General features: G+C 52.3%; 15 protein-coding genes across 26 annotated transcripts; 8 read left to right on the forward strand and 7 right to left on the reverse strand.

Moving 5' to 3' along the window:
* Positions 1-346: 346 nt before the first annotated feature.
* RBM5 (RNA binding motif protein 5) lies at positions 347-15,611 on the reverse strand. Its single transcript, XM_069865553.1, has 24 exons — positions 15,452-15,611; positions 14,818-15,280; positions 14,350-14,505; positions 12,289-12,358; positions 11,732-11,805; positions 9,328-9,411; positions 8,606-8,666; positions 8,395-8,460; positions 8,084-8,244; positions 6,933-7,030; positions 6,414-6,501; positions 6,124-6,201; positions 5,964-6,036; positions 5,345-5,430; positions 4,962-5,040; positions 4,615-4,706; positions 3,902-4,066; positions 3,267-3,413; positions 3,115-3,186; positions 2,491-2,670; positions 2,218-2,292; positions 1,639-1,736; positions 1,433-1,562; positions 347-1,038 (listed from the first exon to the last, which is right to left on the reverse strand). Exons 1-24 carry the CDS (start codon positions 15,466-15,468, stop codon positions 913-915), a joined length of 2,739 nt encoding a protein of 912 aa, XP_069721654.1. The 5' UTR covers positions 15,469-15,611; the 3' UTR covers positions 347-912.
* A 2,670-nt stretch (positions 15,612-18,281) lies between these two features.
* Positions 18,282-22,928, forward strand: PARP3 (poly(ADP-ribose) polymerase family member 3). The gene is made up of 11 exons (XM_069866298.1): positions 18,282-18,421; positions 19,079-19,316; positions 19,483-19,608; positions 20,017-20,208; positions 20,582-20,717; positions 20,959-21,185; positions 21,337-21,489; positions 21,635-21,712; positions 21,957-22,134; positions 22,341-22,487; positions 22,596-22,928. The coding sequence occupies exons 2-11, from the start codon at positions 19,131-19,133 to the stop codon at positions 22,763-22,765; spliced, it is 1,593 nt and encodes a 530-aa protein (XP_069722399.1). The 5' UTR covers positions 18,282-18,421; positions 19,079-19,130; the 3' UTR covers positions 22,766-22,928.
* Positions 22,929-23,562: 634 nt separating this feature from the next.
* LOC138725399 (probable G-protein coupled receptor) lies at positions 23,563-25,805 on the forward strand. 2 transcript variants are annotated; one of them, XM_069866301.1, is made up of 3 exons: positions 23,563-23,872; positions 24,244-24,751; positions 24,989-25,805. In XM_069866301.1, exons 2-3 carry the CDS (start codon positions 24,354-24,356, stop codon positions 25,581-25,583), a joined length of 993 nt encoding a protein of 330 aa, XP_069722402.1. In that variant the 5' UTR covers positions 23,563-23,872; positions 24,244-24,353; the 3' UTR covers positions 25,584-25,805. The 2 variants fall into 2 exon arrangements, with proteins under 2 accessions (XP_069722402.1, XP_069722401.1); XM_069866300.1 differs by having other exon boundaries at positions 24,244-25,805.
* Positions 25,806-26,997: 1,192 nt separating this feature from the next.
* PCBP4 (poly(rC) binding protein 4) lies at positions 26,998-32,988 on the reverse strand. Of its 4 annotated transcripts, XM_069865749.1 has the most exons (13): positions 32,810-32,988; positions 31,337-31,452; positions 31,046-31,069; positions 30,936-30,968; positions 30,559-30,675; positions 30,325-30,459; positions 29,963-30,091; positions 29,554-29,628; positions 29,385-29,429; positions 29,161-29,236; positions 28,766-28,818; positions 28,193-28,362; positions 26,998-27,853 (listed from the first exon to the last, which is right to left on the reverse strand). In XM_069865749.1, exons 2-13 carry the CDS (start codon positions 31,430-31,432, stop codon positions 27,538-27,540), a joined length of 1,269 nt encoding a protein of 422 aa, XP_069721850.1. In that variant the 5' UTR covers positions 31,433-31,452; positions 32,810-32,988; the 3' UTR covers positions 26,998-27,537. The 4 variants fall into 4 exon arrangements, with proteins under 4 accessions (XP_069721850.1, XP_069721851.1, XP_069721852.1 ...); XM_069865750.1 differs by lacking the exon at positions 29,554-29,628; XM_069865751.1 differs by lacking the exon at positions 32,810-32,988 and having other exon boundaries at positions 30,559-30,670; positions 30,936-31,069; positions 31,337-31,456.
* Positions 32,989-34,095: 1,107 nt separating this feature from the next.
* LOC138725403 (putative protein-lysine deacylase ABHD14B) lies at positions 34,096-48,601 on the reverse strand. 2 transcript variants are annotated; one of them, XM_069866307.1, is made up of 4 exons: positions 48,596-48,601; positions 35,618-35,827; positions 35,227-35,468; positions 34,096-34,444 (listed from the first exon to the last, which is right to left on the reverse strand). In XM_069866307.1, exons 2-4 carry the CDS (start codon positions 35,823-35,825, stop codon positions 34,262-34,264), a joined length of 633 nt encoding a protein of 210 aa, XP_069722408.1. In that variant the 5' UTR covers positions 35,826-35,827; positions 48,596-48,601; the 3' UTR covers positions 34,096-34,261. The 2 variants fall into 2 exon arrangements, with proteins under 2 accessions (XP_069722408.1, XP_069722407.1); XM_069866306.1 differs by lacking the exon at positions 48,596-48,601 and adding an exon at positions 36,874-36,942.
* Positions 37,636-40,827, forward strand: ABHD14A (abhydrolase domain containing 14A). The gene is made up of 4 exons (XM_069865546.1): positions 37,636-37,985; positions 38,966-39,081; positions 39,450-39,685; positions 40,492-40,827. Exons 1-4 carry the CDS (start codon positions 37,768-37,770, stop codon positions 40,726-40,728), a joined length of 807 nt encoding a protein of 268 aa, XP_069721647.1. The 5' UTR covers positions 37,636-37,767; the 3' UTR covers positions 40,729-40,827.
* ACY1 (aminoacylase 1) lies at positions 42,509-47,512 on the forward strand. Its single transcript, XM_069866305.1, has 14 exons — positions 42,509-42,732; positions 43,343-43,407; positions 43,781-43,885; positions 43,996-44,090; positions 44,260-44,336; positions 44,605-44,694; positions 44,907-44,963; positions 45,073-45,146; positions 45,238-45,287; positions 45,433-45,577; positions 45,660-45,728; positions 45,823-45,902; positions 46,129-46,189; positions 46,946-47,512. The coding sequence occupies exons 1-14, from the start codon at positions 42,624-42,626 to the stop codon at positions 47,108-47,110; spliced, it is 1,242 nt and encodes a 413-aa protein (XP_069722406.1). The 5' UTR covers positions 42,509-42,623; the 3' UTR covers positions 47,111-47,512.
* A 1,368-nt stretch (positions 48,602-49,969) lies between the features above and the next one.
* Positions 49,970-63,583, forward strand: SEMA3G (semaphorin 3G). Of its 2 annotated transcripts, none has more exons than XM_069866303.1 (16): positions 49,970-50,063; positions 54,120-54,280; positions 55,387-55,449; positions 56,926-57,045; positions 57,593-57,683; positions 57,816-57,932; positions 58,172-58,314; positions 58,394-58,508; positions 58,614-58,683; positions 58,780-58,924; positions 59,670-59,901; positions 60,470-60,561; positions 60,823-60,864; positions 61,032-61,257; positions 61,570-61,709; positions 61,809-63,582. In XM_069866303.1, exons 1-16 carry the CDS (start codon positions 49,970-49,972, stop codon positions 62,259-62,261), a joined length of 2,304 nt encoding a protein of 767 aa, XP_069722404.1. In that variant the 3' UTR covers positions 62,262-63,582. The 2 variants fall into 2 exon arrangements, with proteins under 2 accessions (XP_069722404.1, XP_069722405.1); XM_069866304.1 differs by having other exon boundaries at positions 49,973-50,063; positions 58,172-58,305; positions 61,809-63,583.
* A 1,759-nt stretch (positions 63,584-65,342) lies between these two features.
* BAP1 (BRCA1 associated deubiquitinase 1) lies at positions 65,343-77,101 on the forward strand. 2 transcript variants are annotated; one of them, XM_069865572.1, is made up of 17 exons: positions 65,343-65,430; positions 67,470-67,499; positions 67,593-67,647; positions 68,387-68,519; positions 68,875-68,994; positions 69,378-69,439; positions 69,514-69,656; positions 70,509-70,587; positions 71,352-71,475; positions 71,779-71,896; positions 72,264-72,445; positions 72,752-72,885; positions 73,436-73,908; positions 74,036-74,196; positions 74,913-75,005; positions 75,529-75,601; positions 75,843-77,101. In XM_069865572.1, exons 1-17 carry the CDS (start codon positions 65,394-65,396, stop codon positions 75,974-75,976), a joined length of 2,151 nt encoding a protein of 716 aa, XP_069721673.1. In that variant the 5' UTR covers positions 65,343-65,393; the 3' UTR covers positions 75,977-77,101. The 2 variants fall into 2 exon arrangements, with proteins under 2 accessions (XP_069721673.1, XP_069721674.1); XM_069865573.1 differs by having other exon boundaries at positions 74,036-74,142.
* A 193-nt stretch (positions 77,102-77,294) lies between these two features.
* On the reverse strand, positions 77,295-138,996 carry DNAH1 (dynein axonemal heavy chain 1). The gene is made up of 77 exons (XM_069866302.1): positions 138,781-138,996; positions 138,169-138,241; positions 135,669-135,843; positions 135,048-135,204; positions 134,380-134,512; positions 133,699-133,860; positions 132,911-133,163; positions 131,217-131,374; positions 130,434-130,645; positions 128,938-129,236; positions 127,782-127,932; positions 127,047-127,240; positions 126,151-126,376; positions 125,411-125,530; positions 124,568-124,650; positions 122,988-123,129; positions 122,259-122,414; positions 121,417-121,615; positions 119,303-119,556; positions 118,187-118,399; positions 116,332-116,496; positions 115,482-115,603; positions 114,808-114,913; positions 113,557-113,736; positions 112,724-112,864; positions 111,937-112,100; positions 111,391-111,504; positions 110,573-110,761; positions 109,394-109,499; positions 108,244-108,357; positions 107,920-108,069; positions 107,363-107,449; positions 107,071-107,257; positions 106,864-106,955; positions 106,075-106,229; positions 104,241-104,418; positions 103,780-103,974; positions 102,980-103,099; positions 102,202-102,360; positions 101,807-101,911; positions 101,584-101,724; positions 100,903-101,063; positions 100,084-100,241; positions 99,775-99,948; positions 98,115-98,293; positions 97,124-97,354; positions 95,552-95,748; positions 94,685-94,820; positions 93,373-93,581; positions 92,442-92,613; positions 91,896-92,087; positions 91,643-91,753; positions 90,692-90,877; positions 89,867-90,058; positions 89,254-89,421; positions 88,449-88,640; positions 87,905-88,036; positions 87,540-87,665; positions 86,919-87,038; positions 85,971-86,120; positions 85,644-85,804; positions 85,310-85,535; positions 85,030-85,225; positions 84,237-84,388; positions 83,672-83,872; positions 83,135-83,275; positions 82,512-82,670; positions 81,602-81,733; positions 81,244-81,414; positions 80,691-80,870; positions 80,427-80,603; positions 79,509-79,679; positions 79,224-79,354; positions 78,896-79,040; positions 78,448-78,654; positions 77,844-78,078; positions 77,295-77,466 (listed from the first exon to the last, which is right to left on the reverse strand). Exons 1-77 carry the CDS (start codon positions 138,991-138,993, stop codon positions 77,345-77,347), a joined length of 12,636 nt encoding a protein of 4,211 aa, XP_069722403.1. The 5' UTR covers positions 138,994-138,996; the 3' UTR covers positions 77,295-77,344.
* Positions 138,997-195,830: 56,834 nt separating this feature from the next.
* On the reverse strand, positions 195,831-209,165 carry GLYCTK (glycerate kinase). Of its 2 annotated transcripts, XM_069866128.1 has the most exons (7): positions 208,450-209,165; positions 207,885-207,981; positions 202,857-202,968; positions 200,504-200,899; positions 199,978-200,129; positions 197,976-198,151; positions 195,831-197,410 (listed from the first exon to the last, which is right to left on the reverse strand). In XM_069866128.1, the coding sequence occupies exons 4-7, from the start codon at positions 200,788-200,790 to the stop codon at positions 196,514-196,516; spliced, it is 1,512 nt and encodes a 503-aa protein (XP_069722229.1). In that variant the 5' UTR covers positions 200,791-200,899; positions 202,857-202,968; positions 207,885-207,981; positions 208,450-209,165; the 3' UTR covers positions 195,831-196,513. The 2 variants fall into 2 exon arrangements, with proteins under 2 accessions (XP_069722229.1, XP_069722231.1); XM_069866130.1 differs by lacking the exon at positions 202,857-202,968 and having other exon boundaries at positions 207,885-209,165.
* Positions 209,166-210,852: 1,687 nt separating this feature from the next.
* On the forward strand, positions 210,853-235,878 carry WDR82 (WD repeat domain 82). 3 transcript variants are annotated; one of them, XR_011338227.1, is made up of 10 exons: positions 210,853-211,290; positions 216,604-216,701; positions 219,312-219,378; positions 219,571-219,670; positions 221,587-221,703; positions 221,978-222,133; positions 222,248-222,317; positions 224,263-224,405; positions 224,891-232,164; positions 232,326-235,878. XR_011338227.1 is itself a non-coding variant. In XM_069866258.1 (9 exons), the coding sequence occupies exons 1-9, from the start codon at positions 211,130-211,132 to the stop codon at positions 224,918-224,920; spliced, it is 942 nt and encodes a 313-aa protein (XP_069722359.1). In that variant the 5' UTR covers positions 210,853-211,129; the 3' UTR covers positions 224,921-235,878. The 3 variants fall into 3 exon arrangements, 1 of the variants encoding a protein (XP_069722359.1); XR_011338228.1 differs by having other exon boundaries at positions 224,891-230,754; XM_069866258.1 differs by having other exon boundaries at positions 224,891-235,878.
* Positions 229,020-236,460, reverse strand: PPM1M (protein phosphatase, Mg2+/Mn2+ dependent 1M). Its single transcript, XM_069866257.1, has 10 exons — positions 236,232-236,460; positions 234,915-235,038; positions 234,007-234,261; positions 233,698-233,810; positions 233,030-233,114; positions 232,582-232,700; positions 232,054-232,117; positions 231,034-231,141; positions 230,584-230,732; positions 229,020-230,318 (listed from the first exon to the last, which is right to left on the reverse strand). The coding sequence occupies exons 1-10, from the start codon at positions 236,456-236,458 to the stop codon at positions 230,174-230,176; spliced, it is 1,389 nt and encodes a 462-aa protein (XP_069722358.1). The 5' UTR covers positions 236,459-236,460; the 3' UTR covers positions 229,020-230,173.
* A 1,211-nt stretch (positions 236,461-237,671) lies between these two features.
* On the forward strand, positions 237,672-260,767 carry TWF2 (twinfilin actin binding protein 2). Its single transcript, XM_069866131.1, has 9 exons — positions 237,672-237,803; positions 247,986-248,063; positions 251,466-251,644; positions 252,745-252,840; positions 253,544-253,648; positions 258,287-258,412; positions 258,501-258,651; positions 259,124-259,245; positions 259,415-260,767. Exons 1-9 carry the CDS (start codon positions 237,779-237,781, stop codon positions 259,580-259,582), a joined length of 1,050 nt encoding a protein of 349 aa, XP_069722232.1. The 5' UTR covers positions 237,672-237,778; the 3' UTR covers positions 259,583-260,767.
* Positions 260,768-264,786: 4,019 nt separating this feature from the next.
* Positions 264,787-273,264, reverse strand: ALAS1 (5'-aminolevulinate synthase 1). 2 transcript variants are annotated; one of them, XM_069865856.1, is made up of 10 exons: positions 273,048-273,264; positions 270,848-271,057; positions 269,747-269,866; positions 269,443-269,665; positions 268,767-268,951; positions 267,967-268,146; positions 267,618-267,782; positions 266,274-266,542; positions 265,647-265,809; positions 264,787-265,072 (listed from the first exon to the last, which is right to left on the reverse strand). In XM_069865856.1, exons 1-10 carry the CDS (start codon positions 273,238-273,240, stop codon positions 264,912-264,914), a joined length of 1,869 nt encoding a protein of 622 aa, XP_069721957.1. In that variant the 5' UTR covers positions 273,241-273,264; the 3' UTR covers positions 264,787-264,911. The 2 variants fall into 2 exon arrangements, with proteins under 2 accessions (XP_069721957.1, XP_069721956.1); XM_069865855.1 differs by having other exon boundaries at positions 269,747-269,902.
* Positions 273,265-273,710: the final 446 nt, after the last annotated feature.

Raw genomic sequence — 273,710 nt, forward strand, 5'->3', positions numbered from 1 at the left:
GAAGACAGACACAAGCCTGGGTGACAGAAACCCTGTGCCAGGCTTACCCTCCAGCCTTCAGCCCATTACCCACAGAGCCCAGCTAGCATCACCCAGCAGCTCCTGAGCATGGCCTGCAAGTTGCAGGACACATTTTCGCTTGCCCTCTCCTGCTCCTCTAGCTATGACAGCAAGAGACACAAGGAGATGCGGCCCTCCACCAGCCAGCACCCACACTGAAGCTCCGAGAAGACTGTGAGCAAGGCACAGTGCAGGGGTGAAAGGAAACAGAAGAGCAGAGCACTGCGTGAAGGAGACATGACTCTAGGATTGAAGTCTCATCAAGAAGAAGCAGAACCAGAGAAAGGACAAGTAGCATTGGCAAGTGGTTCTTCATTCACCCACCGAGAAACAGAAATAGTATCGGTTTTCGATGTATTTCTTTTGGAAATGAGCCAAACTGGCAACTAGAATCAAAGTCTTCAAAAAGTCTATACAAAGATGTATCATACAAAATGTACAGGAAAGTCCTCCAAAAAAAAAAAACAAACCCAAAACCAAACCAAACCAGACAGACAATACAACAAAAGGAGAGCAAAGACGGTGTGAAACCACAGCGAACAGGTCCTGCTCCGGCTCAGGAGGGCAGGAGCGGCATAAGGACAATACGCTCCAAACACAAAATACATTACACTATGTACAGTATCATATAAACATCAGCATCCCCTTTGGTCTAACCAGGAGCTCTCCAGCATTAAGTTGGGGCAGTTCCAGACAACCTGCTCATGGAAGTGTTACATGCCGAGAGGGAAAGAAGTCCCAAGGGAACGAAATGGTCAACTCAAAACCATAACCAGAATACAGCCAGGCCACCAAGGCTACAGAGTTTAACAGTCAGTTCTGGCTAACAAGTGCTTTGAGGATCAGAGCGTGTTACTCCATCTCCGTGAAGCGAGCAAACATGGCTTTCCGCACCGCGTCCTTGTATGAATCTGCAGTAGAGACACCATAGGAGCTGCCCTTGGCTCCCAACCCAGCTCCTCTCATTCGTACTTGGGCCTGCAAGGGAAGAGAAACAGGCTGTGAGCTCTGCACTGAGAGGCCACACCAGTACACAGGACATCACCAGAACACCCCTCAGTCCACCCAGCTTCCCAAGCTCCCCAGGGATCTCAGAGAGTCATAAATGCTGACAACAGGAGATTAGACTGCACACAATAACCCGTGCTTGCCGGCTTCACGCTGCTCCGGCCACACCCCAAGAGCAGCCAAGATGGAACCGCGCAGCAGTCCCACCTCAGCCCCAGCTTTAGCATCCAGTGGGACCAACAAGAGCAGGAGCTAATGTGAAGAGACAGCTTTGCTTTTCTCCTTCCACAGGAGATCTTCAGCAGCAAGTGCTTCTGCACAAAAAAGGCACAAAACCTAAAAGGAAGCATCCATGTCTGCTCACCTCAATGGGTGCTGTGATGCCCTGGCACTTTCTTCCCAAGCCTGAGCCTTCCCTCCAGCCCATGGCCTGCAGCATCTTGTTGCCTATGTTACTGTTGTCAAGGCCGTCTTTGGTGGGCTGCTCGTAATTACTGCAAGAAGAAGAAGAGTCAATTAAACTGCTCATCATGCACTGAAGCGACTGCAGAGAAGCTTTTGGATACATACACTGTGCCAGCGTCGTAGACCTTCTTACGCTTTGGCTCTGGGGGCTCCGGGATGCCGTACTTCTCCCGCCTCTCTGCTGCTCTGTCTCTGTATTTCATCTGCAAAAGGTAACCAGACTTAGTACTGATTCAAAGACGGGTTTTTTTGTCTTTGAGCTATGGAAGTGAGTTAAATGCCCATTATTACAGCAACCTGTCCACTGCAGCCTGCTAAAACATGGCTTGACTAACACCACAAAAAGGAAAGCCTCAAACACAAGCCCTTGCAGCACTTCAGAATTTATGCTAGGATCGGAAAAGCCGGTCCCAACACCTGCTGGATTAACTGTAGTTGCCACACGAAGATTTCTGGTCCCAGCCTGGCAGTCCAGAGCTGGAAGGACCCTTCCCTGCTTAAGCAGAAGCTGTGGGATATGGGACACTTTTCTCTCTGTGTAACAGGACAGCTCTGAACCTTGACCCAAGAAGGGGTTGGCTTACAAGGATAATCTCAAGTGATGTGTGGCAGGATAAGGAGAGCTCAGCACAGCATCTGTGCAGGTTTTCCATTAGCTACTCATCTGCTCGTCTCAACACTGACCTCTCTCTCACGCAGCTCCAGGGCTTCAAGTTCCTGCTCTGAAAGCTTTGATCGCCTGTAGATATCCATGTTTTGCTGAAACAGAAGACACTTATTTGAGAACATGAAATGCACGACAGTTCTTATTTAAATAAGCAGCTGACTTCTGAGAGAGCAAGAACCCATCTGCAACTTTAAGAGGAATCGTTTTCCCAAGAACAACGTGTGCCACTGCTTTGCTTACACAGTGAACTACAGCTACCAACAACCTTCTTGACAGCACAGCGCAACTACCTTGTGCAAGTCGGACAGCTGCTGGTGCCGAATGAGAGCGTCTTTGTTTGGGAACTGCCTTCTACACAGCAGACAAGCCATCTTCTTCCAGTCAGTCAGCTTCTCCTCCTCGTTCTCCATTCTTTCCAGTAAGTCCTCATCGTTATCGCTGTCACCACTGTAGGCAGCCACTAGGCCCCGCTGGAAAGGAGGGACAGTGTTAAGGGGACTGCAACAGCATCACCACAGCTCCGAGGAGAGCCCAGAAAGAGAACGCAGCCTGTAGATGTGTTCATTGCACAAGAATGGCATCACTCTCTCATTACTAAAGATGAAACAACTCAAAAGAACCACATGCTACAGTGGCCACAAGGCTAAGCTCCCACTAGCCAAAGAGTAATTTGAGTACAGAGTTTTTAGAAACCTCAAAACCTCAACTGAGCTCGAGGCTAGAAATCACAGCTCTTCTCAGCCTATCTCAAGTCACCCAGCCTACTGCGCTCACACAAGGCCACGGTAACCACCAAAATGTTTTACAAGTGATGCCATGGAAATCCAGGTTGGAAAGCAGCATCTGCTAGACCTCCTCTGAAGTGCCTTACCAGTAAGCTTTGAGAATAGCTCCATCAGGTATTTCGTACTCACCTTGAGTGGATTGTCATCGTCCCCATTTTTCATCACATCTGGCAAGATTTGCTGTCTCTCAGACAGAGCTCCCTGCACAAGACAAGAAAGCCATGAGCACTGAGCTCTCTGCCACACCACACCTGGTTGCGTGCTACTGCCAGCACCTTCACCTTTTTCTCAAAGAGGGCAAAGCCCGCATCTGCAGCTGCCGATTCTTTCCGCTCCTCCTCCCTGGTGCTCAGTGGCTGGAAGCTATTCTTGAAGTTTTCTTTCTGCTTGTTCAAGCTCTTTGCCCAGCGCTCCATGTCTTTAGCAATCTGAAATGCAGGCAGTGATTAGCTCCCCTCAGCTATCCATCTCCTATAACACAGATTCAATCTTGCATACAGTTCCCAGAACAAATCAACCCACTACCTTTTATTTTTACATCACAGGACACTGGATGTAGTGCAGCTGTTTCCCTGTATACAGTGTTCAAAGATACCGCAGCTTTCTTGTTTGACTGTATTAACCCCCTTCTTATCAATCTAATCCTCTAAGTGACAGCTCAGTTATACTCCCACTGATTCTGGCATGATTCCATATGTTCCTCCTATGCAGAGCTTATTTCTGCACTGAAGCCTTGCCAAGTCCACCTCTCCTCAGCCCTCGACAACTCCACCTCTCCTCAGCCTTCTATAATGCCTGCAAATTGCAGACATGCACCCCACTGAGTATCATAGGATCTCCTTTGTCACGGAAGGAGAATTATTAACCCATTCCACAGAAGACTTTAGCCCATCTGCGGTTCCATTTTGTCTTTTACCTGTTGAGCTGTTTTACTCTTAGGCTTCTCTTTCTTCTCCTTCACTTCTTTGGTGGTGGTTGTGGTAGCTGTTTGTTGGTATGTAACGCCCTCCGCAGCAGGCATGTAGGTCTCCTTTTCACCATCCCAGTAAAGATACTGCTGGGTTAAGGCATTGTAGTAATACTGCCGGGAAAAAGAAAGAGTCAGACAGTTAAACACCTCATACCAGTTCAGCTTCCACGGAGAACCGAGCAAGCCATCCGATTCAGACAACCACATTGAATGGGAAGGCATTTTGCAGAGTCCAAACAAGTTCTGCAGACCCCGCAAAGAAATCAAAAAGCATGAAGTGGCCAAAAACTCTGTCCCTAAACACAGGCATTCTGCCCAGCAGCATTATGGAGAACCTTTTGCCTCTCCCAAAAGATGACCCACCAGAGTCCAGAGCTGGGAGCTCTTTGCTGTGAAATAGCTCAACGAAATAGCTCAATTACAGTGTCTGTGACAAGTGCCAATCCTACGTGGCCAAACTGTGAAGAAAAATTAAGGAAAAGATAGAAACACAGGGCTACACCAGAGGGAAGTCAAGACCCAGCCCTAGGCACACTGCTGAGAGTTATCTGTTACATTGGGTATTTCGTGCACCTCAAAGTTACTTGCACTCATATGATGAGAGACAGGGAACCAGCGGACCTTAGCAGTTAAGACAGGTGGGAAGAGCTTGTGTTTACCTGGGAATTAGGATCATAGTAGAGCCCTGTTACAGGATCATAATAATATCCTGAAGATTCATCGTATTGGTAGGTGGAAGTGTCAGGGACAGCTGTAAAAAAATTAAAGTGTGGTCGTTCCAGTCGAATTCAGACAGGCATCGTTCTACATGTCAGGTACAATTCCATCATTATTAGCAGCCATGACAGCTGACGTGCCTGTAAAGGGCTCTTCATCACCTGTACAGAATGCACCCTCCAGGAACAGCTTCACCACTGAGATATGGTGATAGAGCACTCTGCCACAGCCAAGTCTCTCTTATACAGTGACAGATACCTGTCCCCAAGAGTAACTCCCCGTTGCTTACCGTACTTGGTTCCAGGGACTACGCCAGTCGGAGGAGCCGTCTGTGCCTGAGTGTTGGTCGTAGATGCTGCTGACTGCGTCTGAAAAAAAAAAAAACAAACCAGGAACCTCAATTAGAAAATCTGTCAACAAGGTGCAAGAAAACCAGGAACGCAAGCCAAAGCACACACCAACATACAACTAGCTCCTCTTCACGAGTTCAATTAGCACACTATCACTGACAAGGAATGGTTGATGACTTACGAATACATGTGCTGTGACTAACCCATGGACACTCAGCAGCTTTGCTGTACCACCCACTTTAAAAAGCAAAGGCCACAGCTAAGCCCAGTATCCCACATAACACTGGCACTGAAAGCAGGGAGTAATTAGTGCTGCAATTACCGTAGAGTCAGGTGAGTTTGTCTGTTGATTATATAACTGAGGACTCTGGGAGACAACTGCAGCTGTGGTGGTAGTGACCGGAGCTCCTGCCAACAGAGAGCAATAATGCATAAGCCAACTAATTTGTAAAACAGTACTTCATCCTAGGGCTAAAATTACTTTGTTTACAGCTTCAGCTCCTAAATCCAGCTCCAGCAGCCAAACAAGGCAATAGATGTTCAAAAGGAGACAGACACACAGTGGTTATTTTCTACCCAGACAAGGAATAGTTTCCTTTTCAGGAGGAAATATTCTGCTCCCAAAGCAGAATATCCTGGCCTCTGACAGCTGCTAGCAATAAAGATTTGTCTAGAGCTGCTTACACAGTTCTCATGAGTTCAAGGCTTTGTCAACAGTCTGAAACAGAGGCTGCTCTCTCATCTTGCAAGACTAGAGGCCCCACTTGAATGGATTTGATACGGTTCTCTAATAACACATACTCATTCAGACACTCTGAGAGCAAAATGAGCCAAGTCTCTCCCTTTACCCAGCAAACTAATGTAAAGGCTAAGATAAAAAAACCACTGTTGCAAAATTATCATTACAAATAACAGCGTCTCTCAGATACTGAAAGTACTACCTGATATGGTAGCTGTGTCTGTGTCCAGCACTCCTCCTTGATTTTGGTAGTACTGCTGATAATCCTGGGAGTACTGTGAAGGGAGATGAATGACAATGCAAGATGAACAATGCCCAAATTACAATCACCTACTCGTCAGAGCACAACTGCCACTACTAACCTGTGCATACTGTGTGTAGCCGTCCTGTCCCGACTGGAGGTAGCTGTAGTCAAGAGTGCTGCCCTCTCCAGTCTGTGGCTGAAATTCAAGCACATAATCTTTGTGAGGGACAGATATGTTACCGCATTTAAGAATTTCAACACTGCTTAGGCTTCAGCGTAACTGTTAGAGCAGATCTGTCATAGCAGCTTTGGTCAGTTCAACCAAGTAGGAGGGCAGAAGTGAAATTCCATGCACTACATTTTCATTTCAGGAACGCAGGACTATGAGTAAGAGCCTCCAAATCGTACCTGAGTGGATGACCACTGGGCTGCAGCAATGGCTGTACTTGCCACTGAGAAGGCGCTGACTCTGTTACCGTCTGGGAGAAGTAAGTCTCTGTAACAACAAAAATCACATCTGAGTAAATGTTGCTTTTTTTCTCCTCAAGTGTTTCCCTATGCAAGGGGGTAGAAATCACTCTTACGTGTGGATTTCTTGGCAGTTTTAAAACATTCTGATTGTAATAAATGAGCCAAAGCGCTGCTTGGCAAGCAAAGGAACTTTAGGTTCTTTGTTGAACAGTCAATGCTAAGTAACCAGGTCTCCAAGGAAACAACCCTGCTGCATATGCAAGCAGTTACAATGTTATCTTGAGAGGACTGGAAATAAGGATAGCAGAAACACTGCTTTCACTCTCCTCACACACAGTGAAGAGCAAGATGCATGCAATACAAGACAAAGGATGCAAAACTTTAGTGACAGTAATCTTAATAAGAGCCTGGGTGACAACAAGAAATAAAAACAAACCAACTGCTATCGCAACTCACTTTCTGGCACTCTTTGCAAAGTCAACACCAATCGTTTTGCCATCAATTTTTAATGGTGGTTGAAGACTCTGTAAAATCTGCAGCAGCTGAGAAGCATCCTACAATAAGAAATACTCATTATAAAAGGCAGGTTACTGAGGAGGATCCACAAGTTCCCAAAGCTCCATCTTTTCACATACAGCCACTGAATCCAGCTACAGCTGTAAAATCGCCATCCTTATACTATACACAGAAACAGAAATGCACAATGGGACTTACCGCAACCCAAGTGCAAACAGTGCATATTTCCCCGAGTCTCTGAACACTGAACGTGTTCTAAAATCTAAGCTTTATAAAGCAAATATTTGTCCAAATTACTCCAAGAGGAAGGACAGCAGAGACCGAGATCATGCACCCATTTCCATCCAAAATCTGGTCCACACTGCCTAAAGCAGGTCCAAACAGATCATGTTGCTGATCGAGTTTGGTTTATAGCATGATTTAGGTTGGAGAAGACATTTAAGATCATCAAATCCAACCATAAACTTAACACTGTCAAGTCCACCACTAAACAATGCTTTCAAGTGGCACACCTACACAAATTTTAAATAGCTCCAGGAACAGATTCTTTCACCCTTCAGGGACCCTTTACCAGTACATGACCTCCCGCTCACAGTTAATAGGTTTTCCTTCTACCTCACTGCCATCTCCCATGCTTCAATAGACAGTTACTGCCTACTGTCCCACTCCCATGTACCCTCAAGAATTCGTCTCTGCTATCCCTCTACCCTCCCACTGGATGCTGCAGGAACATCTCCCTTCTCAAGCTGGAAGCAGCCCGATTCCATGCAACTTCTCCCACATTATATATCCCAGACCTTAATCTTTGTAAATTTAATACAATCTCAGACCCCTATTTTTGTGATCTAGCACAAAATGCGCCTTCAATCCAGAACAGAACTCTGCTACAAGAGCAGCCTTCCAATGTGCTCAACATCCCACCACCTTCTTTCCAAGCTGCAGCCAATGATGAAGAGCTTCAACACACTGAATGTCAATGAATCCTTGGTGAACTTGGGCAGACCTTCAGACAGCTCAAAGACTCTAAATGCTTCATCTACAGAAGCACGTTAACGAGCTGTTTCTCTCCAATGCATCGGTAAGGCCCTCACCATGGCAGAAGACAGCTGCACAAATGCAAAGCCTCTATTCTGCTGAGTCTGCTTGTCTTTGATAAGACGAATATTATTGACTGCCAGAGACGCGTACGGAGACAAGGCAGTCATGATGGATTCCACTACAGTGTGAGGAGCAATGTTTCGGAGAATGATGGCTGAGGAGAAAACAAAGGATGAGATTAGCTGTGCATGTTAACAGCTTTCCACAGTACTTCGAGTTCTTCAGAGGGCAGTCTAAGGTACAGGAAAGACTTTATTATCTGTGTTCGTATTTCACATTCTACAAAAAAGCAAAGATAACTTACTATCACAGTAATAATCCACAGACTGAACGGCTTCTGCTGCTCCAGGTGGCACCTCCTGTTCTGAATCTTTATAGAAGGAAAATATTTTAGTCACAACATGGTTTGCTCGCTCAAACCTCATTTCACATGCCAGCCTAGGACGCACAGTGAACTTTGTTTTTGACAGTCTCCCACAAAATCAAGCACAGCCAAAGAGATCGATGTAACGTACCAAATTTGTCTGCTCCACAGCGGAAGCATTTTAGCCTCCTCCTGAAGTTGTAAAGGCAGCACTGTGAGGAACAAGAACGGCCTAGTAAGAACTCGGGTCATTTGTAAGCGCTCTGGCATTTGCTGTCCAACAGTGAAAACAAGACATTCATACGAAGAACCACAACAATGATAAACACAACAGAATAATGGAGAACAGCAAAAGCCACCAGTGTATGCATTGGAACTGCTTTTCAGAACATCCCAGCTACCTTCTTCCTAGTCCTCCTGAACTATTCAGTTCTTTTTAACTGTGTAGGCTTCAATTCACAATTGGAGGCAGAGTTTACTACTTCAAAAAGCACCATGTTAAAATGAAACAGAGGCTTGGAAACAAGTTATCATTGCGGGGAAACAGTGTAGTGGAAGACTGACAAACAGGCCAGTCTTCATCTTACTGAATCATCTCAGCTTTGGAGGAAGATCAAGAGAAGCACACAGCTCAATGACTTCAGGTTCCACTACAGCTCATTGTACAACCTCTGTCTTCTGGGGAAACATCTCTACCTTCCATTTACTTTGCCCCCAGAGCTACGAAAACTCTTCATTCCTGCATTTCTCTATTCCAATGACGTCATGTGAACCCGCAGTTGGAGCGGGTGTGAATGATGCATCACTTCAAAACCCTGAAATAGTAAAGAATGCTGAAGCAAATACAAACTCCCTCTGATAAAAACACTATACCTTGTTGCAGAGCCAGTCCTCAAATTTAGGCCTGGGGTTGCTGTAGTGCATCACAATCTGCTTCCCCTGAATCACCAGCTTTTTCTGCAAAAAAATTGGTTTCAATTATTCCTGTATCGAGGCACACATGTTCATTTTCCCATGGCAGAGCACCCTTCGGAGGAATCAGTGCTCCTGAATTAAATGGACAACATGTGGGGAGGATGTGGAGGACAACCACCGCCACCTACACCCTGCCCATCCAATCCTGCAGAGAGGAGGACGAGGGCAGTAAGAGAATGGGATGTGGAGCAAAGATAAACGGAATCAGGGAGTGTTGAAAAAGCTGCCAAACGCTAAACGCTGACATGGAACCAGGAAGTGTCTCGAAGGAGACAAAGTCCTAACCTGCAGCATTCAGGATTAACACAGTTTTACAAGTCTCTTTGTCCCCACATTTCTATTCACTTCTGGTATAGCACTGAGCTGCTTTTAAACATGTCCTTAGGTGACTGCTTCATTTCTTCCCCTACTCCAAATACCCCAGACCTTTAACAACCACATTTGGGATTACTTTTCCAAGCATTTTCTTCACAAGTGTCCCTTTGAAAATACAGTAATTTCTCCCAAAGGGACCCTACTCAAACTTCTTGGAGGCTGGATTACAAGTGCCATCAACTGAAATGCAACTCATTTTGTGAGTGGTTTCCTTTGACTAAAGCATCAGTTCAATTGGAAGCCTGCACGATTCGTGTTCTTCATTCAGGCAGGAGCTCTCCAAAATGAGTAACTGAGACTGCAAGTGAAGCTTCTCCAGGGTTAGGAAAAGTTCATAATGCTTTCAGGACATCCTCTTACTCTGACTTTAGAGGAGTTAGAAATTTACACCTATTTAAGAAGCCTTGACTCTCAGCCTCACACTTCACCAAGCGTGGGTTTGCAGAATGCCCTTTCATGGCCATCAACCTATTTTAGTCAAACAGGTGGAAGCGCACGTGGGAAAGCGCATATTAAAGAGGCCAAACCCCAGGCATTTTAATAGAAAAAACTACTTTTAGAGCAGGTTAGCTTTCTGCAGAGGTACCACGGAAGTGCCAGGACCAGTGGCTTTTCTGATAACAGGGTCTGACACAGATCTAGCACGTAGCATGAACAAGCCTCTCACATTCTGCACAACTAAATAGGGCAAAGCCATTTCTCCTACCGGCAGGAGGGAGGGTTGGAGGGCCCAGCACCCACTGGATATGCACACATAGAAACAAAGCTGCTGGCACAGTTGCAGTACATGATTCTTTTCATCTAACAGTCAGCAACCGGGCTGCTGGGGAGATTCTATGGTTTCCCTGCTACTAGGGTGGCTGGTTACTGGAGTGAATTTGAATATGTTTCAATAAATTATGCATCAGTACAGCTTTGTATATATTAAAACGATCTTGTTTCTGCAAATAAGCTCAGCATTAATTTACTGCTATAAATCCTCCTGCTGCATCTCCAAACCTACTGAGCAGCACGTCACAAAAACAATTTGAACGCTGCTCTCTGGCTGGGAAAATCACTTATGGTATGGGACATGTGAAACACTATTCCAGCATGAGGCACACAACATCCATCTGCTGGATCTAACGGCCTACAAATCCATTACAGCGCCATTTCTTTACGCATAAAGCGAACAGAGCAGAACATCATTCCTCATGCTGCCCAGCATTAGATACTCACATTAAATTCTCAGCTGCAAAATAAATGCTTTAACGCATTTTGCTCACTTTGACAGTATTTTTAGGTTCTGTTGTTAAAACAGATTAGGAATATTCAAGAAGGAGCAAAAGCCAGTGAAACTTGTTTGCAGCAGAAATCTCTCTGGAAAAGAAACTAAAGGACTCTCATCGTATTTTGGCTCCTTATCAAAACATACTCAAAAAAAGCCAAAATATACAGCATAATATATATGACACTACCAAATTCAGCTGAGATACATGTGCTTTTCCTCTGGAAGAGCCAGTTCTCCCTTTTTAACCAGGGGAACACACTATTGCCATGAATTGGCACTTCTCTTTCAGGATTAATACCAATGGAACACAGACATTTGGTGTTTTCTCTGGCGACAGAGAAGGAAACACCAAGTGGAAATAAGGTTTTTTAAGGACTAGTTACTAAACATTCATGAGAGAAATCAAAATGAACCGATTTTAAACAATGGCACATTTTACCAAGGAGTGCTCAAACCAGATGGTTTTCCTTTCCTAATGTTACTCGATATTTTGTCCTGCTGTTACAAGTTTTAATATATACAAAGCATTTATTCTTTCAAATCAGTGTTACGGAACAAACCACTCCTTCCACCTTTATTTTTTTCCTTTTTTTTTTTTTTAAACTGTACAGACTTGTTCCATTTTCAGGAATATCTAGACTTGGTGAGTGAAGCAACCTGATTGGCTTCCATCCAGCTGGTAGCATCTTGAAAGTGATAAAACTCCACGAAGGCGAAACCACGGCTTACACCTAGAGACAGCATTCAGATATAGACGGGATACTTGTGTTAGTCAGTTCCTTTAAAACAGGCGAATCTCTCTCCAACTGCTTCATTACTTCATGACAAAGCAGCTTTACAAATGCGACGTCAACTGCTGGGATCTGCTCGTTATTTTGCCATGGCAAGGAACCAAGCTCCCTTAACTGGCTACATTTCACTCCATTTGAATCCATGTTTAAAGGTAACCATGCAACAGACTACATACTATTAAAACAGGTTTACACTACTATTACTTACCAATACCTGTTAACAAAAACCCCTGTAGACAGACTTCTTTTAACATCTTGACCAGCTATCTAAAAGTCTTCCAAAAAGCCACATTCCTTAGCCATGGCAAACCTTTTATTTTTTTTTTTTTATTGCACGTGCTTGCAGTTTGGGGACAATTCTGGATACTCTTTTGGGCTGGGGAAGAGGAAGGCGATGTCAAAAACTGGATTAAGAGCTCTCACCTGTCTTTCTCTTCATCAGCCTCACGTCTGCAGGCTGAGGGCCTTCAAAGGACTCAATAAGCTCCCGGATCTGTGCAAGATATTAATCAAGAGTTAAATTTTCACATCTTGGCAGACAGCTACAACAATCACAGATGCAGCCTACCTTACAGTCCATACAAGAGGCACACAGAACCGTAACATTCTCAACACTATCTCTGAGAAAAAGAAAATATTTTGGAAGAACCTCAAGGGAGACCAATGAGCACCAGAGAATCCATATAGATCTCTGCTACACTGAAACAACTGTAGTCTTCACTTAGACCACAGAATTCTCCAGAACCTGTATCACTACAATCTTTTATTCCAAGGTTATTTGTGTGGGATTTGGCAAATACCGTACTCACTACAAGGTTTTTTATGAAGAACACTGCTAGCATCCTTCCCCACGTATATCTAAATACCCCTGACTCCTTGCGAAGGAATGCAATGACACTATACTGCAGGCATCATGTCTGCACTCTTAAGCCTCCTGCTGCTACTCTCATCCAGTTCCCCTTCTGTTTTTCAGAGGAAAAAGCAGGTTTCTGAAAAACGTATCATCAAAGAACAAGCAAAAGAAATGTCAGTTCTTCAGCCATTACAAAGCTGTTTTTATTTGTGGCACAGGCTACATAAATTACTGTGGATAGGCATACAAGAAGAAGAAAGGTTAATGAGTTTTTTCATGTCAGAGCAGAAGATAAAAGGCTTTTAGCAGCTCCTCCAGAAGTTAAATTACATTATATACAACAGTGCTGCTGAGCAGACTCAAAACTGATCTAAAGCTGCCTGTTTACATGCTGACTGGCACTGACCTCTTCAGTATACATAGCTCTTTTTCCACAGTAACAGTGGAAAAAGCTGAAAAATGTGTACATGATCAGAAGTGAAGTAAGGTTAACTTAAGAAAACTACTAATAGTTCCAAGATGCATCATTTACATTCTAAACATGAGTCCAGAATTAAACATTCCCATAAATTATGCCACAGTTATCTGCTGTAGAGCTACAATAACACCTCAGAGACAAAACTGTTCTGAAATGCTGTGTGAAATGTCTGACTGGGTTGTCTCATTCAGATGCAGGAGCCTCCACTTCATCAAGCACTTATGAAACCATCAGACCAGTACACAATAATTAAAAGAATGCTCAATATTAGGAAGGTATTTAAGAATCAAGAAAAAAAAAGCAAAATCTCCCTCCCATCTCAGAAATGGTGCAAAAGGACTCTTTGTTACCAACTGATGCACAAAGATCTGAGGCAGAGGTGGAGCCTGCCAGAAAACAAACTGGAATAGCCCAGCTTTTGCAGGGTTCCCACCCCCTTCTCAAATAACAGCTGCAGGCTTGTACCGCAGTTATCAAAATAATCCAAGAAGGAAGAAAAAATATCAAAAAATAGTGAGAAATGAAAGCCCAAAGCTGATCATCTTGAATATCTTTCCATCAAAAAAAGTCAGATAACCACGTAGCAAGCTCATTTGCACTCGCCCCGTCAGCTCCACAGCAGCCATTTTATGACTCCCACAGCTGTACCCGCACAAAGCAGCTCTGTGCAGAGCTGCACTCGGCTGGAGAGCTCGGGGGTGTAACCCCACCAGTCAGAGCTTCTGGTCTCCACAGAGACCCGGAAAAATTCAGTTAGGTACCCCCTTCTCTTGGTTCCACCTCCCTTTCCTTTCCCAGAGGTGGTGGAAGGAGAAGAAACAAAATCTGCCTTTTCCCTCCTAAAAGGGAAAGGAGAAAAAAGCAGGTAGATTAAAATCTACCCTGTGGGAAAGCATCCAAACGTGCATAAAGAAGACTATTCGCAGATTGTTCCGCTTGAAAGAAAGTGGTTAACGTTCAACTGACCTCTGTTATTTAACAGTGACAGTTTAAATCCTTTTAGGATTCAAAATGGCAGTGCAACCAACACACCACGGGGCCACCATGATGCAGCTTTCCACAAAATGGCAGCAGCGACTACGACACAAACCTGCTGAGAGCACCATGCGTTTCCCTGGGTGCAAAAAAACAAAGCCTCTTCCCGGCTACTTACATCGTTCTCTGTAACCGTGATAGGAAGGCCACGTAACATGATAGTTTTGCTTTCTTTCTCATCGTTAATGTCGTTCCTGTAGTCGTGCTCTCCATAGTCGCCATCAGAATGGTAGCCATCTTCTGATTTGTCACTGTTCCTGCGCTCCCGCTCCCTCTGAGAAGTCAGTGCCCAGAATTAACCACTGTAACTTCTAACGGCTTGCCCCCATAATGCCACAAAAGCCGAGCATAACAGAAAAAAACACATCTCCCCACACCATCACCTTTCCCAGGTTCGGTCCTGGCAGCCTCGGGACCCCGGGACGCCAACGCGGGGACCAACCTTCTCACCCAGGGACTGGGCTCTCTGTCCCCAGGAGGGCTCACTCCGCAACCCCAGTCTACGGCCGGGCCACCAGCACCCACCCGAGCCTCCTGCCTGCCCCCAGGGCGGCCAGGGCTGCGGCCACCGCTCCCCTCGACTCACCTCAGGGCTATCATAGTCGCGGCTATCGTAGTCTCTATCATAGTCGCGGCTATCGTAGTCGCGGCTGTCGCGACTGTCGTAGTCTCGGCAATCCCGGCTGTCGTAGTCCCGGCAATCGTAGTCCCGGCTGTCTCGGCTGTCGTAGTCTCTGCAATCCCGGCTGTCGTAGTCCCTGCAGTCTCGGCTGTCGCGGCTGTCGTAGTCCCTGCAGTCCCTGCTATCGCGGCTGTCGTAGTCGCGGCTGTCGTAGTCCCTGCAGTCGCGGCTGTCGCGGCTGTCGTAGTCGCGGCTATCGTAATCGCGGCTGTCGTAGTCGCGGTAGTCATCGTAGCGGTCCCCGCGGCGCTCCTCGCTGGATCTCTTGTAGTCCGAGTCCCTGCGCCTGCTGCGGGGCTCCCGCTCATCACGGTCCTCCCTTTCCACGATGGAGCCATAACGCCCGCTCCGCTCCGTCCTGCTCACGCTGCGGGAGGACACGGGGCCGCGCTCAGGACGGGAAGAGACCCTCGCCATCGCCCTCCCCCCCTCCCCCCATCACCTTCACACCGCCATGGCCCCCTCCCGCCATCGCCACCCCCATTTTCCCCTCTTCCTCCCTCCCTTCTCGTCCCCTAGCCCTCCCGTCCTCGCTCACCGCTTGTCCGAGCCCATGACGCCGTCCGCGATCCTCAAGCAGCGAGCGCAGCGCTAGAACCGCCACCACGGGCCGCCGAGCCCGAGCGCGCAGCCCCCTCACTCCCTTGCCACAAAATGGCGCCGAGGTGACTGGACGTCTTCTATCCAGCAGCCACCGCGCCCGCCGCCTGGAAGCTTCCAGGCTTGGCGCATGCGCGACGGCCGGCATCCCCCTTTGCGCATGCGCAAAGGGAGGTGCCGGCCGCGAGGTGTGCCGGGAGTTGTAGTACAGAGTGAGGAAGACTGCCTGGCCCCGCCCCATCACGCAAGGCATGCTGGGAGTTGTAGTGCGGCGAGGGGAAGGTGCATCCCCCCGCCATATCCCCCCCCGCCATCCTGGGTGTTGCTGGGTCTCCTGGCTGGGGCTGTCCCCGAGCCCCCCTGTATAGTCATACAGATTTTGAGAAACGCTGGTTATATATTCAAGGAATATTGGTTAACCGTACATAGAACTCGTATCCCCTGCTCTCAAATGTACATCACGGTTTCTTTGTGTCTTCAGAATCCTGTGATGCTCTTTATCTTATCTCCTTCCTCATTGTCTCCTCTTGGTGAGCTCAGGTCTGCTCTTTGATCCTGCTGGGGAACTGTCCTTGTTTTCATAGAATCATAGAATCATAGAATCACCAGGTTGGAAGAGACCCACCGGATCATCGAGTCCGACCATTCCTATCAAACACTAACCCATGTCACTCAGCACCTCGTCCACCCGTCCCTTAAACCCCTCCAGGGCAGGGGACTCAACCCCCTCCCTGGGCAGCCTCTGCCAGCGACCAATGACCCTTTCCGGGAAAATTTTTTTCCTAACGTCCAGCCTGAACCTCCCCTGGTGGAGCTTGAGGCCATTCCCTCTCGTCCTGTCCCCTGTCCCTTGGGAGAAGAGCCCAGCTCCCTCCTCTCCACAACCTCCTCTCAGGGAGCTGGAGAGAGCAATGAGGTCTCCCCTCAGCCTCCTCTTCTCCAGGCTAAACCCCCCCAGCTCTCTCAGCCGCTCCTCTTCTTCTCCAGCCCCTTCCCCAGCTTCGTTGCTCTTCTCTGGACTCGCTCCAGAGCCTCAACATCCTCCTTGTGGTGAGGGGCCCAGAACTGAACACAGGATTCGAGGAGCGGTCTCACCAGTGCCGAGTCCAGAGGGAGAAGAACCTCCCTGGACCTGCTGGTCACGCCGTTTCTGATCCAAGCCAAGATGCCATTGGCCTTCTTGGCCACCTGGGCCACTGCTGGCTCATGTTCAGTCGGCTTTGACTAGTAAACAAGCTAAACTCCTGTTACAATCACATCCTTTGCTAATGCAAGCTGGCCAGGATTTGCCTTCAGTAACATACTAGTTTTAGACCAAGAACAGTTAGTCCTCAAAGAATATTTATTTAGGTTATCCAATTATGTCTGGAGATTGTCCGCACATCATCTCACGAGACAGATGCACATCACAAAAGCACAAACCAGCTGCAGCAAAACCCACCAACCAATTCTCACAGAAGGGACCTGCAAAGCTCATCCAGCCTAACCCCCTTGCTGTGGGCAGGGACACCTCCCACTGGACCAGGCTGCTCAAAGCCCTGTGCCACCAAAACTTGAGCACCTCCAGGGATAGGGCATCCCCAGCCTCTCTGGGCAACCTGTGCCAGGGTTTCACCACCCTCATCACAAGCTTTTTTTTACTTATACAATCTAAACCTGCCCTCTTTCAGTTTAAAACCATTGCTCCTTGTCCTGGCACTATAGACTGGAGTAAAAATCTCCAGTTTTATATATTGAAAGGTCACAGTAAGGTCTCCCTTGAGCCTTTTCTTCTCCAGGCTTAACAACTCCCTCTCCTCCAGCCTGTCAAGGTCCCTCTGGAGGGCATCCCTCCCCTCAAGTGAATCAACCGCATCACTCAGCTCCGTCTCACCTGCAAAATTGCTGAGGAGGTACTCAAGTCCCACTGTCTATGTTATTGAAAACGTTAAAATAGTACTGAACGTAGTGTGGACCCCTGAAGGACACTTAGACATTGAGCCATGGACTACAGAAGCGGGAAGTGAGGAACCTTTGGAGAGAGTGGTGGGCCCATGGAAGGACCTTTACCTGGAAATCGAGGCATGGAGAAGCAAAGCAGATGTAAAGAAAACGGAATCCTTGGGGAAGCACCTTTTATTCCCCAGGCTCAATCCCATCCACCACATCCCGTTCTCCCACATGGTCTCCATTCCCCTTGTTCTCACCCCTCTGCCTTCAGTCCTTGCTTGACCCTGTGGGGAGGCAGCGGGTGGCACACGGCATGGGAGCCTTTGGTTTCCTCCTGCCACCAAGGAAAACTAAATCAGTTTTTTTAGGAAAACTAAATCAGTTTTTCTGCCTCCAAGAGAGGGCACAGGGCTGTCCCTTCACTGACGTTGCCTCATGGCAACCTAGAAGCTACAAAGCCACTAATGCTCTGGCTCTCACAGCATCCACGTCCCCTCCAGGAAGGACAGCTCTGTCTTTTGCCCATGCCACCCGTCCCCACCGGCTGCCTGGGGGTGTGAACCTCGTAGCAGGGCAAGTTTGCTGTCAGGAAGACACAGCGGTTGCTGGGAACTCTTCAAAACATCCTCAAAGGTCAGTCATCTGGTCCTCCTCCCTGCCTGATCCTCAGCCCTGCCTGCCTGGCAGGGACCCAAGGGAAAAGATTTAACATGCAGCATGGCACCGGCTTTAACCCTCCGGAGGCTGTTTGTCGCACAGTGTGGTGGAAGGGGGGCTGGCTAGGTGGGCAGCGGGTCCCACCATCTGGGAACCACCTGGCAGGCAGGCAGGGAGGCAGGCACACCAGCCACGGGGTGTCTGCGCCACCCGAGGGCGTGACAGCTGATTTCGCTGTTATCCTCGTCCGCTGCTTCCTCTTGCCTAGGAAAAAAGTTTTATTTCCAGGCAGGCTGCCCAACCTGCCTGAAGGAGGGAGCAGGTAGGACACGGCCCCTGCTTGCTCTTCTGCCACCTTTGCTGCCTCTGGGACCCCCTGAGTGGCTAGGAGGGGGGCCCAAGTGCCCCCTCCCCATGCTCAAAACAAAGCACCGTGCCCTCATCTTGTGGGGCGCTGCACCCCTTCACTGGGCTTGGGGGGGATTTGGAGGAGGGCATTGCATGTTTAGGGGGGGCATTGCATGGTTTGGAGCGGGGGCTTTGCATTCTTTTCTCTCTTGCATGCCCTGGGGCACACAAGGCTGGGGGGAGACCCACTCCTGCGAGTCCCTGGTGAGCTGTCCAGGTTCCCCCTGTCCATCCAGGAGACCTTAGTCCTCTTTCAGGTCTTCTGAGCTGGATTTGCTGCAGAAGCAGCTGTGTCATCCCATCCCGTCTCCCCCACCCTGTTCACCCCCTCAGCTCCATGTTGCTGCCTGTCTCTCCCCTTTGGGCTCCCCTGAGAACAGGAGGGTGCCGAGGGGCTCTGCTCCCACCTCAAGCAGAGCAGCAATGCTGAGATATTTTGGAAGGGGAAGTCCCATCCCCTTCTCCAGCTTGGCTGTGGGATGGAGGTGTAGGGAAAAGGAGGTGCAGCCCAGCTGGACTTTACCCAGAAGGGTGACTTGGCATCTCTTGCCTCCTGCTCTGCTTCCCCCAGCGAACTTGCTGAGGGGTTAAGGCTGTGCTGGCCCTGCAGGAGTGACTCAGCCATGGCCTCCAAACGCCATGCGTCATCGCTGAAGCAGTCAGATGGTGGGAGCAAGAAAGCTAAGAGAGGAGGAAAAGAGGAGGACGCTTGGAGCTCCACCTTGGAAGCCCTGAAAACTGCCCCCAAGGAGAAGCCCCCTGCCACCATTGATGGGCAGTGCCCCCTGAGCAGAACACCGGGCGCCCGGGTAAGAGCAGGACTGGGATACCCAGTGGGGTTGGGATGGGGGGACCTGGACAGGAGGGATGGGAGGGACTCAAAGATCCCCCAGTATCCCTGCTGGGACAACTCTTCAACCTCCTCGTCCCCAAATGCTGCTCAGATGCAAGCCCAGGCCATGCCACTCACTGTAGGTCTATGAGGACTATGACTGCACCCTAAATCAAACTGACATCAAGGCCAACAACAACAAGTTCTACATCATCCAGCTCCTTGAGCACAATGGCGCCTACAGTGTCTGGAACCGCTGGGGCCGTGTGGTGAGTCCAACACAGCACTGCGCATCCCTCCTGCCATGGCTGTCCCCACCCTGCCTTGGGACCCCCAAAGGTCAGGGATGAACCTGGTGGTCCTCATCCCTTGCTCCTGATCCTAGAGCAGGCAACCAGTTGGCCCTGCTACAGCCCCGTGTTGGAAGGGGCTTCAAGCATGTGTCACCACACAACAGGGCCAGCCCAGCCAGGGGACGTGGCACCTGTCACTGGGGTGACAGTGAACGTAACACCCCAGCAAGGAGTCCTGGAAGGACCCCCAGACCTGGTTCTAGTGCCTCAGCATGTTCCTGCTCCCTGCCCCGCGGCCCCCCTGCTCCCAGGCTGCTCCCCCCAGCACGGGGCTGGTGAAGCAGGGATGAATCGGGGATCCTGACCACTTCTGTCCCCTGTCAGGGGGAGGGGGGCCAGTCCAAGCTCATGCCCTACACCTTCCTGGAAGCTGCCAAGAAGGACTTTGAAAAGAAGTTTCGGGAGAAAACCAAGAACAGGTGGGAAGAGAGGGAGAACTTTGTGGCCCAACCAGGAAAGTACACACTCATCGAGGTGCAATCAGGAGCTGGGCAGGAGGTGAAGGTAGTCCTCGAGGTGAGTGTGCGGGACAGCTGGGGCATCATCACAGAGAGGTGGTCCCCACATCCCACCCTGACCCATTGGGAACCAGAACATCTGAACTGGTCAGCTGCATGGGGTGGGTTTGGGGAGGGGGAGAGATCTGGGTGTGAGCTGAAACAGCCTGTGGGCAGAGATTTGGGGTTGATGGGTTGGGGTGGCGTGGGAGGACAACCCAAGCAAGCATCATGGGCATCTGGGTGGTGTCAGTGATGGAAAATACCAGCAGTGCTTGCCTCTTCGCTCTGCTGCTTGAAGGGCCAGGCTCTCCCGCTGGGCAGCCGCGGTTCCGTGCCCCTGCAGCCTCCTGCAGGCTCACAGGCGGCACGGTGATGCTGGGGGTCTGCAGGTGGATGATGTGGATGGGGAAAAGGTCTGCAAGCAGCGGGTGCTGCCCTGCACGTTGGACGAAGCCACGCAGGACCTGGTGTCCCTCATCTTCAGCAGCGACATGTTCCGGGACGCCATGCAGACCATGAATATCGGTAGGAGGTTGTGGGTGGCTTGAGGTGGGTCAGGGGGTGCAGGTGGGGAGGTGAACAGGGCAGGGGTGCTGGTGGGTTTTAGAGTAGCCCTGCTGACAGCTTGGCACCTGGTGGGATTGTGCCCCCCCCCCAAGTCAGGTGCCCGTGTGTGCCTGTGGTCGTGCTGCGGGTTCTTAGAAGTAGGTGTGGGGCAAATGGGGTGGATGAAGTCACTCATTCCCTGCCCTGTGCTGCCATCCAGATGTGAAGAAGATGCCGCTGGGAAAGCTGACCAAGCAGCAGATCGCAAAGGGCTTTGAGGTGCTGGAGGAACTGGAGGCAGCGCTGCAGGATCAGTCCCCGCCGGCCGCCCGCCTGGAGGAACTCTCCTCCCGCTTTTACACGATCATCCCCCATAACTTTGGGCGGTCACGGCCACCTGCCATCGACTGCCCCGAACTGCTGCGTGCCAAGAAGGACATGTTGTTGGTGAGATGCTAGGGGACGTGGCGGGTGGCATCCATCCCCACGGAGGGCTCCTGCCTGTGGGACATGGTGATGCTGGCAGGAGGCTGGCCTTGTCCTGGTCCCCCCAGCACAATGCCCAGTGGTGAGGTTGTCCCTGGTCTGTGCCTGCCAGGTGCTGGCCGACATTGAGGTGGCACAGAGCCTGCAGGCGCAGAAGGTGAAGGAGGAGGAGGAGGAGAAGGAAGTTGCCCACCCGTTGGATCAGGATTATGCCCTGCTCTGCTGCAAGCTCTCCCTGCTGGACACGTCTTCCCGGGAATACCAGGTACCACTTGCTCCATGGTGCCCCGTGATGGGGAACAACCATGCCAGGACTGAAGGCACCCCAAAGGTCCCCACTGTCCCAGGGTGGGGCACTACTGGGGTGGCTGCCTGCATTCACACTGCTCTCCTGCCTCTCTCCCTGGCAGCTGATCCAAAACTACGTGACAAATACCGGGCCCCAACTCCACATCCTCAACATCTGGCAGGTGGCCCGAGATGGTGAGGTGAGAAGGAGATGATTATCCCCATCCCACAGTGGGGAAACCCTGGCTGCACTCCAGGACTGCGCTGGGGCTCTGGGTTTCTCCACCCAAAGTGGTCTGCAGCCCATCTGGCCAGGGGCAAACAGACTCCCCTGTCCCTCCAGCCTGGCATGGGCGTTGGACTGGGGAGACTGGGTGGTGATGCCCCAACCCCAGGCATCCATGACTCCCCGCGCGGACAGCCCTTAGCTCTGCTTCTCTCCAGGATGAGCGCTTCAAAGCCCATGACCTGCTGGAGCACCGGCGCCTGCTCTGGCACGGCACCAACGTGGCGGTGATCGCGGCCATCCTGAAGAGCGGCTTGCGCATCATGCCCCACTCGGGCGGGCGTGTGGGCAAGGGCATCTACTTTGCTTCTGAGAACAGCAAGTCAGCCGGCTACGGTGAGGGTCCTGGAATGGGCAGGGGTGCTTGGTATGCCGTCAGGGTCCATGCAAGCCCAGCTGCCTTCGCAGCCAGACAGCTATGGGCATGGCAAGACCCTTCCCTGCCTTGGTAGCCAGTCCCTGCATGCCAGGGTGGCCTGGGCACAACCAGATGTGAACACCAGGACTGGTGCCATCATCCCTATCCCTTTCTTTCATGGCAGTGGTCTGCACATCTGAAAGGGTTGGCATCATGTTCCTGACAGAGGTGGCCCTGGGCAAGCCCTACCACATCACCTCTGATGACTCCACACTGCTTAAGCCGCCTGCCGGCTACGACAGTGTCGTGGCTTGTGGCCAGACGGAGCCGGGTGAGCCTTGGGCAGGGGGGGAAGTGCGAGGTCTGTGGGGCTGGGATGGGCACGGGGTGGGGAGATCTTGGGCTTGACATGTTGTTGGTGGAGTGTCTTCTCACCCAGACCCCGCACTGGATGAGGAGTTGCTGCTGGATGGCAAGAAGGTGCTGGTGAGCCAGGGCAAGCCTATCCGCATGTCCGCCTACAAGAACTCCCGCTTCGACCAAAGCGAGTACCTCATCTACCAGGAAAGCCAGTGCCGGCTCCGCTACCTTGTCCAGATCCGCTTCTGAAGGTGCCTGGGTGCCGCATAGCCCTGTCCCACCACCAGCTGGTGATGCCCACCAGCCCGGAGCACGGTCATGTGGGCTCTGGCCACCCCATCTTGGGGTTGGCTAGGGACAGGCCGGTCTGGGGACAGAGCTTTGCCAGTGAATAAAAACACCGTGTCTTGTACCGAATAGTGCCAGAGCTTTCCTGCCCACGAGGTCGGTGTGGAGCAGGGAAGGGGTGTGGTGGGTCCCTGCAGGGGTGGTGGTGGGTGGCACCGAGTGGGTCTGCAGCCTGTTGTGGCCACCTGGTGCTGGCAGGTGAAAGCTGGTGGCTTTGTGAGCCAGGTACCCTCGTCACCTTAGCAAGGCACTTCGCTCGTGCCCATCCCTGTGGTGTCAGAGCTGTGGAGGATGAGCAGGATGTGCTGCCCTGCTTGGGCGTGGAGCAGCTCATCCATCCTTCTGGAGGGCGAGTGCTTGCCCCCCCGATGCCACGCTTGGTGCCGTGCCTGCTGTCCTGTCCCAGCCTAGTGCCCGTGCCAAGCCCCTCTCTGTGCCCCTCCTCACCTGTCCGGGTCCCCGGGGCGCTGGGGAAGGATAATTCCCAGCTGGGTTACTCTGATGCCCCATGGATGATCCAGAGCACCTGGAGGTGGGGAGGAGACACCACAGACCTGTCTGTCCCCTGAGCGCTGGGGACCTTGGGGTTGAGCTGTCAATAGAATCATAGAATCACTTGGTTGGAAAAGACCTTTAAGATCCTCAAGCCCAACCGTCCCCTCCTTCTAGTCACAGAAGGACCAGGTTTGCAGAGTGGGTGCTCGTGCTGGTGGGACACAGGGCTCAGGGACCCCTGTCCCCCCTTCCCAAGCCCCCGCTGGCTGCTAGGACCCAGCAGCTGTCCCCGTGGGACCAACACGAGTGCAGGCAGCGCCCGGGAGTGACAGCTGGTGCCATCCGCAGCTGGCGGGCGCAGGCAAACAGGATGACGAGCGGGTGACAGGGAGCGAGGAAGGGAGAGCGCGGCCTTGCACAAGGGCTGGCAGCCCCTGATCTGCTGCAGGAGCAACGCCGGCGAGAAGGAGCCCTGGCAAGAAGGAGAACATCACCCACCTTCCCAGGACCAAGGTGCGCTGGGTCTTCTCCACCAACACCACGGGGTCCCTCGCGGCTGGAGCAAGGAGCGGGGATGGGGCAGAGGGGTTCGTGCTGTCCCCCCTCGGGGCGTGATGGTGTGGTTGGGGCAGGTTTGGGGTGAGGTGACACCCCAGGGATGGGACGTCAGCCTGGCACGAGAAGCTGCTGGTCCCAGCAGAGCTGTCGCTGGCCAGGCTGGGGACAGCACGGATGCTAGCCCTGGGGCCAGCTGGGTGACACGAGCTCATCAGGCACCTCTCCCTGTTCCCGCATCTTGGAGAGGTTTGGGACATCTCTGGGTTTCTCCGTGGCTCTTCTTCCATTTGGTTCTTCTCCCTCATAACCATTCCCCTCCCCAATAGGCAGGGAGAAGACAGTGGCCATGATTGTGGTGGGGTTTCCTTCTAAGGGATGCAGGAGAAGAGCCCTTGCTGCCCAGGCACCGGAGCTGCTGGCTTAGTCCTCAGAGGGGATGGCGAGCCGAACGGGGCTGAACACCACAGACAACCTAGAGCTGCTCTATGTCCCCGAGCAGTCCATCGCCCAGGAGGTGGTGGGCCTCTTCTGCATGGTCCTGCTCACCCTTACTGCTTTGGTGGCCAACACTGTGGTGATGATCGTCATTCTCAAAACTACCCTTGTCAGGAAATTCATCTTTGTCTGCCACCTCTGCGCGGTTGACCTCCTCTCTGCCATTTTCCTCATGCCCCTGGGGATCATCTCCAGCTCCTCCTGCTTCAGCAGAGTGATCTACAGCATCGCCGAGTGCCAGGGCTTGATGTTCATGAATGTTTGTTTCATCAGTGCTTCCATCCTCACCATCTCCATCATCAGCGTGGAGCGCTACTACTACATCGTCCACCCCATGAGGTACGAGGTCAAGATGACCATCAGGCTGGCGGTGGCTGGAGTGATCTTCATTTGGGTCAAGTCTGTTCTCATCACTGTCTTGGTCGTGGTGGGCTGGCCTCAAGGCAACGGGGCCACCAGCGCCAGCCGCTGCACAGTCTACTGGAGCCCTGGAGCCTACAAGACGGTTTTCGTGATCATCTTCAGCACTGTCTGCTTTGTTCTGCCCACCATCATCATCTTTGCTGTCTACTGCAGAGTCTACCGCGTGGCGCGGACGGCATCCCTGCAGCACGCGCCCGTGCAGGCACAGGCGGTCGTGCCGAGGTACCGATGCAACTCCATCGCCAGCCAGGTGACCATCATCACCACCAGGAACCTGCCGCTGCCCAGGCTGATACCAGAGCACTTCTTGGGAAGCAACAAGGCCATCCTCACCTTGGTCCTCATCGTGGGACAGTTCTTGTGCTGCTGGCTGCCCTTCTTTGCTTTTCACTTGCACTCCTCTGTCACCGCTGGCACAGTGGGTGGTGGGCATGGGGAGATGGTGGTCACCTGGATTGCCTACTCCTCCTTTGCCATCAATCCCTTCTTCTACGGACTGCTGAACCGCCAAATCCGGGAGGAGCTGGCCCGTCTCCGGCGTAGCTGTCTCAACCGGCCATTGGGCCAGGAGCTCTGTCTTTCTGTCTCGGAGGCTTCTGTCCAGGAAAACATCTTGCAGTTCCTCCAGAGAGCAACCTGCACACTGGAGACCCATGCCAGCTGCATCAGCCCCAGCCCCAGGAACAGGCTGGACCAGACCAAGATGGGCTTCCCCATCCCGGGTCAAGCTCCTGAAGAAAGCAGCTGAGAAGCAGGAGGTCCTGTCCCACCATGCTGGGTAGGAGGGTGGGCAGAGGACCTGCAAGAGACCAATCAGACCTACTAGGACCCAGCTTCTTGGGTTCGGAGGGGTCCTCGTTCAGGTTTTGCCTCTTTTCTGAGCTTATGGTGGAAGATGGTTCTTCACCCAGGAGAAGGCATCAGATCTAGGGAAACCTCATCTCCTTTCTGCAGGATGGGATTGTCTCTGGTTGCATTGACGTGCTCTCCTCAGGACACAGGATGCCAAAGGGCTGTTACATGGAGGGGCAGAGGGGACCCCTCCATCTCTGTCACCCCACTGGGACCACTCGTGGCCAATGGGGAGGAGCAGATGTCCCTTTCATCCTACCCAGAAGCAGCGGCCCAGCTAACACCACTAACACCAGTAACGCCAGGGCCATGGGCACCCCGCTGAGCCCGGAGCCGTCCATCCTCGGCTGTTTAACCCCAAACTAACATCTGGGGGCAGGAGCTCCTGTCACCCATGGTACCTCTGAGGGGATGACACCTGCAGGGCTGGCTCTGACCACGGCTCTGGTTTCCGTGCCGGTGTGGCCACACACGATGCCCACGGCCATGCCCTCTGCCCCATCCCCTCCATCTCTGGAGGGACGCTGGCCGGCTGGGTGTCCATGCCAGGCTCTTTATGGACACAGCTGCCCAGCTGAAGCCCAGCCAGCGGTGACACTTGCCAACCGAACCAGGCTGCTGGCCAAGGGTGCGCTGGGGTGGACGTGGTGGCACAGGGGGGTGGGGGGGGGCCATATGGGGTGTCCCTGGGCAGTGGCAGGCGGAGGAAACTGGGAGCTTGTCCCCCTTCAGTCTCCTTGCTTCTGCAGGGCTTGGGGACACTCCCAGGAGGAGGGTGGCCTGCTGAAATGGACTGAACACCACAAACAACCTAGAGCTATTCTCTGTCCCCGAGCAGTCCATCGCCCAGGAGGTGGTGGGCTTCTTCTGCATGGTCCTGCTCTCCCTTACTGCCTTGGTGGCCAACACTGTAGTGATGATCGTCATTCTCAAAACGACGCTTCTCAGAAGTTCATCTTCACCTGCCACCTCTGCAAGCGAGGACCCTGCTGAGGGGATGCTGGAGCGGGACATCGCCCCCAGCCCATCCACAAAGGTCCCAGGGATGGTGCTGGCACAGCGGGTTGGAGACTCCTCCATGGGGTCTCAAAGTGCCCCATGGCAGGGAGGGGGCTCTGGGAAGACCCCCCAAGAGACTGGGGCTGAGGGCCAGCACTCGCCTGGCCACTGGGACGTCCTTCCAACCACAACCCTGTGTCCATAGAGCTGGGGCTGCCCCTGGGCTGGGGAGGTGTCTCCACCCAGGGTGGAAGTTATTATTATTATTTTTTTTTCTTGTAAATTTTATCTTTTTATTAAACCATTGATAAGTTACAAAGGAGGAAAAAATATAGACTTATATATACAGCATTTCCAAGCCAGCAGGGACCGGCTCTGGGACGGGGTTGCTGGGAGGCGATTGCCATGGGGTGGCCTGGGGAGGGGTCCCAGCAGAGCCTGGTGACAGGGGATGCCAGGAGAGGCCAGGCAGCCCCTCATCTGGTGGGACCTGCCTTTTGGGTGCCAGGCGGAGGGTGGGCAGGATGGCAGGGTGGGCAGGGCGAGGGGCAGGAGGTGGAGGTCCCACGCCAGCACGGGGCACCCCGGGTTGGTTGGGACAACACATCCCACCCCACAGCAGGACACACGGTCCCCGTGTCGGAAAACCGGGGCGCAGCGCTGCCAGGACGGGCGGTGGGACAACCCTTGCCTCCAGCGGGCATCGCTACCGGCAAGACCTTTCCCTGGAGTGGGGGACAAGGAGGTCCAGCCTGGGCATGGGGCACCTGGCAGGGGCTGGGGACAGGGTGGGCAGCAGAGAGGTGGCACCAGGTGGCACCCCAGACCCCCTGCCCGCCCGGTGATGGGGCTCAGTAGGGTGAGAACTTCTGCCGGTCAGCCTTCTTGGTGCCGTTGGCTGCTGAGATCTTGTTCGTGTAGGTGGCCGTGCCGCCGTTGGGACCCGCCACGGAGGACGGGGACAGTGCCAGGAAGGATACCGGCTTCAGGCCGATGAAGTTGGAGAGGGAGATGGTGTAGGGGGTGCCCAGGAGGGCCGGAGGGGCTGGGGCGACGGGGGGAAGAGCAGCACCAGAGCCCGGGGTGAGGGGCTGCGGGAAGCCCATGCCGAGGTCCACAGAGCCAGGGCCCGGCGGCGCCTGGGAGGTAGATTTGGCCGTCTCTAAGCTGGGAAGTGAGTGAGAAGGATGGAGTGGTGAGCACCACGGTGAAAGAGCAGGTCCTCCACCCCAACCTACCCATCTCAGGGGGCAGGAACTTCATATCCCATCCCTTCTGTCACGGGTCTCCACGGCACAGCCTGGGCATCCCACCAGGGAGGGCTAAAAGCTGGGGCTCAAACCCCATGGAGCCTTGGGTTCTGCACCCACCACCTCAGGACATCAAAGCACCAGCCAGCTCATCCTTCCTGAGGATGCTGGAGTGGGAACATCCTCCAAAAGCTGTGGTGCTGTGGAGGTGCCACCCGTCGCTAGCAGCCAGCACATTCGCCCCCGAGGAACCTACCAGGCTGTGATGAGGTACTGAGCCAAGGTGATGCTGACAGGGGAGCCTGTGATGGTTATGTGCCGCTCGCTGGAGCCCTCGGTCTGGTTCCCGATCTTGATGTGGGCACCCGACATCTGCCGGATCTCGCTGATTTTGCTGCCGTGCCGGCCAATGATGCAGCCGATGAGCTGGAGAGGCAGGGGCTGTGGTGAGCTGGGAGGACCCGCACCGGGCTCACCCTCTACACCAAGGACGACTGGGGAAACTGAGGCAGGCACCAAGAGGGCAGCGTGCTGCATTCCTTGAGCAGATCCTGCTTTTTGCTTTCACTCAACCCCACCCCAGCTGGCATGGCTGGGCTGCCACATCCCCAAGGTTCTTCCTTGCCATTGGCCAAACCCTTTCCATCCCCAGTGCCTCAGTTTCCCTTTTCTTCCAGTTGCTTCTACCCCAACAGCCTCTCCCACTCCCAGGCTCTAGGGGCTGAGGCAGAGCTTCCCCTGGTGGGTGCTGGCCCTTGCAAAGTGGCTGCAGGGTGGGACACAGGGGTGAGGACAAGCTGTGGTCCCCATCCCCGAGACCCACACGTACGTCATTGGGCACCAGGAACTCCTGGGAGGTGCTCTGGGAGCTGGGGTCCAGGCCTGGAGGAGAGAGAGACAGAGATGTTAGCAGAGTGGGGCCAGGTCTCCAGAAGTTCCGTGTTCCCCATGCTGGCACAGTCAGTGGCCCTGGGGACAAACCTGAAGGACCTCCAGGGAAAGGCAGGGGGGATGAACACAGGCACCAGAGGTGCTGGTGCTCCCCCACTGCAGGCTTGGGGGGCTCCGGTGGGTTCAGGGGCCCCAGGAAATCAAGGACAGGGTTGTTCTGGGGCACAGGTAGCCATGCCAGGAGGGGCTGGGACTGGAGAGGATGGAGAGGATGGAGAGGATGGGGATGTGCTCGTCAGGGCCAAGCGGCTGGAGGGGTCAGGAGATGCTCACCTGGCACCATGGAGGGTGCGTGGCCCAGGGAGCCGAAGGGAAGCGTGTGCCCCGACAGTTGCTGCAGCTTTGTCACCTGCCCAGGAGGAGAAAGGAGGTGTTAGGGGTGATGGCAGAGGGTCCCCTGTCCCCTCCTGGTGCTGGACGCTGGCACCCAGTGCCTCCCAGGACAGGCAGCCCCCATCCTGGGGGCACAAACCCCGTGCCCACAGGGACAGACTCACCTCAGCGGGAGAGAGCCCGCTGTACTGGCCCTGCATGGAGAAGCCCTGCGAGGGTAAGGAAAGGGACATCAGCAGGGAAGCAGGCGGGGACCCCTGCCTCAGGTGACTCTCCCCACCAGAGCCTGGACCCCCGGCCACCCCGTGCCCCTGCGGGGGCTGCAGCCCTTACCTGGTTGGCAGAGAGCAGGATGGTGCCCAGGGAGAGGCCAGGGTGGTAGGGGATGGTGGCCCCCTTCGGAGGCGACTGGAGAGGGAGGGAAGGAGGTGGAGGGGATGAGAGATGAGGTTGAATGTCCCCTGCAGCCCCCTGGACCACCTTCGGTCCCCCCATGCCCCCAGCAAGCTGGGCATGGCCTTGAGCAGCTTGATCCACTGGGAGGTGTCCCTGCCCGTGGCAGGGGGGTTGGAATTAGATGATCTCTAAGGTCGCTTCCAACCCAAACCGTTCTACAATTCTAGGATCCCCAGCACCACCGAGGCAGGGTGCTCTTATGGGCTTCTTCATGGGGAACCCTGGTGCCCAGGTGGGCACAAAGAGCCCTGGGGAGTGGAGGGTGGGCAAGGGGCTGGGCAGGTACCTCCAGGATGACGGCGCAGATCTGCCTCACGCACTGGATGATGGTGTCTGGCACCCCCGAGACGGTGACCGCCCGTTCGGTGGAGTTGGGCAGCAGGTCACCGGCCACTTGCACCTGCGCCCCTGTGCTCTGGGGTGGGGGGAAAGGGAGATTCTGGGGTGCCTCAGCCATACCTCACCCCAGGGCTCAGCACCTCACACCTCCCCTGTTCCCTCCTCGGCCCCTGGGGACCTTTGGAGGATGTGCAGGGCGATGCTCCACTCCTGCACCACCTCCCATGGGACGGGGACAGCCCTCATGCCATGGGCTCTGTGGTCACCCAGGGAAAAGGAAACCCGCACCGAAGACACGCTCAGCCTCACCTCCCGGATCTCCCTGATCTTGGCTCCTGCCTTGCCGATGAGCGAGCCGCACTGGCTGGCGGGGATGACGAGGCGCAGTGTCACTGGCACCCTGCCCGCTGCTGCCCCATCGCTCCCTGCGAGGTCCTGTGAGGCCTGGGGGGAGATGCCACGTTGGACCCCCCTGAGCCCACCGGCACGGGGCGAGCGCTCCTGGCTCAGGGCCACTTGCAGGTTGGGGTTGGGGTTGGCTACCTCCTCCAGCTTGAAGGCGATCATGGAGACGGCGCGGAAGACGGCATCGGTGGAGCCGGTGATGGTGGTGATGCGCTCGGGGCAGGACCCCTCCGAGATGGTGATGCGCGCGCTGCTCTGGGGATGGTGTCACACCCCATCAGGGACATCGTGGGCCCTGAGCTCAGTGTCCCCCCACCCAGGGAAGGGCTCGCTGCGGGTCACCTCCGTGTCTACGGACCTGGGCTTTCCCTCTCCCAGCTGCCCCGGGGTGCAGCCGCGTCTCCCCGGAATTCCACCTGGGAATGGGGTGGGGGTGCCAGGGCTTGGCACGCGGGAGCCACCAGGTGCAGGTGGGACAGAGAGTGAGACCCAGGAGCACCCCAGCATGGCCTTACCTGCTCTCGTATCCTCTTAACAGTCTCTCCTTTCTGCGGGGAGAGGAACGGGGGGTTGGTCAGGTCCGGGGCAGCCCAGGGTTGGCAGCGCCCCGGACCCCACATCTTACCTTGCCGATGATGCTGCCGATCTCCTGCAAAGGCAGAGACAAAGGTGGCCCCGTCAGCAGGCAGCGCCCTGCCTGCCACCTCCCTGCGCTGCCCACAGCCACAGGGAGGCCCCCGGGGGCACCAGCTGGGGCGTGGGAACGGGGATAGGTGAAGAAATCCTACTGGGAACGCTGGGATTTGGAACAGGGGAGGAGAACTGGGTGTGATGAGGAGCTGGTGCTGCAGCACGGCCCCCACGCTGGGCATTACTGACCCCCGGGCAGTGCCAACCCCTCCCTGCCTGGTGTTACCTTGCCGTGCATGAGCATGCGGAGGGTCAGGGTGATGCTGAGCTCGGTCTCCTCGGGGCCACCACCCACGCAGCTGGCTCCGTCCAGTGATGCCATGGCAGGAGGGCGAGCTGAGCCTGCAGGACGCGGCGATATCCAGAAAAAAAAAAGATGTCCCAACTAACAGCTCCCCCTCCAAATCTGCAGCCCGAAAAGCATCTTGGCTGGGAAGAGGGGAAACTGAGGCAGGGGCAGCATTATGCTCTCTTCCAGTGGTAGCCAGTGCCCCACCAGCATCTTGCACCCCTGGACCACGTCTGCTGAGCCTGCACATCTGCGCAGAACCCTTGGCTGGAGGGTTCACCTCACAAAGCCGGGAGCTGGATGGATATCAGGGGAGAAGGGGGAAAAAGCGTGGGGAGCACAGCCGGGGGATGGAGGTGGGTTTGCAAGTGCTTGCTGGGGTGGTGGCACACAGGGTGACAGGGGCAGAGGTGGCCTGGGTGCTCTTGCAGGCTGCGCCAAGCCTCCCTCCTCCTCCTCCCTTCCCGTGCGCGACTCCCCAGGGGAAACTGAGGCAACGTCTGAGATGGGGACCACCAGCCCGCTGCGCAACGCCGCTGCCCCCTGTCCCCCCTGAGCACCCCGGGGACCCCCAGGCCCCGTGGCCGGGGGCGTCCGCGGTGCCAGGGCAGGGCTGGGAGCAGGACAATCGCTGTGTGTCTGGGCACGGGTGGGTGGCTGCGGCACCGCTGGCTCCTGGCAAGCCGGGCGATGCCAAGCGGCTTTGAAACAAAGCACCCGTGTTGGGGCTGGGCCCCGTGTCTGCGGGCATGGCCAGGGAGTGGGGGGGGGGTGGGGGCAGTTATTTTGGGTGCTGGCAGGACTCGTCACCGCTACAGCACATCTCCTGCATCAGGGTAACAGGGACTGGGGGGGGGGGGGGGGCAGGTTGGTCACCTTTGCACCCCCTAAATGCTACGGTTTACACCCCCACGGCGGGTTGGACCCTCCACCTTCCACCAGGGGCTGGAAAAGGGGGGGAATATTCCCATCACAGATAGAGAGGAGACTGAAACGGGGGGCTAGACCCCCCCTGTATCCCCTCTCTCTGCAGTGTGGGGTCCCCGCACCCAGGGAATGAATGGTCGCAGGGACAAAAGATCCCACTGGGAAGAGGAGGATGAGGCTGGTGGAAGGGCAGGGGGGGAGGCGGCAGTGGGGGGGGGGGGGGTTTCTCTCCCCGAGGATAAACCGGGGATGCCAAAGGCCACGGTGATGGGCACAGGCCACCTGCCGCAGCCTCCCCGCTGGGCACCGCCCGTCCTTGGGGTACCTGCCAGGGGCAGGGGATGGGGTGGGGGCCAGGAGGGAAGCCCCCCCCATCCCATCCCATCCCATGGGGAACCTCTCTCTCCGCTCGCCCTCCCGTCCTCCCCAAGCCCCCCCCCCCCCCCCACCAAGGCTCCCGCAGGAGCGAGGCTCGGCAGGTACCTTGCGGTGCGCCTCGTCCCTCTGCCGCCGGCCACCCCGCTCAGTGCCACATTGTCCCCAGCAGCGCCCGGTGACACCCGGGGCAGGAACAATGAGCTGCTTGACGGGCCAGGGCCAGGCTGGCAGCCTCGTCCCCCCCACCCTGGTCCACGCTGGGGGCCCCCCTTGCTCTTCCCCTCTCCCACATCCCTCCCTCCGGGATCCTATTACAGCGGATAAGAGACACTAAAAGGAACAATGCACCCTGGGTAAGGCCATCTGCCACCGCTGGGGACATTCTTGTCCCCCCCCCCCCGCCCCCCCTTTTGGCTCACACATCGCCCCTCTTTGTAATTGCGGGGTTGTTTTTTTTTTTGGTTTTTTTTTTTTTCCTGGAAGCTGATCAGCTGGCAGGGCTGGAAGGGCTCAAGGACACCAGCACAGGCTGGGACAGGGCGGCTGGCACCCCAGGGCCTGCCAGCACCCAGGGGTGTCACTGGAGGGGGGGTGGTGGGAAGACACCCCTCTATAGGGGTGCAACAGCAGAGATGAAGCAGGTGGGGGGCAAGGGATGCTCCAAACAGGGGTGGTGGGGACCGCCTGGCACTGCCCCACGGCCCCTCGCGCCCACAGACGATGCCCCCCCTTTCCCCCGCTGCTAAATCCTCCTGTGCCCTGGCGTAAGCAGCTAAAGCCCAGGCAGGCTTGGGGAAGCGGGGGGGGGGGCGCTGGGGGGGCACCCCGCTGCCAGCTCCATCTGTGCCCCCCCCCAGTGCGTGGAGCAGCAGCACCAGAGCACGGGGGAAAAGGCAGGTGGGGGGTTTGTCCCCCTGTCTGTCTGTCCAGGCGTCTGTCAGGCCTCTCTGCCTGCCCCCCCCCCATCTGTTCATGGCAAACCCCCCCTCTTCACCACCTCCCCGGGGTGCTGGGCTGCTGCCACCGTGGGCAGGAGCCTGGCGGGGCTGGCAGGGCTCTTTTAAGCCCCTGAGGATTAGCCTGACCTTGGGTGCCTGCCAGGGGGTGGGAGGAGGAAGAGGAGGATGAAGAGGAAGCTGGGGACACAGGTGCCACCACCCTAGGTGATCTACCTGTGCCCAAGGGCTCTCCGGGCACCTCCGAGGCTCCTGCCAGGGGTGACAGGGTGAGAAGCGGTGACCTTGCAACCAGCGCTTAACCCACCCCTAAACTTAACCACCCCCAAACGCCCTGTCCCCACCCTGCTGTCCCCCCTAAACCTGTGTGGGAGGTGGGGACAGGGGGCAGGAGGCAGGAAGGGCAGGAAAATGTGGGAGGAAGGTGACAGGAAAGCAGAGGTTGGAGTTTTATTTGGTCCCAAGGGAGGTGGCAGTGCCGGCTGGGTGGGGACGCCAGGCAAACCACCGGGCTGGTGCAAGGGTGTGCGTGCAGACGGAGGGGCGAGCGGGCTGGCCATGTCCCCCAGCCCCAGGAGAACCTCCGTGCCGCCTGTCCTGCTCAGTCCAGCTGCTGCAGGAAGGCCAGGAGCCCGCGGTGCCACTCGACAGGCTTGTCCAGGTAGCAGGCGTGGCCGGCGCCCTGCAGCACCAGCACCCGGTGCTCGGGCAGGTGCCGCAGGTTGTTCAGGCTGACTTGCCCCAGCTCGGCGTCCTGGTCCCCGTACACGATGAGCGTGGGGGTCTGCAGGGAGGGGAACGCACCCTGAGCCTGCTGACAGCACCCAGGCACCCCGAGACCAGGATCTGGAGGGGAGACGCTTGACCTTCTCCCCCCACCCACCAGGATGAGGAGAAACTGAAGCTCCTAAGTCTCCTAATGTCATAGAATCATAGAATCACCAGGTTGGAAAAGACCCACCGGATCATCGAGTCCAGCCGTTCCCATCAATCACTAACCCATGTCCCTCAGCACCTCGTCCACCCGTCCCTTAAACCCCTCCAGGGAAGGTGACTCAACCCCCTCCCTGGGCAGCCTCTGCCAGGGACCAATGACCCTTTCTATGAAATATCTTTTCCTAATGTTCAGCCTAAACCTCCCCTGGTGGAGCTTGAGGCCATTCCCTCTCGTCCTGTCCCCTGTCACTTGACAGAAGAGCCCAGCTCCCTCCTCTCCACAACCTCCTTTCAGGTAGTTGGAGAGAGCAATGAGGTCTCCCCTCAGCCTCCTCTTCTCCAGGCTAAACACCCCCAGCTCTCTCAGCCGCTCCTCTTGTTCTCCAGCCCCTTCCCCAGCTTTGTTGCTCTTCTCTGGACTCACTCCAGAGCCTCAACATCCTTCTTGTGGTGAGGGTCCTCTCTTTCCCTCCCATTACCCCATTCCTTCACCATCACACTCCCCTTTTCCACTGGCAATGCAGTTTCTGGCCTGTTTGGTCTTTCTCCTGCTCAACCCTGGTGCTGGGTCCCCTCCTTGCTGTCCCCTCCCTGGTCCCCAACCTCCCTCCATCTCCCTCCGGGTCATACTTTGATCTGGGCGTACTGCTCCGGGGTGAATTTCTCGGTGCAGATGGGCGCCACGGGCACGTACGCCTTGACCAGGTGGTTGTGCTGGAAGAGGAAGGGCAGAGAGTACATCCCGCTGAGCGACGGGCTGACCACCACGGCTGGACCCAGGCTCAGAGCCTCCGAAACCGCTTTCAGGAAAGATCCTGGTGCCGGCTGGCCCACGGGTGCCGGGGCCACGGCATCCTTCGAGCGCCCCAGCCCTGAGCCACGGGAAAATAAGATGCCCTGTCACATTCTCCACCACCAACCAACCAAGAGAAGCCGGCACGGCACGATACTGGGGTTGCCATCGAACCCAAACAGCCGTATCAGCTTCCACCCTGGGGTTGTGCTCTCCATCCCTCCTTACCCGGCAGGTCGATGGCTACAGCTCGGTAGCCGTTTTCGGCCAGCGTGGCGAGCGTCTGCAGCTGAAGCCAAGTGTCGGAGGAGAAGCGAATGCCGTGCAGCAGCAGCACCGTCAGCTTCGGTGCCTGCTGGGCTGGCTCGGCTCGGCGGTAGAAGAGAGTTTGCCCTTCCACCGTGACGGTGCTCTCGGTGAGCTGGGGGGTGGCCATGCCTGGGGGGTCAGGAGAACGGTGCAGGAGGGTGAGAGGTGGAAATGGGGCTCCTGCCAATAGCCGCCCTGTGCAGCCCAGTAAACGTGGTGTTGGGCTGCGTCCTGGAGTGGAGTCTTGGTGGTGGTGGGGAGGCAGGTGGGATTCCTGGCACCAGGAATCATAGAATCCTTTGGTTGGAAAAGGCCTCAAGACCATTGAGTCATAGACTCACAGAATCACCAGGTTGGAAAAGACCCACCGGATCATCGAGTCCAACCATTCCCATCAATCACTAACCCATGTCCCTCAGCACCTCATCCACCCATCCCTTAAACATCTCCAGGGAAGGTGAATCAACCCCCTCCCTGGGCAGCTGTGCCAGAGCCTGAGAACCCTTTTGGTGTGGAAACTTCTCCTGATGTCCGGTGTAAACTTCCTCTGGTGCAGCTTGAGGCCATTCCCTCTCATCCCATCACTTGTTACTTGAGAGAAGACCAGCACCCACCTCGCTACAACCTCATTTCAGGCAGTTGTAGAGAGCAATGAGGTCTCCCTTCAGCCTCCTTTTCTCCAGCCTAAACACCCCCAGCTCCCTCAGCTGCTCCTCACAACCCTCCTTCTCCAGCCCCTTCCCCAGCTCCGTTCCCCTTCTCTGGACACACTCCTGCCCCTCAATGTCCCTCTTGTAGTGCGGAACCCAAAACTGAGCCCAGGATTCGAGGTGCAGCCTCAACGATGCTGAGTTCCGGGGCACAATCTGATCATGATAACAGGGTTTGCACCATCACCACCTTTTTGGTGGCTCAGGGTGCTGGTTGGATGTTGCACGGTGCACCGGGAGGGTGCAGGGTGCATGGTGCAGGGTGCATGGTGGAGGGTGTAGGGTGCATGGTGCATGGTGCATGGTGCAGGGTGTAGGGTGCAGGGTGTAGGGTGGATGGTGCATGGTGCAGGGTGCATGGTGGGTGCACCGGGAGGGCGCAGGGCCGCTCGCTCGGGCCAGGCAGGCTCCGGGGCCGCCCGTGCCTCAGTTTCCCCGCCCGGCGCTGGGCTGGGGGGCGCTTACCTGGCTCCTCCGGCCGCTGCCTCCCGCTCTCGCCGCCGCTCCCCGCCGGGCCCCGGGTCCAAAGGGCGGCGGGGCGGGAGGGGAAGCGGCGGCACCGCCCTACGGGGCACCGAGAGCAGCCCGGGCACCGGCACCGCCCGGCAGGGCCGAGCCGAGCCGAGCTCTGACGAGCCGACCCGAGCTGAGCCGAGCTCTGCTGAGCCGAGCCGGGCCGAGCTGAGCTCAGCTCTGACGAGCCAGGCTAAGCTGAGCTGAGCTGAGATCTGCTGAGCCGAGATCTGCTGAGCCGAGCCGAGCCTTGCCGAACCCTCCCGAGTCCTTCCGAACCCTTCCGAGTCCTTCCGAACCCTTCCGAGCCCTTCCGAGCGCTGCCAAGCCCTTCCGAGCGCTGCCGAGACCTCCCGAGCCTTTCCGAGCCCTTCAAGCGCTGCCGAGATCTTCCGAGCCTTTCCGAGCCCTTCGAGCGCTGTCGAGCCCTTCCGAGCTCTTCCGAGCCTTTCCGAGCCCTTCGAGCGCTGCCGAGCTCGTCCGAGCTCTTCCGAGCCTTCCCGAGCACGTCCGAGCTCTTCCGAGTCTTTCCGAGCCTTCCTGAGCCCTCCCGAGCGCTGCCGAGTCCTTCCGAGCCCTTCCGAACCCTTCCTGAGCCCTCCCAAGCTCTTCCGAACCCTCCCGAGTCCTTCCGAGCGCTCCCGAGCCCTCCCGAGCCCTTCCGAGCCTTTCCGAGCCCTCCCGAGCCCTCCCGAGCCCCGCGGAGCCGCTGGGTTCCGGAGCTCATCGCGGGGCTCCGGCTCTCGGGGCTCCCTGCAGGCGGAGCTCGGGGCCGCGGGTCCCGGCTCCGTTTTCGGGGCTCCCAGCCTCGCTGCCCTGTCCCTCCTCGCAGGGGGGGGGGGGGCGATGCCCCTCTCCCGCGGCCTGGGGCTGCTGCTGCTCGCCCTCCTGCTCGCCCTGCTGCTCGCCCTCCTGCTCCCGGCCTCCCAGAGCCCCCCGGGCACCCGGGCTGGCGGGGGCCGGCGGGGGCAACGAGCGGCCAACGCCTCGGCTCGCGTGGGGAGCACTGCGGGACAGCCCCCCGTCTTCTACAGGGAGGTGTCCGCAGCGCCCACGCCCGGGAGGTGGGTCACCCCCCGGCTCCCGGGGCGCAGAAAGGTGGGGGGACAGAGCTGGGCATCCAGCCCCAACAGCCCTCGTGGCTGCTGGATGCCTGCGGGTACCACATCCTTGGGTACCGCATCCTTGGGTACCATGTCTTTGGGTACGGCATCCTTGGGTACCACATGTTTTGGTACAGCATCCTTGGGTACCACATCCTTGGGTACTGCATCCTTGGGTACCGCATCCTTGGGTACGGCATCTTTGGGTACTGCATCTTTGGGTACAGCATCCTTGGGTACCGCATCTTTGGGTACAGAACCTTTGGGTACAGTATCAGAAATGGTGTGACCACCAGGTCCAGGGAGGTTCTTCTGGTTCTTCTCCCTCTGTACTCAGCACTGGTGAGACCGCTCCTTGAATCCTGTGTTCAGTTGTGGGCCCCTCACCACAAGAAGGATGTTGAGGCTCTGGAGCGAGTCCAGAGAAGAGCAAGGAAGCTGGGGAAGGGGCTGGAGAACAAGAGGAGCGGCTGAGAGAGCTGGGGGGGTTTATCCTGGAAAAGAGGAGGCTGAGGGGAGACCTCATTGCTCTCTGCAACTCCCTGAAAGGAGGTTGTGGAGAGGAGGGAGCTGGGCTCTTCTCCCAAGGGACAGGGGACAGGACGAGAGGGAATGGCCTCAAGCTCCACCAGGGGAGGTTCAGGCTGGACATTAGGAAAACATTTTTCACAGAAAGGGTCATTGGGCACTATCAGGGGCTGCCCAGGGGTTGCATCACCTCTGGAGGGGTTTAAGCGACAGGTGGACAAGGTGCTGAGGGACATGGTTTAGTGATTGGTGGGAATGGTTGGACTCGATGATGTGGTGGGTCTTTTCCAACCTGGTGATTCTATGATTCTATGATTCTGGTACAGCATCCTTGAGTACCAGGCCTTTTGGTACAGCATCTTTGGTTACAGCACATTCCCTGACCCCCTTCCCACCCATCTTCCCCACTGCAGGCCTGATGTCCTGTTCCTGCACGGCCAGGCGTTCACCTCCAAGACGTGGGAAGCCTTGGGCACGCTGGCACTGCTTGCCGGAGAAGGCTACCGTGTGGTTGCAATAGATCTGCCCGGTAGGACCGCGGTGCTGAGCTTCAGTTGACCCTTGTGGGCAGCTCTGGTTCCTTGCCTCAGCCACTGGTGGGGTGTGGACCTCTTCAGGGAGGGCTCTGAATTTCTTTAGGGATCCAGCAGTGGTCCCTGGGGCAATGTGCCTGGGATTTGGCTTTTCCGTGGTGACGCTGACCTCTCTGGCCACCCAAACCCTTTGGCTTGGGCTGGCTCAGTCCAGCCAGCACGGGGCTGTCGCTGTGCAACTGCTGGGGCTTGATGGGGTGCCTGGGTTTTGCCAGGCTGGCTAAGCCTTGGGTGGGAGAGACCATCGCAGGCTGTGCGATTTCCCCTGCTCCGCACCCACCCTGCGCCCTCTGCCCCTTGCCAGGCCATGGGGATTCTCCCCCAGCGCAGACGGTGACCACGGCGCAGGGCCGGGTGGCCTTCCTTGACCGTGTCCTCCAGGAGCTGGGCATGAGGAGACCTGTTCTCGTCAGCCCCTCCATGAGCGGCCGCTTTGCCCTGCCCTTCCTCGTGGCACGGGGTGACCGGCTGGCTGGCTTCGTGGCTGTGGCACCCGCGGGCACCAAGGATTTCACCAGCGAGCAGTACCAGCGGGTCCAGGTGAGCGGGGGCATCGGGCTCCTGGGGGACCTGGGGTGCTGGTGAGCTTCGTGGGCCAGCGTGGAGGGTGTGATACTGAAAACACCAGCAAATAAACTCTCTAAGGCTCATTTGGGAGTTTTAGGAAGCAAGCACCTTTTTATCAGGCCTGGGCAACATGAGGGAGCGATCTCCATCGATTCTGTGCAGCGGGACGAGAGCTGGGGCGGGATGGATTTCCCACTTATGTGCATGTAGATTAATTTTCCCAGAAATCTTATGCATATTCTATTACTTTCCGAGGACTAATTTTAATGTTATCATGGACTTCACAATAGCCAAATCTCTTGGTGATTTGGAGCTTTGGAGCCAGCTCTGGCTGACCTTGCATTTGAGATGGGGAGAGACTGCAAACAGAGGTGATTAGGGAAAAACACACGTCTTTTCATCACAGATCACGCTAAATGAAAGACCTTATCAGCTCCCAGGAGTGATCAGTGTCTGGAAAGATACACTGTTTGAAAGAAAACATGGTATCAGAGAAAGAAAACATGGTACTGGAGGGACATTCTAACTTACAAAAACTACCATTAGTTAGATGAAACTTAATTCTTCTTTAGCTTACGTCAAAAATATTCCACTTTTTGTAATAGTAACTGCTTCTTGTGTCAGGTGGCCCTGTTTGGGGCTGACAAAAGCCAGGGAGAGCTGGCACCTTCCTCTGAGCCCGCTGCAGCGATGACTAGAGGTGGGCACAGCCCAGGGGACGCGTGGTGGCCGCTTCCCTCTCTGACACCCCCTCTGTTTTTCTCTCTCCCCTTACCAAGACGCCCACCCTGATCCTCTACGGCGACGGCGACACCAGCCTGGCCCCCCGGGCCCTGCAGAGCCTCCGTCACCTCCCCAGGCACCGCGTGGCCGTGGTGGCCGGTGCTGGCCATGCCTGCTACCTGGACAAGCCCGAGGGCTTCCACCGGGCGCTGCTGGGCTTCCTGCACCAGCTCAGCGAGCACCGAGGGGCTGTGGCACCCAGCGGCACTGGGACGCACTGGTGGCTGGCCTGAGGGATGCTCTTCTCTTTTGGGGTGTCCCCAGCATGGCGGGGAGGGGGGCGAGGGTGTCCCATGCCGGCAGAACAGGGTGAAGCGCGTCGTGAAGCCAATAAACTGATGCTGCTCTGGTTTTTGTGCCTGTGTCCCCAAGCTCTGTGGGACTCACTGGGCTTCGACCCCAGCTTTCTGACTGTGATGTGGGGCTGCCCGCTGCCCCCCCAACCAGGAGAAGCCTGGCTGGAAGAAGCCTCTCCACAAGAAGGATGTTGAGGCTCTGGAGCGAGTCCAGAGAAGAGCAACGAAGCTGGGGAAGGGGCTGGAGAGCAAGAGGAGCGGCTGAGAGAGCTGGGGGGGTTTAGCCTGGAGAAGAGGAGGCTGAGGGGAGACCTCATTGCTCTCTGCAACTACCTGAAAGGAGGTTGTGGAGAGGAGGGAGCTGGGCTCTTCTCCCAAGTGATGGGACAGGATGAGAGGGAATGGCCTCAAGCTCCACCAGGGGAGGGTCAGGCTGGACATTAGGAAAAGATATTTCATAGAAAGGGTCATTGGTCCCTGGCAGAGGCTGCCCAGGGAGGGGGTTGAGTCCCCTTCCCTGGAGGGGTTTAAGGGACGGGTGGACGAGGCACTGAGGGACATGGGTTAGTGATTGATGGGAATGGTTGGACTCGATGATCCCGTGGGTCTTTTCCAACCTGGTAATTCTATGATTCTACGATTCTACGATCCCTCCCCTGCCCGCCCCCTTCCCCCCCCGCGCAGGCGCCTCCAGCAGCAGCGCTGAGGCTGGTTGGGAGCTGCAGCCTCCTCCCCACGGTACCCTGCACCCCCCCGTGCCCCCTCGCACCCCTAACCGCGGTCCCGTACCCCTTTGCACCCCTCCTTCACCCCCCCCGCACCCCTAACTGCGATACCCTGCACCCCCGCACCCCCTTGCGTCCCTTCTCTACTCTCCTGCACCCCGTTGCACCCCTTTGCATCCCTCTTCTACCCTCCTGCACCTCCATGGACCCCCTTGCACCCTCCTCTCCCCTCCTGCACCCCCGTACCCCCTCGCACCCCTCCTCTACCCTCCTGCACCCCAATAACCACAGTACTCAGCACCCCCTGTATCCCCTTGCACCCCAAATCGTGCTGTCTTGCACCCCCAGCCACGGTATCCAGCCCCCCCTCTGCCTTCCTGCTTGTGCTAACCCTGCACCCCAATAACTGCTGCACCCCAGCCTGCCTGCCCCTTGCACCCCTAACCCCCCGCACCTCCCCTTCACCCACACTCATCGTACCCTGCACTCCTCACGACACTAATGGTGTTGTGCAGCCCCCCTGCACCCCAGTTTCCCCCCTGCACCCCAGTTTCCCCCCTGCACCCCAGCCATGGTGCCCCCCTGCACCCCAGCCACACTATCCCTGCACCCCTAACCCATTGTCATCCCCCCCTTGCAGTCCCTGTGCAAGCTCTACTCCCACACCCCCTCTGTGAATCCCTTCCCCCTCCTGCTGTACCCCTAAGCACCCCCCATTTTCCCCCCTCTCCTGGCCCCCTTTCCTTACTTGCACACCAGCTTCCCTGCCTGCACCCCCCCTGCATCCTGCTGGACCCCCAAACACTGCCTGGTGCCCCAGACACACCCTTCTTGCCCCCAGAACCCCCTTCCCCACCCTGTTGTCCCCCTTTTTCTCCCTAGAAGCCCCCCGTGCCCTATCTAGCAGGGGGTCCTGCCCCCCTCTGCCAAGCTGGGGGGAGTTCTCCCCCATGGCAGCGTCCCAGAACTCGTGCCAGGGAGACCTTTGTCCCATCCTTCTTCAGCTTCTGTGACGCCCGAGCTCGACGCTGGACTTTGGAGGGGCTGGTGGGTGATTAACCATCACCCCGCTCTTCCCTCCGTGGCGTTGCAGCCCCCGGCCCGGCCATGGCCCCTGGGAAGCCCGGGAAGAGCACGGGGGCTTCGGAGAACCCCTCGGTTACGCTTTTTCGGGAGTACCTGAAGATCGACACCGTGCACCCCAAACCTGACTACGGTGAGGATGGAGGGGATGGGATGGGGAGCCGTGCAGGGGTCCGGCCACATGGCTTTGCAGCTCTGGTCTTTGGACTCGGGCACCCGAGTCCTCAGCCGAGGCTGTTTTGATCGTGGTGTTAAGGAGCGAACACCTTTGTTCCTTCTCTGCTGATGCCTTTGGTTGAGTCAAGGGTGTCTTGAGTGCACCCAGAGCTGCTCTTCTCTGCCCCACGGCTCCCTCTTTCCACACTGCCCTGGCTCTGGGGTGGATGCTTGTGGTGATCTCACATAGATCTCCTTCTGTTAGCGTTTCCACCCTTCCACTAACATGCATCAAGAGTTTTTCATTGGTGAGGAGCTCCCAAAACTCCTACAGAGGGCTCTTCCCCCTCAACTCATCCCCTTCAATTTTTCATGCTCGCCTAGTCCTTGCCCCAAAGGGATGGCGACAAGCTGCTCCTGTCCTTGCTTCTGGCCACCCCTTGTGCCCAGAACCTCCATCCCCTGCCCTCTCTGGTCACCCCTTTCCTTGTGCCGGGAGCCCCAGAGAGCCTTGGAGTCCTCAGGGGGTTGTGGTGGGAGAGGAGGGAGATCCTGATGTGATTCCCGGCCTCCTTGCTTCTCCCCAGATGCAGCCGTGCGGTTTCTGGAGCGCGTGGGCACCGACCTGGGCTTGGCCTGCCAGAAAGTGGAGGTGAGCGAGGCGAGGAGCAGCCGCCTGTGCCCAGGTCCTTGCTGACCGGAGCTGCTCCCCTGCTACAGCCGTGGAGATGGGCAGGAGTGAATCTCCTCTGCTTCTAATCCTCTGCTGACCTAAGCCCTTCCTTAAGCCTGTGTTCCGGCTGGTCCCCGCTGACCTTTGCAGCCGCTGTGCTATCATTAGCCTGGCAGGGTCACGTTGGCTGGGGACATCCCTTCTGCTGGGCACCAAGCGAAGACGCTGGGTTCCATCTCCCCTCCTCTGCTTAAATTACAGCCAGGAGCTGCTTCTCAGCTCCAGCTTGTGCATCCCAGCGGCTCTGTCCCCAGCCAGGGGACCCCGATGACATCCTGCCCTTGTCCCACAGGTGTGCCAGGGCCACGTGGTGCTCGTCTTGACCTGGCAGGGCACGAATCCCCGTCTGCGCTCCATCCTTCTCAACTCCCACACTGACGTGGTGCCTGTCTTCGAGGTGCGGGGACAGGGCTGGCCTGGGCATGGTGGGGAGGGCTCGGGGAGGCAGGGGAATGGGATCCGGTGCCCACTGTACCCTTCTGCCATCGCGGACCCTGTTCTCCACAGGAGCACTGGACCTACCCACCCTTCGAGGCTGTTAAGGACTCGCAAGGCAACATCTATGCCCGAGGTGCTCAGGACATGAAATGTGTCTCCATCCAGTGAGTGGAGGGCACGGCATGGCGATGCCTCTGAGGGATGCAGGGTGGGATCCCACCATCCCCAGGGTCCCTGGGGCTGAGGGTTCCGACGCTTGGCCCCACCAGGGGTGGCTCAGAGCACACCAGCCCCTCTCCTCTGTGATGCTCAGGCATCGCCTTCTCCCCACAGGTACCTCGAGGCCATCCGAAGGCTGAAAGCAGAGGGAAAGTCTTTTGCCCGCACCATCCACCTCACCTTTGTGCCTGGTGGGTCCCCAAGGTGTCCCCTCTTGGGGGCACAGGAGAGGCTGGCAGCTGGGTGATGCTCTGGAGTTCCCCACGGCGCGGCAGCCGGGCTCTCTCCTGCCAGCCTCTCCAGATTTTGAGCTCCCTCTGGTTCGAGGCTGAAAGGGTCTCCAGGTCCGAGGACATCGGGTGCACTGGTGGCACCCAGGCTGGCGTGGAAGAAGGACCGGGAGGTGGTAGGCCAGGGGATGTCCCGGTTCCTTCCTCCATGCCAGGTTCTACCCTGCAGACGAGGAGGTGGGTGGACACAAGGGCATGGAGATGTTTGTGCAACGCCCCGAGTTCAGAGCACTCAACGTGGGCTTCGCCCTGGACGAAGGTGAGTGGTGGCAGGGCCGTCACGGGGACGTGTCTCCTCTTGGCACGCACCCTGTTAACATCACCCCGTGCGCTCTGGCACCTGGAACAGCTTCTGGGGACCCCTCGGGGCTCCTTCCCAGCCTGGAGGGGAAGTGCTGCCAGGGCAAAGCAGAGAGGGGCGCATCATTTCACCCCTATTCCTTGCTGACCCCCAGTCTGTGCCCACTGCAGGCTTAGCCAGCCCATCTGACACCTTCAGCGTCTTCTACGGGGAGAGGAGCCCATGGTGTGAGTAACGTTGTGCCCACGGCTGTGTCCCTGGCTCTGCTGGGTCCTGGGGGGTTTGTGCCACCGCGGGCTTTGTTCTCAATGCCTCTCTCTCCCACCGCTGCTGCAGGGATAAAGGTGAAGTGCACGGGCAGCCCTGGCCACGGGTCCCGCTTCATCAGCAACACGGCTGCTGAGAAGATGGTGAGAGAGGGGTACACCCTGCGGACCCCTCCGGGGCTGCCAGGTACCCCCTCAGTGGGCTGGTCCTCACCTTCCACCTTTCCCTTCCCAGCACAAAGTCATCAACTCCTTCCTGGCCTTCAGGGAGAGCGAGAAGCAGAGGTAGGAGCCGGGTGGGATGGCTGAGGCTTCAGTTTGGTCCATGGAGAGGGTCCTTGGGATGCAGAGCCAGGCTCTGATCCCGTGCTCCAACCCCGTGCCTCAGTTTCCCCATTTGAGGGTGATTGTGTCCCTTGTCTCCCCCGAGGCTCAAGTCCGACTCAAGCCTGACCCTAGGGGACGTCACCTCGCTCAACCTCACCATGCTGGAGGGGGGCGTCTCCTTCAACGTGGTGCCCTCTGAGATGGCCGCTGGCTTTGACATCCGCATCCCACCCACCGTGGACCTCAAGGTGAGTGTCACACCGGCCCCACTCCAGGGAGGAGCAGGTTGGGGTTACCCTGCTCACACCCCTCTTCTGGTCTCTGCCTCAGGCCTTTGAGGAGCAGGTGGCCGCTTGGTGCCGAGGTGCTGGAGACGGTGTCACCTACGAGTTCCACCAGGTGAAGGATCTCAACCACCGGGCTGCGTGGCGCCCGTCCCTCCCCTGCCATGCGCCCACCTCCCTGCCTCTCACCTGCTCGCTCCCTCCCACAGAAATGCATGGACCAGCACATCTCCTCCACCGAGGAGTCGGACCCGTGGTGGAAAGCCTTCAGCGGGGTCTGCAGGGACATGTGCGTACTGTCCCCAGGAAGGGGACATCCTCTGGTGGAGCCAGGTGGTCCCTGGGCTCATGGCAGGGGCTGGGAGGGGGTATTTCCCTATGCCCCCCAAAAGAGATGGGATTGAGTGTCCTACAGGGCTGAGGGACCTTCCTGGTGTGGTCTTCTCTCGCTGTGGGATGGCTGGGGGACAGGGGACCTGTCTGCCCCCATGCTGACACCAGGTCTCACTTCTCAGGAAGCTGCAGCTGAAGCTTGAGATCTTCCCAGCTGCCACCGACAGCCGCTACATCCGAGCGGTGAGTGCGATGCCAGCCCAGCCGGGGGGAGACCTGCAGCCCCAAGCAGGAGCCGTGCCCGGGCCGAGAGGGGGGCACACGCTGCCCATCCCATCCCGGTCTGAACATGAGCCAGCAGTGGCCCAGGTGGCCAAGAAGGCCAATGGCATCTTGGCTTGGATCAGAAACGGTGTGACCAGCAGGTCCAGGGAGGTTCTTCTCCCTCTGGACTCGGCACTGGGGAGACCGCTCCTCGAATCCTGTGTTCAGTTCTGGGCCCCTCACCACAAGAAGGATGTTGAGGCTCTGGAGTGAGTCCAGAGAAGAGCAACGAAGCTGGGGAAGGGGCTGGAGAACAAGAGGAGCGGCTGAGAGAGCTGGGGGGGTTTAGCCTGGAGAAGAGGAGGCTGAGGGGAGACCTCATTGCTCTCTCCAACTACCTGGAAGGAGGTTGTGGAGAGGAGGGAGCTGGGCTCTTCTCCCAAGGGACAGGGGACAGGACGAGAGGGAATGGCCTCAAGCTCCGCCAGGGGAGGGTCAGGCTGGACATTAGGAAAAAATTCTTCACAGAAAGGGTCATTGGTCCCTGTCCGAGGCTGCCCAGGGAGGGGGTTGAGTCGCCTTCCCTAGAGGGGTTTAAGGGACGGGTGGACGAGGTGCTGAGGGACATGGTTTAGTGATTGATGGGAATGGTTGGACTCGATGATCTGGTGGGTCTCTTCCAACCTGGTGATTCTCTGATTCTCTGATCCTCATCCTGTACCCCCTCATTTCCAGGCCGGACGCCCTGCTATCGGCTTCTCGCCCATGAACTGCACCCCGGTGCTGCTTCACGACCACAACGAGTTCCTCAACGAGCAAGTCTTCCTGCGGGGCATCGACATCTACGCCCGCCTCCTACCCGCCCTGGCGTCGGTGCCCCCGCTGCCCGCGGAGGGCTGAGCGCCGCGGCGAGGAGCAGGACGGGGGGTGCCCAGGAGCAGGACACAAGGCACAATGGGCACAGCGAGTGCCTGCCAGCACGCTGGGGACACAGATGGCATCGTGCCACGTTGGCTGTGCTCAGGGTTGGCCTGAGAGTGATATTTGTGGCCTTAAAACCTGGGTCCCAGCCACCCCCTTGGGGACTGTGTCCCCGTGTGCCTCCTTTCCCGGTGTCGGCAGTGCCTCTCCTGTCCCCGTGCCATCTCCGGCTGCGCTGGCTCTGGGTAAGGGGCTGGCTGGTGCCCTGCTCTGCCTGCCCGTGCCTTGTCCTGCTTCCCTACCCACTCGCCCGGGGAGCTGGGGCCAGCGCTGCCTGTCCTCGCCGTGCAAGTCAATAAATCTCCTTGGTAAGCACGGCCAGGAGTGGGTGGGTTTGTCTCCGTGGCGGAGCCCAAGCATGGATGGCCTTGGCACAGTGGGGTCGGCTGCGATGCTCCCTGCTCCTCTGCATTCCTTGAGCTGGAGGTGATGCTGCGGGCAGGATCCATCCTGGGCAGGCTGTGGGGCTGCTCCTTGGGAGCTTCTGGTCCAGAGAAGAGCGACGAAGCTGGGGAAGGGGCTGGAGAACAAGGGTACGAGGAGCAGCTGAGGGAACTGGGGTGGGTTTAGCCTGCAGAAAAAGAGTCTGGGGGGAGACCTCATCGCTGTCTGCAACTGCCTGAAAGGAGGGTGTAGCGAGGTGAGGGTTGGTCTCTTCTCCCAAGTGACAGCGGTGGGATGAGAGGGAATGGCCTCAAGTTGCAGCAGGGCAGGTTCAGGTTGGACATCAGGAGAAGTGTCTCCACCAGAAGTTTTCTCAGGCACTGGAACGTCACCCTGGGGAGGTGGTCGAGTCCCCGTCCCTGGAGGTGTTTAAAGATGGGCAGAAGAGGTTCTTGGGGATGTGGTTTAGTAGAGGGCAGGTACAGTTGGACTCGACCTCAAAGGTCTTTTCCAACCAAGCGATTCTATGATTAGGCTCAAGGTGCTGGGGGGGACAGGAGCAGCTGGTGGTGCTGGGGTTCATCCATTCTCCCTCCCATCAGCTCCTGCTGCCGTGCTGCTCCCCAAACCCACGGGTCGCGGCAGGCAGCGTGCGGGTCCGGGCAGGCAGCTTATCTGCCGGAGCTGCCCGCGGGCTGCACCTCCTCCTCGCTCTTACCCCACCCCACCAGGCTCCCCAGCTCGCAGGGGTGCTGGATCTGTCCCAGAGCCACGTTGTGCCTCCCACAACGTCATCTTCCCTGGGGAAACCAGGACAAGAGCCAGCCAAAGGCTTGCTGAGAAGTTTTTACCCTGATTGGGGGGTTGTGAAGCAACAAAAGGCTTGGGGTGATTCAGGTGTCCATCCCCCCAAACCTCCTGCCCTTTGTTTTAATTAATAAAGCTGCTGCAGTCCTCCAAGGGCTGGAGCTGGGAGTAGGGATGAGGCCAGTGGTGATGGAGCACTGCAGGACAAGCCACCAGCTCCTCCGCTCCTTCTCCTCCACCCAGCATTGTGTGGGGGGGAGATCCAGATCTTTTGGGAAGAGTGTGGATTCTCTGATGTCTCGTATGGCCGCATCCCCTGGCCCTGCAGCCCTGGGGGAGAGGTGTGGGTGCTGTGGGATCCTGCTTGGCTCAGGGTGCAGAGCAGGGACCTTTGGAGGCAGACAGCGTGCAACCCTGCTGCCCCATGTGTGCGCCAAAGCGACGTGCAGCATGCTGTGCCCCCCCTCGATCCTGCTCACCCGGGAGCTGGGTGCCTGTGTGGTTGGAGACCACCTCGTGCTGAGCATCCTTCTCAGGAGACAGATTTGTGGGTTCTTTCCCACCCCACCAGGAGAGCAAGGCTGGGGGACCCCAGCTTGCAGGGGAGGTTTGGATTAGACATCAGGAGAAGTTTCTTCAAATCATACATGGTTTGGATTGGAAGGGACCTTAAAGATCACAGAATCACCTGGTTGGAAAGGACCCACTGGATCATCGAGTCCAACCATTCCCATGAATCACTAAACCATGTCCCTCAGCCCCTCATCCACCCATCTTTTAAACACCTCCAGGCACCATCCAGTTCCAACCCCACTGCCGTGGGGACACCTCCCTCTGGATCAGGCTCTTCAAGGCTCCATCCAACCTGGCCTTGAGCACCTCCAGGGATGGGGCAGCCACAACTTCCCTGGGCAACCTGTCCCAGTGCATGAAGAACTTCTTCCTGATGTCTAATCTAAATTTTTCCCCCTCCAATTTAAAACCATTAAAGCCGTTCTTCACCAGAAGAGTTCTCAGGTTCTGGCACAGCTGCCCAGGAGGTGGTGGAGCCCCCGAACCTGGAGGTGTTTAAAAGCCAGGGAGGCGAGGAGCTCAGCGATGAGCGCTGTGCAGGTACGCTTGGACTCGATGATCTCAAAGGTCATCTCCAACCGAGCAATTCCATGATTCCATGATTCCCTGCTTCCCACCGCCGGGCTCCCCATCCTCTGGGCACCATCTGGGGGGCCGGGGGCTGCGGCAGAGCCCCAGCAGCTGGTGCGGGGGGTGCGGGGCTCCTGCCCCCTGATGGATGAGGGTCCTTCCCGGGGGATGCGGGTCCCTCCCGGGGGATGCGGGGGATGCGGGGCTCCTGCCCCCCGGGGGATGCGGGTCCTTCCCGAGGGATGCGGGGCTCCTGCCCCCCGAGGGATGCGGGTCCTTCCCGGAGGATGCGGGGCTCCTGTCCCCCGAGGGATGCGGGTCCCTCCCGAGGGATGCGGGTCCCTCCCGGGGGATGCGGGGGGCGGGTCGGGGCGGGCCGGGGGCGGTCGGATGGCAGCTCCATAAAGGCTCGGTGCCACCGGCAGCCCCGGGAGAGGCGAAGGGATGCGGGGGCCGGTGTGGCTGTGCTGGATGGGGGCTGCGCTGGTGGTGGTGGCGGCGGGGGGCAGCCTGCCCCGGCTCCGTCTGTCCCATCGCGGTGAGACTGCGGGGGGATGCCCAAACTGGGGGGTCCCCGCAAACTGGGGGGGTCCCCAGCTTCCCCAAACCGGGACCAGGGCTGGGTGGGTGGGTGGGGGGAGCCCCAGGTGTGGGTGCTGCGTCTGAATTTTGCGTTTACGGGGTGGGTTTGGGGGTATCTTGAGCTGGAGGCTCGGCTTGGGGGGGTTGGGGGGGGGCTGCGTCTTCTCCAAACGGGACCTGGGGGGGGCTTTGAGGAGGAGTGGGAGGAATGGAGGGAGAGCCGGGTGCTGGGGGAGCAGGGGGGTGCGCTGCCGAGCTCCACCGCACCCCCAGGAGGGACCGTTTCCCGTGTGAGGTTGGGGGAAACTGAGGCACGGTGCTGTCCGTGGGGGTCAGGTGGGGGCTGCGCTGGTGTAGGGGGCGTGGGGAGCCTCAGGTGTGGGCGCTGCACCTAAATTCAGCGTTTGTAGGGTGGGTTTGGGGGTGCCTTGTGCTGGAGGCTCAGTTTGGGGGTTTGGTGGGTGGCTGCTCCGCACCCCCATCTCCTCCAGGAGGAACTGGGTCGGGGGGTCTTGAAGAAGGAGGAGGAATAGGGGGACAGCCTGGTGCTGGGGAATGTGCTGCTGGGCTCCACTGCATCCCCTAAAAGGGACTGTTTCCCATGTGAGTTTAGGGGAAACTGAGGCACGGCACCGTCCTGGCAGTGCCATGGGGGTGGGCAGGGGCTGCGGAGCGTGGGTGCCCTCCCCGTGGGTGCTCAGCATCCCACCCCCCCCAGCGGGTCCCATGGGTGCCGCTCAGCCTGGGCACCCACCGTGCTGGGGGGCCTCAGGGTGCTGCTCTGGGAGGGTTTGGTTTTAATTAAAGCTCTCGCTGCAATCGTGCTCTGGCTCGCTGCGTCCCCAGCTCTGCCAGCTTAATCCAGGGGCTGCTTCCAGCCAGACTTGACGGGGGAGTCTTGAGTGCCCAAATCTCCTCCTTCTTGCCTTAAAGCAATGAACCTGCTCTACAAAACAAAAATTAAACTAAAATCAATTGCATCACGTGCAGCTTCCCCCTTCCCGAAGGGCGAAAAGGGCTGGCACAGCCCAGCTCTTGGAGAACCCTGGGGAGAAAGCAGCTACCTGCTCTCGTGGTGCCCAGGCTGGGGGTCCCCGAGCCTTGGGGTACGGGCTGGCTGCACCCCTGGGTTTGTCTGGGCAGAGCGAGCAGCCCTAGGGGCTCCCTCCCTGCTGAAACGGGGAAACTGAGGCACATAGAGGCTCTGCTCTACCCTGGGCTCCCAGTTCTCATGGTGGGACCTGGTGTCCTCAGGTTGGGCTTGGTAGGAGGTCCAGGGCTCCTGGCAGAGCTTGGCCATGGGGTTTAGGGTGTGGTGTCTGATGCACTAAAGTCCGGTCGTGCCGCACTGTTCCTCAGGTGTGAGGAGCTTGCCAGGGCTGGCCGGGCTCCTCACCTCCTGCGGGGAGCCAGCAGCCTTTTTGAAGCTTTCCTCCCCCCCACCCCCCCACCCCTTCTCCAACCGATGAGTCTGTTCCTTTTCCAAATTGGAAACAGAAACAGAAAATTTCCCATGAAAGAAATCCCGCCACCGCCTTCTCCCTTGGGGGGAAGGAAAAAGAAAATGAAAATTTCAATTAAAGCCATTAAAAGCCTCTGCAATGAAACAGTGGGTGAAGCAAAGCCGCTTGCGCTTCGCTCGGCAGCCTGGACTGTGCGTGGCCGGTGGCTTTGGCCACACGGACCACGAGCGTTGCAGCCCAGTCCCCTCTGAAGGGGACACCCCAACTTGAGGGGTGGCTCTGTGGGACCCTCGGGAGCCCTAGGGATGCGTGGAGGGTGCGAGGTGCTGCTCCCTGGGGAGAAGGTGCCGCGAGCTGACGTCACCCGTGGTGCAGGAGGAATTTGCTGGGGCTGGGGGTGAAGGGGAAGCTTTGCCTGAAACAATATAAGGAGCCCGATGACTTTGCCGGTGTTATTCTGAGCTGGGGGAATATTGTTACAGGGCAAGAATAGAAGGAGATGACAGCGTTTCCCTAGGCTGGGCCTGGCGATAACAGAAGGAGCTGAGATGCTGGGAGGGCACGGGGAGGAGGGTGAGGTGGATGGGACCCCGGTGCCAGCGCCTGCAAGCTTGGATGGAGCTGCTGGAGCTCTGTTGCTCCGTGCCACCAGCATCACCAGTTAGAGCAGTCCCAGTGCGGCTTGGCAGGACTAGGAGCTGTGTGTCACGGGGTGGAGGGGGCTGTCCTACCCTGGGAAAGGACCCTGTGTCTCTTGCAGGTCCCAGAAGAGGCGTTTCCCACCAGGATGAGGGCACCGTGCTGCTGGCCACCTCCTCGCTGGAGGTGACAAACGTCTCCCCAGCAAGAGCAGGGTTTGGTACCCCAGTGTCCCGGGCTGTTGGCTGCTGGGCTTGTCCGAGTGCCACCTCCTCTCTCGTGGGGATGTGCGTGAGGCTGCTTAGGCTGGGGTGTTCTCCGGGGTCAGCGGTGGCAGCTGGCGGCCTTCCTCACCAGAGGGTGTCTGGGGACAAGGCTGCTCTCGTCAATGGTGCTTTTTGTCCTCTGTCTTGCAGCGGCGACAGCCTGGCCAGGGTCGGGGCAGTCACTGGGATGGGGTTTCAGAGCCCAGTGGAGCCAAGATGCTTCTTCTCACCCTCTCCCTTCGCAGCAGCTGGATGGGCATCACCATGCTGGAGTTCTCAGCTTGCTGACCCCCTCCAGAGCCAGTTGTGCCACTGTCCCAAGCCAGATCCAAGCCCGAATTCTACAGGATGCTGAGGTGACCATCACGGTGACACCGTGATGGTCACCTCAGCATCCCGCAGAATTCGGGTTTGGATCCGCTTTGGGAGCCTTGACCGTCAGACTCCAGTGTTTCAGGCTCTCAGGGGTGCTGGGAGGTGATGTCCATCCAGGGATGCAGCGTCCTTGAGCTGGTGCTGTGCCCCAAGCTGGATCCTTTTGCTGTGGCGAGGAGGAAGCCTCCCCGACAGCGAGGTCTGGTGGTGGTGGAGAGCTTTGTGTGCTGGTTTCCCCGTGGCACTGGCTCGATGCCGGCTATTGTGTCCCTGGCTGGCACCCGGGGAGGGGCAGGACCTGCTTTCTGCCTACACCATGTCCACTCTCACCACTCTCCTGGGCTCTGGGCGAGCCCAGCTGGGGCTGGAGATGGGCAGGGGCATTGCCAGGCTCTTCCATGTCCTGGCTCACTGCGACACGGCCACGGTTGGAGCCTGGGGTGGTTCAGCTGGACCTTACTGGGAGCAAACTCGCAGGAAACTGGAGCATCTCCTGCACGAGGACAGGCTGAGAGAGCTGGGGTTGTTCAGCCTGGAGAAGAGAAGGCTCTAAGAATCCTTAGAGCAGCTTCCAGCACGGAAAGGGGCTCCAGGAAAGCTGGGAAGGGGCGTTTTCCAAGGGTATGGAGTGATAGCATGAGGAGCAATGGCTTTAAATTGGAAGGCGGAAGATTTAGATTAGACATTAGGAAGAAATTCTTCATGCTGAGGGTGGGGAGGAGCTGGCAGATGTTGCTCAGAGAAGTTGTTGATGCCCCATCGCTGGAGGTGTTCAAGGCCAGGTCGGATGGGGCTTTGAGCAACCTGACCCGGTGGGAGGTGCCCCTGCCCATGGCAGGGGGTGGAACTGGGTGATCTCTAAGGTTCCTTCCAAACCAAACCGTTCTAAGAGTCTGTGAAACGCTGCTGCCCGCTGGCTCCACGGCTTTGTCCTTGGCTGGAAGGGACAGTAGCGCCCCAGGCCAGGGGAAGCTGGGATGCTCATGCCTCTGGGAATGGATGGAGATGGATGTTGTTGCCCACAGCAGACGGGAGCAGTTCTTCTGCTGGCCCTGGGATGCCTGTGGTAGTCAGAAGCAGAGCAGGCAGCCAGGGGACCTTGGTGCGCACAGCAAGTGGAGGGACATGGTAAGGGCCACCAGGATGTCCCCCAGGCTTGAGAAGAGCACTTGCACCTGTGGCTTGGAGAGGATGTTTGGGGCAAGTGGTGCTCACAGAGCCCTGCAGGTCATCTGGACTCCTCCTGACTCTTCCTTCCCCTCTTGGCAGAGCTTCTGAGCACCAACCGCTCTGTCCTCTTTGTTGGCCACCGAGGGTTCCTGGGCTTCCGCACCCTCTACCTGGATGAGTACCGCGACCGGCTCTTCATCGGGGGGAAGGATGTGCTCTACTCCCTGCTCCTGGATGGGGCCAGCGCAGATGCCAAGGAGGTGAGCTGGGTCCTGCCAAGCACCCTGGGTCTCTATCCTCACCCCCCGTGCACCCCTCACCCCTCCTAGCAGATGGTGCCCAGCTGAGCCAGGAGAAGCCACCCTAAGGCAAGACCTGCCTTGGGGATCCCGAGCACCCTGAAATGCCTCTGAGAACCTGTGCTGCCTGGCAAGGGAGGGCTGGCCATGGTGGCTGCAGGACAATTAGCGAGCAATTAGTCGTGGCTGGCAGCCACCACGGCCCAACGATGAGTCCTGGGTGCTGAGTGGGGTCTTGGACATTGGTCTCCTAAAAACCTGCCACCAGGACAGCAAGTGTTCCTCTTCATGGGTCAGATATCCAGCTGAACGCCTGCAAAGCAAGCGGCTAAGAGCATCCATCATTGCAACGAGCTGTGCCAGGGCTCAACTGGAAAAGTCCCCAGAGCTCTCCTGGCTCCTCGGTGGAAGAAGTGATGGACCAGAGTGACCATGCTTAGCGGTGGTTCCCCACCCCCTTTACCCTCTCTGTTTTCACGTCTTGTTTTTTAATTGTGGCTCTGTGCCCTTTCTGGCTGGAGAAAGCGGAGAAGGAAATGAAGTGCCCCTCGGCGCGCTGGGTCACTTCGATGGGGTCAAGGGCTTGTGTACCCAAGCTGCCCTTGGACTGAGAGCCGCTGAAGGCTGTGGGGCACTAGGGCTGCATCGCTCCTTGATGTCCCCCAGCATCCTTTCCCCGTGCCACCCACAAGGCCACCCCCTTTCAGGCCCAGTGTGACCACCCAAACCCAGCTGGGCTGTGGGCTGTGAGCACTCACCTTCCCTGGAGGGGTTTAAGGGACGGGTGGACGAGGTGCTGAGGGACATGGGTTAGTGTTTGATAGGAATGGTTGGACTCGATGATCCAGTGAATCTCTTCCAACCTGGTTATTCTATGATTCTAGGTGCATCTCCCATGGAGGAAAGGTTCTGCCCTGGGTTGAAGGGTAGGAGCCCTGGGCTAGGTGGGCTCTGAGGAGCTCTTGGTCCTTCTCTTGGTCCCTCTCTCCATCACCATGCTACCAACAGCCTGGGGATGTATATTTGCAAGCCCGGGTCCCTGCTCCAACAGGTTCTTTGTGTTTCAGATCTACTGGCCACCCCTCCGGGGGCAGACAGAAGAGTGTTTTCGGAAGGGGAAGGACCCAGGGGTGAGTCTCGTCCCATGTGTGCTTCCCTCTTGGTCTGGAGAGGTCCCCGTGTGTCCCGGTGCCAGCTGGGTCCCCCATGCTGGGGCTGGAGACGGCCCCGTGGAGCTCGCAGGCCAGTTAGTGCCAGGGCAGAGCAAAGGACCACCAGGGTGTAAGAGGGAAACTGAGGCAGGGCATTGGCGACCAAGGCTGACCATGTGAAATGCTTGCTCTGGAAACCCACCTCCAGCGCTCTGCTTGACCTCGTGGCCACAGAGCGGTGGCAAATGCGCCCCGGACACGTCTGCGCCGAGCGGGCAGCGATAACCGGGCTGGGAGACCCAACCTGGGAGGAACCCAAAGCCTCGTGCTGCGCTCCAGACCCCGGCGAGGGGGTTTGGCCCATCCTGGCCGTCCCCAACGGTGGGAAATCCACAGTTTGCTCAGGCTCGGTGACCTCGCTCTGCAAATCTTACCCCTCTTTGCATCTCCCCCATTATGGAACAGGACTACGGCGGGGAGAAAATCCCCCAGCCCAGACTAATTCCTCCCCAGAGTCGCCGTCCTGCCCCGCGTGTTTATTTTACAGGCTCTCGCCGACAGAGCCAAGCCGGGGCAGGCTTGAGTTTTTATTTTCCTTGAACATATTTTTTCTTTTTAACGTGCTATTTTAGAGGCTCTTTGCACAGGGAAAATAAACAGCGGGGAGGCTGGGAACCCCCGGGGCAGCTCGGCGGTGCTGTTCCCAGCAGACGAGGGGCCTCCTGTCCCGCCAGGGGAGGATGATGATGGGGGGCAGGCAGGGCTGGGGGAGCTGCCAAGCCGACAGCCGGGATGCTCCAGTGGGAAGAGAATAAAAGAATGAGATCCCTTTTGCAGCAGGAACGGCCAGGAGGGACCTCACAAGGTCTGCAGCACGAGGGGTGTCATCGCAGGTCTCAGGTAGAAGGGGACAATCGCAGACAGTAGCAATCCGAGCTGTCCTGCAGGAATGTTCTTGGGTATCCGTCTCCGTCTCCTACATTTCCTCCTTTTGTTTCATCCCTGGTGTAAGCAGGAATGCGAGGAAGGACATCCCTGCATCTGGTCACGTCCTGGGCGCTGGGAAGAGGAGGGCTGCAGGGGTTTGGGGTTGGGTGTAGGAGCTGCTGGGCAGGTGACTTCGCTTCCCTGGCCAGGGTGGGCTGAGTGATGGATGGGGTGAGCACACGGGTGCCTGTGAACAAGAGATGGATCACATATGGACTCCCCGGGGATGCTCTCAGGGCCAGGAGGACCACTCTACAGCCCTGTGCTTTTGCAGTGGTGCTGGGGGCCACCCAGATGGAGTCGGTGCCAGCTGCCGTCTCGCACCTTGGCACTGGGGTGAAGGCAGAGAGCCTGGGAGCAGCCCAGGGAGCCAGGGCTGGGGCTCACCCGCTGCTGGGGGGCTCGAGGCAGAGCTGGTGAAGCACTGAGCTCCCTGTGAGCTTTCCTCTCCCCTGCTGTGCCCCCCAGACCGACTGCGCCAACTACATCCGTGTGCTGCACCCCTACAACCGGACGCACTTGCTGGCTTGTGGGACAGGCGCCTTCCACCCCATCTGTGCCTTCGTCTACGTGGGGCTACGTGGTGAGGTAGGTGCCCATCCTGAGCACCCGTAGTGAAAGGATGCCCCTGGGAGGTAGAGCCTCATCTTCTGCCTCCTTCCTGGGGGGCTTTGGGACTCCGTGGGGATGCTGGATGCGGTGTTTGGCCCACGCTGAATACTGAGGGGTGGGTCAGGAACCATCTCCCTGTGGTTGAGTCACCTTCCCTGGAGGTGTTTAAGGGATGGGTGGACGAGGTGCTGAGGGACATGGTTTAGTGTTTGATAGGAATGGTTGGACTCGATGATCCGGTGGGTCTTTTCCAACCTGGTGATTCTATGATTCTACGATTCTATGATTCTACGATGCCTCTGTCCAGGCTGACAAGTAAGTGGTGGGGCTGGGAGATCCCTCTGGTTCCTGTGCATCCTCATAGCATCAGACTTGCCCCAAAATGCAGATTCCACTTCCAGCTGGTCCTTTTGGGAGTGTTGGGGCTGTGGATGCTTACAGCAAGGTACCTACGAGCTGGGCAGGGAGCAACACCAGCCTGCGGCACGGCTTGAGGCTCACCTACCTGCTTTCTCTCACCCAGCACACCTTCAGCCTGGACCCCACCAGCGTGGAGACCGGCCGGGGCAGGTGCCCACATGAACCCAGCCGCCCTTTTGCCAGCATGGTCATCGGTGGGTTGTCTTCCATGGGGAACGGAGAGTCTTCGGGGTGGTGGAACCAGGGATGGTCCCCACGGCAGGACCAGGGATGGTCCGCGTGGCAGCTGGGGCGGCTCTCAGCCCCATGTTGGGGGTTTTTGCCAGGTGGGGAGTTGTACGCTGGCCTCACCGCAGATTTCCTGGGACGCGATCCCGGCATCTTCCGCAGCTTGGGTGCTCGCTCAGCCTTGCGCACTGAGGTGGACCAGCGCTTACTCAACGGTAACGACTCCCCTCTGCCTCACCATCCCTTCTGGCTGGGCTAATGCCGGGGACTGGGAGCCTTGTGGTGGCCAGAGAACCCACTGGCCACGGCGCGGCACCCCCTTTGTTGGGCACAAACAAGGAAAGACACCACGGCAGCGTGGTCTGAGGGTCCAGCCCTGGCATGGTGCGGGGGATCCAGAGGCTGCGGCCGTGCCATCTTGCCCCCACTGACCATAGCCAGCTCTTCCTTGTAGACCCCAAATTTGTGGCAGCACACTTAATCCCGGACAACAATGACCGGGACAACGACAAAGCCTATTTCTTCTTCACGGAGAAGGTGGTGGAGGCGGACAGCAAGGAGCATGCCATCATCAGCCGCATAGCGCGCGTCTGCCTGGTGAGATGCTGGTGGGGATCGTGCGACACGGGGATGTGCCAGGTCAGAGCAGTGGCCCTGATGTTCCCTGTGCTTGTAGAATGATGCTGGAGGCCAGAGGGTGCTGGTCAACAAGTGGAGTACCTTCAACAAAGCCCGGCTGGTGTGCTCTGTCCCTGGGCCTGGTGGCATTGACACCCACTTCGACGAGCTGGGTAAGGACTGCAGAGAGCTGGGGGCCCTGCTAGGGCTGGTCCTTTAGTTGGTGGCTTCGGGAAGCCCCTAGGCTTCCAGGAGAAACCCCAAGGTTTCAACCCCAGAGGATGTCTTCTTGCTGAGGACGAAGGATGGGAAGAGCCCGGAGATCTACGCCCTCTTCAGCACCGTCAGGTGGGTGATGGAGCCTCTGGGGACATCCAGCTGCAGCCACCCATGCTGCCGGTACCGAGCGCAGCTTCGCTCAACCAATTCCCCATCCCCTTTCAGCCATGTCTTCCGGGGCTCCGCTGTCTGCGTGTACCGCGTGGCTGACATCCGAGAGGTCTTCAACGGGCCCTTTGCCCACCGGGAGAGCCCCCAGCACCAGTGGGGCGCCTACGAGGGCAAGGTGCCCTACCCACGGCCAGGCGTGGTGAGTGACTCCCTGCCCCTCTGGGTTCCCTTCCTTCCTCCAAATGCTCTTTCTGGGGGTGATGGGGCTGATTCTCCATCTCCTTGCCTGCTGAGATGGGCTGCCTGCGGGATCCACCCCGGGACATCTGGGGACCGAGATCTGGCAGAAGGGTGGCCCCTCACCACAAGAAGGATGTTGAGGCTCTGGGGCGAGTCCAGAGAAGAGCAACGAAGCTGATGAAGGGGCTGGAGAAGAAGAGGAGCGGCTGAGAGAGCTGGGGGGGTTTATCCTGGAGAAGAGGAGGCTGAGGGGAGACCTCATTGCTCTCTCCAACTACCTGAAAGGAGGTTGTGGAGAGGAGGGAGCTGGGCTCTTCTCCCAAGTGACAGGGGACAGGACGAGAGGGAATGGCCTCAAGCTCCACCAGGGGAGGTTCAGGCTGGACATTAGGAAAATTTTTTCACAGAAAGGGTGATTGGTCCCTGGCAGAGGCTGCCCAGGGAGGGGGTTGAGTCACCTTCCCTGGAGGGGTTTAAAAGACGGGTGGACGAGGTGCTGAGGGACATGGGTTAGTGATTGATGGGAATGGTTGGACTCGATGATCCGATGGGTCATTTCCAACCTGGTGATTCTATGATTCTATGATAAGATGGATCCCAAATTTGAAGGCAGGGAGGCACCCGAACCAGCAGGGTGATGAGGGGGTGAGGATGGATGAATGCTGAGGTGGCCAGGCTGAGATGGTCCCATCTCATCCCTGCAGTGTCCCAGCAAGACCACCAACCAGCCGCGGCGGCAGTACGGCACCACCAAGGACTTCCCCGATGAGGTGCTGCACTTCGCCCGTGCTCACCCCCTCATGTACAAGCCCATCCTCCCTTGGCACCGTCGGCCCCTCCTAGTGAAGACCGACCTGCCCTATCGCCTGCGCCAGCTCGTGGTGGACCGAGTGGAGGCTGAGGATGGACAGCATGATGTTCTCTTCCTTGGGACAGGTGAACAGCAGGAGTGGCGTGTGGGAAGGACATGGAGCTGTTGGAGCTAGTCCAGGGGAGGCCACAGAAATGATCTGAGGGCTGGAGCACTTCTGCTATGAAGACCGGCTGAGAATTGGTGTTGTTCAACCTGGAGAAGGCTCCAGGGAGATCTTAGAGCAGCTTCCAGTGCTGAAAGGGTCTCCAGGAAAGCTGGGGAGGGGCTTTTGGTAAGGGAGTGCAGGGACAGAATGATGGGGGACAGTTTTAAGCTGAAAGTGTGGAGATTGAGATGAGATCTTAGGAAGAAATATTTTCCTGTGAGGGTGGGGAGGCCCTGTCCCAGGTTGCCCAGGGAAGCTGTGGCTCCCCCATCCCTGGAGGTGTTCAAGGCCAGGTTGGATGGTGCTTTGAGCAACCTGATCCAGTGGGAGGTGTCCCTGCCCATGGCAGGGGGTTGGAACTGGATGGGCTTTAAGGTTCCTTCCAACCCAAACCATCCAGCCCTGGCACTGAGGCTACCTGTGGTCATGCTGCTGGGGTGCACGATGGCAGGGAGCTCACAACTCCATCCTCCTCCTTCCTGCAGATGCTGGCTCCGTGCTGAAGGTGGTGGTCCTGCAGAAAACAAGCTCGGATGTGGCTGAGGAAGTTGTCCTGGAGGAGCTGCAGGTTTTTAAGGTGCTGTTTGCTGGCCTGCTTGCAAAGGACGGGGGCAGCGGGGTGGGCTCAGGTTGGGGACACGTGGGGATGGAGGCTTGGGGCTGTCACCGTGCTGCTGGGCACCGGGAAGTCTCAGGGCTGTGAGGCAGAGGGCAGCTGGGGGTGTTTTCACCCTCCCCAAAAGCATTCCCAGTGGCCCCAAAGCTCTGGTGTCTCTGAACGAGCCGGGCTGTCAGTGGTGAAGTTCACCATCCTCACACCTGCTCACCCTCCCTGCAGGTGCCCGTGCCCATCACCCAGATGGAGATCTCCGTCAAGCGTGTGAGTACAGACACGGCTTGGCCATGGGGCTGGGGACAGGGCAGGTGACCTGGAGGCTCCGAGCTGTTGTCACCGGCCTCTCAAGGCCCCACGGTGCTTGCTGGGTGTCCCGGCTGGGGACAGTATCTGCTGGTGCCAGCATCACCTTCTTGGTGCTGTTCCCCCAGCAAACGCTCTACGTGGGCTCCAGCGTCGGGGTGGCTCAGGTCCGGCTGCACCGGTGTGAGACCTACGGCAAGGCTTGTGCCGAATGCTGCCTGGCCAGGGATCCCTACTGCGCCTGGGACGGCGCTGCCTGCACCCGCTACCAGCCCTCGGGCAAGCGCCGCTCGCGCCGCCAGGATCTCCACCATGGCAACCCCGTGCACCAGTGTCTGGACCAGAACCTGACTGGTGAGGAACTGGGGGGAGGCTCACAGGGCTGGGGGGCTCATCCAGGTGCCCAGAGGTGTCCTGCTATCCGTGTCCCTCTGCACACAGAGGGATTTGCAGCCATCTGGGGAGGGTTGGAGGACAACTCATCTCCTTGTCTCATAGACTGGGGGTTGCTCCTGGAGAAGGTGGTTGCTGCTTGGCTGGGATCTGTCCCCAGGGAGATGGGGAGAAGGGGACCGAAGCCATAAGGTGGCCCTGAGGTGCTGATGCCTGGGTACATGGAAGCCTGGCTGTGCCCTCCCTGTGAGCCCGTGTCTGTCTTTGCCTCAGTGGATGATTTTGAGAGCGTTGAGGAGAAGGTGCTTTATGGAGCTGAAGACAACAGCACCTTCCTGGAGTGCACACCCCGGTCCCCACAGGCCAGCGTGCAGTGGTTCGTCCAGAGGCCCCCAGATGAGCATCGGGATGAGGTGAGGCTCCCCCTGTGCCCACCTTGCTCCCCTGGTGAGCACACGGGAGGGATGTAGGGCTGAACCTGGCCCCCCTCTCAACCTCGTGGTGGCCAACAGGTAAAGACGGACGAGCGGATCCTGCAGACGGAGCAAGGGCTGCTCTTCCGCAAGCTACACCGCCACGACGCCGGCGTCTACTACTGCAAGACACTGGAGCACGGCTTCACCCAGACGGTGGCCAAGACGGTCTTGGAGGTGATCACCAGCAAGCAGCTGGCACACACCTTCCCCCGGCAGCGGGTGGATGAGCGCCCACCTTGCCCTGCACCCTGGATGGTGCCACAAGCTCCCAAGACCTGGTTCAAGGACATCATGCACCTCGTCAGCTCTCAAAACCTGCGGCGGGTTGAGGAGTATTGCAGCCGCCTCTGGTGCGGCAGCCACCACCACAAGAGCAAGCTGGCCCAGACCAAGCATGCCCTGGTTGGCGTGGACGTGGGCAAGAAGAAACGGGCAGCCAAACCTCACAGTGAGAGAACCCGCGTGCCTCGGCAAGCAGCGGCCACTTAGAGAGAGCCGGGGAACGGACGCGGGGTGAGGACCAGCTCCCTGTGCTGCTGGTGGCCCCAGGGGACTCCTGCCTTGGCAGCCGGCTTGCAGCAGCACCAGTCTGGTCCCACCATCCTCCTGGATGCAGCGGATAAGGTGCCAGGGCTGGCTCCTGGGCAGGTCCCTGTTGCCCTCGGTGGCTGCGGGGCCACCTCTGAAGTGGTGGTGGGACACATCAGCTCCTCAGCCGGGCACCGTGGTGGGGCCACGCTCGCTGGGGTGGGTTGGGGCTTGGCATGAGCGGTCCCACCGTGGTGCCGTCATCCTAGGGAGCTTGCTGGCTCGCTTTCTCTGCAAATAAAGAAGCTGAGCGCGGTGCCGTGGGGAGCAGCTGACAGCTCCAAGGCTCTTTCCATGCCAGCACAGGGCCTGAGAAAGATGATGCCTGCTCTCACCGAGGAGGAAAAAGTAACCGTTGCCCCAAAAAGCCTCCAAGATGAGCCCTGTCATCCTCTGTACCTGAGGAGCTGGAGCCAGGCTGTGCTCCCCAGGGGACAGAGGTCCCTCCAACCTCCGCTGTGGCACCAGGACACGCTCAGCCAACCTGTGTCTGGGTGCAGCTCCCCTGTTTTTCCCTGTCCCCCGACAACCACGACTGTTTTAGGGCTGGGCAAGGTCAGGGAGGAAAAGCAAACGGCTGCGGGCAGGTTAGACCCGTTCCTGGGTAAACACGGGAGAGGCAGTAATGCCACCACTGTCACTGTGCCCGGGTGGCAGTGAGGACACACAGCAGAAGGTGGCCCCAGCACAATTTTGGGGGGCTGCACCCCAGCCTGGGTGTGGTTTGGGTGCTTAGTGGGACAGGGCTGGGTTGGGGGAGCTTGGTGGAGCTAAACCAGCACCCCAGGGCCTCCCCTAGATGCAGCGGTTGGGGGGTTGGAGGTGCAGGGGGAGCACCCACAGGCTGCCAGCACCGTGCAAGGTGCTTGCTCGCTTTCCTCAGCCGCCGTGAGCTCAGCCTCCCCGGGTCAGCCTGGGGTGATAAGGATCTCCCCCTTCCAGAGGCAGGGCAGCCCCACACAATGGTGTGAACCACAGCCCTGCCGCCACGGGCATTGTTCAGCAGCGGAGGAACGGGAAAGAAAAATAATAATAATAATAATTAAACCCCCTAAATAGCTTGTGCAAAGCCAGGTCATGATATCATCGCTCCTCCCTGTGTGTGTGTGTTTGTCCTGCAGCAGCAGAGCCCCGTGCTGCTTTTAATGAGAGCAAAGTCCCCCAGGAGCTCTGCCCTGCCCCACGGTGCATGCACAGAAATGGGTCCAGATGGTCTTCTCCAGCTCCCCATCCCACCCATCCTGCAAATTCAAGTGTCTCCTGGTATGGGAAAGCTGTGGTAGGGCTGGCGAGCCGGGACGTGTCCTGCCGGGAGGGAAGCGGAGCTGGTACCGCTGATTTATGGGTCAGACGGGAGCCAAGCACGTGGGTTTGGTTAATCACAGGCCTGGGGGGCACAGAACGACAAGCAACAAGCAGAGACAAGGAGGGACCTGGGTGTAAAGCCAGAAATAAGAGACAGAAGGCTGAGTCCTCAGGGCCTGGATTTAAGGGCGCTGAAGTGCTTGCGCAGGCAATGCCTGCGCCCCGTGGCCTCTGAGGGGACCATCCCAGGGGAGGCAGCGAGAGGGGGTCCTGGGGCCGCTGCAGGACCTGGCTCTGAGCGGAGCTGCAGCAGAAGGTGACACCAGCCATACTTCAAACAGCGAAGACCAGAAGAAAGCAGGCCTCAGAAGATCTTCCCCCTTAGAAACCTCTATACATAGAAACATAGAATGATTTGGGCTGGGAGGGACCTTGAAGATCATCCAGCTCCAACCCCGCTGCCATGGGCAGAACGTGCCCGGGTGCTGGCAGCAGGAATGGGGCGAGGGGAGCACAGAGGGATGGGGCGTGCATGGGAACAGCCACAGAACAAAGCTGTGGTGGGGGACAGGCACAGCCACGGATCCAGCTCCTATTTTTAGCCCATTTCCTACGGAAGAGCAGCGGAGGGGCGCCTGCTTGCCCTGGGAGCCTTCCTGCCCCTCAGCTCACGGATCCAGCCGGGCCAGATCCCTCTGTAGAACCTTCATGGTTCCCAGCTCATGGATCCAGCCTGGCCAGATCCCTTTGCAGAGCCTCCCTGCCCTCCATCCATGGATCCAGCCTGGCCAGATCCCCCTGCAGAGCCTCCCTGCCCTCCATCCATGGATCCAGCCTGGCCAGATCCCTTTGCAGAGCCTCCCTGCCCTCCATCCATGGATCCAGCCTGGCTAGATCCCTTTGCAGAGCCTCCCTGCCCTCCATCCATGGATCCAGCCTGGCCAGATCTCCCTGCAGAGCCTCCCTGCCCTCCATCCATGGATCCAGCCTGGCCAGATCCCCCTGCAGAGCCTCCCTGCCCTCCATCCATGGATCCAGCCTGGCCAGATCCCCCTGCAGAGCCTCCCTGCCCTCCATCCATGGATCCAGCCTGGCCAGATCCCCCTGCAGAGCCTCCCTGCCCTCCATCCATGGATCCAGCCTGGCCAGATCCCTTTGCAGAGCCTCCCTGCCCTCCATCCATGGATCCAGCCTGGCCAGATCCCTTTGCAGAGCCTCCCTGCCCTCCATCCATGGATCCAGCCTGGCCAGATCCCCCTGCAGAGCCTCCCTGCCCTCCATCCATGGATCCAGCCTGGCCAGATCCCCCTGCAGAGCCTCCCTGCCCTCCATCCATGGATCCAGCCTGGCTAGATCCCTTTGCAGAGCCTCCCTGCCCTCCATCCATGGATCCAGCCTGGCCAGATCTCTCTGCAGAGCCTCCCTGCCCTCCATCCATGGATCCAGCCTGGCCAGATCCCCCTGCAGAGCCTCCCTGCCCTCCATCCATGGATCCAGCCTGGCCAGATGCCCCTCCGGAGCCTCCCCCCTCCCCGCCCCTCGGGGCCATTTTGGCCCCGCCCCCCGGTCCCGCTGTGGCGCGGCGAGATGACGTCACGAGAACAGCTCACGGCGCTGACTGGGCGTCGCGGGCCCATGACGTCACTCGGCGTCGCGCAGCGATGACGCGCCGGGGAGGGGGCCGGGCGGCGGGGCCGGACATGGCGGCGCGGTCCGGGCCGCGGGAAGATGAATAAGGGCTGGTTGGAGCTCGAGAGCGATCCCGGTGAGCCGGGGGGGGCTCTAGGGGACGGGGCGGGGGCCAGGCCTGCTCTGGGGCCGGGGGCGGGAGATCGGGGGCTGCGAGGGGCGGACCGGGGCCTGAGGGCCTGGGGCTCGGGGGGGGCAGGAGGTGCGGGGCTCTGAGGGACGGGCCAGAGGCTCGGAAGGGATCAGGGGAGCAGGGCGGAGGCCTCTGACGGATGGGCCGGGGCTTAAGGAGCGCTGAGGGACAGGCCGGGGGCTCGGGGAGGGTCAGCAGGGAGGGCGGGGGGCTGTGAGGGACTTGGGGGATTGAGGAGGGGGATCAGGAGGGCTGGGTGGGAGGCTCTGAGGAGCAGGATGGGGTCGGGGGGGATCAGGAGGTCAGGCCAGGAAACTGGGGGGCCTGGGGGACTGGGGACCTCAGGGAGCAGGCTTGGGGGCCTTGGAGGGGCTCAGGAGGGCTAGGGACTGTGGAGCTCTGAGGGTCCGTCTGGAAGCTGGGGATGATCAGGAAGGCGGGATGGAAGGGGCTGGAGAACAAGACTTACGAGGAGGGGGGGTTTAGCCTGGAGAAGAGGAGGCTGAGGGGAGACCTCATTGCTCTCTGCAACTCCCTGAAAGGAGGTTGTGGAGAGGAGGGAGCTGGGCTCTTCTCCCAAGGGACAGGGGACAGGACGAGAGGGAATGGCCTCAAGCTCCACCAGGGGAGGTTTAGGCTGAACATTAGGAAAAAATTCTTCACAGAAAGGGTGATTGGTCCCTGGCAGAGGCTGCCCAGGGAGGGGGTTGAGTCCCCTTCCCTGGAGGTGTTTAAGGGACGGGTGGATGAGGTGCTAAGGGGCATCGTTTAGTGTTTGATAAGAATGGTTGGACTCCATGAGCCGGTGGGTCTCTTCCAACCTGGTTATTCTATGATTCTATGGATTCTGGGTGGCGCTGGGGGCCTCAGGAGGGCAGGAGGCTCTGGGAGGCAGGCTAGTGGTGGTCATGAGGGCAGGCTGGGGGGCTTCATAGGAGCAGGAGGAGGCTGTCGCTGGATCGAAGCATGTTATTTCCATAGTGTTTTTCTTCCCGCTGACGTTTTTGTAAGAAATAAGACATTTTCTGCTAAATTAATGAAATAGTTTTGCTTTCAGAAGTTTCCCCCCCCGTTTTAGTCATTTTAACTTTGGTGTGGAAGCCACTTGGGCTCTGCCTTTCTTGACTGAGCCACTTATATCAGATTCCTTAAATCCTTTGCTTACAGGGATGTTTCTTGGTGTTGAATCCTTCTTATTGATATTCCTTGTACTTCCTCCCAGGCTTTCAGCAGCCTTTACATGGGAGTGAAAGAAGCAGATTTATTATTCTAGTCTCGAGCTCACTAACTCCGCTTGCAGAGGCTTTGCCTGAAAATTGGGCCGACTGCCTTGGCTTCAGCATCGTAGCGGAAGCTGCTACTCAGTTGCTGAGGTGTAATAAACCTTCAGTCTCTTTGCTGTTCTGTCTGTATCCCTGGTTATGTCCCTGTGTAACGGGAATTTTGGAGACAGATTCTTTGATTTGGTCCCCCAGAAGAGAAGGAAATGATGACAAGCCATTCAGCCTTTTGATTTCCTCACAGCCCTGTTGCTGTCAGCTGCTTTTCCCTTTGCTCTCTGTCTTTCCCTAGCAAGAAGGTAAATTATTTTCTTTTGAAGTGCCCTGTGATCTGTTCAGCCACGTTTCCCTCTAGTCAGAAGTGTGTGTGTTTAGGTGCTCCCTGCTGCTGCTCATGGTGGAGATTTGCTCCTCAGCAGGTTGTCTGCAGTGCGTTAGGATGCAGAAGGTGGACCTGGCATCGCTGGGTTGTGGCAGGAGAAGCTTGGTTCAGGTCCTCTTAAGGAAGAGGATGATGAATGGGGATGGAGGGATAAAGGGAGCATGTCACCTCTATATTGAGCGAGGGTTCAAGAGCTCTGCTGCAGTTTTTCTGGCTGCACCTTCGCCTGGGACCACATGGGACCTTTGGGGGTTGGTGGGAGCAGGTTTCCTCTCTGCTTTCTTCAGCCAGAAGTAATCTATTGGTTTTGTTCCTTTCAGGTCTCTTCACACTCCTGGTTGAAGATTTTGGTGAGTACAAGAAACCTTCCTAGGGAGTTGTCCTTCCTGGGGAATTGTCCTTTCTGCTAGGCTTTACACCAGCCTCTGCCCTTTCCTTTGCAGGGGTCAAGGGCGTGCAGGTTGAAGAGATTTATGATCTGCAGAGCAAGTGCCAAGGGTAAGTCACAGGCGTGAAAGTGTCAGTTTTATTACACAGAACGTGTCCGTGGACCCAGGAACTCTTTGCCAGGCGTTCAGAAGGGCCCATGGGAGCTTGCCAGTCAGCTTTGAAAGTGATAAGTGCTTTGAAAGAATGCTTTGTCAGGTTTGGGGCAGGTGGGCTATCTTGTGCTTTGAGAAGGACCTCGTGGGGCAGGTGGGGGACGTCATACTTCAAGGGATTCACTTCCCTTTCTCCATGGAGAGGTGCAGTGCCAACTGGCGCGCTTGCAGCTTGGGCTTTCTCCCTGTCTCGGTGCTTTGAAATGGCTTTGAGGCTGTCACTCTCCTAAAAGCCATTGTCTGAACTCTTGAAAATGAACATAATGTGTTTGAAAGGAGGGGTCTTTTGGTGGCCAGGCACTATTCTGCAGGTTGGTCAGTATCCTGAGGTGAATTTCACCTCCCATTTCCATTTTGTCTGGAGACTCTTAAGGTCTATCAGTCTCCAGAGTTTTCAAATTTGATTGTTGTTTGAGCTCAGAGAGTTAGTGCAGGAGAGTGTCCTGGGTGATGTGGTGCTGGGGGCACCTGTGGCAGGGTTAGTCACATCCAGAAGGATGGGGATGGTGCTTCTGCTCGTTCTTTCTGTCTTTGCTCTGCTTGTGGTTTGAAACAGAAGGTTTCTGGTGCTGGGCAGGGAAACCCCAGTGGTGTGGTCCATCTAAAACGATGGAGCTGCTGACTTCTCTCTGCAGCCCTGTGTATGGGTTCATCTTCCTGTTCAAGTGGATTGAGGAGCGCAGGTCACGCCGGAAGGTCTCTACCCTGGTGGATGAGACGTCGGTGATCGACGATGACATCGTTAATAACATGTTCTTTGCTCACCAGGTAGGCTGGAGGCGAGGGAAAAGGGGGAGGGGTGTCTCGTGTGACACCTCAAGGAAGCAACATGGTGCTGAGAGGCTGCACTGTTCTTGCTGGCTCCTCTTTCTTGGGAGTCTCTGTCCTGAGCTTCAGGTTGGTGGGAATTCAGTGAGGGCTGTGAGCAGATGCTCCTGGGGGCTCGGTGTGGCTCAGAGAACAAGACTGACCTCTTCTCTTCACTGAGAGTTGAGGTCAAGTGGCTGCTCTCACAAGTGGTTCTTGCGTCAGTACTTTTCAATTGATTATTGTCGACTCCGAGGGGTTGTTGAAGGGTTGCCTTGTTCCTGCTGCTTAAGATGATGCTTGTGTCACCCTCCAGCTGATCCCCAATTCCTGTGCCACCCACGCCCTGCTGAGCGTCCTCCTGAACTGCAACAATGTCGACCTGGGCCCCACGCTGAGCCGCATGAAGGATTTCACCAAAGGTTTCAGCCCTGAGGTAGGGGCAGGGCTGTGCGTGGGTGTCGTGTGGGAATGGGCCTCTCGCTCCACTCTCGGGATGATGCTCTATAACGAGCTGGCTCCTTTCCAGCCCCTCGTGGCAGCATTCAGCATCAATATTGCCTCTTGGCTGTGGCCTTCCTGCCTTGCCTTGCTGAGACCTTGGTCCCCTTGCACTGGGCACAGCCCTGGGCCCTCTGTCCTGTTAATCCCTTGCCAAGGTCCATTCTCTACGTATCTGACGAGTCCTCTGACTCCCCTCGCACCCATTTCTTCCTGCCTGTGTATGAATGCGGGGAGGGAGTTGGGAGCCAGTAGGTGAAGCATTTTCTTTGTTTCCTGCCCCTTCTCAATTGTTTTCCTCTCTTGCTGTGGCTGCAGAGCAAAGGCTATGCCATCGGCAACGCCCCGGAGCTGGCCAAGGCCCACAACAGCCATGCCAGGTGAGTGGTGTGTTGTCTTCCAGCTCACATGCGATGCAGGAGGCAGACTTTACACTGACCTCTCACCCTTGCAGGCCAGAGCCACGACACTTGCCAGAGAAGCAGAACGGAATCAGCGCTGTACGAACCATGGAAGCTTTTCATTTTGTCAGTTATGTTCCCATCAAGGGACGGCTGTTTGAGCTGGACGGGCTGAAGGTCTATCCCATTGACCACGGTAAGAGCCCGCCTGTTCCCGCTCACTGAACCATCAAATAGAAACCTTGGTGTGTCCAAACTTACGTTTTATTTTCCATTGCCCCTAAGCATGGGCTAATATTTGGGTAGAATCACTCTAGTGGCTCCTAGATTTGTCCTGAGTTTTGTTTGCTCATTTTGGAGCCTGTGTGCTGAGCGCTGTGTCTGGAAGGCAATTATTTCTAAATGCATTGCGTCATTTTTCCGGTCTTGCCATTTTCCTCCCCAGTTGCTCAGGGTCATGAGGTCCTTCTGCAGCTCTGAAATAACTTGGTATCACAAGTAGCATTTGTGTCCTCCTTACCCTCTCCTTGTGCCAGATAACCACTGTGTGTTGAGGCATAAGGTCCCAGCACAGATCCCAGCAGGCCACTCGGGTTACTCCCTTTTCTTACAACTTGACTGCTAGCTCTGCCTTTAACTTACTTGTCCCTGCTAGGACTTTGCTTTTGCCAGGCCCTTTGGAAAGGTACCCAGCTCGTGTAGCTGTGTTTCTTAAGCACGGCACCAGATCCAGTGGCAGGTGGACCCCAGCAAAACCTAGTATTTCTTTGGACTTCTTGGATTTCCCAGAGCCCGTGAATCCCTTGTGGTGTGTAGGGTTCAAAACTCACCTTTCTGCCCTGAGATGACTCATGTTTTCTGCTTGGAAGGCAGAGGGTTCTACGCCTGGGCTGACAGTGTTGTCCTTCTGCTTCCCAGGCCCCTTCTTGATTTGCTCCCTGATAAGGGGGCTGTGAGATTGCCTCTCCTGGGGCTGGCAGGATCTGCTCCGTCTGAAGCAGGAGCCTTGGCTTGCCTAGCTAATTCCAGCTCTGTATTGTTATCACAGGGCCGTGGGCTGACGATGAAGAATGGACCGACAAAGCCAGGAGGGTAATCATGGAGCGCATTGGCCTGGCCACTGCAGGGTAATGTCCCCAGTCACAAAATCACAGAATCACCCCAGTCACGGTGCAGGCGCTGATCTCTTGCTGTTCTTACCTGGGATCATTTCTGCTTTGGCCTCTGTGTGATGAGTTGTGGAAGCAGAGATGGAGAATGTTGCCTGGGAGGGGTTCTGGTGCACTGCTGCTTCTTGCCTTCCCTTCCTGCAATTTTCCTGCCTTCTGAGCAGGTAGAGAAGCTGCGCTCTGCGTGAGGCAGAGTCCTGCAAATGGCCATGCAGAGGAAGTGTAGCTACATCAGGGCCCCCCTAGCTCGAGTCCGTGGGAGAAGGAATGTGCTTCTTGTCCTGAGGTGGAAAATCACCCGTGAAGGTGACTGAGCACTGGCACGGGTTATCCAGAGAGGTTGTGGAGTCTCTTTACTTGGAGATACTCAAGCCATGTGGATGTGATCCTGGGCAATCTGCTCTGGGTTACCCTGCTGGAGCAGGGGCATGGAGCGGATGACAGATCCCTTCCCACCTCTACTGCTCTGTGACTTTGTGAAGGGTGTTTTTTGTTGTGGCTGAAGCCACCTTGCCCTGCTTCCTCATCCACTGAGATTGACTTGTTTTTTGGGGGAAAGCCTCCTGTGTGTTGGTGTTAAATGCCCAGGCAGGGAAGGCTCTGCCTGGGAAGAGCCTGCAGCAGCTGTGTGGGGTGCAGCTGGCAGCCGGCTCGCTCCCCGTGCTGGGACACAGGTTTTCCAGTGCCAGCCTGCGGCTGACGCCTGCCGTCCTGTCCTGCAGGGAACCGTACCACGACATCCGCTTCAACCTGATGGCAGTGGTGCCTGATCGGAGGATGAAGTACGAGTCCAAACTGCACATCCTGAAGATGAACCGCCAGACTGTGCTGGAGGCCTTGCAGCAGGTAGCACAGCCCAGGCCCTGAGGCTTTATTTTCAGAGCATCTCCATGTGTTGTGAAGGGCTTGGATTTGTTTTGTTTTTTCACCTTGGGAAATGTCTTCTGGGAAGAGGAGATAACCAGCCTTGCTACTTGATTGTTTGTTGCTTTCCTGGGAGATTATCCATGGTGTTGTCGGTTATTGTGCATGTGGGCACACAGTGGTTGGCTCGCCCTCACGATTTATTCTGCAGTGCTCAAACAGGGGGTACGTGGTTTGGGTCATCCCAGTCCGGCACTCAGTTTCTGTCTGTCATTTGTCTTCAAGCTCATCCGAGTAACTCAGCCTGAGCTGATCCAGACCCAGAAGTCTCAGGAGTCTCAGCCTCCTGAAGAGGCAAAGCCAGCCAGCAGCAAGACTGTGACTCCAGAGAGCACCCATCCAGGTAGAACCCCGTAGCAGCAGCTTGTCATGGAACAAGCTCAGGCTGGTGACAATTGGCCGGCTGACCTGGAGTTTGAAGCATTTTTATGGTCAGCTCCACTTTCTTTCCTCCGAGCCCAGCTCTGTGCACTCTGTGCTGGGGTGTGGTAGGTGCCTCTGTGTCCAGGAGAAGTGTTGGAGTGACGAAGACCTTGAAAATGGGAGGGCTTAAGCTTGCGGGCACTGGTGACAGCTGGAAGTGGAATGGGAAGTGGGTGTGATGGAGCACAAGAGCTCTTCTTTTATGTGGGGTGGTAAGGGATGGCAGAAGACATTCAGTAAAAGTGGTTGTGCTGGTCATGAAAGGCTGTGCTGTGCTTGTATGACAGATGGCACAGATGAACCTGCCAGCCATGGCCACGCTGTGGCCTCGCAGGGCCAACCCAACAAATCCAAAGTGGTGGCGAAGACATCAGCGAGTGGTATCAATGGGGCACCTCCAGCAAACCCCATCGTGCAGAGGTTGCCGGCTTTCCTGGATAATCACAACTATGCCAAATCCCCCATGCAGGTAAGCCGGTTGCTGACTCGAGCTGAGTTTTTGCTTCCCCACTCTGATGGCTCTCAGATGGTCTAAACCCTTCCCCTGCCTTGCAGTCGGATTGCCTTGCGCTAACCCCGGTGGGAAAGGGAGAGGGCAAATAGACTGACCTGGCAGAAGAAATTAGTGTTAATGTAGGTCGACTGAGCAAGGGCAGGGAAGAGTCCCCTGTCTCTCAGAAGGAAAAAGCCTCAGTACTTGCTGGGCAGGGGACGTGTCCCCTGGGCTCTTCCTCCTTGCCCTGCTGCTAACAAGCTGTCAACAACTGTTTTGTAGGAGGAGGAAGACCTTGCAGCGGGAGTGGGTCGCAGCCGAGTCCCAGTCCGGCAGCACCAGCAGTACTCGGATGATGAGGACGACTATGATGATGATGAGGAGGAGGAAGTTCGTAACACCAACACGGCCATCAGGTGACGGCTTAAGCCAAGTGGGGAGCTGATATTTGTAGGGTATGACTCCCAGATCTTTCTGGAGTGCTGTTTGCTGTGTTGGAGATACCACCTGTGTGTGCCATTAGGGCTTTTCCTCCTTGCCTCCTATTTTACTGTTTGCTCGCTGGATTTTTGTAAAGCTCTTCTGTAGCTCTTCACAATCAGCCCCAAGTTCTCTCTGCCCTGGCTCTGGAGAACCCCAGTTCCCAGCGCCGATGGCCAGATTGGCTCTTGGTGACAGTGTTGGTGCGCTTGAACTCCTGTGGATGTTGGGAAGGGAGGGTCACAGGGAGGCTGCTTTTGCGGCTTCTGGAAGAAGAATTGGGGTACACAGCACCCTGTGCCCCCCAGCTGCAGAGGGGTACTGGCAGCTGAGTGGTCCAGTGGGGTTGGGTGCTGCTAGAGAAGATTGTGGCATTGAGGGCAACGCAGAAATGTTTCAGGCCCTGCCTCAGAGCTGGCTGTGCCTGAATTAGGCCGCTGCTTCCTTCTAGCAGCTTCTCACCCCCTGTGCTTTGTCCCTGGGCAGGTACAAGAGGAAAGGGCAGGTAAAGCAAGAGCACGTGGCAGGGACTGCAGATGGCCAGCTCTCCGTCCTCCAGCCCAACACCATCAACGTCCTGGCCGAGAAGCTGAAGGAATCTCAGAAGGATCTTTCCATTCCCCTGTCCATCAAGACGAGCAGCGGGGGCGCCGCCGTGGCAGTGGTCACACACTCCCAGCCCTCTCCCACCCCCAGCAACGAGAGCACGGACACCGCTTCCGAGATCGGCAGCGCCTTCAACTCCCCGCTGCGCTCTCCCATCCGCTCGGCCAACCCCACGCGCCCTTCCAGCCCTGTCACCTCCCACATCTCCAAGGTGCTTTTCGGCGAGGAGGACGGCCTGCTGCGTGTCGACTGCATGCGTTACAACCGGGCCGTCAGGGACCTGGGGCCTGTTATCAGCACCGGGCTGCTGCACCTCACCGAAGATGGCGTGTTCTGCCCGCTGGCTGTTGCAGGTAGGTGCTCTGCCAGCTTTTGAGGGGGTGGCATCTCCCCTGTAGTGACAAGACGCTGTCCTGTGACTTCGGGAGCGGGCACCCATCCTTCGTGATGACTCCTAACGCGTCCGTCTCCTGTGTGCAGATGGGGGGAAAAGCTCCCCCCCTTCCATCAAACCTGGTGAAGAGGCCCCAGTCGCAATCAAAGTGGACGAGAAGGAGGGCAGTGAGGCCAGTGACAGCAAAGAGAAGGTGGGACTTGGCAGGACCAGTGATCACCCTGGGGGGGAAAAGTATTCTCCCAAGGTGAGTTTTGTGCTGTGACAGCCCTGGGAACGTGGAGCTCCCTGCGCTCAGCCCAGAGACGCAGCAGCGCTGGCCGGGACCAAACCGCATGTGCACGCTGTCCCGCTCGCGTGTGGCCACCGCCGTCCCTCGAGGCGCAGGGCAGAGCAGGGTTTGTGCCTTGTGTTGTCTCGGGGGTACTTGCTGGGGCAGCGGGCAGAGCCGCTGTCTCCCACAGCTGAGAAATCCAGCGGGTGGGCTCTCCTTTAGACCAGAGGCTGGTGGGGCCCCGCACCCCCAAAATCCCAGCCTACTCTTTGCTGCCAGGACCAGGCTCGGGCAGCACAAGCGCATCAGGGGGTCCTTGAAGGAGAGACGGCTAGAAACCCTTTGACTCAAAAGGAAAGTCTTCAGAATTTGGTATTGAGAAGAGTCAGGCTCTGGGGTGTTTCTTGGGCACGCAGGCAATGCTTCCCCCTGCCCCTGAGAATGGGATTCCCTGGCTGATAGATTGCCCTCTGAGTCAGAAATTTCCTACAATTAATTCTTTTTTAAATTTATTTATTTTTTGTTACCCGTGGCAAGCATTATTTTTTTTTGTTCAATCCCTTTTTTTTTTTTTTTTATGAATCCTCCCTTTCCCAGCTCGGGGAGGAACACCCACCAGCTCACCCTGCTGGCTCCTGGGCTGCCGCGGGGTTCCCTCTGCTCACATTTGCTCTGCTTGATCCCGGCAGGAGCTGCTGGCACTACTGAAGTGTGTGGAGGCAGAGATTGCAAACTATGAGGCCTGCCTGAAGGAAGAGGTGGAGAAGAGGAAGAAATTCAAGGTGTGTTTGTTGAAGGCTTGTTTACATTGCTGATCGGGCTCCGTGGAGGCTTCTGTCCGGGGTGTATTTTTATGTCAAAGTGAAGGAAGAGCGGTTCCACTAAGAACAATGACAGGGAGCACTTGGGGTCCTTTTCCTCATTCCCAAACAGCCCTGTGGGGCAGAGCTCTTGTCTAGACAAACCCAATTCCCTGGGCAGCGCTAACGACCTTGAGGAGGGTGGTGGAGCAGCTGGGGCACTGCAGGAAGGAGTCTTTGCAGGATTTATTTCTCCCCTACCCCCCCTGCCTTTTCCCAGCTGCCCTTTGTGCAAAATGCTGACACCAGAACCGGGATGGAGCCTGTCCCAGTTGTGCACTGGTCTGAGCTGGGTTGTGTGGTGGCTCCCTTCCTGCTCTGCTCACTTTGACCTGTGGGTTGGGCCAGGCGGGCTGGTTCTTTGCGCTGTTAGCTTTGATCTCTCCTTTCTCCCTGCCCCCTGCCCCGTTTGTGGATTGGGTGTGGATTTGTCACCTCTTTGTAGATCGATGACCAGCGGAGAACCCACAACTACGACGAGTTCATCTGTACCTTCATCTCCATGCTGGCCCAAGAAGGTGAGCTGGGCCGTGGTGCCGAGGGGGTTTGGATCTGCGGGTGGGAGCCTGGGAAGCTCACCCTGCCCTGCTTCCTGGTCTCGGGCGCGAGGTAGCGCTCACTTTGGGGAGCCGCACGTCTCCACTCTGGGTCCTTAGGATTTTATAGGCCCGGGAGGAGCCTGCTGCTGCTGAATTATGGGTGAGAGAGGGAGGGCTGCACCCAGGCAGGGGACACATCTCTCTGCTTTTCCCCCCGCAGGGATGCTGGCGAGCCTGGTGGAGCAGAACATCTCTGTCCGCAGGCGGCAGGGCGTCAGCATCGGGCGGCTCCACAAGCAGAGGAAGCCGGACCGGCGGAAACGCTCCCGGCCCTATAAGGCCAAGCGGCAGTAGCGGGAGGGTCAGCACTGTGAGAAGGAGGAGCTGCGCTTTGTGGCTTTGGGCAGTGGCACTTGGATCTGTGTTACCCTTTGCCCAGGGAAGAGGGACCGCAGTGACAAGCCCTTGGCCAAGGTGGAGCTGGAGGACAGAAAAATCGGATTTTCCTCTGAGCCCGAGTTGTGAAAGACGGAAACGCGTTGTCTTGAGGGCATTCCCTGCAGGGGAAGGCGAGCCCCAGTGCCCAGCTGCCTGACGCAGCACATGGATGACACGGGCCTGTGTCTGAGGACTGTGGCAGGAGGGAAGAGCCCACGCGGCCAGTGGCAGGTTTGGTGCTGTGGGAACTGGCGGCGTTGCCGACACGGGGCTGTGGAGGCTGCAGCTGGCTGTGCCTTGTGTCCTCCTGTGTCCAGGCCTCCAGCTCTGCGCTTCCCCAGGACATTTGTGACCGATTTCTATCCCTCCCCTTCCCCAAATCTGTGGCTCTGCTGCCACGGCTGCTCTCGTAGGGACCAGCTCTGTGGCCCTGGCAGTGCCCCTGGCTCACACGGGGCTGCTCCAGGCCCAGGAAACCCTGTGTGTTATGAAAAGACCAAGTTCATAGCGAGGCTGCGGTGCTGCCGGGCACGGCATCGGGGGGACACCAGCCACGGAGTCGCTTGGTGAAGCCTCTTGGCTTGGGGAGAGAGAGGTGACAGGGGTTGCTGTAACGCTCAAGGCAGGGTGGGGACTGCAGAGGATGGAGCCCAAAGCTGCTCCTTCTGCCCAGGCTGCTAACCCAGAGCCTGCAGCAGCTGTTTCTGCAGCAGGGCCTGGCCCACCTCTCCCCTGCTGCTTCTGACCAGCCCTCCTGCCCGTGGTCTTCTCCTGCCTGTCCCCACCAGTCCAGCCAGGTCTCAGAAGCCAGAGGTCAACACCGCACTCGCTCTCCTGAGGTGGAGCTGGGCCAAGGGAGCTGCCCAGGAGAGCACCGAGTTTGCAAATGTGCAAATTTGTACAGATCTTTATCATGGAATGAAACTGTTTTTTTGGTATTTGTTGAAGGGAAGAAAGCCCTTCCCTCTCTTGCTGTGTCCAATATCAAGTGCTGTAAATAATGGATCTGTCTGAAGGAATAAAGCTATCCTGTAACAGCCAGTCACGGGAGAGGCGTGTGTGCAGCTGGGAGCACTGAATCCCTGCTCCGGGCCACATTGTGGTGCTAAAAACTTCAGGTAATGGTAAAGTTTGCAACACAACCAGGTGAAGGCGATGCTGATGGAGTCAAACTCAATTTATTGACAGGGGAGGAGAGGGGGAGCAGCTGCTGGCACCCCTGTAGCTCCTGCTGCCGGCCTGCGCTGCCTACCTCTGCAGTGGGTTCCTGGGGGGTTTTTCAGGCTAGAAGTCCAGGGCGCAGATCAGGGCTGTGCCCCGTTTGATCCAGTGCTTCTGTGTCTTGTCCGTAGGGATCTCCACAGCGATCACGTAGTTGGTGGAGTGGCCCGTTGTCGACAGCGTGCCTGGAAAGCAAGGGAAAGCGGTGGCACCGCAGCCCCGGCTGCTGCACAGACAGGGGCGTCCTGTACAGGTGACCTCATGTGACATCCCCAGTGCCACCCCTGTGCTGGGTGGCAGGCTAAGCACAGCTGGGGGAAAAGGCTTGTGTATTTTCAGGTGTGGGCTTGCGGAGAGCCTGGCCAGAGGCACTGCTGCAGAGCCCAGGGCCTGGCTGCTCCATCTCCACAACCACAGCAGGAGAAATCCTGGGTTCCCTGGGTGGTCTCAGCCAACAGCACCTCACTCCATGTCACCGTGTGACAGAAGCAGCTCCTGAAGCCTCTCCAAGCTTCCTCTACCGTTCCCTTAGCTGCTGGAGCTGTGTCTTTAGGGCACCTACCTGCACGAGTGAGAGTCTTGTAGATGGGGCAGAGGTAGATGCCAGTGGCTGGAGGCTTGCGGTTGGGGACGGGAAGCAGCCAGATGACGGCCATTTCCGTGTAAAGCTCCTTGGGGCGCGACTCCGCTAACTGGAAGGCAGTGGGGTCCCAGCGGGCGCCTTCCAGAAACAAGCCGTGGATGTAGCAGCCCTCGCTGGGCTGGCGAGTGAGCTCGCTCACCGACTCCTTCATTACCTGCAGAGGAGAGAAGGCCCAGGGCTCTGAGCGAGGAAGGAAGCCCCAGGGAAGCCCTTCAGCCGCTCTTAGCAAAGCCCCAGGGGAGCCTGCCTAGCTCTCGGAGGCTGGACTGGGTTTTGTGGTGTCTCTCATCATCATCATCTCCCTATGGCAAAGCCCATGGAGAGGAACGTGAGCAGGTCTGGAGAGGCAGAGTCTCTCCTTGCCTTGTGGAGGTGTCTGGTGGGTGTATCTGAGCACAAAGAGGATGACAGGGTCCTCAGGCAGCTGGTGGCTTCACCCCCCTGGTGAGGTCAGGACTGAAATTGCTGCCGATTCTAGCAGCAGAGTCCGAAAGGATCCAGAGCATCTGGCTGACTCTCTCACCTTGAAGCTAAAGGAGACAGTGTCGATGGAGATGACTGATTTCCTAGCGAAGTTCTGCAGTGTCCCAGTGAGGAAGGCCTGGGGGAAGAAGAACCCGCTGATCCAGAACACGGAGGGGATCCCGTGGCTGATCCATTTCTGGAGGAATTCAATCCGCTGCACCAAGTCATTCACCCAGGATGCCAAGGGCTTCAGCGATGGGTAGGCCTGCAGGGCACCCAGACAGGAAGGTGCTGGAGGTGTGCAAGGACACCTGAGGCTTTGTGCCCCAATTGCTGAGAGCTGCCCAGGGCCCAGGGCTCCATCCAGCCCAGGGCCAGGAACAACTCCAAGCTGCACTAGGCAGGAGACATCTCCATGCTTGGGGAGCAAGAACCAGCTCCATGTGACAGCCCCGTTCAGCCATGGTGGCTGACAACCTGTTCCCCTGGTTTAGGGGAGCTCCTACCATGGCATTCCACATCTTGGGGACAGCGTTGTTGTACAAGCTGCTGGCCATCAGCTCCAGCTGAGAGGACATCACCACCAGACCCTTGAGGGCTTTCAGCAAATCCTTCAGCGTCTGAGCAATCACCCCCAGGAGCCTGTTGTACCTATAGAGAAGGAGCAGAGGGAGCAGAGCGACTCCTGGCAGTGGTTTATTGTCCACGTCTGTCCAGAGAGGGTCTGGATCTCTGAACAAGGAGGGAAGCTCCTTTGCATCACCCCCAGCCCCATTCCTGCAATGAGGTTCCTCAAGGGTTGGTGGCCCGGGACGTGATCCTACAGGGTTTTACCTGATCACCTCCTGCACCAGCACCGTGTTCATGGACTCCTCGTAGAGCAGCGGGTATTTGTGGATGACCTCCTGCAGGTTCATGGGGGCGGGCAGCTTTGCCAGGATGTCGTTGGAAATCTCCTCCACGAGCTGGATGGAAAAAACTGCTGAGAAGGGGGAGAGCTAACAACGGGATGGCAGCGCCGCTGCTGGCACCCAACGCGCAGGGTGGCACTCGCATCGGTGGCATCTGCAGGCAGCTGGTGTTTGTGCTCACTGCTCATGCCAGGACTGGGACACCCACCTCTTCCCTGCTGCGTCCTCCCACTGCGAAGGTCTTGGGTTGCAGCTGCAGAATGGCCCCCAGCAGAGCACTGGTCTCGTTCTGAGCGAAGGTGATGTTGGCGTTGTCGTGTAAACCAAAGAGGTCCGGGCTGTCGTTGAGCGGCAGGCTCTTGATGTACTGCAGGTAGCCCTGGAGAAGAATCCACACGGGTTGTGAGGCCAAGAGCACAGGCACAAAGCTTGTGGTGCCCCTGCAGGCCGCTCTGGGCTTGGCCCAGAAGAAACGACTGAGCCAGGATTGTGTGGTAAGTTAAACCCAGCAGATACTGGACCTGCGGGTTTGTCTGGGAGAGAGCCCTTGGCTTGGTGTTCGAGATTCATTCATCTTTTACACAGCTTCTCGTTCTGTCACAGCCAGGAAACCTAACTTGCAGCTTCGTCTTAGAGACAACTTCTGTGTGCCCTGAGCAATGCTGGCTGACACAGGACTTGGGCTGCAGGGAGCTTGAGGGGGTGGCAGCTCCTCTGAGCCCGGGCTGGTGGCTGAGCAGGGCCCACAGCCACGGTTTGTGGTCTGGCCGGGGAGTTAAAATGCATTTGTGTGTAAGCAAACACATGGTATGACACGGGGCAGCTTGGCAGTGAGCTTCCTGCTGTGCCTCCCACAGAGCTCTTGGGTACTTTAGGTCTGTGATAGCAAAATGATTCCGAGTACAAAAGCTTTAAGCTGGGGAACTCAGCTCCTATGCCTCCCGGGCACAGGGACAAGTTTTTCCTCCTCTTGCTTCTTGAAAGCAGCTGAAAATCCCCAGTTCTTATGAACTTCTGTTTTCTCAGGGAACTAGAAATGCAGTGGGTTTCAGGGAGGAATGGATCCCCTTTGCACTGTGACGATCCCCTGGATCTCCGAGCTGCAGTTTGTTACTCGAGTACTTACATTGAGGTCAGCAGAGGGACTGATCTGCTTGTAGATCCCCGATTCTGAATAAGCAAACTCAGGACTGAGAACATCAGGCTTGTAGAAGTCTTCCAAAATATTCATGATGCAGCGTCTGTCCCAGTCATCAGTCACGCGGCCGCCGTAGTTGATCTCCCCAGCCGTGTACTTCAGCACCTGTGAAGGACCCCGCCAGGGCTTTCTGACCCCCACATCCATCACGAGCCCGTTCCTCCCGCTGGAAAGACCAGTTCACACACTTACCTTGTACGGGATGTCTGCGTATTCGCTCAAAAACATCTGTAGCTGACTGATGCAGATGCGGAGGTCGCCATCTGTGAACTCATAGGGGATGTTGAACCCCAGAGGCCCAAACTTTCTCCTCTCTAGCATGTTCCCATGGAAGAAACAGAGTGACAGCAACAAGGATTTAAACTCTGTGACCTGGGGGCAGGAGAGCAGGGAGAAGAGGTGCTCAGCTTGGGAGAAGACATCCTTGCATGGGGCAAGTTCCTATGAGGACCTGGCAGAGCAGATGTGCTGTTCAGCACTGCCAAGTGGAGCCTGGAGAGGTGGAAACCTCAGTCAGGCTGCTGAGGTGTGGAAAGCAGTGGCCCGGCTCTCCTGCTTAGGGAGAGCTGCAAGTGCATTACAACAGGTCCTCTTGCTTCTGTTCCTCAAAACAAAACTTCTAACTGGCTCTTCACATTCATGAGAAATACCACCAGCCTGCTTCTTACACATGAGAGCTCTAAGAGAGAGGCAGCATCCAGGTGGAGAGCTGGGACAGCAAACCAAAGCACAACCTGGGGCTTACCTTGGGGCAAGAATTCAAGAAGTCATCACTGAAACTAATGTAGGACTTGAGCAGGTTTGCCTTGACCCCACGGGGAGGCTCAATGGTCATCTTGGAGCCCTTCTGGAGGATGGACACAGGGAAGTGGTTGCTTGGCAGACTGGTGAGCCAGAGACGGAAATCCTGGTGTACCTGGAAATCCAGGAGGCAGCAAACACTCAGAGGGTGCAGGCAGAGCCACTGCCACCATTCCTGCCCTGACCCTTGGTTTTACAGGGAAACTGTGGCTGGGATGGAACTCGATCTGGGCTCCTCCCAGGCCTCCAGCCTCGTGCCTGTCATCCTCTGAGCAGTAAGGGTGCTCAGTGGAACAGCTCACCTTGCTGGGGTCAATGCCCTCAACCAGCCTCTCCAGTGAAGGCATCCAGCTGGGGGCCAGGTGGCAGTTCTGGAAGAAGACCCAGTTGCCCTGCTCCATGGCTTTCTGCATCATGGCTTCAGCACGGGGGCCCTGAGGAGACAGATGAGAATAGCTCAGAGACCCTGGTCTGTCGTGGGTTCTGCACTGCTGAGCCGGCCAGCTGCCGGGTGGAAGGGCCGCTTCCAGAGCCACAGCCTGGCTTTGTTCCCAGGGCTCAACAGGATCTTCACTGGCTGATGCTGCAAAGGCCCTTTTGCAGGCCTGTGGGTCTCAGTGTGGGAGGGTGGAGGGAACGGAAGAACTAGTGATGGATTTGGCAGAGTCTTGAAGCAAGACTGTGCTGTAAAAGTGTTCACAGAATCACAGAATGGTTTCAGTTGGAAAAGACCTTTAAGATTATTGAGTCCAACCACGAATGCAGTCCTGCTAAGTCTGCCACTAGACCATGTTCCCAAGTACAAGTACAACATCTACTCATCTTTTAAACACCTCCAGGGATGGGGACTCAACCACCTCCCTGGGTGGCTGTGCCTGAGAGCCCTTTTCAGTAAAGAATTTACTCTGAATATCCAACCTAAATCTCCCCTGGTGCATCTTGAGGCCATTTCCTCTTGTCCTGTCATTGGCTACCAGGGAGAAGAGACCAACACCCACCTCACTACAACCTCCTTTCAGGTAGAGAGCGATAAGGTCTGCCTTCAGCCTTCTTTTCTCCAGACTAAACAACCCCAGCTCCCTCAGCTGCTCCTCATAAGGCTTGTGCTCTAAACTCTTCACCATCACTGCCCTTTGACATCCTTCGAGCTAGATGAGATGGCAGGGAGTGACAGCAGGACAGCACTGCCCCAGGACAGCACTGGCAGCTTACCTGGCCTTGGCCCAGAGAAATGGCAGAGAGGTTTTCAGAGAACTTCATTTTTCCAGCAAACTTGTAGAGGTCAGCAGCTGGGTCGGTGCCAGGGGACAGAACGAACACCAGTGGGGTGGTGGCACTGGACTCCCTGAAGACGACTGAGAGGTCAGTGGTCTGCAACACAGAAAGTTGGTCAGAGTAGAGGGGATGTAGTGTCACCACATGCAGCCTCTCCTCACCCTGCCTGGCCTCCAGCTCCTCTCCAAAGCACCGGCACACTCTCGGATGCCAAGGCCAGAAATCTGTTGAATCAGGGACTAGTACAGCTCTCCTCCAGCAGTGTTTGGATCAGAGCAGTGACTGCTCTGCTATTTGCTGAACTCTTCTCTCATATGCCCCTTATACAACCTGCTCCCTCCTAGTGCAGATTAAGGGATGGACAACAGGTAAGTTGTGGATGAGGGACATCCCAGGTGTTACCCCAGCTGTGGGGATACTGCTGGTGCAGCCCTTCTCTGCAGCTGGAGAGACACGAGCACTCCCACTGCAACTGGAAAATGCTGACAACCCCTTTACAGCAAGCTTGAGGCCTCCCGATCCACTTGTGGCTCCACCAGCGCTTCCTTTTGTCTGGTTACCTGGGGCTCAATGAAGCGCTGATCCAGTTTCAGCGCCACAAAGTCCTGCATGGCATTAGTGATCTTATCTCCTCGCAGACACCGCAGAACCAGCAGCTTCTGGAATGCGTCAAGCTCAGCCTCCCACTTCCCAGGCAGGGGCTCTCTGCAAGGCAATTCAGTGCGTTCTGGGGTTGGGGATGTGCCAGACCCTGCAGCTCCCCAGGAAGCACACAAGCTGCCTGCAGGCAGCTACTGGTGTTCCAGAAGGGACAAGGACCTTCCAGTCACTTGGCTGAAGCTGTTGTCCATAGCTCTGAACCCATCTGCAAGCCAGAGCTGCTTCCAGTGGGGAAGCACCAAGTGCTGTGGGGCTAAGGCATTGGGTGCTTCTGCCTTGGGCAAGCAGCAGGAACAGGCAAGAGCCACCCTTGAGAAGACAAGGCGATGCCATGTGTGGCACAGCCCTGACTGTGGCTGTGTCAGCTCCTCGTGCTCTCCCAAGGATCCCATTACCTGCTGGGTGCAGTGCAGCTAAGCCAACAAAGCAGGGGACACTTGCCTGTGAGGCTTGGGGCTGTCAAAAATGGTCCTAAACGCTGCAAGGTTGGCTACGAAATCATCAGCGAAGCCAGAGAAGTTCTTCAAGTTGCTCAAGGCAAGGATGTCTCCCCATGCTTTCTCGTACAGCCAGGCTGGAGCTGGGTTCTCCCGCATCTCCTTTACAGTCCCTCCTGACAGCAGGTACCTCCACTCCTCCTGGGAACAGGATAGGATGTGGTGATGGATTGTAACCTACCTGCCTGAGCCTGAGGGACAAGGGTTTGTGCTGTGTCCAAGTAACATCCTGTAGTAACTTTCTGGCTGCCTCTCCTGCCAGTTGTGTGTGTTGAGGAGGAAGGAAACTGGAGGGTCTGGTGAGATCAGCATCACTGTTCAGCTGCCACTATCTTTTCTCTGCTTTCTAATCCCTGCCTACTCCCTCAGAACTTGCTCACATTTGCACCAGCCTGACAGTAAACTCAACAAAAGCTGCCACCCCTTGCTATTCAAGGGGACAGACCAGGCTGGGCTTGAGCTGCTCTGGTGGGATCCCATCAAAGGATCAAGATGACTTGCTCACCAGATCGATCAGCCCATTGTTCATCAGAATCCGGACGCAAACCAGGAAGGCAAACATGAGCTTGTGCTTCTCAAAGAGGCTACGGCACACGTTGCTGTAGAGACTGAAGGTGATGTAGTTGTTGATGCTTGTGACCCGATCCTTCAGGTTGTCTGAAATAAAAGGCATCAAGCAGATGAGGGCGGTGGGTGCTGCGGAGGGCGCTCTCCATGCCAGCTGCACACCCGCACCCTGCTCAGGGAGAAGAGACATCGCTGCCCTGTCCGACCAGGCAGAAACGATGCCAGGGCCAGGGCACAGGCGAGGTACACACCATCCTGGTCATGGCACAGAAACCCTTGTGAGAGCACAAGGCTGTGAGATTCAACACAAAGAAGAAAACGCTGCCCCAGCACCAGGAGGGAGCCCACACGGCACCACAGCAGCCGACACAGACCCACCACCCCCCATCCCGGCTACCACGCTCTGCTGGGTGGGGAGAGCAGGAACAGCCAGGACCTGACACTCTGTGACAAGTAGAGTCACACCGCTGCCAGGGCAGCGTGTACCTTGCCTGTGCTCTGGCACTGCCACCCTCCCGCCTCATCAGACAGAGCAGGAGAGAAGCGGGGAAGCAAATGGAGAGCAGGGTGAGACCAAACCTTCCCTTCCCTTGTGTGGGCACAACTAGGGGCAGCTCTGGACCATGCAGAGAGACAATGCAAGCAGGCATGTTTGCCTTGGCTCTACAGGTGTTCTAGCTTCTGCTGCCACTATGCGAGGAATGTGAAGTCAAAAAGGGGATTGGAGGCACCTGCTTTCTCGGAGTTAGTGATCCCCATTAGGAAGATGTTGAGGAACCACTCGAGTGAGTACTGGTACATAGGGTCCACGTTGGACAGGTCTGAGACACAGAAGTAGAGGATCTGCGAGCGGACGGCAACGGGCACGTACTGCAGGCGGGTGGTGTTGATGTCCTCCTCTGTCTGCTCTGCCACCATGACCTTGGCCTGAGGGACAGAGGAGACATCATGGTTAGGGTGGTGCTGACAGGGGAAGCACAGCTGCAGGAGGAGAGCACATCTGCCTCTCACCTGGATCTCCCCTGCCTTGACCTTGGATGCCTCCAGCACTTTGATGAGCTCCAAGTCATCAACAGGGTTTCCTTCAGAAGTGCTAAGCTGATACAGGATCTGGTCTTCTATCTTCTTCAGCTCCTGATGCATCTCAGCATTGCTAACAATTAGCTGGTTTCTAGCTTCTTCTAAGTCAGGCCGCTCCGCAGCCACCACCTGCCCCAGCAGCTGGTCTTCCAAACCACTGTAACAAAAGCCATGGGGGTGAGGATGGGTGCAACAGGCCTGAACGTTTGAGGGCTGTGAGAAATGAGGTTGAGCAGCGTGGGCAGCTAAGGGGGGAAGCAGGTACCTGGGCGAAAGGGTGAAGTTGATGAGGGTGAGCTTCGTGAAAATCTCAGGGCTGTAGTGAGGGTTGGGCAGGCTGGTGGTGATGTACATCTTGAAACCATCATGGTAGGGGATCACCGCATCCCCCAGCTTCAGCACCGTGTTGCCTTGCTGTTTGTATGTCTGTATCAGAGAGGAACAAATGCAGGAAATAAATACAGATGAGCACAGAAGAAGCAGAACCCATGAGAGTGCTGCCCACCCAGAGAGACCTACAAACCCACCAAGTTACCCCATTCCAGCCCCACCAGGTACCCAGTGCCCTCCTCGCCAAGGTGAGATACAGGACCTGTTTCAGCAGAACAGGCTCAAGGGCTGGATCCAACTCCTCGCCGACATTCTCCAGCAGGAAGGGCTTCCCAAAGGTAATGGCATTTTCCAGACAGCTGAGGAAGTCCCGGTCGTTCAGTTTGGCTACCTCCAGGCCGTTCACCTTCTCCTGAAAGGCAGTAGGGGAGGGCAGGGTCCCTGCGGTGTCCTGCCCACCTTCACATCCAGGGCTGGTACATGGTACGCCTCTCACCGGGCTGATTTAGCCCCCCAAGAGCAGCAAAAATAATATCTTTTCTTGCTCAGCTAGATTTTGAGTATTATGGCAGGCTTAGCCCAAGTCACCATGCTCTGGGACAGCCCAAGGAGGCAGCAGGAATGGGGAGAAGCGCCTTCAAAGCGCCATGCCCCTGCAAAGCCCTACACTAGTAACTCAGAGCTTGTTTGCCTTCAAAGTAGGCGCAGGTGGGTGGGAAAAACCTTCAGGGAGCAAAATAGGAGCAGCTGCCTGAGCCTCCCACCTGACCTTTCAAAAGAGCAGTGGGTAGCTCTCTTCTAGGAGAGAAGAGGTTGTGGTCTGCATTCCTAGAACTCTAGCAGCAAGGACTGTGCTCACTGGCCAGGTAATGTTACCCTGATCCCTTCTGTCCTAGGGACTCCCAGGGTTATTACAGGAGATGCTAACATTGTTCTGTGTGATTTAGGGTGTGGGGAAAGACGTAAAAGATGCCTTACTTGCTTATAGAGGCCCTGCTCCTGCCCTGTGCTGATCTCCCCAAGCAGGGAAGTCCGCCTGGGATGAATATGGACGTGGAGCTTGTCTGGTGCTGGGGAGGCTGGGCTGGGGCAGTGTGTGGGGTTCTTGAAATTCTGGAGCACAAAGCCTGAGGTTGCTCTGCGCAACTCCTAACAGAAAGCTTTTTTCCACTATCATAGCAGACCTGGCTTTCCTCCCCATGACTCTTACCAGATTCTTGATCCATTTGTTTGCTTGTCCTTGGGGATCTATGTAGTGAGTCCAGCGCTGGGAGAACTGTGTTATTACTCCATTCTCCACAGACAGAGTGTCATTGGGTAAACCAGCAATCTGATGGGGCAGAAAAAGCTGCTGTAGCACAACACAGCTAAGCAGAGAGAAGTCCTTGCTGCCCTGGGCCTTGTGTGGTCCCAGTGTGGTGGGCAGGACATGGTGGTGAGGGGATCTCTAAAAGCAGCTGAGTCCAGAGCTGCAGCTCTTCCTGAAGTGGCTGAGCCATGGAACTGAGCTGTGCTGGCAGAGTTAGGCTCACACGATGGCCATGGCTTTGCTCTAAGCCTGAACTTCGTAAATAGGAAGTCTTACGGGTTGAGGCTGATGCCCTCAGAGTTGCTGTTGCCACCCTGGGTGCCGCCAGGTCCTCTCCCGCTCACAGTGCGGAGCCTGGCAGTGATTCCAGCTCTACATTGCAGAGGTGCTCGGTTGTTATTGAGCTGTTTGGTTTGGGGTCTGCTCTTTACAACGGGTGATCCCAGCGAGTGGTGAGCTGAGTGTTTTAGCCTTTGCCTGAGATGCCTTTGGCCTAGAGTGTTGGGTTTTAATGCAACTTGCCTGCCAGGAGCGGATTTTCATGGGGTCTCCAAGGGTGCTGATCAGGTTTGGCTCCTTGGTGTGAGGAATGTTGTTTTCTGACAGCTGATTTAGCCACTCCTTGCACAGTGCTACGCGGTAGTCTCCCTGCCACAAAAAGCACCGTTACAGCCTTTCTTTTACCTACATTTAGTATGCTGTGATCATCCAAACCTTCCTGTTTCCAACCAAACGGGATAACGTGCAGCCTCAGGCACAAATGGGGAGAGATTCAGAAGGGAACTTGCACCTTTTTGCCCTGTTCCTTTCTCCCAGCAAGCAACAGCAAGAGGCCAGGAAAGCAGAGCAGCCAAGCGAGCCCCTCGCAGGGAACATCACACGCTTACCGTAAAAGGGCCCAGGTAGGCCACAAAGCCAGCTGCAACCAGCATGTCCCCAGTGATGTTGTTGATCTTGGAATCTAGGTTCTCGACAGTGTCCTGCCAGCGCACCTTCTCATCAGCCAGGCTGTCTATGAGCTGTGGGATAAGTTGCATGTGTGAGAACTGCTGTATGATCTCTCTCGTGTGTCCTAGACCTGCTGCTCTCCGGGGAATGCTGCAGGAGACCATAAGTTGCAAGGTGGCCCCTGCATATCAAGAATTCTGTCCCCAGCTTTAAGCACTTGATCTTGGGATTACTGGGCTGCTCTCAGCTCTCCTAGAGACCCACTGCTGGCTGAACAAGCTGTGCATGGGAGGACAGCAGCTTTTCACACCAGTGCCTGGCTAGCTTGGTCTACTCAGTCATGTTGTCCTACTGAGATCTGGCCAGGTAGCTTCAACTGAGGGTTGTTGAGTTGCAGGCACATAATGGTTTTTACCACCGTGCTCTTTAATTCAAAATTAGGTTGCCTCATGTGAGCAAGCAGAACCCAGCTTCGTCTCTTACTGTATTGGCGCGGCCCAATCTCTGCTGACACAGCTCACACTTCATCTCCAACTCCTCCTTCTCATCTACGCAGGTCTTGTACTTGGCTTGCAGCATGGCGATGCCATTTTCAACCTCGCTCAGGCGGTCCTTTGCTTCCTGAAGAACCTGCTGAGTGGCACGCAGGTCCTCTTCTGCCTCCTTCCAGGCTCGCTGAGGAGATCCACAAGAAAACAGTGGGTATTTGGGGCATGTGGCCAGGCTCTTGCCTAAAAAGCCAGAGACCTTTGGAGCAAGAGTTTTTTTTTTTTTCCATAAAAGCACTAGCTGATGCCCTGTGCGACAAAGGCTGAGCCACCTAACTCCAGGGGGGGTGTTCTGCAAGCCCAGGAGTAAAAGTTAGGGGTAAGGAGGGCCTTTCTACATAGCATCAAAAAGCTAAGCTGACACAAACTCAGGATGGGGCCCACTGGTGAACAGGAGAATGGTTCCTCCACTTGCCTCAAAATAACAAAGAACTAACTAGGCTTGGAGGGGATTAGGACTGAAACCCCAGTGAGATGTGGGAATATCTCTGTGAATATAATCTCTGCTGAGCCAGGAACTTGGCAAAAAGAACAAGGTATCACTTCTGTCCCAGCATATTCTAGGCTGATTTATTCTACTTGATGTTAACAGGTTTTGGGGCGCTGGCTCTGCCAGGGCTTGGTCTGAATATTATGTCCTGACCTGCAGAACATCGTGACTCTTGGCATCTCCTGTAGAAGGAGGCTGATAGTACTGCATTCCCTAACACCCAGAGCAATCGAGTCACACTGTCTCTCACCCGCTTAGGCTCCACAGTCTTGGCCACGAAGTGGTATTTGTGCATGGCACGGACCCACTGGCAGATGGAGGTGCAAGCTTTGGAGACCTTGGCAATAGCAGCTGGCTCAAAGTCCTCACTGTCAATGTATGGCTGGATGGCCTTGATCACACTGTCTGGAATATTGTCCTGCAAGGAATGGCAGGAGAGAAAAGAGATGGGTGATAGGGATGCCAGAGATCTGACTAAGGAGGGTCTCAAAGGGCTTCTCCCAGTGGCTGCAGCCTGCCTGTGCCCTGGCAGAGTTAAGGCATCGCACTGAAGCAAGAGGAATCAAATTACTGCACGTTGAGGCCTGGGAGACATGGCTGTGGGATTGGGTACATCCCTTCCCACAGCATTTCCATCCAGCCTCCCCACATGGAAGGGCAGAGGGGCAGAAGGGGAAGACCTGTGCTTCTGGGTCCTATTGCCCAAGGCAAACAAGCGCAGCCAGCTGACACGAGGACTTCCAGAACAAATACATCCTCATCCTCTGTGCTGCTGATGGATGTTGCCCACAAAGCTTCATTGCTCTGAGAAGAATCTCTGTAAGGTAATACCTTAGTCACAGCCCCCCTCTGCCACTGCTTACCTTATCGTACTTAAACAGGCTGTCCAGGAACCTCCCTGGGTCCTGGAGAAGGCCTCTGCCTGGTTCCCAGTAGTCATCCACCTTGGACCCCAGCTTTTCTCCTGCCACCTTTCTGGGTTTGATTCCTTTCATAATGCAGACAGCTTCAATCACCAGCTTCACACCGACGGGGGGCCGCTGCAGGGCTCGTACCTTTAAAACGCAAAGGGAGGCAGTGGGTTGGCTTGGGTCTTGGTGAGACAGAGTGATAATCCCTTAGCTGGCCTGGGGGAGACGGGGACAAGAGGCAGGACATTTAGAGGATGCAGTGCATGGGCAGGAATGAGAGAGATACCCAAAGGGAAAGCTGGTTATTGGAAAGGGCATGGAGCAAGCTATAGGTAGGCTGAAAAAGCCTGTCCTCATGCTAGTTATCTCTTACAGGCTGAAGATGTCTTGGCGAAGGAGGTAGATGAGTGTGGCTTTGAAGAGGAGACTGTATGGAAGTGGGGCATGGGCAGGCTTCCTCCTTCACTCTGGGGGCTCTCATTTGTCTTGCACCCCACTGTAGCAATGCTGCACCCCATGAGATGGTGTGCAGCACTTGTGGAGGGACTGTTTAGCTCTTTTTCCTAAAGCAGGCAGCTAGGAGGGCTATAGCAGCACCCTTCAGATGGCTGTGGGTGTTGGGACCCTTACGGGTGACTCCTGCTTTGTCCTTTCTAGTGTTGACCATCCTTGCAAGTCCTGCCAGGGACTGTCCAGGCTTCAGATGCTGAGGGAGCAAGGTGAGAGGCTGCTCAGGACCAGACTCAGCTCTGCCACCCTCCCCCTCAACCCAGTTACCTCTGAAACATCACTTTTGTTGAGGTTCCTCAGACTGGCAAGAGCAGCGTCCAGGGCTGGGAGGGCCTCATCCAAGTCCTTCTGAGCATCATCTGCAATGGCTTGGGCTGCCTGAGCTTTCACTTTAGCCTTCATCTCCTCAGCCTGCACAGCACTTCTCGTCTCTTCAGCCACAGCTGTGTCCACCTGCAACCCCAGAGACAGCCTCAGAAGCACGCAGGAGCCAGGGTTAAAACACTCCCAGGAGGTGTAAAGGAAAGTGGAATGTAGCCAAATCTTTATTTGCTGTGTGGGAGCATGGGAGATTGCAAACTCTTTCCCATCTGCATGCAGAGCTGTGTGATGTCAGTGTCTCTTCCCTCTGCCTCAGCCTGGCCATCCCACAGCAGGAGACAGGCAGGAAGGAACACAGGGAGGAGGGAAGGTAGCGACACCCAACACAGGACAGCTCTCTTCCCCAGCAGCACGAGTGACTGTGTGTGCTGATCCCTGAGGTCTGGGCCAGCAGGGCAGGCTGCAGCTGGATCAGCTTCCTAGGGATGGGATGTGGGAGAAGAATCCCTTTCAGTAACAGCAGTCTGGGCTCGGAGCTTCTTGGGCAACCTGAGGATTGTTTTAGTGATGTTCCTTGTCTGTGCTCACAGGGATTGAAACCTGCGAGGAAAGGGAGCTGGTAACTCGGGCGACTGACCCCTGGGCTGTGGTTTCAGACAAAGCCTTGGGAGCCAACGCTTCTGTCAGCAGCTGCCTGCTAGGTTATGCCTGCTTCCCCCCACCAGCAGAGCGAGGATCCCAGCAGAGGCCGCTTCTGCTGGCAGCGCTGCTCTGCATGGGTATCTGCTCTGCTAATCTGGGGCCCTTTTCCTGTCAGATTAAGCAGGATTTCATACAATCCCTTAAATCCAGTCTGAGCAGCCAGACTTGGAAAGTGGGGTTGTCCAGCAGCAGTACCTGCAGTTGCTCCATGGTTGCTGCTGTGTCCTTGGCTGCCTGAGCCAGAAGAGGGCGGGCGGACTCCAGCTCCTCCTGCATCCCTGCTACATCCTCTGCTGTTTGCAGGAGCTGTGGGAGAAGAGCAGAGTGAGAGCACACAAACCCATGGAAAAGCCCCAGGAAAGGGCTATGCTGCCCTGTTTTCTCCCATTATACTCTGCTTGGAGCAGGTAAGGGAGGCCCAAAGCATTCCTGGGTGTGAGGGACAAACCTTGTCCAGGCCACTCTTCATCCTTTTCTTGGCTGTCTCCAGCTCCTGTTTCTTCTTTCCAATTAGGGAACTGAAGATGCCAAGGAACTCGAGGTAGCTCTTGGGAGTGACATAATTGTGTCTAGCCAGCTCTGCCAAGTACACTTGGCACTTCTTTGCCACACTCTGATGGATTTCTACACACACTTGAATCTACAAGGAAAGAAACAATCTTATTCAGTACTGAACGTGTGGTAGGCAAGTTAATGTGATGCCCACATAGGGCACAAGGGGTTTATAAAGAGCCTAAGCATACTGGCACAGCAGAGATTATATATGCACGTGGCTTCAAATCTGTGCAGAGAGAGGGTGACAAATAGGGACGGCCACTTCAAGGCATACAAAAGACAATCAGTTATGTATTTGAATGATCCTGCCAAGAAACATTTCTACTACAGGCTAGAATCTTTCTGCAGGTGTGTCCTACATCCATTGTCTGTCAATCCCTAGAGATATGGCACACTGAGCATAGAGGAGCTGTGTTTGTCTGTTGAGTGTGGCACCTACCATCCCATTGACGTCTTCGGGACTGGCACTGAGATATGGGATCTCTTGCAAGGAGGAGGAGGCAACGCACTGCAGGGCTTCAGCAGGCCACTCATTAAACCAGTCAATGGTACAGCAGTTCACCAGAGAGGGGAACTGTCTCAAGCGTGAGCGGAAGACTTCTCCAATAGGGCTGAAGGAAAGATATGAAGAAAGGAGATCTCACAACTAGCTAGAGATACAGGGATAAAATAGCTTTCCTACTTCCCTAGAACCACCCTGATCTCTTATGGAGTAAAGAGGAAGGGAGCATACCCAAGGAACTAAAAGGAGAGAGAGAAATAGGTAAGGAAAGTTCAGACAGCGAGCTGGACATCCTAAGGTGTGCGTCACAGTCACGCCTGGGAAGACCTGTAAATATTAGGATGGTAGCAGCATGATGTTTTCTGAGTCTCTCCCTAGGGACAAGACTTAAGGGGTAAGAAATAAATGTAATCTGAAGTCTATTTTAAGCAGGTGAGTGCAGAGATCATATCGCTAGATCAATATCATGGCCCTGATTCTTCCACTTGTACTTGCACTAGGAATGCCTTGTACCTTCTGGCGAGCAGGCAAACTGCTCATGGACTGGATTCAAGGTGGTGCAACTAGGCCCCAAATTCAAGCAAGGTATTTTTGTAACAAACGGCTCAATGGTGCATGAAGGAGGAGGAAGCTTGTATTTAATCCAGACCAAGTATAATCACATTCTTAAACTATTCAAACTTCACCTTGCAACCAGGAAAGTGAAAAAAAACCCGTATCCAGTCCTATGGGAAGGTGGTCTGCAAACCTTATTCCTTCTCCAAAATTGGGGGCTTGGAAACGAAGGTCCCATGACAAAGTGATGCAAGGCAAAGTAAGGAGGGAATGATTAACACTGACAGCATGGAATCCTACCCCTGAACTGTACCTCATGCACAGGACCATGTGGATATTGCTGCGAACCCGTCCTGTGTATGCAGCCATCAAATTGGCCTTGGTGGGCTGCTGGCCTAATTCTCGAACAACAGGCTTCATAGCTGTCATGATCTGTTCTTGATCATCAAGGCCGTAAATGTTGGGAACTTCACCTGAGTTGAGTAGGTTGTTGATATCCTCAAGGAAGGATTCATTTTTAATCTAAATAGATGGTGGGGGATAAAAAAAAAAAAAAGCGGTTTCCTAAGTCATAAGTCTCCACATGCCATGTACATCACATCTGGATAAATATAGCCCTCAGCCTCTGTTCTAAGAAATCACTTCTAAGATCACTTGGCCCCGGTAAAGCATACTCTGACCCTTGTCAGTATTTATGATCAAACAGCCAATTTCAGCCAGTCCAGGGGCAGGATGTGCCTGAGAACAAGCCTCCTTCTGCCCATTCACATCTCTTTACAGACAGGTTGCACCATGACTGCAAGCAGACCCCAGGTTGCTCTGGGTCTTCATTTCTCCAGCGCAGAAATTTCACTATTAGGACAAAGCTCATCAATGTGGGAGACAGAATAATTGTAAGGATGTGTCACAGTCTGTAGGACAATCCCCCTCCAGAGCTACTCTTGCCTCTCCACCTTTGCTGAATCAGAAATACACAAGATCCACTGATGTGACTAACTGCACCCCTTCTCCCACATGCGCTTCTCACTGCAGGGGAAAGATGCAGGAACAAGCAGGATTTGACAGATGCTCGTTTCACTGCTTAGGGCACTGCCAGAAGGGCCTTGGTTCCTTTAATGATGAAGGCAGTAAAAAAGCCTATGGGAAACATAACCATGAATTCCAGAAGTTGGCCTAGTCATTAGCGAGCTACAGTTTACAGTAACAACCCAACATTATCCTGTGAAACCAGAAGGCACAAAGCCTTAAATCTCCTAGTATCTTTGAAAAGAAAGAGAATAATGGTACTTGAGACCTCTATTATCAGTGGTCAGCACAACCGTTAGCTTCAGGTCTAAAATCTTGGATCCCAGCAAACCCCTGGATGGAGCTGAAAGAAGCTCCCTGAAGCAACAGAAGAATGAGCCCACTTTGACACAGCTCCACAGCCCCTCCAGCAACCAATGCACCAGCTTTAGTGTCCTGGGGCTTTTTAATATGATGATGAAGATGCACTACATAAGAAATACAAGCTGCGTTCTCGTTTGTATCAACCTCCTCAATCCTCTTTAGGGGGATTTATTGAGCTTAGAGATGTGTTTCTGACTCCCTTTGAGGTGGAATCCACCATAACGATATTCCTTTACCTGTGTGTCTACAAACAGGAAGGTTGTGGGTAGATTTTCAAGGCCTGCCTTCATCATGATCTTCCTCAAATCATCTCGCCATTCAGTCACATCATAATTTTTGGACAGTTCAATCTGGAAACACTCATAACCTGCCCTAAAGGAAAGAGAAGCCCGTGGAGTTATAACCAATTAAAATCTCCTCTTTTGTCAACCTTAAGTATGTGTCGTGGACTCAGAGGAAGAGGACTCAAGCAAGCTGTTTTCCTGCAATGAGTCCTGAGCACGCACCTGGCCTTGTGCATGTTCTGCCACCAACCCATAAGCATGTTCTACTTAAAGCACAGATACCTGAGCTAGTGAGAAACCAGGAGAAGTACAACTCCCTGAGCTAGCAGTCATCCTGCTACTTGGGCCCAGTGCCTCTGGGCACAGAGGGAGCAACTCCATGTGGATTCTTTTGTAATGCTGCCCTTGGAGACTGGTGCACCTGGGAACTGTGACTGCACTTCTCTAGGATCACACTCTGTATTCAAAGCTGGAAGAATTTGCTTCCCCAGCCTAGTTCCGTGTCTCTTCATGTTTCCCCCTTGAGACTCCTTGGATCCCAAGACTCACAAGTCCTACTTGCCAGGCTGCTGGTGTCACTTGATCACTTCTCACCAGTAACTCCTGTCTTTGTCTTCCTCCCAGCTGCCTAGCTCCCAGGAAGGATTTTTCTAGGGTAGATGCGTATATTAACTGAGCCCTAGCTCTAGAGTGTTACATCTGAAGAGCCAGCAACCAGAAAAATGTGTAACCAGTAGCTGGAAGGGCAGGAAAAGAGATTATCTGCAGGCAACCCCAATGGAGCTGCTACATATTAGGTGCATAGAGTGCATCACTCACATGTGAGATGCCAGTCTGGTGAGAGACTGTTTCCCACTTCCCGCAACACCCAGGAGAAGGGCGTTCCCTGGAGCCTGCCGCAGGATCCGGCTGATTCGGCAGATGTGCTGTATTGCATCCATGAAAAGCTCAAGCTTCAGCTCTGGGGTGTTGCTTTGATTGTACTCCTCCAGGTAATCTTCAATCACAACCTTCAGCTGTGGGCAGAACCAGTCAGTTGTGGCTACCAGGTAAAAGCAACTGTGAGAGGGTGGGTAAGCACAGCCAGGCCTCTGGTGGGGCACAGCTTGGTGCTCAGCAGTGTCTGGGAGCAGCTGCCTCTCTCAATTGCTCCCTAGGAGCTGCTCATGGTGACAAGTCTCTTTGCTCCATGCTCCTATAACAACTGCCACTGAACTGAGCTGCATTTAGCTAGTGCTGGTGGCAGAACCTGCTGGATGGTGACCTCAAACTAACTCAGGCGAGTGATTAAGGCCTGCTGTTCCCGACGGTGCTGTGCGCCTGGAGAAACAGCAAGGCATAGTTCAAAATAAAATAGCTCAAGGCTGCCTGACCCATGCTGTTCCAGGTTCCCGCTCTGGGAGACCTTCCTTGCTCTATAGCTGACCACTGCCTGCTGCTGCATCCTGTGTCGAGGATCCTGCCTGGAAAGGGCAGGTGCTGGGAGAAAACCCTGCTGGTTGTAGATAAGCAGAGGAGTGCACTCCTCTCCTGGTCCAGCCATCACAGAGAATACCTGTGGGAGCAGCCTCTCCTGCCCTTTCCAGGGCTCTCTTCAACAGCACCCTCAGGTCAGAGTGGATGAACTGTGAAGACACCTGGGATTTGGTCCTACACCCTCACTGTGAATCTGGGCAAGCAACATCAGCTGGAATTCATACAGCGCTGAGATCCCTGCCTAGATGCCTAAGTCCTGCGTATATCAGTGGACTGCGCAGCAGCCTGGTAAGTCTGCCTATCTCAGCTGTGCTCCCATCAGTGGGGCACAGGCCTACCCACTTGGCAAAAGAGACTGGAAAGCTCAGTTAATTACTAGTCCTTGTCCTTGTCTCACAGCTATCACATGAGGAGAGACGACAGGATAATCATCTGTTTCTGATAATGAGTGCAAAACACACTGCTCATTGCCTTTGCTTAATTATCACTACCAAAGTACTTGCAGTATCTTCTCCAACAGGGAATCTGGCAGTAACATTAATTACTTGTAAAGGTCAATTGTGAAGTCTTTAATGGCAAAAGTAGTATAGTCTGGGGGTAATGTGCCATTTCTTTCCAGCAGATTTCACTTTTCAGTCCCAAGTGCTGCTCGTTTGGGACATTTGGCATCGCAGGCTGCCCCCAGGATGGCAATGCAGAGATAGCTTGTTTCATCTCAACTTCCCACTGCACCAAATGCAGCCACTATCCATATCTCGGGCAGGAGTTCACAGAAGGGCCCCTAGGAGCATTTGTGATCCCAGGCACTTTCAATTCAATCAGCCCCATGGTTACCATTAACTGTTTTCTTTTGTTTGCAGAAGACTTGGAAGATATGAACACAGTTCACATTATCATCATTCCCAGGGTCCTTACCTCTTCCTGGCTGTCGATTGCTTGGTACAGTTTGGTACTGGCACCTGGTTCCATGAAGTCCCCGAACAGAACTGGCTGGGAGGGGACAACCTCCTCAAAAGTGGTGCCTAACTCCTCCATCATACTCTTCATCAGGTTGTCAAACCAGGTCCGGTCCTCTTCACTGACCAGGCGGTCACAGAAGACCCGACAGCTCTCGTGGTACCACAGTCTCAGCAGGTGCAGTTTGTCCTAGCAGGAAATCCCAGCAAAACACCCCCATGAGGGAAGCAGAGAAGTATTAAGAGCCTTGCTGTCAGGAAAGCTGGTTCCTGCCCAGCAGGTGACCAGCTCTGCTCCTCCTAGAAGGCAGTTGGAGTGGAGGAAGAACTGGGTGGAGGAACCTGCACTCCCTTCTCTCAAAAACAGCTCTTGTCATAACAGCTGCTTTACAGAGAGCTCATTACAGCTTCAGCCAATCCCCTCTCTATTTGTCCACGTGTCAGGCTTTCTTTACATGTTGTTTGTCCTTATCTTCCCCCGAGGTTGATTAGATTGTTATTGTTCTCAAAAGTTCTCCTGTTTTATGGAAAGACGCTTTTATTTGGGTGTAGCACAGAACCAGGGTCCCAGGTACTTCCTGGGATAAGCTAATCTTTACTGGCTACGCTGGAGCCAGAGCAAGGTCCTCAAGAGAGCCGAAGGGGCAGAAGCTAGTAACAGGACAACCCCTCTGCCCTGTGTGGTCTCTTGTCTGGTCCTCTCTGGCTCCATCCAGGCTGTGACTCTCTGTGGTCACTGGCCTGCTTCCATGCCAAAGAAGGGCTGGGTGGCAGGAGGTTTCATACCAGCCAATGTAGCCAAAAGGAAGGTAACCACACTCGCTCAGCAGTACCAAAATGCAGCTTCAACAAGAAATTGAGGCCTATTTGCAGGCCTATCAATGAGGCCTTAACTGGACCACTTCTGGTCTTCCCCTGGGTGGCATGGCTGTGCTAGTGGGAGGACTCACCTTGATCTTGCTGGGCTCAGCCATGAGAATGCCCTGGAACACCTTGGAGAGGTCTCTCAGGTTGAAGGTGTAATGTGATTTTGCTGGTGTGGGCAGCAGCTGGGACGTGATGGTCAAATACACACAGATAGTGGCATCAACCAAGGGCTCATTCAGGTCTTTGACTGCAAGTGCTTCTGCTGCAGAGACAGAGAAAGGTAGTGAGAATGCCAAGGTGAGGACTGTGGTTTGAGAAGGTCCGAGCAGTGCAGACAGAAGGCATTCGGTAACAGAGGTGTTGCTAGGACTTGGCCAGGAATGCACTTTTCTTCTGCTTTCTTAAAGCAGAGATTGTGTGGGGACCTGACCAAGCACCTGCTCACTGCAATGGACAGTTTGCCAATGAGTTTCCAACCAAAGGGAATCAGATTTGGGGAGGGAAGAATGCATCACAACAATTCTGCATTGTTAAGACTTCATGCACCCCAGGAGAGAGGAAACGCTGCCAGATGGGTAATTGGTGCCTACCTGAAATACTCCAAACAGGTTTTCCTTCTCCCTCCTTGTACTCCCACAGTGGAATCTCAGCTACTTTTAAGCTAGAAGGTGTGAGTGCCCTCCTAGCTAAAGCACCTTGTAATTCATTGAGCTCAGCAAATGCAAAGCCACCAAGGAATAATTTCTTATGTAATAGTCTGGCAAGATTTAAACACAGATGCCAGTTTTAGAGCACAAAATTGTGGTGTGGATTTTTTTTACCCCCAATTAAGTTCATTACAAACACTCCTGTGGAAGCAGAGCCCTGTGACACCATAGCATTTTGCACTTTTTTGATGATTTCCAACACTCTTTACTTTCTTTTCAAATCCCAGCTACATGCTTCAGTGTGCCCCTGAGCTCATAGTCAGGTACTGATGCTTCTGAATATTGCAAGCTCTCAAAGCTCTACTCCCCTCCTCTCATAGCTCACTATTCTCACTCCTTCCTAGTAGCAGATTTGCAGATGAGGGCACATTTGCAAAAATGATCCTGAATTCCCACCCTGTCAAATATAAGAGGACTCATTTCACTTCAAATGAACCCTTTTTTCTGGGTGGCTGTAGCACCGTGCTTAGATCCACCCTGCTCAGCTGTCCACAGGCTGCAGCAGATGGAGAGTAACAGAAGGCTCTGCTTCCACAGAAGGCTCTTGTCTGGCCAAGTGTCTGCCTGCTGAACCACAGGTAGGCTATGCTGTGCCCATCAGCTTGTTCTGCTCATGGTCTTTCTCTGTCTCTGCTCTCACTTATGCACTGGATCTCTGTAACCTTTTTCTCTGAGGAGCCCAGTTAGAAAAAGACAGAAAACCCAAGTTACCACTTTCTCTGCTGAGTTGAAGGCTATCTGCACCATCCATCACAAGCAAAATCCTCTTCGAAAGGCCTAGGCTATAGGACACCTTAAGAAACTGTGAGAGTCAAACCTGAAGTTTGGCTGATTTGCAGGGCCAACTGAGACCAGTGTATGAGCCCCCTGTTTGTGAAGATTCAAACACCACTTTCCCAACACCATCTTCAAGTAACGAATGCAAGTTCCAGCTTCCAACACTCTGGTCAATACTAATTCTTCGCCTTCCAACCTCCATTATCACTGGGTTGACTTGCAACAGGAGGAGAAGGTGGCAGATGTCTGCAGAACTTACCCATCCAGCTGCCAAGGATGGTGGAGAAGATAGTCTTCTTGCTGCTCTCCTCCATCTCGGTGAAAGAGAGGTAGTTGAAATGGCGAGTGAGGCGTGGAGTGACAGCATTCCTTCCCCCTCCGGGAGGTCCCATGGCACAGACAAAATTAATATCTACCAGCTTCTTAAAAGTACCTTAAAGTGTTGAAAAACAGGAGTTAGTTCTAAGTTGTAGTTAAAACCCTCACCACGACTCTCCACAGCAGGTAGGTGCATCTATCAATGGGGCAGCTTTGGCCAAGAGCACCGGGTGAAGGATGTGGGTCGTACCAATCTGCTTCTTGTCGTACCAGCCGCTGTGGTCCATCCATTGCCGCAGCAGCTCGATGGGTGGCTGAGCACCATATTCCTCCAGCTTGGGCATGTTCAAGTCATCAATAAAAAAAATGAAGTAGCGCCCAACCGGGGGCCCAAAAACACCTTTCCGCCTGTAAGTACAGAAGCTGCGTAAGGACACAGGACAACTCCTATTGCAACCTGATCCTAAAGTAGTTTTTTTCTCCAAAGGCTTCCTGGGTCAGCAGTATCAGCTATCCTTACACCTACACTCCATATACTCTGGCCTTTGCATGCAAAAGATCAAGAGCAACGTTTGAGACGCTGGCTTCTTTCCAAAAACAAGTGAAATTTTGTCTACTTATGCACAACATCAATGAATTAATGGGTGAAAATAGAAGCAAAGTTTGAGTCCAGAAATCTGTTGGAAACTTCAAACCAGTGGCTGACCAAGGAGACAAAAAAGAAGCGAGGAGTGGGGTTGGGGGCCAGCAGCCATATTTTCTCCCCTCTTCATCTATAAAGATCCCACACCAGGCTTTGCAAACACCTGTGCTGTGAAATGTCCTTTTTCTGGAATAACTAGAATTGGAGCAGCTTTTACAGACCCTCACTAATCCTTCTCACTTCCTGGCTGTTGTATCAAGTTATTAAAGGCTTTCACAATGCCAGCTCCAATTTGCTGTGTGTCCTGTCTGTTATCCAGTACATGCCTGGGGCCCTCTCAGATCTTGGGATGAAAATAAAAGGCCAAGTTGACAGAAACACTGAGCTTGGGTGTACTGCCTTTGCAAACACAGAAAGAAAACTTGCCTCTTATCCAGTTTGCTGTCAATGAGATCCTGGATTTGGTTAGCAGAGGTGCGTGCCGAAAACATCAGGAAGTGGGTGATGTATTTTAGAGGAAAGTTCTTCAGAAGCTTGTCTGTAATTGTGAGAGTCTTCCCTGTGCCAGTGGGACCGATGCAGAGAACCTAAAAGTAGAATTGGCAATGTAGCAAAACCATGGACAGCCTGTGTTTCCCAGCTCCCTGGCATTTTCTGGAGGAAATGCGGGTTATGGCTCACTTAAGCATTCAAAGGCTGGGACAAGAGAGAAGGCTTCCTTTGCATTAAGGACACATGTTCAACATAACAGAACTCTGCATGGGAGGAATAAAAAAAAGTATGAAATGGAACCATAGGAAAAGAGTAAAGATGGTGACAGGCTATCATCAGGGCAGGGAGGGGATTGAGAATTCACTACATTTTGATTGAACAACTAAGAGCTGATTTTCCTTGCTGGCACTGGCACGGTGCCTGGAGACTGTCTGGAGAACTCATGGTGCTAGAGCACAGCTTTTGAGCAGAGGAACACAAATTCATGAGAGTGGGAAATAATCTCAAGGTATCAGGTAACTGGTAGGTTCTAATTGCACCAGGAGAGGAAAAGGTGCCCTTGTTGAAGAGAACATGGCTGAATCAAAAATATCAAAAATAAGGCTAGGCACGTACTGGTTTATGGTTGGTGAGCAACAGCTCCAGCAGATGAGCTATTCGGACTGTGTTCATTGTGGGCACAATAATGTCACAGAAGCTGGTATCAGGAACCATGGTGAACTTTCCTGTAGAGTCCAGCCACTTTTCCCAGCGCACCTGAAAAGTATGGATGTGTTTAGAGGAGTTGCTTTCTGATCTTCCCCCCAGATTTCCCAGCTTGGAGTTGGAAGTCTTTTACCTGTCGAACAACCTCCTCGTCCGTATCATCCTCAGCGCTGCTGAGCTCAGCATCGTGCAGTCTGTAGTCATAAACCAGTCCTTCTTCCGGGAAAAGTAACTGGATCTGTGGGGATAAAGCTGTGGTAAACCTGGCTGCCACACACCTGAATTCACAAGAGGATCTGCACTAGCAAGGAGGAATTTAGTAGCAGGATGTTGCCCAGACCAGGGAGGTCAGGTCTCTCTCCCAGATACTCCAGTTCCAGGGGTCCCTTGAAGTTTGAAGCAGATCTGGGATAACAGATCCCAAGAGGAAGCCCATCCCAAGCTTACAGGCATGCAAGAGGCTCTGGCCCCCATTCGTTACTACCGGTTCCTTTATAATGAGAGAGGATCTGCTGTGCCTTTGCTCACCTTTTCCTTTGCCATCTTCTCCCTCAGCCACGAGCTGAAGGCCATGCGGCCTTGGGAATCTCCAGTGGCACCAACACTCCAGATCAAGGCAAATATAAACCAGGGTTCAATTAGTTCTCTAATATGAGCTGTCTTCTCCTGGGGAATCCTCCTAATACCCTGAGACACAGAGAGGAGGGAAGTATATTTTGCAGGCATGGTTAAGGTACACAAAACTTAGACTTTTCTTAATGTGCTTCTAATTCTATTCAGCTTCTATGCAGCTTTTTCTAGGCAGTTTTTCAAAGGTCTTATTAATGTATTCTGTGGATTAAAACTTGCTGTTTCACTGGTGTACTTGAGAGACTCCCCTCGCTGAACTAATGTCACTCAACAGGAGCTTGGAGAAGAATTTAGTCTTTGGTTTTTAATTTGGAAGTTGACTAGCCTTCTCAGTACTAATTCTCAAAGGAGCTGCAATCTGAAGTGCTTTGCTGCTTAGCTCTGATCTCTGCTTTCCACTCATTCTCCAATTCCCTCTGCTATAAATAAAAGTGAACCTTTTCCCTTCAGCTTGGTAGGCATGGAGCTTATCTTTTGCTTTTTCACTGGGTAAAGCATAATCCTTCCAGGTTTACCTGTGCTTTGCAGGATGCTGTATTACCTTCTGCCACATAGATGAGCTACAGCATGACCTTTCTGCACCAACAGCTTGTTCTCTGGTGATTAACCCTCTGCATGACTTAGTGCCCTTAAGAGTTACAGCCACACACAAGTGATAAAGGTATCAAAATCCTACCTCAGTAGGAATGAAAGGCTGAAACAAACATTCCAAAAGCCTGAGGAGGCTCCTTGTGAGGTTATTGTCTGTCGAGGCGATTATTTCCTTCACAAACCTCCGGACGAAGCTGATGGAGTCCTGTAAAAAAAAGCAGGAACAGCGTCACCATCCAACACATTTGACTTTGCTTTTACCTTCCAGGGTTCTGGTTTCTCCTCCTCTCCCTGCAGGCTACATTTAGCAAGGAGGGTATGAGTCAGAACGCTGCCACTTCCCACTGTGTCCCAAGTACCACTGTTTTGACTGGAGAGAAGCAAGTCAAAGCCCTTGGTTTAGTCGTAACCACAAGAAACCTCGGTGCTGATCTTTTGGCTCTGTGCAACAGTGACATGCACCTTGTGCTGTCACTGCTGCTAAATGGTTTGCTCCTTTCAGAGATTTCATTTGCACCTCTGGGTTACTCACGAAACTGGTGGTTTAGGAGCAGAGCAGAAATAACAAGACATGTTCTTACAACTTTCTCCCTGGAGTAGCTCCACTGTAAGCAATGGAGCTGCACCAAAGATGATTTTTTCCACAAAACAATTTTAAAATGAAATAAACCAAACTATAATGACCATTAAAATTAACACACCTCTGTAGGGATCAGTGAATAACCTCTATTAAACCCAGGAAATTTAGAGAGAAGTTTGTATACTGACAGTCTGAAGTGTTCCCACAGTGGCATTTAAAGCCAGGCCTTGGCCAGTCTGAGCCACTTGATACCTGAGCTGACAAGCTCTGAGCCATGGAAGGGCTGGAATGGCAGGGTAGCTCACCTTGAGGAATCTCTTGAAGAGAGATGCTAGCTTCTCTGAGAAGGGCTGCATGACATCTGGGATATTTTTCAGCCAGCACTCGACGAAGGGCTCCAGCCCCAAGATGCTGGGTTCCAGGTAAACCATGCCACAGCGGGAAACTGTGGCAGGGGAAGCAACAGCCAGATCTTGGACTTCAAACATCATGGTCATGTTCTGGGAATTGCAAAACAAGAGAAATCAAGGATCTTTCAGCAAAATCTGGTGACGCCAGAATCTTTGGTGAAGCTGAAGTCTTTCCCTTTGTAGCATAAGCCCTCCTTTTGTTGCCTTTGTGCAGCACAGCAGAGACCTGGCCAGCACAGGGCTGCTACCGAGACACCAATTTCCATACAAGTTCATCGCAGGCATCAAAGAGGCAAGTCTGTTCGAAGAGGAAGAACAACATGCAACAGGCAGCAAAAGCAGGAAGGATGAGTTACCTCTGTCAGCTTGATAATTTCCCCTGAGCTGAGACACAGCTTCTTATTGTCGTCTAGAACCGTGTTCATGTTCTCAATCCACAAAGCATCAACTGGCCCATCAAACATGTACCACTTCTTGCTGGTGTCGGTGGCCGCAGCTCCCCGTCGGATGAGTGAGGAAAGGATCCCATCTGTCCTGAAAGGTGGGAGGAAGGCAAGGCTTGGCCCATTCTGGTTTTGCTGAAATTAATGGCAAAGCTTTCACCATACAAGGTGACAGAGCTAGATTCTTACTCTGGTCCAGGATACTCGTGCCTCACCTGTTGCTAAGCTGCGTAAAGGCAATTTCATTCTTTCTTTTAGTGAGACAGATATCTCAGCCTGAGTAGCACCATGAGACAATTTCACTGAGCATGAGGATCTGAACTTCACATCACCTAACTATAAAATGCCAAGCTTCCCTTTAACACCTCTGTCCTCAGTGGAAAAAGCAAAGAGGCCTTGCTAGTATCCAGTGCAGGTGGGTTACCTGCTGTCTTTTTTGCTAAGTGTTAAGGGAGGCTCAGAACAGCTACTCTGCTAATTCATATGATTCAGTTGGATTGGTGTAGGCTAGGAGGATGAATCCAGGCTGGAGAGCATGATTCTACCCTCCTTATAACTGAAGTTGCCCATCCTCAGCTGCCTGTGACCCCAGGTGATGGTGGAGCTGGTGAACAGGAGAGCAGACACAGGAGGACTGCTGGCTATTGACAGCAAGAACTTAATCTGTACACAGAAACCTGGAGAGCAATTTCCGTTCTGGCCCTGGACTCTATTCCCATTATTAAATAATTATTTGTTATTTTTATAGTGCTAGTGAATTCCAGGGTATTGTTACTGAGATCAAGGGAAAACAGTCTGTTCTAAAGATCATCTGATTAAAACAGATGGATTTGTCTGCAAATACACTTTACATGGCTGCTGTATTTTTCTTTTTGTCATGTTGATGTGTCTGTGTGCTGCCCTTGGGCTGTCACACCATAAATAAACTGCTGAGCTTAACTGGAATATCCTATGGAATGTCCTTCAGCAGAGATGCACCAAAGCACAGGTTGGGAAGCTCTGGGTCACAGTATCAGTAATGTTTACTTGCTTGCACTTTTCTCAGAGGCAGTTAATTTCAAATTTATCTAGTTTCCCTGCTTTTACAGAACACAGCCTTTAGCTTTGTCCCTAAGCAAGTGGTGGGTGACAGCGCCAAAGGGAGATTCACACTGCTTCTCACACCTTAGCTTCTGGATAAAGTGATCTGCAAAGTCATCCTCAGGTCACATATGAAAACACAAGCAGTAGGACCTGGCTGTCAAGAGAGCGAATGGACTATTGGTTGTCACTTCCAAACTGTGTAAACAAGCAGAAGCCCTGGTAATCGAATGAAATACCCCTTTATGCCTGAAAGTTATCCCTCATCATTCAGTGCCACCAACGTATTTATTCCAAACAATTCAAGAGCGCAGCGCAGAGGTCACTTTTCTTCAGAAGCAAAGCAAGTGTTTTTAAGCTGCTGTATCTTAGAGCAGGGACATGTGCTCCAAAGCAATTGAATTATTCCTTGTTTCGCAGATAATGCTGCCAGCTGAGCTGCAGTAACCGTCTGGGCATGTGTTGGCAGCCGGGCCAAGCACACAATAAAAGATGTCAGTTTAAATCGCCATGACTGGCTATTGTGGCTTGGTGAGGATAAGGACCTGATCGCTTCTGGTTTTATGCCACTATCCTAAATAGTTTTCAGCTTGCAAGAGAAGATGCACAAGCCCAGAAGAAAAGCATTTCCCGTCTGGAAGGAAGGAAAGCAGGTTTTGTACTTTACCACTCATGCGTTAGCAAGTTGAACTCTCCATAAAGCTGGCCCATTGTAATGGATTTGGGATTCAGTACAAAGTAGCTGACTGCTTCGTAATTCCCACCACTGGCTGCAGGCTGACCTTTCAGCGACGTCATTGCAGCTGCCAGGACTTCATAACTCTGCAAAAGCAGGAAAGTTAACTGCCATGGCTCCACGATGACAAAAAGCCACTTGTTCTCACAGCAACTGCATTCAAAAGACAGTGAGAAAGCAGAGCTGGTGAAGGATAATACCATAGTAAGGAGATGCCTGGCTGTAGTCACAGAAATAATGCAATCCAGATGCAGGGGTAAGAAGTTAGACCTCCCATACCACAGGCCTGAAGAATCTTGGGACCTCAAAGTGGACTGCCTTAGAAATCTGCTGCAGAGCTAATAAACTTCAGTCTAATCTCCCAGCTTGAAATAGTGACTTATTAATGTATTTCCCCACAGCTCTAAATCATGGAATCATTAAGGTTGGAAAGGTCATCCAGCCCAACCTCACCATGCCTACTAAACCATGTACCCAAGAGCCTCGGCCACACGTTTCTTGAACCCCTCCAGGGATGGGGACCCCACCACTTCCCTGGGCAGTGCTTTACCTCTGCCCAGTGCTTTACCACTCTTTCAGTAAAGGATTTTTTCCTAATACTAAAAGGCAGCATTCTTGGTTCCCTGATGTCTATCGTAGAGAAGCTGGAAATGCTGGAGTGTGAGTTTCTGTGAAGCTTAACCATCTGCACCACTAGGCAGGCAGCAGTGCAAATCATACCTTTGTCTTCCCAGAGCCTGTTGGTCCCACTAGCATAAGGCCATGACGAACCACGGTGGTTTCATAGAGCTGGATGCACTTAGTCACAAAACCTGTAGAGGAAGATGATGCAGCGTGGGTCTGGGAGCTGCTGTTGCTTTCCTAGAGCAGAGGAGTGGATTAAAAGCCCAGGCCCAGAGGGAGCTTGTGGAAAGTCTTTCCCCTCACCATCAACATCCTTCAGATTCTCTTTGATGCAGGATTTGCGAATGGCTTCTTCCAGGATGCCATAATCAACAGGCTTTTCTCTGATCTTGGGAAACAAATCTGAGACAATACCGTTGAAAAGCTTGAGGTCATCCTGCAGGAATTTGGGTACGTTGGCATCCCTGATAGCCCGCAGGCAGATCAGCTCCTGCAAAGATTTGAGAACTCAGAACTTCAAAGATCCTGCCTCTCTTGTGTGGCCGCAGAAAAGGCCACATAAGTCTACCACAGTGTGAAGTATAAGCACATTTACCTCATTCATAGTAGGATTTTCTCTTTTGAGGTTGCCAGCTGTCGAGATGACGGTCTTCACAGCTCTCATCCCAAAGTCATAGTGGTCCTAGAAAAGGCACAGAGGAAACAATTTATTGGATACAGAGGCATCACCTAAAAAAAGAGAGAACCTATGCATGCACTTAGTTAGCAGGTAAGGAAAGAAAAATGAGGGCGTTATGCCTTCAGAACAACTGCGCCTTAATCTACATCTGCTCTCAGGATCTTTCAAACAACTAACTAGTCCTCAGCTGTACAGACTACATGTGAGGAAGACAAGAATAACTGGATGATGAAAAACCCTAAATGTAGGGAGAAGTAGGCAGGGCTGCTTGGCTCAACTGTCCTGCCACTGTAATCCTAACTAGGACTGAAAGTAAATGCAAATCCAGCAACAGGAGGAAAAACAAGAATTAGAAAGGAAGAAGGTAGATGTAGAATGGATATTGTGACTTCTTTGTGAGATGCTATCACAAGGCACCAAGAGAACTACCCATTTCACATTTAAAAAGCATTCATGGACATTAAGGCATCTACCTGGCTGCTGAGCTGCTCTGACAATAGTTTGAATGTTGTGGTGATCTTCTTTGCAAGGACTTTGGCTTCATTAAACCCAAAGGAGTAGAGTGAAATCTCAGCAATCATGGTGTAATCTGGCACCATCATAGCCACAGGACGAAAGAGAGCCTGAAATATACAGTTCCAACATGAGATCAAAACACTGCCGGATAAGATTTGTTCTCCAATGATCCTATAAACTTTCCAAAAGCATCACATCCAATCCTTGTCATGGACACACTGGTGGTCTGGGAAGCATCCAGTACCCATCTTCTTTTGGTCTGTGCAATCCACCCTCCTTACCTTCAGGTTATCAGGCAGTTCCGTACGCCCGGCATACCCTGGGTTCATTGTGATGAAGACTGCACAGGATGGCACCAGTGGGATCTCCGTGCCTTCAAACATAAAGCGATCCACCTAGAAAATTAAAAATATGATCATCCTCAAAGAATAGAGCCTGACCCGCAAACTAAATAACAGCAAAATTTTCCAAGAGGAGAACAACGGCTTTCAGTAGTTAAATTAGCAAGCACGGACACACACAGCTGCCCACAACTGTAGTGACTCAATCTGGTCCCACTGCAGGAATCCATTATTACCAGCAGTATTTTTCCCTGTTTAAGAAACTGGGCTCATGGAAGATTTACTGATAGGATACAACTTTTTTCTTGCATCTTGAACAGATTTCTTTCCCTCCAGCTGTAAACAAACATCTTCCCATTTATTCTGCAGTAGAGTTTGGACCTGAATTAATTCGTGGCAGAGAGGGCAAAGAAAAACCTAAATCCTTTTTAAAGCTGTGTAGGTAGTAATTTCAGAGGGGGGATAAAGTAATGCAGAAGAATTCACAGAGAGCAAGTTTCTAATTCCAAGCCAAAGTCAAGGAGATTTGGGTCTTAACCCCTCCGAGTCTCTGAAGAACAAAGCAGAGGCTGGCTACTAGACTGGCTGACAGCTGAGTCTCCATGTAAAGCAAACAACCACTTTACATTGAAACTCTGTGTGTGCGTAAGCATGCATTTTTATGCACATATTGGGTTTTGTGAATCCACCAAGGCTTGGGTAACACATTTAGACAAATGTGCCGCCTTTATCACAGCTCCAATTTGTATCAGCTCAGTGGATCTGCATTGGAGTGTCTCCCACACCACAGTCTGCTGGCACTACATCTCAAGCTGAGACATACTTCAGCCTTTGAGAGTGTGGGCAACTGTGGCAGTACAGACTAGGGCGAAATTACAAAACCCACCCAGGATGCTGCTTTTGTAACATCCTGATATGATGCGCCACAGCTAGGGCTTTACTCATGCCTCTCCAAGCTTAAATAGGTCTGTTTGAGTTGCCCCTGAACAGTGAAGCTTGTCCTTCATGAAGAGGCACGTGAAGACAAGGACTAGCCCAGCCCAAGCAGAGAATTTTTGTCTGCCTTTGCATCCACATATTTGTTACGTACCCTCTGCTGCTGCGCTTTCTGAATGGTTGTGATCTGGTGGGCCACCACCGACAGCACCTCGATATCAATGCGGTTGAACTCGTCAAAGCAAGCCCATGCGCCAGAGCTGGGCAAGAAAGAAGAAATGAGGGGACTCAGGAACATCACACAGGAGACAACTTGCAGTCAAAATTCCGCTAGATCTAGAAATTATGAATCCACAAACTGGGGAGGCAGCACAGAGTCAAGTGAACCTAAAAGGCTCCTCATGTCCCACAGCTACCGTGAACAGGTACAGTGGAAGGGGCTGTAGCCCTGCACCTCAACTACGCACCCCAGGCAATATGATGAGTGAGAAGGCACACGGTCCTTGCAGGACCACGGCAATCTCCTACCTGACAGTCTGGCACAAATTCTTCACGTTACAAGGTTTGGGCTTTAAAGTGGTATCCCGCTGAATTAACGTTTTGTACCTGAGCTATACGTGTAGTAGACACAATTTAAACTTCTCTTAAGTCCACTTCTCAGAGCTTTGAAGATTATGTATAAAGCTGGGAGCATGTATACGAGGAAGGTGATCTTCCCACAAGGCATCATTTAAGAAAGAAGTGAAATTACTTACAAAGAAAACATCTGAGAAAAGAGTATTAGCTTTTGTTGGAGTGACTAATTCAGATTCACCAGTGGGCAACTGACTAATTAGACCAGTTCTGCTTGAAATGTGAAGACAGAAGCTTCTCTGAGAGGATTCCTCAGGGTTTGGAGCAGTCTCTCTTGGCTGCTCAGTTTTGGATAAATTCAGAATATTCTTTCCTTCTTAAGATTAAGCAGTTTGTGGGCAAAATCTCAGTCTGATGCACATGATATTAAAACAGAGGCCAGAGCTGCAAATACTAGGTTTGCACAGGTTTCTAACACTGGATTGGTGCAAAGCATTTTAATTTTGCATTAAACGAATAAGATTTCCTTTTATTCTTTTTGTGTGTGTGTGTGTGTGTGTGGTTTTTTTTAAATTGGCTCAACTGTCCCTCCCTTCTGCAAGGAATTTTGTAACTTTGCTCATTCTGGAACCCAGTAATCCTCTTGTGAGGGCATTGCTTGCTCTTCTGCGCTGCTATGAAGATACCCACCAATTCCAAGTGCCCACCATCCCTATATCTTACCCACTCCTTCATAATGACACACAGCATTCAATTGTACCTGGCTAGTCCTTTGAAAAACTTTTCCATTGCCATAAAGTCAAGCTGGTCAGAGCAGTTGAACACCACAGTTTGAATTGCTAGTGCTTTGCCCAGGTCTTTTGTTGTTTCTGTTTTGCCTGTTCCTGCTGGTCCTGCAGGTGCTCCTCCAAATTTCAAGTGCAGAGCCCCTGTAAGCGTCAGGTAACACCTACAACAAAGAAGAGACCAGACTATGAAAAGCATTTCTACTGCTGATTTCAGTAAGATATGATCTATCAGATATGATCTATCCAGCTGGAGACAGGTAAGAATTCATCCTTTACTGTCCTGCAGAACTGCTTGGGTATGCAGCACTCTGCAAAAGAGTCAGCTATGTGGCCTTGTTTAGTATTCATGAGGGCCTGTATGGATAAATCCTTCTGCCACTGGCTACAAATCCACTCTCCAGAAAAAGGACAGTTACAAAAGGGTAAAACTGTTATTGCTGATGCATATTCTAGAGTATTAGATGTTCCCTATGCTGGTTTATAGAAGAGCTCCTTAGCTATCAGGTGGGCATTTTATATGAGTCAGAGCACTACATTAAGAATGAGGAGAGTGAAAGCAATCACTCTGAGCACTGATCACTAGGAATACAGTAGAACCAATGCCAGCGTGTTCCTATGCCCTTATCTCAGGTAATCCTCTACTGTGCAAATGGTTTCTATTTACATACATTAAGCAGTAAGAACAGCATAATCAGATCCTTGGTTTAATCTCCAGTGAGGCTTGTTCATCCAGGAAAAAAAACCTCCAAACCCAAAAAGATACTTACTGCCCAGAAAACAATCTCCTTACCTGTCTGTGAGGGGCGTGATAACCAGACGGCCAGTGTTTCCCAGATACTCATACCCATAGATAAATTCTGCATTGACTGCTCTGATGTACAGGTCCCCCTGCGTCCAGTAGTATCTAATGATGAGCGAACATGACATCAGAAAGATAAACACTGGCTGGCAGACAACACAGCAGCTCATAAGACTACAGTCTGCAAGTTTGGAGACTTGCAAGTAATTTCCTTCTTGAGAGAAGAAAGGATAAAGTAATATAACTCCTGTGCAAGAGTGTGCCCCTTCACAGTGAGGCTGAGAAACACTCAGTGTGGCTTAGTCTCTGTTGCCAAAGCAGATGCTATCAAAACTACATCTGTCTCAGATGCCTTAGAACCAGCATCCTTAGCAGACTTCACTCCTACTCCTCATAGGGCTTTTAGCAGCAACTCAGGAACACCGGTTACGGACTACACAAACTCCTGTTTCCATTTGTCATGGACATGGCTTGTGGGTAAGGAGAATTAAGACCGGCCAGGGAGGCCAGGTCAGGTTCAACAGCTGTAGTCTCTACCTGAGCTGGGAGATCCACTCAAAATCATTCATGCTTGTCACGTTCTCCTCAATCAGCTTTGCTGCAACATCCTTGGCATGGACCTCAATCACAATAAGAGCTGACAACACTGCTCGCTGCGTCTTAGACAATTTGCCACGGACCAGGGCAACCAGATCGCTCAGCTGGGTAAGGAAAAGAAAGTACTCTGAAGTAACCCACATCCCGAAGTTCCAGCCTGGACTATCACAGTGCAGTCAAACTCATGGCATGCTAAATCCAGGTCACACATAAGAATGACTGCTCAGAAAGCAAATACTGCTCAGGGCTGGCTCAAAGCTGACTTCTGCCTACACCATTACCATGTTCAGGTGAAAGGAAAGAGTCAGGGCCACCATGAGGCCCAGAGCTGAGGACACCATATCTCTCAGGTATTAGGGGTGATTAGATGCAGGGAACAGGTATGAAGGAGATTGTTTCACTTTTATTTCTATTGTCCATCACTTCGTTCTCTCCAACCTTTGACTTCTTGGGTGACCCTGGAGAAGTTAACTTACATGTTCTTTCAGTCTTCAGGTAACGATCATATTATCAGTCCAGTACATTATTTGAGGTTTACAATGACAAATATCCTAATGGTTCAGGTGAAAAGAACCTGGGTTTTAACCTGTTTTTGAGCTGTGCTATGCAGGACTGTGTCTCTGTTTCTCCTACAACACTGTCCTGGTTGTATTTATAAGTTATCTAAGGCCTGATGGTTGAAAAAATCTCCATCTGGCAAAATCCCACCCTACATTCATTTTCATACCTGAGCACTCAGCTGTGGGAAAAGCCTGCTGGACAAATCTCCAGCTTCCAGAGCTTCAGACACTTCCTTTGTCCAGAAAATCTGGCAGCCAGCAATGACCACTTGGCCAGGCCACTGCAAGACCCATGTAGTACGTGGAGTCTTAAAATGAAGAAAAGATGGTAAGACAATGATTTATTTCTTTTCAATTTCAATGTCTTCCTGCTATGAGATGAATCTGTGAGACCCAAAAGAATGTTTCCCCTCCTCTGGCCTGTTCTAACTTTCCTAGCTGCACATTTTCACCCTGAGTAGAAAACAGTAACAGAAATATCTGAGACCTTTTGTTTTTTTCAGCCTTTCTTCCTCCCTAGACCCAAACCAATAAAAATCTAGATTTTTATACTTTTTTTTTAAAGTGTAACTTTTAGACAGAAACCAGAGCCAAGATGCATCCCTTGATGCACTGACTGAAACCAACAGTTCACAGTGCCTTGTCTGCCTTTACCAGCATGCTGTGAGAGACATGAGAGCTGAAGAAGACAAAGGAGAGTAGATCCTTATAAAGAAGTTGCCTGGAGAGAGGAATAGAAATGTATTCACACAGCGTTCTTCTCTGATATTCAGAAGTGTTCTGTGGCTGTTAGGTGAGGTTGGAGGCTCTGCATTCTTCTGGACCTTTAGCTATTTGCCCAACTGCACATTCTGCGCTTGACCTCCACACAGTCAGATTAAAGGTTGTGTTTTAAAACTAAGAGAACATCACAAATTCATCAGCTTCATCGCTGGTGACTCCTATGGCAAACCTGGAACCAAGACACCAGAGACCGGCCAGTCTGCAATAAACCTCTTACCTCTGAATAAACACCAACTGATCTTTCTATATTGTCCCGTACACTGGCCTTCATGGATTTCTCAACTTCCAGCAGCCAATCCTCCACATTTTCAGTGGGATAGACGGGAATAAAGAGCTTCACCTCTTCTCCTTCAGCAGAGTACATATGCGTGATCTGTAGGTCCTCCTGGAACTGTAGCTAATGGAAGAAGTGCAACAGGACATGTGAATGGAGGATTTCTTTTCTATTCCTGCCTTCCTGCCTGAGGGGAGAGCCAGCCTGCAGTGGTTTATGAACATTACAAATCTGGTGCCAAACTTGGTTGTCAATAGCAATAATAAAGCCTGCAACAGATGTGCGAAATGACCTCTCCAAAAAATGGAGGATGATGATATGACAACAAGAGATTCACATCATTAGTTTAACTTGAGTGAAGCAAATGAAATTATAGGCAGGATGAACATTTCTCATTGCCTGTCTAGGATTCAAACCCACGATTCCTGTTCAATTCTGTAGACTCAATTTCCCTTGAAGTCAAAGTGCCTGATTTTAAGAGTAAAATTTTAGCAGCTTCTCCAGTGCCCCAGCATATCACTCAAAGTCCACTTATTTATTCCAATGGCTTTGTACCAGGTTTCCAGTTCAATTTCCTTTCTATTTTCCCACGTTAATGACTAAGAGATTGGTTTTAGTGTCTGAGTATTGTGGTGGTGTGAGCTGTGACCAGTCATGGAGCCTGAAGTTTATCAGGAATAATAAAGAGGGAAAATAGCCGAGTTAACCCCAGATCCTAAGTAGGGATGAAGGCAGAAACTTAATTCAGTTCAGGCTCGTTCACTCATTGTCCCTCCTGAGGCTGTCAGCAAGAGCAGGATTGAATCCTAACCAGGTGCCTGTATACAATGCCAGACAGCTACGTCTGAGCTATTTCTCTTGGCCTCTGTGGTGGGATGGACAGACATCTCCAGAGAGAGTGTCTAAGTGAATTTCTCTAAGTTGCCCTTTGCAGATATCTATTTTCCCCTCATTGTCTAAAAAGCAATTGAGGATGCCCAGTTCAGAGGCAGATGCCTGGCTTTGAAATGACATTGTTCAAAACCCCCTCCAGGGCAGGCAGCACCTTGCAATGCCTACACATAGTTACAGGTTCCCAGGAGATACATCTCCGCACAGGATAATGTGAATGTTTCTCATCTCCGCAACCTCCAAGTTCCCATGACACCAGCATCCAAAGGTGGGCCAAGCCACCAGGGTGCTTGCTTTGCCTACCCGTGCAATGTTCTCAAAGCATTTGCGGAGGTGAGGTTGCACAGCAGTGGGGTCTTTTGTCTGAGACAGTATTTCCAGCAGCTCATCATCTGATAGGAAGTAGAACCTAAAAAGACAGAGTGAGGAATGAGGAGAGGCTCTCTTCACCGTAGCATCAGGGGCTAGTCCTGGCAAGACGAGGAACAAGCCCGTTGCTAGAGACTCCATTCCTGACTGCTCACTGATCTCGCTGTATTTGTGTAGGAGAGTGGTAGCCACGGTCCAGCCGTCTACCTTTCTGCAGAGACAGACTCCTCTGCCTGCAGAAGTCAGTTATTTCCATGCAAAGTGGGTTTAAAGGAGGATCAAAGAATAGTGGTATTCCTTCAGGAATAAAAGAAGGAGTTACACAAAGGTTTTCATTTAACCCCATCCTTTCTCGAAAAATCACAAGGCACAGATACACAATGGTGCTACCAGACTGCCCTTAACTCACAACACTTGTGCCTGCCCGCTTTCTCCCCATCAGATGGCAGCATTGAAAGGCACAGCCTTGCTTATGTTTGCAGTCTCATGACAACATCCTAAGCTTCGATTGTTTTGCTCTTTCTTGGCAGAGTAAACTGGACTGAGCCTCTCCTTTTGTATTTTCTGAACCAAGGAGCGTGATCCAGCCCACTGAAATTCGGGGTTACCTGGGAAAAGCTCTTCTCTTGGTCTCCAGATAGTCACTCAGCCCTTTCTGCACAAGTTCGAGCAGTTTGTTACATTTTTTCAGGTTCTCTAGTAGCGCAGGATCAGGGCACAAAGAAATCACCTACAAACAGAATGGAGAACAGAGGAAGCATCAGTATTCTGAGCATGTGGGAGCTAAAGCAGTGGAGATAATTGGGTTGCCCAGTGATGTTCCTGATAGGATTTAAACGACTCATTCACAGGAGCACTTTCACAGGAATCTGTGAAAGCAGCGGTATGAGCTTTGTGGGCAAGGAGGGGAAAAAGCACTTAGGGATGCAACAAGCACATTTCTGGGCTCCCCTAAATACAAACATTTGTAATATGGAATACAAACAGTGCTAGAGTCCTGTGAAGTGGAGACTGGAGAACAGAAGATTGCAGAGCACTGTTACCAGGACACAGAAACAGGCAAAGGGCACCAGAAGAACCAAACAATGGCTCTAAATAATTTTAAAGAGTCAGTCTTGAGAAGGAATCAAAGGAGTTTGTTTATGGGTTAGGGTTATAGCAGGGCTGGTTTCAAGAGCTGTAGGAGGTAAGGAGTCTGTGTGCTGAGGAGAAGGTATCTGGTGGTGTGGACAGATTGGTGCAAAGTATTGTGGGGAATTACTCTGTTTGGACACCAGAACCTAAGCTCGTGTTCCAAGAGGAGAAAACTGGCACACCAACCTGGGCAAAGCTTCATGGTTTATACAGCACTGCTTATGCCCTCACCATTCCAAAAGCAACAAGTCAAAGGCCGTCCTTGTGTGAAGACAGCTCCAAGGAATTTGGGATACCTGCACTGGCTTTCATCAAGGCACACACCTCAGGGTTTTCGTTAGCATTCTTCATGATGTTCCTCCACTCAGTATCCATGGCCTGATAGTGTTGGCTTTCCAATGGAAGCTGTCTTTTGATGTCCTCTGATCTAAAGATGGGCTCCAAGTAGAGCCAAGAACGCTGGCAGTTCAGCCATTCCTCTAGGACATCCTAGTGGGAAGGAAGAAGGGCATATCAGGACACCACACTTTGAATCTGTTCGACAAAACCATTCAAACAGTGCTGTAGGATGAGTTTAAAAAACAAATAAAAGAAAAAGAAAAAGGATGTGATGCTGCACTTAGATTTTAGAATGGTGCAAAGTCAACCTGCAGCACCAGGAGCTGGAAGCTCATTCCCAAATAATTAACAATGAAATAATGTAATCATTCCCTTTGCAAACCATTGTCAGCAGACATTGGAACCAACACCAACTGGTTTAATGTGGGTAGTTTAGACCTACACATAGGCCAATATTGCAGCTCGAAGGGACTTTGCAGTGCTAGGTCAAATTTCCACAGCTAGCGTTCCTGTATTTTACAGAAGATAGAAGTGAGCACATAGTAAGACGGGGATTTTATTTTGTGAAAAGAGCTTTTTATGGAAAGAAGAATGACAAATAAAATATGCCACACTCTGCAATTTTTGTCACATCTTCTCTCCTGCCTGATATACCTCAGACTCAGCATTGCCTACAGAATGATCCATGAAAACATCTTTGAATTAAGAGAAAGGTTGAAAGGCTAAACATTTAAATTAGGCATCAGACAGGAAACTCTTTGTCAGGCATTCAAAGGAGCAAGAAGTAGGTTGGAAGAACATCCTCCTCTTCCATTTTCAGGCACGGGAGACTGAAAGGTATGGGGAACCTGTCCAACATTGCAAAGCAGCTCAGATATTTGAATCCCTTTCAGACTGCCTTAGTCACGTGCACCATCTACCATTCCTGAATGCAGGCAGCCACTAGACCTAGCAAGAGATGGGTTTTTCCAATAACACAGGCAATGGTGCTCACCGTGCTCCATCGGCTAACCCTGATAAGCCACTTCCCAAAGGGGATTCATGGGCCTTCAGCGACAGGAATGAATGCAATCAAAAGAAGGGATAGGAAAGGCAGCGTGAAAACACAGACAACATCACAGCCAAAACTACACAGTAAATAACTGAATTTCCCCATGTCACCCACTGCCTTACGGCGCAGAGGAACATTTCTATGTCCTCATGAGACAAAACCAGCACTCCTGACAGCCTGTGGCCAAGCACCAGATGGTAAATGGCAATAAACAGAATAAGGTATCTATGAATAACAGATAACAATGCTACTATGCATAAAATGCCAGAATTTACAGAGTTCTCCCACCAGATACGTGTATTAGAATTTTTCTCCTGCAGCAAAACACTGTTCTGCTGGCTGAGTCCTGCTGGCTGCTGACCATTCGGGCTCTGGTCTGATGACGAAGTGCTGGCATGGTCTGCCAGATCCTGCTCTAAACAGCAGCCTTCCACGTGCTTTCCTACACTGAGGTGTGAATGGTTAGCAGGGATTTCACAGGTCCTGCAAGAATCTGTAAGGTTCACTTAGTATAATATGACTAGAGATGCCAGGAGGAGAGAGTAGCAATGGGAGAACCCTGCCCCCACCAAAGACTGTTACAATAGGAAGCAAACCAGCTGGAATTTCAGCACTGCTGTTTGCAGAATAAGGCCTTGAGTTTATCCTGATTTTCGCTAGAGTCAGAGGGCTTTGATTGGCCCTCTTCCTCCCTGCAAACTAATATTCTCTTGATAGCTGCCCTCCCAATTCCCTAGCACAAAATCCATGTTTCCCTTCACCACACGTGTGTGGGTAAGGGACTGATACCTGTGTCATCCTCAGCTTATTTTCCCATGTGTTCATCCTTTCCTCAAAAGGCTTCTTGAATGGAGAGAAGAACATGCTCTGAACCATGCCGATGTGATCGTCTAGGAGCTGAGAAGCTTCATCGGTGCTTTTCAGAATAAAGGTACCCGTGTCTTTGTAAAGCATCACAGTAAATAAAATGGAGTTCCATTCACTTTCAATCTTGTTTAGTGCCTGAAACAGAGAGACAAGCAATTTAATTTTCAGATACAACCCGTGCAATGGTTATCCCAGTTTCCACAACTCTCTTAATGCCTCTCTCTAGTGAGTGATAGATTTTTGCTCTTGGATTCCACTGTAAGCTGCAGGTGTGCATGACACATTCAGCAACAGCATGTTTCCTCTGCATTGCCCATGAACTCAACACCTCAACACTGTCCTAAAAGGAAAACCTTGAGGGGAAAAAAGGGCAATTTCATCTCCAGGCCCATTTACACTACCAGATGCACAGAGGCTACCAGCAATGTGCCTATTAAAGACTATGGTTAACGATGGCTTTGTGAGAGGCATAGCTGTCTATTGGGAACTCATCTGAGTTTTCAGAGAACACAAGCTGCCAGAAGGTAATGACATTCAATCAAGACCATCTTAGGTCACATCCAAACTGGTGAACTGAAGCTGAAAGACTATCTAACCTATGAATCTCCAGAGCCAGCAAGTCTTCCCTGCATGTTTACTGTGTTAAAAGATCTGCCGCCTCCATTTCCAGTCACAGCTGATCTCCCTGACATAATGTTTGAATGTCAGGATGCAGACAATCAATTTATTTTAACTTAAACAATTACTAACCTCACACTGAGGTGTGCATCCCAACCAGTGGATCGTGTAACCACCAGACAGTGCTATTATGCTACGACTGTAAATTCTACGCAAAGTGAAATGACTTCTAGTGTGTGAACGCAGTTGTGTGAACACATTGCTTCTCTCTCTCTAAGGGCAGCAGCCTTTTTACTTTTGCTGCACAAGGTGTCTTAACGCTCTGGGACAAAAGAAACACGACTCAAAGAAATGACTGCTTGCTCAACAGAAATACATATGAGAAGCAACCAAAGACACAGCAAGTCCCTCTCTCCTCACATTCTCAATGGTGTATTCCTTGCCAGCTATCTCAGCTACTTTGGTAATGCTCTCGATATGGTCCAGTAGCTTCATATCCAAGCAGAAACCAAGTGTCAGATTGGGTTCTAGCTTGATATCGATGTTAATATCTTCCGACAGCATCTCCCAGTGCCGGCTTCTCATGCCAGGATTGTGCAGCCCTTGAATTAAGGGGATGTACGGTCTGAATTCTTCAATCTTGTCTCGAAACTCCATTGCCACACCCTGGCAGGCTTTCAGGGAGAGAAACAAAAGAACATCAGCAATAACAGCGCGTGAGGAATTTGCCTTAAAGAACTGTGAAGTTCTGTAAAGAACTGTGTAGAAGTTATCTATAGCTTGATGTACTTGCAGACACACGGTACAGGACAGGTAAGCAGCAGGAGAGAGCAGTGGAAAAGACAGGTTTGAAGTAATGAGGACACAAAGACTCTCTCTACATGGCTACTAAGCAGGGATGCAAGCTCATTCTCAGAAGCAGACCTGCCTGTTAGACAAAAGTCTGTTACAGGCAAGTCCACGGTGAGCAGAAGCATGCCTAGAGCTCACTGGAAGATGAGAAGCAAACAAATTTAATTCCTTAATATGGTCCCAAGCATGATGAAGCCCCATCTGCCAACAGATATTTTAGAAGATACAGTCATCGTTCCACAATCTTCACTTCCTTAACAAGATTGGACTGCGAGTTATCTCACCCCTCAGCTCAGGCTAATCTAAATAGAAGATGGACAATACACATAGGAATTAGAAGTAGGCTAGGATCACAGGCAGCTGTGGAAGTAGAAACCATGCAGGAGGGACCCTGCCAACCTATGGCCATACTAGAGCCAAAGATACTTCTGCCTTACAGGAAGGACAAAGTCAAGGAAAGGGCTTTTGCTCTCCAAGGGCATCCTGGAAGCCCATGTCTCCACACTGTTCACATCCTGCCCTTTTTAGCTTCTGCTGCTACAGAAATAGGCAAAGAATGTGGGACTTGCTTCCTTTGCAAAATCTCAACAGAGCACGTGCCTCCCTTTATTGCACCCTGCGCGCTCGCACTGCACACTCACAGCAAGGATGTGACCACGCTCCCTCCTGGCTACTCTGCAAAGACAAGGCAGACTCAAGGATGAAACATACATTTTACCACATGCTAGGGAATATTGCAATGAATATGAGCAGGTATTCTTAGTATTTCTGTTTACCATAATGATTCATAGTTACTCACGCATCCACTCATCACCTCCTCCACTGGGGCTGATTCATGGCATTGTTTAAGAGCAAGTTCAAGTTAAAAAGGATGAATCAAAAATCTCCCACTGCAAAATATATTTCAATCTAAGCCATCTGGCAGGGGATTTTAGAATTATCCCTAAAGAATGGCCAATGCATCTCTGAGAATCATGGAATGGGAAGTTAAGCTACAACTGAAGTCTCAATTCCAGCTTTACTAGGAGCCATGATTAAAAGACTTTCACGTGACTTGCAAGGGCTGAATGTGATCATCTGAGCTTCACACAGATTCAGGCAGGGAAGAAAACAGTTATTACATTCGCACAGATAATTTCCAGGTTTTACAGTTTCATGTTATTCCTAATGAAACTATGATCTCTTCTGGCTTTCCATTAAACTAATTGGCCAATAAAGAAAATAAGATTGGCCAAGAAAACAGCACCTAGAAGACCCAGATTCAAGTTCCTTTGCTGCCTGAATTGCGTAAGGGCTTAAGCCCACATGTCTAGCCACTGGGCTACATAGTAATTTGCTATAACTAGTCTGAGCTATTGTACTTTATACAAATGAGTAAATATTAACTGCGAGATAAGAGGGCAGCTTTTATCTCAGCATTGTTTTGGGAATTAGGTATAAAAGGGATTTGCAGCCTAGTTGTTTCCATGCCAAACTGGTACTTCAAGCAGCAAACTAGCATCTAGATGTGAATTATCATAGATCCAGACAAAAAAGTGGAAAATTACTTTTCTCAGCTGGCTCCAACACACACAACACATCCATGCAACACCCTGACAATCCCTGTTCGCGGCACTCTGTGATACGCCTCACACCAAAATGCTGATATGCATTGATTTCCTTTCCCCAGGCTGTATATCTACCTGGTGAATCCTTGAACTGCTTCACGCATCTCTGCATTGTCTTAAATGACTCACTGACGTTCTTTTCTAGCTGCTCGGTGTCGATTTCCATAAGAGGACCGTTTATCCAGCTCTTATACCACTGTGTCCAGTCTGACACTGTAGTCCAGAGATCAAAGTATGGCTGGAATTCCTTAACCATCTTGGATAGCTTGCCGTACTTTGGAAAGCAAGAAACAGCAAGCATAAGCATCAAACGTATTCTCCCTTGGATGATAACTCAAAAGACAAAAAAAGGCACAATTCCTTTTCTGAATCTCAAGCAAGCAATGAGAAAACATGTACTTCAAAAGGATGTATGAGACTGCCTCTCCTGGGACCATAATGTAGGTTCCGAGGGAGAGCAACTAGAAGAGCTGGGCTTCATACACCCAGGCCAAAATGCATTCAGTGGAGCTGTGCCTGCACCATGTGTCTGGCACAGAAAGCACACTCTCCATGTGCCTCTACAAGTACTCTGCTGCAGAATGAGGAGATTTGGATGGACAGGCCTCACACAATCAGTGAAAGCACACACTGCACGTCTTACTGAAACCAGATTGAGAGGCAGAAAAGGAACACATGAACTCCACTTGTAATCTGTGGCCAGACTGGGCTGGACATTCACCTGGGATCAGCTCTCCTGCTCACAGTGGAGTGACGGAGCAGTGTGGTCACTCTATAGGATCATGGAGCAGTTAATCAGATGAAGAAAGAGCATGAAGATTCCTTCATAAGGAACTGTGTCTCATTATTTACTTTGCCTACCACCTACAAGGCCCAACAAAGATTAAGGTCCTGTAGGTACAGGACCTGACACTTACATTAGTGACTTTCATCCTGAAGATTCTTTCCCTGTTGTTGTAGAGAACTGCTAGATTCTGGAGCTCCTTTAGCTGTTTCCTGACCTCCCTTGCTTTGTTAGCCAACTCTTGAGCTTGGTTTACGTCTGCCTGAACAGAAAATCCACCTACAGTCAGCTGGAAGACAAAAGGAAGGCATAAGGTGTGGCACTGAAGACAACCGATGCATCTGGAGGTGTCTGCTTCCTGGTGTGCTCTTTGTCACATTCAAAGGCAAGATTTTTATGCTCACAATTTCACCTCCCCTAATCCAATTCCACTTCTGTTTAGACCACAACAAAAACAGTAAGGAGAAGCATTAATGACTTGGTCAGGTGGACATAAGTGCAAACGTGATGACCAGCTGCTTTTCATCTATGTGACAACAGACAATCCCTGAAGACAAGGAGCAAAGAGTCAGTGTCCAAACTTCCTGGTACAGAATTTATACTGTCGTTAATTACGGAATCAGTGAAGCAAAAATAATAGTTCTACTAGAGTATTGTCTTTTGCACAAAAATGAAACTTAATCAATTAAGTCCAAATTCCAAGAAAAAAAGTGGGGTGAAGGTGTGATAATTTTTGGTCCAACGATACATCGATCTAAAATCTCATCTGACTAAAATCTCATCTGACATTTTCCCACCTGGCTGACCACAAGAACTTCAAGGTCCCTTTCTTTGGACAGTTTTATTGTAAGGGGCTTAATACCTCCATCTCTTCCAGTTTGTCTTGAAAGCCATGCTGATCTATGACCTGGATTTTGCGAAATCTGTCTTCATCCTCCTGGTGCTGGAGGCGAATGGCCTCAGTTTGCATACTTATTTTCTGAGGCCAGGAACTTGCAGTCCACCTGCACTCACATGATTGAGCAAAACAAACCAAAAAAAAAAAAAGAGAGAGAAAAAGCGGAATGAGAGAAGCTTTTTGAGCATATGTTTGAAATGCTCAAAATAACAGAATGAGAAAGCCAACTCCCACCAAAAAAGGAAGCTTTACAACAACAGAAACACATGTGGTTTCAACAAAACACTTTTTTCCAGCTTGTCTTGTTGATATGCAGTCCTTGTGACTAGGCTATTCAATTGGAGAAGGCTGGGGAAAAGTGGAGGGCCTTTTTAAAAAGGAACAAATCCAGTATGTTACTGAAAAGCGAGGAGACAGCAAAATAACAGTTGGCATCCAGAAGGAATGTCTGTCTTTGAATGTATTCACAAGGAATTGAAAAAAAAATGGGGTCAGATTCTTGGCTTGTGGCTTTTCAGGGCTACTGAAAAAGCCAGACTATGGTTAAGCAGGGGGGTCCAGGGTAACCCAGACCCAGTGAAGCCCTGGACAGCAAGGCTTCTGCGGGGCACCTTAGGGAGTGCAATGCAGATACAGGTGGGGCTGCACAAAGTGGCTGCTCATGCCAGGCAGGTTTCTTGCTTCTTGCTCAGCCGTGGCCCACTCATTACTCCATTTGGACTCGTTAGCATGTGTGCAATGCCAGATGCAAGCCTTGCAGCATTATGCTCGAGTTCACTCCCACCCCTGCTGCCTGGGGATGCAGCAGTCTCCTACTAGTTCTGTATGCGCCAGGTCTGGCCAGTGGCTGTGCAGCTACAGCTGTCCTAAGCTGCCCTAGAGATGAGCTGCTTTCCTGCAGCTTCTCTGGGGTTTTTGCATCACCGTCCTGTGTTTCTAGTTTCAGGAGCACTCCGCAGAGAGTCATTAAAGTTGCAGACACACTAGATCAAGTCCATGTCGTAAAAGATGTGCTTCCAGGGCTGAGCTGACTTTAGAAGCTGTGTACCTGTGTTTGTGAGCTGACTCTGCTACTGAAGCATAGCCAGGCCCCAATCTGCATAACATAGCAAAGATAAGATGAAGAGGAAACTGCATGGAAAAGAAATGCAGTAACAATAACTCAAGGTTCATGTTCCTTCCTAGTGCTAAGCAAACCCTGGTAGCGTTCCTACCTTGGAAGTTTTCATTGAGTTTCAGACACAGACAAAACTGTGTACTTTGAGACCTTGCAAATGTGTCAAAGAAAAAGCCCAAGAGAAAAGAACTTTAATGTGTTAAACAGGTTAAAGCTACCAGTTTGCCTTGCCGCAGGCCAGAAGGCAGCATGAAGCCATGCTTCTTCTCTACCAACTTCGTTTCATGAAGTCAGTGCTCATAAAGCCTGACAGGCACTTTAAAGTTCTGCTAGAACCCTTGATAGACACAGAGCCCCTGAAGCACTGAGAATGGTAATTGCTGCAAAGAGTCCCATTTTGACAGTGGGAGAAATGCCTTGTGCTCACTTGTCACTGAAATCTTCTTCGGTGAGATTGTAGAGGAATTCCTCCATGACCTCGTAATCTTCCATGACTTCACGAATCAGTTCCTGCATAGGGTAAGAGACAAAAATTAGACACCTTTAGACCATACTGCTTCCAGCTCCCTGGTGTATTCCGCATTTTAATTAGGTGCCTTTGAAGGCCGTTATTCACACAAGCTTAACATGATGTAGGCTTCTTCTCTGCTTCATGGACAGTAGGAATGGATTTACAACCCCTTGTTCTGCGAATGATCACGCCACCATCACCCTCTGTTCTATGGGAAGGAAAAGAAGTGTGACCTAGATAAAATGCTAGAGAGAAATTGAGTGTTTTAGGTTATCCCCCAGGTTCTTTCCTTGCAATGAACAAGTCAGCTTATAGCTTGATGCCTTTGTACTCCATTTGTTCAGCTGGGAGAAGACCTACACTTCAAATAACTCTGAAATAACTCAGCATCAGAATGCCCTGTTAGGAGAGATAAGTTAACAGCAATATGAGCATTTGGTGGTAGAAGTATTTTCTTGAAAACAACGTTCATTTTTAGAAGACAGCTATTCAGTACACAAATGCTGCATGGAACGTGAAGCAAACAAGACTTCTGGGAAAGATTTTTCACTGCTATTTTTTTTGTATAGATCTTTAAATTCATGATATGTGTATTTAAAAATCCTAATCTCTGGCATTACAAAAGTGCAGAACCAGGAATCTTACGGCATTGCTTACAAAGACATCAGAGTTCTGCTTCTGAGACCCTGCATATCGCATTGATGAATTTCCTCCTCCCTTCCCATGACGTCCCCTGTCTGCAAGGAGAATGTGCCCTACCTCCTGCACAGCCAGCTGCTCAGGGACTCCCTTCATCCACTCCCGCAGCTCAGCCAGCTCTTCAATGCTGTTTGGTTTCTCATGTATTTTGCAGCTGATGGCTACATACGCATTACAGATCTGCAGGAGGACACAGCAGAGAAAAGGCCACCAAAAAATCGTTAATTGCTAATGGGCAAAGTGGAAAACCTGCCACGATCCACCCACTTCCCATTCTAAAGGTGGATTGAAGTGATGACTACAATTATGTTTTGTCTTTTTCTTTCCACAGTATTCCTCCATCCATCTCATTTGAGCTCAAATGGAATGAGATTGCCAAAAAGAGAGGAAGAGGAACTGCAGGTATACAGTTGAAATGATGACAATAACAGATTCGGACAACCCTCTGGCAGACACAGTTGTCTACATTCCAGTTACCCTCAGAGCAAGCAGAAGGACCATCCAGTTGGCTGCTAGGCAGATCTTTTCAATTAACCAACACACTTTTACAAGATGGCAGGGTCTTGAACAATTTCCTCTCAAGAGGTACAGCTTTCAGGGATGTTAAGAACATTTAATACTTGCTTCAGTTGAGTTTGCGTATCTCCCCTCCACTAGTCTTTCAAACAATCGCTCTGATTAAATCTTTAAAATGAACACATTAATGTTGACCCAGTTGCCATCTTTTGAACATTTCACAGTGACTTCAAAAACAGAAGGAAAAGACATTGACAGATAATCTATCGGACCAGGGAACTTACATTCTCCACTTGCAAATGGAGGTTTTTAGCCAATATGTCCAACATGGAAGTGGCAAGCGCTTTGTATTTTTTGGACAGATTTTGCTTAACAACTTCCGTGCTAATATGGAAGGGACCAATGATAATAGAACTAGGTAGAGTGTTGTCCAGATTCTCCTTTTCAGACAAGTACATGTTTACTATATTCATCACCTCCTGGGCAGATGGACATTGCTCTTCGTAGTCTCTGTAAATAAAAGCACCAACAAAAATAGGGTAACGTAGACCTTAAGATTATTCGAGCATCCGAGCACCTTAGGAGAGGGCAGGCACTTCAGTACGGTGTGGGAATAGACAGGAATTTGTCAGATATGTGTAAATCAATTTAGCAGGAATAAAACAAGAGAAAAAGGGGTTCAGTCCCACTGTCTGGAGAAAACAGGAGGCCTAAAAGAAGACCATTAAAGTAACACAGGTTATAGGACAGCAGAGGTGCAAAGAGGTTTGGTAGTGAAAACAGTGAGACCAAAACAAAAGAAAATATTACTTTGAATGCTATCAGCCTGAATAGATGCTGTTTGAAGGAGGTCAGAGTCAAGTACACAAACTGGATTTTCAAACAAGATGAGTCATTTTTAGGCCCATTAACGTCTCCAATTCCACTTACAAACACGACAGCAACGTGACTGCTGTCAAAGGCAGGACATTCTTACTGCCACCACTGATGTCCTCTAAAAGCCTGGACCATTGTCCATGGCTGAAGGCTGCCTCTGATGGATGCCTCATCTCACATTTGAGGCACATCACACACATTTGTGGTCTCACAACAGGTCCTGCATTCTCATGCACATCCACACCACAGCTTCTGAAAAGGATTGCCATTCGCGTTAGAGGTGCCTCTGTTAGAAGCCACTTACCTTAGGAAGTAGTGGATGTCATTGTTATTAAGCTCTAAGAACTTCTCATATCTCCTGGCATAGGCTAGCAGAGGGATCAGTGCCTTCTGAATGGCAGACCTCATGGCCTCACACAGTTCTTCCACTTCTGGTTTGTGCAAGCCCACCGAGTCCAGCAAGGGTGTGTCTGTGATAAGCAAGTTCTCCAACACATACTGGAAGAGGAAGGCGAGAGGTATTTCAGGACTAGAATAGCTAGCCACGTCTCCCAAGGAGAGAGGTGAGACAATCACCAGTGGCACCTTTGGGAAGTTATCCTTCTACATTGTGTCAGGAACTGTTTTATCAGGGGAATCAAGGGAGACAGATCTTTCACAATAACTGGCAGAAGGATGCACATGCAGAAGAGCCCTGTACCAGACTGACAGCACTGGAAAAGGTGCCGTTTCCTTTATGAGTCTGCTTTTATCAGCTTCTTTGCACTTAGGGCAACCAGGCTACTTAGGACATGCCTCTACAGACTGTGCAGCACTAATCAGGAGGTAGCAACCACAGAAAATAGCTACAGAGCTGTGGAACTTGAAGAAATCCTGTTAGAATAGAGCTGTATTAATATAGTGCTGTGCCCAAATTAATTTAACTGGATTTCCAACTCCCTACTTCTGCAACTCTCCCTCAGCACAAGCTCAGGGGCGTCTATGCAATGCACTCAGGAGACTTGCACAACTACATCGCTGTTGATGCAGAAGAGTTCACCTTCTCCAGCTGTGGGACAGTGTGAGTCACCAGGATTCCCTTGTCAAACAGAGAAATGAGGGACTTTTCAAAGCTCTCCACAGGGGGGCTGAAGTGAACACCACTGCTGTCCAGCACAAGGTCTGTTACAAAGAGTGGATTCCTTTGAGGCCTGCAGTGGGAAGAGATAAGAAAGAAGAGGGATGTTTTTTGAGACAATGGCACACAACTATATTGCTCTGGTGCATATTAAATTGCATATTAAAATGCCTAGTGGACAGGAAAGGAAAGCAGAGAAGAGAAGGACTGTCCCATGCAGATGAAGACATGAAAGATTACGTTCTGAAGTTACTTGAAAAGACATTGAGAACTCATCTGTCAAAGGTGAAGGAACATTACACATCAGGTTCCCCAAAAGTAATAACCTTATGTTGAGAATTGGAGCTGCTTTACAGAAATGCAGATGCTTCTCAAACCAGGCAGTCAGCATCTCCAATGTACTCTTAAAATGTACCTCCCAGAAGTTATATTCAGTATCTTCCAGTCCTGTATGCTACCAGCATGGCTCAGGATCAGCTGAAGTCAGTGTCAAGGCTTCCACTGATTCCAAGGTAAAAGGCATCATGTGAGTGACAGGTGTTTTTTTTCTTCAGCCTCTAAACCTTGTTTTTTAATACCATGAAGGACAGAAATCCTTAAATCAATACCCAATAGAAGAAAATTCTAGGCACTGTGACAACTCAAATTTGGTATTCTTTAGAGACCCCAGGCAAGATGCTGCTTCTGAGGTTTAATCCAAGAACAGAATTAAGCAGCCATGCATCCTGGTGTTCTTCTCCCTGACCTCCAGAGAAAAGCTGGTAGTAATCATTTGCTCCCTTAAGAAAGCTGGAAGCAGCTCATTGTTAGAGCAGCATGTCAAAGTCGCAGACCTTGGTTCTGATGGGCTGCCTCATGTCACTAACAGCAACGTGAAATCCATACTAACAGAGCAGCCAGCTCTGTGTCATTCTTCTAGGCTCAAGCAAATGTGTCAGGTGGAGGACTAGGAGGAACAACCCAGCCTAAAGTGTTCATACAATGCAAAGCTCACTTGCAAGAACAGTAGCTAGAAAGACAATGGCACTACACTTTTCCACTCTTTCTACCCTCTTTCCCCACTCACTCTCTTCCTTACCTGTAGGGGCTATTGATGAGGTCATCTCCCCATTCCATGTCCTCTGAGCAATTCAGGATACCATGACAAGCATCCAGCAAAAGCTGGGTGAAGCTAATCAGTGACTTCTGGACCAGACAGCGCAGAAAGTCCTGAAGAATGAATCTGATGCGCTTCATCAGCTTGCACAGCTTGGACATCTGGTAGGCATCCCAGTCGCTCTCTTCCAGGTTGTACCAGTCTTTGCCTGCATCTCTCAGTCTGCTCTCTACTGCAGCCTTTAGAGTGCTGATCCAAGTATCCTTGAGAAACACCTGAACCTAGAGCAAAGAAACAAAGCAAGCTGTGTAATCCTCCAAGGGTGGACAGGAAAGCAGCGTGGCAAGGTTAGCTGCTAGCTGGGACTGCTGGACCTTTCTCTGCTGTGAGAGGTAAGTGTTTTCTTAGAACTGTGGCAGCTGAACAGTAGCTTGCAAATTCATGCGCGTGCACATGGCATCTCAACCTGGCCACACATCTCCTTTCACTGACAAAAGACCTACAAAGAGAAAGCCTGATATTAAAAAGCAGGAGTGCTCTATTCTTTCTTTCCATACACAGTGTTTCCCTTTTGTTCTCTTTTCCATACAGCAGCATCCCCAGGGCTGCCAGTGTCATGGTCCCCCATAAAAAGTTGTGCAGACAGTATGATGACCAAGTAAAGGACAGAATGTTGTCTTCTCTTGACAAGCAAGAAAGAAAGAGGGGCAGAAGCCAAGGGCAGCAGCAGTCTGTAGTGTTTTAATTTATTAAAATACCACCAAGTGTCACTTTTGCTCCACAGGCAGCTGCGGTTTGTGTAATAAAACAACCTCAGTCACTGAGTGGATGACAGCACTGCCTAGCTGAAACAGCATGGGACTGGGAAGGACCAGCATATGCCCTCTGCCACTGATTTACTGTGTAACCCTGTGCAAGCTACTCCACGTGGCCATATTCAGGGTGCAAAGTGCTGCCCCCATTTAGAGGACATGAAGATCTTCTGTCAAGAGTTACCAGAGAGCTGCAAATTTTTGTCCTAGTCTGCTGGCATTGCAAGCAGGGTGATTTAATTAAGTCCATAAAGAACACTGAGTGTAGAAAAGTGTTATCGTCATGAGTGCTTTGGGAGGAAAAAAAGCTCTTGTGCCTTGCAGCTGGAGGGATGGGGAAATAAAACACAAAAAAAAAAGGAAACTCTTGAGTGCCAACCAGGACTGTTACCTGCATGAAGATGAGGAGGAGGAAAGAAGAGTTGTAGCCCTGCATGGTCAGCATTGGCTGATACTAACTAGGAGGCTATGGTTCTTTCAGCCCATTCTCTCCACATCCCAATAAATTTGGCAGCACATACAAATTCCTCCCTGCCCCACCTACAATGTCTCCTTTGAAAGCTCATCCATTTCCAGGGAATTGATCTGCAGCTGCTGCATCTGTCTGATAAAGGCTGACAGCTCTGCAGGCTGCTCCGTGTTCACCCCCAACACTCCTCCGCTCACCTGAGTGAAGGTCTGGGTCTGGATCTGTTCAAATTCCTTCAAGGAGATGTGCTTGTTTAAGTTTATGTTAAACAGACACATGGTGGCTGCCTTGTTGCACTCATCTTGCACCTCTGCAAGGAGAAGAACGACTTCTGGTGTGGCCAGGAGCGAGATAAAGTTGAAATCTGCTTGTCGTTCAGCAAAAGGGTAGTCTGGAATCCAGATGAGCCCTGACATTGAAAAAAAAGAACATTAAGGGTTCAGAGACTGTCTTAGTGCCTGACCTTCCTGAGGCTTGTCTCTTGAAGTTTCCATGAGAAAGAACATCGGACCTGAAGAATCTTCCCGCTGAGGCTTCAAGACACAGCCCCCCCATCTTTTACTGTGGTCGTTTTCTTCTAGTTCAGGACTCCAAAAGAGCCTGAGCCTTCTTCCACACCTGAGGTGTGCCACAGCTGAGCACAGCAAAGGGAAGGCAGTCAACCCCAGCACAGCGTCGAGGAAGGCAGTTAAGCTAATTACACTGCCACGCATTTGGTGCCATTAAGTGCACACGTGCAGAGTTACTGCAGCTTAGCTGGGAGATGGTAATATGTTCAACTGAGGTAATGCAGACGTGCAAATATGCCCTAAAAAAGAGCAGACATACTCCAAAGTCTCATGTAATCTCCTGCTGCTGCCCCTCATGAGCCCTAAACACTAACTTGAACCTGAGAGTTTCTACAACAAAGCATGAATCCTGTCAAAGTCAAGAGGTCCTATAAACATACCAAGTTCAAACTGCTTCACTATTTCTCGTACCTTTCTCTGGTACTTTCTTCTCCTCTTCATCTGGCAGGGTGACATAAAAAAGGGTCTGAGTTTTGGAAGTGACGACTCTGTCAAAGCTGATCCTGTTCATGGTGCGCTGATAGTCTAACTTCACTTCTTTCTCCAGGCAGCACAAACGGTCTGACACCCTGTTATAAGACATGGAAGCAATGATAACCCACAGTGTTTGAGCAGAATTATGTCTATATTTCTATGTCTTCTATTCTCCCAAAAGACAAGTGATAGGAGAAAAGGAAATGACCTCAACTTGCGCCAGGGGAGGTTTAGATCGGATATTAGGAAAAATTTCTTTACTGAAAGAGAGGTGAAGCATTGGCAGAGGCTGCTCAGGGAAGTGGCGGTCTCCAAGCCTGAAGGTGTTTGAATGGAATGTAGATGTGGCACTTTGGGACGTGGTTCAGTAGGCACAGGGGTATTGGGCTGATGGTTGGACTGGATGATCTTAAAGGCCCTTTCCAACCTTAATGATTCTATGATTCTATAGCTTTACTGCAACACCTACCTTTCATTCCCTTCCACCTGGATTTGCTAACCCAGCTCACCTCCTACTGAATGCATTAGGAGAGCTGTACAACTAGGAAGCAGACAGCAGAGCCATCAACTGGACGTTTAATGACAGAGGCAAGAGGGGACCTGGGACTAGGACTGCAGCCTTCTCAAGTGTCTTTTCAGATCAAAGAAAAATGTCCACTGAGAGCGTGCAGGTGGAGAAGCATTACAGAGCCGAGGGGTGAAAAACTGAGGTAACGTGGAACTGATAAAGAACTGATAAAGCCAGCTTGCAGTTCTGGAAAAGTTAGGCTATCTGAGCAGTCTTCCCAACTGCCTCCTGCTGAACCTCTTGAAATCAGTCTCCTCAGCCAAAACATGTTGTAAGTGCAGAAACACTGCTCTGCTCGCCCTAGAAAATCATCATCATCTTTCACCTCAAGTAGGCAGAGTGCTTTTCCTTATACCTATATTTCTGCTCACAAACAAAGCCTAATTACTCTCCTGCTCTCTAGTTCAGGCTGCCAGACCACGCAGCCCTTCACATCTTCCTGTCTCTAAGCCGGGCAATCAGTCATGGCCGATTCTCAGCGACACCACCAATGGCTCATGAGTCATCAGCCCAGAGACTCTTAAAACACCTTTCTGATATGAACTGCATCTCAAAGATTATATCCAGGTGGAGATCTGCTGTTCTGTTTGCTTCATGCTGTGCAGAACTCCTTCCGATTTTAGCAGCTGTTAATAAGTAGAAGAGTAACCAGCAGACAACAGCCAACTCTCTGGAGACAGCTGGTGGTCTGCAGATCAATTCAGCAATGACTGATCTGTTCCCTGAAAGACCAGGAAGACAGCAAGGTCAACCATGCCATTTCTGTCCAACTTCCCTGCTGTTGAAGGCTACTTAAATGCAGGTGTATGCATGGCTCAGTGGATCTGCATATGAAGTCATGTATTTCACCCAGGAACACTGACAGATCACCCATCCCACACGTGATCCTGGGGCTCTTGTCCTATCCACTTCGGATGACACTCTGGGCAAGAGGGTGGTGCACAGGCCTGTGAGCTGGATGCTCAAGATCTGCCTCCACTCCTGCTCATTTTGTTGCCCTACGAAGCCCTACAGTGTTAATGGACTGGAGGCTGAGAACCCAGATGTGTATTTGATGCTTTACCACTTCTCTTTCTTCAGCTTGGGAGTATGCAGAGTCAACAGCTTCATTCTCCCCAGGCTCTCCTCATCGATGCTGCTGAGTCCATCTGTGGACATGCAGTCCACATACAGGTGATAAAGTATCAGTGCCTGTGTCTTCTTACGCAAGCTGTGGGCAGAAACTACTCGCTGTGCGAACACCCGGGGATCTTCAGCCAGAAACAGCAGGCGGATTCGTGGCACCCAGTACTGACATGACAACAACGGGGCTCTCCCTGGGAAATGAAAGTAAAGCTTACATGAATCTACAGGGAACACAAACCCCAAGGATGGCTTGCAACGCCAACAGCAACTTTTCGATGGACAATATAATTGGGTTCGCTCACTGGAAATCAAAATGAGGGACCAAATCTAGGGAAAGCAAGAGACAACAAGCGTGGAATTACCAGCATCTCCAAACCTTTCAAAGGGGGGTACTTCATCTTAATCTGTCCGCATACATCTCAAAATGGCATTGGCCCAGAAAGATCATCATTTAATTTGTCTTGAAAGCACAATAGATGGGTGACAGAGTAAAAGGAAAGGTATCTTCAAAAGGAAGGACACAAATAGGCTGTCAAATTAAGGAGTAGAGTTCTCTCTACTAGAGGTTTTTCAGGATAGGTTAAGCATGTCTGTCAAGAGTTGTAAGAGGGAGAGGAATTAAATGATTTCTTGATGCCCTTCCCATCTCTACCCAGGACCAGCATAGGTAATGGACTGGATCTCAGAGTATGCATCAGGTTCCAAAAGGACTTGCTCAAAACATACCTTCTGGAGTTATTCCTCCATTCAGGATGGGTCTCCCTTCTTCATCTCGCACCTGCCCGTTCCTATCTGTTTTATGGACCAAGTAGAGCTCTGTCTCCTTGTCATAATCCAGAACACCAACATCAATCCACTCATAGACTAACTTCTGGCTTCTGGGGTCCTCTGAGAGAATCAAGGATTAAAATAGGGTTAAGTCCATTCTCCTGGAGGCTACGGCAGATGAACTTTCCTGATCAGAGTGGTGATGCTACAGTCAAATCCATTTACTAGCTTGAATCTTGGTCAATCTCCCATAATTTCTGTTGTGATCAACACTGCAATCTGAACCTGACTTCTGATTCTGCACTCGCAGTGAAATCCAGACAGAACATACTGTATTCAAGCTATCTAATTTTATAATATCTATGTATCAATAAAGTGAAAATTTGACTGTACTGGCACAGAAACAGGAAGGCAAAAGGCAGAAGCTATTTCTAAAAAAGTGGAAACGGTCCAGGGCAGGACTGACAGTTGTCAAGGTCCCTGGTCTCTTGCTCTGACTGCCTGAGCCTGGTCAGAATGAGATTTAGCTTTTCCGTTATGCAGAGCTGCATTTGTCACAATTTACATGCTCCCTGCTGTGGAATGGATCTGTAATTGTTAGCGTTGCCTCGCTTGAGTAGTAACTCATTCAAGCTTTACCATGTCCCAGTACATCATCTGTAGGTAAAAGTGCTTTTCCAGGCACTGGCTTTCTATCGTGAGATCCTGGCTCCAGTCCTAGCGAAACCCACTCTTCTGGTGTTCGACAGTCATAGTCGTTGTTGTCAAATATCTAAAAAGCCAAGACAGGAGTTCAATGAAGTCTTACTTCAGAGAGACGAAAATACTTAATATAAAATTTCAGGGGAGGAAAATGAATATGCAGTTCCTAAACAGGCTAGAAAAAGAGAAAACAATCCAGGTACAAAAGCTGTGCTGATCTTTGATCAACAATCTTCTCCCATACAGCAGTATCTGTATCTCTAGCCCTTTCCTAGGGAGCAAAGGCACCACCTGGAGAGGTCTCACGCAGTTAATACAGCCAACTACGGCATCCAGAAGGAAACATGAGACAGCAGCTTCTACTTGGACCCAATAATGACAGCGAGGAGCACCCTCAAGGACTATCAATTTTGATAAAGTTGTGAGAACCCTGCAGAAGATGCTCAGCATCTTGTAAAGATCCTTCACAGCCCAGACCTGCCCTAAAGTATTTCCTTGTTTTATCATTTGTTGTATCAACGATGGCCAAGTGTCCTGCAGTTCTCAGGAACATCCTGTGGCATAAGCAAGGAGATAGATCATGAGTGCCAAACACATTGTCTTACCATTAATGGGAGGTAGATGGGAAAGACAGGATCTCTCTTCTCCTCAATAGTTGACATACTGTCAGGACTGTGATGCCTCGGCATCAGCTGGTTGGAGTCTATCCCCTTGCTGGCTAAGAGCTCAGCAATATCAAAGGTGAGATACAGCCGTCTTCTCCTGTTTTGAATCAGACAGGGGAGTAACTACTTATTGCACCTAGAAAGGTGCCTATCCCTCTAACTCCATTTTTTGATTGTGCACCCCCATCTTCATCTATAAAATAAAATATTTCAGTTGGAAGGGACCTGCAACAATCACCTAGTCCAGTTTATATATTATAGACATATACACTGTATGGATATATTATGTACATTAGAAAGCATACAAAAATAGAAATAAAAGAAAAATAAGAAAAAGGTGAAATAAACACTATTTTAAAACCATATTTTCTTTCCGCATCCCAGTGAACTGTCTTGCACACCTCCTGCAACACTCACCCCACTACTTTAGAAACCACTGCCCTACAGGATAGCATTTTTTTAAGGATTTTTGACATGTCACATCATGCAAGCAAAAATCAACACCCTAATCTGCTGTATCCATTTCGTAATGACGTCTCTAGCCACCTTCTGGTTACTTACCTCTCTACCTCAATCTTCCGAGGGCATTGCCCTGGAAGCCTTTGGAAGGCAATCTGCACTTTGGGCTTAAATGATTGTACTGGGAAATCTGACTTGATGAGGTTCTCAGTAGTTGGTCCAATCACTTGCTTATCCAGGACACTTACAAAGTCCTCAGGCATCTTGAAGGTTGTGACTAAGAGATAAAGAGAAACACATGTCTGAAATCATCGGACATCATCTGCTTTGCATTCACACACACACAGGAGGATGGAGCCGTCTCCCGGGTTGTCGGCACAAGTCATTCTACCAGATTTGTGAGAGAGATCAAGCAGAGATCAAATGGGAAGCAGAAAGAAAACAATTTTTCCTGCTGCAATAAGTCATTGTGGTTTTGCAGTATCAAAATGATGGCATAGAAGCAGTGCCCACTGAGAATTACTGCCACGCACCTTATTAGAAGGTAAGGCACTCACCTGGCTCTAAGGAGCTCTGCTCTATTCCCAGTTTTGCTGCAGACTCTACACAATCGTGGGCAAGTTACTGTCTCTAGTGCCCAGCTTCCCTCACTCTCAGAAACAGGTGGGAGTCCTCTGCCTCCCTCGGGTGCCCTGAGACCAAGAGTCAGTTGTAGCTGGGAAGAACTCGGTCAAGATGGTGATAAAGAGCTTATGAATATTGCAGGAGAGAACAAGTCGCGTAGGTCATCCTCATGTGTTGAAGTCCCTATTCACACCTTACTTGGGACAAACCTCTCCTCAGTTTTCGCTTAAGCAAAACTCCCACTCACATCAGCAGAGGTGTGAGAAAAAATTGAGTTAAACCGCTAACAATCTCACGATTTGGCCAAGTGTTTTCAATGGAAACTTGGACTAAGCAAAAAGTATACACTTCCAAGAAGTGGCTGAAATTAAACCATGTCATTTACCCCATAAATAAACTAAACTGTTTATAACACTAAGCAAGCCTCAAATAATAGAACAGCAGCAAACTGGGAATTTGAAGCTTAACCTAAATTAAGTAATTGCATGCAAGCTTTAAAAAGCACTATTCCCTAGACAGAGATAAGCATTGAGTTAAAAATAGATTTTAGTGGAGTGCTTTTCATTTGATGAACTTTCATGCTTTACCAAGGAGAAACTTAGGGGTTTGGCTCATAAGTGTGTATTTTGAATGTCAAGCTTTGGACACGCTGCCCTGGGTGCTTCTGCTTGCTTCATGGATATGACCCCTTGATTTCAAACCAATTGTGCAGAGCAGGCAATAATGCTGAACCCAGACACGATTCAGGATGATCAGGTACAGAAAGGGTCCTCTAAGAGGGCACTCCCTTGCTCTTCCTAAATGGTCCCTAACAACACACACGTGACTACATATTGACTGCTTAGGGACTAAAGGAAACAGCCACTGAACGGGTTCCTTTCTCTCTACTCCTCTCTCTTAGGAAGGGTGCCTAAACATAACCCTAAACATTTCCATTGTCCATATCAATATGCATCTTTAAAATAACCTCAACGAATCCCTGAAATGCAGAAGGCTTACTACAACTCCTTTAGCCTCATGCGTACCTATTGCTTGGGGTCCTTCCAGAATGGCCCTGATTTATACTTCTTGTCAGGGAGCACAGCTGTTCCAATTTTGTCACTTCATTGTTGCAAAATCCATGGCACCATCCATTTTGGCACTTTGTGCACTATCAACTATTTATGTCAATACTTAGCGTTTCATTTGCATTTACATTTCCAGCTTGATAGCTTCTTCCCCCTTGAAGAAGCAGCAGATCATAAATAGAGATCTGTCTCCACTTGTTAGGGATGAGTCTAGCTTGTCAAGATTCACTTGAGGATGCAGTCATTTGTCCTCACTCATGAAAATAAATGTCACTTCTAAGCACAGGAAGGTGGTATATATAGCTACCATCTTTCTCTGAGGCTAAAATCCTCTCATACACACAATTTCTCTCCACCCGCCACCAGCCTATGATCCATATCCCCAGGAGTGCTCTGGGGGCCAGGAAAGTGCTGGCTAACCATACTCTGTTCCTGTATTTGAGCATCCATGATACCACAAGCTCTTGTAAGCAGGTGGGACCAGAAGCTCTGTAGACACAAAGACCTCTTGCATCTAGAAAGAACAAGCTGCTTCGAGGCACAGCTGGATGCAGAATGAATAAAGGAGAGAGGGTCACATTTTTGGCTATGGGTACCTAGATCTTGAATACAGTTCTCACAGTCAGGTCCCACTTTCAAAGAAAAGGAGCATTGCTGACTTCATATCAATGATAACACATTCAAATTCAGTGCTTTCTCAGCACGTGGCCTGTGGGGTCAAACTCTAAATGAAATTTACTTTTCACAGGACATTCAAACAGCTCAGCACCATTCCTAGCACCAAGAGGAGAATGAACGCAGTGCACTAAACCTAGAGTGAAAAGCCTAGTTCCCAGCTCACTCACTATAAGTAGCCTTAAGCATTATGGCCCCATGTCCTGCCACATCATGTTCCCCCTCAGCATATTTACCTTTAGGGGTGTGCTGCTCGAGGTCCGCCTGTCCTAGCAAAGAATGGTACTCGTGGAGGGCAGCACAAACATCCTGAAATGCAGCATGAGATGGAAGTGTGAGAGAAAGCATGGTTGTTGGAGGGTGGCTTCTAGAGGTCCATTTTATCAGAGCCTTAGGGAGAATTGGGACTGTGAATAATAGTCAGAAAAGGCTCAAAGATGCACAAATACCTGGAAACTTCAGCCCAGTGCACAGAGAGGCAGGGGATTTGTCAGCAGAATACAGCCTCGCATCAGCTCAAAATGTGGATTGGGGGCTCATGGCAGGCAGTCACAACTGTTTTACTTCCAAGTATCATCTGCAGTTGCAAACATAAGCCTGCTCTGCCATGCGGGCATCCTAAACCCTGGCAACACCATGATGACAGTGACAGCACTGACACTGAGACAGGCTGCACAATTACGATCAGGAAGAAACTTATGGCTTCACTTTGTCTTGCACCAAGTCCTCTGACTGAAATGAAGGGCTAGTACCTGGGGTGAAAGCTATAATTCTCCACACCTAGTGGACCATAGGCCTTTCCATTTTAGAAGGACAGTGGCAGAAAAAGAATTGCTATTTGTACTTACCCCTAAGATGCTGGAGGCTCCTGGGCTGAGGACATCAGCATGAAACATCTTTTCTGTAGAGGCTGAATGTTTGTTTGGCCCCTGGTTGCAGCTATCAGGAAGCAACAAACTCATTCCTGGACCACATTCCCAGGACGAAGCTTCATTGCTGGTATCAAGAGGGTTGGGGCTCCCACCCAGAGAATTCGTCAACTCCTTCTGTGCTTTATCCATCTTCTTAGGTAACCCTGGGCTTGCTGGAGTAGAAAGACATTGATCCTGTTAAACACTATCTTTTGCACCGCTCCACACCCTCCCACCGCGCTGGATATCCTTGGCTTGCTAAGAAGATGAGTGGGTAACAAGGTAGGTGTGACCCTCTGCTTCGGTACCAAGAGCTGCCTTCATGACCCGGGGGGTATCCATCTCATGTGGATGACTCGATGGCTCACTAACTTTGGCGAAAGGGACTGCTTTATTATTCCAAATGGGTTTTGGAGGGGGAAAACCAGCAGTACACATGTGAAAAGCTGCTTTCCTGAAGCTTCAGGGTCTTCCTGGATCCGTGACAGCATTCAAAAGGCTGCCAGGAGAATCTGAGTAAACTGGGACTACAAGAGAAGTGCTACTTTTGCTGTACCCAAATCCCTTAAAAACCTTGACTCCAGTGGGAGTAGGCTGCAGCCTGGGTACCAACACAGCTATTCCCAGGTGTCAAGTCTGACTGTTTCATTTAAATAATTCAGGAGAGATGTTTAAACATCGCCTAACGAATATTAAAATATAGCCAGAAGCTCCCCTCTCTCTCCTCCTGCAGGAGATACTTTTGCTGATGATCTCAGCTCACTAATAATTTCTACTCTCCACCTTGGGAGACACAAGTTCAGGCAAATATCACAGCCATACCGCTTCATTTTATACAAATCTTTGTGCACTGAGATACTAATTAACAGCAGCCCTTGGACTTCTGGCCCGATGATAACACAACTCTTGATTTTAGGCTTGTCTAAACAGTGAGATGACTACTGTAACCAATTAGTACAGCTAAAGAGACACAAGCCCCTCCAGCCTGCACACACATGCACCAATGTAATGATGTCCACATAGCCTGTTCCTATAAATTATAAGTCAAAGCTCTCTGCGGTGCCTCTCACGGGTGCTCCGAGTGCAATACGGTTTATTCATCAATTTCTGCTCAGGGCTAGACCCAGACTCCTCATTCAGCCCTACTCGACTAACAGTTTGTGTCCTGCACCCTTGCTAGGACCTAGCTATCTGCCTTCCTTCCTTCTGGAGGCCAAGCCTCTGCAACAGGCTGTTGTGCCGGAGTCTTCTGGCTTGCCACAGCTACGCCCTAGAAAGACCTTGTCTGATCTTGTGGGCCACAGCTGGCACAGTATCTATCTGGAGAGTCATCTTGACATGAAGACAACACTACAGCATCCCTTCCTGCCATGCCCTCCGTGCTCTTGAATGGAGCGAAAACTCTGCCCATCCTATACTCTTGATCAGAAAGGACAATCTTTTCTAAATTTCACCTTGCTGCCTGTCTGCAAGAATGAATCAGGTACACACAGCAGAGAAAGCGTTACATGCATGCCGGAGATAAGAGGGAATAACTGTGCTGGTTTATTACTGCAGGTTCAAGCCAATGCACAATTTTGAAAGGTTGATTCAAAAGAGAAACCAGATAATAAATCAAGGTTACCATGACACAAATCTTTTAAGCGAAATGGAGTAAAAGAACAGATTGAAGAGACTTGGGAGATGAGATCAATAACACTCCCTCCCCTCTTTCAGCCTCGAAAATCTCAAATCTTTCCCCTCTCAGCTTCTCTTTGGCACGGCAACTGGAACCTCATACCCTGAAGAATGAATTTTCCATGGAGGATTTTGTTTTTATTAGCTATTTTATGCTTTGGCCATATCTATTTTAGCAGCCCAGCAGGATTGATTGGTATCAGCCAAGATCCAAGGATTCATGATGAATCACTGCTGGACTCCTTCGTGCCTGCTGCACCGACACAGAGAACAGCAGCAAGGCAGAACGACCCTGCGGCAGCAATCCTGATATGTCACCTGAGCACCCTCTTCCCAGGCGCAGGTGGCAACGTGCCCCGCTGTACTTTTTCCTCTTGGGACCAGAATCCTAAACCCATCCAATCCAAAAAACCTAATGCCAGGACACAGGGTCCATGTGAACCTTTAGCAGGGTGAGCAATGGAGCCCACTCCCTATTAAGCAGGATTGGGAATCACAGAATCATAGAATATTTTGGGTCTGAAGGGACATTAAAGATCATCCAGTTAATAGTGTGGCTGCTGCCCGTGACAGCCAAGTTCACATGATGGGACGGGGAGTATGTACTCAGCCTGCTCACGACAGGCCTAATTCTTCACTGCTTTCCTTCCCATGTACTCAGCTTACACCTCTGTAAAGTCATTTCTGAGCGCTTATCTCAAAATCAAACAACCCCCTACTCAGTGTCCAGCTCACAAACATCCATCTGTCACGCTCTCAGCACCGCATAGAGGGAGTGTCTGGTGTTTGTAACTGCAAAAAACCAACCTGGCACACACCACCCAAAACAAAGAACAAAACCAAGCAACCCCAACAATCCCCCAGACAGATGAGTAGAACTTGGCGCGCTAAAGCTCATACAGAGATGGAAGAATTGCTAAGCACAAAGGGAATCCTACTTCCTTTCTATCCCAGCTGCTGGGATGTGGCCAAGCTTTCCAGCAAGGAAGTTTCCCAGAGCATGATGGGGAGCTCACTGTGGTGCCAGCCTCAAGCTAGCGAGTGGTTTGGAGCTTCCATCCAGCTCGCAGGAACAGTCTCTAGTTGGTTTAAAAGATGAGAAGAGAGTTCATCTCTCTTGTATTCGACTATTGCGTTTTTAACCCCAGCTGGTAACTGGGACCATGCAGGTATCCCCATCCCTCTAGTGGGATGGGGAGGAGAATTGAAAAAATTGGTAAACTTGTGGGTTGAGATAAAGACAAAGGAATTTAAAGCCATTGCCCCATGTCCTATCACTCCATGCTCTTGTAAAGAGCCCCTCGCCAGCTTTCTTGCAGGTCCCCTCAGGTACTGAACGGCCTGAAGTCCAGGAGTATCTCCCCACTCTTCAACAGCAAACATCTGCCTGGCACCATGACATCCCAGCTTTAGCTACAATAAGCTTTGAAAATCTTTTCACAGCTGCTGAAATACCCATCTTTCCAGCAGCTCAGTCATGCTCTCTCACACCTGAAAAGCATGTTTCCTAGACATGCCAGGTGCGTTGTACTAAATTGAACTATTCAAAATGAGAGCATATTCAAATGTCACTGCTGACACAACATTAGCTACAGCGTCTGTGTGTCATCGTGGCAAAACTATAATTACAATTTCTCAGTATATCCAGGGTTTACATATCCAAGAAGTCAAACTCCCACGTGTCTTGCTCAATGTCTGGTACAAGCTTTTTGATCTGTTTCCTCTGCTTCAGTTCTTTGATCCAAAGCTTTGACAAAATGGATTCTTTTCTTTCAAATAAGGTTCAAAATGGCTAAAAATTGCAACAGAAAAAGAGAAAAGTACTTTTAAAATAATCTAACCCCTAAGCAAAACTGCAGATTGAAATCTAGTAGTCATTTATCTGAAATCTATTTATGTGTGGACAGCCAACCCAACTACTACATATCCAGACGCTAACACGTAGAAATTCTTCCTTCCTATAATTTAAACCATATAATATAAGCTCAGACAAGGTGATGCGCTCTCAAACTGCTTTAAACATTATCCTCTTCAAACCTCTTCTATTTTAAAGGGGAGTTGAAAGTAATTTTGAGTTTTATAGCAGCCCATTCCCTCCAACAATTTGTGCGGGTTTAAAATTGATTTTCCTCTGGGTTCTCAAACGCATTCCTTTCTCCATGGGAAAGCACCATGCAAACACCGCTAGAACACAGGGACGCGGGGGGGGAACAGCAAGACTGATGGCGAACAGCGTTCCTCATTACGCCGAGCGCCGTAACAACGAGGTTACACCACACATTTGGAGGTTATAGCCGTGGTGGGTGTTCCAAGACATCACACCAAGTATTCAGACCGTGACCCCAACAGTTTGTTTCATTTCTGAAGCGCCACAGGCTCTGTTGGTACCGAAGCACAAGAGGAACAACTTCAGGGCAGTAAACTGCTCGTGGAGACCAGAGGGCAGGGAGCTGCTCCCCATGCCTCTGGTTCTGCACCAGTGGAGGGGACACGCCTCACTTAGAGTCACAGAGGTCAGAAAAGACCTCTCAGCTCATCAAGTCCACCTGCCAGCCCAAAACCACCGTTCCTACTAAAAAAATGCCCTGAAGCGCCACGTCTACATGCTTTTTGAACCCCTCCAGGGACAGAGACTCCACCACCTCCCTGGGCAGCCTCTGCCAATGCTTCACCACTCTTTTGGTCAAGAAATTTTTCCTACTATCCAGTCTAACTGTCCCCTGGCACAACTTGAGGCCATTTCCCCTCATCCTATCACTTGTTATTTGGGAGAAGAGACCATCACCTGCCTCACTACAACCTCCTTCCAGGTAGTTGTAGAGAGCGATGAGGTCTCCCCTCAGCCTCCTCTTCTCCAGGCTAAACACCCCCAGCTCCCTCAGCCACCTCTCACAGCCCTCGTTCTCCAGCCCCTTCCCCAGCTCGGTTCCCCTTCTCTGGACAAGCTCCAGCCCCTCAATGTCCTCCTTGTAGTGAGGGGCCCAAAACTGAACCCAGGATCCGAGGTGCAGCCCGGGGCCGCCATCCCTCCCCGGCTCCTCCTGCTCCCCTCACGGCGCGAGGAACCAAACCCTGCTCCACACCCTCATCGCCCGCACCTGCGTGTCCGTCTGTCCGTCCGCAGCCGGTGCCCACCCCCCGCCTGCCTCCCCTGCGCCCCCCAGGGACCCCGTCCCAGCCCCTCCCAGCCCCTCCTCGGCCCCGCCGGGCGCTACGCACCGGCCCCGGCCCGGCCCGGCCCGGCCCGCAGCCCCCCGGAGCCCGCGGGGGTTGCTACGGGTGGAGCCGGGGGAGGCGCCGGAGGGGGAGGGACAGCCCAGATCCGCCCCGGGGACCCTGTGGAGAGCACTGAGCTTCCCCAGAGACACCCCAGGGACCGTGTAAAGAGCCCAGAGCTACCCCAGTGTCCCCCCAGGGACCGTGTGGAGAGCGCTGAGCAACCCCAGAGACACCCCAGGGACTGTGTGGAGAGCCCAGAGCCACCCCAGTGCCCCCCAGGGACCGTGTAGAGAGCACAGAGCCACCCCAGTGCCCCCCCAGGGACCGTGTGGAGAGCCCAGAGCCACCCCAGTGCCACCCCAGGGACCGTGTGGAGAGCACAGAGCCACCCCAGTGCCCCCCCAGGGACCGTGTAGAGAGCCCAGAGCCACCCCAGTGCCCCCCCAGGGACCGTGTAGAGAGCCCAGAGCTACCCCAGTGCCCCCCCAGGGACCGTGTAGAGAGCACAGAGCCACCCCAGTGCCACCCCAGAGACCGTGTGGAGAGCTCAGAGCCACCCCAGTGCCCTCCCAAGGACTGTGTGGAGAGCCCAGAGCCACCCCAGTGCCACCCCAGGGACCGTGTGGAGAGCACAGAGCCACCCCAGTGCCACCCCAGGGACCGTGTGGAGAGCACAGAGCTACCCCAGTGCCACCCCAGGGACCGTGTGGAGAGCACAGAGCTACCCCAGTGCCACCCCAGGGACCGTGTGGAGAGCACAGAGCTACCCCAGAGACACCCCAGGGGCCGTGTGGAGAGCCCAGAGCCACCCCAGAGCCACCCCAGGGGCGCTGCAGAGTGCCCAGAGCCACTCTGGGGACAGTGCAGAGCGCCCAGAGCCGTCCCATGGGTAACGTAGAGAGCCCAGAGCCATCCCAGGGACACTGCAAAGGGACCAGAGCCACCCAAGGGACACTGCAGAGTGCCCAGAGCCACTGTGGGGACAGTGCAGAGCACCCAGAGCCACCTCAGGGGCACTGCAGAGGGCCCAGAGCCACTCTGGGGACAGTGCAGAGCGCCCAGAGCCATCCCAGGGACAACATAGTGAGCCCAGAGCCATCCAAGGGGCACTGCAAAGGGACCAGAGCCACTGTGGGGACAGTGCAGATTGCCCAGAGCCATCCCAGGGACAATGCAGAGTGCCCAGAGCCACTCTGGGGATGGTGCGGAGCACCCAGAGCCACCCCGAGGATGGTGCAGTGTGTCCAGTGCCACCCCAGAGACGCTACAGAGCACCCAGAGCCACCCCAGGGACAGTGCAGAGTGCCCAGAGCCATTCCAGGGACAGTGCAAAGGGACCAGAGCCACGCCAGGGACAATACAGAGTGCCCACTGCCACCCCAGGGACAATGCGGAGAGCCAAGAGCCACTCCGGGGTCCATGCAGGGCACCCAGTGCCACCTCTGAGCCACCACGGGGACACTGCAAATTGCCCGCTTCCACCCCCAGGACACCGCAAAACACCCACTGCCACCCCAGAGCCACCACAAGGACAATACAGGGTGCCCAGCGCCACCCCACAGCCACCGCAGCGTGCCTAGTGCCACCCCAGGGACACTGCAGAGAGCCCACGGCCACCCCAAAGCCACCCCAGGGACACTGCAAAGCGCCCACGGCCACCTCTGAGTCCCCATGGGGACACTGCAAAGCCCCCAGTGCCACATCAGAACCCACACCACAGAGCTTCCACTGCCAGCTCTGAGCTGTGTGACCGCAGAACCACTGCCACCAAGGTGTCCCTGTGGTGGCAGCTCGGAGCTGGCAGTGGGAGCTCCGTGTGGTGGCTCTGAGGCAGCATTTGTCCTGCGAGGAGGGACAACAAGCTGGTTGCTCAGGGAGGGGATGGTGGGCAAGGGACGAGCAGTGCCAACCCAACGGGGGAGGGAGGAAGAACAAGTTTGGATTATTTTGGGGGAGAGGGAGGAGGTGGAAGAAGCAGAGAGGAAAGGATTTAAGGAGGGGGGTGGGGGGGAATAAAAGCCTTTAAAGTAAGAGATTTCATGCGACGGAGAGCAAAGGGCAGAAGAGGAGGAGGAAAATATGAAGCAGGAGACCAGAGTGGAGGCTCCTGCAGGAGGGAAGCTGTGGGCAGGTGAATGCTTCATAGCCCCTTCATCCCCCATGCCTGGCCAGGCAGGTAGAGAGCTGAGAGCAGGTCCTGCTGCACAGCCCTGCACCCAGCAGATGTTCAAGTCCTAGAAAGCAGGATGAGAGGAGCAGAGCCAGTAGGCTGGATAGAAGGACACCTGCATGGCCTGGCATGGGGGCAGAGGGTCAGGCAGGGTGGCACGGAGCTGGGGGACAGGGGGGGAATGCCACGAGGAGGCAGTAGAGCCCAGGCCATGAGCACCAACCCTTGCACCAGCCCCAGCAGCCAGGTTGGCACTGGGTGCGAAAGGCCTGGGAGTCAAGGGTGGAAAGGACACTTGTGCCATCCAGGAATTCACAACGGATGCGAGATTCAGGCAGAGAGAGGTGGGAGCTGTGGCAGGCAGACCCTCAGTGAGGAAACACAAGTTTCTCCTGGTAAGAAAGCTCCCTCCTGGCAATGCTCAGCTCCTGCCAAGACGATCTCCAGATCAGACTGATTCTCTGAATCAGGGAGGTCTCTGTGCGGATTCGCAACCCGCAACAAGCTGCCTCTGCCCCTGCTCAAAGCAGCAGCTGCTGGGGAAACTCCCAGGTGTCGGTTCTCCATCACGCTGCCGGCCTCACTGCTTTATTTAAGAAAGGAGTGTGTGCTGGCTTGCCTTGATTAGGTTTGATATAATTACAGCTCTTGCTGGAGTTCCCAGGAGCCGCATCCCAGATGGTTCCTCTGGCTGGGAGGAAGGGATGCTCGAGCTCCTTGCCCTTGGCATGGCAAAAATACCCAGCCGTTTCATGCCAGGTTTGTTTCCCCTGCAGCAGGTTGGGATTCACAGCAGGTCTTGCTGTCCCTGCACTCACTTGTGTTTCATTTTTGACCAGGCTTTCAAAGTCCGACACAAAATGCTTCAGCGGGTCAGGAGATGAGGAGATGAAAGCTGAGCTGTTTCGACTGGCTGCGCCTTCAGAAACGCACCAGGCCAGAACAGAAAGCAGACAGGTGTGTGAGCCACCCTGCTCTCCATCCACACGCTGCCACAACTGACTCATTTCCTGACCTGCCTTCAAAAGGACCTTTCTGGTTCCCCAGAGACTTGCTCCTAGGTGTTGCAGCAGCTTGCTGACACCTTGCCCTGCTTCCGTGGGTGCTCCCTTAGCCCGGGATGGCCAGGCAGGGGAGCATGGAACCTAATCCCTCACAAAAGGCAGTGTGAGAGCGATTGGCAGTGGGCAGTTGGCACAGCTGGCTGCAGCTTTGCTCAACATCTCTGCTTTCTCCCTGTATCAGCCTAGGCTGAGATGCTGTCCCCTAGCTGGACCAGCACAAAAGATTTAGTGCTGTCTTTCTTCCAATGGTTCTTTTTGAGGCCACAGATCTGCCTCTACTTACAGGTGATGCTGAGTTCCTGAGAAAACAGTTCTGCAAGAAGAGGTTCCTGAATTCCTGCTGAAACAGGCTGATCAGTGACTTACCCTGGATTTTCCCTAGTACAAAGCTTTTTGGGGTGAAAAAAAAATCCCACTGCTCTCCCTGTCCAACCAACCAGGTCATCGGTGAGGAGAAAGCATAGCAAGGGTTAGCAGAGCGTGGACCCGCAGTGAGGGAGAGAGCTCCCATCGCCCCCAGTTGCCAGACATGAGAGTCAAACCAGTTTCCATAGGTTTTAGGATGTGAGCTGGTAGCAGAAAGGGGGAATAGGTGAAACATGCTAATGGTCTTCATTCTCTTTTCTGGCTGAAAAGCCCAGTTTCTGTCTTACATTGTCCACGAGCTGTTAGAGCTGTGTTTTCTCCCCTCCACTTTCACCCCATCAGCTCTCATCATCTATTCCAAACTGGTAGCTCAAAAAAGCACCATCGCCAGGACAGCGTATCACACCAAAGCTCGTTTCTACAAAGAACGGCCTTCCCCTAATTATGGGAAGAATAATCTAATATGAAAAAGCCCAACTTCTGTGAACCTCGGAGAAGATGCACTAGTTGTTTTGTTTCATCACTTGCACCTACCCAATGTGGGTTGTGAGCCCCTTCAGATTTAGTACTGTCTCCATACCCACCCCCCACACATTTTGCTGAAGGTGTAAATGATCCTCAAAGCACAAGACCGCTGAAGAATAAGGCCCTAGATTTCTGTCTCCACACCTACATGTGTGCCCACACACAAGAACAAGATCCAGCATTAATCTAGAGTAAAACACCACATGTTGACAATGCTAGCAGTACATTTGACATAAATTCCTTAGATTCAACCCCCAAACACAAACCCATGAGAAAGGCATAAAGCAGGGAGGATGAGGACAAGGTTGGGCTTCGTGTTGCCTGTGCCCTTCTCCTGAAGAGGCAGCTGGATTCAGGGAAGGTGATATCAAGCCAGATTTACCTTGTATTCCTGCTACTTTTAACAGCTCTCTGAACACAAGGCTGTTACCTTGAATTCAGGCAGACTGGGACTGGAGGAGTTTGTAGCAGCCAGCTGCAAATTCTGTGCTTTCCAACCACAATTTTCACTGCAGCCTCAAAAAATAAACGAGACTTTGACCCTGATAGAGTGACATTTTTGTTGGTTAGCTTTCTCCCTTGTCTCTACCACAAAGCCACAGCAAATCATCTCCCCAGGGTGCGTTCTTTCACATTCAGGATCACACCATCAACCCAGCCAGAAGGCATCCTCAAAGGATTTGCAGGCAGAGGTTGCTTCTCGGAGCACGGTGCGCAGGAAGAGTGGAGCTGGCCAGAAGTAGGAAGATGACAGCGAGGATTTTCAGGGCCAAGCCTGAGCAGGCAGGGAGTGGTGGTGATGGAGAGGGTAAGCAAGCCTTAGATGAGATCTCAGGAGCGGTGTGCAGAGAAGCTTGCAGTAGTCATTTTTTACGCAACTGGTTCAGCTGAGTTGGCCATGACTCTCTAATGCAGCTCTGCCATCTTCTCCATGGGGCTGCAGATAGAAAGAGCCTGACAACCACCAGTGAACTGAGATATTTTTCCAAGAAGAGCCTCTACGTAGTTTCTAAGGACCTTGATTTCACAGGGGGTTAGTGGCAGAGGTGCTCCTGAAGATCCTACCATCTGGCTTCCACATCCCCTGGAATCAGACCTTTAAATTCCTCAGGAGCCTCAGCCATATAACCAGCTAGACTTCATGCAGCCTGAGATGACACGTTGACAGGTCATTTGTCAAGACATGCACAGGAGGTTTGGAGCTCTTCAGCTCCCCTAGCAAATACGGTGCAGGCACTTCCCCATCTTTCTAGGAGAAAACATCAAAATGGAGCTGTCAGCCTAACCACAGGCACCCAGGAGCATAAAGGCACGTAGTGGTAGCCTTGCTCTGGCACAGAGGGAGCTGTTGACAGCTTGGACATGAGCCATCCCAGGTAAGAGTACCAGGGTCTGCCTCATGAGGAAGCCAATATGCCCAGTCTGTACTGGGGAGGATGTAGCCTGAGGGGTGACATTTCCTGGCACTCTTCATAAATTTCTGAGATTCGCATATAAACACTCTTTAAGCATGCAAAACACAGCACCGATGAGGCTATAGATAGAGCCTGCTCTCTTCTAGGAAATTTATCACCCACCCCCAGTGAAATCGATCCTAAAAGAACTGCAAGCCGTTTCTGAAGAGCTACTAGCAGTCTTACAACTCAGGCGTTCCCAGACAACATAGAGGGATCGAAGTCCTCAACCAATTAATTTTGCATGTTCAATGGAGTTCAGGAAGACACATTTTTTTTTTCCAGAGGATCAGGAGAAATGGCTTGCCTGCCCTCCAGAACGGCTGGAAATTTTCCCTGAAGCTTCCAGAGGAACATCAAGCTTTTCACGAGAGAGACAGAAACATCTTGGCTCCCTACCAGCAGGGCACATGGTGTGGGTAGCCCTAGCTGGAATCTGCATTCTGGCCCAGACCCATCAGGCTCAACATTACATCTCCTCTCAGAAGATCAATGCCAAAATCATCTGGTTTTGAACAAAAATTCCATCCTTTGCTGACAAACAGTAACAGGTTCCTGCAAAAAGCCTTTCATTCAATGGCATTTGATCAAGGAATTCCCAACCTGTTCAGATTTTTTTTCCACTTAAAAGCATGTACCAAAAGCTGGGATAGATCCTCACCTGAACACCAGAACCAGTACAGAGCGAGGCTGAGCTGATGGGCTGAACAAGAGCAACAGAATCAACGTGTTTCTTTGCGTCAGACCTTAGGAGTTTAACACCATCGGAAGCAGAAGTTCAAGCACGCCGATGCGTCACAGTGACGTCTCTCCACACAAGAGGACAACCCAACACTTTTTGATTTAGAATGGCTTCAAAACATACTTCCCTGACACTTATGCATCAGATGATTTATTGCAGCGAGTGCCAGCAGGACTTCCTGCCATCAGTAACGCGGCACTGTCAATATCTGGGTACTCACATCATTTATCTGGCTGGATCATCTACTCTTGAAGTACCTTCTCATTTAGCAGTGAATTTCCCTGTAAAGAGCTCTCTTACAGAGAAACCATTAAAAACTCTTGGTGGAAAGCAAAAAGAAAAAAAACTGTGTTTTTTTGCTGTTTTCTCTCATTTTTGTATGCAACTGTGATTATTGTAGCAATATAAATATGAATGTGAACACAGATATGAGACGCAGAGGAGAATGGAAATTGAGCTTGGGCATGACCTTTCCTTGCAAGTCAGCCTGCCTGCCTTGCACTTGGTGGAAAGGGAATTGCTGGTGTGTCCATCCTGCAGAGCAAGGTGACATTTCTGGGAATCTCAGCAGGGAGGAAACTCCTGAAGCTTAAAGTTGAGCTTCATCTGCCCAAAGGAAGTGCTACCCATTTAGTGAGTGCCAAAGGTTTTGCCTTAGTGCTGGGAACAGACCTCAGAGTAGGAAAACGCTGAAGGAAGCCACAGTTGTGGCATTGCTTGAGAGGGATGTAACTGGGAGAAACTGGGCAATCAAGTCACAGGAATTATAGCTTCCAAATGCATATTGTCATCCTGCTCATTCCTAGCTCTCCCTCTGCTCCCTCTTCTGCTGATGCTCCAGTCCCCACTTCAATACCTGCCAGGTCCTTTTAGAGAGCTGACATTTCCATTCCTGACATTTTCTGCAGCTCCATCTGGGAATTAATGGCCGGATATTAGCAGCAATGGGGCCGTTTATCATAATTAGTCTCATGAAGCTACTAAGCATCCAACTATTTTTCATCAGCACTGAGGAAATAAACTGCAGAATCCAGTAGACGAGACGGACGATTTATTTATTGATTGATTTATTTTGCTCTGTCAGAAGGCGGCTTTAAAGTTTGTGGAGATGAGCAATACTTCTCGGAGGCAATGACGACAGTAGGGCTGGCTCGCCTTGGGTGCACAAGCTGCAGAGAAGAGGCCCCCAAACCCCCTCAGGCACTGAGGAGGCATTTGTTCTCCTAATTTGCTCTAGCTTCCTGCTGATATAAAATGACTAGTTGCAACAGGTTGACCCCTGGCTGGAAAGGCTTAGGGTGAGGAAGCCACCAGCCACAGGATGGCACCATGAATGAAAACCATCTCCAGGTGTGCCTTTTCTTCTTCATCACAAAAGCCAATCAAGAATGTTGTCTACCCTTCAGGAGGCAGCACACAGGCTGGCAGCTCCAGGACTGGCTATGCCAGGTCGTCCTTGTTCCTTAATGCTAAAAGGAGGCTGGAGACAGCACGTGTCTCTGTCACCTTCCAAATGTGCCTGGGAATGGATTAAACCATTTTCTTACTTGTTGTCCCACTCGGAGCAGGGTGAAGTGCTAGCTTGTTGTTTTCCTTCCCCAGAGGACCAGCGGAAAACGGTGGAGAGGCAAAGTTTCATACACAGGAGAGATCAGTCTGGGTCCCCCACGAATAAGGGAAGGTCCCTCAGAAGGCCTGGGGCTCACCATCGATCACGTTCTCTGGGGGAGGGAAGGTCTCTGGGTAAGATAAGGAGTAGCTAAGGCCTGTTATGCTCTCAGTCTTACTTTTTAAGGGCCAGTGCAGTTCTGCAAACCTGGGTGCTCGAGGAACATGCCAGAGCCTGTGCTCCTCTCTGGGGACAGCTGGTCACGGCGCTTCTGAGATCCACCAGACATTGTTATCCATCCTGACGGCTACTGCTCTGGGCAAGGAGCCTCTGCTGATTTCAGTAGCTCTTCTCACATCTTGCAAGTCTCAATGACCATCTCACAAGTATTGAATGGGAGGAGATGGGAGAGCCCTCCCAGGGTCAGCTGCCTTGTACTGCACCACTCTGCATGGCTTGGAACCTGCAGTTACAGCTCTTCTGCAGCTCTTATTTGTCTTAGCAAAAAGTGAGGATTCCAAGGCTGTGTGGAGCAAAGCATGAAGGCCTCCAGGACTCCTGAATTCAGCGTAGCTCTTCCCTCTATTCCCATGAAACCCCCTGGAATGTTGCTATAACCCATACAGCGCAGTGCTCACCTGCAGCAGGCTCACCTCCTCTCCCGCAGGCTGATTATCGAGAGTTTTTCATCGCAAGGTTTGCTATGCAAACATCGAACATTTGTGTTTAAATATTACACTCTTCTGCTGATGTGAAGCTGGTAATTACAGCCAGATGGGACCTGGCTCACAGGCAGGCACGGGGCCCACACACTGCTGAGTGGCAGGTTTTATTGCAAAACCATGTGGCCGACCACCGGCAGGAATATCAAAAAAAGCTGAATGTAATTAAAAACAATAAAAAAAAAGGGGTTCTAAATATATCATGCAACGTATTCCAGGTGAACGCTAAGTGTTCCTGGCTGCAGTGCCTGGCAGCCTCAGTACTCTACCTGGGACAAGATCCAAGCCAGCGTGCTCGAGCCGTACGTCCCTCCAGGCACCGATTCGGTATTAGCACCTCCTGCAATACCAACAGGGTCTGATCCTGCAGAGCCTTCCTCAGCTGAGCAAGAGCATTTTGCACAGGGACCCGATTCCACCTGTGCTCTAGTCCATCAAAGTGGCCTCTACGAATGTGGTGCAGTCCCAGGGCCACCACACTGCCCGTGTGAGCTTACAGCTGCTGCTCTCACTCACCTGCTAAGCTCATCTGTGCTTTGCATGCCTGCACACATTTCTGCCTTGCAAAAGGGTAGGAAATAATTTTCTACCAGCTCCAGGATTTTGGGTCTGATTCCGTTCAAGGCAAAAGAAAAGCTTTGCAGCGAGTGGTGGATTTGTTCTCCTGGATGATAGCCCATAGACCATATTCACATTCAACAGCTGATTGTGTTTTTGATAGATAATCCCCTTTGCCTCTCCTCTACACATAAAACAGACCCAAATATGAGCAGGAACAACCAGTTCAAGCAAAATACCTCAATGTTTTTCCTACCTAACATCTGTGTTATATGTACACACCACAAAGTGCCAAGGAAGCAATCCCTCTCCTTGTGCACAGACCTGATCAAGCTCTAGCAGGTACAGTGATGCAGGCAGTAGGCACCATTTTCCACCTGAAAGAGGAATTTGATCTAGCTCATCATGCACAATTTAAGTTTTGGACTCGATGATCCGGTAGGTCTCTTCCAACCTGGTTATTCTATGATTCTATGATTCTATGATTCTATTCTAAGAAACCTGGTAAAGAAATCGTTGCAGGTAACACCACTCCAAGAAAAACAAGCCCGGAAGGCTATGGCCCTTTCTCTGCACATCATTCTAGCTCTTTTAACCTCCACTTTCCCATGAGCCAGTGGCTCCCTCTCTTTGTAATAGATAATCTGGCATACTCTAAGGATGTTCCCAAGCCAAGTGGTGCAAAGCCAGAGCCCGATCTCCAGCCCAAACAGGCAGAGAGGTTTAATTCCCTGGGACAGCATCTTCTGGGTTGGAACACTCAGCATTTCACAGCTACCTGCTCACCCACCCCGATGTAAGAGAAGTCTGCAGCCAGCCTGCCAAACAAGGGCCATTGTCTCTGGCTGCAAGGGGAAGAAAGAGAGAAAAATGAAGGACGTCTAGGAGATGTAAAAGAAATCATTGTTTTGTGAGAAACAGTAGAGCCGCAGTGAACACATGCTGTCATTTGAGACAAGTGCCAAGGCTAATAGTTTTCCTGAGGAAATCGGGTCAGCCTTGGTAACAGGTGGAGAACGGGGGCAGGCAACATGCACGGAGAGATGGGAAGCTCTGATACATCTCTCCAGGATCCTGCACCATCGCTCTTGGACCCCATCCTTTGAGGTGGGTGACCAGAAGCCCGTGGTTATCTGATTTGTGTTCATGCTTCCTCTGCTTCCCTGCTACCCTGATCTTGCTGTCTTGTGTGGGCGTCTAACTTTCCAAATCTTCCCCTAAGGGCCACGAGTAGAGCTTTCAAAAAAAAAAAACAACCAAACTTATTTCTGCTGTCATATACCCCAGGAGAGCGTTCTGGGAAATGAAAGGCTGAGCTCAACACCTTTCTGTTTTCTGCACCCAAGAAGCAGAGCTTTGGCATACTATTACCAACCCTTGTCTCTGCGGTAACTTTATCCATCCCTGCATGGGTCTGTGAACGCTGTGTTGTGCTGCTGTTGCCTACATGAATAATGGATCCCTTTCCACCCTCCCTCTCCTCTTCCCTGTTAGATCCCATTTCATGTTGGACATGTCTGATAGGTTTCCTGTATCCCTGGGGCGCATCTGAGCACTCTGATTCGCAGCTCCAATTCCTCCCCTTTCCCAGATACAAGTGATACACAAGGAAGCACCAGGAAAAATTATTAGCAGAGGCACGAGCATGGGGTTTGTAGGGGGTTAAAGTATTTCTGTTTGCTTCCAGCAAGGCTGTCAAGCCTGTATGGCCAGGTCCTGAGGGTGCTAACAGGCTTAGTGGCAAAGACCAACCTCACCTAAGTTTACTCCTCTCTTCTCTGCTTCAGGAGCACAATTTAAGCTCAGACCTGGACCCTCAGTTCTTGCCTGAGCTATATTACTGTCACATCCATCACCAGTCCTGTCTCCGGCACTGTCTCCTGGATGGAATTTAGACGTGTTGTAGCCTTGGCTCTGGCCCTCTTGTTCCTAACAGGACTCCCTACATGGACCCTGGAGCTGGTTCATCGTTTTACCTTGCCTGACTGTCTTTGACCTTTGTAACCAGCACTTGGCTCTGCCTGACAGTTTAAGATATTGTGAGACTGTGCTCTGACTGGTGAGGGCAATGCCTGTACTGGGGTCACCTCTGGCTGAAACTTCACATTTTAAAGACAAAAAATATAGGTCCAAGAAAAAATATCCATCATTCTGGTTCTAAAAATCCGAGTCTCTGTAGCTAAAAGAAGCATATTTACATTTCTACATGGGTTTGGGCCAGAGAACATTGGGGACCACTTCTGCAAAGCAGTCTGGGGAATTTAATTTCCCTTGTTTCTGGAAATACCCAGCTTTATCTGGTAAAGACCAGTATTTTGGCTTTACTTGTCTTCAGAAGCCACAGGCTCAGCAGTGAGACAGCCCTGATTTTAGCAGTGAATATCCAATGGAATTTAACAGCATCGTGGGTGTCTCCTTCCTTAGGTCTTGCTGCAGTAGCACCATGACCTGAGATGAGGACTTGCTTGAGGTCAGCCAAATCTCTTTTGAGTGGCTCAGTAGGGTCTGTAGATACAAAGCCCTGTCAAAGCTGTGTGCTGATCTCCATTCATTGTCTTTCTCCTTTAGTCTTATCACTCCAGGCTATGAGAAGCACCAGCTTACGTGCCCTTATGTGGAACTATTCCTTACCACTGTGTCTTCTTCTGCCAACCTCACCAGCACAGTTCTTTTATCTCTGCCATCCTCAATTTGTGTTGCTGCTGCAGAAGACCTACCACCCTTGGGGGTTTCCATGAGGTGAGCTCCTGCTAGCTGATATTTCAAAAAATAACTGCAAGGAGCTGAAAAATCAAAGCCAAGAGACGGCAAAAGAAGCGGCAAGCAGAGGAGATGAGTCTGTGCAATTTGAGTGGAAGTGTGATGCTTACAAAGGGAGGGTAGAAAACAGGGTCCTCAGTGAGAAACCCCACTGTTGAAGGCCCTTGGAAAACCACAAAATCAGTTGCCTGGAAACTAATGATGCCCCTTGTTATTGTCAGGAATGGAAAAGAGCCACAAGTGCCATAATTCAGGCCACCAGGCCTGTCTTTTTCTGTTGACTGTATGGAAGAGGCAAAAAGAAGAGGCTCCGCGTGTTCTGTGGGTAGCAGGGTATCACCCTGCCCTCAGCTCAAGGGGATTGCAGGCTCAGTGCTGTTGCATCTGGATGGCCAGTTCCCATGGCAAACCGCATGTCCTGAAGGTTAGAAGCTAAACCATCTTCTCCCAGCAGGCTGGAAGCTCCTAAACAGCTGGTTGTGAAGAGCATGAGGGAAGGATCACACTCTCTCTCCTCCAAGCACCCACCCATGGCTGCAGCAGGAACCGTGCTAGGGGAGGCGAGTCTTTGGTTTGACTTGATATGTTGAATAGACCAAATTAAAATATTCTGAGAAAGGATCCAGAAAGCTAGTTTCTTCACATCCCTTGTTGGAAGTCAAGTTTTGCTGTGCGTCTCTTATTACAGCAGCTCGAAACACATAAAATAGCCTTAAAGTTTGCAGAAGATAATTAAAACGGGAGAGACAACCCCATTGTCAGCAGGGTCAGAAGTAGCAGTTCAGGGTGCTCAGCATTTCCTACTATAAGGTCAGTTTTTCAGTTCCTTAGGATTTTGACCAATTTTATCATTTTCAGTGGGTTTTCTCTAGAGGGCATCTACTTCTTAAGCCTGGGAGAGTTATGTGTATGCATTTACTCTGTCATCTTCTACAGCTGCTTCAAAATCATAGTACATTTGGTGTTGTCAGGAATCTCTGGAAGACAGCTAGTCCAAAAGCCTGGCTCAAAACAGCTCAGCTCGAGCAGGTTGATTGGGACCACGTCTCATTTAGTTTTGAGTTTCTCCAAGGACAGAGACCCCACAACCTCTCTGGGCAGCCAGTTCCAGGGTTCAATCACTCTTACAGTAAAGTTTTTTTGTTTAACCTTTAAACAGAAGTTCTTGTTCTTCCCAGCTCTTGCTGTCCCTGTGATATACACCCAAATTTGGCTAAAATAAAAACCCCTTTGGCACAAGAACCGTAGAGGTGACTATTACAGAACAAAATATTCACACATCTACACATGCAAATTGCTCAAAGACCAATCTGGTTGCAGCATGTGAAATGAGAGGTCAAAGTAATTTGCACAGACCTTAATTTTTTTTATTACAGGGATTTTTTTTATTGTAATGTTAATGACACAACTGAGCTATTTTCAACCTGCGCACTGGACTAACGTGGCACAGGTAGCAAAAAGTCTTGCAATACCTCATTTCCACTGTGTTGCTCAATGCATGAAGCCTTAGGCAGGATTTACTGCACATTATTCAGTCTCTGCTAGGGAAGTGAGTTTATTAGTCTCCTAAAAAGCTTTGCAATCGAGCTCACTAAAATAGCTGAATGTTTTGTTAATGATTTTAGCTTTGCAACTCCCTTGCCAGAGAATGGGTCTGCACTATGGCTGTTTTCTGGAGGACAAAACCACAGCTCAGGAGGGCTAAAGGGACGAGATTCTTGGGGTGCTGCATGGACACACCTCAGATGGGACATTTCAGAACAATTAGAAAGGTGCTGCAGCTTCATTTAAGGGCAGGAGTCTTTTTGAAAGCCGGCTGTCCCATGAACACCTGGAAAATAAAACTCACACCAGCGAGGAAGGAGATGCTTAACCAAGCTGCTGCATGAGCTCTGCTCCCAGCTGGCAGCAAAGGGGTCTATGCCATCACCATACCCAGTCATCACACTGCCTTAGTGTGCTCACCGGTGCCAAATCATTTCCTACAACCCGGAACCAAAGAGGGTATCAGTCATTTGAAATGGAAAGAGACTGAGATTGTCCAAACCTCGGTCTAGGCAAGTCTGGTTGATCTTAGCTTATGCACTTTGCATTTAGAGGGGCAAGTTCATAGAATCATAGAATCACCAGGTTGGAAGAGACCCACTGGATCATCGAGTCCAACCGTTCCTATCAAACACTAACCCATGTCCCTCAGCACCTCATCCACCCGTCCCTTAAACCCCTCCAGGGAAGGGGACTCAACCCCCTCCCTGGGCAGCCTCTGCCAGGGACCAATGACCCTTTCTGTGAAAAAAAATTTCCTAATATTCAGCCTGAACCCCCCCGGTGGAGCTTGAGGCCATTCCCTCTCGTCCTGTGCCCTGTCACTTGGGAGAAGAGCCCAGCTCCCTCCTCTCCACAACCTCCTTTCAGGTAGTTGGAGAGAGCAATGAGGTCTCCCCTCAGGCTCCTCTTCTCCAGGCTAAACACCCCCAGCTCTCTCAGCCACTCCTCTTGTTCTCCAGCCCCTTCCCCAGCTTCGTTGCTCTTCTCTGGACTCGCTCCAGAGCCTCAGCATCCTTCTTGTGGTGAGGGGCCCAGAACTGAACACAATATTCAAGGAGTTGAATACTGTTGAAAACAAAGAAGCACTTTGAGGGCCAGACTCGGTCAGACAGGTAGCACAAAGCATCTGGCATGTGTTATCCTGGCCCCAGGACTTGGAGCCACGTAGCTTTCATCACACAGGTGGTGGCTAAGTCCTGCTGTCCACAGCTGTTTCTGTAATCCGTGGCGGCACTAACCTGCTTGTCTATAGTCCATGGCACCTTTTGTCATCAGACCAGAGATCTCTGCAGGGACCCCTTTTCCTCATTGCCCCTAGGAGGGGGATTTGGCTTTTGTTTGGGTGAATGCTTTCCTGATTCAGCATGGGACTGGGGGGACACGACACACGTTTCAGGAATTAAATCCCTTGCAGGAACTGAAAAGATCCGAGTCCCCCAAATGCTGATCCACGGTGTCAAGCAGGGAGGGAAAAAAAAGAAAGGAAGGAAGGTGGACAAAAAAAGAGTTTGCAAGGAATAGACCAAAGGCAGGCCTGAATTTCCCCGGCTGCAGAGAAGAGTGAAGCCCCCACTCCCTCCCTCCCTCGCCTCCCAGCCCTTCCCACTTCTGAACACAAGCTGAACATAACCCTGGGAGGCCCCTAATCTGCTTTGTTGTACAAAAGACCCAGGCTACTGGCTTTCCTTTTCTTTTTCCCTCTTTAAAGTTGAAGTGGGGATCGGTTTCCAGACACACAGGCGAGGAGGGGGAAGGAGCAGGTCACTCTGCAGGTGCAAGGGCACAGGTGGCTTCAGGTGGGCTGGAGACACAGGGGATAATGGCTATTTGGAGTCATCAGATCCTTGCTTTCCAATTACTGAGTTTTTTTGATGCACTTGGATGTCACTCAGTCTTGTGCCAACATCATCCATTATTTCATACAGCTTTTCTTTCTCACATGTGCTGCTTCCACCACCCCAGCTAGCAAGACAACAGAGAAGATGACTCCTTCCAGCCTTTGTTTCGCTCGTGAAATAGACTCTCTAGTCTCTTGATAATTCTTGCAGAATTTTCTGCACTGCTTCTGGCATGAATTCAGCCTACCTGCCCAGGACTCCTACCCAATGCTAGATGAGGTCTTGTCAGTGCTTTATAAATGCTATTAATAATTTTCCGCTTCTACTGGAAATATTGAAAGCCCCTCAGGTCTCGTTTGCCTTTTTGTGCCTTTAGCTCATTGGTGGTTAATAATCACCCATGACTGCTACAACTAAGTTCACCTCCTTCTCAGTCATGTCCAACTGACACACTCCCTGTCTAGCACAAAAAACCCCTCCCTTGCGATTAGTCTTGCATTTCGTGCTGTTGAATTTCAACTCGTTCTGTGTCTCTGCTCTCAAGGTTGTCTGCTGCTTTCTGTTTGATCTCCCGTCTCCTCTGCATTCACAATGCCTCCTCCTCCTGCGTCATCAGCTGGCTTAACCTAAGCGCTTCCACTCCTTATGACAACATCATTCATGGAGAGAATAAACAAGATCGATCCCAGGATCGATTCTAGAGGAACTTCAGCGGTGAACTCTGTCTGGGCTGCTGCTGCCTCTGTCCAGAGGTCCAGCCCCTGTCCCTGACTTCTGTTTCTTCCACTAATCCCATCATCTTCAGTTTAATTAGAAATTTCCCTGTTACTCCACTGAGCACAGCTTGCAGTATTTGTCTAGAAATTTGTCTGGATAAATTGAGATGAGCAGGCTGTCTCGGCCAAACGTTTTCCATGGTCTGCCGAGCTGGTTTTCCTCCAGCTGTTTAACCATGCTTGTCTGCAAGCTTTGTTCCAGGTCTTCACGTGCTACTGACCCATCCTACAAACTCCCCATCCCTCACAGTAAAACAAAAAAAATAAATAAAAAATCAGACAAAGGAAAAGTGGGTATTATGTTCAGTCTTCTTTCTCTTCCCCAAGAGGTTCTGCCTCTGGAAACCTTGCCACCAAACCTGCAGTTTGGCACATCAGTTTGTTTGGAAACCACAAATATCTGCTTGTCCTGGCTGCAGTCCATTAACGTGTCTGACTTTAGCCTCTTATTTTTCCATACTATTCAGTCTTTATACCGTCATTCAATATCTTACACGTTGACCCTATGCCCAGCACCATTGTCCTTCAGACTGGTTGGGGGCCACATCTTTGCTGCCCAATAGACCTAGTATGTCGAACTGATGCCTGGATGGTATTTTCCCCTGTGTTATAACAGGTTTTGTAAGATTTATCTTAGCTCGGGTGGCCGTGTTATCCTTACTGCTTCCAGGTCTCTGGAGCAGCATCTCTTATCACCAGAACTGATAGGGGAGGACACTGATTCAGTATAACAGGAGTTCATAGAATCATAGAATAACCAGGTTGGAAGAGACCCACTGGATCATCGAGTCCAACAATTCCCATAGTTTCTTGTCAATGTGGGGCCAACACATCCCAGATCCAGTCCTCAGCTGGGGGCTCCGAGAGCTTTAAGTTTCGTTAAATGCCATGCTAGGGTACTCCTGCTTCTTCTGACCCTTGGAAGGTGGGTTCCAGGTGTCCCCACTGCAGTCCTGGTCCGCCAGAGACAACTTTAATGCTCTCTATTGGGGACAACACTAGACCTGGGAATCACCAGCCTTCACCCAGAAGTAAAATAGCAAAGTGTGTCCTGATTAAACTGTAAACTCCTCTCCCTCAAGCCACTGAAAACCAGATTCTCCTAATTTAATCCAACCTGCCAGTGAAGTGGGACCCCTGAGCAGGGGGAAAGGGGTGAATCCATCCTCAATGAACAGAGACGAACGGGCTCCGTGAACGGAGATGAATGAACTCGGTGAACAGAGAGATGAGCTGATTCCCTGTGCTGTAGCGGACAGGTGGGATGGAGTCCTGAAAGGTCACTGCTTGGCATTACCCTTTGCAGGAGATACCCTGAGCATTGCTTTGCCTCCTGCGCTGCTGGGATGCTGCTGGCTGCCTGGGTACCCGGCTTCCCTGGAGACTTTGCCGGTTGCTCCCGCCTCACCTGCCCTGCTGCGAACACCGAAAGCGAAGTCAGAGCCTCGTCCTGTCTGCCCTCTGAAGCCTGTCTTGCGGTGGAAATAAATTGCCTCAGATTCCTGTAACTCAGGCAGAAAACCCAGGCCCCTTGCTGATAAAACCAGGCAGCCTGGACAGCGTTGCCCTGGCAACCTGCACTTTCTTCCCCATCCTTTTGTTCAGCCTCGGACCCAGACTTTTGTACCCAGCCATAATGGGGCCAGACTCTTGGGATGTTTACGGGGTGAGGTGAGAGGAATTTCATTCAGCCACGTCTTGCTTGGCCCGTCTCCTTCCGTAGGGCGAGGGAGGAATGTTATTGACCAAGGCCCCATGCAGGGACTGAGGCACTAAAGAAAGGCACTTTAGACTTTCGGGAAAAGAAAAGAAATTCCTGCCTTCCCCCATGCAAACACCCCCCTCCCTGCCCCGACTGCGCCTTTTGTCTCCTTATTTCTCTTTTTTGTCACTTCCCCGCTCACCCACTCCTACAGCTGCTCTCACCGGGCACAAACAAAACCCTTTAGCGTGCCTCGTGTTCCTGCCAGCTCCAGGCTGCAAGACATTCAATCCTCCTGGATCCCCATCCTCTGAGGAACCTCGCTGATAGAATGAAGAGGTCCTGCCATGCTCAGCTCCCTGCCTGCCAGTTCAGGCTGGAAAGGGTTAAGTACATCAGGTCCGACTGCCCACTGAGAAGACAAAAAGCTGCCTTGACATCCAATATTGAAGCTCCCGGGGACACCACTGAGGAATTCCCATTAGCTGGTGTTTGTGGAAAGCCTTATATCAAACGCTGAGGAGGACGGATGGTTTGCTTTCATAGAATCATAGAATCACCAGGTTGGAAGAGACCCACCGGATCATCGAGTCCAACCATTCCTATCAAACACTAAACCACGTCCCTTAGCACCTCATCCACCCATGCAAGTCATGCCAGTCACTGGGAGAGCAGCAGCACCTTCTTGGCACCGTGTTGCAGAGGAGAAGCGATGTGGGCACTGTCCGAGTTGCACCTTTGTGGAGGAAAGGGAGGCAAATCTTTCACCTTGTCCGCCTTGTGCTGCTGAGCTGCTCCAGCAGCAGCCAAACCCCCCTGGAGAAACTCTTACCTGACTTGACCAGCCCTGTGCCTGGGTTCAGGTAGCTCGTTTCAGAGGTGGACCCTGTAGCATCACTCTCTTTCTGGTTTTCAGGCCTCATAGTGCCTTAGGAGAATGCAAATAGCTTTGCAGAGATGGGATGCTGGGCAGGATGGGCATTGGTTTTTCTTCAGTTCTGCTTGGGGCATAAACAGAAAATAAAGCCCAAGTCAGCACTGGGCAAGGACCCATCAAGAAGCAAGCGGCTCCTGCTGTGAACAGCATCTCACAAGTGTCCTCTTTTCCCCAGTGCTCAGCCATCCCAAGGCGCTCTGCCCTGGCTGATCTGGAAGTAAAGAAGAGCCTGTAACTTTTGACAGAGACACAGAGTGTCTTGTGGATGGTGAGAGGCACTGGTGGAATCTTTCCTTCAGCCCCGAACGGCTTTATAAGGTATTGCTGTCTCCCAGATAGATTACCTGATGTCTAATTTAAGGTGAGCTCACACATCTTAACCTTTCCCTTCAGCTGGCACTGGAATAAAAAGGAGGAAAAAGACCCGGACACCTGTTTTCATAACACTTGTCTTTGAGACACCTACTCTTCCATCACATCTACTTAAAAAAAAAAAAAATCAGCTGGTAGATTGACAAGGTGATTAGTGAGCTGGGCACAGGAGAAGAGAGGCAACACAGACAATGGGGAAACCACAGATACCTTCTCCCTGGACTATCACCAATGAAAGCCAAAGCCTAGGGCATGCACAGTTGGCTCTTGGCAAAGCACTATCGCTCTGGCACCATCTCAATGCTGCTCGCCTCAAAGGCACAAAAACCCAGCTAGAAAGTAAGCTGGGAACCAAGTGGAAGCAAAATGCACACCAGCCACGGATAATAGGACAAATGTGCCAATCCAAACAGAAAAAATACGGCAGCCTTTCCTTTCCTTGCCCAGTCTTGGTGAGGTCTTTCCAAAAGCTGCTGGTAAGGTGAGCCCTCCCAGATGAGAGCGTGTAATCCCTGCGCTGGATTTGGTAGATATGCTTCAGGGTTTAATGATTCAGCTGCAGCGAAGGATCACTCTCCCATCACTCCTCCATCACCTGCACCTCCCTCACACCAGCCAGCCAACCCCTCGTTTTGGGGCAGGTTACCTGAGCATTGCTTTTCCTTTTAAAAAAGTGCAGAACTGCCAATGTCATGGTGTGTTTTGAAGTGCTTGAAATCAGCTTCTGAGCAAGATGCGAAGCCACACTAGCAAAGGTCCTTTTCTTGCATTTGTAGGAGTGTTAGCATGCATGTTTCTTAGGTTTCCTCCTTGTGGGACTGAGTAGGAGGAAGCAGGATCAGGTGCAGCCACAAACAGATCTCTAGTAGGAAATGCAGAAGAGACCATCTTCTGGATAACAAGAAGGAATGAAGACTGAAGTTCTCACCACTGATGAGAAGAGGGCTCTTGGAAGTCTAAGAGGAGGCAAGACCAGATCAGGAGGAAGGGCAAAGTCTGAGGGAGTGACCCTTAAGGCACAAGAGGGAGGGGAAGAAGCAGAAGATTTTGAGACAGGGAAAACTGGCACAGTGCGCAATCTGGTAAGTGGCCCTGTGAGCTTCCCTCCAACTACTCATCCAGTAGTAGTACAGGGCCAGGAAAATGAGAGAGAGAAAAACGTCAACCTCCAGCAACCCCTTTTCTTCTACGTGCCACACACCCCACAAGAAAATTTCCCCAATAATCATCTAGCAACATCCAGACAGAGGATTCCTCTCCAGAAACATGTGCCACCTGATCTAAGGCTTTCTCTGAAAGGGAGGTTTATCTTACCCTGAGATGTGTTTGAGCAGGGAGAGACTCATCTTCTGTAGCATCCCCTCTCTCTCCTCTGATTATAGGAAGAACCTCCCTGATGAGTTCAGTACCAGGTTCCTAATCCTTTAAACAGCAGCAATCACAGGAGATTGAGTTCACCCGAAGCAAATCATCAAAATTTACTCACTCCTATCGCAGAAGGTGTAGCAGGAGGGGTTGACCCTAGATCTTCCAGCCCCAGGTTACGGCTGTGGGCCACTCTGGGAAAGGACACTATGTGGTCACTGCTCTTGGGACCTGCTCCATCAAGGCACGACCATCATAGCCCTACGGAAAAGACCTTCTCCGCACCCCACCCCAGCCCTTTCAGACACCTCACTGGCTGCTTCTCACCTTCACAAAGAGGTGGGATGCCCAGCTTCATTTCTGAGAGATCTGTGAAGCAGGGGTGCTTGGGCAGCAAGAACCCAAATGCTCAAACCAGCAGAACAGGCAGCACATTATTGCTTAGATGCCCCCACACCTCCACCCTGCCTTGATCCAACCTCTTCTCGAAGAAACCGTTTTCTTTCTACGTATTGCGCAGCAGTCTTCAGAGGGCTGTGGGGTCTGTTTGAGGTCTCAGCGAGGAGATGTGGAGCAGCGACTTCAAATGCTGCCTTCAGCATCAGCTAATCGCCGGGCATCTGAATTGTAGGAGTGGGAATTGTGGCAGGCTGGCACAAGAGAAGTTCTGCTGCTAATGTCTCATCAAGCCAGCGCGGGCTTAACCTGTCAGGCAAAACAAGAAGTGGTGGAGACGGAGTACCAATTAATAGGCTTTAGGACACACAAAGCAGCAGGAAACCCATTTTTCTCTAACCACCCACGTCCCATACTGATATAGCCTTGGGGTTTGGTTTTTTTTTTTTGGTTTTGTGTTGGTGGAAACAAAAGCAAGTCCCTTCTGCAACCCATTTGAGCAAGAAAAATGACATATGGTAGAGGCTCCTGGGGAGGCTTGTTTTATCGGAGATGCTGGTGTCGAGGGGGTAGAAAAGAGACCAATGAGGTATGAATGTTGCACTAAATTTTGGGCTATGTGGGATGTCTCAGATGGGTCGGGAACGTCATCACATTCTCTCTTGCCTCCGTCCAGGTGGATTTGTCCTGTCAACAGCCTTCCAGTACCTGAAAAGGGAGCACAAGAAAGCTGGGGAGGCGCTTTTTACAAGGGCATGGAATGATAGGATATGGGGTAATGGCTTTAAACTGGAAGAGAGAAGACTGAGATTAGACATTAGGAAGAAATTCTTCACAACGAGCGTGGTGAGGTGCTGGCACAGGCTGCCCCATCCCTGGAGATGTTCAAGGCCAGGTTGGATGGGGCTTGGAGCAACTTGATCCAGTGGGAGGTGTCCTGCCTGTGGCAGGGGGTGGAACTGGATGGGATTTAAGGTTCCTTCCAATCCAAACCATTCTATGATGCCGCGATTCTGTGATATCAGGTTGACAAGGTATTAGCTGTAACTCTGTCCTCCCTCTTTAGGGCTCAAATTAGGTTCTGTTTGCCACAGCAGCAATATTTCTGCACCCAGCCATGCCCGTGGGTCCCCAGGAGACATTTAGGTGCAGGAGTACGAGATAATTCTTCTCCATGGGGCTTATGGCAGACACTCCATGCAGCCAAAGCTAAACTGTTTGTAAATCTGATAGAATTAAATGAGGTTTGTCTCCTGTTTCAAATATCAGGTACTTTGATGTGCATGGAACACCTTGGATAATCTGTAACGGAAACATTTCTTTGGGATCTCTTCTATAACAGAGAAAGAGACAGAGAGATTGTATCTGAAGTTCCTTTTTAAAAAACAATCCATAACCTCAATTTTCCAATCAATGTAAAAAAATATTATAAAATAGTCTATCAAATGATTTTCTTCTTGCTTTCTTCTGACACTGCTTTTCTCAGCTCTCCAGCCTGTTAGCCGGGGGAGCATTACAGGAAAGAAATAGAGAAGAAAAGAGAGAGTAGCTGAAAAAATTCCTAGATTGGCTTTTGCCAGTGACAAAAATGTGAAGGAGACAAAACAAATAGAGAAGCAGAAATGGTGTCAACTTTCCAGCAAGTGACACACTCTGTTTAGTGACCATAACTTTGTTGTCTCTTCCTCTGAGATATTTCAGTGCATCCTCTCCAAGCTGGCTTTCTCATTCAGCTGTGGCTGGGTCCTGATGGCTAGGGTGGGCTCTAAAATTATAAAAGATTAGTGTTAATAAAGGCAACAAAGCCCCCCAACCCCCTTGTTTTATTTTAAAAATGGCCTTGTGCTGGAGACGGCCCATTGTTTCCCTTCCACAACCATCCATTAAGGATAGTTCATCTCAGCCTCTGATAAATCCTATTATTTCAGCTGCACATTTCCACTGCCTCCAAATCAGCGGCTGATGATACGCAGAGTGTTGCAATAAATGTTTATGGCTCTGTCTCTCCTCAGCCTTTAATTTCAATGGTTTGATGTCGATCAGCCCGTTGAACAGCAGCCCGTTCACATCATTACTGGTGTGTGCAAACAGCTTGCGCCGGGGACCGGTGCCAGCGGAGCTGCTGCACTGATCTGGGTTTGTTAGAGGTGTTTCCAGATATGATCTTATAACACATGCAAACCAATGGTTTCCTCCAGCCTTGAGCTAGCATCCTCTGCTGTACAAAGACTGTACGCTCTGGATGTGTTTATGCACGGATGAGTGCATCAGGTGCATACGCAGCTTGGGATTTTATTCAAACATACACCCACCTCGGTGCTTCTGGGCAAATCCACAGCTGAAGCGCACCAGCAGTTTAGGAGCTACACGCTGGATGGGAAAGGCAGCAATTAAGCGTTTCCCCAAACCAGCGAGTGGTTGTTTCCCAGCCAGCCTCCTGCCCTTGCCCAGGGAGCAGACAGATGCAAAGGAGGATGATGTTCTCCCCTGCCTGAAGTGTTGCGATGGCCAGAAGTTGCCTTCGTGGAGGTCAGGACGTGCTGGTGCGAGGGGCTATTTTCAGCCACAGTTTGGCAAGCCCAACTATGAAGTTTTGGTGCAGAGTTTGTGCAAAGAGCCTGTGCAGGGAGTCCAAGGCAGAGCTGAACCTGCATTGCTCATGTCCTTAGCCAAGGCAACCATCCTTATACAGATTCTGGAGTGAATCGTAGAATCATAGGATAGTTTCATAGAATCATAGAGTCACCAGGTTGGAAAAGACCCACCGGATCATCGAGTCCAACCATTCCTATCAAACACTAACCCATGTCCCTCAGCACCTCGTCCACCCGTCCCTTAAACCCCTTCAGGGAAGGTGACTCAACCCCCTCCCTGGGCAGCCTCTGCCAGTGCCCAATGACCCTTTCCATGAAAAATTTTTTCCTAGTGTCCAGCCTGAACCTCCCCTGGCGGTTTGGGTTGGGGGTGTTGGTTTCTGCTCCTAGAAGGGTGGTCTCTGTGTGACCGAGGCATAAAGTTTCTTCTAAGATACTCAAATTCCAGCAAAACCAGAGCTGTCACTGTGCAGGCATCACGGCTGGAGGTCTTGCTTGGAGATGGTGCCTGCTTCAGCAGGAACGTGGAGATGGACCTGTCCTCTCTACACCGGGCTCAAGGCTACGGGTGATGCGCAAGGGAGACAAGAGAGAAAACATGAATTTCTCCGTGCTGTGGGTCTTTGCAGGTGTTGCTGCAAGAGGAGGCGCACACACGCGGAGCTCCGTTGTGCTGGAACTCGTGTGGCACAAGGCCAGCAGAAGCCTCCACGGACACAGCGACGTCAGGTGTCTGTGAACGGGGGACCACGTGTGTCCCACATCCCCACGGCCGGACACGGACCCGCACCTGCAGCTGTGGCAAAGTGCTGCTGGGAGGCTCAGGCGCAGCAGGAGGACACAAGGGAGGACTAGGAGTCGGGGACGGGTGACAACCTGCAGATGGTGTTACCCATCCGGTGACAGCACCGTGGGTGGGGAATGAAAGCCATGCAGGATCAAGAGGAAGGCTCAGGCCAGAAACACGTGCTGCTCCAAGTGTGGGGAAAAGGGGCAAGGAAGATGAGCTAGGGCTCTGCTTGCCAGAAAAGAATGAAGTTCACAGCTCGCTTGTCAACAAGGAAAGGGGAAGGGGGGGCTTCCTGGGAGAGGGATGGAGCCGGGGAGTGTGGGTCGTTAGCCTTCTGCTCACATCGTCGGGGGAAAGCAGTTTCATTTGCTGGCCTGATTGGACTGATGAGATTTCCATATTCTTCATTAAGGGGCTGCCAGCAAGCGCGGCTGGGCTGCCATTTCCCATTACTCACAGCCTATCCATTATGCAAAAGGCGAAGGGGAGAGGGACGAGCCAGTGAGCCCAGATAGCAGCTGTAATGATCCTGTCAGCCTCCGTGCTCCATGGCTCCAGCGAGAGGGCAGCCAGGGGGCTGTGGAGCTTCTTCGGCGCGCGCTACCTGCCTGCATCCTTCCCTGGGCGCACGCTTGCTCCGAGCTGATGGCATCGTGCTCCATGGCTCCTCCATCCCCACCCTGTCCCGGTCCCACTGGTGGAGCAGGGGGACAGAAAAGCAAAGCCCTTGTTAGCCCTGGGATGTGCCCACCAGCCTCTCAGCCATCTGAGGGGGCTGCAGGACATCCCTTTCCCCATGGAAGATGATATGGACCTGCCTGGTGCTCTGAGCATCTTTGGTGCATCAGGATGGGGAGGCAGGGAGAGGGAAAAGGAAGATGGGAAAGCCTCCTTTGGTCAGCCCTGCTGACACCAAGGTGAGCACTGGTCCTGCCTGAGTGGACTCACTGCACCCATGGGAGATCCAGGGCTTCAGGCTTGGTACCCTGCTACTCCCCATCCCTCCCCTGGCATCACAGCCCATGTGTGTGGCTTTTTCATGGAGCTGCATATGATTTGAAGGCAGGGATGCCCCAAGGATCACCACCAGGATCCACCCAGAGAGAGCCTGCACTGAGGGAGATCGGAAAATTGCCTCTCGAACCCCAGTATTGAACTGGGTTGCTGCAGGGAGGTTGGAGCCAGGAGCTCTTCCCGAGGTATCCGTCATGCCTGACCTCAGCTGTCACCAGCAAGCAATTATCTCAGTGCTGAGAGATCACGGCGGGGATGCGAGGACTCAGCTCTCCTCCTGTCTCCCTTCCAGACTCCTTTTCCCTTCTGTACTTGCCACGGCGGTGCCGGCAGCAGCAACTTTCCACCGACCAGAGGGCACAGGCAAGGCAGCTGTGATCCCCAGCACCCATCCTGGGGTACGGATAGGGCTCTCCACCTGCTCCTGCCTCTGTGGAGGCAAATTCATGGCACTGGGGGAGGGATTGGAGGAGAGCTGCCTATGTCTGTGTGGCCTCCCAGTCCCCTCTAAGGCTGCCAGCCGTATTTCATGGGATTGTTTCCGAGTCTTGCCTCTCCGGAGGGAGCCCAGGTCAGCTCCAAGAGAGGCTGCTACCGGCGAGGCTGCGCTCGGAGAAAGATGCCACATGCCCAGACGCTGGAAGGAGCAGGAACACATGGCGAGGAGCAGTCTCCATTTATTAGTGACAGTAACCTCAGCAAAAAATAGCCTGGACTTAGTCACATCTTCATCTCTCCAGTGTCTCTGCGGAGCACAGGCACTAATTGCTCCCGGGTGCGCAGAGCGTAGATCAGAGCCTGGCAGCTCTCTCCTCACCCTCTCGTGCTTTCTTCTCACCTTTCTCTCATCCTCTCCACCCTTTTCCCTGCCATTCTTCTTTCATTCACCGGCACCGATCCCACCAGTGCGCTTGGCTGTCTCTGCTTCTTCGTCCCTACCCATATTCACCTTCAAACCACTTCAGAGATCTCAGTCCCGGTGACCCTGCTGGGCCCTGGGGAGATGTTGCCTGCTGCCATCCTCTGCCTTCCCAGCTGCTTTTGGTCGCCGCTATCTCATCTCTCCGCTGCGTGGAGGCAGCAGGATCACACCAGGAGGGTGGGCAGGGGCCGCACACGCTGCCCCACGGCCAAGACCTGGCTTTGGGGTGGGAAACCTGCCCTGGCAGGTACGGAGAGAGAAGGGTTAATCGCCCCCGTCGCTTGGTGCCCATCAGCCACTCTGTGTTGCACCAACAGCAGGGCACCAAGTACCTTCGCTGCTGGCTGCGCTCCAGCCTGGCGGAGGAAGCTGCTGAGAAAATGCAATTACAGCAAACAACAGCCACACGCGCAAGCGCTGCAATCCACACCTGGCACTAATTAACTTAATTAGCCCTTAATGAGCTACACTGGTCGGAAGGCCTATTTTTACTTAATTATCCCCTAATGTGCTTGGCAGAAAGTGGGGGCCCTGATAGATGGAGAGGTTTTGCCTGGCTTCCTCTGCTCCGGCAGGATACTCCATCATCCCGGCATCCCTAACGAGCTGAGCTGCTTGCGAGCGGAGCCTGGGACGGGTGGGAGCCTGGCACCCAGTGGGCATCTGCCTGGCAAGCTGCAAGGTTTGGCTGCGTCCACAGGGGTCCTTGTGTCCTTCTCACCGTGTCCCACCTTGCCCAGGTCGGGGTGATGCTGAGGAGAGCCTGTGGTGCTGCTCCAGGCGGGTTAAGTCTTGGTGGGGGATCTGAGCCCTTCATTTGAGTAGGAGGAGATGTGGTGGCCAAGGTTCAGTGCGTCGTCTCCCATCCTGGGGAGCCCTGTGCAAGGAAACACCTTGTGCATCACAAAAAGGGGGTGGGATGGGGTGACCCTGCTGTTCCCTGGGGAAGATGGGACTGGAGCAGGCTGGGAATGGAGACAGCCCAGTGCTGCTGGTGTCCTCTGCTCTCCAGCTGTAAACTGGGTGAGAAGTGCTGGTTCTGGGAGCAGGGAGGATGCTGTGGTCCGTGGAACTAGCCCTGCTGTTTCCACAGAAACCAGCATCATCCAGCCTGGCCCCGACAGCTGTAGCATCTCTTGGAGGGCTTCGCAAGAAAGTGCATCCATCGCAACAGTGTGATTTCTTCCTCGGGGGAACTGGGTCAAGAAATGGCCTGAGTTAAAGATCCAGGAGCCAGCACCAGGCTTGGTGGTAGCAGGGGAGGGAGGTGATGGCACCGTCACCAACCCTTATTGATACTGTCCCTTGATGTAAAGATTCTTTAAATTAAAAGAAGAGCAAGAGCCAAGAGGGAAGTGCTGCTTCCCCCAGCTTGCTCCCTAGACTGGTATCTCTGTAATTTATAGATAATACTCACTGCATTTCACCAGAGCCACTTTTCCTGCACCCCATCCTACAGGCTCCCCCGCCTGCCTCCCTCAAGACTCTCCAGGCTGACGGATGCTTCTGCACATCTGGCTCATTTTTTTAACGAGTTAAGGACCAGTAAATTGATCTTCATTGCCTTTTCTGCGTCTTAAATGATTTTATTGGGTGTGAGGAGATTCTCGTGTGCTTGTAACGATGCTTTGCTGCAGGAAAGGAGGGAGATCAAGTCACTCAGGGAAGCCCAACCAGGGGCCTTGCAGCCGTTTCCAAAAACGGGGCTGTTATTTTGTTGTCGCGGAGAGAAAATAGGGCATCGAAGTGCGTTTGAAGGTGAGCTGATACAGATTTATCAGTGGCCGGGGCTCTTTGGGAGAAGCATTTAAGTAGTGCTAAGAGGATGCTGGAAAAGTGTTTCCAGCGGTGAAATCTGTCATTTGACCCCCAAATTCCCCACCAAGCAGCCTTTTGGCATCTAAATTCAATAGAAAAAAAAAGATTTTTTTTTCCAAAGACAACTGCGCTCCTGGTGAGCCAACCTTGGGGATGGCACCCAACTCATCTGGGAAGGAAAACCCCACCACAGGGCAGGGGCATCGCTGTGGCTTGGGCTTGATAGTTGTGATTTAGTTAATCTCTCATTTGAAATGGATACAAGGCTGGGAGAGATAAATTAGCCCCATTCTTCTGGGAAGAATGAAGTGACCCTGCGAGGCGAGGGATGGGGACGATGCCTGCCCCACTGGCCCAGGCAGAAATGCTAATTTCTCCTTTCCTCCACCAAAAAAAAAATGCTAATCGGGCTGGCGGTGGGCTGAAGATAAAAGTCTGGGTGTCTGCCTGCACGCTCACAGATGGGTTTGAGCGCAGCGATAAGCTGGCAAACAAGGCAATTAAAATAATTAAAATGCTGAACAAAGGGGAGGATGGAGGCGAGTGGTACAAAGGGCTGGGAGGGACAAGCGGCTCCTGGGAAATGGGAACTGGGTGCAGGCGAGGAAGAGGAAGGATGGAGGTGGGTTGGGTGTCCCGTGAGAGTCGAGGGGCTCTGGGGTGCATCAGGTAACTCGTTCCATCGGGGAGCTCTGTTCCCAGGCTGCCACCGGCTCTGGCCACGGAGATGTCTGCCTCTTCCCATCCTCTGCCAGCCCCTGTCCCTGCAAAGGGGTTTTTGGAGTGGGAGTCCCTATTCCAGCCAGAGGGACACCTTGTGCAAAGGGAGCACACACCAATTTCCCCCTCAGCTTGGCGAATTTCACCTGTTTAAAACAAACTGCCCCCAAACCAGGCATGTTCTGCTGCTGGAAATTACCGTCTCCAAGTCTCGCTTTTATTAACAACATCCATTAAAATTAAAAAAAAAAAAAAAGAACTTTATATTAGAATTAATTTTTGTTGCAGGCCAAGAGAAACATTTGGTTTGAACAAAGCAAAGTTTTATTGAAAAGAAAGTCCTCAGGCACCAGGTAGCTTTGCTCCACGAGCAGTGCCAGGAGCTGGAGTCGCTCTAGAGACCTCTGTGCTGTGCCAAGGCCAAATCCCAGCTTCACCAGCTGGAAGTCCTTGCTGGTGTGGCATTTGGTGGTGCCCAGGCTTGGAATTCTCTTGGTTCAAGCTCACGTGGCTCTCTGCTCAGTGCAAGGTCGGACTTTCCCTCTGGCTGGTGCTGCCCCAGGGCTTGGCACAAGGAATGGTGCCACCCAAGGTGCCTCTACACTGTGTCACCTGCCTGACCGTGTGGGGACTACTATTTTGTGTGCAATGTGCCATGAGGATGTCCCTGATGGGCTGTCCCCACCATGCAACCGATAATGTGAAGGAGGGAGCTGGGCTCTTCTCCCAAGGGACAGGGGACAGGATGAGAGGGAATGGCCTCAAGCTCCACCAGGGGAGGTTCAGGCTGGACATTAGGAAAAAATTTTTCATGGAAAGGGTGATTGGGCACTGGCAGAGGCTGCCTAGGGAGGGGGTTGAGTCCCCTTCCCTGGAGGGGTTTAAGGGACGGGTGGATGAGGTGCTGAGGGACATGGGTTAGTGATTGATGGGAATGGTTGGACTCGATGATCCAGTGGGTCTTTTCCAACCTGGTGATTCTATGATTCTATGCAAACAGGACATCCCTTATGGGCTGCCACCGCCGTGCAACACTCAAGGTGCAACAAGCTCTGGGCTGTGTTGGCCCATGCCAGGCTCCTGGATGCTCCGGAGGAGCACGATCCTCCTTTCCCAGCCCTGTGCATCCATCCCTAGCGCTTGTACGAGCCGCTTGGACACCGACTCTTGGTGTTTCTCTCTGCGAGACGGTTCCAGCAGAAGCCGTGGAGGGTGGGGAAGAAGCAGATGTGCCATGAGATGCGATGGGGGGGTCAGGGCTGGGGTCCCCCCCGCTGAGCCTCTCGCTGCAAAGGAGCTGTAGCCAAAAAGCAGGCGGGCAGCTGGCAGCCTGCCTGGCGGCGAGCTGAATCTCTGGCTGCAGTTTGAAGCTCGCAGACAGCTATTTAACACAAACAGCCAAGCTGTTATCTTTTCCCTTAGGGCCACCATCCCTTTCGCTTCTCAAATGCCAAATTACAGCCTACATTTAATTTCGGTGCCACGGGGAGATGCGTGTCAAGGGGTGGGGGGGTGGGGGCAGCTTCGTTTAAAATTAGCCACGTCAGATTAGCGGTGATACCGTTGGGGAGGAGGGTTTCGGAGAGAGGAGCTGGGTCCCCATGAACTTTGGGGGAATTCCTCCATGCACGTCAAGGATTTGGGATCTGGTGGAGCCAGGTCTGCCCCATCTGCTGCATCCCTGGCTCCCAGAGGGATGCTGGCTCTGGCTGGGGGTGTCCCACACCGCCCAGGGACAGGGATGTCGGGCACAGGAGGCACCGTGCGGACAGATGCAGGGCATGAAGTGTGTTTCCAGCCATCAGCTGTTATTTATTTCACCAAGGGAAATTTATGAGAATCTTCAACAAAAATCATCTATTTTTTCCCGGCTGCACTCATGGGAGCAGGGCATGGGGTGGCGTTGGCTTCCCAGCCATGGGGTTGGCTTCCCGGCTCCAGCATTGGCTTTGAGGTTGGCATTGGTGGGATTCCTGCAATCTTTTTGCCCGTGGCTATACGTGTCGAGCAAGCAAGGGGAAAAAGAGCAATGAGCTCCTGCTAGCACCCAGCTACATCCTGCTCTGAGTCCCCAAAATGATGGGGGTTTTGGGGAGAAAGCAATTGTAGGAGCTGGAAACCAGCTATGTGCACATGAAAAGTGTCAACCCAAATCTCAATTTTTGCTTTTTTTTTTTCCCCTTGAAGTGCAGAAATGCTAAAATTGTGGGCAATGCATTCATGGGGAATAGTAGTGACAGCCAGGGGAAAAAAAAAAAGAGAGCCCGTAACTGCAGGCTTTCACTGACAGCAAAACAACCCTTTAATAACAACTAAATACAAGGAGCGTGCAGAGAGCAATCTTCTCCAAAAGAAACAAACACCGATTTCTCTTTTTTTCCCTCCTCACCACAAGCATTTATGCCACAAAAGGGCTGGATAGCATTGTCCCACACCTCCTTCAGCCTCAGGGTCCCAGCTCGGCCCATCAAGGATTTCCAAGCTTGCTGGCACGTGGCAAGAGAGGATGAGCCCCAGTGATGCTCCTGCTCCTCCGAGCCGGTACCCAGCGGTGCCGACCTGGCTGGCTGTGGGGCATGCGATGGGTTCATGGCACAGTACTGGGGATCAACCGGGATAATAAAACCACCGCAGCCTCAAAAAGCCCTGGGGTAGGGCTGTGGGGGGAGGGAAACAGGCACAGGACACCAGGTGTGGAGAAATATGGAGAAGAATGTCCCCGGGGAGGTCCCTGATGTGGGTGATGCCATGGGGCCCTTCTTGGACTGCATCCTGAGGGCAGAGCCCTTCACGGAGGCTGCAGCGGGAATCTGAGCAGCCCCATGGCGCAGGGTTGCTCCTAGATGTCCCTGTCATGAGGATGCTCCGATATGTCCCTGTTGCTGCTCCTGCAGCCTCCCTGCCAAAGGGATGTTCTTGCATGGCTCTGTCAAGGGGATGCTCCTGAATTTCCCCATTGTGGAGCTGCTTCGACGTCCCTGTCACAGGGATGTTCTTGCACGTTCCCATCGCAGAGGTGCTTTTGCAGATCCCCATCTCAGGGCTGTTCCCCATCACGGGGATGCTCCTGCGCAGACTGGTGCTGGCTGCCTGCATCCCTCTAGGCGGTGACCCCAGCTCACCCCAGCCGAGGAGATGATGATGGGGCGATGGCTGCTCCCATGGGGGCTTCAGCAGCTGCTGCCTCTCACAAAATGCCACCACCCTCCCCAGCACTCCCAGTTTCCGTGGACCGTGCTCTCCAGGTCTGCCTTGCAGGATCCCTCTGCCCCAGCGCCGCAATCCCCCTTATTGTGGGCAGCTCTTCCCTGCCCTGACACCATCCAAAATAGTTTCCCTTCCCATGCGAGCAGGCAGCTCTTTTTTTACGGCAGGTAAAGCGGCAGAGGAGGGATGGAGGAGCAAGGCTGGGCAGAGCCGCTCGAGCTGCAGGGAGGAGGCATCAACATGCAGAGCAGCGTGCCAGCTCGACGGTGGCTGGACGGTGTCTAGCTCGCCCAGACAAACCACCGTGAAGAAGGGTGGCAAATTGAGCCTCAAAAACATCAGCAGGGAAGGAGCCCCCTTGCCTCCAGCTGGGGAAGATGGGCTGAATCCCACCCATGGGACCCTCGTGGTCCCGTCTGTAATTAGGCTGTAATTTAGGTGCCAGCTCCGATTAAAAAAATAAGGCCACGTCCTCAGCTCACATAAATCAGCAGCGTAATCCCAGTGCCGAAGCGACCCCGCCTGTCCCCTCCGGCTCCCGGGGGTGGCATTTGGGATGGGAAACTGCCACGCTGGGTCCGGGCTGGGAAAGCTGCTGGTGCCAGCCCGGTACTCGGGAATCTGCTGCCTTGTGGGGTTTCAACTAATGTGACTTGCATCTGTAATTTATTTTTAAAAGGGGATTCTTGCTTTCTCTCTCTCCAAGCTGCCTGCTGGTTGCTCCTGGATTTTCCAAGCAAAGGGAAGGGGAAGAGGGGTATGAATAAAATATCATCATGACAGCTTTTATATATATACATGAACCCGCTCCGCCAGGCTGCAAGCTTCATTTTTAAATAAGAAGCTCGACTCCGTTCCCAAGAGGCCGGGAGAACGCAGCGGGCTTTTAAGAGAAGGGACCAAAACAGAAGAGCATTTTCCTCTTCCATCACATCAGACTGGAGCTGGGTTAATTACGCCTCTCTGTCCTGATTTAAGCATGGGAGCTTATTCAGTACAACTGTTCCTTTATTAATGAATTGCAACCCAATTTTAACTGGAGGAAGCTGGCGAGGAGGAAAAAAAAAAAATCAAATAGGAAACCTTTTGCCAGCGCGCTCTGTCTGCTGCTGCCTTTCATTTACATAACTTCAAAGTGATGCATTTTTTAAACCAACCTATTTTTGGGTCTGGCTGGACTGCACGGGTGCACGGACATCCATGCAGATGTGCTACCCGGCATCTCTCCATGTGCACCCGGCGCTGCCACAGGACGCAGCTCCTCCTGGGCACGGCTGGGATGAGGTTCTCCCGTGCTCTGCTCTGCTCTCTGGCTCAGGTGTGTGTTGCCACGAGCTGAAGAGGTGATGCCAGCTGGTCTCTACAACACCACGCCAGCCTGGCCCCTGTGCTGGACCAAGCAGCTGGTGGCCGATGCCCCAGGGACCTGTTGCCCTGGTCCTTTGCGGGTCCCACTGGGCATCGCTGGCACCACGGGTCCCGCTCTGCCTCCCCGCGGCATCGGGGGAGCCCCCGGCATCACCACCCGTTGCGGCATGCGGGGCAAGCGGGGACATATGCTGCTTTTTCACACCGTGGAAACACCACCTGCTCGACTCCCTGCTCAGCCCCAGGCGGGCAGGAGGGGAGCCCGTCGCCCTGGTGCCCCTCGAGATGCCACCGTCACCTCCCTGCACCCCGTGGGGCTTGGCCTCCCCTTCCAGCCATGGGCACCCATGGGTGGCCTGAGCTCCGGAGCCCCCCGGGGACAGCACAGAGAGATTTGAGAGCGATTTCCCAGCCCCACCGTATGCCAGGACCCCTCCTGGCACCAGCGCCCGCCGTCGGCTTCTCTGCACACGGGAGAGGTGCCGGGGCTGGGGGGGAGCCTCATGGATATTCATGAGCAGAGAGTTAGCTGATCAAAAGGCGCAATCCTGTTTTCCTTTATAATATATCTGGTTAATACGGACTTAATGAACGAATGAATAATAAATTAGTCCAATTTTGTTTTCTTTCTTCTTGGAAAGGCAGGCGCGAATGGGGACTCTGTGCAGGTTTGATTGATAGCGGGGGCTTGCTGGGAGATCTGGTCCTCAAGCCCTTATTAAATATGAAACAAATAACAGTGCAATTGGTTTAATCTTGTTGTGGCGGCGGATGCCAGCCAGGCAGGAGGAGAGGAGGAGGAGGATGGGGAGAAAGAGGAATCCTCCATCGTTTTTGCCCCGTGCCGGGGCAGGGCGTGAGGTCCCTGAGCAGGGTGCCGGGGGGCACGACGTGGGAGGATGCTCTTGTTGCACCATGAACCAGGGCAGGTGCTGTGGGAAGCAACAGGCACCTCACGGCCCCGTCCTGGCACGGCTGGGTCACCACGAAGCCTGGGGTGATGCAAAAAGGCATCACGAGAGGATGGATGGAGGCTGTGCAGTGGTGCTGTTGCACCAGCTGGATCAGCGCAGGGTCTTCTGGGCTCCAAGGAGCTTTCAGCAGAAGGATGAGATGATGAGCTTCGTCAGGGAGACAGATGAGTTGCAGCCACCCCTCGTCACGGCCGCAGCCTCCTCGTGGTGAGGGGCGGTGGGTGTCCGCGCGGTGGCACAGCTCGCTGAGCCGCCGCTGCCTCCACCACCACAGCTTGTTAGAGCCTCTGGGTTCATTTCACATCCCACCTGCTGATGTGAAGCATCAGGAGGAGTTGAGTCACAGGCCGCTGGCGCATCCTCCACCTGGCTGAACCGTGGGAAGGCAGCCACCCACGGAGAAGGCCACCCTGGCCCAGGGGACTTCCCTGCGGAGGATGCAGGTCTCTGGGGACACAGATCCCTTTGGAAACACTCTCCTGGTCTCCAGCTGGCTTAGAGGTCTGAGCTCCATCCTGGTCCATCCCCAGAAAAGTCCCATTGAGGAGCCTGAATTGCCTGAGCTACCTGCCATGGGCGCTGGTAACAGGATCATCCTTCTACCCTAGGATTGTAGTGTCCTTCTGTAGGATCCTGGTGTCCTGCTCTAGGATCCTAGTGTCCTTCTGCCCTAGAATCAGTGTCCTCCTACCCTAGAGTCATAGTGTCCTTCTACCCTAGGATTGTAGTGCCCTGCCCTAGGATCACAGTGTCCTGCTCTAGGATGCTAGTGTCCTTCTACCCTAGGATCCTGGTGTCTTCTACCCTAGGATCATAGTGTCCTTCTACCCTAGGATCCTGGTGTCCTTCTACCCTAGGATCACAGTGTCCTTCTACCCTAGGATCACAGTGTCCTGCCCTAGGATCCTAGTGTCCTTCTACCCTAGGATCACAGTGTCCTTCTACCTTAGGATCATAGTGTCCTGCCCTAGGATCCTGGTGTCCTTCTACCCTAGGATCATAGCATCCTGCCGTAGGACCACAGTGTCCTGTCCTAGGACCAGAGCACCTGCCTCTTCCCACGCAAACGTGCTGGGCCCGACGGGAGGCGATGGATGCTGGTGTCATTGGTGGCTTTCTCCACTCCCAGCACCCTCTGCCCTTCCAGGAGGGGCTGAGCAGCCGATGCCACCCAACACAGCACCCAGGCCCAGCTTCATGCTGCAAGGTCACCTCTCCACCTGCCCTGGTGTTGAGGACAGCCCTGTCCTCCCAGCCTTTCCAGGTAGGAGGGGATGATGGATGCTCCCTGCTTCCTACCCCCAGGTGGGTGTCAGCACCCTGAAGCACCCAGTGATGCCTTTTGGCACCCAGCTCCAGCGGTGCAGCAGGCGTTCGGGGTGAAAGCTGCTCACCTCCAGGTAGCTCTCCGCTGCCAGCCTTTCAATCAAAAAGAAGAAGCAATTCCCAGCTGCTGCGAGCTCAGCGCTGCTCCAGCTGCCTTGGCCCAGCCACGCCGCTTCCCTTTGAGGCTCAAAGCCCCTCGCTGGAGTCCCAGCCCTGATGGAAAGCCGGGCTGGGGATGAAAGCACTGCTTACCTGCTTACTTCTGCTCCAGCGCCCAACGAGCAGCAACGCAGGGATTACCAAAAATAATTCCCCCTAGAAAAGGAGGGGAGGGAAAGAAAGAGATAAAGAAAGAAAGGGAAAAAAAAAAAAAAAAGAAAAAAAGAAGCCTGTGCTGTGGGAATGGCCGGCCAACCTCAAAAGCCTCTTACCTGGCTAGATTTAACTGCCTTTGTTGCTGCATCAGCCGGAAAAATCCCCTCTCCCATCGTGTTGGTGTCGCTGGCAGCTCCGAGCTGCTTCTCGGCCCTTTGTAATGAAAGGCGATGAGGCAGCTTGGACTCCTCTGCTCCCCTTTTGGGCTTTTCTTCTGGGAAATCCAGCTCATCTCCTGCCCTTTTCCCCTTTGCAGGGCTGTGCTTGGTGCGGGCAGGGAGCTTGGGAGCCACCCGAGCAGGATTTGTCTCTATTAAACAGCCACCCCAGCAATGAAACCTCTTCTCCGTCCTTGAGTCCACTTATCGCCGTGATCTGAATTGAGGCGCTTCCAGCTCGCGGCATTTCTGAGCCATCCCTCCAATCTATTAATTCATTAATTGTTTTATTAATGCTAGAGAAATGGCATAGGTTGTGCCCAGAGGCTGCAGACGCAAGGGACCAGGGAGCTTGGGTGAATCCAGGGTGTGAAGCCCAGGGCTGTCCCAGGGGCTGGCACTGGTGGGACCCCATCTCTGTTCCCATCCTTCTCCAGGGACACCATCCCTGTCCCCGTCCTTCTCCAGGGACACCATCCCTGTCCCCATCCTTCTCCAGGGACCCCATCCCTGTCCCCATCCTTCTTGAGGGACACCATCCCTGTCCCCGTCCTTCTCCAGGGATACCATCCCTGTCCCCATCCTTCTCCAGGGACCCCATCCCTGTCCCCATCCTTCTTGAGGGACACCATCCCTGTCCCCGTCCTTCTCCAGAGACACCATTCCTGTCCCCATCCTTCTCCAGGGACACCATCCCTGTCCCCATCCTTCTTGAGGGACACCATCCCTGTCCCCGTCCTTCTCCAGGGACACCATCCCTGTCCCCATCCTTCTCCAGGGACACCATCCCTGTCCCCATCCTTCTTCAGGGACAGCCCCAGGGCCACCTCAGCTAGCGCCATGAAAGGGCAAAGAGGGTCTTCTTGGGAAGCATCCAAGCAGAGACATCCATCCAAATTACCTGCATCCTTAAGCCATGTGCTGAGCAGGTACATCCATCCAAAGCTCCTGCATCCTTAAGCCACGTTGCAGCCCCAAAAGCCACCTTCCCTCATGGTTTTGGGATGAAATTGCTGCCCCTAGACTGGGAAAAAGGGAAGCCAGGGTCCATGTCTTGCAGCGTGGTGCCCCCTCTTCTGTCCCACCTCTGCCTGGCACGGAGGGGAGCGCTGCCTGTCACCATCCCCAAGCCCGGGTGTCACCTGCGCTTTCTCTTTTTTTCTTGATTTGATTTTTTCCACCGCTTCAGAAAAGAAGAGGAAGGCAAATTGGTTGTGAGGCATCAAAGGCGGAGGTGGTTTTGGTTAACGCCAGGGTGAGCGACCCCGTCCCAGGCTGTTCTCCCCCTTTCTCCAACACCCTGGACTGTGCCCTCCATCCCAGGCTGTGCCCCCCACCAGACCTGTCCCCCCCATCCTGAGCTGTTCCCCCCCATCTGACATGTACGCCCACCCCGGTTGTGACCCCCACCATCCCAGCTATTTCCTGCACCCCACCTGTGCCCCTCATGCCACCTGTACCCCCATCTCAGCTGTGCCCCCCATGTCAGGCTGTGCCCTCACCCTCTATGTGCCCCCCACCCTGCCTGCACCCCCCACTCCAGCTGTGCCCCTCATCCCAGCTGCGCCTTCGACCCACCTGCGCCCCCTCATCCCACCTGTACCCCCCATCCCACCTGTGGTCCACACTCCGGCTGTTCCCCCCATCCCACACTGCTCCCCTCCCCTCACCTGTGCCCCCCACCCCTATTCCCCTCCCCAGCTGTGCCCCAATCCTCAGCTGTGCCCCCCACAGCTCTGCCCCCCACCCCTATTCCTCCTCTGTGCCCAGCAACCCCAGTTAGCCCCATCCTACACTGCTCACCCCTTCCACCTGTGACCCCCACTGGTGCCCCCCAGCTTTGCCCCTTCAGCCAGATGTGTGCCCCCACCCAGCTGTGACCCCCCCCAGCTGTAAATCCCCAGCTGTTCCCCCCTAGCTGTGCCCCCTAGGTGTCCCCCATCCAGCTGTGTCCCCCACCCAGCTGTGCCCCCCAAGCTCTGTCCCCCAACCGCCCCCTCCCCAAGTTGTGCCCCCCCACCTGTTACCCCTCCCCCAGCTGTGCTCCCCCAGCTGTGCCCCCTAGGTATCCCCCCCACCCAGCTGTGTCCCCCCCCAGCTGTGCCCCCTAGGTGTCCCCCCCCCCACCCAGCTGTGTCCCCCCCAGCTGTGCCCCCTAGGTGTCCCCCTCCCCCAGCGGTGCCCCCTCCCCCAGCTGTCCCCCCCCCCTCCCCGTTTCCCGGGGCGGTGCCGGGGTCCCGGGGGGCTGCTCGGGGGGCGGGGAGCCGGGGCCGGGCCGGGGGCGGGGAGCTCGGCCCCCCCTCCCCTCCTCCCCCCGCCCCCGCGGCTCGGCGGCGGCCGCAGACGGGGACGGCGGCTCCGGCAGGTAGGACCGGCACCGGCACCGGGGACCGCGGGGCGGGGGAGGGGGGGGGAGGCGAGGGGGACCGCAAGCAGCACCCCCGGGACCGGCCCGGGAGGGAGCAGCCCCGGGGATCGCCCTTCTCCCCCTCTCCCGGCCGCCCGGGACCGGTCCGGGAGGAGCATCTCTAGGGAACGGGGAACGGAGGATGCAGGGATCGCCCCTTTCTCCCTTCTCCCGGCCGGTGGAGCTGGGATGGACCCGGGGATGGATTCTACCTCCCCCCCGGTACCGCTCCAGGCGGGAGCATCCCCCGGGATGGGGAGCGGAGGATGCAGGGATCACCCCTTTCTCCCCTTTTCCCAGCCGGTGGCGCTGAGATGGAGCCCGGGATGGATCCTGCCCCCCTCCCGGTACCGGTCCGGGCGGAGGATGCAGGGATCGCCCCTTTCTCCCTTCTCCCGACTGGCAGAGCTGGGATGGACCCGGGGATGGATCCTGCCTCCCCCCCGCCCCGGTACCGGTCCAGGCGGGAGCATCCCCGGGGATGGGGAGCGGAGGATGCAGGGATCGCCCCTTTCTCCCCTTTTCCCAGCCGGTGGCGCTGGGATGGACCCGGGGACGGATCCTGCCCCCCGGTACCTCTCCGGTCGGGGTGTAAAAGGCTCCCGGGATGGGGGGCTGGTGGCCTTGGGGACACCTCGTGGGGTTCGCGGGATGCTGGGGGCCGGCAGCCCGGTGGCAGGTGGATGCGGGGGGTTGGGGGGGTCAGTGGGACCCCTCGCCGCCCCCTGTGTCCCCACAGCCTCCGCGGTCACCCCGGGGGGCTCGGAGCATCCTTGGGATGCAGCAGCCGTGCCCTGGGCTGGGGGGGCGAGCCCTCGCCTCCTCCCCTGCACCCTCTTCTCCCCGCAGAGCCCGGACTCCCCGTGGGGCTCAGCATCCCCCTGGGTGGCTTTGGGGTGCCCGCTGCCTCCCCAGCTCTGCGAAACGTGTGACACCGCCGAGCTCTCCGCTCAGCTCCTGGCTGCCGCCTCTTCCCCCAGCAATTTTTTTCTACCCTCCCATCTCTACATCTACCTCTGCAGCCTCCGGCTTCTTTTTTATCCTTCCCTCTTGTTTCAAGATCCGTGGGTTTGTGTGGTTTGGTATTTTTTTTTTTTTTCCACCCCCCTCCCCTAGCTCCTCGCCTGTTTTCTCATCCACGCTCTCACTCGCTCCGGCCCTCGTCTTTGTTTCAGCTTGGAGGGGGGGAAAGAAAAAAAAAAAGGAGAAGAAATAATTGCTTCCCTTGTAAAGTTGGCGCTGGCAGAGCGAGCCCTTGGAGAGTGAGGCTGCCCGGGGTGCTGGGGGACCCCCCGCTGCCCCCCACCCACAGTCCCCAGGGCAGGGGGACGGCCACTTACCCCAATAAACCCCTGTCCCTTCGCAGGGAGCGTGGCGCTGGGATGCCCCGCGGTCGGGGGGCACCAGGGGTGGCACAGGTACCTCCCCAGCGCTGCTTTCACCTCGGTGGGTTTTTCTCCGAGCACGATTTTCATCACAGGCTCCGTGTTTTGGGTCTGAGGTGCTGGACCCTGGGGGTCCTGTGGGGCTGGAGGGGGCTCAGGGTCTCAAGGTTGGGGGCATTTCACGTGTGCGCGGCTATGTCCAGGTTTGCCTTTGTCTGGAGCAGGGATGGGATGGGGGAGTCGGTCTTTTATTTTCGCCTTTGCGTGTGTCTTTGATAAGGTCCCCAGGAGGGGATCCTGTTTCCCCGAGCCGCCTTTGCTTCACCTCTTCCCTCCTGTGCGCCGGGATTCGCGTTGGCCCCAGGTAAAATGAGAAGCCGGGAATGATCCATGCTTCTCGCTCGCTGCCTGGACCGCAGGTTGCTGGATCCTGGTTGCGATTCCTGCTTTGTGGCTGGGTTCGGCCTCGCTGGCTCGGATGTCACCTGCTGGATGCTGGCAGCAGAATCTGGCCCCTTCTTTATCCGCGGGGCAGTAGTTTTGTCCTTATCTCCATCCGCTGCGGAGGTCAGAGCTAGAATTCCAACGGGATGCGCGAGTGCCACCCCCGGGGTGCCCAGGGGAAGGTGTGGATGCCCCGAGCCGCGTAGAGCGATGAGGTCTGCTGAGCCCAGAGCTCGACTGTGGAGGATCGCAGCTTTAGCCATGGTTTTATTGTCTGGTTCCCTCTCCCCTCTGCTCCATCTGGTTTCTTCTCCATCTCAGAACTGGCTCTAAAAGGCAGAAACGAGGTGATGCTCGGGGCGGGTGGCACACGGAGAGCGGGTTTCAGGGAGTGGAGACACTTTAGGGTCTACAAAACACCCACGCATATGCCTGGGAAGTTTTTTTTGGAGGATGCTGTTGTTGCTTTGGGCACCCAACGCTTTGGATAAACCAAATAAACCTCGCGAAGGCACCGAGACCCGCGCTGTGGGGTGCGCTGGCCGGGCCCCCTCCCCGGTGTCAGCATCGCCGCGCCAGCTACGTGGGCAGTTTGGAGAAATGACGTGGAGGGAGGGCGAGCAGGGGATGAGCAGGAATCCAGAGCCTGGCTGCAACCCGGGGGCTGGCGTGGGCAGCCCCAGCGGGGACGGAGAGCTCGGAGAGGGATGCACAAGGGACAGCATCTTCCTCCCACCTGCCTCTCTGCCTGTATCCCTAATTCTGAGCATCAGCACAAAGTGCTGCGAGCCCCTTCCTGCCCTCTCAAAGCTGTTTGAACTCCCCCACGGGGTAAGAAAGTCAGACGGAGGGTTTCCTCCCACCCGCTTCTTTTTTTTTCTTTTTTTTGCTTTTAGATATGAGACATTCCTGTGTGGATATTTGTTGCTGGGGCTGGGACGCCTCCTGCCAGACAAAACTAATGGGAAATGGGGGAATTGGTTTGGGATTTCGTTCTCCCTTTGAGTTATTGAAAAGCCAGCTGCAGCTCAGCCCCGTACAGCGATTTTTTTTGCGTGTCTCCAGCCAGTCATCCCAGGTCTGTAGGTGGTTTGCAAACAAGTCATGGTGAGGACGGGAGCAGCAGCTCGCGCTGTCGTGGTTCCTGCAGTGGGTTACGTGGGTTTGTCTCCATCCCCACCCTTCCCCAGATCAGATGTGTAATTACCAGAATCAGCAAAGTGTGAATTATAAAGCAAAAAGCCTCTGTGAAATATTCATAACTGCCCGCAGCGAGGGGTCAGCTTGGGGAGCTGGGAAGCCCCGAGTTGCCATCCCATCACTCTGCCACCATCCCATCACTCCGCCACCATCCCATCACTTGTCATCCCTCTCATCCCATGGAAGGAGAGGGGAGATGCAGTTAGAGGCAGGCAGGGAGCGGGTGACCTTGTGGTGTCCCTGCCATCCCCGCTCTGCTCCACCACCTCTCATTTTTGTCCAGGCACTGTAGACATCTCTGAAAGCTGTAATCTGCAAAGCCCTGGGGGGGCTCCACACTGCTGGCTGCTATTATCCCCGAGACAAAGAGGGACAGGCTGGCAGATTACCTTGGCCTTTATTTTTTCAGCTGGGAGCAAAGAAAAGCCTTAAATGAGCTTGCTGCCAGGGAGGCTTTGAACAGGGCAGCAGGAGCTGAGGTCCTGGAGGGAAGGACCAGGGGCGCTGTCAGCGCCCCTGGTCCTTCCCTCCAGGACCTCAGCTCCTGCTGCCCTGTTGCTCCTTCCCTAGGAGGGTGGATGCTCCCACCAAGGCTCCAAGGTTTGGTGCTCTCACCTTCTCAGGGCATGTAGCACCCATGGTTGGGCTGCCCAGCCACAACCTGCTGCTCGTACCCATCTCCTCCGCGCCCGGTGGTTGCGTTTCCAAGCTGGACTAGTGGCTGGGCTTGCACAGCTCCATCCTAGAATCATAGAATAACCAGGTTGGAAGAGACCCACCGGATCATCGAGTCCAACCATTCCTATCCTGCATGGCTCCTCTCCGTGTCAGGGGCTGCGTCCAGGCTGAACAGCTGAGAGAGCTGGGGGGGTTTAGCCTGGGGAAGAGGAGGCTGAGGGGAGACCTCATTGCTCTCTACAACTACCTGAAAGGAGGTTGTGGAGAGGAGGGAGCTGGGCTCTTCTCCCAAGGGACAGGGGACAGGACGAGGGGGAATGGCCTCAAGCTCTGCCAGGGGAGGTTTAGGCTGGACATTAGGAAAAAATTTTTCATGGAAAGGGTCATTGGGCACTGGCAGAGGCTGCCCAGGGAGGGTGTTGATTCACCTTCCCTGGAGGGGTTTAAGGGACGGGTGGATGAGGTGCTGAGGGACATGGGTTAGTGATGGATGGGAATGGTCGGACTCGATGATCCAGTGGGTCTTTTCCAACCTGGTGATGCTGTGATTCTATGATTCCTCTCAGTGCTGAGGGCCACATCCCCAGCCAGGCTGGCTCCCTGCCGAGGCAGCATCGCTGCGGCGAGGTGCAGGTCCCCTCCATATGGTGCCCCTGGCCAGCTCCCAGCGCCGGGGCAGGTGCTCTTCTTGTCTGGGCTACACAAAACCCTATTGTTGGCACCCGCAGGGCTTCCCTCCCTGGGCAGGGACCCGCGCCAGCCCCTGCTGCTCTTCTCACCCCAGCAAAATGGCTCAGCCTGGCTGGGCACGACTGCATCCTCCCCAGGGCTCCCCACGAGGATGCTCCCCATGCAGGTGGTGTCCCCAAACCCTTCCTCCCACCCTGAGCCTTCCTCGGCAGCCCCGCTGCCAGCAGCAGTGCTGGGTGGGTTTTATCAACCAGCTGCTGAAGTGCTGATGGTTTTATTCCTGGCACTTAATTATTTCCCCGATTGCCACCGCCGTGCGCTGGCGAGCGGTGCTGGCGGTGACCCCACCGAGCCCGACTCCTGCTGCAGCCCGGGGAGCTAATGGCAGAAGCATGCCCCACGTGGAGTTTAATTATTGGCTTTCTTCCTTAACAGAGTACATTGGCTGACCTTAATGCAATTAATTAGGGCTTAATCAACTTCTGGTGGCTCAGCACAGCACACAGCGATTCCTGCCTTTCATGGAGGGTTTATAAGAGGTTAAAGCAGCTGAGGAGAGGTGGTTTGGAGGCTCAGTGGGGTTGTGGTGGCAAGTGGAGCCCAGTTAGGTGGCTACTGGTGTGAGATTCCCATGTGCTTCTAGGCTGGGCTTGTTGCTGGAGGTGCTGGTGCAGGTAGGTGGGAGGTGAGCTGGGTCAAAGGGCTGCGTCTGAGGTGATGCCTCTGTGCAGAAATGTGTGTGTTGCTTTGTTTTGGCATCATGCTGAGCTTAGGGGTGGCTCTCTGCAGGGCTTACCCCTGCAGCTGTGCTGGGCCAGGAATTTCATGCTCTGGGCTAGTGATGAGGCTGTGGCTGGACTGTGCATCCAGTGGCTGGGGGCTCCTAGCTTTGTGCTGAGGCTGGTGTGTGCGGAGGCCCTTCATGCCCCTCCTCACCTGAATAGCTGTAAGCACTGGAAACAAGAAAGTCACTAGCTCTCCTTGGCAAGAGGGAGGCTCCTTTCCCTCCCTGCCCAGTGGCATTTAATAACTAATAGTGCTACTTAATATTGCAGGACATCCCTAGCACCACTGGCCCTGGCTCTGCACCCCATGGATCCTTCTTGGTTTGTACCCCATAGGCTTTTGGAGCTGTTAAATAGGGACTAAGGCTTGGATGTGCAGTATAAGGATTTATTTGCATGCTTTGTGTCTCCAGCTGCTGGCTTTTAGGTTTCTGAGCCAGCGGGCACCTGTCAGCACAGCTCGTGACGGGGTGCCCCATCCCTGGGCTGCTGGTTTCATCTGAAGATGAAGTGACTCAGCCTTGGTCTTGCAGAAAGCCCCTGGCAAGCTGGATGTCTCTGTGCAAGTGGTGGCATCTCCTGGTGTCAGCTGTGGAGATGGGGACGGGGACTGTGACGTGCCCTGCCGTGTGTCCTCGCGTCCTCTGTGCTCTGCATCCTCCCTGCCCAAGCCCTTGGGGCTCTTCTGCCGCGGTGGCATCTGTTTCTCTGGTTTCCTTGGGTCCCTGCCTGTCCCCCACCCTGCGGGCTGTGCCACCACGTCCCCCTGTGTGGGCAGCCTGGTGGCAGGAGCCGTGCCAGCTGCTGTCGCTGGCTTGTTTGCTTCAGTGCCAGTTCATTAATACTGAAGAGCTAATTAGGATTCCGCAGCCCTTCCCACCCAGCCCTCTCCTTCGGAGGCTGGAGGATACTTGTTGTCTGCAGGATTTCGCTGCAGCCTCTGTTAAAGGGATTCAGCCCTGGTCTGTCCCAGCCCTTTGGTTTGTGTCCCTCTCGTTGCTGCCGGCTAATCCACGTGGCTAAAGCCCCTTGAAGCCTAGCAAATGGGAAGTGATATTTGCCAATAATCCTGCTGCTCCCCTGGGCAGGCTTCTCATATGATGGGTTATTAAAAACCCAAAACCCAGGCAGCAATAACTGCGGCCCCGGGGTGAGCCCCAGCACAAATTGTTCCTGGTCCAACCCCACCCAGCAGAAGAGCTGGAGGTGACACGGCACAGCTGGATCTTGGGGAGCATCTCTAGGCAGAGCCCCTCTCGCAAGAGAAGGGATGATCCACAATCCTCTTGCTCCCTGGGGAGTGTAAGGGGATTCCCAGGAGTCGCAGGCTAAATCCTGTTTCTCCCTGCCGAAGCTGCAGGGAGCCCTGGAGGAGGTCGAATAAACCCTGTTGTCGCTCCGCAGGGCTCCTCACCCTGGTGCCAGCATCTCCCAGCCTCCGCGTGTGCCCTGGTGCTGGGCAGGAGCAGCTCCTGTGCTGGCATCTCATGGGGACCATGAAGAGCCAGCACCACCCACCTGCCACCCCTTTAGGACAAAACTAGCTGCTGCTCCAGTTTTTTTGCTTTGCTTTGCAGGGCTTTCAAGAAATTTTGCTCAATATTGGAGATGCTTTTTCCTCCGGGACAGGGCAGTAATGCTGCTCCATCCTTTTTCATGCAGCTCTGGCAAAGCACAACCCAGAGTCTTGCTTCCTCAAGGATGGGTTTGTTCTGTGGGAAAATCAATCTGCAGAAGATCAGTAGTTACTGGTGATATTTTTTTTTCTGCAAAGCCATTGATTTCTCTGTAAGGAAGCTCAGCTGCTGCTTGAAACACTTCATTGCATGGGTTGGGGGTTTCCTTCTGGTTTTAATTCAACGTTTCCCCTTAAAATGTCACTCAGGGAAGGTTGCTTTGCCTTTTTTTTTTTTCCAAAGCGAAAAGTCTGTGATGACATTTTAAGTGGAGAAGAAAATTGCCACTTCATTTCAAAATGTCAACTTTGGGGGGGGTGTGGGTGTGGCATCCAGCTTTTCCCAGGGGAAAAGCAAAATGTCTTCATTAGATTTGAGTAACCGTTGCCCCCCTGTTACTCCCAAAATAAATAATTTTCTTTAACCAGATTATGGGTCTGCAGCAGAAAAACTTTTGCTAGGAGAAGATCCGAGGGCTGGAGCATGTCTGCTATGAGAACAGGCTGAGAGAGTTGGGGTTGTTCAGCTTGGAGAAGAGAAGGCTGTGGGGAGACCTTAGAGCAACTTCCAGCACTGAAAGGGGCTCCAGAAATGCTGGAGAGTGGTTATGAGAAGTTCTGCTCCGGTGGGATGGTGCCGCGGGAAGGCACCACTCTGACCCCTCTATAGCAAATTACCTGTGCCAAACTTCAGTGAGGACCTGCAGGGGAGAATCCAAGGCTGCCAGCTTTGATCACTGCAGGAGGGATGAGCAGCACGTGAAGGTTCTGAAGCTCTCCTCTTTCTGCTCTCCTCTTTCTGCTTTCCCTCTGCCTTGCGCTCCTGGTTTTCTTTTGCACAGCTCACCCCAAAAATCACTTGCGCTAGATTAGGCTGGAGACCAGAGTTATCTCCCTTTTATTTATTAGGGCAATTATACCTAATGATTCACATGCTCACAGAGAGTAATTACTCCCAAATACAGCACTGTCGATGTTCTTACCCAGCCTGGGCACAGTGATTCACAAATGCATTTTTTCATACAAATCATCTAATGACGATCTCTTAATTGCTGATTTGGATAGGAGGCGGTTAAGAAGCGATCGAGAACCTGGTGGCACCATCACCATGCCTGGTTTTCTCCAGTGGTGCAGTTGCTCACCTGCTTTTCACTGCTGTCACTGCTCACCTCCTCTGTGTGTTTTGCTAGGGATTTTGGTTGGGTTGAGCCCCTCAAGCTGTGGGATTTGTGCTTTTTGAAGAGCTGTGATGACTGATCTGGCAATTACTGTGGCACAAGCTGGCCAGGGGAGAGCTGGGGCTGCTCCCATCAAAGTTGGGTCCTCCCAAGGTGGGAAGGACCCCTCCATCCCCCTAAAACTCAGCAGCACGTGGCTCAACCCTTGCTTCTTTGCAGCTTGTGCAGCAGGTGGATGAGAGATCGTAAGCTGATGTGGAAAGCCAAACCCTTCAGGTTTTACACCAAAAAAAGGCCCCTTGCTCCAAACTGTTCAGCATGGGGTGGCTGCAAAGGGTGTTATCCCCTTCCACAGAGCCTGGCAGCCCCCTGCCAGCACTGCCACGCAGAGGGCATGTGTGGGGACCCTCACGTGGGGACCCCTGCCTGCCCACCATGCAGGGTCCAGCTGGGTAGGAGCATCCCACCAGGGATGGTGTGCAGTGTCCTACCTGCTGAGCTGCTCTGACCTCAGGCAAACCCCTGATCCTGAAGACTGGGAAAGTTTCTGGGGGTGTTCTGAAGGGTGTTTTGCTTCCCCGTGCTGCCATGTGGCTTGGAAATGCAGTCAGGAGCTTCACGTTGCCCCTTGTGGTTAAGAGGAGCCTGGAGTGATGGCTCTGGGGTGACTCAGCCCCTCTGGCACTGCCCAAGGCACCATCCTGATGCTCAGCCAAAGGCTGGTGATGGGCTGTAGCCTCCTGGGCCAGCAAAAAGTTTTCTCAGTGCCCTCGGTGAGCAGTGCATGGCTGTGCATCATTGCTTTGTTCTTTTTTTAGCTAAAAGCTCTTCCCTTCTTGTCAAGGCTACGTTGCACTCACCACCTGTCCTCTCCTGCCACAGGCACTGCTCTGGGTCTCCCATCCCACGGATGCCAGAGTCATGCTGGGATGTGAGCAGCTTCCAGAGCAAGGCAGGAGGAGAGGAGGCAGCACAAAACCCTCTTTCTGCCGGCCATCCCTTGGCTTTGTCCCCAGTGTTGCTTGGGTGGCTCCCGCGGGAGCCTGCCCTGCTCACCCCTTACCCCAGCGCGTGGGGCTGCCCGCGGTGGCCGGGCTGGTGCCACTCAGTAAGCGTTCTCCGGGGCAACAGCTCCCTGGTTTCATTCCACCCACATCCACCTTCTTAGAGGATCCGTGCTGGTTCACGCCGGTGCCTGGCCCCCTGTCAAGAGCTCCTGCAAGCAGCCAGGAGTTGCTCCTAATGGGCTGCCAGGGGATTTGTGCTGACAGCTCCCTGCAACCGCTCACTCCACCTGCCGGGCTCTCCTCTTCTTGAGTAGGTGGAGAAGGATGCTCCCACTGCTCCTGTTGGAGGAGAGCTGGTTCCTTTTTGTCTCCCAAGCAGGTGCTTGCGATGGTGCTGGAGGGTGGTGGTACCCATTGTCTTGGTGGGGCTGATAAAGTCCTGGGGATAGCAGTGGTGCAAGCAGAGAGTCCCCAGGCTGGAGAAACTCCTGGAAGTGATGCTTCAGGATGGGGATGGGCAGAGGGGAGGTCAAGGTGTGTCACAGGGAGTGTCTTGTCTCAGGTAGGGAGCCCTGAGAGTTGGGAGCAAGTGCTGACACTCCACAAAGCTCCCTCTCCAGCAGCTCTGGGGCCTCCCGTGCTTTCTCCTGGCTGAAACATTGCCTTTCTTCTCTGTTTGATGCAGGGCTTCTTTGTATCCCTATGGACCCTGCACAGCGGCTGTGGCGGGGCTCCACGGGGCCCAGCACCATCCCAGCAGGGACTGTGGCAGCCGCTGCAGAGGGACTGGCCTGTTGCCTCGACAGCATAGAGCAACTCACAGCCTGCCGTCTTGTATGGCTTTTTATTCCTATGTGATTATTCATCCCACTTCATATAGGGATTGAAGCCGTGCAATACGCCGGGGTCCTGCGGCAGAGAACCACCACGGGAGCCGGCCTCAGAGGAGCCACCAAAGCTATTCTACATGCTGGAGGAGGGCTGCTGGCCTCAGTCCAGACTCTGTCCTGCATCTTGGGCCCCCCAGCCCTTTCGGGGGCAGGTGAGGGGTGCCCAAGCTGTTTTGGGGTGAGGCCAGCACAAACCCACTCCTTGTGTTGCAGCCCCTTGCGAGGGTGGGCCTGATTCTGCATCACGTCTGCTGTGAAGAACCCTGCTGGGTGGGCTCAGCCCCTGCTTCACTTCTGCCCCGCACGAGCCTAGGAGATGGGCTACAGCCTCCAGCAGCATCTGGGTGTGGGCACTGCAAGGAGGTACTGCTGGCCAGAGGGGGTGGAGGAAGAAGAAGAAGAAGAGGAGGAGGAGAAAGGAGGTGAGGCACGACAGCAAGGGCTGCCCCAAGCATGATGCTCTTCAAAGTTTCTCAAGAGGCCCTACTCGCTCTTTTCAGGTTTGCGTTAAATCTGTCACGTTAGCGAAATGAGTGAAAATTACCCAGCTTGTGGAGGAGATGAAAGGCAGCCCCCTTCCATCCCTCCGTAAAGGAAGGGCCCCATTAACACCTAGTGAAATATTAGCCATTAATCAGGCTCCGTGCAAAATAAAACCATCCACATTTATCATTATTGGATCCTTAATGAAGTGATAATGGGAATGCTGGGGAGCTGTGATATTAATGTCTCCTAAGAGGCGAGAGCAGAGCCAAGGGCAGCAGCCAGGATTTTTAATTTACTGCCAAAAGCTCATGCTGTTAATAACACAGTTGCTTCTCCCGGCCATTAGCACCGTAGGCTATGAGCAGCCCGCTTAGGAGAGCGAGCTGACCCCAAACATGCCCTGCCTTTGCTCGCCTGCTCCTGTCCCAGCAGCTGGATGTGCTTTTCCCAACAGCCGTCCCTGTGTCCCCTGCCCACGTGGCCAGGGAGCTGTTTGCCATCTCCTTCCTGGAGGCCGGGTGGCATAGAAAGAGATTTGCTTTTCTGATGAAAAGGGCGTCAAACCCAAGCAGCTTTTTTTGTCCTCACTCTTTCTGAGACTTGTCTCCTTAGGCGCAAACGCCCTGGAGCCAGGATGGTGAGGAGCTGATACCAGTATGGCCTGCATGCTGGGATCACTCAACGTGTCCACATTCCCACCCCAGGTTTCTTCGTTTCCCTGGTTATGCTCATGCAATGCTCATTTCCCTTCCAGGACGGTGCGGACAAGCTGTAAAGCCCTGCTCAGCTGTGTGACTCACTCAGGTTCCCAATGGGAAAGTCATCACTCCTGGCAGGCTCCAACAGCCCAGAGGCAAATGAGTACTTGGCAGGTAAGCAACACTGTTGTGTCTTTAGGTGCAACCGTTACCTCAAATCCTTGCAAAACCTGACCAGTGTGGCCCAAATGTGCGCTGGCTCATGTAAGGGGTCTTGTGCTGTTGGTGAAGAGACTGCAGGTCAGAGGGAGCTGGCTTTGGGCTGGACCAGTAACGCGCAATTCTCTGCTGAGCATCATCCAGAGGAATAAAATGATGCCTTGTTTGTAAGGGGTGCAAAGCCTCCAAAGTGCCTTTCCTCCCTAAGCAGAAGATGCACGAGGTCCACACAAGCAGTCAATCAGAAATGGAGCTTCGCTCTATCTGGGTAGAAGCCTCAGAAGAGGAAAAGTGTTTTTGAAACATGTGTCCTTGGTCAACCTCCCCCTCTCCTGTTATCTCCTCGTTAGGAAAGAAGGGACAAGAACAAAAACTGTACATGGAGGCCAAGCGAATGTAGATGTGAAGTGCACTTCAAACAGCTCCATCCTTTCAACAAACCTTTTATTAGCCTTCTCTACTCTCCAACACAAACTCTTTTTAATCGGTAGTGAAAAGCCCCTGTTTCGAAAGCAAGGACACTGCTCAGGGTACGTGTGGTAGGCATTTCCCAGGAGAAGGCAGCGAGCACCAGCCCAAGGTCTTCTGAACTTGACTGCGATGAAGCGCAAGCAGCAACTCCAGGGATCAGCACAACACTCGGCAGCGGGCAGGGCTGCGGGCAGAGCGCAGGGCGATGACGGGCCTGGGATTGCATGCTGGCACGCTGGATTTGCTGTTGAAGGTGCCAGTGATCCTTCAGCCAGGCACCCCAGCCCAAAACCAGAGTCACTCTGATTTCACTGAAGCAGAATTGGACAAGAAGCATTAACAACATTTTGGAGCCAGATTTTGCCAGTTATCCTGGCTGCAGCCCATAAGTTTTGGCTCCATCGCTGCTTGTGTTAGGGCCTCCATGGTGCTGGCATACTGGGTATGGAGCAAAAGCCAAACGCTCTGAAACCTGCGGGTGACCTCCGGAGAAAAACACACAGCACAAAGCAGCTTCTCCTGCGCAACCGCCACCTGACATTACGGGGGCACAGCAAGCTTTAGAATGCTTGGCAGGCTTCTCCCAGCAGATCTCAGAGCTCTTTGCCAGTGTGAGCAAGTTCAGGCATGTTACAGAAGACCTTCAGACTCGGAGGACAAATGAGACGCATGGATGAGTTTAAACCACTGGGGTAAGACCAGGTTTTGAAATCCCCAGGCTTGTGCCTTGACACTACGCCTGGGCTATTGCCCAGACTGCCCAGCTGCCAGCCTGGCATTGATAGCGGGCCCCGTGACAGTCCTGCTGATATCCTTACTTGTTAGATGTTGGCTTCAAAACCAAAGCAGAAGTTGTTGCATCCTCCTCAAAAATCCACCCTCCGATTCATCTCGGAGCAGAGCGCAGAACAACTGTTCAGTGAGACACCACGACTCGTGGTGTTGGCAGGTTGGTGTATTTATGTCACGAGATGAGATCAGCTGCACGGAGTAGGTCGGTCTGTCTGGAAAAAGTCTGAGTCAAGCGTGTCCTATTAAATTAGAGCTGGATTTTTTCAAAGGAGCTCAGTTCCCGCTTAGGCTCTGTAACAAACAGGCAGACATTCAAAAGGAGTCGGACATGTTCACCGTACTGGCTGCTGAGCTGAAGGCCTTTGAATATCCAGCCAAAACCATCACCGTGCCTGTTGCTGCAGGCAAAGCCCTTCTGAAATCCAGCCCCACTGTGGGCTCCACGTCCTGGGAAACTCAGCTCATCTCTGCTCTCCCACATATTGCACTGCAGTAGATGATGAAACCGCAATAACCACTGCATCCTCATACATGTGGGGGAGCGGCTCCCTGTCAAAGTATGGCTCCAGTAGCTTTGCCCTTTGATCAGCTCAGCAGCATGGGTCAGGAGAGCTGAGCATGAAGGTTTCCTTGCCTTTTGTTCTGTGGAATTAGTAGAGTTAATCAGAGTGACAGCGACTTCTGCCTCAGCGCAGAAGAAAGGTCAGCGGCTCAGGCTGGATGCACGACTGTTTTCTAGGCAGTTGGAAAACAACACCATGAAAGCTCATAGCATACACAGTGCTGGCACGGAGGCTCGCCTGACAGGGATCAGCGGGAAAGATGTCCCCGTGGATGGAAGGAGGCTGGAGGAGAAGAGCGCCACTCAGCTGACTCACCGTGCACCTCGATTGTACCCCTTCCTTGTGCTGCGCAGTGAAGGTACACCACCCTCTGTGTCACTGTCACTGTGCATTGCTTTTGTGTCACACATCTGAGATTAAATGCTGCTGTTGGCCAATGTACCCCTTAGCTGCGATGCTGGGTGTGCGTCGTGCTTGGCTCAGGGTCTCTGAATCATCACAGAAGCTGCAGGGCATGTGGAGCCAGCATTGGGTGTCCTCCTCCCACCATGCCACCCCAGCATCTCCATACCTCCAGCCGGGCAGGCCTTGCTATTGTTTTTATGCCCTTCAGTCACTGTAATGCACTCTGTGAACCTGCAAAAGCTCCCTGACGAGCCACTTTTGAGCTGGGGGCACTGGAAGTGCAACAGCCACAGTGAGGGCTCTCCCTGGCAGCTGTACCATGGTCTCGCTTTCCCCATGCCTTTTAACTGTATTTGAAAGAGTCACCAGAGAGACAGCTTTCGGCAGAAGCGTTAAATCTGGCCTCTGTGTCTGTAATGTGACCTCTTATCTTACTCTGATCCCAATTACAAGTGCTCGCTGTTGCTGTGGACATCCACTCGTGTCTAATTAGTGGAGTCTTTCTGTCAAAGATATTAGTGCTCTTGAGAGAGAGCCTTAATTTATGTAGTTTACATTTGTCTGCAGTGTTGACGCCTTCATTTACCCCCAGTTCTAATTAAATGCATTTAGCTATCTGCAGAGTGAGCTCTCACAATCTCGCCGTGGCTCTAATTAAAATGACCTGGATGTCCATGACGTTGGTGCCTGTCAAGCCTGTCACCAGAAGGTGATGCCCACCTTGGAACTGGCTGAAGAACGTATAGGAGTCATTGTTGCTGAGAGCAGCCTCCACATCGAGGCCCTCCTGCAGCGCCTCGTGCACCAGCTCCGGGCTGCAGAAGGCACCCGCTGCCTCTGTTGGCCCGTCCTGCCCATCTGTTCCCCCACTGAGGAAGACTATGTCACACCTCCGAAGGGCCCCACTGACCTGTGCCCTGTGCAGCCCTAACCCTACGCGCAGGGCCAGCTCCTGGTTCCTCCCTCCCTTGCCGGTTCCTTGGAGCTGAACCGTGGTTTCTCCACCAGCCAGGATGCAGATTGGTCTTTCAGGCTCTAATCCTCGCAGGGACTGTAGAAACTCAGGAAGGTTCAAACATGGGATCTCTAGTTCTGCTGCCAACTGTAGGAGATTCCCCCTCACCTCATCACCCAGGGGCCCTTCTCCGAGGCCGGCACAGCCCAGGCAGGCCAGCTGGATCAGCTGGCAGTACAGCCTGGCGACGTGGCCAACTTCCCCACTGATTGCTGTGCTCAGAATCAGAGTCGCGTAGCCCAGGCCCTCAGCTTGGCGTTTGGCCTCGTCTAAAGCCAGCGTGTTTGACCCGATGATGATGTTGCAAACATGGGAGTAGTCTTTTGGAGCAGTGGGCTTGCTGGGAGAGCTGGACAGGACCGTTTCCACTGACTGGGGCAGACTGTGCAGCAGGTTGTATTTGGTGAGAATCTGAAGGCAGTCTTGCACACTGTGGGAGCTGGCAGCAGTGGGCCCACTTGCTATGATGTCCAGGGGGTCACCGATCACATCAGAAAGGATGAGGCTCACCACCTACCAAGAGAAAGGTGTAAGTGCTGCTCAGAGTTACACCTGCACCACCCCTATGTAAAACCAGCTGGAAACAGGGCCCATTTTTTGTTTTAATGTCTTGTTAAGAGGCATCTTGTCATTCGCAAACCCACAGATCTATAATGTCCTTTGATGCTGGACCATCACATTGGGAGCGGTAACGTATGACACTGCACTTATCAGGCTGGTAACCTAGTGGGGGTTCAGCAATGGTACATGAGAACAGCCCCCAGCGGAGCCAACAGTCAAACCCAGCCTTGAAAGCACTGTGGTGGAGCACCAGAACATTGGAAGCACCTGCTGGGTGAGCGCTGGGGTCTGCTGAGAGTGGTGTGATGGGATGGTTGACATTCGCAGAGTCTGAATTCCCTGTCCCTGATAGTTTAAATCCTCAGCGAAATCTGAGACAGAGTCCCAAAAGAGCACGCAAAGATTGTTCACTCAGTGAGGAGAAAAGCCCTGCAAGCACACTTAGGTCAGCTAATTAAACCCCTACTTTGAGGGCAGATGGGGGATCTCTGGGCAAGCAGGGGCTTCCCCCAGTTACCTGTGCAGGATATGCGAGCTGAGCCAGCCCTCCACCCTTCAGCAAGGACAGAGTCTTCCGGACAATGTTCAGCTCCTGTATGGCAGCTCCTCGGGAAGCCAGCATCTTTGTGAGTTTCTCCTTCTCTTCAAGGCAGATGGGAGGGATGGGAGCAGGCAGTAGGGCTGATCCACCTCCTAGGATGTAGAAGAGGTAGCAAGGCCATCAGGAAAAGGACAGGAGGAAAGTAAGGCTGTTCAACACAAGCCTTTCCTCTTAACTTCACTAAGATGCAGCAGGAAGGCAGAGGTGGTTGGGGAACTATGCTAACATCTCTGGAGAATTCATACTTCACCGATGGGTTTTAATCACTGCTGCCCTGCGCTGTCTGTGGTCAGCTACACCTCACCCAGGCAGCATAAACCTCAATCAGAGGACCGCATGCCTGCAGTGTTGCAGAGAAGGGCCAGCACTGACTATCCCTCCTACATCAGGCTGCTGGTGTGTCACCACACTGATTTTTAAGGGCTACCTGGATGGGTAAGCAGACAACACGAGCTCCGTGACTCGCACAGCAGTCAGTGCTAAGCAGATGGAGACACTGCCTGCTTTGCTGGCTCCGTTTATTCAGGACTGTGTGTAAAACCACCAGCTGTGGCTGCAGCAATATCAGAAACTGCTTAACTGCACTCATCTAGGCCTGGGAGGAAAGGAGAGGGGGAGAGAGTAACACAAAGGACAAAGGCCACCCAGAGTCCAGGGTGGTAGCCTCATTGATAGAAGTCCTGAGTGATTTAAGTAGACATTGGAAATGCAGAAAAGAAGGCAAGGAAAAAGGCTATAATGGAAACATGGAATGGATGGAAAATACAGTGTAGAAAAGAGCAAAATCTCAGCACAGAGTGAATATGCACAGAAGTACAGCTGAAAGCTACTGCTAAAAGGCAAAGCCTGCTCAGAGGTTTGAGACAAATCAGCATCAATAAAACATGATGAGCAAGAAAAACAAATGCAAATGCTTGTGTTTCAGTCAATAGCCAGGGATCTAGCTGGGAGGCAGCAGCAGTTGGGGACCGGCTGCTGTGTGGGAGTACGCGTGCACAGGGAGTCACAACCACAGGGAGATCCTGCACAGGCTCCCTGAAGGGCTGAGGAGTCTCTTGGAGATACCATAGCCAAAGGACTGGAGGAAGCTCAGGGGATTCCAGTCGCTTGAGTATTTGCCTAAAAGCACTACTCTCTCTGCACCAGATCAGGCTACAGCATCTGCAGAGGAAAAAATCACTGAGCAGAGGAAACCAGGATGTTTCTACAGAGCTACTCCAAGCCTCTGCGTGCCCTTGCCATGCAACACTTGCCCACCCAGCCAAGCTCAGGCTGGGGCAAGGTCACTGCGTCACTCTGATGCATGATACCCACCTTCCTTGCACAGCCCAAGGTGCAGGGACAGCCTGGGGGCCCAGCATTCAGAGCCCAGGGGTGTTCACCCAGCTGTGTTCACACCCTGCAAGGCATGCAGCTCACTGTGTCAGAACCCTGGGGCCTCATTTCCAGTAGCTGGGAAGCAGTAAAGCCTTGGGAAGGGTCAGTCCCAAATCTTAGCTTACCAATTCACACCCCTGCGTAAATCCAGAGCATGCAAGCCCACCAAGCGCTTGCTTCTGCAAGTCTGCATCCCTAAATACAAGGAGGGAGCAGGAAGAAAGCATCTTCTTGCCAAGGAGTGAGAGCAGCTGGCAGGCTGTGCTCAGAGGTGCCATCTCACAACCGTGACACAGCCGCAGGACCCAGCCTCTCCCCAGTGCTGGGAGGCAGCGTGTCTGCAGCAGCCCCATGCTTTCTCCTGCTGCATCCCTGGAGAAAGGCTGGCAGGAAGGGAGGGAAGAAAAATCACAGAGGTGCAAGTGTCAGTGCTGAAAGGGTGTGCAGGACACAGCACAGCGACCCCCTGCTGTACAGCCACGAGTGGGCAGGCAGCTGGATGGCCCTCAGCAAAGCCCACTCCCTGGGACCCCCACACTACCTGAGATAAGCACTAGGAGCAGGTCGTCTGCAGTCAGACCCTCAGCCAGCTCCTGGATGGCAACTGCTCCTTTCAGAGCCTCTGGGTCTGGGAGATTGTTCTTGGCACCTTCAATGACCTGGATTTTGCTGTGTGGCTTCAGCAGCATCTCCCTGGTGAAGTAAGAAAGGCAATCACACCACTAACACGTGCACAGATGCAGACAGCCAGGCTATCATGCAGCAGGGAAAGAGGCCAGTGCACCAGAGGCACACAGCAAGTGGCCAGGATAGGGAGGTGACCTTTGCTGAGTGTCTCTTCCCCAGGGCTGGGGACACAGCACATCCAGCACAAAAGATGGGCTGTGGCACTGGTGCCACTGGGATGTGATGGTTGTTGAAGACCAGGGTGGTGTGGTGGAGGGGGTGAGCACCAGAATGAAGGCAGCTGGAAAGGACTGAAGGGGTTCACGGCCACATTCCACAGAGGACAGATCTGGCAGCCTTCCTGCCCCCCAAAACTGTGCAGACGCAGCCCCCCCACTTACTGCATTCCTGCTCGCTGCAGGCTCTCCTGGATGCCTAGTGGCACATTGATGATCCCCCGAACGAGGTGGTCTCCCAGGATCTCTTCTGCTGCTGCAGCCATCCCCAGCACAGCTTTGCCAAATCCCACCAGGTATAGGTCCCTCTTCACTGGAAAGGCCTGGCCCTTCACCAGCAGCTGAGGGCACCCGTCTCCCTGGAGCTTCACAGCTCTCTTCAGCATTGGAGCCGGCTGGACGGTGCCCACCGCACAGCGGAAGAGGGACAGTGCGTGCTCGCGGAGGGACATGGTGCACGAGATGGCCAAGATGAGTCAATCTGCTTCGTGGGGTGGGCTCGTGCACTCTCTGCCGAAGCTGGCAAGGCTCAGAGAGCTGGGGCAGCCAGCACCCTCCAACCTGCAAGGGAAAGTGAACATTTTTGCTAGCAGAAGAGATAGGGCTGTCACAGAGAGAGCAGGGAGGGCAAAACACGAACCACAGAGCTCTAGCTCCTGTTTCCTCTAGATTACAGTGATATATCAACAGCATTTTCAAATTTCTCCCCAGGCAGGAGGGAGGGAAGGACGGTGTCACATTCAAACTACCTGCCAGTGTGTAGTTCCCCTGCAATCCGATCACCTCCTGCCAGGAAGGTGAGCCCTGCCAGCCAGCTTCTCCATCACTGTCATTTTGCCACTGGCAAGCCATCATTTCTATTTGCTCAGCGTTTGACGCCTTTCCAAACCGTGGAAGCTGCTCTCTGTCCCAGAGAGAGCAGGGTGTCTGAGTAGAACAGCTTTTCACTACATTAACTCCCTTCCTCGCGCTAGCCAAATGCTGATCTCATTCTCTGGCTGCACGTTGCCCCATGTGTCCCTGCAGCATCAGCCACGGACTTAGGAGAAACAACAGGCTTGCTGGCTGTCTGATCCCTTGCTGCTGGTGGCCACAGAGAGACCAGTAATGAGGTTTCCCCACCAAAGAACAAATAAACACAAAGCTTCCTTCGCCTTTATTTTTCAGTCCTCTCATTAGCCATTAAAATCACTTTTAGAGCCCAAATGAGACTTCAGATCCAGGCATAGTTGCCATCTGTGCCTGTGAAAGCTTATTTGAGCTCATCTCCACTGAGTATTAGCATTATATGCAACAGATCTGCATGTGGACCGAAAGATCTCAGCTGCTCAAGGGCAGACACTTGTCTTGACAGAGGAAAGGCAGCCCCTGCCAGCTCACATACATTTATTCCCTTCCAGCATTTCTCCTTCCTTCTGTTAACTGGCAGCAAGTTCACTGCTGGTTTCTCAGGATCAAAGATCCTTGTGATCTGCACCTCTCCCGCTCATGGCAATTATGGTGCAGGCAATTAAGGCAGAGTGCCAGGAGTCTGAAGCAGCCCTGGCAACTCACTCGACCACAGACCCATTCAAATTACCTGAGAGAGTTAATCCTCTCTCTAGCAAATGAATGTGTTTCAGGGGTTGGCTTCTTCTGGGAGAGCTCTCGAGTCCAGAGGTCTCTTTGTCCTAACACTCCCACAGCATTGCAAAGTGTTAATCATTAAGCCAGATGAGCTTTCCAACAGCTCCTCTGGGTCTAAATCTGCCTTATTTTGCTGCAAGGACCCAAAGGCTCTGCAAAAACCTCTACAGAAGCACCTTCTCAGGCAATGAAACTTAGGCACACTGAAATCTAACGGACAAGGAACTTGCAGGTAAAGCTACATGGAGAATCACAAGGTTGCCAAGGAAAAAAAATCCAAGAATCACCTAAGTTGGAAAAGACCCTTAAAATCACTGAGTTTAAGCATAAGTGATTCATTGCTTAGGAAAAAAATAGCTTTTAAAGGCAAAAGCCAAGGCAGGTTGACCACCTGTCTATACTCCCTTCAGATACTGGTCAGAAGGACTGGCTTTTCAATCACAGGGAGAGAGAACAATAAAAGTCAAGGTGTCCTGACCACTTTGTCACTAGACTCTTAAACTTCATGGCAGCTGATGCTGCCAGCAGTTTAAACCACTGAGCCTCAGCCCTCTTACAATGAGGGTCAGAGTAACTGCTAACACCAGTGAAGTCAGCTCTACGTCTCTCAGGAACTGAGATTAGCATCTCTGTTTCCTGCAGGTCTCCGATTCACCTGGCAGCACAGCGCAATCAGGAGAAGGTGTTACAAAACAGAGGTGCATTGCGCCCCAGGTCGCCTCGTCTGAGCCGCGATACGGGGTTTGCAGAAGTGGTTGGAGAGAAAGGCTTAAATGAAGCCAAGGGCGTTTAAGAAAATAAAGCCTCAAAGCTTTTAACAGGCCCTTTCTCTGCCTTGACGTTTCCGTGCATGGCTGACCCTGAAGACCAGGCAAATTGAGCACAACCAGACCTGCAATCATGGCTCCTGTCACACGTGCCCTCCTGGCAGCTCCGTTCAGCTCCAACTCCAGACACGACCCAGCAGGCGCGAGTTGTTTAAAAGCAATCCTCTCCTACTGGAGCTGAAAAAAATAAATGCCAGCTTAATTCATCTGGCACTTGTGTACACACTGCTAATGCTTGCTCTGGAAAGCATTTCACTACAATAGCGGGCATGTAATCTGGTTTCTGCACTCTGAACTCAGATTATATTTTAACCATCAAGGCCTGATCCAGCGTCCACTGGAAGTCAGCATGCGTCTTCCCCTTGCCTCTAAGGATTTTAAGGCACACTGCCTGACACTGGACTCAGTGCACCAACGTAAACGCAGAGTAAATGTGGTGTAAAACCCCCCTGTAGTCAGACGCTACCCAACTTTACACCAGCTCAACAAAGAGCTGAATTTGGCACAGGCCCATTAACTTTGGAGGTCTCAGTGGGTAACTCTGCTCCTTGTCAACTGTGATTAGGCATGCAGGCTCACTGGAGGCTCCCCTTGGAATGGGGGTGCTGCTAATGATGCCACAAATCCATTTTTATGTATTTTATTTATACAATCTCAGGCCCTGGGTATTAAATGTCATCAGGGAACAGCTATAAATCACTGCTACGAAATCCACTGTAAATATTAACAAAAAATAAAACTCCTACTCATTTTACTCAGGCTACAAAAACAAGATCAAGAAAACCAAACATCGCCCCACACCAAGGCACAGGCAGCTTTGGAAAGAAAAATAATCCAAATGGCAACTCTCAGACTACCTCCACAGATTGGGAGGGATCTAGAAATGATGTAACTGCCACCTCATCTGCTGCATATTGCACACAGGGAAATTACATCCTCATATCCCTGTGTCGTCCTCTTCCCACTGCTGGCTGGGAGGAATCTGAGCTGGGAGAATGGGTTGGTGACTGGACTTGTATTGTTTCATACACTAATCTTCGTTCACCAGTTTCTCAGGGAGATCAGATAGGAATGAATGAGCCCTCTTTTACACGGATATGAGGTGCAATGCTACAGGCAGTAGTGGGGCTCCGATTTTACACCTTTCCTTTGTCCCTGCTCAGGATAATTTGGAGTTGGGTCACACATAGACTTCCGGAAAGTTTTCCCTAAGTTAGCACTAAGCTTAGGAGAAAAATGATGCTAAGAATTGCCTGCTTCAAAGACAGCAGGAAGACTGCAAGGAGTTTAGATTAATCCCCTTTAAATGAAAACTTCCCCAGCTTTTATTGATGAATAACGTTCACCATCTACACACTTGTTTGCGTGCATTACCATTATAAGCTCTTTCTTCTCAGGGCTCCTCCTAAGCCTGCAGAAATTTCCACTGTTAACTCTCACAAGAAAAAGCAGCAAAAACCCAGCTCCTCACTTTCACCACCTCTGGGAAAGACAGAGGGAGAGGAGCTGGACTGTGATAAAATACAAGCAAAGTGCTCCTTTGCATTACCTTTCATTAACTTTTTAATTAAAGCAATTCTGCAGGCAAAGAGCCAAACTCAGAGGGTGATAAAAACAATCCAGCACTACGGGCAGAAATGTGGTAAACTGCCAGGTAGATTGGATGGTGGCGTGGGACCAAAAGCACGGACACAGGGGGGCACAGTCTGAGCCATAAACTTGGACTCACACTGGGGAGGAAAACAGTGAACAAATGAGCTGGCCATGCCCATGCAGTGAGAAAAACGAGCCAGGGCTTCATTCCGCAGCAGATACTTGAAAGCCAGAGAACTATTCCCTTCTAGGAGCCGGTCTGCCCTCGCTGGGCAGAGCTGAGCTACTCCAGGTGCTGTGGTTGGAGGTTTCTTCAAGGGTTGCCTCACAGGCTTGTGGTTTCCTTGAAGGTGGGGCAATTGGGCTCATTGCAGGCCAACCCAGCCACACATCCTGAGTGTTTCAGGTGCTCCAAGATCACAAGGTGCTGTACTGGGTAGAGACTTTTTACATGGGCAAATAGTGACAGGACAAAGCGGAATGGCTTTAAATTGGAAGGTCAAAAATTTAGATTAGACACGAGGAAGAAATTCTTCATGATGAGGGTGGCGAGGCCCTGGACCAGGCTGCCCAGAGAAGTCATGGCTGCACCATCCCTGGAGGTGTTCAAGGCCAGGTTGGATGGGGCTTTGAGCAACCTGACCCAGTGGGAGGTGTCCCTGCCCATGGTGGAGGGGGTTGAAACTCCCAAACTGTTCTATAATTCTATGATTCTATGATATCAATGCTCCTGAGATCTTCAGGGGCCTAAGTTAGTTTATATTTGATGTCACTGGGACTGTTCTGGATTTCCCCCAGCGTGGCAGCGATTGGTCGTTGGCCAAACTCCAAAATCCCTGAGGGGCTTGGAAAAACACTGAGATGGCAGTGGATCAGACCCTAATTGTTCGAGGATAACTTTGAGCTCAAGCTCTAAAAGACAGATTACATCTTTGTTACAGCAGTAAACTACCAGACACAGCAAGTTTTAGCAGTGTCTCTTGCCACTCGTTTTTCTTGCTACATGACTTTCCCCTGGCCTCTTGGTAGGTAAATCACCGTTACACTCACCAAAGCTTACTGCTTCCATTTCTCATGCATTACCATGGGAGTTTACCTATGAAGTACAACAGAGCGGAGATTTTACTGCCTTAAAGTCCCATGTTTCCACTTACTGACACATCTTTTCTATCATTTGATATATCCACTTTAATTCGCCAGGCAAGCCCTGCTCAAACTCAAACCTGCGGCTCCAGATGGTCCCAAAAGCATTAGAAGAAAATTTTCCAGGAGATGCACTGAACCCAGGAGGAAAACAAAGCAATAAAGGTTTGTTCTGAGTGACTATTCTGGGAGGATTAGATGGGGGATTTTTGAAGACTAATCTCTTTAAATGAAAATTTCAGGATTTGATTAATTTTTTAATCTGCTCGTGGATTTGCATAAAATTACTGCACGGCCTCATTCATACTGTTTAAATGAGAAAATGTGTGCAGCAAGGATGGACCAACTCATTGCTGGTCAGCTGTGAAGGGCCCCGTACACAAGCTAGTGCACAAGGACAGGGTGAAAAGTCCTTTTGTCCCCACTCGCTGTGGTGCTCACACATCCACAGAACCATAGAATCATCTGGTTGGAAAAGACCTTTGAGATCGAGTCCAACCATATCTGTCCACTACAAAACCATATCCTTGAGCACCTCATCTACCCGTCTTTTAAACACCTCCAGAGACAGGGACTCAACCACTTCCCTGGGCAGCTGTTCCAGTGCCTGAGAACACTTCTGGAAAAGAATTTTTTCCCGATGTCAAATCCAAACCTGCCCTAGCACAACTTGAGGCCGTTTCCTCCTGCCCTGTCACTTGTTACCTGGGAGAAGAGACCAGCACCCGCCTCACTACAACCTCCTTTCAGGCAGCTGTAGACAGCGATGAGGTCTCCCCTCAGCCTCTTTTTCTCCAGCCTAAACAACCACAGGTCCTTCAGCCACCTCTCATAAGGCTCGTTCTCCAGCCCCTTTCCCAGCTCTGTCCCCCTTCTCTGGACACGCTCCAGCCCCTCAATGTCCTTCTTGCAGTGAGGGGCCCAAAACTGAACCCAGGATTCAGGGTGCAGCCTCACCGATGCCGAGTCCAGGGGTGCAATCCCTTCCCTGCTCTAGCTGGCCACCCTGTTTCTGATATGGGCCAAGATGCGGTTGGCCTCTTTGGCCACTTGGGATCAGTAACTGGGAAAGAAGATGACAGTGGACAGATGCAGCACAATTAGACCAGAGTGCTGCACAGAGGGTTTTTGCCAAGCAGGCAGGGGAGAAAGTAGGTTGGAGCCTGAATATCTTTGTTTCAAGAATATGCTGAGCTCTAGGAAACCCAGGAGTCCTCATTTCCAATACATGGCTTTCTATATGTTTCTTGGAAAAGAAATATGTTGCTCTCATGACTGATTTACTCATGAGGAAAGCCTCAACAGGGTCTCTTTGCTTTTGATGGAGAATGTAGCCTAAGGCCAAACACAGGGAAGATAAGTGTTCTGTTCAGCATTTTATATATATAGATCAGTATCATTAGTAAAAAAAATTAACTGGATTTGACATATGCATCTTACTAGTTTTTCTAGGTCACACTCCCTTCACTCCCTATATACCTTTTGGAAATGATTTTCCCATGCACTGAGGACTGCAGGAAAGAAACATTTTTCACTAAAAAAATCCTTCTGTAGCTCAACGCAGAACATTAGTACCCTGAAGCCAAGCCCATGCCAAGTCTACTTCCTTTCATGCTGTAATTTCTCCAACTTCCTATTCTGAGTCAACTTGCAATCAAAGTTGAGAGCCATTTAAAACACAGGCAAAGATCATAGTATTCTAGAGAAGATGAAAAGTTGCCAGCCTTCAGGACTAGAATAATAGAAAGAGTCGAAATTCAGTACGTCGAAATACAAGGTCATGCTCTTTGGGATTAAGAGCAAAAAAATTATGAGCTCCTCAGTTGGAAATAACATCAGAGGAAAAAGAGCCAGGAATATTAATCAGTCACAGGGTGACAATTACAGCTGCCCTCTAGGCTGAGACAAGAGGGGAAAGCAGAAAGCGGCAGATGTAATCTGCCTTGACTTTAGTGAGGTTTTTGACACCATTCTCCCAAGCACGCTGAAGAAGCATGTGCTGAGCAAACGTGTTTAGACTCACTGAAAACCAGCTGGGTCACTGGGCTCAGAAGGTAGAAATCAGTAGCTCGGGGTCCAGTTGACAGCGGGTAAACAAGAGAGATTCTGCTGGGGTTCACCACCCTAGGGCTTCATTAGGGACCTAATCCTATCCCTTCTCCCCACATTTCTGCGATTCCATGTTTTAACAGCAAGGACAGGGTTTGATGACGCAGAGCATCATGCTTAGTTTCAAGAGCCCATAAAACGAGACTGAGCTGTAGGATACAAGTCCTCCCGACACAAGCCTTCATAGTCATAGCTGTTGCCCACAGAGAATCATCACTCCCAGCAGAGTCCAACAGAAAGCTACTCACCTGAGCAGTGCGGTTTCCAGAAGCATCTCTCCAGAATTCACATCCACCCGTCCAAGCAAGCACAAGTCTGTCTGTATAGTGCAGGTTATGGTAGTATCTAATGCACAAATACACAGGTAGAATGGCTCCATTAGATCAATATTACTCAAGCAACAATTAAACATTTTTTCCATTAACTAGCTTTGTAGGGGTATTATCCATAATTCTCACTTAATATGACATTTTTCTAGGAGATCCAATTATCCTGCCAGATAAATTCCAGCTCGGTATAAACTGACAAACTAAGTTCCAATGATCAGGAAGGAAGGCAAAAGAAAGAATAGAAAGGGAGTGACAAAATATCAAATCAACGACCCACGGTGTTATACAACTCTAAAACTTAGCTAAGCATTGTAGGTGTTTTGAAGTAAATTGTCTTTTGATGGTATCGATGAGTCACCTTCAGGGCCCGTATGAGATAATCCAGGCTTTGATCATGCAATTTACAGTGCTCAAGAGGCTTGCTGTTCTGCGCTGCTCTAAAATCTCTCATCACACAAAAATCGGTTGTAGGTTTTGAACTGACCTGCAAAGGGGTAGCTGACCCCAACACCCTCAGAAGTAACAAAGGTGTCTTTTGTCGAGCCTCCATAGACTCCGGTGTGAGAATCTTGTCTCTGTTTCAAAGTAAAAAACAATGAATCATTCTGATGAGCCAATCCCATCACAGCGTGAAAGGATGAATCGGGTTAGAGGTCTAATCCTGGTACAGTCAACTCTACTAAGCAAGCAGCAAGAGGAAGTAATCTGCGAAAAAGACTTTTGTTTCACTAAATCACACATGCACATAAAATAAGGCATGCTTGGACGATGGGTATGCAAACTTTGACGGCAGCTCCCAGACTTACTGTTGTTTGACCACGGGAGGGCAATATTATTCTATATGCAAAATCAAACTCCATTCTGGAGATAATGAAAGGAAAACACAACTGACATTTATGAAGACATCTATGGGGTTTTGGTTTTTTTTTTCCTGTTGATTCAGGGCTTCTAGGGGCCCAAAATGACAAAAGATGTGGTGTTCTTCTAAAATTAAAATACTGGGGTGCTGGGAATCTTCATGGGGCAGGAGGTTCTCAAAGATACTGTTGTACTCCAGGAACAACTGCTGCAGAGATCAGCTGTACAAAACCAGGAACAGAGCCTAGCATCGAATCATGGTAGTAGAAAATAACAGTTCCAAGGGGTCTGTGCAGCATCAGCCCCAGAAGCCAAGGTGTTTCTCAAAGGTGAAGTGTGCGCTGCTCGCCTTTACCCAATACCCCACACAGTGTGAGACTGCAGTGCTATCAATAATGAAAATGCCAGCAAATAAACTCTCTAAGATTCATTTTGCTGTTTTAGAAAACAAGCACAATTGATCGGGCTTGGGCAACAGGAAGGAGTGATCTCCATCAATCGTGTGCAGCAAGAGAAGAGCTGGGGACAGAATGGATTTCCCACTTAAATACATGTGAATATATTTTCCCAGAAACCTTATGCATATTCTCTTACTTTCCAAGGACTAATTTTAACACTATTATGAACTTCACAACAGTCAAATCTCTTGCTGATTTGGAGCTGGCTCCAGCTCTCTGACCGTGCATTTGAAATAAAGACTGCAATAGAGGAGAGCTGAACACAAGATGTGTCTGGAAAAACACTATTTGAAAAAAACATGCTATAAAAACCCATGCTAATAGAGGGACATTCTGACTAACTTTCAATAAATAGTTACTTGGGTGAACTTAACTCTCCTGTAGCTTAAATCAAAATATTCCACTTCTTGTAATAGTAACTACTTTTGTATCAACCAGGCTGCTCAAGGCCCCTTCCAATCTGGCCCTGAACACCTCCAGGGCTAGAGCAGCCACAATTTCTGTGGGCAACCTCTGCCAGCGCCTCCCCACCCTCATTGTGAAGAATTTCTTCCAAGATGTCTAATCTAAATCTCTCCCCTTCCCATTTAAAGCCACCCCCTTTTTTCCTATCACTACACGCACTTGGAAAAAGCCCCTCCCCAGCTTTCCTGGCGCCTCTTTCAGTACTGGAAGTCGCTCTAAGGTCTTCACGGAGCCTTCTCTTCTCCAGGCTGAACCACCCCAACTCTCTCAGCCTGGCCTTGGATGGCAGATGCTCCAGAACCCCGTGGCCCCTCTGGACCCGTTCCAACAGCTCCATCTCCTTCTTATGTTTGGGATCCCAGAGCTGGACACAGGCCTGCAAGAGGGGTCTCAGGAGAGCAGGGGGTGTGTGGAACGCTGCGATGTGTGGCTGGCTTGGCCTGCAAGGAGCCCAGTTGCCCCAACTTAAAGGAAACCACAAGCCTGTGAGGCAACCCTTGAAAAAAAACCTCCAACCGCAGCACCTGGAGTAGCTCAGCTCTGCCCAGCGAGGGCAGACCGGCTCCTAGAAGGGAAGAGTTTTCTGGCTTTCGAGTACCTGCCGTGGAGAGGCTCCATCTCCCGTTTTACCCCCCTCCCCAAGCCTGGGCCTCGGGCGGGGCGGGGACGCCGGCAGCCACTCCCAACATGGCCGCCGCGCCGGGACACGCCGCTCGCTGCGCCCTCCCCTATCCCAGCATGCAGCGCGCCCGCCCCGCCCCCTGGCCGCTCTCCCCAACGCCCTCCCCTTCCCAGCATGCCCCGCGCCCCGCCCCAGGGCACCCGCCCCTTCCCAGCATGTCCCGCGCCCCGCCCCTCCCCAGCATGCTCTGCAGGCGCCCCGCCCGGGCCCGCTCATCCCCTAGCGCCCGCCCCTTCCCATCATGCCCCGCGAGCCACCGCGCTCCCCAGCTCCCGCCTGTATCCCAGCATGCTCTGCGCGCTCCCTACCCCCGGCCGCCACCCCGCAACACCCTCGCCTTCCCGACGTGCCCCGCGCCCCGCTCCAAGCCGCGCTCCCCCCTTCCCAGCATGCCCCGCGCCACCCCCCCCCCAGCTCCCGCCCGTATCCCAGCATGCCCCGCGCCGCCCGCCGCCGCTCCCGGCGCAGCAAGATGGCGGACACAATGAGGGGGAGCCGCCTCCCCGCGGCCTGAACGGGCCCAGCCGACCCCGAGGGCGCCGCCCGGCTCGCCCCGCCGCTCCTACCCGCCCTCCGCTCATCCTCTACGCCCCGCCGCCGCGCCCTGCCCGACCTTTCCCGCCGCCGCCGCCGCCCGGGGCCCCGCCCGGCTTCCCTCGAGCCCCGCCGCCGCCCTCGGCGCGGCCCGGCCCGGCGGCGGGATGAAGCTGACGGACAACGTGCTGCGGAGTTTCCGCGTGGCTAAGGTCTTCCGTGAGAATTCGGACAAGATCAACTGCTTCGACTTCAGCCCCAACGGCGAGACCGTCATCTCCAGCAGCGACGACGACTCCATCGTTCTCTATGACTGCCAGGAGGGCAAGTGAGTGTCGGGGACCCGGGCCGGGGGAGGGCGCTGCCTGCCCCAACGAGGGCGGGGGGGCCGGGGAGGGGAGTACGGGGGTGATGATAGTGGGGCGGTGAAGGGGGGAGTGGGACGGGTGGCCTGCCGAGGGGCGTGGGGTACCGGGGCGGTGAAGGGTGAGCTGGGGCAGTTGAGGGAGGGGCTGCGGGGAGGTCGTTGGGGCAGTTGAGAGGGGATACCGACGGGGGGGGGGGGGGTTACCGGGGGTGGTAAAGGAGGAGCCGGAGCTGTGAGGAGGGGTGGGGTGCCAGGAGGGGTGCCGGGATGAGGATGGGGAGCTGCTGGGGGAAGTGGGGTGTCGGGGCTGTGAGGGGGAGTGCTGGGAGGAAGGAAGGATAGCGGGGCGATGAACACAGAGCCGAAATTCTGAGTGAATGTGCTGGCAGAGAAGGATACCGAGATGATATGGAGGGTTGCTGGCAAGGGTGGGGTGCCAAGGTGATGAAGGGGGTGCTAGGGTGGTGATGTGTGCCGGGTGGGCTGCGGCCTGTTCATTTTTCAGAAATAAGCTGTTGTCAATGTCTGTCTGTGGACTCTAGCTTTGCTTTCGTTGGTTTTTAGTGTAGGCTTTTAAGTAGAACCGCAGCGTCTAACGTAGAGGACGTGTGGTTATAAAAAGTGACAGAGGGGCTCTGGGATGGGAGCTGCGTGGTCTGCAGTGTGTGTGTCTCTGCTTGTTAGCTGTGGCTGCTGGAGTCAGCTGGAGACCGTTGCTGTGAGAATTAAATAGTTGTTCAGCTTAAGGGGTTTAGTCTGGTCACATTTCTGTTCAAGAATTTGTTGTATAATGGGAAGCTCTAGGTTTGCTTTATTCATAACTCAGAGTTGGGACATCACCTCAGTGAGTGGCCAAGGCTTACAAAAATCAAGGAGTATTTGTGTGTTTTATGTAACATTATGCAATGGGTATTTTCTTTGAAAAAGTTCCTGGTGGTTTCCCCTGTTATTGTTAAGATTTTCATTCTTCATTAACCAGAAATGCCACAAAAGTCCATCTTGTTCGTTAGTCTTAGCTGTCTTGGTTTAGTTCTCCATCAGAAGTGATATTTCAGCAGGTCACGCTTATGCTCTGGTCATAAAAATCACTTACCTTCTCTGAGAACGTGTCTTTATTCTTGTTCACCTTTACACTTCAAAGAAAGCCCTCAAGTTATTCCATTAACTATACTTAATCTGTGTCTAGACTTAAAATAGATAACCTTTTCTTAAGACATCTATTCCATTATTATGTCTAAAATCTATAGCCTACAATTGACATTTCTTAATATTCTATTGATTCAGCTTGACTGGGTTTTAAACCAGCCATGGCAAGGGGTATACAGATGACATTTAAGCAGCACTGTTGTGGCTTGGCTTATAAGATTAATCTCTAACACCTGTTTCTATTATTTTTTTCTTACAATATCATATTTATCTAAATCAGTATAGCTTCTTCAAGCAGACCGAGACAACACTGTTGCTGTGTTTGAACATTGCATCCTGCATATTCTCTTAATTTTGTTGACCGCTTCTATGTTACTTTATACTTCTATTTAGTTTGCTTGCTTTACACATTCAAGTTGTAGGTGTTTCCCCATCTGATAGTCAACTCTTATTTGAAGTGATTTAGTTTTTATTTATGTAAGAAGTGGTGACTTAATGCATATGGTGTCTGCCATGGGTTGTGTTATTGGTTATAGAATCAGTCATAGAATGCCAGGATGGAAAGGACATAGGGACCGTCTGGTCCAGCCTTTTTAGTTGATGTGCACTTTAAATGAGATGGCCCAGCCCCGTGTTGAGCTGAGCCCTAAAAGTGTCCAGTGCAGAGGAAGCCGCCACTTCCCTGGGGAGATTATTCCAATGTTTAACTGTTCTCATGGTGAAAATTTTTCTTCTGGAATGCAGTCTCTCTCTCCCCAGGAGCAGGAGTAGAAGGGCTGAATTATGTAAATGCGGATAGCACCGATTGTCTTGGTGGTGGTGCAGCCTCCACTGCTTGGGCCTGGATCATAGCCCGATCTGGACATACCAGAACTGTACGGTCTGGAAAGCACTGGAATTCTACAGCTGGTAGAAAATAACAGAATTGCCTAACGTGAATCTTGAATGGAAAAATACTGACCAAAGTCAACCAACTCACAATCCTATAAATAACGATCTCAAATGAGACCCTTTGAGCTCTCTGGGATCACAGCAGGCTGTGACCCAGCATCTCACTCTGGGCTGGGATGCCTCTTGGGGTAGATTTCATGAGGATTCAAAGAGCACCTGGTAACACTGATGAAGGGTGAAGTCAGACTTCTCAAGATTCAACGATTGCCTGTTGACAAATGCCAATGCATTAAAAGTGAGTAATTCACTAAATTCGGAGGAAAGGGCAATTTTGATTGTAGGCTGATGTCTCTGCATGATTTAATTTGGGAAACCATCCATTAAGTCTCCTGTGAACGTTGCCATTCTGGAATCTTTCACTATTTTGTTGTGATTGTAGAAAATTCTGTTGAATCACTTTGTTAAATTGGGTGATGATTAAGTGCTGTTAAGAATTAATACAGCCTAATCTTATGATCTACCTGAAAACTATTAATAAATCCTAAATTGCTGCTAAATCAAAGCCATGTAAAAATCTATTTATGACACATTGGCATTACTGGCAGGGTCCTACATTAGGAATCGCAACACTTTTCCCCGTTTAAACTTGTTTCTCAACGCATCAAACAATTCTCTACATTTGTTTGGTTCATCCCTGTCTCCTAGCCCTGATGCATTCTTTACAGTCAGAGGGTTTGCTTTAATGAAGTTAAATGTAGATTAATGGTTGTCTGCTGCGCTGCTACAGAGCAGTGAGATTAGTCTCATCAAGGTAAGCCCTGTCTCAGGGTGCATTTCTCTAGTGGGTGTAAAGTTAGTTTGAACATTTGTCAAATACCATCAATCAGCTTAAAAGTATAAGCCTGGTTTTTAGAGGTGCCCAGGGATGGTTTTCTCTCATCTGCAAAGCTTTAGCTGTGAATCACTTCTTGGTGAACCTCAGTTTCTAGAAGTGTCAGGACAGTTTAAACAGTGCTGTGTAGCCCAGAGCTGACAGGACAAGATTATCTCTTTCACATAACAGCATCTCTTATCCTCCATATTCTGAGTGTAGGCAAAAAACTTGAAAAATGTGTCCTGCTTTTTCACAAGCATCCAATACTTTTGGACGTGAGATTCCCCTTCTATTTCAAAATGTGTAAACAACTAAATGGTGATAATTTTTTTAACCCATTCTGTTCATAGTATTTATATATTACAAGTGAGCCTGGGTTTGGATGATGGTTTTCCCTGCAGTAGTAGTGATTCAAACCAAGGCACAGATATCATTACAAACCTTGCTTGTGTCTAGTTTCATCTTTACAGCAGATTTTACTGTGGTCTTGTAAAGCATTTGTCTCTGGAGATATTGCTTGATTTGCAAGTGGGCTGAATAGATTAACCTTAAACTTGGAATTACGTTTACTGATGGTGATTTGTTTAAAAAAATATAAAAAACTTAGTTTTCTTGTTTGTGCTTTTAAATAGTCAATTGGGAACAGGCTGTTGGTCTCACGTGAAGTGAGATGCTTCTGCTTGTATCAGCTTATAAGAAAAGTTCACCTTTCTTAAAACACAGAAGTACTTTATTTCCTTCCTTTTGGTAAATGTGCTTTTGTCCATCTGTTAATCTTTATTGTCTCTGACTATTCTTTGGTGTGAATAGATCCTCTAAGCTTTAAACTTTTCATAGATACGGAAGAGCCAGACTGGGTGTGAGAGTTTCAGTATGTGTTGAGGTCGGTGAGGTTTTTATGTCTGGGTGGTTTTTTTGTCAGTGTAGTCAACAGCGCAGCTGAGATGGCTACAGAACCTGGTATGAGGAAGTGTATCAAGCATTATGTGAGTTTTGATGTCTAAATTTATACATTTTGTATGGTGTTTTAAGTTTGTAGTGTGTTTGCATCTGAAAATTGATTTAAAAATCTGCAGGAGGAACTGATGTTGAGATTTGTCCTAAGTGGTGAGGGTAGCGTATGGGTTTTAATTACACATGCTGTATTGGCTTTCAGTTAATGGAAGCTTGTCGTTTGAAGTCAAAGCCCTGTGGCTGCTGCTGTTTGAGAGTTAATCTTCAAGAATGAATATCTGGTTTTGTTCTGGTATGAAAAATCTCCAGCTCGTGCTCTTTTCTGGGTGTGTCAGCTTGAGGCTGATGAAAACAAGGAAAAGGTTGAGCTCTTAGAAATATCTTGTGTGAGGGTGTAGTCTGATGAACTTCTCTTTTTATTGGTTTAAACCGCTCCTGCTGTTTGTTTCCATTCCCGTGCGGTCATTTTTGGTTTGTGTTGGTAAAATATTTTGTGGGCCTGTGTAATAGCTAGAGTTATGAATTTCTGAATTAAAAATAACTCCCTGAAGGTTGATCAGTACCCCTGTTGGTCAACTGTCCAGCTTTGAAACCTCTGTGCTACCTCAGTTGAGGAAGAAGGGAGGAGGAGAGTGATGGAGACCTTGCACTGCTTAAGCAGGCACTGCTGCTGCAAGAAACGCTTATTAACCACATATTTCGATGTTTAATTTTGTGGTTTAAATTTCCAGTACTGCAGTATATCACTTGTTTAGCAGACCCCTGAAAAATCCAGTTCTGCATGTTGTTTTCACACTCCCTAGAATGTCTTTAGTTGTGTTGCAAAATGCTACGTTTGGGTTTTGTGCTTTAATTAAAATCAAATGTGAGCATAACTCTCCAATAGTTTGAAAGTCCCTGCTTTACCATTGCTTTTATAGACTTTGATGTATGTACGTGTTTGTGGTAATAACAAGAAGCCCTAGTCTGAATGAGACACCCTGTTCTGCATTTTGAAGTGACATAGAACAAAAAGACAAATTATTCTAAATCTCAGACAAGCAGCAGACGAATTAGAGATTTGGATGGGCAAGGGAATGATGAAGCAGCGCTGCTTGACATTAAGGGCTCATTATTCTAGCTCCTTGTATTCTTTTTACACTAGACATCATGGGGAGAAACTTTTTGGAGGAGACAAGTGCATTTTGTGGGTGTTCCAGGGAGCTCCTCAAGTGTAGGGATGGTCTTGGAGAAAGCACAGAGGTGCTTGTTTGAAAATCAAAACCAAAAGCTTTTCTTTCTTTATATAAAAACATCTGAAACAATCTTGTAATATCTCAATGAAAACAGGCTTTATTAATATGGTGAGTTTCAATTTGAGCTTTTTGTTGTTTGCAGTGAGTGCAATTATTTCTGCTTCCTTCTAATAGACCCAAGAGAACACTGTACAGTAAGAAGTACGGAGTGGACCTCATCAGGTACACACATGCTGCCAACACTGTCGTCTACAGCTCCAACAAAATAGATGGTAAGTGATCCACTGGAGTTAAGCATATTTAATCTCCTTATGCTTAGAACTACATGCCTGGATACATAGCTCTGAAGAGCTGAGGAAAAATTATAGCAGCTTTTCAGTGATAAAGGTGCTGTTAGAGGCAAAGTAATTAATGTTCAACTCTAATGCACAACTCGGTGATACTTAGTTTCTTGAGCATGCTGGTGTGAGTTTTGTTCATTGCTGCAATAACCAAGGGATTAAACATTTTTAGTGTGATAAAAGTTCAGTTCTTGATTCTGCTGTTTGCTTTGCTGTTTGATACCAGTGCTGTCAGTCTTCTGTGCCTTAATTTCTTCTGCATAAAATGAGGCAGAAGGTGGGGTAAATGCTGTACCTCTGTCCGATAAACAAATCAACTGCAAAGGAGGGGAAAGTTTTTCCATTCTCTTTATGCGGCAGGGAGGGCAGGCAGTTCGGGTAACTTGGCAGATCACCAGCCAAGCCTGGAGGGCGTTATCAAGCTTTTCTGAGATTGGCTTTGCTTCTCTTAATCTGTTTTTTTTCGTGTAATAGACAAAACGGCCATTTTCATGCTGTTTCTCCACAGTCAGTGTCGGTGATAGCTATGCTCCATAAATTCGTGACATTGAAGGGCTTCTGGAGCTTCCTGACAGGCCTTCTATTAATTAATTTTGAGTTTAATTTAAAATTCAAGTGTAAGAACTGCCACAGATAAGTACATTAATGCTTCTCTCTGGTGATGCTTCCTAAGTTTGGAAACAACCAGTGTTCAATTTGTCTCAGTTTTGTTTGTGGTTGTCGGTATCTGAAACTTTTTCAGTGTACAGGTCTCTTAGCACAGTGCTTTATAAATGGATTTTAACATTCTATTAATAAATTCATAAGCATTTCTGAAATAGTGGTTTTGGTTAGTTTTTCCTCAGCTGAGATGGAGCTTGACAGTAGAAATACTGGCGCCTTGTGGTGTGTCACTTAAGGATTTTAAGAGAATGAATTTAGAGCAGGTGGAAGTTCAGTTAGGAAGTCAGGACATTCTGGGCCTAAAATAAGAGGAACAAAGAAGTTTCTAATAGAATCGAATTTAGTGATATAAAAGGATTAAAACTAACAGGAAGTACTTGCCTTTTCAATCTGTTTCGGAGCCTACTTATTGCTTTTTTTACGAAGTTATTACCGTATGTCACATTTCTGGCTTCACTGTTATTTAATTTAACATTAATTGACAATTAAGAATTCAATTAACATTTTTAATGTCGTTTTGAGTTGTGATGTTTTGTTTATAAGCACGGGTAAGCCTTTGAGGAACCTGCAGGGTAGTGTTATGGTAATTAATTAAAGTAGAACAAAAAGATAGAATGTGGAAGTATTTGCTGTTGTTACAAACCGTAAGACCAATAAGACCAGCATTATGTTCTGTAGGGGTACAGATGCTCTCTAGTACCTAAGGCATGCTGTCCTGGGCAAGGTGTGTTGTATTTAACCTGTTAACAGAGTTATTGGGAGGGAAAATTAACTCGGGAATGTATTATGGGAGGGCTGGTGCTGGCTCCCAAGCATTTTGAGTGTTGGAGTTGCTACTAATTCGCTTCTGAAGATTTCCTGAAGACTTTGAACCTAATTTCTCTTGCCTGATTCCAGGCTGAGGTAGTAGTTTGTACAGTTTGAGGGTCTATGATACCACCCGGTACAGGAGATAACTGTACAGGCCACTGCCTTGCCTGGGACAGAGCGCTGCCAACAAAAGGATCGCAAAGCATCGCAGTTCCTTAGTGCTTCCTCTTTAGCAAAGGAAGATGAAATTCTGCATGGATACTTCAGAAATCAGGTAACAACACTTCTTGCAGGAAAAACTAGAGAGCACGCTTGAAGCATCCCAGTTCTAGCTGTGATGGGATGCGATGTTGGTGTTAGGAATTTGTTTTCGATAGTCATCTGAGGTCACTTAGAGCCTTTCTGAATGATGTGTCACCAGCGTCATGTTTCCAGCTCAATAATTCACGTTTTAATGTTCTTCTCAAATACTGGAGGATGGCCCAGAACTCTGATATCACCTTGATCTGAAATCTCAGGCAAAAGTGGTAACTCAGTCATTTTCTCACAGAATGGTGAATGAGCGTTTCAAAAAGTCCTGAACCCTGTAGCCTATGAGTGTTAAAAAGCTCTGTGCATATTTCATCCTGTTGGTGGTTCTTCAAGTCAAAAGAAAAATGTCCTTTTCCCTCAGTTTGTCTTTGGAGCTGCAGCAGGACTTGTTACAGCAACCTACTTGCAAATTTGATATCTGGTTTTGTGGGAATGATGGGATAAAACCTACTGGTGCTTAAATCTTAGCAGCTTTGAAATTAACTCGCATAAATCAAATGACAGTTTTTATGTAATGTGACTTCAGACTGTGGGAAGTATCCTTTCTGGTACTTGATTTCCACTTCTGCCTTAGTAACGAAGTTGGTTGATTTCTAACATGATTCTATCTCCAAGTCTGACTTGAAGTCAAATGACCAGATTTACTCACTGTGGCAAGGCTGGTGTTGCTGTAAGGAATGAGTTTACTGCGTGACCACTTTTAGATAAGATTGGGTTTGTGGTATAATAAAACGTATGCTTTGTTTATGATTTCAGATACAATCCGATACCTCTCCCTGCATGACAACAAATACATTCGGTATTTCCCGGGGCATACAAAAAGGTAAGATGTGGCTTGAGGACAGTACAGGAGAAATTGAAATCATGGCTGTAATGAGCTTGAGTTATGTTACACTCAGTTCACTCTGGTTTTTAGAACTGTTCATGGCAATTACAAGCTTGTACATGACTGTTGAGGTAGATGTTGCTCCATTGTTTTGTGTGTTTCTGATGCATGCGGTCTTCCGTGTTGCAGAGTGGTTGCTCTTTCAATGTCTCCAGTGGATGACACTTTTATTTCTGGATCTCTTGATAAAACTATTCGACTTTGGGATCTCCGCTCTCCAAATTGCCAGGTAGGCAAATTCACATGTATAGTGTGTTGCATTTTCAGTCAGAAGGATGAAAAAAGGATGTGAGTTTTAGCAAAATTAAAAACAAAAACACTGCCAGCAACGTATGCTGCTGACTTAGTGTTGACACCTTCCTGGAATGCTGAAAGAGCCTCAGTTACAAATCTCTGTGAAATGTGTGTTACATTATGTAACACCACTCACTTTCACCTGTGTCTCTGCTGGAGAGTTGCTGCAGAGAACAAGAAATGACACCCACAGCTGATGAAACAAGAGGAGTTGGGTGTCATCAGCCTGTTCATCAGGCTGCTGTGCCATGCAGGGAATATTCTTTCTTAGACAGCATCTCTCCTGGGCTGGGAATGGTAGCAGAAAGGGTGTCAAGGGATGCATTTTATCTGAGTATGTTTAGAATTGATGCCTTGATGCAATTAGATCATCATTTTGTTATTTTACTCCAGTTGTGTACTGTACCTTTTTAGGGGAAGCAGGCTTGTGTGGGCTCAGAAAAGCACCAGAGCTGGCAGCAGGGAAAGAAAGACTAGGAGTAGAGTCTCCACCTTCTATTGATTATGAGCTGTTTTGTCTCTATCTGGACACGTAGTGTCATGCTCTCATGTTTTCCCATCTCACTGGAACCATTTTGCTTATGAGAGGGGGCTATTTTCTTATTCCACATGTTGGAACTCTAAATGCAAGAGTAAGAAATGGTTGCATTTCTTACAAAATGATTTTATCTGTCTTAAACTCAAGCTTTTTCTGACAAGAAATCTTGAATTTGCCTTTCTCTGGGAGAGTGCCTTTAATGCCAATGTGTAAGTTTCCCTTGGTATGAATCTCAAAGTTGCTGCAGATGAAATAGGGTTATAATAGCAGTTCTGCGATTTATGCTCGTGCCTGAAGTTGTAAGAGTAGTAAAACTAGGACTTGAAACTCTAAGCTGCATCCATCAGTTTTGGGAAGAAGGTTGAGCAAGTGTTGCTTGTGATTTTCTATTTGACCGTGAGATGGCAGCCGTAGTGCTGAAACTGGGAAACAAGAGATGTCCCACAGGCAAGAGCTCTGAGTATTGGCAAGCTAATTGCCTGGCCTTCAGAGGTCACAGGGAAAACCCACCTAAATTAGAAAGAGAGCAGCAACAAAGTCTCTAGGCTTCTAGAGAAGAACAGTATTTCAGAAATGGAAAAACTTCTTGAATCTATTGTTGCTTCAGTCAGAGATGTGTTCTTGTTTATGCGCATGCATAAGGATGTTTGACGGACTATCACACACAGACCTGCCAGTCAGGATGCAGAAAATTATATATCTTGTTGGCATTTGCCAGATTTTCTCAGGACCTTTCTACTATGTGATCTAAATAAAAGTTAACATTAAAAAGAAACGTTGATAGCAGTCTGTCAGTTTTAATGCGTCAGGTCTGTTGGCTTGCAGAAGGTATGAGGTTTTCATTAAACAGGCATGGTTCAGAACAAGACAGTGAACAGACAATTTGGTGTTCATTGAAGCTCTTTCTGCTTGCTTTTGAAATACATTATTTTCTCCTCCTTCACAACCGTAATGGGTAGAACGTTGCTATTAATCCCAGTGGTTTATGGTGCTGTCTGCTATGCTTGTTAATACAGCCACCTCATCCTTCCTTCTCTGGGTACTTTTTTGAGTGAATGATGGCTCAAATGTGGTCTTATTTTGTTCTAATGTAAACTTTGTCGTTGCAGCACATCTAAAGCTCTGTATTATGACCTGAAGTAGTCAGAGTTGCTTTTGAGAAGCTGACTTCTGAAACCTTTTTAAAAACTCAGTATTTACAGTCGAGATTCTGCCCATATGCTGCTGTTCTGCTCAGAGTGAGCTCTAAGTGGGGGTGGCAGAAATGTGAGCATTAATTCCACAAAATAATTTAAACAACTTCTATTTTCTAGGGTTTAATGCATCTCCAGGGGAAGCCTGTGTGTTCTTTTGATCCAGAGGGGTTGATTTTTGCTGCTGGAGTCAATTCTGAAATGGTGAAGCTTTATGATCTCCGTTCTTTTGACAAGGTGAACCACCTTAACTTCACTTCTTGCACTTTTTACCTTGCAAGATGCAATCTAAAGTCGGTGATCAGAGGCTGGTTTACTCTTCTCCAGTGTATGATCTGGGGTGCCTACTTAGCCCCTGGAGAGCTTTTGGTAATTACAAATCACACAGAGGTGTACATGCTGTTACCATATCCTCAAATCCACTCTTGAACTAATGTTAAAGTTTACTTGTGCTGACTTTTTAACCTGTTCTAAACTCCTGCTTAGACTTTTTGTTATTTGTCATTTGAAGGGGCCATTTGCTACATTTAAGATGCTGTACGATCGAACGTGTGAGTGGACAGGCCTTAAGTTCAGCAACGACGGCAAACTCATCCTCATATCGACTAACGGAGGGTTCATCCGACTGATTGATGCCTTTAAAGGAGCTGTCCTGCATACGTTTGGGGTGAGCATGTTGCCTGCTTGAAACTCGGTGTTTGTTTTGGGAACAGATGCCCTTTGGTTGGGAGATGGCTGTGAACATACTCTGTGCTACTTATTCTCCTGTTTTGTGCTCTAGGGTTATAACAATAGTAAGGCTGTCACGCTGGAGGCATCTTTCACACCAGACTCTCAGTTCATCATGATAGGTAAGATAATTCTTCTTGGAAAGAATTGCAGTGCTTTCTAATTAGGTGCATTACATAGGACTAAAGCTTTGTGGAGAAGCAGAATGGATTTAAATAATACACTGCAGCCACCAGCTTTCTTTGCATTGACAGTTTTCTATTTTGTTAATTTACTCAGCATTTTCTAGACTGAAATGTAAGCTAGCCCACAAGAAGACTTTTTTATTTTTTCCTTTATATGTGAATGCTATTCCAAAAAAAGATAAGAAACCAGCAAGCTGTTTAATGCATAAAGACCTGATATGCCAGGGCAGCTGCATTTTGCTCACATGGCTCTTGCAAGCCCCCATGTCTGTGGAACAAGCTGTGCTTAACCTGTGATAGAATCATAGAATCACAAAGGTTGGAAAAGACCTCCAAGGTCATCAAGTCCAGATGTCAGCGCAACACCACTGTGTCTACTAAACCATGTCCCAAAATACTCCGTCTAAACATTTTTTGAACCCCTCTAGGGATGGAGACTCCCATCACTTCCCTAAGCAGCCTCTTCCAGTGCTTCACCACTCTTTCAGTAAAGAAATTTTTCCTAATGTCCAGTCTGAACCTCTCCTGGCACAGCCTGAGGACATTTCTTTTAGGTAGTTGCAGACAATGATGAGGTATCCGCTCAGCCTCCTCTTCTTGGCCACATGTTTACACTGCTGGCTCATGTTCTGCCATCTGTCAGCCAGCCTTATGGCTCCCAGAGTACAATTCCTCTGGCCCAGGGCCCCTTCCTCATCCCCACAGGAGGGACTCTTAAGTGAAGTGGGTGGCAAAAAACAGTTGCAAGTGCTGTGAAGCCTGGTGCTGCAGGTTGGGCACCCCAAAGTCAACACTCTGACAGGGATGCCCAACAGGACCTGTGAGCACAAGTTGGATGCATCTCTGTGGTGCTGCCCTCTCTTAGCATTTCTTTTTGTTCTTATTTATATGGTCAGTACATCAAATATGTTTAACATTGTGTTTGGTATCTGGCTCCTCATTTTTCCTGCGTGAGTGATGGTTTTGGCAAAACTTCTTGTTCTGTCTGAGAACTTCCTGATTGTAAAGAAGGTAGGGAAGGGCTCTTTGTTTAACCTGTCTCTGGAGAACACTTGATTGCACATATTTACCTTCCTGTTGTGCCCTTCCAAATGAAAACTATAGCGAAAGAAGTTCCAAAGCATTTAATTCTGTCGGGTTTTGCATATGTTCAAGTTTAACTTGTCCTTCTTAACATTTCCTCCCTGAAAGGCTATACATATAAACAAAGCAGCAGAAAAAAAATTCCTTACATTTTTGTTAGGAATCCTGTTTGAAATTCCACTAAAGCAGAATTGGATTGTAAAAATGTGAAGTGCCCAGTCTTAGAGTTTGCAAAATGCCATTTGAAAGTTAAAAACCTGTCCTGTCGTAGCAATGCAGAGAGTTGACATCTCCAGTGAAGTTTCTGGTATTTGGCCTAGTGCACTTAAATCTGGTTACCTTCAAGGGTAAAGTCTTTGATTCTGTGCCTACCAAGTGAAGTATTTTATCTCCTTCTGTGTCTGAACTGAGAACTTGTGTGAGCAGTAACTCTTACACCCAGTTTTTGGCCTCTCGCACATCAGTGCAAGTTGGCAAGGTCTTTCCTCCTTAGCTTGATGGCATCAAATCCGCTTTTCTGCTGGGTGACTGTTGTTGTTAACCTCTTTGCCAGAACAGCACTGCACTGTGTTGCATAGTTGAGTCTCTGCAGTGCAAAGGCATAAATCTGCTGTTTATTGGTGTGCACGCTCCAGTGGTGTTTTGTAAATGCCCTGGTGGTGCTTGAAGAACGTTAAGGGTTAAGCCATGAAGACAAAGCATGCTTATTCCTGCAGTTCTCTGACAGAAACAGTTATGTTCTTTTTCTCTGCTGGCCTCTCCAATATATCTTGCTTATGTTTTCCATTCCTGCCCGTAGGTTCAGAGGATGGGAAGATTCATGTTTGGAACGGGGAAAGCGGGATGAAGGTGGCTGTGCTGGATGGGAAACACACAGGTCCTATAACCTGTCTGCAGTTCAATCCGAAATTCATGACTTTTGCTAGTGCTTGTTCCAATATGGTAAGGAAAGTGTTTTAAGTTTCTCCTGGCTCAATGAGGTCCTGACTTTTTTAGAAATGATCAGAAAGACTCAGTGTGACTGATGAGTGTTTCCTTGGGCTCTGGTGAGAACCAGGTCCCTGTCTGTCCCACCTTGTGTGCGCCTTACCTGGCAGGCAGATGTGTGGGGCAGAGCCAGTATTGGAACACACATGTGAAAGCAGAGCAGTGACTGAATGTACACAGAATTGTGAGCTCTTTAAGTCGCTGTACACAGCTGGTATTTTCCATTTGGGTAAGACTGGCTTTTGCTCTGGAGAACATGCAGTGCAAACCAGACCAGCGTAAGCAAGGATTGTCACCTTAAACTGCTGGGAAGGCGTTGCTGCCTTTTGGATAGTCTTGGCCTGTGTACTTATAGAAGGTGGCAGTGATCAGCTCCCACAGTGTGCCCTAGGAGAGGTTTGTCTTCTGCTCTGTGAAAGGTGTTCTTTCCTCTTTTGTAGGCATTCTGGTTGCCAACCATCGACGACTAATTCCTATGCTGCAGCTGCTGTCAGATGACTTCTGTACTGCTAATAGCAGCGCATCATTACAGGCATAGTATTGGAATTCCCGACGTTTCCTAGACTGTATTCCTGTTCCTGCATATGTTCTCATATGTCTTACCTTTATTTGCCGCATTCCTTTGTGAGGACTCCTCCACTTGGCCTCCAAGCGTGTTCGGAAGCAGCATGTGACACATTCTCTTACCTTCCAATCTGTGCCCAGCAGGCTTCAGCCAAAGTTGGAATTGACACAGTATTATTTCTAAGAGCAATGAAGTCTGTTTTATTTACAAAATGTCTGTGGCATTTTTTAAGCTGTAATTGTGTGGTTTCCTCCTGTAAGTGCACAAGGTTATCCAAGGTGGAATGTGCAGTTCCCTCCCATACGTGCATGTTTTTCACATCTGGGATCTCTGGCTTCACTGCAGCCCACAGGTGCAAAGTTACTTCTGTGCCAAATGCGAACACTGACGGTTTTCAACTTAAACAGCAGGTGCTGGATTCTCTTGCAGTGGAACCCATGCTGAAAGAGTGGGTGACTGTAAATATCTATGATACATCCTGTCATCCTTTTTTTTGGTGATTCAGTGTGCAACAGACCATGCAGGTTTTGTCTACTGCCAGAGCTTGCTGAAACCTCCTTGCTGCTTGCTGTGCCAGCATCCCAAAGGGCACAGACAATACTGATGAGGTCCGCTCAGTGTCTCAAGCAATAAAGGAGTCTGACAGCAGGAAGATGGAGAAGCCAAACTGGGACTGAAATCACAGTCTGCCTGTGTATCTTCCTCTTGTATCGTCTTGGCTGATTTTACTTGTAAATATCAGGGGGGGAGGGCAATGGGAATGGGCCATATTTTTTTACTTTTAGATATTAAAAGACTATGATGTGGGCCAGTGTTGTGGGGTGTCTAGGTTGTGTTTACCTTCACTGATGCAGTTTTCCGCTCCTGGTTTGTAAATAAGCTCCGTTAAATTCTCTCCACACCAGGATTAGACCTGTATCACTTTGTAGGTAAAACTGATGTGCAGTTAGTTCATCGTTACATTTTATTACAGGTTTTCAGCGATGACCCCAAAAGAGCAATGCTTCGTTTGTCAGATGATGTGTTAAGCATTGAATTTTAAAGATCTTACATAGTGACTGTACTGACTCTGCTTCGCTGTGGCACTGCTCCAAGGAACGTCCCTGCAAAGAGAAGGGAGGGATGTACTTTGCTGCTCCAAAGGGGCTTGTGGCAAACAGCACAGGAAGGCTGGTAAGCAGGTCTTCAAGCCTGGTTCCAGTTTCTTTTTTCTGAAGAGCTGCATTGATCAAATGCATCCACCGGCCAGCTGGCAAAAATGTGATGTTCTTTGTACTCTTGCCTTTCTAAAACACACTTGGTTTTATGTGTGGGGTCACACCTTGGAAAACTAATTCTTCTGCTCAGTCACATGTGCTTTCTCTGCTCTTGTGTGCCAGTCCGTACTGGAGAGCTGTGCTCGAGCATTTTACCTTAGGTCAGTTGTCAATGTTCCCCTATTACAGCAAAGTTCATCTCAGCTGTAGGGCCCTGTATATAATTTAGAGCATGTCTCCCTGGAAAAGTAGATTGGCTTGTAGAACAGCTGTTTCTGTTTTGCTTTTCCTTGCCTATTTGTTTCCCACAGTCCTTGTCAGTGGAACTGTGCTGGGCATGGGGAATGCACATTTCGCCACTGCTGGTTCCTTTGATGTAGAGGCCTGTGCTGAGGGGCATTCGGCAGGTGGATTGCCCACCTGAGCTAGTCTGATTAAAGTGATGCTTGAATCAGTGCTGGGGTTGAAGCTTCTTAGGCTTTGTGCCTTGCCGCTGCTCATGTTACCGTGCAGGTTTAGGGCCATTTCTGATGGCACGGATCTGTGATGCAAGTCTGCTGTGTTCCAGACAGGAGGAGGGAAGGGAACAACTCTGACCTTGCCAAACAGGCCTGCTATTGGAGATGCAGATGAGAAGAGATTCATGCTATTGCACCAGCATCCCTCTTCCCATGCTGTCCCACGTCCCCCATAAGGGAGATGTTATCTTATTTCCTACAGTGACTGTTTCCAAAGCCACCTCTTCAACTCCTTATTGTTATATTTCAGGCTGCTTGGTGCTATTTTACCATTGTTGGTGTTTCTGTAGGCAGCCGTATTTTGCAGTGGTTTGTAGCATACAGTTATTTAGAGGATGTAATGTGTTTTAACAGTTAAATTTCAGCATTCGGTAGCAAAACTTACAGGGTTTTACAAAGTCTGTTGCCTGAGGAAGTGAACCGATAGCATCCAGCAAATTTCCCTGTTACTTTTTACCAGGGAAGCATTTGGAAGCCTTTTATGCTAAAAATAGTCTTTGCTAATGTGGTTTGAACACTTGTCTAAAGACCGTTGTTCAGCTCTGCAGTGTTGTAAACATTGTGTGTTGCAGCATGAAATGTTTAAGAGGAGCAAGGGACTGATCTAGGAGGACATGTACACAAGGAACATTGATGTCATTCTGGAATGAAGATAAAGGTAGAAGTTTGTGGGCAACACCGCATTAATGCTCAGTTCACAATTAAAGCCAGCTGCCACCCACACCAAGGCATCTTTTGTGCTTGATGTAGCCCTGAGGGTTTTTTATCTGCCCCTCAAGAGAGGGAATTGGGCCAAGTATTGTCACGGAACTGTATTGCATGTTTCTAGAAGGTTGGACCAAAAAGGCGAATGAAGCTTTTGGCTTCCAGCTTCTATGGGCTTCTTTAAAAGTTATCAGAACTGCAGTCCTGTGCTTGTCAGGGCAGCCAGCTAATGAGAAACAGAATTCATTAAAAATGGCACTCCCAGCTCTAAGTGTCCATCCTTACCGGAAGTCAAGCAGGAAACAGCATTCCCCCTCCAGAATTGACATTTGAAAGATAAATCCTCCCCATGTTCTTTGGGATGAAGGAAAGACCTGCCGTTCAAAACAAGGGGAGAGTGGGACTCGGTTGCCCACCTCTCCGTAAGCAGTGGTGGTGGCCAAGCACATCATGGGCTGTAGATTTTGGGTTCCATTTTCTTCTCTAATTTTGAGAGGTTTGCTGTGGTTTATTGAGGCTCCAAGGTCCTTGGCAAATGTCCCAGCCCCTGCTCTGGGGGACACAGGAACAACTGAATGAACAAAGTGGGAAGCAGCAGTGTATCCTGTGCAATGCCTCTTTGTATATGCACTTTAAGAGACTTGGATTTGGGTCGGGGGCTGGGATCCTGGTGAGCCTTTTGGAAGCTGCTCTCTTTGTGAGTAGGTGTGGAGATTTTGATTCCTACATGGTGTCTGCCAGACCAATGTAGATACATAAAGTCAGATTATGCTTTGTGACAAATTACATGGAGAATTCAGTGCTGTGGCTGTTACCAATAAATATTTTCTAGAGATCAGAGTGCTGTAAATTCTGTGTTTGCCCAGGGGGATACAACTTGCTGGTTTCTTAGAGGGAGAATGGGAAAATGATCCTTTTTAAAAAAGCCCTTTCATTTTGGCAAGTCAGAAGCTCTCTGGTGGAAGTTGTGGTGCTCTGAAGCCATCCCTACATGTATTGTCCATTTTAAGAGGCTTTTCCTGCCTAGGAACATAGCAGGATAGGGAAGCAGTTACTTGTTGAGGTATGGCACCCTAGATACGAGGGTGTTCACAGAAGCCTGGGGTCTGGAGGGAAGACCCAAGCTCTTTCTCATCAGGAAGGTGAGGAAATCGTTTGTTTGATGGGAGTAGGAGACTGAGCATTACAGTCAATGTTCTGCATAGCATTACAGCTGCTGCAGGGGGGCAGCAGCCAGCATCAGGTTAACAGCATTGCTTTCAGGTTAAACTCGATGGGGAAAAGCGAAGCTGCAGATAAATGGTTTCTGTTTTGTCCCTTGCTTAAACCGTGAGCAGAGAGCTAAGAGGGCTCCCATTGCAGGAAATCATCCTTAGACACCTGTCCCTCAGGCAGAGCTGCTTAGGGAATGCTTCAATCTACTGATTGTCAGTAAAGATGAATTGGAAGCAAAAAAAACCCTGTGATTTTTCTAAGTCTTTCTGAGGTCTGGGTAAAACCTCTGACAAAATAAACTGCAACAAGATGCATTAAAAAAAAAGTTTTTATTTGGCCTTCTATTCTCGTGGAACTTAACCAGGCACTGGGGTTTGTCTGCTTCGCTAGGGAGCCTTGCAACTTGTGTAATGAATAACAAAAACTGAAGTAGGAACTAGGGAAGATGGGAAGTTTGTCCAGACCTGAATTTGCCTGGTTACGAAGGCAGATTCTCAGAGTTTAAGGCACAACTCGGTTTGGGATGCCTCCTGCACTGCCCTTCCTGTTGAAATGAGCCCAAGTGCTTGAGAGTCAGCACTGCAGATACGCTTGAACAAAACTGGTTTTGTTTTACTTTGTTTACTTAAATCAGGTGTACTTCAGCCTCTTCTGTTCTCATCAGTGTTACCAGCTTTGCTCTCAGGAATTACCTGAATGAAGGGAAAAAGTGTGTTAACAAGTGTGTTAGAAACCTGTATGTTGCCTTACGTATGAATATACTTAAATGCTCTTAAATAGTAAGGCCCGTGTCTGCACAGGAGGCTCCTGTACACCAGTGTGTAGCTTCATCTGCTCACGTTGTCTGTTTTAAGGTGGTACTGCCTACAGCTGGCAACCTCAAGAGGTCTGGACTAGTGCTTCAGCACTTGCATCAGGCAGGCATGGCTGCACCTCACGCTGTCTTCGTAGCAACTCCTGAGTTCTCAGTACATCTCGCATTACAGAAAATGGATACGAGGGACATTTTAGCTTATGCATCCAGTTTTACACGACTTAGCTCAAGTCTGATTTAAAATCCAGCTCTTAAGCGTGGTTGGATCTCAACAGATCCTCATTCTTCAATATTAAAAAGGGAGAAGGGTTACTAGAAATGTGGATTTGGGGTTCGCTGTACCGCAAAGGTCTTAAAAATAGGACCCTTCAGCTCTCATGGCCCCCTTTGCAATTTCTGCTTGGCCCAACAAAGAGAAAAGAGTAAAAGGGGAATGATTTGTTGCCCACTGTTCATCTCTTGAATGTTCTTAAGGAGTTAACGTTCTTGCTGATCTTCTGCATAAGTTCTGGCTGTGCAATTCCAGGTTCCACTACAGGTGGTTTTGCTGGGAAGAGCGTATGCACACAGCAGAGATCCCTCAGTCTCAGACTGATGCTGAAGAGCACCACAGCAGGGGGACACCGAGATCCTGTGTGTCACGCTCACAGTCACTCCTCCTCCCTGTTGTGTAGAGGGATGACAAATACAGAGATGTCATCGTAGGACGCCTCGTGGCTGTCATCCAGCATCCACTGGTGGCCTCTCTTCTTTCCCCTTGCTCTGCAAACCAAGCACTTGGCCAGTTGTGAAAATCTGTGAGTGGGGAAAATGCAAAATTTGAGTTGACATTCCCTGCAGAAGAACACTGAGATGTGGCTGTATGTGGTCAAAATAGTAGGTTTTTTAAGACACCAGCTTCATCATTGTTTTGGGATGGGGAAAGATAAGGCGACAGCTTCCAGAGTCACAGGAAAAAAGAGAGCTTGGTCGTGCTGGAGCTCAACTAGAAGCAGAATGATCTCAGCCCCCTTTTGCTCCAATTCATTAGAAGGGAAAATGATGGTGAGACTGATACTACCTGTGGGGATGTGTCCTGTTTTCTGTAAGGAAGCTCCTGGTTATATGGGCCACCTCTTTGTTGCACAGAACATCCCAGAGGCCATCGGTTGCCATGATGAGGACATCATCTTCCTTAATGTCATGCAGAGCGAAGTCAAATACGTTTACCTGGAACGCACGGGAGAAATCAGTGACTATTCCTGCAACGTACTGGAGGGATTGGGGAGATGACTCTGCCCCGAGATACAGCTTGAAGTGGAACCAGAGTGCTTGGAATCTTTTGTGTCCCCTTGCTGCTATGCTTCTGGATTCCTCTGCTTGGCAAGTTCTCTGGGCAGCACGCAGAGAGATGGGGATGGAAAAAGGACACAGCTAAGACCTGCCGGGCTTGTAAGAGGTGGGGACTACAGAGGAGCAGCAGTGTTTAATTCCCCCCTGCAGTTCCAATGTGCCATGAACAACCACTGACCTTGGGAATGCAGGAGAGGAAAGGTTTGACCTCGATGTTGGTGTCAATGACTTTGAGTTGATGATCCCCCAGACCTCGAGAAACAGCCAGAGTCCCCAGCAAGCGAGCCTGGCCCCAAACAAAGCAAAATAGTTTTAAAACATAAAAATGTGGCACCTTCGGAGAGGTTAATGTGTGGCTTGTCCTGACTGATCGACATGTTGCCTTTAGGACCCTTCTCTAAGCATCACCTAGAACCACCCCTGGAGATTTAAGGGATAGAAGAATGATCATAAGTGATGGCCTGAAGTAAGCATGGAGACAGCCCCCCGCTACGTGATGGTTTGTGGTGTGCTCTGGAGTCAGTAGCACGTACTCTGGGAATGCTACAGACCTCAGGAAGCCCATGGTGGCACCTGGGGTGTGAGGAAGAAAACTGAGTTGGGTTAGGGGTGGGTGGGGAGGGGTCCTTTCTTCAGGCAAAGGAACTTCTGCACTGACTTCTTGCAAAGGGGGTGCCATGCGGGTTGTAGCACTGGCCTGCTCGACCCCAGTGGGCAGACTGAATGTGCTCAGTCATTGCTTCTCCCTTCCTTGTCCTTCCCTCTCCTGGCTCCTTTTCTCAGTTTCTCCTCGAGGAAGAGGTTTTGTGGGAAAGGTACCAGTTAAGAGCTAGAGAAGGCAGTCCAAAGTGGGATCTGATAAATGAGTTCTCATCTGAAATGAGTTCCTGTGTGCAAGGAGAGATGAGGAAAGGGCAGGCTGGCTCCGGACTGCTGTCTGCTCCCCTAGAAGGTTCTCTGGAGGAGGGTGCAACCTCTGCTCTGGGGGGCTCTAGTTTACACTAACCAGGCAGCACAGTGCTAGTGAAGGGAGCTGTTGTATCTGGGCTGTGGGACTGTGCCATGCAGGACAGCCCGAGGGAACTGGGTGTTCTGCAGCCCCAGTCACTGCCCTGGAACGCGATTGTGAGTGACAGGGATGCTGAGGACCCCCAGCAGACTTGTCTCTGCCTTCCCAGTGTGAAAAGCGTTAAGCTACCTGCTTCCCGTGACCGTGGACGAGAGGATATTTGAGGTCAGCTTTCTCCACCGTCTTGTATCCCCTAGAACAGAGAATTCAGCGTTGATTTGGGATTTGTCTCGCTTAAAGGTACAACACAGCTAGAGCATTTGACTGTGATTCAACCCTTGAGGTGCCCCCATGCACAGGCAGCTGAGAGTCAGGGGCAAGGTGACTTGCTGAAGCAGACACAGTGAATATGACCCCTTGCTGAATGCCCAGGTGCTGTTCCCTTTCCCATTCCTCTCCAGCTTGTACCTGCCCCAGCCTGACCTCACAAGACCCCAGAAGGACCATCTCAGCTGTTCCCTAACCACCCTGCCATGGCTCCATTCCTTCAGTCAAGGGGGAGGCTGCTCACAGCATCCTTCTCTTCATCTGGCACAACTTGGGACCATCACTGCTCTCACCTTCACTACGTGCCCCTTCTCCCTTCACCTCCCGGTCCTTACAAGCAGGTAAAGGTGCCGTGTGCCACACCCTTATCCTCAGGCAGAAAGGACTCACCAGCCCTCCATGAAGTAATCCCGGTACAGGACTTTCTGGCCCACGTCATCTCCCTTCAACCTCCGTGGGAACTCAAAGCGTGTGAACTCGCCGTCCAGGAGCTTGGGGAAAAGAAAAGCCTGGAGGAGAGAATGAAGGCATGAGGATCGACAGGCTCTGCTGCAGCAGAGACGGGCACTGAGACAACGTTCTTCTGCTCTGGTACCAGCCCCCCCAGAAGCAGAATGGGAACAGCAAGAGAACAGAAGTGGGACCACATCCTAGGGAGGACGTGAGCATCTCCCCTACTAAAGGCTGTTGGTTGAATCTTGCCCCCAGCCCTCCTTGGCTACTGGTAGGTGGCATTCTGGCCTTTGAGAAAAGCTGGTGATGCTTTTGCCACACGCCTTCTCTGACCCGCTGGGATGCTTGCAGCTGGATCAGCTTATGAGCAAAAGGAGTCACTCACCAAGTGCTGGATTCGCTGCCTCTCTGTCTCGGGTGTGAACTCGCAACTCATGGGCACAACGTTGTCCTTCAGAACGAGAACTGCCCTACGAGGAGGAAGAGGCAAAGAGCTGAGCGAGCCGTGTCCTCCTCTGTGTCCATCACTGCAGCTCTCTTCTTACCCAGGCTAGCCCCAGGGTCAGCCGGCTGTGGGACTGGGGATAACCAGGGGCAGAGCAATGCCAGAGAACAGCTCTGTGCTCCAGAATGTTTGAAAATGCTGTTTTCATTAAAATAACTCCATTGCAATTGCACCGTCGTGGCAGAGAACTGAGCCTGCCTGGTTTGACAATAGCAGAGCTCATTGCTAAAGAGTGGGTCAAGGCCAGATGAGGAAGTTTTTAGAACTCTTTGAAATCACCTTCTACTTTAAAGACCTTCCAGGCTGATTTCACTGCTGTGCTACCATCCCAATGCTGCCATGGGGCTGGGCAGCGTTATTCCTTTTAAACCCCCAAAGCCCTTCAGGAGGCATGAGAACATCCATCCATCCAACAGATCCTGAAGCAGGCAGGAGGGAAATGGCTGGGTTACACATTTACCTTCTGCAGGATTAAATAAGATGCTGGAAACCCTGCGTATCTCCCCACTCCCCTTCGCCAGCATCTTCTCCCTTTTATTGTGGCTCACCTGCTGTCCCCAGCATTGGCCACGTACAGCTTTCCCTGGAAATAGAAGGCAGCCAGAGCAGTGCAGCCCCCGGTCTGGTTTGTAGCTTCCATCTCCTGGCCGATGACTTCATCCTGTTGGTTTAAACGAGTTTGGAGGGTGACGTGACCCAAGCTGCTGAGTTCTGCAGCTGCCTTGTGCCTCCCAGCAGAAATCCAGAGTCAAAACTGACTGTAGATCACCAATGGGAAACCAGGAAGGTGGAAGATGATGTTGTTTCAGTACAAAGTTGCTGCTATCGGACTAAGGTGCCCTGCATAGGGTACTCACACATTCCTGGAAGGCGTTCTCCAGGGCTCCCACCACCAGGTCTTCTGCGTTGATGTGCTTCTCCTCCACGAACTGTGGGTCGCTGTCACAAACACAGCGTCCACTCAGATGCATGGGGGGATGAGCCTCTGTGATGCCTCCCACAACCTCCTCCAGCTTCTGCTTGATGCAGTAGTGCAAATAGTTGGAGGCGATGATGGCAGCTTCTGGGCCACCGTGGCCATCGAAGAGCGCCCAGTAGTAACCAGTCAGGAACTGCAGCAGGGGAGAGGGACAAGACAGCGAAGAAGAGAGGGAAGGAGGGCGCTGGAGAGATCGTACAGGCGGCAGGCACACAGCCAGGACACTGCAGTACGTGTTTTGCCTGGCTTTTCCACCCCAGCCACCCTTCCCTGCTGCCATTTAATCCCCTGTGCAGCTCAAACTCGTGCCCATGCTGCTCTGCCAGACTCGCCGTCGGAGCTCTGAGCCACCCACCCTCACGTGCTACTGCTCTGTGCTTCAGGGGAGATGCAGCTACTCCATTTTACAAGACATGAGGCAGAGCCACTCCCAGGTGAGAACATCCCACGTGCCTCACGCACACTGCTGTCCCTGAGTGACGACAACACATACCGGCCCACGGACACAGAGCGAGGACAGCAAACGAAAGGTGAAAGCACTGAGTAAAGGGCTTGGATGCTGCTGCAAGGCATGGGCCAAGGAAATAGAAATGGCACTTACAGGCAGAGCTGGGCCTTCGCTGGCCAGATGTAGATTACACGGGTCCCATAAAGGCACCCAAGGAAAGGTTTCAGTCTGGGGTCGTGGAGGAGTGACGAGGCAACCCCCCAATTTCCTGTACCTGGACCCTTGGGTGCAGGGCAAGGCTGGCAGCAGGGTGAGCACAGCCTGCCCTTGGGCTATACCTGTGGGGAGCACAGGATCAGCCATTCCTCGTCCTCCTCCAGGCCTGGCTCTCTCCTCCGGATGGAGATCTGACAGCAGGCTGCCTGGTCCTCGTTGAACTCCGACTTCTCGGCATTGATAACCCTGGAGGTGCAAACACTCCAAGTAAGGTGGATGCCCTGCACCTCACCTGCTGCCAGCCAGCGCTGCTGGGTCACACACAGCCACGGTCGACGGCTGCATCTTGCCCCGTCCTTCCTGTCCCATGCTCCCTACTCCCTTTTCAAACTCGAGGATGTCTTTGCTGGGGACCTAATTAACAACTTGTCATAAGCAGGAGGAAAAAGCTTGGCCAGGAGCACAGGGACTGGTGCAGCACCCTGGCCTCAAGCAGCTCTTGTCAGCAGCCCACGCTGTGCTGTTTCCTTGGCCACACACTGAACTGCGAAACCAAGCCCCTCTGACCCCGCACCCCTGGGATCTCCTGGACCCCTCTAACCCTGCACCCCCACGATCTCAGATCCTTCTAACCCCACACTCCTGGGTCCTCTCTGACCTCACACCGAGGGTACCAGACCCTTCTGTGAGAATTAATTGATACGTTTTGCTGCAGCTGGTTTGTATGTTTAATTATCTTGTAGTATAAATCTGTCTCGTATCAAGAGATAATATGCAGACATCTCCAGACACGATGCTTCGTTGTCTAGCAAGATGTAGCTGGTTTAGGCCAAAAGATAAACTGTCTTAGGGCTGCAAGAATTTATTGATATGCTTCCTTGTCTTGTAAGATGTAGTTGTCTCAGGTCAAGAGAGAACCTGAAGGGAGTCTCTGGGCAGGGTCGAATACTCAAAAAAGTAATGAGTGTTCTTTGAAGAGTTATGTGGTTCTTTGTCTAAAGCTTGTATATATACCCACTACTTTTTGAAAGGCATCCAATTCACCACTGAACTGTAGAATAAAAATATTGTCACCTTCGCTTCGAAGACTTTGTCCTTCTCAATAATTTGAGTCATTGGGCAGTGGCAGAGGCTGCCCACGGAGGGGGTTGAGTCCCCTTCCCTGGAGGGGTTTAAGGGACGGGTGGTCGAGGTGCTGAGGGACATGGGTTAGTGATTGATGGGAACGGTTGGACTCGATGATCCTGGGGGTCTTTTCTAGCCTAGTTATTCTGTGATTTGACAGGGGAATGAGTGTTCCTCACGCTTCTAACGCCGCACCCCGCGATGTCCCGGACCCCGGGATCCCCTGGCCCCCCCAGAGCCCGCCCCGGGGGTCCCAGGCCCCGTCCACCCCGCGCTCTCTCCCCCCACACGGGGGTCCCAGACCCCGCACTCACTCAGCGTATCCCGCTCCCCAGGGCAGGCTGCGCCCGGCGCCCCGCACGGCCCGCGGGCTCTCCTCCTCCTCCTCCTCGCCGCCTCCCCCTCCGTCTCCTCCTCGCAGGAACTTGGGGCGCCGGTAGCGCAGGGCGGCGGGCGGCGCTCCCGGGCCGCGATCCCCCGAGCCACCGCCGCCACCCGCCGCGGGGCCGGCCCGGAGCCGCCTCAGCCAGCGCGCAGACATGGCGGGGCCGCCGGGGGGCGGGGCCTCAGAGGGGGGCGGGGCCTAAACGGACGGTATTCCCCGTGAAGGGGCGTGGTCTATGAGAGAGGGCGTGGCCTAAAGGATGTTGCCGGTGAAGGGGGCGTGGCCTCATGGAGGGGGCGTGGCCTGAGGGAGGGGGTACGGCCTAAATGGACGGTGTTACTCGTTAAAAGGGGCGTGGCCTGAGGGAGGGGGCGGGGGCCTAATGGACTCTTTTCTCGTGAAGGGGTGTGGCCTCAGGGAGGGGGCGTGGCCTAAAAGGCGGTGTTGATCGTGAAGGGGCGTGGCCTGCGGAGGGGGCGGGGCCTAAAGGAGGGGCGGGGCCTAAATGGACTGTTGCTAGTGAAGGGGCGTGGCCTCGAGGAGGGGGCGTGGCCTGAGAGGGGGCGTGGCCTAAAATGCGGTGTTACTAGTGAAGGGGCGTGGTCTCACCAGGGGCCGTGGCCTAAAAGGTTGTGTTGCTAGTGAATGGGCGTGGCCTCGAGGAGGGGCGTGGCCTGATAGAGGGGGCGTGGCCTAAATGGCTGTGTTACTAGTGAAGGGGCGTGGCCTAAGGGATGGGGTGTGGCCTCCAGGGAGGGGCGGGGAGAGCGGGAGGAGAGTGGCTAGAAAGACTCATCGAATCACAGCATCACCAGGCTGGAAAAGACCCCCAGGATCATCGAGTCCAACCATTCGAGTCCATCCAGCCTGACCCTCCCCTGGTGGAGCTTGAGGCCATTCCCTCTTGTCCTGTCCCCTGTCCCTTGGGAGAAGAACCCAGCTCCCTCCTCTCCACAACCTCCTCTCAGGGAGTTGCAGAGAGCAATGAGGTCTCCCCTCAGCCTCCTCTTCTCCAGGCTAAACCCCCCCAGCTCTTTCAGCCGCTCCTCGTGTTCTCCAGCCCCCTCACCAGCTTCATTGCTCTTCTCTGGACTCGCTCCAGAGCCTCAACATCCTCCTTGTGGTGAGGGGCCCACAACTGAACGCGGAACTGAACCTCGAATCCTTGTGATTCTGCGATTCCGCTGAGGGGCCCGCAGGGGGCGCTGCGGGGGGTGGGGGAGGAGCCGCCAGGGGGCGCTGCGGGGGAGGCCTCCCCCGCAGCGCCCCCTGGCGGCTCCTCCCCCCACCCCCCGCAGCGCCCCTGGCGGCTCCTCCTCCCGGTGGCTCCTCCTCCCCGGGGCGGTTTCCCCATCCCGTCCCACCCTCCCGTCCCCCGGGTTCCTCCCCGGGGCTGCGGGTTCCACGCTCCGGAAGCGGGAGGCGCTGCTAGAGGAGCCGTTTCCTGCTCGGGACGCGGCGGAGCCCGGCGGAGCCATGACTCACCAGACCGGCATCCACGGTGAGCGTCCCGGTCTCAAGCATCACCCCCCCCCAGCCCATCCCGAGCATCCCCCCCCTCCATCCTGATCCTGAGCATCCCCCCCACCGATCCTGAGCATCATCCCCCGGTCCCGAGCATCCTCGGTCTCAATCACCTACCCCCCGGTTCTGAGCATCCCCCCTCCCCCCTAATCCCGAGCATCCTCTCCCCTCTCTCGACTATTCCCCCCCCCGATCCCGAGTATTGACCCCCCCCTCCCCTGATCCCGAGTATTTCCATCCCATCATCCCGAGTATTCTCTCCCCTCGATCCCGAGCATCCTCCCTATCCCCAGCATCCCCTCCTTCCCCGATCCCCAGCACCCCCCTGGTCCCGAGCATCCCCTCTCTCAATCATCTACCCCCCGATTCCAAGCATCTTCCCCCTATTCTGAGCATCCCCCTCCCCGATTCCAAGCATCCCCCTCCCCAATTCCGAGCATCCCCCTCCCCAATTCCGAGCATCCCCCTCCCCAATTCCGAGCATCCCTCCCCGGTTCCGAGCATCCCTCCCCGATTCCAAGCATCCCCCTCCCCAATTCCAAGCAACCCCCTCCCCCGGTTCCAAGCAACCCCCTCCCCCGGTTCCGAGCATCCCCCTCCCCTGGTTCTGAGCATCCCTCCCTGGTTCTGAGCATCCCCCTCCCCAATTCCAAGCATCCCTTCCCCGGTTCTGAGCATCCCCCTCCCCAATTCCAAGCATCCCTCCCCCAATTCCAAGCATCCCCCTCCCCAATTCCGAGCATCCCCCTCCCCAATTCTGAGCATCCCCCTCCCCGGTTCTGAGCATCCCCCTCCCCGGTTCTGAGCATCCCCCTCCCTGGTTCCGAGCATCCCTCCCCTGGTTCCGAGCATCCCTCCCTGGCCCCGAGCAGCCCATGTCCCCAGCATCCCCCCCATGTCCCGAGCACCCCCAGCCCCGAGGCTGCCAGGCGGTGTTGATGCTGCGGTACCGATACTGGGGCCGATAAGATGAAGCTTCCCGAAGGAGCCAGCAGGTTTTCCTGCGAGTAGCCGGGGCGGTGAGGGACACTGAGGCACCCTCAGAGCATTTGGCTGCTCGTGGGGGGAGAGAAGGAAGGGGCCTGGCTCTGGGGATGCTGCTGGTGGGGGGATCCCTGCATCCTTTGTCTGGGCTGATGCTCCAGAAACTGCTGTGACACTGCTCTTCCAGGCGCCTTCTGCTGTGGCAGCACCGTGATCCACCCAGATCTGCTTCTCCACAGCCCCACGCCTGCCCTCCCTGCGGGGATGCTGGGCCCCCAGCACTGGGTCCCCCCACAAGGGGCCAGCAGGGACCTTGAGTGAATTCCTGCCTGCCCATTGCTGTTGGATTTGGGGGAAGCCCCCCTCTTTCTCCGCTCACTCCCTACAGCACCCCGAGACGATGGCTTTTGCGTTTCTGGGTGCGTTTGCTGCACGCCTGTGTGTCCTCACGGTATTTCCCTCCTGCTCCCCGCCGCAACTCAATTAACAGTATTAATCAGGGCTAGAGGTGCTGCATAATTTATGTGAGCGAAACAATATGCGAGCAGGGATGTGAGAGCAGCCATCCCTGGAGCCCTGCACCACGCTGGTCGGGTGCGAATCCATCACAGAGGGAAGCTGAGACGTTGCCCTCACAACCTCCTTCCTCGTGGCCAGCACCAAAGCACAAAGATGTCAAATTTGGGGCTGCTTTTCCTTCATGGCACGAGCATCCTTGTTGCTGGAGTGCATGGCCAAGAGCTCCTGGAGGAGATGGAGTTGAGAAGGGGTTAGCGATGGTGCTTAGATGTTTCTTCTTCACCTGGGAGTGCTGGTAGCTGGTGGTGCTCGAGTTCAGATTCGTTGGTTTTGGTTTAAGCTGAGACACTGAGGTTCAGACTTTGGTTGAATGTTCCCTCTACTGTAAAAAAAATAATAATAACTTAAAAGGTTTGCCATTCCTGCCCTGCAGAGCCCTGCCGTGGGGTTTAGTGCAGGCCAGACCTGTTGTGCTGCCTCAAGAAGCTGCTGCCTGTTGCTCATCTCTGTGCCCGTCCCCTCCCGTGCTGCTGATTCCGTCCTCCCTGGCATCCCCGTGGCTGCCGAGAGGGATGTGCTGACTCTCTGAAGCCAACGAGCTGCCCTCTGACAGCACCGACCTTCTCTGACCTTGGTCACCCACCGCTTGGCAAACCCTGCTGGGAAAGGCGTTGGGAGCCGCTGAGTTGTCATTGCTCGGAGGTCGTTAGGTGCCCCGTCAGCGGCGCCCGGCTGGAAAGGGGAAGGGACTTGGACTTCCTCTGAGGAGCTTCAGCCGGTACAGGGCGAGGATAGACCCAGCGACTCCGCTCAGCCAGCTGACACTGGGCTCAGAGGGACATAAAAACCTCTTCTTGTGGTTGTGAGAAATAACTTGTGTTGGGTGGTCTGGGACATCTCTGGGTGGCTGAGCTCGCTGGGTCTTCTCCTCCACCCTCTCCTGCATGGTCCCTCTTCTGGGGAGCAGCCGTTTCCTCTCTGAATGCAAAGTCTGCCCCTCCAACACCCGCGATGCTGAACCAGGGCGCTCTGGGCTTTAAGGGAACCACCCCAGGGGATGCTTTTTGGGGTCTTTTGGTCCTCGTCGCCTTGGCACGGCGGTCAAATCGATTCGTTTGCTTGGCAGACAGCGGATTCGTTATTAGATGAGGCAGCAATCCCACTGCTACTTTCAGCCCCTCTGCTGAGACATTGAGGTCTGTTGTTTGCCGAGGAGGAGGAGAGATTTTCCACATCTTCCCCATTTCAGGGCCATATTATTTTTCATAGAATCATAGAATCATAGAATAACCAGGTTGGAAGAGACCCACCGGATCATCGAGTCCAACCATTCCTATCAAACACTAGGAATTTTTTTGTGTGCGTGCATCGCTTTGTGTCCCTTCATCCCCATTTCTCCCAGTTTGCAGGAAGGCGTCAGTTCCAGGGGGAATTACGATCAGGTTTAGGGCAGGTTGCAGATAAACCAGCAAGAGATTTTGGTTGCTGCTGTGCTACATCAGCGTGAGAGCAGGGTGATGGGGGAGCCCCTGGAGCAGCCCCTCTGCTGCAACGCCGCTGACTGTGATTTTGAGCCTTTCACACACAGGCAAGAGGCTAGTTATTATTTTTTAGGTATCCATGGCAGCTCCCTCAAAGGTGCTGGCGAGAAAACTGAGCTACCATGAACACTGCCAGGCAGGGAAGGTGGTTGGAAGCTATTGAGGGTTGCTGTGGGCTTCTTTGGGCTGGAAACCAGCTTTTTAACTACAGCTGGGGGGATTCAAGGAGTATTTTTACAGTCCCTCTTCCACCCTGAGTGGCATCAGGTGGGGACAGCGTCACCGATTGAGTTTAAAGCCTTAGGAAGGTGAGGCTGAACCAGGGCTGAACTGGTGGGAGGTCATTGCTTCCAGCTGCTTCTGGGATCTGTTTCATGACATCTGGATAGAGAGAAAAAGTCTCTTAGAAGGAGTTTTTTTTTTCATCTGGAAAGTAAAGACATCAAACGCATGTTGTTTCTTCGAGCAAAGAGATAGAGCTTAGTGCCTGCTCCTTCATGAGGAGGTGGCAAGACGTGGGGATGGGAAGGACCTTTGCTTCTGTCAACAGCTGAGCCTCCGCTTTGCCCCAGGACTGGATCTTGGACTGGCCGTTTGCTTCAGGAGAAGCATAACTGATGCTTGCAGGTGGGAATGATGTCAGGAAAAAAGGAGCGTAAAGGGAGGACGTGGGAGCTGCTGGGTCTGCAGAGGTCTCCTTTGAAAGCAGACAGCTTTCTGGTTCTTCAGCGAGAAGAAAGCTGGAGAAGAAAGAAGGAGCTTCTCTCCTGGTCCATCGCTTCCTCAGCCCTTCCCCTCCCACCGTGCTGGCTCTGGGGGTGTCTGGCTGCCTGAATTCACCTGGGATGGTGAGAATAACCCGCTAACCGGGGATGTGTCACACTGTGCCAGCAGCGGAAGAGAGGGACGGCTGCTTCGTGGCTCCTGGTGTCCACGGGGCGGAGAGGGCACCGAGCTGCTGCAAAGGTAGTTTTAAGGAGATGGGCCCCACTTGTGAGCTCTTTTCTGGGGTCAGCACCCAATTTGGAGGTTGATGGTCTGTATTCCAGTGGGTGGCGCGTCAGGATGACCAGAGCAGCAGCATGAGTAGAAGACCAAACACCCTGAGACGTCAAACCCCTTGAAGTTAGGCACAGACAGTGGCAGAGTGGAGGAAATTCCTCAGAAATTGTTCCTTGAGAGGCTGTAAATGCAGCAAGATCACTGCCAGGCTCTGTCCCTGGGTCCCTGTCCCCTCTGATGCCCAAACCAGTGCTCCCAGTGGTGGCTCCGTGGGCAGGGAAGAGGAGCAGCAACCAGCAACTTCTGCAGGCAAAGCAGGACTGTGCCTGCTGGCATCACTGCTTTGCTCTGGGATGCTGTGCTACCAGCTGCATCCCACTGGTGCTGCCTGCAGGGTGGGTGCTGCCCGCCCCGGGGCAGGAAAAGGGCTGAATAACTCTGATCTGAGGCGCCAAAGCTGAGAAAAGACAGGTCCTGGGCGCACGTGTGGAAAATCAGAAGCAAATGGCTGGTGTCAGGCAGGATTTGCAATAGGGACCAGAAGTCATCTGCCTGAAATCTTGCAGGATATGGCCCAGCTGCATGGAAAACTGGGGGAAAGCTTTGCTTGTGTCCTCTCTTGCTCAGATTCTTTTCTTTTTACCCCTTCTTTCTGTTTTCTCCTGACATCGGTAGCTTTTTTTCCTCTGAGAAAAGATTCCCTGCAAGGACATTTTTTTTTTTTTTTCCTTTTTTTCCATGGTGAGAAATGAAATCCTCTTAGCGCTTAAACTGGGCAGCCGTGTCTGTCAGCAGAAAAGCTCTCTGCAGCGAGTGGGCTGAGCCGGCGCTGCGTGACGGAGTTACACTGGGATAGACTGAAAAGGGAGGATTTTAGCAGCAGCAACAGCTCTGTTGTGCCTGTTGCCATCGTGCCCTTTCCAGGATGCCCTGGCAGGAGCGAGGCAGAGCTGCTTGTGCAGGGAAAACGTGGGTGGTGCAGGTGTAACAGTGTTTTATCCATCAGCATCTTGACTGCTCTCTTGCCAAGCGTTCCTGGAGCTCGGACAAGTTTTGTCTGGGTTTGTGGCTGGATTTTTGGCTGCGTTTCCACACGCGCTGCGCCCTGGATGGTGAAAGGGAAGCAGCTGCTTGGAGTCGCATCGACTTGAAGATGATGTCCAGGGAATGAAAGATTGATGGATGGAGTCTCGGGTTTCCCGTGGGGAGGGTGAGGTGACTCAACGTACCGAGCGAGGCATCCGTTTCAAGGAACATGTATTATTGATCTGGGAGCTGGGCGCTGTCATCAGGATGGGGGGAGATTGGGAAGGGAGAATAAGCAAAATCCTGTTGCTCCAGCAAGAAGCGAGTGAGAGGATGGAGGAGGGGAAGGTGCAGGGGTGACAGCGTGGCTGGCACCTCCATTCCCATCCCCGCGGTGCTTCCCTGGCGGGCGGCTCTGCTGGCACCCTGGCATCCCCAGGGAGAGACTGGCACGTTGCTGTGGCTACGGCTGTCATCGCTGCGCGGTGCCTCTCTCTCCCTCCGGCCTCCTTACAGCTTGTCTCTGCTCAGATAAACTAATTGGGGCTGTAAGCATCACAAGAGGCTCAGCTTTAGGGACAGCTTTTGTGGTACCCCCAGGCATCATCTTGCCGCTCTGTCTCACAGTGGGTTTGGTGACGTATGATGCTTTGAGCCCCGCACTGAAATCTCCCAGGGATCATAGAATCACCAGGTTGGAAAAGACCTCTTGGATCATCGAGTCCAATTATTCCTATCTGCCAGTAAACCATGTCCCTGAGCACTTTGTCTACACGTCTTTTAAACCCCTCCAGGGATGGTGACTCAACCACCTCCCTGAGCAGCCTGTTCCAGTGTCCAATGACCCTTTATGTGAAAAATTTCTTTCTGATACCCTGTCTGACCCTCCCCTGGTGCAGCTTAAGGCCATTCCCTCTCGTCCTGTCCCCTGTCACTTGAGAGAAGAGCCCAGCTCCCTCCTCTCCACAATCTCCTTCCAGGGAGTTGGAGAGAGCAATAAGGATCGATCCAGATGGCCACATCCCAGGGCAGGGCAACTGGCTGCAAGCGACGTGTCTGTTGAGTAGATACAAGGATCCAGCCACCTCACTGTGCTCTGAGGCGTGGGATCTTCAGGCTTTGGTCTGTGCCTGCTCGGTGCTGTTGTGCCTTCCCATTGTGAGCTCTTCTCTGGCAGCTTGGGACCTGGGACACCCTCTGAGCAGGCTGCTAAATGCATTCATGCTCATGAATAAGGGACAACTCATCTGCAGCCTACAAACGGGCAGGAGAGGGAGGTGTTGCACGACTTGCTGGCTGAGGGTGATTTTTGAGCTGTCATAGGAGGGTGGCTGAAGACTCACGGTGCTTGCACACGCGGCATCTTGTAGAAAGGCCAGAAGACTTCTCAAGGTGTCACCAAGCTCACCCTGCCACGAAGCAGCAGCATCCTGGGAGGGTTTCTGGAGATCTTTCAGGGCAGGGATCCTTCCCAGTGTTTCATCATGAAATTTCCCAGGTGCTGAGGTAAAACCTGATGTTTCTGGCTGGAGAACCAGTACAAGTTGTTCGTTCGTACTTTTCTCCTCTGGGTCGACCAACCCCAGTTCTTTCAGTCACTCCGGCACGCTGTGCCTTCTGACATAGGTGCCATCCGTCCTCTGCCTTGCTCCTTGCGTGATGCTGAGCCTGGACATGCTCTTTGTGCTGTGCCTGGAGCTTCATCGGCACCACATAACGTGGTCTTGCTCGTTTGTGCCTTCACTAATGACTTTGCCTGCAACAACATCAAGCAATTGACCTGTGATTTGGCTTACAACCTACTTCTCTGGAGCTGCTGGACCCTGCCCTGTGTTGGTATAGCTGGTCCTTCTCCTAATTATAGTCATTTGCCTCCTGTTGAGTTTCATCTTATTTCTTTTTTTTTTCCAGCCCGTTTCTCCAGTCTCCTGAGAGAACGGTGAATTCTTCTCCATCACGCGCTTGCATCTCCTCTAGCTTCCCACCTTACGGCTGCAGAAAACCCTCCTGCAGTTGCCAGAGGTGCTTATAGAAATGTGGACTAAAACTGGATCCACCACAGGTCCTCAGGAGACCTTGCTTGATCCAACCTTCTGATTCCTCCTAGAGTGAGTTGCCGTCCAGTTCTGTGCTGGTGCTGTAGAGGTTCACCACCACTGTGTTTCCCAAGCTGGCTTCTGGTGCTTGGAGACACTTAGAAAGATGAACTGAGACCCTTGAAGCCCACACATCTGTGGCTCTGCTGGAGGAAGCTAGGTTGATCTCGTGCAGCTTTATTCTCAGTAGGTCCCTGCTGGCTGTAGTCCAACTTGGGTTTGTTTCCGAGTTATTTGTTCCAGGATTTTCCAGGAACCCATGTCAAGAGGGTGAGTTGGATGCATGAGTTCATCCACTTCAGTTCTCTCCCCTGTCACTCCTCCCATCTCCATCCAGACATGAGGATGGTTGCAGCTCGCCCAGCATCTCCTTTCCCCCTCACCTTGTTGTCAAATGCAGAAGAGGAACCAGAAAAAGAAGAAAAGAAGCTGATTTTTATGTTTTCCCACGTGTAGGTTTTCCAGCCCTTGAGTTGGGTCCTAGAGACTCCTGGCATGAAGATGCCTTGGGGTGGAGGTACCGCTTGCCTCCATCCCCAGGGTAAGGTCTCCTCCTTGTCTTGCTTCCAGAGCCAGCTCTGGATTCTTGTATTAATATTTTAGGCACGCGAGCCATCTCGTCAAGTCTGCAGTGCCGATTAAGTCGTAATCGTGCTGTAGTGAAGCATGCTGTTGCTGAGCTCGTGCTGAAAACCTTCTCTAGCTTATTCCTCTCCCTCCTCACTGGCTTTTGGCTGTGTTGCGAGAGACAGAAGGGGATATCGAAGACACCCTGGGGATTTTTCTATTTAAATGAAAATTGCTTTATTTGTTATTTGTTTTATTATTATTATTTCAGCAGAATGGAAGCTCAGGAGTCCCCTCTGGGTTGTTTTTGAAAGCTCTGCTGCTGTCTTCTCTGGAAAGCATCTCTCTCCTTGGCAGACCTTGTGGTATTTCCCATCGTGTGCCCGGCTCCTCCAGCAGCATCTGTGCTTCTCCCCATCCCCTCAAACCTTTCTGCAGCTACGCGGGGTCCTGGCACTTGGCCGTCACTTGGGAACCACTCACTCAACTGTCAAACATCCCAGATGTTGATCCAATACTTCTGGGCTCTCCTGGCATTTCCAGGTGGGCTGGGGGCTGCATTTGCCCAGACTCCTGATTTTTCCAGACCCCTGCCCACCCTTGAGCTCTGGGAAGGATGGGGTCAAGCTGGAGGGATTTGCAAGCCCATTAGTGCTGCAGAGCTTTCCTCTTTCTCCCCTGTAGCTTGTGCAATAGAAACATCCAAGACCAATGTTATTCTTTCCTATTTTGACAGTGGAATAGGAACTGGTGAAGCTTGCTGGGAGCTTTTGTCTCCTGCACGAGGTTTCCGGGGTGTATGAAAGTCTCTTTTTCTCTTCCGTTTCTGGGTGTTTGCAATAACCACAGATGCTGCCAGAAGGAATCGGCCGCTCTCAACAGGGAAAGGGGCTAAAAATATCGAAGTAGCCTTGGATGGGAGGTGCGGGAGCAGGCAGAGCTCCCAGCCGGCACTGGGAGAGCGTGATGGTCTGTGCTGGGAGCTGGGAGAGCCACATGCCTCGATGCTGTTGGAGGGAGAAGGATGGTTTGCTTGTGGTGGGATTACGCCAGCAAACCTTCAGTGTGTCCCCTAAAATGCCATTAGGGACTGGTGTGGCTTCGTTTGGGTGTTTGCATGCCTGTTCCCATGGAGTCCTGCTGGGGTGGCATCTCTGGGTTTGTGTGGGAGCGCTGCTCTTTGCCGGGTACCCAGCTGGGAGCTCTTTCTCGTTTGTGCCTCCTCTCTGTGGGAGGAGAACCCATCCAGACCTGTGATTGGGACAGGCTTGGAGCCAGCGGGGCAGATGCATCTCACATCTCTCACTTGGCTGGGGACAGGCTGGAGTGCCCAGAGAACATCCCTGCCCACCGCTCTGCCTGCATCATCAGTGTCTGTGTGCGGGGACAAATCCTTCTCTCTCGGGGTCGGGGGAGCTGCAGGTGGAGCAGATACAGCCCTTGCTGGCAGGAGATGGCTTTCTTTGCCAAGTGCCTTGGCCATGGATGCTCTTGGGCTCCAGGGGATCAAAGCAAGGCTCCCTCCTGCTGCAGGCTGCTCCGGCGTGGTCATCGGTGATGGGGAGGTGGCACTGCAAAGTGCTGGGAGCAGGGGTCAGCTCACGGTGACTCCTCGTGTGGACTAAGAGACGTGTCTGCACAGATCTCAGCAGCCTGTCCACGGAGGGGGTTGAGTCCCCTTCCCTGGAGGGGTTTAAGGGACGGGTGGACGAGGTGCTGAGGGACATGGGTTAGTGATTGATGGGAATGGTTGGACTCGATGATCCAATGCGTTCCCTCCAGCTAGGATGCTGAAGACCGGTTGCTGATGCCTGGTGCTCAGGTAGGAGTGAGTGAGGAGGAAGGAGGCTTCCCAAAAGCTTTCTGCAACCAGAGCCCTTCTGACTTGAAGCAAACCCCCAGGGGTGTTACTTTTCCTTTTCCCAGGGACTCTACTTCAAACCGGTGCCTTGATTCTGGTCCCCAGATGCCTCGGGAGCAGCATCCCTGCTCCCTGCTGCGTGTCACAAGCCCAGGACGTCACAGCCTGTCGGGACACCTTCCAGCCACCCCCTACATGCAAACTCTGCTGCTCTGTAAAGCGAATAAACTTGTCACTTGAGCTCTCCCTGCCTGCACTGGCCAAGCCGTCGTCTAAATTTGGGTGATTATGTTCACCCAGGCCAAGTATCAAGTTCTCTGGATCACATGTGCTCCCAGCTGCTGTTTAGCTCTGTCGCCTCAGGGAGACGCAGCACTTTGCTCCCAGCTGTTTGGATTTTATATTGTTATTTTTATTACCTTTTTTTGGCACTAGAAGTTTTATTTCTTTTTTATTTCTCAGTTTTGATCCTGTTGAGTTGCTCCCCTGCCTGACCAGGCACCGAACAGCCCAGCACCTGCTTTCACTCTTAAATCTCATCACGATGTTTCTGGTTCTTTCAGCCACCACAGAATTGAGGGACTTCTTTGCCAAAGCCCGGAACGGTTCAGTTCGGCTCATCAAGGTCATCATTGAGGATGGTAAGTCCCGTTTTTAAGTGCTTTGATTTATGTAGTGTCAGTTCTCTATTTCACCTTTCTTCCTTTCCTCTTTCCCTCTGTGGTGCCAGCTTGTGTCTTTGGAAACACCGAGGCAAATCTCACTGGGGTTTCCTGGCACCCAGCAGCCTGGAGCCAAAACACAAGCCCAAAATTTAGTGCTGATGAGCAGCTATGGAAACTCCAGCACGGCTCTTGTGGGGAGCAGCAGCTTTGCCAGGAGATCGATGCTGGTTTCTGGAACTGATGCTGGGCTCTGGGTAGCTTTTCATGCCGCTGTGTTGGATTTTGTTATGGGGAGCTCATTTCTGCTGCATCTTCCTACTTAGATGTGACATCCCACATCCCATCCTGAGCAAGGAGGTGCTCAGGGCTAGGGATTGCTTCTCAGCACGGGGCCCTGATTGTATCCCATGAGGGATGCTGTGCTCCAAAGCCCATCCCAGCCCCTGCCTCTGTGTGTGGGGCTGCTTCTAGCCTAGTGTGCAGGCTGGCACCAACCTGCCCGCGTTTGCCACACCAAAAGGTGCCTTTGGGTGGCCTCTACGTTTATCAAACAAGCAGAACAAGGCACTGATTGAACGTCCCGGCAGGGAGCTTCTGCCGCGTAGGTTTTCCATCACCTCAACCTCATACAATTGCATATGAATGACTTGTCTCTCCCGCCAACGGGGATGTTATTCCCCTGCCAAGCTGCCATCACCACCTCCGTTGGGTGGGCTGTCAGCACCGAGGTGGACGTGGTCGCAAGGAGCCTTCGGAGGGGCTGTGGAGCTGTATTTGGAAGTGCAGCATGACTTGAAACGCGTGGGATGCATCACTGGGGACACATCAGGTTCAGCAGTATTAGCTTTGTCCTTGGCAAGGTCCCCGTGTGTTGGAATGCGACGTCTGTGTTGTTTCTTTGGAGCATCTTTGACAGTGATTTTGCTCTCTTGGCTCCTTTTGCATTTAAACAGTGGGAATCAGGTTTGCTTTAGGATAAGTTGTAGATGTCCCTAAGCCTGGACTCAAGGTACTAGGTGGAGTTGGGATGATGGTTGAACTGGATGATCTTAGAGGTCTTTTCCAACCTTAATGATTCTTTGATTCTATGATGCGCCAGCTGCCCTGTGGAAGAGGAGCCTCCAGCTCTGCCTGATGGCTTGCAGAGGACCTTCTGCCCTTTGGGGCATTTTGGGGCATGTTGGAGCAGGCAGCATTGGGTGGGAGGAGAAGAAGATGGTGCAAGGAGCCTTACGGCAGATGCCCTGTGTCCGGGCATCCCCAGGACAGCAGCTATGACTGAGAAACCCTTTGGGACCTCTTTGAGCCGATGTTGTGTTTGGGGCCCTGCCAAGAGAAGCCCAAGAAGATGAGGGGATGTGGGAAGCAGCAGGTCACACACCAAGGCGCAGCAACAGTTTCCTGGTGTGAGAGCGGATTGTGGTCCAGCGAGGTTTTAGATGATGCTTCACTCACTGTCAGTGGGTTTCTGGACAAGGTTGGCTTGGGGGGCACCTCGAGGGCCAGAAATGCTCCCAGATGCACTTTTCCCAGCAGCAGCAGCGCTCTGGAGAAGTGGAGCTCAAAATAGCTGAGGCTGATGATGATACTGGGCTGAAGGGCGACTGCTCCGGGTTTCCCTTTCCCAACATTTCCTGGGGAAGGAGAATGTGGCCCCAAATGGGTCGAGCTGAACTGTGAAGTGCCCGATGGGAGGCAGGGGAATACACAGCTCCTCCAGCCCAGGGGAAAGCTGGAGGCCACCAGCTCACGGCAGCACGGCTCGAGTGCAGCCCGGGAATAGCCTGGAGTGACTCGGCACTGATTGCCTCATGCACGAGGTGTCAGCATGTGTGACAGATGGAGACACTTGTGACCTGTCAGGGGGTCTGACTGGGCAAAAGTCCTTGCAGGCTCTTTGGGATCCCGAGTCTTTGCGATGCACAAAACCGTTTGCAGGGTTTTATCATTATTTCAGGGATGCACTGGGGTTTTATACTTCTCTTTCTCAAAACAGGTTGTTCTGCTGAAGATGAAGTATTTTCAGCGCCTTTTCCTCTGCTGTCTTTGTTATTGTACTGGTAGCACGTGCCCCTTGTGTACAAATAATTCTGGGTTTGGTGCGTGGTGGCAGGTGCTGTGGTTGTTGAAAAGGAAATGCTGTTGTCTGTGGGGGAATGGCCTGCTCGTATGGAAAGGTGGAGTGAAAGTAATTCATCCTAAACCCTTAACTCCTCAACTATGTTCCTTAGAAGCTTTCCTGCTGTGGCATTTGGAGCCTCTGAGCTGGATGGGTTGAGAGGGAGAGGACTGTGCCCCAGCCAAGAGGCTGCTGGGCTCCTGATGGGCAGCAGGGCCAAGGGCAGAGGGCCAGGCAGGGCGTGTGCCAGCGTCCCCTTGGGTGCCAGCTGTTGAAGGCCCTAAGTCATTTTGCTTTGGCACCTTTGGATTTTCCTACATCTTGTTCTGAGGCCTGATATGTCCCCCAGATATTTCTGCATCTAAAAATGGAATAATAATACAGTCTCTTTTCTAGCAACCTACGCTAATCATCTCCGGCACTTTTGCTTTTCCATCCAGCCATCTCAGAGCTTGCTTTGACCCCCACAGAGGTTTTTTTTCTTGTTCACAGGATGCCTGCACAAGCATTTAAATTCCAGTGCCACCTGGGTCATGGGGCTCCCAGCTCCACCACTGCTTGTGTAGCAGCTGGAAAAAATACCCTTCAGACACTTGAGGTTGCAACCACGTGCATGAAATATGTAGGTTGCTTCCAGAGACTGGGGCTCCCCTGGCAGCATGGTCGCCCCCCAGAGTGGGGTCTCTAGGACAGCTCTGGTCCCCACTGACATGAGCTTCAGGTATCAGCTCTGATTTTGACCTCTCTGAGGTTGCAGGGAATCTGATAAGGGTAGTGTTGGCTCATCATCCTGGCTTTTCCTATGGGACCTTCATTTTTCTCAGCATCCCAGGTCGAGGTGGTTCCTCGTGTCCCTGATGAGGTCTTCTAGCACCCAAGCCCCTAAAGCTCGTGTAGGTGAGGTGGAGGAGGTCTTATGTGAGCAAGAAGGGATGGCTGGGGACTATGTGGCTGGAGGGAGCAGAGTGGAAGGAGGCTACAGGTGGTCAGTAGAGAGGCCACAGGAGGGGAGGAGGCGGCTGGACACGAGATAGTGGGATATCAGCAGAAAATCAGCCCCTCTACAGGGGCTGCAGCCCTGACAACATCTCCTGGAGGGGTTACTCATGGGGATGTACACTTCTGCATGTGGTTCAAGACCTCAATTTGTTTTTGTGTGCGACAGCATCGTTGTCGGCAGCAAGTCCCTACAGAAGCAGCCCAGTGAGGTGAGCTAAGCCTTGCCTTCATCTAACACCACCTTTTGTGTCCTCTTCCAGAACAGCTCGTGTTGGGAGCCCACAAAGAGCTGTCCCGGCGCTGGGATGCCGACTATGATGCCTTCGTGCTGCCCTTGCTGGACGAGCAGCAGCCTTGCTACGTGCTCTACCGCCTGGACAGCCAGAATGCCCAGGGCTACGAGTGGCTCTTCATCTCCTGGTCCCCCGACAGCTCCCCGGTGAGCAGCACGCCAGGCGGTGACACCCCAGCGTGGGGACACAGAGGTGCTCTGGGAGGCGGAGGGTGGAGGACGTGCTGGCCAAGCTAACTTTGTGCTGGGGCTGGTGGATGCCCTCCATCGCTGTGCCCGGGTTGAGAAGTGGAGACCTCCTTAGGGATGGGGGGATTTTTTAAGACACGGTAGGATACACTGGGACTTTCTCTGTCCTCTTCGCAGCGCTGCATGAAAAGGTGGAGGGTCTGGGATGTAGGGAGGGGAGCGCTATGGACCACAGGGCTGAGATGGAGATGTTCCACCATGGCTCTGGCTAAAAGCATCACTGGGAAGGGCTGGAGCTGGCAGTGGCTCGCTTGGTCCGGTGTCCAGCGTGGCTCAGCTCCAGATCAGCCTTCAAAAGAGGTAGAAATTTTTCACTCTGAAGGTGGGGAGGCACTGACCCAGGTTGCCCAGAGCAGTGGTGGCTGCCCCATCCCTGGAGGTGTTCAAGGCCAGGTTGGATGGAGCTTGGAGCAACCTGATCCATGGCAGGGGGATGGAATTGAGTGGGCTTTAAGGTACCTCGCAACACAAACCATTCTATGGTATATAATAATATATAATGATGATAGATACTGTTTATCTACATGTCACAACAAGCTGTTGGGGCATCTTATTGCAGTAAGATAATAATAATAAGATAATAATAAGAACAGGGCACCAAGACGCGCTTGCAAAAGCATTTTGCAGAAGAAGGCAAAAGGAGTGCTAAAAGGCAAAAGTCACTTTTAGGTGACTCTGGCAGTATTTGCACCTGCTCTTACCTAGATGTGGGTGAGAAACTGCAGCTCAGCGATGAGAAAGAGAACACAGAATAGATCGTTGGGTTGTAGGCAGCGTTTAGCAAGGCAAGTACTGGAAATAGCGCTGATGGGTTTCCCTGGCTGCTCCCTGCCCAAGGGATGCTGCGGTTGGAAATCAGCCGGAGCTGGAAACTAGGTGGTTGCACCCAGGGAGGCCTGAGGTTTGGAGAGCTGGTGGTGGGATGGTGGCCATCAGCGTCGGACGCTCCTTGTCCCACTGTGCTCTTCTCTGACTGTCTTGCCGACCCCCTCATGCAGGTCCGGCTGAAGATGCTGTACGCTGCCACCAGAGCGACAGTGAAGAAGGAGTTTGGCGGGGGGCATATAAAGGATGAGATGTTTGGAACAGTCAAGGTACGGTGGTGGTTTCTGGGCAGCCTTTTTGGGTTCAGCTTGGAGCTCCAGCAGCCTCGGCGCTGAAGCTGAGTGGGACGTGGGACATTGGCATCCACCGGAGAGGATAGCGTGGAGGTTTGTCTCCTGGGTGGCTGTTGCTGCTTTCTCGTGCCTGTGGTCAGTCTGTGGTGGAGACTGTGGAAAAAAAGGTGGGAGGAAGGCTCCCAGGAGATCCAAAGCTTTATTCCGAGCAGGAAAACAAGTGCCAGGTGGTGGCAGTGTCACTGCGTTGCATTTATCCAGCTGCGGTTCCCCAGAAGTGCTTGGTGAGAGGTTTCTTCTTCTCTTCCAAGGGTTTTTTTCACAGGGGCAGCTGCACAACTGCTGAGCATCAGCCCCGCTCTGGGGTTTGTGACGGCGATGGGAGCTAGAGAGCATCCCCGCTGATGCCCTCCGGCTTCTGGGCAGTGGTCCCCGTCTTTCTGTCTCACTGTTGTGCTCGTGAACTCTGTCATGTGGGATTTTCTTGGAGGCATCTGAGAGATCTCAAGACCCACCTTAGCTGTGGGCATAAAGATTCCAGTATTGCACGTACGCCGGGGCCCCGTGCAATACTGGAATCTTTATGCCCACGCTTAGCGTTTGAGGTGCATCCTGCGCTGTGGTGATAACCACCCCCTGACACTTCCCCCATCTCCCATTCCTGTCCCTCTCTTTGCAGGAGGACGTGTCCCTGAGCGGTTATCAAAAGCACGTGTCCTCCTGCTCTGCCCCGGCCCCGCTGACCGCAGCCGAACAGGAGCTCCAGCAGATCCGCATCAACGAGGTGGGTGTCTCCTCAACCCAGGAGAAGGAGCCTGAGACCTTTGGAGCCCACGGGGATGCAGGGATGTCTTTGCTGCTGGAGTTTTGGGAGTGCATCCCAAGAATCCAGCTAAAATGCTGGCTCCTTTTGACTGAGCTCGTTTGCAGCTCCGCAGTTTAACCCGTTCCTACCCTTGCTGAGGCAGATCAAGCATCCTTACGGTCAAATTGATGGTGTAAAGAGGAATTTACAGACTATTTCTTTTTTTCCCTTGCTAGGACATGAGCTCAGGGTTCTGTTTGCTTGCTGTGACTGGCGGTTAGAACATGCTTGGAGGCTGAAAGCAGGCATCAGTCTCTAAGTTTTGGGGCAAAAGCCGGAGCTGGCTCTGAATTGGCGAGGGGGTAGGAAGAATTCAAGCTTATCTTCGGGCTGCAGCAGCTTCCTTTCTCATACTCTTCCTCTACGGCTATAACGAGGGATGCTGTCCCAAGAAATACAGCTCTTAGCCTAAATTTGAGGGCTTATGTGCTGGAACAAGATGTAGAAGTGTCCCAGGGTAGGGTTGTGGGCAGACAAGGCTGCAATGCCGTCATCTTCCCTGACGGCATCTCCCAGCGCTCGTGCCAACCTCCGTGGTGCTGTGAAATGCCAAGGCAGGGGAGGGGATCAGCTCAGTGGGTGGGAAGACCGCCTGGAAGCAGGATTTTGTCGGGGTGGGAGGATTTCACTTGGATGCAACCAAAAGCCTTCTTCTCTAGAGGAGCATCCCTCTCTCTTCTGCCTGTGCTGGGGCTGTGGGGCTTGTGGGTGGATCAGGACGTGCCTGGGTGATGTGAAACCAATCAGTCTGATGACATTAGTTAATGGCAAAAGATGAAGCAGAAGGTTTCCCACCTGCAAGAGCAGGTCTGGGGGTGGTGGAATTGAGCGGCTTTCAGGAGATGCCACCAAGGACTGATCTCCACCACGTGGGTCTTGGCATGGTTATCCCAGCTACCAGCCTGGAGGAGCTGGGTGGGATTTGTACTGAAGGATCCAAGGTGATGCCCACGCCTGGAGAGGAGAGAGGTGGATCCTCATGGTGACTCTGCAGCTGGTTTGGCACCTTTGGGTGGCTGCATGATCGCCTTGGGTAGCCAGTAGTGCTGGATTAAGTAGTTTTGGGGTTTTTTTTTTGGGCTCTGTCTTGCAGAGACATGTGGCCCAGGTAAGTGGTGTTTGTGATGTTTGTTTTCTGGTTGATCTGATGTGTTCTGCTTGCCACCCTCACCTTTGCAAGACGCAGCTCTCGGGTGAAGGTGCTGCTGCCTTTTGGTTTGGTTGGGTGTTATTTTAAAGGTCCACCGTCCCCTGGGCCAGCCTGGGCCACGGAGGTTGGTCACTGACATTTAGAAAGAGGAGAAAAATGACTTATTTTTGCCTGTGTATTTTAAGGTGGGAAGTGGTTAAGTGCTGGGTGTGCTGAAGGGTCTCCGTATTGGTGTTGGGGTTGTGCCTGCTCAGCCCCAGGCATGAAGCAGGAGGCAGTGGGAGCTACGCCACGGCAGGGGAGCTCATAACTCTTAGTAAATGCAGCTTTGAGTGAGTTTCTGGAGCCACACAGAGCAGAAGGTTTTCATCGAGGGGAGCTGTATGGGAGCAGCTCTGAATCTGTAGCATCCTGCGCAGCAGTCAGGGCTGGCAGCATCTTGGGATGGAGCCCCAGGGCAAGCCTTGAGCTCAGAAAAATTTGCCATTTGCTTTATATATATATTTATTTATTTATTTATTTTAAATAGCTGGGAAATGCTTCACCAGCTTTACGGAGCTGGAAGTTGTCAGCAGACCGTGGGCTAAGAAATGGCTTTGAATCTGGGATTGAGCTGCCTTAACACCCACGAGTGGGAAGTCTTTGTAGAAGCATCACAGGCTCAGGAACGTGGAGGGGAGCCAGGAGTATCACATCGTGGGGCTGCGGGGGAGAGGAAGGCAGCTTTGAAGCTGGGGGGATGAAGCAAAAGAATTAAGAGGAAATAAAAGTCACTGTGCATTGTAGCGTGAAGGTGTCCTTCGCAGCTGCTGTACACTGTCGGTGAGCGGGTAGCACAGAGGCTTTGCCAGACCCACCCCCAAAAGGTGTTTTTTTTCTCCTGTGAGGGTGGGGAAGCCCTGGAACAGGTTGCCCAGGGAAGCTGTGGCTGCCCCCTCCCTGGAGGTGTTCATGTTGAATGGTGCTTTGAGCACCCTTGTCCAGTAGGAGATGTCCCTGCCCATGGCAGCGGGTGGAACTGGATGGGCTTTAAGGTCCCTTCCAACCCGTTCTGTGGTATGAAAAGGAAAAGAGATGGTGGGTTGCTAAGACAGCCTTCCACCCCTTGGGATTTTTGGACTTCCGTGCGCTTCGTGTCGGAGCTTTAGCTTTCTCTGGTCTCGCTATAACCCTCCCAGCCTCCTAGCATTTGTGGGGGAGACAGATAAGGTACTTCTGGTTAGTGGTAATATCATCATGCTGCACCTCTACGCAGGGTAGGAGCAGGCAAGATTGTGTGTGTCCTCGGAACTCCTGTGCGCTTGCCCTCGTGCCCTGGCTGGGGCCGTGGACGCTGTCAGCGGGACCTCTTGCCTACCTGGCACTGGACGACCCTTGAGCAGTTATTTCTCACACCCTGTTCATCCCTCAGGAAGCTCTTTGGCAGGGGATAGCCCCGAATCTCTTGCTGTGACTGCTAGAACTCCTCCAGACCCTGGGTTGGGGCCACCCTGGCTGGGGACCCAGCAGGAGATGGGTCGGGGCTGGGCTCCGTGCAGGGATGTCGGTGGAGATGTGGCATGTGGGGCTGCCAAGGCCAGGGGCTGGGGCTCTTCCCCCTCGCTCTGCCCCAGCACTGATGTCTCCTGTGTCGTTTTCTGCTGCTCTCCCTGCCCGTGCTGCCAGGACCTGCCTTCCCTGGCCTCCAGCAGAGCGATGGTACGCCCCCACCCTCCCAGCATGTCCGTGTGTCCCCCTTCCCTTCTCGTTTCACACGAGATCCCCGCTCCGTCCCCGCGCGGGGTGCCGTTGACGGTGTGTCTCCTCTCCCCACGCTGGCAGGATTCCCGTTCCCAGGACTCGAGCACCGAGATGGTAGGCTGCTCTGCCCGCTTGATGCCTGGTTTTCTCCCTCCCCTGGTGCTGTTTCTCTGCATGCTCTGCTCCAGGCACCCAGGTCCATCACCTCGCCGGGGCGGGGGTACCATGTGGGGCTGTTGGAACGAAGGGAACGAGATGCACTTTGGTGCTGCTGAGCTGTTTTTGAGATACGAGCTAAACCTCCTGTGTTTCTCTTGGCATGCCTTGATTTTTCCTTCCTTTTCTCTATTGGGGGTGGGGAGGGAAAAGAAGGAAAAATAAACTTTTTAAAAGGCTGGACTTCCTTTATCCAAAATCATTCCAAGCCGATCCCAAAGGAAAGGGACCCGCGCTCGCTGCGGAGCGCCGGGGTTGGTGTTGCTGGACTGTCTGCCTGGGGTGGTCTGGAGGTGGGGTGGACTCCTCCGCCGTCGGGGTGACGCCGTCTCCCTGTATTCTGTGGCAGATGGTGGGGGGCTGTTGCTGCTGCCCATCGCTGGTAGAGTACCCGGGCCCCGAGGAGGTAGGAAGCGTCTGCTCTGTCCTGCCCCCTCTCCCAGTCCCACTCCTGGGAGGCACCCAGGGTGATGCGATGTCTCTGCCATCTCTTTCTCTTCCTTCTTTGACGTGGAGTTCAGTCTCCTGGAATAGGGGGTTTGCTTGGGGTACGAGTGGAAGCTTCTGCCTTACAGGGATTGTGGGGAAACCAGTGGCTGAGGTCTTTCCAAGCTGTGGAGGCTCCAGAGACACCTTATAGTAGCCTTGCAGTACCTGAAGGGGGCCTGCAAGAAGGCTGGGGAGGAACTTTTCACAAGGGCATGGGGTGACAGGACAAGGGGAATGGCTTTAAATTGGAAGGGAGAAGAGTTAGATTAGACATTAGGAAGAAATTCTTCATGATGAGGGTGGAGAGGGCCCAGGTTGCCCAGGGAAGCTGTGGCTGCCCCCTCCCTGGAGGTGTTGAAGGCCACGTTGGATGGGGCTTGGAGCCCCTGATCCAGTGGGAAGTGTCCCTGCCCATGGCAGTGGGTGGGACTGGATGGGCTTTAAGTTCCCTTTCAACCCAAACCATTCCACGATCTCTAATTTCCCAGCTCTGGTGCTAGAAGGGCTGCCTGTCTGCTGCAATAAAACCTGCCGAGGAGGGACTCGCCTTCCCTACTGGCAAGGACCCACTGAACAGCTGAACGCTGCGATTTCAGGGCTCCCACTGCCACCCACAGATTGCAGCTGGAGGTGATGGGAGATGGACACACACCCGTGCTGGTCACAGCCTCACTGGGAAGCGATGGTTTAGAGCTGGTCTTTGCTGGGAGCGAAGCTGGGGGCGTGTGGGGTGCATGGCTGGGGCTGGGCGATCTCCCCGAGCTGCAGTACGGTGACAGGCATCGCTGCCCTGAGCCTGGCTGACTTCTCAGTGATTTAATGCCACGGTCCCTGTGGGACAGGTGGCAAGCAGGTCCTTGGGTGAGAAGGTTTTTGGTGTGGCACTGGCCAGTTTTCCTTGCTCTCCCTTCCCCGTGCTTTGCTGCTCCCTGCCCTGACACTCGGGGTGTCTCCATCCCCAGGTGAAGACGGAGATCAGCGTGGAGAGCAAGCACCAGACCCTGCAGGGTCTGGCCTTCCCCCTGCAGCTGGATGCTCAGCAAGCCATCCAGGCTCTCAAGCAGAAGAAAATCAACTACATCCAGCTGGTAGGTCCTTCCTGCAGCTCCCCTGCCCCCCGCTGCCCCTGCTTCTCGCTGCCGTCTCTCACTGCCGCATCCCTCTCTTGTCCTTCAGAAGCTGGATCTGGAGCGGGAGACCATCGACCTGGTGCACACGAGCCCCACAGAGATCGCCGACCTGCCCAAGAGGATCCCACAGGACTCTGCTCGCTACCATTTCTTCCTGTACAAGCACTCACACGAAGGAGACTATTTGGAGTCTGTCGGTGAGTGCCTCGGCACCGAGGGCGGCTGGATAGAGCCCACGCTGGTCCCCACTCCTCTGGACCATTGCTCGCGTGGGGAGCAAGCAGGGATTCACTGGATGCAGGGGGAGGAAGCAGGAATGGGAATGGGGATGGGGATGGGGATGGGGATGGGGATGGGGATGGGAATGGGGATGGTGCAACAGGGGACTTTGAGTCAGTTCCCACTTGCCACCTTCCCAAGGTGGGTGCTCATGAGCCTTCTGGTACCTAAAGCAGCTGCCACATGGGTGCTGCCACGCGGGATTTGTGCAGCTTGTTGGAACCAGGGGGGATTTGGGAAGGGGTGATGGATGGAATGACTCGCCTTCTGTCACTGAATAAATTGGGATTCTTGGGGCTGGAAAAGCCACGACCAGGGTGGGGTGTTGCTGCCTCGTGCTCCCTGGTCGTGAGCCTGGGCAGTGCTGCAAGCCACGCTCTTTTCTCGCAGTCTTTATCTACTCCATGCCTGGCTACAAATGCAGCATCAAGGAGCGCATGCTCTACTCCAGCTGCAAGAGCCGGTTGCTGGACACCGTGGAGCAGGAGTTCTGCCTGGAGATAGCCAAGAAGGTAAGTGAGAGCCTATCTGGAAGTGATGGAGCCAGGCATCTGCAAGGAAATACGTACCACAGCCTTGGTCCAGCCCTGCTGGTGGGATCAGGGGGGAGCTGGGTGCCCCAAAGGTGAGTGTCAAGGCCCCAGGGAGCTGCTAACCCCCACGTGCTGCTTCTGGATGCAGATCGAGATCGACGACGGAGCTGAGCTGACGGCAGAGTTCCTCTACGAGGAGGTGCACCCCAAGCAGCACGCCTTCAAGCAGGCCTTCGCCAAGCCCAAGGGGCCTGTGGGGAAACGAGGACAGAAGCGGCTGATCAAGGGGCCAGGCGAGAACGGCGACGACAGTTAAATCCCACAGGACCGGGCGGCGAATGGACAGCATCCCCGCAGCGCTTCCCGGCTTCCTCTCTGCTGACCTGGGGATCTTTCCTTCCACCTCAGCCTTTTTTTTTTTTTTTCCTCCTTTTTTTTTTTTCCTCCTTTTTTTTTTCCTATTTCATTCCTTTTGTAAACATCAGGATGGCTTCTTGCACCTGGGGGCAGAGCAAGGGGGAGGGTTCAGGGTTGTTGGGGTTTCTCTCCCCTGCATCCTCTACCGGAGGAGGATGAGAGCAGCGGGACCGCATCCCCCAGCCTTGCTCTTGTCTCTGGGGGGTCACAGCCGCTGCTCTCGGTGTCCCCGTGTGACTGAAGGACACGCTCGCCTGCAAGCTGCTCTATGCAAAGGGAAGGGGGATGGTGGTGGGGATTCCTGGTTGAAAAGAGAAAATGCTTCTTTCCCTGCTCCCCCTGATTTCGCTCCCCTGTCCCGCTGTCGGTGTGCACGGCCCCGCTGCCCCGCGCCTGGAGCGATCCTGCACCCCTCGGGGTGCGGGCAGGAGCCCTCCCCCGGTGGGGGCTTTGCTGGCAGGTCCCTGGGGAGGAGGAAGGTCACCCCCAGGTTCTGAGGTCAGCCCCAGGAGGAGGTCACACTGCCTTTGGGTGCTTTGCATCCCGTTTTTGAACGCACCCCTTAAGGCTTTTCCCATCAGAGGGATCTGTTACAGCCCTAACTCAGTTTAGGACGGGAACTGGGGGGACCCCAAGCCCTCACCCTCCCTCTGCTCCACTGTCACCCTCTGTTTTTGCTGCTGGCTTTCTGATTTGGGGCAGCCCCGTGTCTTAATCGCACGGGCCACCCCAAATCCTCGTGGGGGGGAGCGTGACAGGCCCTGCATGTTCCCCCAAGGATGTCCCCAGCTGTCACCAGCTCCAAGGGCTGAGCTTGGTGCTCAGAGTTAGGCTTCACTGGGGGCTTGAGGAGGGAGAGTGCCTTGCTGCTGGGTACCAGCGAGGGCTTGAGAGCCGCCTGACTCCCTGGGAAGATGGAAACGGGGTCCGGGAAATCTGCCCTCTGCTTTCCTGCTGCGGCGGTGAACGTGCCGATGTTGCCTTGGCCTCGGTGGAGCGGGCGGTGGGGTTGAAGCTGGGGGGAGCAGAGCACACTGTACTGAACGCTGTATTTTCTAAAGAATAAAGTATTTTTAAAACAGTCTGATGCTCTTTAGAGGTCCCCTGAGTTCCCCAGGTTTGGGTATTTTAGCAGCTGTGGGTGCTGGCCATGCCAAGCAAATAGCTTGGAAGTTTCTAGGCAGGAGCCAGCGACCATCCCAGCTAGCCCTCACCATCCCCAAGGACTTTAATCCAAGGGTCTGGGACAACCCTTTAATGCCTGGTGGGGATTGTGTTGCTGCATCACTACCCGGAGCTAGAGCTGGCTGCCCAGGGGAAAGCATGGGACAAAGATGCTTTTCCCTATGGGACTCCTAGGTGCGAAAGGGCAAAATCACAGAAAAGAAACTCCTGTGGTCTCTGCTCCTCCAAGAGCCAAAGTGAGGAGCTGTAAAGGATTTGCACCTGGTTGTAAGTCAACGTGTGAATTGAAAAAGATGTGTGGCAGCTGGGCTGTGGAACCACAGGTGCCTGTAGGAAAGGGAGAAGATCTCTTGCCCTCCCAAGAGTTCTGTGCCCCTTGCCTGAGGGCTGGCAGCTAGCAGGGAGGAGGGTGTAGGAGCTGCAAGAAGTGAAAGGATCCTTATCCAAGGGGGTAAGTATATCCAGGATCTGTGCAAGCTTTGCGGGATTGGGTGGAAAGGAGGGAACCTGACCCAGCCTGGGGATGGTGAGGGTTTGGGATCAGCCTGGAGGGTGGCTGGGGCACGGAGCATCCGAAAAAACTGGAGGAGGAGGGGGTGCTGTGGGGAAGGGCAGCTTCTCCCAACCTGCGTCCTCCATGAGAGGCAGCAGCAGCAGATCAGACTCTGCTGGGTGTCAGGGGTAACCCAAGCAGGGGGCTTGGTTGCCAGTGGCCCTGGGAGACGGGCAGAGCTGAAGATCTCTGACCCCTTAGATGTTTCCCTGCAGTAATAGCTTGTTCCTGCTTAAAACACCCTGTCTGTCCCATTGCCCTCTGTCCCTCTAGGCAGGGGTATGAGTAAATCCCAATGATTTAAGGCTTAGCTAAAATAATTATAAATATTATCTAGTTATAGATTAGAATCAGAGAATCACCAGGTTGGAAAAGACCCATCAGATCATCGAGTCCAACCGTTCCTATCAAATACTAAACCATGCCCCTCAGCACCTCAATATTAATATTAATCTAGTTATAAATATTATCTAAAAGCAAGTGTCAGTTCAAGGCATAATCCCAGACTGATGGGTAGCTGGCTGGGCCATCCAAATACAAGAAAAGCAGGAGGTTTGGCTCCACGATGCGGTTATTTAGTTGTGCTGCTGGTGTTTAGGTTAAGATCTACCATGTGCCTCCACCTGGAGCCCAGGGGAGGCAGTAGGTCCTGCAGGCAGCTGAAGTTCAATCCAGATTTTTAAGGGGAGTAAAGCGTGGGCTTGCTTTTTGGGAGAGGAAGGGTGTTTCTGAGGGAAAAGCGTGGCGAGCCACCAGAGTGAATATCCATCACCGGGCACGAGCCCCTTCCCTGAGCTGCAGATGCTGGGGAGCTCGTGGGGCTTTTAAAGCCCTGGAAGGGGGGTTGAAGCAGGCTGCGTGGTTATCTCCACACCGGGAGAGAAACCCTGGTAAACATGAGGGCTGGGAGACTGGGTAGAGGCTGAGGGGTGTCAGGGAGGTGCCCCCAAATAAAGGGGTGGAAGGCACTAGGGATATAAGAGCTGTGAACCTGGTGGCATTAATAATGCTCCTTTTATTGCTCCTACTACTGTTGCTGCCTAGGAAACAGCACGGACAGCATGGCTGAAAGCAGCAGGAGCGAGAACAGGTGCTAGGAATGTGTTTCAGGGCATTTATTTCCCCGCAGGAGCGTTTCAGCGAGGGGCAGCCGGGGTGGGTGAGGCGCGCGGAGGCCTCGTGCGGCACAGCAGTCCTGACAGCATCCTCTTCCCCCTCCTCCTGTGGGCCAAGTCCTGCTGGCCTCAGCCTGAAGGGCTATTTTTAATTCAGTTCCCTAAAGAAACAAAGGTTGTGAGCTTTGCGGAGCTGGTTTCCTCCTCCTGGGCTGAACCCATGGGTTAATCTCCAGCCGCCTACGGCACACGGTGAGGAGCCTGGTGGGTAACGGAGCCCCTCGACGCCTCCTCCCAGCACTGGGGAACACACTCTCCTATTTGCTCCTGTTCCACCTGGGGTTCCTCTGCTGCGTAAATAGGTTGAGAAATTGAGGAGGGTATGTGTTTAGAGCTATGAAGCGTTCAACTAGATGAATTATTTCGCCCCAGACAAACGTAAGCAGTAGCTTCAGAGCCGTGTGCTTCTTTGCTTATTCTGCCACTGCCACGGACTATTTGTCTCAGACTTTAAACATCTTTTACCAATTACTTCCTCTATTATTTTACCAGAAATCAAACTAAAGCTTACATAACCATCCCTTGTTACGCAACCCGCTATTCAAGTTCTATTTGCTGAGAAACAATATGTGTTTGTTTTTTCATTCTTTGTCCTGCTCATTGGGGAAAATTTATCCTTTCTGTGTGTCATTTGATTTGTCTTTCTTTTGCAGTTAAGTGATGGACTTCCACCGGGCCCTTAACGCGCGCTGGTTCTGCTTTCACACCCTTGCTTGAACCCAAGGTAACTTGTGCCAATTTGGGTACAACCAGGGAGGTACCGATGACCACATGCTGAGGTTGGTTGGGTTATTTCAAAGCTTGCCAGCTTTTAATGTTTGGATTTGGTTCTCTCCTGCGACTGATTTGGAGTAATGTTTGAGATTTCTGACAGCCAGTACCTTTTCTGTCTTGCTGCTTCTCCTCTGTAGTACAGAACGTAGAGTAGCTGCTATAAAAACTAGGAGAAAGTAGGCTTGCTAACTGGTATGTAAAATGCACGGGGCCTATTCTGAATGCTCTCATTAAACAAAGTAGAAATGCAAGTAATCTTGTATTGTCTAATGATGGCTGTAACCTCTGTTGTGTGTTCCCCGCACACATTGATTGCTTACACCAGCAGTTCAGAGTAGCATTGAAGGCACTTATCAGGAACTGTGCTCTAGGAAAGGTTGATATAGGCTCTACAGCTTTTTACTTGACATCTCAAGTTCACATAGTGAAATAATCTAACGTATAATGAGAAATCAGTGTATTGGAATGTCTATTCACTCCATCTCAGGCCCCCAACTGCTCCCTGTAAGGCCGGGAAGTCAGGGTGGGACTGCGTTTTTCCCCTTGAGTAGCGCTTGCGTCAGTAAGATCAGGATGATGGATGTCACGGCAAGTGAAAGTTAATCTGCTTGAACAACAATGCAACCACTCTTGGCTTCTTAAAAGTAGCTCGGTGGGGTGAGAAGTCAAAAATTTTGCTAGGAATTCTGAGAATAGCAGTGTGCCCCAGTACATGTTTAAATAAGCAGTGATTTTTCAGCTGATGATTGTGTTTTAACTTGAGCTGCTACATCTCCCCACCACACGGCTACTCCTGCTGTTATAATGGATCCCTAGGAGGAGCTTCACAGCACGAGGAAGGGGCTGGCTTATTGCATCTAGAAAACAGGACTTTGACAGAATAGCTGCTTAGTGACTCGTGAAGCTAGACTGGAGCTGTTATTGGAGATGGCTGGAGATGAAGGAAGCAGTTTATTGCTTTCTGCTAGACTTCATGCCAATATTGATCTCTGAGTACACATGTACCCCCACAAAATTACTTCCTTCTGTTCAAAGCATGTCCTTGCTCTTCATGAAAGCAGTAAATAGCATGGCAGCTAGGCAATAGGCCTAAGTTTTCAGAGGGGTTGCAAAAGCAGCACTGATATTCTCTTCAAACGACTTCTGTCAAAGACCTGAATTATCGGATTCCTTACCGATAAGCAGTTTAACCCTGTGTTTAATCTAGCTTTAAGCACAGCGGAGAGCAGACAATGCATCCCTCATAGTGCACCAGCAAACACTACTGAAGCTCTTTCAGCCTATGCTCATTGAAACCAGCAGCAGTGCAGCTGAAGGGCATTAAACCTGTAGACCACTCTTGATTCCACCACATGCCCTTCCAACCACTGACATGTAGGTTCCTCTCATGGAAGAAAAAGCAGAGAAGCAAACAACTGGCTCTAGAAATTTATTTTCAGAGCTTAGTGCTTCAACTAGGATTAAAATACTTGTCAAGCAATTTAAAAATGCTGCTGACTGGATACTAGAACTAGACAAGAACACAGCTGACACCATTACTTTCATGCACTAACAGACACTAGTTTGCTCATGCCACTGAAGTAGGATTTTTCCCGTTCACTCATCACTTCAAAATGTAGGGGTCTCCTACAGAAGTTGCATTCGGCTGACGAATGTGGCTTTAGCTCTAGACCAACATCCTTCCAGGTAGCCAGCAGTTTTTCTGTTAGGAACAAAAAAGTTAACCTTGATTAAGTCATAAGAGAAGGGATTGCTTTAGAGAAGCAGCAAGAGAAGTGTCAGCGTACTTTCCCAGCAAATGGGAAGGAATAGCAGGAATTCCCTGTGACATAACCCACCTCTTCAGAGGTGACTGGGCTGTCTCAGCTATCCTCATAGCACCTCTCTGACAGGATCAAGTAGCTACTTTCCCTTGACAGAGGTGTGATTCAGATAGGTTAACACCTCAGCAAAGGACAGCAGATTTCTTTGGGTCCCACATAACAAAGATTGGTTTGGACAAAGCAGGAAGAGAGCCCCAGCAGAGGTGGCTAGGACAGAACCAGCCAGGTATGGGACTGGCATTTCACATTTTATTCTAGGTTGCAGGGCACTGGCCTTAATCTGCTCTGAGCATAACATGCAAAGTGCAGAAACGCGCTACGTATGCTGCAGCAGTTGAGAGACACTGTCCAGCTAGTGGCATCTAAAACTTAAGTACTTCCCCGTCTCATCTTTAGTATAAAGACTGCAGAGATAGCCCAGTACTTTCATTGCACTGACAAGAATGCACTCACCAAGAAAATAACTCATCATCTGAGGGGTGTGATGAGGTGTAGGGGCAATACGTAGCAGCTCTTCTCCATGGGGAACTGTAGGGTAGTTGATTGCTTGGACATAGATGCTGTGCTGGCTCATCAACTTGTCACAGATCTCTGTATTTTTAGCAGCATCTGCAACCTAAAGTTCAAAATTGTAAGTTACAAGATCAACCAAAACACGCAAGATAGCAGAACTGCTGGCAGAGTTCTGCAGCCAAGCGCTAGCCACAAGAATCAAGTAGGATTAGCCTTCCTTGTGCTGCTATAAGGAGCGTATGTATGAGAAAGAAGGGCTAAAATCCTGTGCTGTAGAGCCCTCTGAGTGTAAGCACATATTGCAGTCTAGGCATTTAGCTATACATGCATAACCCAAAATCTTTTTACCAGCTCATTATCCATTTCTTTGCTTTCTGTACACTGTTAGACAGCAGGTTTCATACATGTTATCATTCTGCTTTAAAACACCAGGCTTAAGCCAGGCTCCTCACATACCACTGCTGAATGCTAGGACAGGTTTGAACTTTGTGAATGTTAGCTATAATATCTGAAAGCGTAACGCAGTCACGGTCAGGAAAACCAGCACCACAGTCCCTAAGCACTCACCCTTATTGGAATGATGTGGCTGGGACAGTGCACCACTGGCAGCCCCGCGTCCATCAGCATCTGCCTCATGAGCTTCACGTTGCGTTGGTGCTGGCGCCTCAGAACTCGCCCCTCTTCACTCTTCAGAGTTCGGACGGATTCTAGGGCACCAGCTAAGAGCATGGGTGGCAGGGATGTTGTGAAAATAAAGCCAGCGGCGTATGAACGAACAGTGTCTATCAGAGAACTTGTACTGGAGATGTACCCTCCTACACAACCAAATGCTTTGCCTGAGGAAAAAAGAGGAAATCAAGCTTATTCCTTCCACCCATTGGAATGGCTTGAAGTATTATAGCCTTTTACTTGAAGGGATGAATTATTTTGACTACACACTTAATGTGGTCATGGCAGGAAACCACTCCAAACTCCACTCCGGGCTAATCTTGTATTTACTCAGCACATGTTAAAGCTTTGTTTTTAAGCCAATCCTGACAACACAGATCTCGTTATTACACAGCAAGGATAGTTTAAGGCTCTCTCAAACACTCAAATTATGATTTTGGGGAAGACCTTATAAGCCAAATCATCAGGCATAGACTTCAATAGTGACCCCAAGAGTCAGCACTAAGGCTCTCAGCAGATTTAAATTAATCTGTTCCAGAGATGCTAGAAATAGCCTGTGCTCTTAGGGAGCACACAAGGTTGTTACTGCGACTGTGTTGTCAATAACCCCCTTTCCAAACATTCAGGTACCAGAACAGGGCCATGGATAGAACTAGGGTGTCTGGTGAATGCTTCTGTTTTTATTAGGCTGTAAACCAAGATTTTAAGTTTTAATAACATGAACTTTCCTAGTAAGTCTTTTTTTAATACTTCAGAAGCTGTTGTTGTTTCCGATTTCCAGCAGTAAACTTACCCCTAAGCCCACATTCTACTCAGATAATAGCAGTTCCTTCAGTTCTTGCCAAATCTCTTTACATAACTCATCTCAGGTTTCTAGATTAGGAGCACTATGTTTCACATAAAAGAACTAAGTATTACTAAATATAGACTACTACCCTACTAGCATTCTCACCTGAATTTATTCTTGAGTTGTATAACATGCCACTGGAAGACCTTTTGCTAGCTTGTTTAAAGAAAAGAAAAGTGCTACCTCAACTAATTTGTAAGGCAGCATAAGTAGCTTAACACAAGCTTTCCAAACTGTGGGGCATACTTAAATCGTTTGGGCTTTCTGAAAAATCCTAGCCCCTAACAGCACTTAGGAAGTTCATTTGATAGACTGGGTTCGAGTTAACCCACTTAATCTGGCTGCTCAGAGGCTTTGCTGCCTTAGCGTCTGCGAAAGCGCCAGGCCCTGCATACCAAGCGTTCCGGAGATGATGTCCATCTTGTGCATGACTCCATCCCGGTCTCCTATACCACCACCTCGAGCTCCGTACAGCCCCACAGCATGTACTTCATCCACAAAAGTGATTGCCCCGTGCTCGTGGGCCACATCACACAGCTCCTCCAGAGGACAGACTGCACCTAGGAAACAAAGCAGTGGATGGTGGTTCAGGATTCCCTGTGCTCAGCTTGGATAAATATTTGAAGTACCCCAAACACCTATTTTCATGTAAATTCTTACAGTGCTGTACACTTTCAGACCTCAAATACAGAGGATTTGAGCACTAAATGCTCACAAAGAGAGAAGGTTTTGGTGTTAACTTACCATCCATTGAGTGAACAGTTTCAAATGCAACAATTTTAGGAGTAGATGGATCAGACTTCTTCAATAGTTCCCGGAGATGGTTGACATCGTTATGGCGAAATATATGTTTTGGCACTCTGCTGTTTCGGATCCCCTGGATCATGGAGGCGTGGTTTCCAGAATCAGAGTAGATCTCACAGCCTGAAGGAACAACCCAGTTACACTTCAAGTATAGAAAGCATTAACCAATTACCAGCACTACTCTGCATATGGGAAGTGTTCAAGCAGCAAGGGTAGCACGTTCTAGAAAGTAATGCTCATGATCAAAAGAGTAAATCACAGATCATGAAGCAAGATTATTTAAGGCTTATTTTAGCTGTTTAACACAAACTTGAGCCTAAGGAAATACAGAAGGGTTTTCACAAGTTGTTAATATTTTTATTAATTATTATTAATACTGAGCTTTGAACTTCTGAAGTGAAAACAAGCCTGTCCTCAACTACAGTGGAGGGGTAAAGAGAAAGTGCAAAAACACTAAATTCCTGCTGCCTCGTTTTCAGGTTGAATTTAAATGTAAGAGGAGATGACACTGCTTTTTGTCCAGTGTCTTCTGCAGTACCTAGTTCTAAGACCTTGGTAAACTGCTATGATTTATGCAATTTGACCATCACTTGAACATAGTATTCAGAAAAGACCCCTACTTTGCTGCTCAGGTAGGATGAACCCTTACTCTGAGCAGCAGTTTGTAAAATTTACTCCTAGCTGCTAAGGGCAGGGTTGTGGGTTTTGTGGTAAAGAGCGGGTGCAGTTTGAGATCTCACCTGGCAGCATTTTAGCTAGAGTGAAGAGAGTGGAGTCATTGGCTACAAAGCAAGATGAGAACAAGAGCGCTGCATCTTTCCCATGAAGATCAGCTAGCTCTTTTTCCAAATCGACGTGAAATTTACTTGTTCCCGAAATATTTCTTGTGCCGCCTGCTCCAGCGCCGTGTTGTTTCAGCGTATCCCTACAGAGAACCCAAAGAGAGGCATTAGCATTACTGTACAACACATGAATAAAAGATCAGTGCCAGGAACATCCTAGTACGTGATCGGTATTGTTCTAAAAAGGAACTAGCTACAAAAGCAGCTCTTAGGTTTGAGGTCTTTGAGCAACCTCCACAACTCTGGATTCTGATAAGCTAAGAAATCTGTTACTGAACGCAGCGGCAATATACCATTCAGTTTATCTGGTAACATCTGGAGGTGACAAGGAAAACTCAGGGAGCAGAGTCACTGAGTGGCAGTATACTATATGTACTGCAGCCTTGGAGCTAGGCATGAAATTACCTCTTACCCCAGCTCAAGAGAAGAGCATAATCTTAATTACAGCAAGAGTAATACCAGAAGCAGCTTACACAGCACAGTACAGAAATCAATTCTTCAAAAGCCTTCCTACTAAAGCTTCTGCAGGGCAGTAGAGCTCAAAACAGCCTCTTGAGAGCACGGCACTACTCACATAACTGCTCCACACACACGAGGGTGACGGCTCATCCCCAGGTAATCATTGCTGCACCAGACAGACACCTCTTTCTTGGTGATCAGAGAGTCAGTATAGTCGTCTGCCATGGGGAAGATTTGTGCCTTTCGGTTCACTGTTTTGAACACTCGATAGGTGTGATCTTTCTTCTTTTCATCTATCTTTTTCTCAAAAAACTGATCATACTGGAAGGTGGACACAGCTGTAATGAGAGAGAGGCTTAAGCACACAGGAAACAATCACAGGAGATCAGGCGTGTGGGGGTTTTGCCAGGCAATCTTACATTTTGGCAAGTTATCCTGAAGCAGATGAGAGACACTTTCTGGTCTTTGCTTCAGCACAATGTCCTTAAACTTCTTGAGCAAGCCACTCCGCTCTTCTCCCTCAGTCTCAATGTTCCTCACTGTGGAAGTGGTTGGCATTTTAGCAAATTCTGTACCTAACGGGCACCATAATAAATTCCAATGAGCTTAATCAGTTTGAAACAAAATGAAGCAGAGTTCAAAGCCAGCAAACACTTCAAGTGACTCTAACTCCTCATTCTTTAGGAAGCACGTGCCTGAATCCTTGTGCCCCTCTTAGGATCAACTATTTTATTTGCTTACAATTTTACATTGTATGACACAAAAGGAAAACCTCATCAATCAATGCCAATACAACATGCAATGTTCTTACAACACTTTTTTCCATCATGACTCAGAAAAATCACTCAGTGCTACAGCACTTATCTGAAAGAGTTGGTACACACCTAACTGAAGGCAGAGTTCTACTTAGCTGCTTCCTTTTTATTCCTAGCATTTTGTTCAGTTAGCACAGATCTTTTTTTAAGCTATGCCACAGAAAACAAGCAGAAAAGTAAAATAAACTTCCTGAGAGAGATGGCAAGGCTTTACTAAAAAAAGAAAAGTTCCTTCCTCTGCAGGACAGCCTTTCCACATCAGCCAGCCAACACCCTTTAGTTCCACAAACAAAAAAAAAAAATGGTTTGCTTGCTTTCCAGTTTGGATTTGTGCTAGTAGTTGCATAGTACCTCAATCAAGTTCCATCCATCTCTGGATATACCACTTTTGTCTGTATTACTGTGCTGGTAAAGCCCCCTCAGTCCCAAGCATCCACTTGGGGCAGAAGGGTAACCGATTCACAGTCTTAGAGCCAGGGTATCACGTTACAGCACAGTATTGCCACACCAAAATCACCTGGGGGAAGCACTGCACAATATTGCAGGTATGTCATTAACACCTACGTCCTCTAACAGCTTTTTCTTGCAGCCTCCCATAATCCTACCTGCACAAAGTAAGTGGCGACTGTTAGGCACGCTCTAGAGCGAGGTCACGCAACAGAAGTTCTCAGAAGGAACCAACACTTCAGTGAGCAGAATACACACCTTTCCTGTCCGCCTGCATTTCCTGCACGTCCTCTTGGAGCTCTAGGCTGGCTTTGCAGAAGACGTTACTGTTCTTGTGATTCATCTGAGCTGCCAGGAACGGGCATTTGGTAGCAGAGCTCTGGCTGGCACCTGCAGGTGGGTGACCAGTAGGTGGCTGGGTTCCACCAGCAGTGTTCTGTCGGGTCTCCTCTTTGGCATTTTTGGCCTCTGAGATGAGGGGAGAGGAAGGAAAAGCACTTCAGCTTCGTCATTTTAATACACTACCTTAAGCTTTTCTATCCATTTCCTTCAGAATTAATTTAACACACATCATTCAAGACTATTTAACTTGAGCAATCATGTTTTATTTATACAAGTGGGAAATCCCAGTAACACCCAAGGGGCATCTGATTTAAAACACCATATGTAACCCTACACCCTCTGAGGAAAAAAACCTTTTCCTTCATCCCGGCAGAGGACTGATGTCCTGTGCGCCCCCCTGACACTATCCCCCCGGCTGATATGCCCTGTCCCCCTCCCCATGTCCCCAAGGCTGATGTCACCCCCCCCCCCCACATCCCATGTCCCCAAGGCTGATCTCCCCCCCCCACATCCCATGTCCCCAAGGCTAATGTCCCACATCCCCCCCATGTCCCCAAGGCTGATGTCCTGTGTGCCCCCCCATGTCTCCAAGGCTGGTGTGTCCCCCATGTCCCCAAGGTCTCCTGTGTGCCCCCCCCAGTCCCCAAGGCTCATATCCCCTGTGTTCCCACCCCCAGGTCCCCAAGGTTCATGTCCCCTGCGTTCCCCGCCCCCCCCCGGTCCCCAAGGCCGGTGTCCCCTGTGTTCCCCCCCCGGGTCCCCAAGGCTCATATCCCCTGTGTTCCGCCCCCCCCGGGCCCCCAAGGCTCATGTCCCATCTCCCCTCATCATGTTCCCAAGGCTGATGTCCCCTGTCATCCCCCCCATCCCCAAGGCTGATGTCCTGTGTGTCCCCTCTATGTCCCCAAGACCGATGTCCTGTGTTCCCCCCCCAATGTCCCCAAGGCTGATATGCCCTGTCCCCCTCCCCGTGTCCCCAAGGCTGATGTCCCCCCCAACACATCCCATGTATCCAAGGCTGATGTCCCCTCACACATGTCCCCAAAGCTAACATCCCGCATCCCATCCCCTCACACATGTCCCCAAGGCTAATGTCCCATGTCCCCAAGGCTAATGTCCCATGTCTCCCCACCCCTGTCCTCAAGGCTGATGTTCCCTCCACGTCCTGTGTGTCCCCCCACACCCCCAAGGCTGGTGTGTCCCCCACATCCCCAAGGCTGGTGTCCCCTGTCCCCCCACCCCTGTCCTCAAGGCTGATGTCCCCTCCATGTCCTGTGTGTCCCCCCACGTCCCCAAGGCTGATGTCCCGTGTCCTCCCTTCCCCGTGTCCCCAGGGCTCATGTCCCCTGTGTTCCCCCTCCCCGGTCCCCAAGGCCGGTGTCCCCTGTGTTTTCCCCCCCCCCCGCCCTGATCCCCAAGCCTCATGTCCCCTGTGTTCCCCCTGTCCCCCAAGCCTCATGTCCCCTGTGCTCCCCCCCGGGTCCCCAAGGCTCATGTCCCCTGTGTTCCCCCCCAAGGTCCCCAAGCCTCATGTCCCCTGTGTTCCCCCCCCAGGTCCCCAAACCTCATGTCCCCTGTGTTCCCCCCCCAGGTCCCCAAGGCTCATGTCCCCTGTGTTCCCCCCCCAGGTCCCCAAGGCTCATGTCCCCTGTGTTCCCCCCCGGGTCCCCAAGCCTCATGTCCCCTATGTTTCCCCCCCCAGGTCCCCAAGCCTCATATCCCCTGTGTTCCCCCCCGGGTCCCCAAGCCTCATGTCCCCTGTGTTCCCCCCCGGGTCCCCAAGCCTCATATCCCCTGTGTTCCCCCCCCAGGTCCCCAAGCCTCATGTCCCCTGTGTTCCCCCCCAGGTCCCCAAGCCTCATATCCCCTGTGTTCCCCCCGGTCCCCAAGCCTCATGTCCCCTGTGTTCCCCCCCGGTCCCCAGGGCCGGTGTCCCCTGTGTTCCGCCCCCCCCCCCGGTCCCCAAGCCTCATATCCCCTGCGTTCCCCCCCGCCCAGGTCCCCAAGGCTCATGTCCCCTGTGTTCCCCTCGGTCCCCAGGCCTCATATCCCCTGTGTCCCCGGTCCCCAGGGCCGGTGTCCCCTGTGTGTGTGTGTGTCCCCCCCCCCGACTCACGCTGGTCCCCGGGCGCCCCCGGCTCGGGGCGCTGCCCGCGGGCGGCGGAGGCTGCGATGTGCCTGGCGGCGGGGCGCGGCTCCATCATGCGCGGGCAGAGCTGGGCGTACAGCAGCAGCGAGGGGCCCGCCTTCTGCAGGAAGGCCTGCGGCACCCGGGCCAGGAACGGGCAGCGCCGCACCACCGCCTCCATCCCGCACGCCAGTCCCCGACCGGGCCGCCGCCGCCACACCGACCCCGGGGAACCGACCGCCTTTATAGCCCGGCCCGGCCCGCGCAGCCGCGCACCCACCGCGGGGACCGCGCAGGCGCGGGGAGGGGCGGCCGGGAGGCGGGGGAGGAGGGGGAGGAGGGGGAGAGGGGGTGGTGGGGGCCCCCGTGAGGATTGAGGGGTCCCTGGGTGGGGTGCACGGGGCGGAGGGGTCCCTGGGTGGTGGGAGGGATGGAGGGGTCGCCTGTAAGGATGGAGGGGTTCCTGGGTGGTAGGAGGGATGCAGGGGTCTCCTGTGGGGATGGAGGGGTCCCTGGGTGGTGGGAGGGATGCAGGGGTCCCCTGCGGGGATGGAGAGATCGCCTGTGAGGATGGAGGGGTCACCTGTGGGGATGGAGAGGTCCCTTGTGGGGATGGAGGGGTCGCCTGTGGGGATGGAGGGGTTCCTGGGT

The sequence above is a fragment of the Phaenicophaeus curvirostris genome, chromosome 11 (assembly GCF_032191515.1).
Source record: "Phaenicophaeus curvirostris isolate KB17595 chromosome 11, BPBGC_Pcur_1.0, whole genome shotgun sequence".
Classification (NCBI taxonomy): Eukaryota; Metazoa; Chordata; class Aves; order Cuculiformes; family Cuculidae; genus Phaenicophaeus; species Phaenicophaeus curvirostris.

Excerpts from the sequence above, each read along its gene's own strand:
- RBM5 (XM_069865553.1), bottom strand. Across the intron at positions 14,506-14,817 it reads GCGACTATGATAGCCCTGAG|AGGGAGCGGGAGCGCAGGAA; the intron begins GTGAGTCGAGGG and ends CTGACTTCTCAG. Across the intron at positions 6,037-6,123 it reads GCTACACACAGTATGCACAG|TACTCCCAGGATTATCAGCA; the intron begins GTTAGTAGTGGC and ends CTCCCTTCACAG.
- PARP3 (XM_069866298.1), top strand. The coding sequence starts at position 19,131 with ATGGCCTCCAAACGCCATGCGTCATCGCTGAAGCAGTCAGATGGTGGG. Across the intron at positions 19,609-20,016 it reads GGAACCGCTGGGGCCGTGTG|GGGGAGGGGGGCCAGTCCAA; the intron begins GTGAGTCCAACA and ends GTCCCCTGTCAG. Across the intron at positions 22,135-22,340 it reads CAGCAAGTCAGCCGGCTACG|TGGTCTGCACATCTGAAAGG; the intron begins GTGAGGGTCCTG and ends CTTTCATGGCAG.
- LOC138725399 (XM_069866300.1), top strand. The coding sequence starts at position 24,354 with ATGGCGAGCCGAACGGGGCTGAACACCACAGACAACCTAGAGCTGCTC.
- PCBP4 (XM_069865749.1), bottom strand. The coding sequence starts at position 31,432 with ATGGCATCACTGGACGGAGCCAGCTGCGTGGGTGGTGGCCCCGAGGAG. Across the intron at positions 30,969-31,045 it reads TCGGCAGCATCATCGGCAAG|AAAGGAGAGACTGTTAAGAG; the intron begins GTAAGATGTGGG and ends CTCTCCCCGCAG. Across the intron at positions 30,092-30,324 it reads AGATCAGGGAGATCCGGGAG|AGCACAGGGGCGCAGGTGCA; the intron begins GTGAGGCTGAGC and ends CCCCCACCCCAG.
- LOC138725403 (XM_069866307.1), bottom strand. The coding sequence starts at position 35,825 with ATGGCCACCCCCCAGCTCACCGAGAGCACCGTCACGGTGGAAGGGCAA. Across the intron at positions 35,469-35,617 it reads TGTAGCCATCGACCTGCCGG|GGCTGGGGCGCTCGAAGGAT; the intron begins GTAAGGAGGGAT and ends CCCGTGGCTCAG. Across the intron at positions 34,445-35,226 it reads AGCAGTACGCCCAGATCAAA|ACCCCCACGCTCATCGTGTA; the intron begins GTATGACCCGGA and ends CCCTCCCTGCAG.
- ABHD14A (XM_069865546.1), top strand. The coding sequence starts at position 37,768 with ATGCCCCTCTCCCGCGGCCTGGGGCTGCTGCTGCTCGCCCTCCTGCTC. Across the intron at positions 37,986-38,965 it reads GCAGCGCCCACGCCCGGGAG|GCCTGATGTCCTGTTCCTGC; the intron begins GTGGGTCACCCC and ends TCCCCACTGCAG. Across the intron at positions 39,686-40,491 it reads AGCAGTACCAGCGGGTCCAG|ACGCCCACCCTGATCCTCTA; the intron begins GTGAGCGGGGGC and ends CCCCTTACCAAG.
- ACY1 (XM_069866305.1), top strand. The coding sequence starts at position 42,624 with ATGGCCCCTGGGAAGCCCGGGAAGAGCACGGGGGCTTCGGAGAACCCC. Across the intron at positions 43,408-43,780 it reads TGGCCTGCCAGAAAGTGGAG|GTGTGCCAGGGCCACGTGGT; the intron begins GTGAGCGAGGCG and ends CTTGTCCCACAG. Across the intron at positions 45,729-45,822 it reads TCACCTACGAGTTCCACCAG|AAATGCATGGACCAGCACAT; the intron begins GTGAAGGATCTC and ends TCCCTCCCACAG.
- SEMA3G (XM_069866303.1), top strand. The coding sequence starts at position 49,970 with ATGCGGGGGCCGGTGTGGCTGTGCTGGATGGGGGCTGCGCTGGTGGTG. Across the intron at positions 57,046-57,592 it reads ACGTGGGGCTACGTGGTGAG|CACACCTTCAGCCTGGACCC; the intron begins GTAGGTGCCCAT and ends TCTCTCACCCAG. Across the intron at positions 57,933-58,171 it reads GGACCAGCGCTTACTCAACG|ACCCCAAATTTGTGGCAGCA; the intron begins GTAACGACTCCC and ends TCTTCCTTGTAG.
- BAP1 (XM_069865572.1), top strand. The coding sequence starts at position 65,394 with ATGAATAAGGGCTGGTTGGAGCTCGAGAGCGATCCCG. Across the intron at positions 71,476-71,778 it reads TGCTGGAGGCCTTGCAGCAG|CTCATCCGAGTAACTCAGCC; the intron begins GTAGCACAGCCC and ends TTTGTCTTCAAG. Across the intron at positions 74,197-74,912 it reads GGGAAAAGTATTCTCCCAAG|GAGCTGCTGGCACTACTGAA; the intron begins GTGAGTTTTGTG and ends TGATCCCGGCAG.
- DNAH1 (XM_069866302.1), bottom strand. The coding sequence starts at position 138,993 with ATGGATAAAGCACAGAAGGAGTTGACGAATTCTCTGGGTGGGAGCCCC. Across the intron at positions 84,389-85,029 it reads CACTAACTCCGAGAAAGCAG|ACAACCTGAAGGATCGGGTC; the intron begins GTGCCTCCAATC and ends CTTTTATTTCAG. Across the intron at positions 83,873-84,236 it reads ACAATGGGCTGATCGATCTG|GAGGAGTGGAGGTACCTGCT; the intron begins GTGAGCAAGTCA and ends TCCTGTTCCCAG.
- GLYCTK (XM_069866128.1), bottom strand. The coding sequence starts at position 200,790 with ATGTCCCTCCGCGAGCACGCACTGTCCCTCTTCCGCTGTGCGGTGGGC. Across the intron at positions 198,152-199,977 it reads GCTCCTAGTGCTTATCTCAG|GAGGTGGATCAGCCCTACTG; the intron begins GTAGTGTGGGGG and ends TCTACATCCTAG. Across the intron at positions 197,411-197,975 it reads AGCTCGCATATCCTGCACAG|GTGGTGAGCCTCATCCTTTC; the intron begins GTAACTGGGGGA and ends TTCTCTTGGTAG.
- WDR82 (XM_069866258.1), top strand. The coding sequence starts at position 211,130 with ATGAAGCTGACGGACAACGTGCTGCGGAGTTTCCGCGTGGCTAAGGTC. Across the intron at positions 216,702-219,311 it reads CAGCTCCAACAAAATAGATG|ATACAATCCGATACCTCTCC; the intron begins GTAAGTGATCCA and ends TTATGATTTCAG. Across the intron at positions 224,406-224,890 it reads CTAGTGCTTGTTCCAATATG|GCATTCTGGTTGCCAACCAT; the intron begins GTAAGGAAAGTG and ends CCTCTTTTGTAG.
- PPM1M (XM_069866257.1), bottom strand. The coding sequence starts at position 236,458 with ATGTCTGCGCGCTGGCTGAGGCGGCTCCGGGCCGGCCCCGCGGCGGGT. Across the intron at positions 233,115-233,697 it reads GCCAATGCTGGGGACAGCAG|GGCAGTTCTCGTTCTGAAGG; the intron begins GTGAGCCACAAT and ends TCCTCCTCGTAG. Across the intron at positions 232,701-233,029 it reads GGCAGCGAATCCAGCACTTG|GCTTTTCTTTTCCCCAAGCT; the intron begins GTGAGTGACTCC and ends TCTCTCCTCCAG.
- TWF2 (XM_069866131.1), top strand. The coding sequence starts at position 237,779 with ATGACTCACCAGACCGGCATCCACG. Across the intron at positions 248,064-251,465 it reads CAAGGTCATCATTGAGGATG|AACAGCTCGTGTTGGGAGCC; the intron begins GTAAGTCCCGTT and ends GTCCTCTTCCAG. Across the intron at positions 252,841-253,543 it reads AGATGTTTGGAACAGTCAAG|GAGGACGTGTCCCTGAGCGG; the intron begins GTACGGTGGTGG and ends CTCTCTTTGCAG.
- ALAS1 (XM_069865855.1), bottom strand. The coding sequence starts at position 273,240 with ATGGAGGCGGTGGTGCGGCGCTGCCCGTTCCTGGCCCGGGTGCCGCAG. Across the intron at positions 269,666-269,746 it reads TCAGGATAACTTGCCAAAAT|CTGTGTCCACCTTCCAGTAT; the intron begins GTAAGATTGCCT and ends CTCTCATTACAG. Across the intron at positions 265,073-265,646 it reads GATGATGAGTTATTTTCTTG|AAAAACTGCTGGCTACCTGG; the intron begins GTGAGTGCATTC and ends TGTTCCTAACAG.